Below are 241372 nucleotides of genomic sequence, written 5' to 3' on the forward strand. Positions count from 1 at the left end.
TCATTTAAATAGCTTGACACTTCTTAAGCCTATATAATCAACAGCAGAATAAAACACTACCATGGCACACAGCAGAGATGTACTCACCTTTCTGAATGGCCTTCTGTAAGTCCAGGTTCATTTATTTCCAATATAACCAGTCCACTCAGTCTCTCTGTCCCACTCTGCACTCCTTAAAGTTTTTGGAGATTATTGTCACTTACAGCAGAAAGTCCTCACACACCTGACTGAAGGTAAACGCTCCTCAGTGGAGGAACTGCTGGTGCGTTAAACCAGTGATTATAGCTAATGTTATCATTCATTAAGGTCGTTTTTTAACCTGCCAGGGCTCAGTCATGCTCACCTTAACCCCTAATGACGCAATTATTTATCATATCACTTTGTTATTGTTCACATACTGCTAAGTTAGCTGTGCTAACGTTAAACCTGTCTGTTTGCGACTGCACCCTCCAAACATCCCAATTAACACACCTGCCACGGTAATCCTTCTTCTTCTTCTTCGTTGGTATTCTATGGCGGTTGGCAAACAACTTTATGGCGCCACCTACTGGTCTGGAGTGTGGATCTCAACTCATAAGAACATGAGAGGCAAACAATGTATTTATTTATTCTTAAAAAATTGTTTTTTTAAATATAATAAAATAAAATAATACATATATATATATATATATATATACATATATATATATATATGTATATATATATAAGGGATGTCAATGGATTCAAATATTTAATCACGATTAATTGCATGATTGTCCATGATGAATTGCAATTAATTGCAAAGTAAACACACATTTTTTATCTGTTCAAAATTTACCTTTCTAAAAAAAAAAAAAAAAAAAAATGTTATTTGCACATATATAAAACTGCACAAAATATAGTCAATGAAAATATATCTAAACATATCAAAAAATAATTAGACATTAATTAAATGTGATGATAATTTACTTTTAAAATGTTCTAAGGATAACGAGCTCCTTAAAGGGAGATTTGTCAAGTATTTAATACTCTGAAATGGGAGTGGGCAAATATGTTACTTTATGCAAATGTATGTATTTATTATTGGAAATCAATTAACAACACAAAACAATGATAAATCTTGTCCAGAAACCCTCACAGGTACTGCAGTTAGCATAAAAGATATGCTCAAATCATAACATGACAAACTCAAGCCCAACAGGCAACAACAGCTGTCAGTGTGTCAGTGTGCTGACTTGACTATGACTTGCCCAAAACTACATGTGATTATCATAAAGTGGTCATGTCTGTAAAGGGGAGACTCGTGGGTATAGAACCCATTTTCATTCACATATCTTGAGGTCAGAGGTCAAGGGACCCCTTTGGAAATGGCCATGACAGTTTTTCCTCACCAAAAAAAGTTTTCTTTTACTATGTGCATGTGTGATAAATGGATCAAAGTCGTTGTATTTAAGCGTCTATTTCTATTGTCAAAAATCTGTCTGCAGTTGCTTCTGCTATTATCACTGCGACCAAAAACAACAGATTTATCTTGCTCAGTAGTGGCAATACTTCCAGATATGTATGAGGAAATCAAAGACAAAGAGATTTTTGATTATTCAATTTCAATTGTCTATATATACATATATATATATTTAAAGTTATGGCTGTTTTTGATAGATTCAGTAACTGTAGGTAGTTTTCATAACAGAATGACCTGTTATAATACCGTTTACTAGGAATAATGTACACAAACCTCTATGAAGCACAATCACTGTTTATATCATGAATCTCCAATTACAGGCGTTTGTTGTTGCATTACATTCTCTCTTTAACACTCTCTAGCTCCTCTACAATGGATTTTTATACCTGTTCAACATTAAAAAGAATGGTTCCTCTAGAAGGAAAAGCTTTGCTGATTGTTTCTGAGCGATGTCAAACATTGCCTTGGGAAACCTCAGGGTGAAATTGTTTCAACAGAAAGAAGACAAATATGAAAAACAAACATCACAAATTGTGGAATCTTAATATTACACCAATTCTTCAACATGTTGTAAAAGCTTTTCTTTTGAAGACCTTGTTTACTGCATTTTGCATCGGAAATGATTCAAGTCTAAAGATTGCTCAGAGAGAGACACTTGACAGCAAGTCTGATGTTTGACATTGTACTGTAAGTTGACAGCTCACTACAGAGACACTGAGAGAAGAGCACAAACAACCAGATTGTTCTGTCTTTTCATCTCTCTCTCTCTCTCTCTCTCCATGATTGAGACACACAGAGAGAGACCTCTGAGCAGTGAGAGCAACAGTATCTGCTCTAATCACACTTGTCTGTCTGCAGCCTATTGACTCTCTGGTTAACTGAGACCCACTCAGAGTGTGTGTGTGTGTGTGTGTGTCTGAATGTAGCATACTGTACGTCTAAAGTTTAACTCTATACCACAAAAGAAAGAAATAAGGACAGTTTGGTTTCTGGTATTTATTACACATTATAATATTTTCTTTCTTTTGGTGTCATGACTGCATATTGTATTACTGTTATTGTATGCTTTGCTGCACAGTTGTATCCTGCTAAAACCCTTTTTTTCATAGGTTTTATAATCATATGTGTCGTGGACACATTGGTAATCATAGCTCTAATTTGGACAATACTTTTTGTTAACTTTAGTCTTATTTGTATGATTGATATGTTCATAAATATGCTGTTATTTAGCGGTACCCTGTCAATATTTTGGGTAACACTTCATTTTACAGGTCGACAAATTTCATGGTAATTAGGTGATAATTAGCAGGTAACCTTTTTGAAATTTCTTTGGAATTACTGCCAAATTACCTCAATATTTACCTCAAAATTTATCAAAAATTACTTTATTATAAACATAGTTTAATCATTTTACGCTAAAATAGTATATAATCGTTAAAATGGGGCCCTTAGGCTTGAGAAGCATGGAAGTATGGAGGTGGAAAACCAAAACTAATAGATGACACTTCTGATCCGGCACAAATCTCACCACTGTGTGACTTATTGTCTGCACAAATGTAACCTGGTAGCTAATGTAATGATTCAGGGAGTTTTGTTAAGAAATTTAAAATAAGTTATTTGCCAATTATTATCTATTTACCAGCAGACATGGAAATAAAGCATATCAATTAACTTTGTATTCTTTTCCTGGAAATGTATTAAATAAATTACCAGCTATTGAGAAATAACGGAACATAATTATTAAATAATGTTTATAATAGATATCAAATAATAATAATAAAAGTCCAGAGACAAGTCGCAAGTCAAGACAGCCAAACAAAGTCATTTTCGATCAATATTTGGGTAATTTGACAGTAATTAAAAATAAATTTCAAATAGGTTACTTGCTAATTATCACCTGATTACCATGACATGTTTAGTAATACAGATGTAGCTAAACATTTGATTTGAGTATGTGGCCAAACTTCCTGGCCTCTGTCCCCTCCACCTATCTTTCCATTCCTCCCTCCCTCTTTATCCAACCTCTCTCACTTATCTCCTTCCTCACTCCCTCCTTCCCTCTCTTCCTACCTGCCAGCTGCTGCTCAGGGCCTCCTGGCTCTTACAGTTCCCCCTCAGACAAAAGAATGGATAGAACTACAAAAAAAGAGAAAACCAATGACAGCTATGAACTCCTTTGTTCCCTGCAGCACTCTGTCTCCCACCACTACCTTGTTCTAGTCTACTTCTCTCTCTCTTCTCTGTTTTATCCCTGAGGGAGTCTTCATGGTCTCTGGTGTCCCAGTCTCGTCTAACGGTCACTCAGACCATCTTGTCTGCACAACTTGAACTACAATGGCCCGCTCTCTAGCACAGGGCCAAACACAGGGCCAGCTGGGGGCTTCATCTTCAGTCTCGGTGCCACTACGGGGCTTTATTTCCATTCTAGGGCCAAACAGGGCAACTAGGGCCAAGTCCACTTCAGCTTCCTCCAGTGACCCTCATATCTCATGTCACTCGTGGCAAATGATGGACTTATGTAGGACTTGACGGCCCAGTCTGTGTAAATGAAAAAATGCATACTATTAAACCAGTTTGTTTATTCCAACACTGTTTCCTAAAAATGACATTCATTTTACACTACAAACTGATCTCGCCATTTTTACATCTTGTCTCCTAATTTATGTTTTCTGATGAGGTTGATAAAGGAAATCATTAAAAAAAAAAATGTAATGTATTGATATTGTTACAATTACTAGTATATAAACATGTTTTTTAGGAGCGAGGGTTGTTTATTCATGTATCTATATATAAACAAAACTTACCACACTTTCAACATTCTGTTTATACTTTTTCCTCTTTACAATCACATTTTTATTTATAAAGCCTAAAATCACATGCAGGTTTTTTAAAAAACTCATATTAAGTACAATATTTAGTAAATATTAACTTAAAGAGTTTCAGTCAAAGTGCAAACGTTCCTGAAAGGACAATGATTATAAACTATTGAATCATAGCAGGGCCAGCTCTACCCTTTTGGTGCCCAAGGCAATATTCGGATTTGGAGCCGCCCCAGAACCGTAACCCTCGCCCCATAAACCGCAACACACATCAGACATCACAATGGCTTTAAGACAAAAGTTACGATTTTTATTTTCAGAAATAACTGTATTTATTATAATATACTAAATAAACAATTGGTCCCTGATATTGTTGGTCTGAGAAAGAGAGTTACAGGGGTGAAAAGTGCATTTATTTCTTTATTTATTTGTTAATTTGTTAACTCAATGCAGAAGAAAAAAAGAAAGAAAAAAAAAGCATTTGTAAATGCATTTTTTAATTTTTATTTTTAGGGCGACCAGCACCCCCCAGAAGGTGGTGCCCTCGGCGACTGCCTCTATGGCCTATGCCTTAAGCTGGCTCTGAATCATAGAATATCTGCGTTTAATTAAAAATACCTGGACGTTCTTGATATATGAAACCAAGAACGTCTCCAGCACAAGGCTAGTGTGCCAGTGTTTCTTGCAAATCAATACAATCCTTGAATACACACCTGTGCACTAACATATGATGAGATCTGATTGGTTGAAGGGTATTTGAAAAGCTTTCAGTGTCTTGAAAACGTCCTTGAGTTCTTTCAATAGCGGCGGTGGACAAAATGACATCAACATGGATTTTAGGTAGCATTTTTATTAAAAAAAACCCCAAATACAACTGATATAAATCTGTCTGAGCACAGTGGGACTCCTGATTCTAGTACATTCAACAATTCATCGTCATGTCACCCAAGGCTGTGAGCCATTTGTGTGCCTAAGACAGACAAAAGACAGTTCATCTGTGATTTATTGGGGTCTAGAAAACTTGTCCTGCCTCAGGGAGGGAGACAGGCAGAAGAGAGACACCTGAGCTACATGCCATCAGCACATGTGGACAAAAGTTGCAGGTGAGAACACTTCTTTACTTTTTAAAAAAGTAAAATGTGAAAACACTGGACCATGGAACTGTGAAATGTCAAGATACCCTCCACAGTGTGGTCAAACTAGTCAAACCAACTTAGAAATCAAAAGCACACTGAAGCACCATAGCAATGCCCAGGTGCATGCTGGTCCTTTAAAAAACTCATACAACAAAACAAAACAAAACAAACAAAATAAATAAATGACTATCTAAATAACATAAATATGTAGGATAAATAAACCTGTGGCGCCCAGCAGCCTAAAGTCCTCTACTCTAATATTAATTTTAATTGGCTGTAGTTGACCAGAATCGACCAATGTGCTTCAATATTGTCTCAATTATGGCTGAGTGGAATAGACGATGCACTAATAATAACACAGCTGTGTTTATGTGCATGCTCCCTGATAAATCTGTTAATAGGATATCCTGTTAATCTGTCCGGATTTTAATATGATTTTTATTTTATTTTCTAATTAACCGACCTCATATAAATAAATGCTTCAACTGGACTGAGGTAACTCTTAATCCAGTTTGAAAATCTGTTAACAGGACTAATTTACTTTGAATCTAATCTGTGCTGGGTAAACTAAAGAGTAAAACAGAGTTAAAGGGTGCCTGAGAATTTGTCAGAAGTAGTATTTTACTCTTCTTTCAAATGATCTCACTGATATAAATTATATGATATACAGTATAAATCAACAGACGATACATTGATGAGAATGTATCACATTAGTCACAATCAGCTCTTGAAAATGTTAAATTATGTACAGTTGTAGGTCAATCTAAAATAAATATAATATATAAAAATAATATATAAATAAATTGTTCTGTGTGTTTCTGAGTGACAGAATCAGTCTGATATGATACAGAGATTGAATGTCAATGTGTTGTTTGTAAGGATGCAGCATTTTCCAGCCGATTAGACTATTAGGTTGTTAAATGGGGCGTTATCAGTGGTTATAAGCCTAATAATTGTGAGTCAGTAGGGCCCTGCTACACCCACTAGTAGGTTTTATCATCTATTCACATGGTCAATCACCGAAAGAAAGACTAAAAGAAGACGACTGCGACCACTAGTGAGTAAAAAATGATGACCGGAGAAGATACGGAAGTGAGGCGCTGACAGTGTGAAACTCCATATGGGGTGGAGTTTAGGGGCGATGGATGGGATATATAGCGAGCGATTACACACATTTAATGGCCTGATAACAGTCGAATTGCATCGGGTGCATTTTCCCTCCAGACACAATAAGGTACATCCTGTCTGATCCATCGTATCTTCCAAGGTAACGGTCACCTTTGTCCATGTTGTTAACAGCGTTCTGACGGAGTGAAAGCCAATGTTACATCTGACCAACTTGGTTTTAACATAATGTCAGAATAAAAAAATATCGGCAGTTTGGACATTTGCAGTCATGCTAGCGCCATGGCTCTATGGCAATGTCGGTAGGTCGGTTCTTCCATCACTTTGGTTCAGACTGAAATATTTCTGTATCTAACTTGGGTTGCCATAAAAAATGTATACAGTATAGACATTCATGTGTCCTACTAACTTTGGTGGTCCCCTGACTTTTCCTCTAGTGCCACCATGAGATTTCCATTAGTGGTTTTGAGTGAAATGTTTCAACAACTATTGGATGGAGTGCATAGAAATTTCGCACACTCACATTCATGTCCTCCTCAGGACGAGTTGTAATGGCTTTGTAATGATCGACTTTTCCCAAATTTGAGTGTTTTTGTAGTCCATGTTTAGTTGCTACAATCAACCAATGGACTTGGGGCCAAGTTGACATGTTTCCTTTGTGTAATGGATGCGATTTGTCATCCACAATCTTTGATTTGCTCCCCTCTCTCCTGTCTACACAAATAAAATGGCGTCATGCAGCTTGGGATACCCATAAATCTTTCACTCAATCTGAGACATTTTCAGCCCATGATGATGTTTTCACCTCACTTCACACCTCATACAGTGAATCCACGTCTGTTTGCATCCAGCGAGATCACACGCTGCCTGATTACTCGCAATGCTTATCAGCCTGATGACTTTAATCATTTATCACAGCCTTCATCTCCATGTAATCAGATTACTGCAATGAAATCCCCTTATTACATGTAATCAATTTCACGTTTCTGTCTGACAAGCTGACAAGCCATACGTACAGACAAACAGGATGTTTTGAGACAAAATATTTAAAGCCACAGATAAGTGATGTGTGTGTGTGTGTGTGTATCTGTGTGTGTACGTGTGTTTTGTCAACCCTCTGCTGAGTGACATCTGACTGCATTCCTCACAGGTGAAATGAAGTGTATTGTGGGAAGTGTTAATGTTTAACAGTGTGTACATATGAGGCAACACTGAGGTAAGAGAGGGAAGTCTATCCATCTATCTATCTATCTATCTATCTATCCATCCATCCATCCATCTATCTATCTATTGCTACAGAGTTCCTCTTATTAACCTGTTGCCCTCAGGGGCGTTAATAATACAGGAGGAACTAATTTTGAATTTGACACCGAGGATTGCCGGCCTTTAGCTTTACAAAATACCTCCAGCATCAATTATTGAGAGAGCAAATCCAATATGGGAGGGCCGGCCGAACAGACAGAGGGACAGAATGAAAGATGGACTGATGTGGAAATAGGCACACAAACTCAAAGAGGCAGACAGACAGGTAAAGGTATAACACAAACTGCAGCCAGGTTTCCATCCAAATGTGACGCAAATTTTGACTGAATTTTCAGAAAATCTGCAAAAGAAACGTAAATTAACGTGAATATTAGGAGTTGGTTCATGGAGTGGTGCTAATTCTCCAGTAGGGTGCCATTAAACTATTGCAAAAGAAGAGGGCGCAAATAGATAACATTATTAAAAGAGCGCCAATCAAATCTCAAATGACGGAAAACAATGTAAAAAACATAATGGAGGTATGGCATTTATGAATGTTTCATGGATTCATTAGAGGAAGCTTACAGTAACACAGATCTGATGTTTCGTCTGAAGCTATTTTTATCTCTTCAGTGGACATTTAAGTCACGTGTTTCATGTACATCATGATTTAATCACTATATCCATTTCACTTTGTCACAACAGGAGAGACTTCAGAGACCAAGTCCAAAGCACACTGGAGCACACGGATTTAAGGCAACAAACTGATGGATCACAAAGGATGTGAGTCTCAGATCTGTTCGACTCTAATGAAGACGCAGTTGGCATTGATAGAGAGGCTAAATAACTTCACTTGCTTGAGCTTGGATTGATGAGCTCATTCTGCTCAGAGGAGTAACAATAAATGTTATTCAGCAGGAAACGTACACATGTTCCTCCAGCCAGCGTTCCTCTTTTCTGCCTGATAGTGACATAATGTGTGGTTTCACTAAAACTCTGACCTGAACAGCCCGTTCTCATTCCCAGGGCATCAAATACCAACGCAGTGTCACGGCCGTCAGCGTTTGATACCGACACACAAGGCACCCTTTAGCGCCGGAATGTGACGCACCGGGCTTTCCATTAACTACAATGTAAACCAATCTGCGGCAACAGTAAACGCACAGGGAAAATGCTGTGATGACGTAGTTTAAAGAGCGAAAAGACACACCGGGCGGGAGGTGAGATGGAGGGGTCCAACAAACACAACGCCTTCATCCAGGAGATGGCTGTTCATGTGTGTTACGTTTCACTTTTCAATCGGCTGTTCGTTTGTGTCCCGTATTCACAACATTAAGTCTCATTTTCCCTGTACAAGCGTAGTAGTTTTAAGCCCAATCATGTTGTTTTTTCCTAAACCTAACAAAGTGGTTTTGTTGCCTAATCCTAAACAAGTGTTTTTGTTTAATTCACAACCGTAAATACGTGTTTACTGCGAGCAAAAAGTGACGCCTAGGGGTCTGACAAAGCGTCAATATGTGAAGAGTTGAGATGAGAACGTGTTGTAGTGAACCACCCAGAGCTGCTGTACCAGAAAACACACTACGGACAAAATACAGAAAGCAAAAGCAACAGAAACTCTGGCACATTAAAAAAAAACATGTGATTTGCTGTCCAATATCAGTTTAGGAAAGTCAGTGCAGGTTTTGTTGAGGTACTTTACTTACTGGTTCTCTACCATTTTATGCCACTTACAGTTCCACTGAACTACATTTCAGATGAATTTATGCTACTTTTTACTCTTAGTGTAGTATTTTTTCACATTGTGGTACTTCAACTTTTACTTTATGTACTTCTTCCACTACTGTCTAAACTTGGCTGCCAAGGGACGGGTTATTTCACCTGGAAGCTCTCTGCTCGACCTCAAAACCCCCCCAATAACAAGTTGTGAAACACTTCGCAGCAGGACAGCTGAATGTGATCTGCATGGGACTGGTGCGTGAGTATGATGTGGTGTGAGGATTACTGCTACTAATACCAGGTGTTAGGGAGCAATCACCCTTCACACACACACACACACACACACATACACACACACACAAACACATACACGTCAGAGCCCGTCTCCAAGCACCTCAGCTCTCCATCAGCACACAGATAAGACAAACACACCGCCCACGCACAACCGTGTGACTCACCGCGCACAAACACACTCACACAGGTGTGCACGAAGAATATGCACACCTGTGCAGAAACACGCTCGGAGAGGAAAGCGTGTGTACATCGTCGTCAGCGCACACACACACACACACACACACACACACACACACACACACACACATATCACAGTGCATTTAGAGAGCTGGCTGGCTGCCTAAGCTGCTAATTACAGCTGTGTGTGTGAACTCTCACTCTCGCTGACTGAACAACCCAATATTAAACACCAGAGAGAGACAGAGAGAGAGAGAGAGAGAACCTCAGGGTAGTTCCTCCATAATCCATATTTAATGGCTTATTATGGTACAGCCTGTGGTTGTGTTCTGCTTGTGTTTTCATTAGGCCGATTAAAGGGATATTTACAGAAACCTTCTGTTCTGTAAATAGTTTCTGTGTGTGTGTGTGTGTGTGTGTGTGAGTGTGTGAAGATGCTCCTCTCAAGCTGTTCAGCCTTTGACCTTCATGCCCTTTTCTGTGTAATATACAGTCAAGTTGTGTGCAGCTAAAAGCCCTTAAACCACAAAGTACAGAGCAGCTCTAAAGGCTTGTGAAAACACATTTTATTCTCTGGATTATGCAGAGCGCACCAATAATTCAATTTAACCTTTCATTTCCATCAATGACCATTCATTTGTGAATGAAGGCTGGGATCAATTACAAAGAGAGAAGCATGTAGTGTGTTAATTGAAGTTTAAGTTTAGTTTTTAATACTAAAAGACCAGAAACAAAACTCTCTTACCAACCATATACTACCTCCTAAATTATAATCTCCAGTTAAAGAATGCTGTTTTGTTCCAGCATGTTACACCAAACAAAACAATTTCTTGTGAATTATGTGGACAAAGGTGATGCCTCTAAATGGTAAAACTTCTGAGCTGCTTCCCCAGACTCTGACTCTCGATAATTACATGTCTTTTCTGTCTAACCTATGTGACCTTCATTGTGGAAAAAGGCTTCTATGAGGAATCATAAGAAAATCGGCAGATGTTGAGAGGACAGAGTACAAAAAGTGGAGTAATTAAATGCAGAGCAGGAGAGAGGTTTATCCTTGAAGTCAAGACACAATAGCTACCTGTGCTTGTTCTGACACCATGGTGCTCAATAGACATTTTGCCTCACGTCGGTGCAGGCAGTTAGAAACTATTTCCCCTTTTTCCTGTTAAATTTGTCAAAATAAAGCTTTAAGCGTATGATTTTGGACTTTACCTGCAGGATTTCGTCACGATTTAGGTCCCATTTGAAAGAGATAATGTCATAAACCAACAAACCATAGACTAGAAGTGGATGTCGTCACCGTGACGTCACCCATGGGTTTGTGGACTGCCGTTTTGAACCCTCTAGTTCAACATTTTGGCTGTCGCCATCTTGGTTATTTATCAGCAGAAGTGAAACGAGAAGGTGGAGCTAAGTACAACTGAACACTGAATAACACATATTGAAGCGATCAAAAATGTTACAACTAACTTTCATGAACTGAAAACACACTGTGAAAGGGTTAAAGTTGTAAGATGAAAACTCCCAGACCGGAAAACGCCGTGGTAGCAACCTGTCAATCACATGGTAGCCACGCCCTAAAGTATACCCTGCTTTTTGGTCTATTGGACTCTAAATGGGACCATAATTTACTAAATGAACATCATGCTGTATTGAAGAAGACTTGAAACTAGCAATTGAGACCATAAACTCCTGTTTACAATGTTTACTGAGGTAATAAATCAAGTGAGAAGTAGAGTCATTAAGGAAACAAGGCATCAACTAAATCTGATTGGACATATATGTTTTCAAAAAGTCAACTCTGGACACATTTAAGGCAACTTTACACAAATGATTCAACTTCCAGTAACTTGTTAAAGCAAAAACTCAAGGTAGTGAATTATGTATCACTGATATGAACATGTTTCAGGGGATAGTGGACTAAATGCAGCATGGTTTACCTATTGTATGTGTTGTTATGTCAATGTCATACATCGGTACAGTACAGTTCTGTGCAAAAGATCATACGATCAGGAGCACACCTTTTATTCTGACATCACACTGTTTATCCACCCTGAGTGGAAACTCACTCCAGTATTTCCTAACGACTTAGTCAACACTCAAGCTATCTACATGCCTCGGTTTGTGTGTGTGTGTGTGTGTGTGTGTGTGTGTGTGTGTGTGTGTGTGTGTCTTACTGTGCCCTGGTGAGCCAGCTAAGCCTTCACTTTGCCGCAAACATGTGTGGAATTTTCCCTCTTCATGAAAAATAGTCTTGAGGAAAATTTAAGGTGTCTTTGTGTTGGAAATGTGTGTGTGTCAATTTGTATCCAATCTTTTAACTGCCATTGGCATAAAAGTTATATATTAATTATTTCTATAATGATTTATTTGAAGCTGCACTAATCACTATTTCTACCTCAACAATGAAAACTGATTATGTGCTGTGTATCCCCTCAGCTCTATAGAGCGTTTTAGCATCATTGAGCTCATTGTTTCGGTTTTAGGGCCAGCAACGCATCTATTTAAGATCACTCTCACCGCTCTCATCAGCATTGTTTCCATTCTGATAAACCCACTGTGTGTTACCTGCTCAGGCTGTTCTCATACACCGTTTGTAGCTATAACTGCAAAAAGTAATGCACTGTTAATTTGTATACATCCCACAAAATCAATTAATGTGTAATTCAAGTAATCGTGAACCCTGAAATATAAAGAGCGGTTAACGCCGTATAGGGGGGAGGTCAGGGTGGATGGGTGGATAAAAAAAAGTACAGAAGTCAACATTGATTTATTTGACACATAACTTCCGTACTTCAGTAACGCCACTTCCGTAGTTATTTTAAGCCAAACCACGATCTTTTCCTAAACCTAACTAAGTAGTTGTGTTGCCTAAACCTAACCAAGTTGTTACCAGTGAAGACGGAAGTTTACTTTGAAAAGACTGTATGCATGTAAGCAAGATATTTCCCTCTGGAGTTGGTGGACACCAAAACAGAGCTAAAAGGAGAGTGACTATTGGACTTATATTTGTCATTTAGTTAGAAACATGACTCCAAATGAAGTGCGGGACCAGCCTCAAACCTAACTCTAACCCTTAGTCTAGCAGCAAGAAAAATTGAGTGAATCTATAGCGTCTCAGCGTACATTTAGATGTCAGATGTCACAGAAATCAACAGTGATTCAACAGCAGTGGTGATAAAACAACCAAAGCTGCAGATAGAAAACTGCTTTTTTTAAGCTTTACTTCCATCTCTTTGAAAATTTGAATGACATAGGGTCTTCTGTTTTAACCTTGTTCACACTTCACACTTATTCACACATGTTTAAACAACCAGTTTGAAGTTGTATCCATGTGGGTCTACATGGTTCATATTCATGGATAGAAAATGACACTAATAACACAGTGTTTGTGTGTGTGTGTGTCTGTGTGGAGGCGGATGTGTCCTCCCTTCTTATGATACTCCGGCCTATGTGTGTGTGCAAGCATGCATGTCCCCCGATTATACCCATCCTGTCTGTTTATGTGTGTGTGAGTGTGTGTATGTGGGTGTGTGTGTGCCCACAATACTGTTAGGTTGAGGTGTTGACAGAGGAGGAAGGTAAGAGTTACAGAATTTTCCAGATGACTGCAGACACTCACTGATGGCTGGGACTGATATAATATTATAACGAGCAGACTGAACGGGCCAGAAAATGTGCTGGTGTTATCTGTAGTTATGAGAAAAGGTCACAGAACTCCTCTGTTTATTTTATCATTATATTATTACTGCTGTTTAAAGGAACAGTGTGTAACATTTCAGGGGATCTATAGGCAGAAATGGAATATAGTATTCGTAACTATGTTTTCATTAGTGTTTAATCACCTGAAACTAAGAATCATTGTGTTTTCGTTAGCTTAGATTGAGGCCTTCATATCTACATAGAGAGCAGGTCCTCTTCACGGAGTCCGTCATGTTGCTCCGCCATGTTTCTACAGTAGCCCAGAACAGACAAACCAAACACTGGCTCTAGAGAGAGCCTTTCACGTTTTTAGGTTACCTGAAGGCCTCCGTCACCTTAAGTCCGACACACTTGTGAAACTGCGGTAACATGAGCCGCTGAGTGAAAAACCGTGGTACCGCCAGCCGCTGTCTGACTTCCGTTGCTCCTAAAGTAGTGTTATTATGGTAAAGATGGCCTCTGAGAGAGGCGAACGGCGTTACCATGGTTTTGCACTCGGCAGCTCACGTTACCGCAGTCTTGGAAAGGGAGGAGTGGGCGGAGGGATACTCAGCAACCACACCACTAGTTGCCACCAAATCCTACACACTGTCCCTTTAAACCTTGACAGGTCTGAATAATCTTAAAGTCTGTTCTGAACAAAAAGTGAGACAAAGGCCTCTTATTTACATGTCATATCTTGTCATCTAGCAGGATAGTCACAAATACATCCAGCTACTCTAATATGAAACTTCTAACACCACAAGTTATCATTTTTTTACACCTATATTTGTCAAGTACACTAGACACAATATGTACATGAGGCAGTTTAAGCAAGTTTCCCCTGAGTGGAGAGCAGCTCTAAACTTTGTTATGCAGTAAACCTACTAAGTGCAAAACATGTCAGTGTCACAGGAATTTTCCAACTTCAGAAAAGTGTAACCTGCCAATTAAGGATTGAACCTTTTGTGTCAAGCCTGGGCCAGCTGCTGTGAGAGTGTGAGTGTGTGTGTGTGTGTGTGTATGAGGAAGTGGTGGGGATGAGGCTCTGTCAGCGGGCTGGATTAAACCCAGTGCAGCTTCAACAAGAAGAACCTTTTCAGTACTTCTCATCAAAGAACCTCAACACACACACACACACAGTTTCACACTCTGTACGAGCAAATCAGTGTTCACACTGGGCACAACACACCTGTTGGCATGTGTGTGTGTTTGCGACTGTGTAAACCCTCCTCCAAGCAGCAGGGTTTTAGCGAGTGCACTTAGAGATCAGAGGTTTCTCAGGGCGATAATACAGCAAACTCCACTCCCTCCCTCCCAACCAAACCAAATACACCTGAAAACACTCACACAGGTGTGTGTGTGTGTGTGTGTGTGTGTGTTTGTGTGTGTGACAGGGGGAAGGGGAGGAGAAGGGGTGTGGAGGGGAGGGGAAAGTGAACACACAAGCACTTGCTCTAATATACGAAAACAAACACACACAAGTTCGCTCTCATATCTCATATTCTCTCACACACACACACACACACACACACACACACTGATCCAGGGCTGGCAGGCGAAGGATTACGTCTCTGTGGTGCAGCTTAGCTCCGATGTGAAATGTGAGGAGGCTCTGGATTGAACTTTCAGACTAATTCAATAATTACAGCTGGTATGAGCAAGAAGACCTGACAACCTGTCTGTCTGTCTCCTTACCTGTCTGTCTGACCAACCTGTCTAACAACTTATTTCTGTACCTGTAGGGCCTACCTGTCTGTCTGACCTAACTGTCTGCCTATCCCAGGGGTCAGCAACCAAATTTATGTTATCTTTGTATTTATTTGTTACATTTTATTTTACAAAGTTATGAAAGCAATGTTTAAGTCAAGCCCGATGTCACCTTACACATAAAAGAATGATCCCAGTCACTTCCACACAGTGAGGCATACAACTCTTTAATTAAGCACTGGTTTCAGATCGGTACTCAGGAATCGGGACTGAAAAAGTTGTATCGGTGCATCACTAACCTATGTATATAGGCTATGTGTCATAGCCTATGTACGCTTACGGCCCGCCACTTATCCTCTAATTTTGACAATCCTCTATAGCGTTGGTTAGTCTTGAGTTTCCCTAGCTACAGTAGGTTTCCAAATCCCACTAAAAAGATAAGTCTCGGAGGAAAATGGAGAATTTAACAGTGCGTGGACAGATTTGTTTGCTTTCTGCGGCGAAAAATTAGCAAACAACAAAAAAAGTAATTGAAAGACATTTCCAGAACAAACACACTGGAATCTCCTCAAGACGATTCTTCAATGTCCTGCCTCTCGTTTGCACTTGGGTCCTCACTGCATTAGACGTAATAATAGGTGGTGTTGCTTTCATTATGAGGCTCAAATACATTTTCCGGCTCCAGACAGATTTTTATTTATTTATTTTTTGGCCAAAAATGGGTCTTGTGATAGTAAAGGTTGCTGACCCCTGGTCTATCCCTGTACCTGTATGTCGGACCTGTCTCTCTGTACATCTGTCAGGCCTACCTGTCCATCATTTTGTACCTGTCTGTCTCTGTACCCGTCCTCCTCTACCCTTCTCAATTACCTGTCTGTCTCTGTATCTATCTGTTGGTATACCTGAATTTATGTACCTGTCTGTCACGATAAATGTCTGTCCATATACATGTCTGCCTATCCATGTACCTGTCTGTCTGACCTACCTCTCTGCCTCTGTACCTGTCTGTCTGACCTAGCTATCTTTCTCTATACCCGTTTTGCTGTTTTTGTTGTCTGTCTGACTACTTGTCAATCAGTCTTTATATCTTAAATTAATTGAATCAATAAGGAGAACTGATGGTTCTTGGTAACCAACAGGTCTCTGTCAGTCTGTTCAGCAGCATCACATACACTCGTTTCTCTGATCACCTGTCTGTCTTAACTATCATCCTGCCTGTGTGACTACCAGCCTGTCTTCCTGACCACCTGCCTAACTTCTGTTTATCTAGTTATCGTCTGTGTGTGTGTGTTACCTGGTAATTATCAGGTCACACAGGGTTTAGTGGTTGGCTGCTAGAAACATAGCCTAGGTGTACTGCAGTTGCCGTGGTAACATAATATGTAGAGCATGCTGAAGGTTTTACGCCCCGCCTCCTGTATGGACCTCACCTGATTTCACACTTTGGCAAAGTTTGCACGAGGATTTCTGGCCGACCAGGTTCAAATGACATTTACGAATCACTTTTTTATGTTTTCGCAATACCACATTCATTTACCACACAGGCAACGCATGCCAGGAACACTTTAGACAATCAAAGGAAGCCTTTTAAAACATGACAACTTTTTACAGTGCGGGGCCTCTCCAGCGATTTAAAATTGCACTTTTATAAAGTTGGGGGAGTCAGAAGAGACAGCACCTTTATGCAGGACCCCCCCCTTCCTGATAAATGTCTCCATGCTGCCGGTTTGTAACACAGACTTCCTGTTATAAATGTGTAGTATCCACGCCCAAGCCAAGACATTATCCAGTGTTATTTTTGCAGACTTGACAAAACTCCTCCAGAGCCACAGAAGTCATGATCAGTGGGCAACTCTGGGTATGAAAAGTGAAGCCAATGTTAAAGTGCCTTAAACTTGCGTTCTTTCTAATATCCAGCAGGGGGCGACTCCTCTGGTTGCAAAAAGAAGTCTATAGAAGTCTATGAGAATATAACACTACTTCTCACTTGATTTATTACCTCAGTAAACATTGTAAACATGAGTTCATGGTCTCAATCGATAGTTTCAAGTCTTTTTCAATACAGCATGAAGTTTGTTTAGTAAATTATGATCCCATTTAGAGTCAAATAGACCATAAAGCAGGGTATGCTTTAGGGCGTGGCTACCTTATGATTGACAGGTCGCTACCACGACGTTGTCCGGTCTGGGAGTTGTCCGTGTTTTCGTCTTACAACTTTAACCCTTTCACAGTGTGTTTTCAGTTCATGAAAGTTAATTATAACATTGTGGTCAACTAAAAATATCTTATTCAGCATTCGGTTGTACTTAACTCCACCCTATCGTGTCACGTCTGGTTGCAAAAAAAAAAGGTGGCGACGGACAAAATTCTGAACTCAAGGCTTCAAAATGGCAATCCACAAAGCAATGGGTGAGGTCAACGGGCTGAGTACCACTAGTTTTGACTCGCAAACTGTCTTTATGTGTAAAGTCTATGGAGGTACCCTTTAATATTCAAATGAGTCTGAGACATGCAGTTAAATGCAGCTGCAAATGAATGTTATTAAATCTGTTAAATTAAGATTAATTAAAATGAAATTAATTTACAAGTTAATTATACGTAGCAGCTATTATTTGGCCTGATTTTGGTCAGTGAATTTACATTTTTACATTTAGGCAATAAGCTAACGCTCTAATCCTGAGTGATTCAGTGCAGCCGTTAAACCACAATGTCAATTACGCCTAACAGTAAAGCAGAGTAGTTACAGTAAAATGTGAGTTTGAATTAGATGTTGATTCTTTATCATTATCATTTTTGTTGTTTTAGGCATTATTAGTTTGGTACGGGTTTTTCATTAATGGTTTAATTAATGTCATGTGTTTGTGATTCAAATGTGATTTTGTTGCATGAATAATAAAGACATAACACTGTGTAGCTCAATGAATACAAGACACAACACTATGAGGTAGCGTGGTTATAGGTCAAGTATAAATAATAAATAATATTGACAATAGTCGGAAAAAAGTAGGAAGATGTAGACTTCAGGATGTTCAACAGAGCCTGCATTCAATATTCTACTCCGCATCAAAACAGTAGTTACTACAACTTGAACTGAGGTCATGGAAAAGCTTGTATATAAACAACAACGCAAGTATGATTGAGCTCACATTGTTTGTGTTATTACAGCAGCTTTGTGGTCTGTGCATCTGTGTTTATGTAAGTGTGTATACATGCATTGCCTGTGTCTACGCTAAATTAAGTGCATGGAAATGTGTGCGTGTGCATGTTGCGTATGTGCGTATGTGTGTGTGTATGAAATCAGATGAGCTCATTGTAGCACTATGAATGGTAATCATACAGCCCCCTCTCAGCAGCCGTGTGTAACCTACTGAAACCCAAACAAGAGATGAAGTGCGATGATTACACACATTCACACACACCCACGCACACACAGGCGCACACGCACACACACACGGTATGATGGGAGATGCAGGGCTATTGTGGAACTTGAACCCTCATGTCTCACTGCCAGGTGATCTCATGTTTTGGCCCAAATGAGAGAGAGAGAGACGCACACATAGAGAGGGACAGTAATATATACACCAGCAGTGATACTGTAATCTGATATTAGCACTTGCTGTTGTGAATGTATCTTCACAAACCTTTCTGATTACTGTCAGTTAATAGGGAAAAATACACATATTTGGTGGGAGCAGGGACCACATGGATGAAAATCAGTATTTCCTTCCACATAATTGCCTGTGACCAACCCTAATAGTAATAATAAAATTAACTCATGCATGATTTTAAATATTAAAGAGGGACGGAGAAAACGCTTACAGAACAATACAAGAACTTTGTTTAGTAATGTCCAGCCATAGCAGTCTATAAATGTGGTTTATGGTTCAATTTTAAAGGCTTAAAGGTTAACTTTTTTTTATTTTTCAACCTGGACCCTATTTCCCCTTGTTTGTGTGTCTATCTGACTAATAGCGACAACAATTTCTGAAATTGGACCAGTGTTGAGGGAGAGTGCTGTAGACGGCAGCTGCTAACAGGCTGCAATGTAATACTATTGGGGCAAGCTGGCACTGTTATTTATGTCCACTAAAAGTGCTTGTTTTTGCCTTGACAGGCTCTGATTGTGATTATTATGGAAAGAGTCTCGCACAAGGAGAAGTCACGTTCTGAAATCTGGCGAGGTGACGTGTTGCTGGAAGACAACGGTGGAATAGTGGAATACATCCATGGTGGAAACGCGAGTGCAGCCGGGCAGAGTTTGTCGTGTTGGAGTAGAGAAAGCGTAGCTTAGTGTTATGTAAAAGATTTTGTGTGTCATGGCTGGATATTTAGTGTGCCACCTGTCAGTGGCAAAAACAAGCACTTTTAGTGAACAGAACATTACATTGACGCTGCTCACTCGCCCTTGCAGCTCGTTTCGTGGCTGTTACAGCGTTATCACTCAATACTGGACCAATTTCAGAAATTGTTGTCCCCATTAGTCACTTAGACTCAAAACCATAGGAAAATAGGTCCAGGTTGAAAAATACTGAAGTTACTCTTTAAGACAGCTCGTTCTTTCACATTGTAAACAATTAAAAAAATTATACATTTCATATTAAGATGACACTGTATGTCTGTATATGCTTGAGATGTATTGCCCAATGTGATACCAAAACCACAAAATCAAAAGTATCTACATAGTAGTTCAGACAGGATACAATGTTCCATACAAAAAGTATAAAAACAGATGGACAGAATAGACTTAGTGTCACACCGATGGTGCTATCACTTACTTTTCCTGATTGGACCTCTTCTCAGGACTGTGTGTTTGACATCTCCCTCTTTCCCCCGTCACTCCTGACGCACCTGTTAAGGCGGGACAACTTGAGTTGGGTTAAATGTAGCATCGCTCTGCCCAACTTAAACCTGAGCAAATAAAAGGTCTTATCAACCAGAATAGCTGGAAACACCTGTGTGGCTGTGCAGGGCTTTTAAACAAGCAAAGAAAAACAGTAGCGGAGAGGAAAAAAATAAATAAATTAACTTACATGTAATATATAATATTAATCTTCATAATAAACAAAGATGTGATTTAAATCCATTTTCATGGCGTATATCTGGGGTTCAGAAATAAAAAATGAGTCTTATCTAACTCTCCCACTCTGTAGTGTAAAACAACGCTGTTTTATGAAATAAATCTAAAATTATAAATTTCTCTTGAGAGAAAAGCATCTGGTGCAACATAGAACAAAGAGCCAAGTCACATTTTTCTGACATAATGCCACATAATGCTTTCAACCACACACACACACACACACTGTAACCCCTGTGAGCGCCCACAACCCCTCACGGTCCCCACCAACCCTTGCCCTCTGACCTTAGGCTGTAAACAGGTGGACGAGTGGCGGTGGCAGGGGGGATATTATTTGTTCTCATTAGTTTGGTGGCCTGGAAAAACCAGACTTCACTTCTTTATTCTGTGCCCCCCAGTCCTGAAAAATGAGTTGAAAGAGATTAATCTTTCTCAGTCAGTACAGCATAATAATAGTCTTTTATAGCGGAACATAGCTTATTATTAATATATAATTATTATAAGCATATTATTCAGACTTGAGGTAAAGAGGTAAATACATAATTTTGCGCCAAGACCAATAATTTATGTTTTTTCATAATTCTTTTGTTCTTACTGTTTCCACTATCTTTCCCCCTCTAACCCTGACTTTGTACATACAAAGCGCAGACATTTTACATATACTGTAAATCATCTTTTTGCAGAATTGTCCACTATCAATATTGTGATTCGTTGGCAATTTCTTTGGTCGCTTTTTGAAGAAATCTGCCTTAATACAATATGACTGATATGTAGTAGCTCTACTTTGCTGTTGTTGGTTATATCAACTTGCAAGGGAATACAGACAACATTTTTATTTTGGGCTAAACTGTTCCTTTAAGAAGAGAGAGAGAGGCACTGGGGTGAGAGGGACGAAGGAGGGAAGACTGGAGAGAAAGAGAAGGAGGTAGGGCAGGAGGGATGGAGGGCAGTCACCTGTGGTGTGGGAATGGAGCAGTGCTCTCCACGGGGGATGGTGGTTTCTCCTGCTCCCCACTTCTCACCCCCATTCACCCCACTCCACTTACCTCATCCCCCTTTCCACCTCCTCCTCTCTTTTGGATACAGCTGCGGGAGGGGAGGTGTGGGTGGGAGAAGAGGATAGGTGCACACTGACAGAGAAATGACAAGGGACAGAGATCAGGATGGATGAGTGGAAGAAACTACAATGACTGTGTATATGTGCAGCGTTATTATGTTGTTTTGTATTAGAAACATTAATACATACATAACAAGCCAAATGCAGAATGTGGAATAAAGTTGATCCTGCTTAAATCTTTTTTTGTTTGTTTTATTTGTGCTTATTGTTTGCCGACTTATACATTTTGACAGTTTAATTGCATCACTTGCAGAAAAACAAAACTTGATCATGTTGTGCAGACTATTTGCACTTCTGTTTCGTGTGCAGTTACAGACCCAGTTATTAATCTTTGTGTTTGTAAAATACTTCCAATAACATTTTAAAATCAGCATCTAATTTGTTGCACATATTAAAACAATTAAACATGTTAAAACCTTTACAGTAGAATGTCTCTTTGGTCCCATGTTATTGTGGCTAAATATGTTTTCTGTCACTGAGAATTAACAGCAAATGTGTCAATTGAAATTTTGTCGATAACGCATCAAACTATACACGATGACGTACTTATGAGTGTGTGTGTGTGTGTGTGTGTGCTGCCCTCTGTCCCCTAGGCAGCTGCTTCCAGATGACCCCCAGCAGCGAGCTGTCACTGGACATCTGCATCACACACACACACAGGTTTGTGTGCCTGTGCGTGTACATGCGAGTGTGGTGGCCTCTTTTCTGCTTGGTTGGGATTCTGTCACAAGTATTTGAAGCGTCTCGCAGCCACACACACTGACAATCGCTGACACTAACCACAGGAGACGGACAGGCAGATGTAAGTGTGTGTGTGTGTGTGTGTGTGTGTGTTGCTGATGTTAATGATGAGAGAAAGAGTCGTGTTACTACAGTGCCGCCGAAATCACGGCCCATGATCCCTTGCCGGCAGACACATGCGTGCAAACACGCACGCTTACAGTATGTAAATGTAAAAATCTTGATGAAATACAAAAGTTGTTGCAGCAGTTGATGTGAACTGCACATGTATTGACCCTCATGAGTTCTGACTGAATTGTGTCAGCAAGTATAGAAACCTGCACATTGTGCTCATTATGAGATTAATTGCATAGAGAAATTATAATTTTTAAATTAAAAGTGTCTCTAAAAGACACAATGTTAGTATTGCAGTTGAGAACTCAAACACAACCTGGATATCTTTTGACTTTGATACGAATTGTCAATCTGCTTAATTATCAGCAGGGGGCGACTCCTCTGGTTGCAAAATGAAATCTGGTTGTATAGAAGTCTATGAGAAAATGACCCTACTTCTCACTTGATTTATTACCTCAGTAAACATTGTAAACATGAGTTTATGTTCTCAATCGCTAGTTTCAAGTCTTCTTCAATACAGCATGATGTTCATTTAGTACTCGAGGTTTCAAAACAGCAGTAACCAATGGGAGACGTCACAGTGACTACATTCACTTCTTAAATACAGTCTATGGTTATAACAGACTCTCCATCTTGGCTCTCTCTAGTTTGATTTCATTGTCAAGTTTATGTCTCTGTACTTCATTGTACGCTTGCTTACCTTTAGGGAAAACATGGCCTCTGTCTGATGTAGCTTGTTGCCATGCTTGAAATGTAATCAGCATCATATTTTGTTCTCAACCTGTACAAGAGAAGACCTGAAAAGAGAAGACAGAATTAGAGAAATAAGATGTCTGCTATTCAGCAGTAAACTTTGAGAGGAAGAATTTTTCAAGCGGAAGTGGTAATAAAGATCCTCATTTGTTTTCACAAGCTAATACTGAAGCTTCAAGATTTATTTTGTCATGTCAGGAGCCCAATTTGACTAAAATGCTGAATTGCTGTAATACAACACAACTTTATGGGCAAAGATAACATGTGGAAAAATGATGACTTCTAGTTAGTGCTCAATATGCCATGAATTACACACAATTATTATATTTATATTAAATTACCTTTAAGAACTTATATTTTTGTCAGATGCAATGGTATCTATTTAGGACAGAAAACAGAACCAGTTTCTTTAAAATTACATTTCAACATGAGAATGCTGTTAGTGAGAAAATAAGAGACAGACAGACAGACAGACAGATGGACAGATGGACAGATAGAGACAGGAAGTGGGAACTTTTCTTCCCCGTCGTCTCTTTCTGCTGTGCACACAAGCTGCACGTCTGACAGAGTTTTCCGGCAATCTCCTCTAATCTGTTGAAACAATGTGCTGAGGTGTGTGTGTGTGAGTCTGTGTGAGTAGGGTAAGGTAGGGTAGGGTCCCACACCACTGTGATTGGGGTCAAAGGTCGTCAGGGAACCAGGGAGCTGTCATGCTCCATTACATTGTGCTGTGGGACAGAACTAAAACCAGAGTGAAGCGCACTGAAAACTTTTTTTAGTCCACTTAACAGACCCATTTTACACTCATCTGGACACTTACAGGTTATGCATGACCACACATGCACGCAAGCACGCACACACATGCACACACACATACGGACATACTGTATAAGTGGTAATTAATTCATAGATGACAGAATAGGTCATATGGGTGCTTATGAACAAGAGCATGTTGTGCATACATGCTTAAGACACTCGCAATCACTCTTTTATACAATAACTCTGCAGGAGGGACTCTCTCCAAAAACAGTATTTTCATTATTGTTAACCTTTTTTCAACATTGGGTCTCAAGTTAGCAACTGTAGCAGTTTGTTTTTTTGTTGTCGTGCATTGCTGTAAATGATTGTGGTCACAATCAGTAGTTATGACGGGAAACAGGGGTAGGTGATATGGATAAAATCTTGTGTCATGATAAAATGAATAATAGGAATTCAATATATATCATAACATAGTCAACTTTTATTATATTTCATTTTATTTATAGGTAAAATAATAAGATTCAAATACCTGTTTTTGGCTAAGGGCTAATCCAGAAAATTAAATAACTGATAGGTTAAAGTAACACAACACTTTTGACCACCAACATCTAATCAATTCATCCTTGAGTCCGAGTGGATGTTTATGCCAAATTTGAAGAATTCCCTCCAGGCATTCTTGAGATATCACGTTCACAAGAATGGAACGAACGTACGTACGTCCGGACAACCCGAAAACATAATGCGTCCGGCCACGGCTGTCGCCGGAGCGGAGGCATCTAAAAAATCAACTGTGCTGGCACAATGTGATTCCATTACAATACTGTACAACGCTGACTCTGCACAACATTTCCATATTTCCCTTTCACACATTTTTACATATGTGAAAATGAATAAAATAAATTATTATAATACATTTTATGAGAAGAGGAGCAGTGCTTTATGCAGGCATGCAGAATATGGAAGAATGGGTGCCAATGTATAAAGCAAATTCTCCTAATTGTTCTATCATTGGGTCATCCCCTTCTAGCTGAAGCATTATGGTCGCTTCACCTTGTAACCTGTTGCTGTGTCGCATTATTATAATTACTGTTTTGGGCTTGCTTTATAATTTATACAGCTAGTCTATACTTTCATGAATCTATCATTTTAATATAAATATGGTATCTCATCTTTTTTTCTGATTTATAATAACGATATTTTAAGTTGTCGCATTATATACAACATTGTTTTCACAGTTTCATATTTGATTCCAGTAAAAACTTTGAAGGCCAACTCCTGTCTTCAAACAAGCTATTTCCTTTGATAAGAACTTGTGGTAAAAGTGCATTAACACACTCTGTAAAAAAGGGAACAACACTTTCATTGCAACATTCTTGGCCTCCACCTCCTCTGTGAAAGCTGAAGTAGGCGAGATTGGAGCAAATATGAATAAAAAAAGTTTTAAAGTTTTTATAAAAGGGTCGCTATATCGTGACAGTAGTACATGAAACCTGAAAAAAATCAAGTGCCTCTATGTCCTCTGGTGCTCCTAACGACATCTGCAAGATTTCACAGACCGTAAGAAAACAAGCAGTAAGAGCTGATCTAAGGTCTGCCGTCTATGAGATCACGGCTGTCAATAACTCACACACTCAGACCAAATGGTCAAACTAGGCAGCGCTAATCAAATATGAATCAATATTATGTTACGTTAATGCCTATTTCTCACCTCAAATGTTTTCAGAATCATCTTGTAGTGTACGGTTTAGCTGTAAAATTAGAAAGTTTGTGACGGCGCCGCCATTGTGAATTCTGGTGAAGGAACGCCAAGTACCAGTCACATGACCGGAGCACAGCCAATAGGAACGCTCTCTCAATGAAATGACCTGTGATTGGTCAAAGTCTCCCGTTACAGGCTAGATTTTTTAAAGCCTGAAAACAGAACAATGAGGAGGTGCAGAAGTCTAGTTATCTCTCAGAACACTTGAATTACAATATGCTGAAAGGTTATTATGGAATTTTTGCCCAATGATGCCAAAAATATACTGCCTACTGCCACTTTAATCTGATATTGGGACATATCATGCATCGTCATGTGTTAATGCTTATGTCAACTGTTAAACCTGTCTTTGCCAAATAGTACTGATACATCATCATCATGGTAGCTGTTGAACTGGGGTAGAAACTAGCCAAAAACACATCAACTTCATGCACCATAAATGTCAGCTTGTTTTTTTTGCACTGAAGGTCGAATCCGAATACCAAGCAGGAACTTCTGACTTCCTCTCTGATGTAACTTTCAGCTGTGCACCACTGTACCTTGAAAATGACCACTGAAGAATGTTGATTTGAAAAGGTTGTAATGGGTTTGTCCTGTTCCATTTGGAGGCAACCTTCCACCATCTACCTACAGACTATTTCCCTGACAGAAGGCGCTCTCAGCTGTCCACAGCCTATTCATCACGCAGGCTGACTTAATGTCTGCTAGCGCTGCAGATGGAGACACGTGATGACAGAGCACATGGTTGGTCCGGGCAGCAGGTGTGTGTGGAGAGGCACACAGGGAGGTGGTGTTTTTTATCTTTCATCCTGTCTGGTCAAGTCAAGATATGACTGATTGGTTGATTGAATGAATTTACTATTTGCAAAAACTAAGTGTGCTGGGTTTTGTAGTTAAAAGTCCTGAACTGTCCCTCTGTGTGACATCACAACTAGACAAACTACTCATGATGCATTTAGCTTTTCTAATTTAGAGTTTAAACCATTGACTGTATTTAAAAATGAACAACATGACAGCTCCCCAAAAATGAAGCCAAAACATCTTGATCGCCCCCTGGTGGCTGGCTGCAGTAAATCCCATCCCCCTCCATGTTAGCAGATGGGACACAAAATCAAAATACACGTCAACTAAATTTTTCCCAAAGATGGTTTCTGTCATTTTAGGTAGTACTTATCACGCTGATGTCCAGTATGTTCAAGTGTTATTTTTTCTGATAAATTTGATTTTAATTAGTTATTTTTGATGCTATATAAAGGGGGTGAGACGTCATGATTGACAGCTGTGATTGACAGCTGCTCTGAGGGAAGCAGTCACTCAGCCAGAGGCTTGGGAAATGTACGTTAGAAGATATGTAGCTTTAACTTTCCATAACCGTCACGAGTCTATGTAATAGAACATGAGTCAGTTTGATCATAAATGTAGTCATAGAGATATTACGGTTAGTTGTTGTGTCTTTCTAGTCAAACAGCCACTGTTAGTACTAACGTAGCAAATAGGTGGCGCACGCTAACTAGCTGCGGCCGTGCTCGGCTTGTGATTGGCTTGGGCGTGTATGTGGGTGGGACCTCAATACAGTGGGTCCAGCTGCCCAATCACTACGGTGCAGACTCTGGCTCCAAATTATGTCATAATCTCAAAACGGCAGCTCTCATATCCGGGATATTTTGGCTTCATTTTTGTACAGTGGGAAGAAGTGGAGACTATCGTCCATCTATATATACAGTCTACGGTTTATATAACAGCTAGTCTGACTCTGTCCAAGTGCAACTAAATCTACCTACCAGCACCTCTGAAGCTCGCTAATCAACACCATTTCCACGACTTTACTTGCAACATCCACATACCTCCGTACTCTTGAACAACATTGCCCTGTTGAGAAACCGATAAGGGGACACAAAGGTGAGCTTTGAGAGCTGCTGGCGTTGAGATGTTGGGATTTCTAGCCAGCAGGTCTGTGTGAACTGGGTGGTGATGGTGCAAGCAGCTCATAAGCAAGCAGCTCATGTTTAGTCCCAGTCTAGTGGAAAAAAACCTGCCTAACCTGTCCAATACTTCCCCTGCTATGTCAGTGTGTGTGTATGTGTGTGTGTGGGCTACTTACCTCACTGGGTGCTGTAGGAAAAACATCCGAACATTCATCAAAACAGCAAAACACAGATGAAGATAAGGCCGTTCTGTTTTTGTATGACATGTCTGTTTTTCAGTGTGTGTTCCCCTCAGAAGAGACAGAGAGAGAGAGCGAGAGAGAGAGAGACAGAAGGGTTTATGTGCGTGTGTGACAAGACAGGACGTAAAGACGAGGAGCAGGCTAAAACTAGTTTTAAAGCCATATGCTGCCACCAAGTCAAATATCTGTCTTTGATTGGAGCTCCCCTGGAGGCCAGATAAGAAAAGTCTCAGTAGTGTTTGTGTGTATGTGGTTTTCAAGCTGCAGCTTTCCAGGCATCTCGTTTTGTCTGATAACAGACATTAAAGGACAGTACAGCCTGAGCTCCTTTATGAGCTGTGTAGGTGGGCAATGAGAGCCAAAATAAGGCAGCACGTCCTTAAAACAAAATGTCAAAATAGGTTGTTTGTCAAAAACAACCCATATGAGCATATGTTGACCTGCCACCTCCTTGGTTAAGGTCTGGTTAATTTCCAAACTCCTTTGTTAAGGTTAGGGAAAGATCGCGGTCATGACAGGAGATAATGCGCAAATTTACACATCACATGTTTTGTACATCCAAATACCTACCCCAACCTCATAGGAGGTTTTGTGGCAGTATAACCACGCAGTGTGATCTCATCCCTATTCAACATATTTTGCTTGGGCAGAAGTCCCACACGTGGTTAACGTTGTAGCATGTGGTTAACGTTGTGAAATGATTGCAAATAGGTTTAGGCAACAAAACTTCTTGGTTCGGATTAGAAAAAACATCATGATTTGTGTTAAAATAAGTACCCCTGTTACATGCTGGATGTAGTCACTGTGACGTCACCCATTGGTTTGTAGACTGCCGTTTTAAAGCCTCCAGTTCGACATTTTGACCATCACCATCTTGTTTTTTTGCAACCAGCAGTGACAAGAGAGGGTGGAGGTAAGTACAACCAAATGCTGAATAAGACATTTTTAGACGACCAAAATGTTACGATGCCGTGGTAGCGACCGGTCAATCACAAGGTAGCCACACCTTAAAGCATACCCTGCTTTATGGTCTATTTTACTCTAAACTGGACCATAATTTACTAAATGAACATCATGCTGTACTGAATACAGACTTGAAACTAGCGATTGAGACCATAAACTCATGTTTACAATGTTTACTGAGGTAATAAATCAAGTGAGAAGTAGGGTCATTTTCTCATAGACTTCTATACAATCAGACTTCTTTTTGCAACCAGAGGAGTCGCCCCCTGCTGGCTATTAGAAAGAATGCAAGTTTAAGGCACTTTGCATTGGCTGCACTTTTCAGACTCGGAGGTTGCCCACTGATTATGTAACTTAAGCTACAGACGTAACATGACTCAGTGACGTAGCTCGTCACTTGTACACAGAAATTTGTAATTCATACAATCTAATTACAGTAATAATTTATGCCCATAAACTAACACAAGGTAAACAATCTGTTATTCTGTACAATTTGTTTAAGGGACATCAGAGATAAATAACATAACACTGCGTTTAATTGTCAAAATCCAAAGTATATTTATATATCTCAGTCCAAACTAAAGGCAAAATTCTAAAAAAAATCCAAAGTGGCTGATTAAGATTCTTCATGGCCTATCTTCGTAGCCAGAACAACCTCCTACTGACTTTAAACAATTCCTACCACTGCAACAAATTGATGCTAATTTACTCCTGACATCTGCCAGGCTTTGTAGAAAAGGTTTGCTTTTCAGACTTAGTAAGAGAAGTAGGAACCCATCCCATGAATTTAATCCCAACAAATTGAATTCTGTCCCTCTCAGCTCCTGTAGCGATGCTGAGCTTGAAGCCGGTCCTTGTACGTCATTATTTACTCCAAAAAGTTATCCCGCATGTCACAGCCTTAACATTAATACAAGTGTTGCACCTCGACAATCACAAGCAAATCTACAACACTTTCATATGTTGGCAGAGCGTTTCCAGCTAAGGAATAACATTTAGAGAAGTGTGAGTGGGATTTCATATATCCGCATGAAGCCTTCTGTTCTCTTCATTTAAAGAAGCTAAACTTATAAGTGAGAGTGTTAAAATGTTTGATGAGGGATGGGCTCACGACTTTAAAGTGTTTAACTTTTTTTTTTCCCCCCAAAGTCTTTCATCTCTCCCTCCCAGAGACATTTTAATATGTTACACATTAACTCTACAGATGGTGTCGGAGGCGACAGACCAACGTGTGCGTGGCAGAGGCGTGTAATTGTGCCGCCGCTCGACTCGGCGGTTTGTTTTTCCAAGCCGGGAGATGATTGTAGCCGATAAGACGAACCTCTAAATATAAAGTTGTGGAATCATTAAAACCATGTAAATATTCCCCTCCAATCCCTTTACACTAATCCTCACCATGACCAATGAAACCATTCATTAGAAAATCATCAGCTTTGCAACATTCCAGGATTTTTGACTTTATGCATGTGTGCGTGTGTGTGCGTGTGTGTGTGTGTGTGTGTGTGTGTGTGCATTTGCATGTGCGCATACAAGTGAGAGAGTGTGTTTTATGTAGCGTTGCTGCAATTATGCATCCATTTCTGTGAGTGTGCATGTGTGTATGCATGTATTGCGTGAATGTGCACTGCTTATTTATGCAAATCACTGTGCCGTTTTTATTTAGGTATAACTGACAACATTAGGTCTAATCCCGAGTAGAAAATATAAGACATTGTTCCCGGTCCATTTAGCAGATTGGTAACGAGAATCACTACCTGGGTCAAGGTCAAGAAAAAAAACATACTGTATTAATATCAGTTTTGAGTTTGGGTATGCAGCCTTCAGATATATCAGGGTTAATATGGCTTCTAATCAACTTTGTAGCTGGAAATATAAAAGCTTTCTGATGGGCAGCTCGTCTACAAATTAGTTTTTGAGTTTATTCTCTAGGAGACAACCATAACCTTACTTGTGCTTTTGCATATGACAAGGTGAGAAATTTAATGTAAGTGACAACAGCAGAGTGGTTTTATTGCTCGGGGTATTTGTTCTTGCCTTTTGTTTTCCACGAAGTGATCCAGTAAGTTAAAGTCTGTTTCATAGGTTTTAATCAGGCCGTTCCCATACACCGTTTGTAGCTATACCTATTAAAAGTAAGGCAATGTAATTCGTATATATCCCACAAATTCAATTTGTATTTTATCCACGTAATCATGAACCAGGAAGTATAAAGAGCGACAAACGCAGCGTAGGGGACTTACGCCCAGGAAACCGCTGTTCGTACCCGTGTGAAGTCAATGTTGATTTATTTGTCACGTAACATCTGTACTTAAGTTACGCCACTTCTGGTGTTATTTTAACCCAAACCACAATCTTGTCCTAAACTTAACTAAGTAGTTTTGCTGCCTAAACCTCACCAAGTTGTTTCCTGAGAAGACGGAAGTTTATTTTGAAAAGACTGGAGCGGAAATTGACACGTGCGTCACGTGTTTATGGACATTCGTAGGAAAACGCACAAAAAATGAGGAATAACTTTTTGTAAGATATCATACGAACCGTTGTATGAGGATACGTTGGTTTTAGGGCTGTCAAAGTTAACCCAAATTCATTTTAACACCACTAATTTCTTTAATGCACTAACACAACTTGCGTTTTTTAGGTTGTAGCGGGCTCAGTTTTAAAGCTAATGTGAAGATACTGTTATCATCTGAAACTAGAAAACTAAAAAAACATCAATTGGTACCAACTAGCTTGTCACAAAGGAGGCTAAATAACGCTCCAAATTTTGGTGTGGAAAAGCTGGCATGGCCATTTTCAAAGGGGTCCCTTGAGTTTGCCATGTTAGGAGCATATTTTTGTTATGCTAAATGCAGTACCTGTGAGGGTTTCTGGACAATACTTTTAATTATTTTGTGTTAATTGATTTCCAGTAATAAATGCACCCTTTAAGGTACATTTTAAAGAGATACAAAATGCACAATTAATTTAAAATTACTTAGCAATTAATCGTGATAAACTATGGACAATCATGCGATTAATCACGATTACATATTTTTATTAATTGAAAGCCCTTGTTGGTTTTAATTAACCAACACTGGTTTTGAGACTAAGGTGGGTCTATCAGAACGTACACATGCATTTTATAGAAATAAGTTAAAACAAAAAAAATCAAAGCTAAGTTGACCGTAGTTTGGTGTGGTGCAACAACAAACAGACACACACTCAGAAACACACACAAGCTAGCTGCCAGCAAGATGGAGGAGTGGGCCTCCATTACAGGCCAAGCAGTGGGTATCGGTGAACCTTTCCCCAGGTGTGTGTGTGTGTGTGTGTGTGTGACTAAGAGAGAGAGAGGCACCCTCCTTGGCAGCCAGTTTGTGGAAAGATTATCTTGACAAATTGGATAAACATCTTGTGTGTGACAGGATGCTGATGGAGGGTCCGCCTGCCTGCCCACACACACACACACACACACGGTCAAACACACTGATAGTCACACACACCTGGGGTTGTTGGTTTGTTTAGCCAAAGACCGTGTGTGTATGTGAGTGTGTGTGTGTGTGTGTGTGTGTGTGTGTGTGAACCCAGCCTAAAGGCAGGTAACAACAGGTCTCGCTCCTCAAACAGAGCATGCAGGTTCTCAGGTGTGTCTGCCTGCTCTGCTTCAAATACTCCCTCTCTCTCTCTCTCTCTATGTGTGTGTGGAGAGTGGTACTCTATAGAAAGTTTAAAGTGACCTCATTGGTGTTTGCATCTTACATAAGATTGGTAGAGTATACGTATAATGGCTCAACACTCCTCGAGCCCATAGAGGAAAAGTCTGTGGCGTATTCAGAGACAGAGCACGTAGGCAAACCACCTCGCTAGTTACAGCTAATGCCTAGTTCACACTACACCACTTCAGCCCTGATTTTTCTACTCGCCAACAGCTTTTGGAGCTCCCCGACAAAAGCCCCAGATCATAGACAAATTAGCGTTGTCTCAACACTACTCTCGACCTGTCGGGGAGCTACAGCCAATGAGAGCACAAGACGTGGGTTGAAGGGAAACCTGGCGGAGGGGTTGCCTGTACTTGTGTGTGCTATGTGTTGCATTTGCAACATCGACCAAAGTTGTTGTTGCACCTACGGTGTTGGATGATTGCATGAAGAAAATGTTTGCGATTTACATAGGGGAAATAGTAAAGACATGTGGAAACAGGCTATTATGTGAACATGTGGGCCAATGACAACATCAACAAGCATGACCACGCACATGGTGTCACGACATTTACTGTGTATTTCTTGCGTATGATTTCACGCCACAACGTCGTTTGGAGACCTCATTGATCTTGTAGTGTGTGACCCCCCCCCCGTTGCCGGTCAGTCATGTAGTGGAAAAACCACAGCAACTTAAAAGACTCCCAATTACAAGACAGCAAGCTGTGTAGTGTGAACAGTACAGCAAACTGACGATTTTGAAAGTAGTGCAGTGTGAACTTGGCTTAATGTGACATACCAATCAGGATGCAGCATTCACAAACAAATTCTACCAGCCAATCAGTGGGCTCCACTTAATTTTATACAGACTCCGGTACCGGTAGGTTTCTCTGCATTTGTGAATTATGTAGATTTTAGATTACTAACTTTAACCCTAAATGAGTATACATTTCTGAAATGGCTTTAAGTTTGTTGAAAAATGTATTTTGTGTTGTTCAGGACTTAAAACCCCAAATTTAGTACTTTAGGGCTTATCTTAAAATTTAAATGCGAACACTTTAGACACAACAATGACTTGGTCCAACCTTTGCAACTTGTATTATTACTTTGAAAGTTGTATAGTTATATATTATAGAATACTTTATCTATTCCCTGTGGTGTTTGGGATATATTTAACCAGCCATGCTCTCAGATATCCTGTGATAGCATGTCGTTAAATCCTACCTAAACACATACAGCATATACCCACAGACACTGGAGTCATTGAAAGGTTAATTCATCCACTCCCACCCTCTTTAAGTCCCACTTTGACGGGTCCATCTCTTTTTAAATCCAGGATTTGGCGATTTGTTATCGCTCTCCCTCTCTTCTTCTATCTCTCCGAAGTCATTTGATTTCCTCCCTGCTCCATGGGGGGTTGGGAGCTCTCACATTCGGAGGATTTTCAGGGCCACTTTTGTCTTAATTAAACCACCACAGCCCGTCTCCGAGTTCCACCAGAAGAACAGAAAGATGACTATGGTGCACAGAGGGACACTGACAACACTTCTGTGTGTGTGTGTGTGTGTGTGTGTGTGGGAGGCACAGAGAGGTCACAGGCTTTACTGTTAGCATAGCTGTGCCATGCTTGATGCTCTTATGTTCACACTTTCCACTTTAGGCATTTAGCCAACGCTCTTATCCAGAATGACATAAAATAAGTAAAAGCCAACATTGCCGCTCCCCATCATGGCCGATAGTGAAGTATTAAAATACTACAAAGCACAACATGACCAGCAAAACCAGCAGGGTGGTGGTTTACACTGTGAAGTAATAATCGTTACCATATGAAATCTGCTTTTTTTTTATCATGATAACTTTTACAACAGCCAATTCTCAAATTCTCATGCAACTTAAATTAGCTTCATTGGCATGGAGCACAATAGTATTTGTTGCAAAAAGAAAATGCAACAATATATAAGGAGTATCAGTAGCAATTATATGTGCTCCAATAAACAAAACAATAGTCCATCCATGAAAATTCTTCTTTGTTAGTCTTTCCACTGTTTCAACAATCACCAACTCTGGTTTGAGAATTTGAAAGAGAGACTGAATAAGTAACAGACATAAAAAAAGAAGTAACCACCGTAACATTTTCCTTGTTCACTAACCCTGCTTCTGGTGACGGCCGGCGCATACGTGACGTTGAACATGACACAGCAGGAAGAAAACAAAACAGAAAGTCCAGTGCAACGGCACGGCATACTAACAATGAGAAAGGATCCAAATCTATCGCCTATTTATAGCTGGTTTTCCCGTGTTTAAAAACCTGCATGTACACACTAATTTTGGTGGGAAAAAGGTATTAGAGAGTTTAAGAGGAAACTGGTGTGACTCATTAGCCAATGATCGACACACGTAGGATCAACAGTGTAGAAGCGTAGCTTTGCTGCTGGGCGCTGATGTTGCAATGGAACAAACAATTGACTTTCACTTCTTGGCAATACAGTATACAGTCTTTGCCCGGGGGAAGCCAGGAGAGCAACAGTGGACATGTTGAGTTGTTCTAGTCATGTTAGGTGTAACGTAGGCCATGTTTTTGTTAATTAAACTCCTGCTATAGCTGAATTTTTTTTTTTACCACCAATACACATTGATTAGCAGGTGCTTTGTGGGATGTGTTTAATACCTGAGCCATCAACACGACACTATGAATAAATCTCACTTCAAGGTCAATATAGAGTATTTTGTACTGTATTAGATGTAGAAAGTTGTTTTAGTAACACTGCGTTGTGTGTTTGACATGGTGAAGGCAGTGTGGGAGTGTCAGTAAGCCGTAGGAAGGGTACAGAGTGGTGCTAATAGTCACTAAACACCACAGAGAGAAAGGCTGTTCACTGAAATACAGTGCTCACTATATTAGGGTTTTGGCAAGCGATGGTGTAGATCCTCAAGACGCATATTCAGTAATGAAGCCACACATACACACATCTAGTGGAGTCTCTTACTCTGTCTCTCTCACATACACACACTCTAAATAACACCACTGTTGTCAAAACCCACTCAATACAATGTTGCCAGTCTGTGTGTTGCTAAAAATACTCCAAGCAAACAACCTCGTCTGTCTAGTGTCTGTGTGTGTGTGTTTGTGTGCAGAGCAAGTGAAAGAGGCCACTAATCAATGAACAAAGACCTTGTGGAAGAGGAGAGGAGAGGAGAGGAGAGGAGAGGAGAGGAGAGGAGAGGAGAGGAGAGGAAGAGGAAGAGGAGAGAAATTAATAGATAACAGTAGGAAGCTCCAACGACCAGATTCATGATGAGGCAGGCTAAATGTCATTTGCACTGAAACACAACTTTTCCCAGTATATTTCTATGTATATGTGGTTGTGTAAATAGATGGAGCTATGAATGAATAAAAAGCTGGATGGATGTTTCCCTGATTGGTAGCATGCCTCAGAGTTGCAGTTCAAATTACTTTACCTCCTGACTAAATAGTAAAAGATGGTGTGCTTTGATCGTCTGACTAAAGATGCAAGTCCTCTTGTGTCATTTTAGCTCTGATTAAAATGTTGCACAAACTGGAGAGGATCTATAACAATCTGTGTTAAAACCAAGGTGGACTACAGTGTTTGGAGTCCTGGTTTGGTTCCTTTGGTTTTCAGGTGGATTGAGTCAAGCTTTTATGTCGTCTTCTTCACCCTACTGCTAACTAATGACTAGTCTCCAGTATTAATACTCCTCCATATTCTCAAATGGTCACTAGCCTGGATTTACAAACGTCCTTGCGTGGCAGACCAATGATGTAACAATAATAATGAGAGAAATCCTTGTTTCTACCAAGAAGACATGCAGAGTAACATCACAACTCAGGATATACTACGGTCTTTGAGTGAGGAGAGGGAACTTCAGCACCAAAGACAGCAACCACAGAATTCAACTTGTGATCATTTTAGTTCTCCGACACCTTAAAGGTCAATTGTGTAGCATTTAGGGGGATCTATTGGCAGAAATGGAATAGAATATTAATAACTATGTTTTCTTTAGTATATAATCATCTGAAAAAAAGAATTGTTGTGTTTTTGTTACCTTAGAATGAGACGTTTATATTTATATATGGATATATTAATATAATATAATAAAAAATTAGCTTTTGCCTAAATCTGTGCCAACTAGACCATCTTTATACCTGTTTGCATCCACTTTTTTTCTTTTTTTTTTACTTTCGTTTCCTATAAAAAACGGCCTCACGTTCAGACTGAACACACCCTTATGCATTAACAATCTGCAATGCATTCTGGTCTATTAAAGCTGTTGTTGGAGGTAATAAGAGTGGTATTGCTCGCTTCATCTCTGATGGATTACTTCCTGTATAGACATGGAAACAGAATGGCATCTCTCTCATCTTTCTCTTTGATTCTGACACTAAATCCTGATGTTTCCCATTTAATATTTTACATTTCAGACATTTTTCAGCCCTCAAATATCAGGTTTCCACAGGAATAACAATGACTTGACCTCAGATGTGTGCATCGCTAAAAGCTACTCTTCATAAGAAGCATCACTTTTGGCATTAAGGTGCAGAGCCCATCAGCCATCTGAGCTCTAGTTGATGAGATAGTTCTGTGCGTTGAGTTCAGCAGGACGGTGGTATTGGCTTTGTTTTCCCCTGTGGTACTGCAGGGCTAATTTACAGATTACAGACAGGAAATGACCATAATCCCCTAAAATTCCCTTAATCTGCAAACTCTTTCTGTTCTTCATGCTACAAATAAACGGGCAACACACTCACACACACACACACACACACCTACACACTCATACACAGTCCTGAGCTGCTCAGTGGTCAATGGTAAAGGAGATCCCGCTCAAGGTGATTAAGTCTTCTCTTCAAGACAAAGAAATAATCCGGAAAACTTTGACATTATGCCCACTGGGACTGACTGACTGTAATATCTTAGTGACTGCATGGCTGCTGTTTACCCTCTGTGCTTTAGTGAACAGGCTAATCTATAACTATGCATCTTAATATCACCCATTTCCACAAAAATGAGACGTAACTCTTCAGGTTTGACTTCTGTCTGCAACTGAGCCAATGCGTTTTTTTTATTGCCATTGTTTCTAAGAGTAGAGGAGAGGTCTTCCTGTTTATTAGGCTGCACCGGAGCCATACATATAAAATAACGTTTGGCTTTCAGTGGCATCCTGTGAACCCAAAACAAACTGCCGACCGGTGCGTCCGAGCCAGCGGATGTTTGGGATGTGGGCCGTCTCACCTTGGTGATGATACGGAGGATGCTGTTAGTGCCAACAACACTTAGCTCTGAGTGCTGCCAAGGTAAACGGCGTCCTCCTGTGAAATGCCTTTCGGCCCATTTCTAAGTGGTTAATGTGGTGTCTGTTGCCAAGGCAACACAGCACCTACTAAAATTATGTTTTAGATTTTTGGCAGCGCCTAACATCCACTTTGACAAAATAAAGCGTAAACAGGTACACAAATATTTGTTTGATTTTTCACACGGGCACCCCCGCTGAGATGTGAGACCGTAACACACACCTCGCTCTGATGGGTAGTCATGTGACATCAGCACTCCTCTCAGGTATTATGGCCATTACAGCATTTTCACACTTCAGCTAATATGTTTTTCAATGGACAAATGTGCTTTTAAATTACAATAAATCCCTCTTGGCTGGAACAAATTCAAGACACATTTGTGAAATCCACTTTTTTAGTGTGATACCACTCCAGCACTTGGCCATGCTCCCAGTATGGCGTATGGGTTACTGGACAGTGGTGGATAGATGATTGGCCATCTGCTATTTAATCATTTTATCTCTCCATCTGTCTGTTTCATTATGTCAAAGAGATTTTACTCTCTCTCAGGATGTTCCGTTTGAAATACTTTAAAAATATGGGGTGATGTAATGGAATTTGCTCAGCCCAGAGCCCCTAAGAGATGTGTCCATATTGGACATCCAATGCCCACGTTTATTGCCAATACAGGAAGTAGTTTGCCCTTTATGTAGCAAGGCGGAAAGTAAGAGTGTGGAGGTCAAGGTGGTGGATGGGCGTGTAGTGGGTCAGACTTTTATGCAGGAAACTGGAGTTTGCACCCCATCACAGACCTGCAACTAATGTTTGCCTTTTTACTACCTGTAACCATGACCTCTCCCTGACCTTAACCAGGTGTTTTTGTTGCCTGACTCTATGCTATATGCTTTTAAGAGTAACTTAGCACCAGGTGTTTCACTGCCCATTCTGTTGGAAAGTTTCAGTCCTGTTTCTCCTCCTCTGTACATCACTACAGCAAGGTGAGAAGTTAAACCACTGCATATCAGCGAAAATGAGATTTTCAAAAGGTGTTAAAGGCAGGGTTGGTGAGGATTTTAGAAACATTTTTGTTGTATTAGTTGAAATTCTCTTTACATCCCGACAGCAATCAATAAATCAAATGCTCTGACAAAAAAAGGGAGAAAAAATATCTGGTATCTGTGGCTGTCGCAGGACTGTAATAAGCTCAGATCATTCGGGCATTTGGGCCGAACATTTGGACAGGCTACCTCTCTGTCTACCTGCCTGCCTGAGTGGACTCTGTCCGTGCACTCATTGCGTCTTCGACAAGCTGCTTAATTGACAGCTGTGAGTACAAACAATAGCCACGTTTGCTGTTCACGTTCATTATGATATGTTATGTTTATAATAAGGCCGCCACTAATTTCTTTAACACATTAACGTAACTTGTGATTTTTATTTACCTTCTTAAAAATCCGACAGGGAGGACACAAAGAAGGTTAAATAACGCTCCAAACTTTAACATTTTTACGAGGAAAAACTGACATGGCCATTTTAAAAGGGGTCCCTTGACCTTTGACCTCAAGACATGTGAATAAAAATGGGATCTATGGGTACCCACGAGTCTCCCCTTTAAAGACATGCCCACTTGCTAATCGCGTGTAGTTTGGGGCAAGTCATAGTCAAGTCAGCACACTGACACACTGACAGCTGTTGTTGTCTGTTTGCCATGTTATGATTTGATCATATTTTTTAATGCTCAATGCAGTACCTGTGAGGGTTTCTGGACAATATTTGTCATTATTTTTTGTTGTTAATTTATTTCCAATAATAAATATATACATACATTTTCATAAAGCAAGCATATTTGTCCACTCCCATGTTGATAAGAGTGTTACATATTTGACAAATCTCCCTTTATGGTACATTCTGAATATATACAAAATTTGTTATTAATTTGCGATTAATCACAATTAACTATGGACAAAAATGTGATTAATCACGATTAACTATCTTAATTGATTGACATCCCTAGTTTATAATGATAATTGCGGGGGAGTGGCTTCGGGGGGAGGCCTAAAGCGACGGACTGTCAGTGCAGCAGATAAAAAACAGACTTCACCCAGACGTTATGTCCTCAAGAATCCCATAGTTACTGCTGGAGGAGAGCACAGTTTACATACGAGGTGCTTGCAGTTCAGACAATGCTGAAAAGGACAAATGAGCCGTCTTATACACCGAAATTCCTCAAAACCATAACAGAAAATATAACAATAATCAGTTAAAATAGAAGTGTCAGCATTGATACAACTGTAAATAATGAGCCTTACATATAGTACATAAAAGGCCTGCTGGAGATGGAGGGAGATGTGAGGAGAGAGAGAGAGAGAGACATGTCTGTGAATGTTTTCCTGTTGTGATGAAGAGAAAAGAGTCTTGTCTGCTGTTGTCTCTCACACTGAGACTGTAGTGTGTTTTGTGTTTGTTGGCAAATCGACGCCATCATCAACTCCAGTCACTTCGTTAGGAGTCTGGTGCTCATTCAGCAGGAGGGTGAAGATGAAATGACACGACGACACAGTGTGATATGAAATGACGAGGAATCGTTCCATTATAAGACGACGGTAAGAGAAGGAGTGACGTGAGGTTAATCAGAAGAGATGGAACGAATGATGAAACGGAACGAGATGGGCTGAGATAGGATGAGATGGAAGGAGATTAAGAGATGAGAATAAATCAGATGGGGAGTGAGGAAATATGTTCCGGGGAGAAGGGATGGGATGATACAACACAGAGGCAACATTTAAAACATAACTGTGTCGTACTTCTAACAATAAACACTTGTTTACAGCAGTCTTTTACTGCACAATCTATAGGATTTATTGTTTGATTTACATTTAGGGATCATTATTTTCTGGTTCTGTGATCAAATCTGTAAGTGTATTATTTTTAACACAACTTATCAGAAGGTCACAAAAGAAATTAGACTCAAATATTGTCACTGTCAAAACATCAGGAAGTATGTGTTATATTTCTAATTTCTGTGACATTTTTGATTGAAATATCACAGACTCGACAAAATGCTTGCAAGACAAAAATGTTTTACAACTTGTATGCATGTCTGTATGATGAGAGTTTAAAAAAAAGTGAGATGTGTGACATCATTGTCTGCAGACAGAGTTGCGTGATTTGGAGAACCGGAGGCACCAATTCACTCTCTGGCTGTTGGGCTATTCAGCCTCTTTCAAAGGAGAAACTGATGACTTACACATACTCCCACACATTTATCGGCCAAGTGAGGAGGCACATTTGTCTGTTTTTATGTGTGTGTGTAAGAGAGAGAGGGAGAGCCGGGGGAAGCCTATGGAGGAAAACTGACAATTATTTGCATTTTACTGTACCATTGTATTAAAACAGTCAAGCCATTATTTATACTTCACCATTAATATGACACATCATGTTTGAAGTTATTTAGGGAGTAACAACAAAGCCCAAAAGCCAAATATCAAACATATTCTGCATTCACATAACAAAACGATCCACATGATTTAGTGGATTTATAATATTTTATAATCCAGCTTGGTCTTACCAAATAGCGTATGAATGACACAGCAATTTGTAAGTGCAATAACAACACCGTTGTTGCCGTGTCATTTGTACACCATGTAGTCTGTACTGACTGTAATGTAAATGCATCTGCGTAAATATGTTATGCTCAGAGCTAGTGACGTAGCATAAAAAGTGAGAAATACTGCTTTATGGTGGGCGGGACGGTGTTGAGTTATTTTGAAGTTTCGTTAGTGATGTTTGTGATGTGTTTTCCGTACTTATGTTACAATGTTTACATACATACATTACTTAGATTACGTACTTACTTTAAGCCAAACCATGATGTTTTCCCTGAACTTAACTAAGTGGTTTTGTGGCCTAAACCTAACTGCGACTGTTTCATGTAAACAACTTGGTAGAAATGACTTGCCAGAAGCCTAAAATGCTTTACCATGACACGCAAAATGTCTTTAAAATGTCGTGCTATTTATACCCCTTCCCATGATATCAGGTTTCATAATCTCATCACAGGTTTTGTATGTAGAATCTTTATTTGAAAAGTAACTTCTGCTCCTCTCCTTCATAAATATATGTCATATATTTCATATTGAAAGCCTCATTTAAGGCATTAAAGCCCAGTACACATAAACAAGTCTGTATGTAAAAAAAACAGGTCTTTTTTATCTAACAAAAAAGTTGTAAAGACTTCCTTCTTGAAACAAACAAATAAAAAATAGGGTTTAGGCCTGCCTGTCTCTCGGTCTTCATCCTACAAATCTAACAGATAATAAGCAGAAGTCTCCTTCAAGGGTGAAATCGAATTTTTGGTTTTATGCTTTGGCAGCTCGACAGAGTAGTGAGGAGTGAGAAAGACAGATGCCTTCTCACTGACCTTGTAGCTGAACTGTAATAATGTAAACCATTTCTCTTTCTCATTCTGCTGTGTGTGTGTGTGTGTGTGTGTGTGTGTGTGTGTGTAAGAGAGAGAGAGAGGTGAGATGAAGAGAGTATTCCAGAGGGCTTAAGGGCATTTCACAATGTTAAAGGGGTAGGTTTTCAATTACAGTGTGTGTGTGCGTGTGTGTGTGTTCACACGCTCTATGACAAACCTCTGAGCCACCTACACCTCTCTACCTCTACAGTATAGCTGCACCATAATTGACAGGATAATATACTACACTGTTTGTTTTGTCTTTGACATGAGACATGAGTGTGTTGAGACATCAGTGTGATTACAGTAAATACAAGAGATCACCGTCTTCTACGCTTCCTTTTACAGTCTGTGTCACCACGTCGGGTGAAAATCTGATGCTTTACGAGGACCGTCCTTAACAGCAGCACTAGAGCGTTAGTTTGCTCAGAAGCCTAAAATGATCCATGTTTATAGTTAGTTTTAGAAAATGTTATAAGGGAACGAATGGACTCACTTCGTCATTCTTCCTTTTAGGCAGCGGAGACTTTTGGAGGCTTGTTTGCCCACCTGTGTGTCTTCCTGCTGCATCCAGGAATTCATCCCTCCTCTTGTCTGGGGAGGCCTCCTCCTCCTCATTGGCCCTCTTCCTCTCCTTTACATTAAAGAAATAGGACGGGATGGGTCGGGTCTCTCCTGCGTTTAGTAGTTCTAAAAAAAATAAAATAATAATAAGTGTGTTTTTATTTTTCTCCAAGCTAATACTGGTAAATATCTCACATAAAATACCTCCCATGGCAAATCTTATTGAGCAATCCAGGGAATGTGTCATGGTGTGGGGTGAATTTAACATTGAACCCAAATGCAGAGTAACTGGCAGGACAGGTAGGTATTAAATAAAAGCGAGCTTTAATTAAGCTGAAAACAGATCCAAAAACCACAAAAACAGGGAGGAGAACAAAAATACAAAGAAACCACAAAGTACAAATGAAACACACCAAAAAACCAAACTGAGAACAACATGAAACTACAAACCAGAAGAGACTAGGAACACGGGCAGGAGGAACACTAGGACCAGAACCGGAGGAAACAAGAGACACGGAGGACAAGGTAGACGGGGCTGGGAAGACAAGACGAACCGACAAGGACAGAGGGGAAACACACAGGCTTAAATACCAGACAAGATTACACACAGGTGAAACAAATCAGGGCGGGGCAGACAATCAACAAAAGGCGGGAAAACAAACAAAGGAGGGAAGTAAAACCAGACAAGACACAGGAGGAGTGAACTACCAAAATAAAACAGGAAACACCGGAATAATACCAAAATAAACCAAAACCAAAATCACAAAAGTAAATAATAAGAGGCTGACACAGCCAGAACATGACAGAATGATGTCATTACATTTTTCTATTATAAACCATCAGGACATTTTATCATACAGAAAAACAGACCTTAATTGATTTATAACAAATTGATCTTATCAGGAAAGATTATCTTGACAAATTGGATAAACATATTGTGTGTGACAGGATGCTGATGGAGGGTCCGCCTGCACACACACACACACACGATCAAACACACTGACACACCTTTGGTTGTTGGTTTGTTTAGCCAAAGACCGTGAGTGTATTTGCGTGTGTGTGTGTGTGGGGAGCTGCCCTCTGAGTAATTTAAGAAGAAAGATGCATTTTGATGGAAATTGCACCTGGTATTACATGCATTAAGAGATAAAGTACAGTCTTGATCCATTGATTTAGACGCTACAATGCAATTTGTGTTACAACTTTTGAATTACAAAAACAAACCTGCTGCATAATGGGGCGGATCTCCTTCAGCTTAAGACATTTATGCTTTTGAGCAGCTCCGAGCATTCGCTCGGGTGGAGGGCAGTTGGAGGCCTCCTCCTGAGCCACATCCTCGCCATCGTCGGGGCTCTGACCCTGACAGGAGTTCATCAGCTTCGCACACGTTTTCACACTGGAAGACAACCAATCGCTGAGTCAAACAACTTCATCTATCTCTATCAGCATGGAGATAATACACACAGCATCTAAGCACACACTTGCAGGAGGTTGTTGTCGAGCATGTCAACAAGGTGGCTCATTGTTATAAAAAGGGTGCAGGAGAATCTGACTCACACTAATTCTCTCAGCAGCGTCCACCTGCAGCATCTTGGTCAGCAGCTCGACAAAACTCCTGCTGCGTTTAGTGTCGCTGACACGCAACAACTTTCCCAGTAAAAGTCTCCACCGCACATTTAGTTTAGTTTGGCCGGTTGTCAGCTGTGTGTCTGCCCGGCATAACTTTAGCGAGTGGCCGACAAACAGTGTGTGTATTTGTGCTATGTTAGCAGCTGTAGCATTGCTGGTGGCTTTGTGCTCGCCGCTGCCACACATAGTCTGTCAGCGCGTCAAAACTTTAACAAGTCCATTGACAGTCTGACAGACCACGCGTGTGTGGCGGTGGTGAGTGAGGGGTTGTTGGTGGAGTTATAGCTGTGAATGTAGCAGTGTGTATACAGTTTATTTGTCTGTGAATAAATGCTACAACTCCTCCGCTTCGCTAAAATGTATACTATCCTCAGGACAGGTCTACAGCTACCTTTGCATTTGCTTTTGCTCTCTAAAAATTCAAACTACTGCACATGTAATATGCAACAGGTTTATTTATCTTCAACCTGACAAACTTTAGGCTCGAGCAGAGCACCAACATTTTAAGACCAACTGAAATTAAATCCACACTTTTTACCTGCAACAGCAATGCAATGGCACGTGTCTGCTGTGTAAGTTACATGCCCTGTGCTCTCCCTTGAGAAACAACTCATTCAGAGTCCTGCTTCATCCTCCACAACTCAACTAGTTGAAAAGCTCAGAGACACCTTTACTGCTCCATGGCATAAATGAAGCTCATTCGTGTCACTACATACAGCATCTTCACAAAATTCAGGAACTTACTCAAAGGACTGCATCATTTATTTTATCACAAAATGTGGCTCATAATATATAACATAATGGTAACACTTCAATTTACAGGTCCACAAATTTCATGGTAACTAGGTGATAATTAGCAAGTAACCTATTTGAAATTGCTTTGGAATTACTGCCAATCTACCCCAATATTTACCTCAAAATTTATAAAAAATGAATTTATTATAAACATTATTTAATAATGGGGTAAAATAGGGCCCTTAGGCTTGAGAAGCCGGAGGTGGAAAACCAAAACTAATAGAAAACACTTCTGATCAGGCACAAATCTCACCATTGTGTGACTTCAAGATTCAAGATTCAAGATGTTTATTGTCACACCGGTTATACAAGTACAATCGTGTGAAATACTTTTTGCTGGGAAGCTCCATTAAGAAAACAGTAAGTTAAGTAGCAAAAAAATAATAGTGTATTTACAAATAATATACAGTATAATAATAAAGGAAGTACTTGGTATATGGTAACTATAGAAGCAATATATATATATATACTGGAAAAACAAAGTTCGGAAACTTGTGTTTGGTCGATTATTTCTCTGTTATTTCAATGCTAATTGGCATTGTATTTTACATCGTTGGAAAGCCTGTTTATTTACCTTCGCAATGATGTCCAACTTGTAAGGATCATGCATTTGTGGGATAAGCAGCACATCTGATTATGTGGGGAGCGCCCAAGAAAAATTTGCCAAAATGCTCTGCCAATAGTAAACAGTGTATTCTCATAAGGCTACTAGGAAGCCTGCAATGACTGCCCTTCACCGTCAGACACAGACAATGGAACCTGAACATGTGGGGGAATGTCATGTTCAGTGATGAGTCCAGGTTCTGTCTGCGAAAGTTGGAAGGCAGGGTCAAAGTGTGTCACCTCAATGTTTTGACGGATGCACGCTCACATTCAGTTAGCGCGTGCACACGGGCGAGCGCGAGCAACAGGACACTGACTTTCGTTGACTTAACGGCCACAGGTGTCGCTGTTACAACCACTTTCTGATTCTTACAAACAGTCCCTTTAAATTCAGCAACTCACAAAGTTCACTTTTTTGGTACACCTACCTAAACTACTGCAGTGTCATACAACAGTCCCGTCATAAATTCTACCTTCATGAAGGTTATGATGATCAGGTTTTTATTGAAACTTAATCAGAGACTCTGGTGGAAGAAGTACTCAGATGTTTCACTTACCAATATGACAGTGTACTCTCTTACAAGTAAAAGTCCTGCATTCAAATTCTTACTTAAGTATCAGCATCAAAATATACTTAACATACCAAAAGTAAAATTATGCAGAATGGCCCATTTCAGAATAATATATATTGTATCACTGGATTACAATGATTGATGCATTAATGTGTTCATCACTTTAATGTTGCAGCTGGTAAAGGAGGAGCTCATTTCAATTACTTTATATACTGCTGGGTGGCTTAATCCATTATAAAACATAATTTATTAGTTGATTTATATTTTATATTAATAATCTGAATCTGCAAAGTAACTGATGTTGTACCGGAGGACACAGAGGCACATGTTTTTTTGGTTTTTTTCAGATTACCTGTCTCATGCACTACTGTCAGGATATACTGACCTTTTTATAAAAATAACTTTTTTTAATCATGTATGCTCCATTTCTACCTGCTGCAGCTGTAAGTACAGATTTACTTATTTTCGTGGTTCCTGTTACAATGTGACTTTTTTTTAACGTGTTAATCTGATGAAAAAGTATATAGGTAATCCTCATTATCCACATCATATTATTTTTTGTTTTATAAAAAAACACATTTATGCTCTTAAATTTGAACGAAAAAAAATTATTCTGCAAAATAGGGTCTGTTCCTTTTCAATTCGTTTTTATCCCGCTGCTAACAGGGCCATTGTCACTAAACAGTATGTGTCCATGCTCTTCACTTCACCATGCTTACTGATTAATCCATCCATCCATCAATATCAACCCATCTCCGCCCCGTAAACACAGGTATCATTGATGGATCACCCTGATTTGTATCAATAGACAAGACCTAATCAATAAGGTTAAACACACTAATGTGGTTGTAGAGTGTGGGCAAACAAATGTGAGTGTGAGTGTGTAGAAGGGTGGAAGGAAAAGGCGGGCTGGGGAGTGTTGGTCTGATATAACAGAGTCAGTTTCATCACCCGAGGCATCAACGATGAGGAGGAGGAGGAGGAAGACGAGAAGAGACAGAAGGGAAGCGACATGAAGAGTCTAAAATGACACACACACACACACACACACACACACACACACACACAGAGAGAGACATTGGGTGTCATCTTCCGTCAGTAGCCTGTATGGCTGTGAGTTAGGACCACAGCTATGTGATCATTTACACTCACTGCTGCAGATAGCCAGGGGCTACTGTTCTCTGTGCTCATTTGAGTGTATGTGCGTGTGCAGAGATTTTGCGTTTCCATACACAACACTTGCTCGAGTGTATTGGTGTGTCTGAAGCACACAGCTGAAGATGAATCCAAACAGAAACTCAAATGTTTCACATTCCAGATATATAGTAATAAAAGACACACACTGTCAGAACTGCTATAAAGGCTTTAACTGCAGGCATTTCATCTTTATTAAATGTATATAAAATGACAAGAAGTTTTATTTTAAAGACCCCATATTGTAAAAAGTGCGATTTTCATGTTTCTTTATTATAAAGGTTTATAGGTTAAAGGTTTAAGTGCTATATAAATACTGTGAAAGTATTGAAACGCTCAAAGGAGAACTACACACAGCCCGTATTCAGAAACTGTGTGTTTAAACAAGCTGTCAGGATATCTGTAATTTTGTGATGTCATAAATCTACAATATATAGACCAGTTTTAAACGTAAACTTTATAAATGTGTCCCAGTTTATTTCCGGTTGCAGTGTATGTGAATCACATCAGCTGACAGGAAGTAAACATGGACCCAAACTGTTGCCTAGCAACACAATTCCATTGAAATGGCTAAAACAGCGTTTCAGACAGAGGCATATTCAGGCTTACAGTATGAGGAAAATTAAGTTTTTTCTTTTAATATTACATCATGTAAACATGTTCTAGTAGAAACGTAAAATACAAGTATGAACCTGAAAATGAGCATGATACGGGACCTTTAACTATCTAGTACAGTAGTAGATACACATTCAACTTCAAATGTGGACAGAAAGACTTAGAGACATGTTTTAGCTTTTCAAATAGAAAATCTTGTGTGAGAAAACCAACTGTATTACAAAGGCTAATGTATAGTTGTTATTTATTTAAACCTGCAAGAACTGACTTTCTTTGCCACTTGCAGAAAACATTTATGAACATAAAATTGACATGTCATAATGTGATGAACCTGTTAGCAAACAGTTGCTGATTTACACATCCAGCAGGTACGGAGTAACAATATGATTCATTTAGAGTCGTGTTTGCGCCCACCTGATGACTTTAAGTCCAATATTAACTCTCCTTTTTGCTCTGTTTTTGGTCTCTACCAACTCCTGAGGGAAATATCTGGCTCTTTAGCTGCTAAATGCTCCACTGTGATACTTAGCTATAGTCGCTAACCGTTTGGTGCTGAGCAGGTAGTGTACAGTGGGTTTTTAGAGCATTTTCACTGAAAATAGGCTGAAAATGACGCTATGAGAGCAGTGACAGTGAATCAAAACAGTAAAGTTGTGGGCCGGAAAGCTAAACAATGAGCTGAAACTCACTGTAAAACTCTGTAAAGCAGAGAGGAGCTGCAGGTTCATCACTACAAGCGACCCCTTTCACATTATCACACTCATTTCACATTTTCATTTGATGCATTATCATAAAATATCAATTATAGCAGCTTTGAAGTTTACATTTAATATAAGTACTCCAAGTATGTTCAAATATTAATGTCATGTCATAGAACATAATGTAAATGTGATTAAACTGCAAGTCCAGCAAGGAAACCCCCCAAAACAACAGGCATCAATGGCAGTAGGTTTTCATCTGTATTATTACAAGGGTTTTCTCTGCCTGAACATTTTTTTCCCCGAAACCTCAGAGAGCAAAGTGTCCTGTCCAGCTGAAGCTTTCGTTTCAGTTCAGTTCAGGTCATTCCCGTTCAGCTGGATTCAATTTAATTCAGTTTGCTTCACCTGGAAATGGTTCACACTACTGACAGCAAGCTTTCATTCGCTCTCCGTGTCTTGTACTCCGACTGGCCCGATGATCCACCTGCAGAGAGACAGAGAAGCGACGTCAGTGTGTGTGTTGTTGAGAGAAAGACATACAAGGCTCAGCTGTGTATAAATGCAATAACTCCAGTTTAATGTGAAAATCTTACATGTCCAGGAAGTCTACTTTCAGGAATAACAGGGTATAAAGTGGTGCTTCTTTAAAGATTTTCTGTTAAAATGCATTTGTGAAGATAATAAATGCATTTTTGTTTACTGCACGGGCACAAAATTAATCTTTAATTCAACCAATGACAGAAATACATTACAAACCCATGTAGACACAGCAAAGGGATGAGGTGTCTGTCAATGTCCTCACACACCCTCTCTAACACGCGCACACACACACACACACACACACACACACACACACACACACACACACACACATAAAAATTCAATCATGTCTCTGCTGCAGCCTGGGGGAAACACCGTGTGGAAGCATCACTATAGTGGAAAATCACCTTTTCCATGTTATTTTACACAGCTTCACCTACACTACACACACACACACACACATACACACACACGCTGCATTTACACCAGGAACCAAGAGATCAGATTTTTTTTTAACTCTTTGTGGTGCAGATCTCACACCGTCATGGCTGTCTCAGCCAGAAGACTCGGTCGCTGAGGAAAGTGATTTTTATACAACCGTGAAAAACATCGGTGCCTCAAAGAGCTAATGTGACCTTGTGACAATAGATGGTTCGGTGCTGTGAGCTTTCTCAGTGGCGTTCCCGTCATCGTGATACCTGACTTGACTGCCAACATTTGTCTGTATAAGAAATATAATTGATAAGAGGTGCGAAAGCTTTAAAATACCCTGATGATCGGTGTGATCATTTGGCAGTTATCTTCAGAACATTTGAATAGGTGTGACATCAGCTTTATTGATATACAAGCACTGTGACGGTAAAAGTGCCATCTGACGGCAAGATAAAGTGGTGATTTTAAATAAAGCGTACACTTTAACAGATATTGATTTTGATAGGTGAGCCTTTATTTTAGGTGGTAAAATATGTTTTTCTGCCGTCTCCGTCCACAGCAGTGTATTGCTTTGCTCCGGTGTCGGTGCTCCTGTCTGTTTCTCCAACCTGGGGGCGCGCCGACCATCATCTACTGTAAATAATACACTGACTATGGATAAGTACCTCTTACAACCCCACTTCAAAACACCTAAACTATCCCTTTAAGCTAAAAAGTAATCAACAATAGAAGTTCACTGCTGGACAAATATCTTATGAAACTAAATAAGGAGACATGAAGCAGCAGTGAGTGGAGATCTGTGGTGCTCTGCTAATGTTACAACCATTTCAGAGGCCTGTGGTGTGATTCAACGTGTCAAAGCAGAGGGAAAATAACATGTCGAGCATCTCGTCAAATCGCTCCGGCTTTAAACGGCCTCTCTCCAGAGTGTGTTTAGGAAATTAAGGGCCAGGGATTTTTTTCATAATTGTCTACTTTATCATTTTATTACAGCTAGCTTTCCTCTGATGGGCTCCCTTTATGATTTATCAAATACAATTACTGCGTGACTTATTTCAGGAGCCTCTCCACTGCTGAGGACCATTAATGTGTGTGTGTGTGTGTGTGTGTGTGTGTCAGCTCTGGTGTATTTAAATAGCATTAAGTAATTGGAAAAACAGGAAAAGAGCTGGAAAAGCTAAATTGTCTTTGTGGATTTATACCGCCATCCCCCCAATTTCTCTCTCTTTTCCTCTGTTGCTCTGCCTAAATACTCCGTTTTAAAGGTAAAATAGGAAGAAATGATGTTTGACCTGATACAGAGAAACTCATTTTTCTGCTGCTAAGATATTTCTTCAGGAAAGAAGAAACGGTGGGATAGAGAGAAGGAAAGAATCAGACACACAGAGAAAGAGAGAGAGGTTAATTCCATACCTTCCCCTCCCTGTTAATGAAGTGTAGGTGGCGTTCTGGTCAGCGCAGCTAATTGAACAGCGGAGATTACAGCAGCCGCTGCTCCTCTGTGAAAAGAAGGCCGTGTTCATTAGTCGTTGCCATATAATATTCATTCTCTGTAGAAATGTGTAGATAGTAATCTATGCAAAGAGCCGCTGGGATGATTTTAAAGCTCTCAACATGTACTGTGGTAGCAGTAACTCAAACAATCATAATGTGAAAAATGACGGGTTTTGGGCTTAACTCCTGCCTGGGTTCATCATATCTTTACTTTCCTGCTTGAAAATGCATTTATAAAATAATTCTACTCATAGCGTTTATTCCTTGATGCTAAATAATTATATTTTTTAACATTTTTAAAGGCTTAAAGTGTGCTCGGGCTGGTGGGCGGTGCTTGGTATTTCCTCAACAGATCTCAACATGGCGGCTGGGTCACAAACTTTCTCATTTTACAGCTAAACAGTACACTATAAGATGTTTCTGAAAACATCTGAGGCGAGAAATGGGCATTACAGTAACAGAATGTCGATTCATATTTGATCAGCGCTGCCTAGTTTGACCGTTTGATCGGAGTTCATGAGTGATTGACAGCTGCTCAGAGACGGCAGGCTTCAGCTCGGCTCTGATTAGTTGTTTTCCTCCAGTCTGTAAAAAAAAATACTATACTATTATAGCAGTTATGAACACACCCCTACGTGGAGATTATTGCTATATATCATATAATAAGTAGTGGTTTAGAGAGTAACGGTGCCTACACACTTAAAAGGTTGTTGTCAACGTCTTGCCAAGCTATCTACATATTCTTTTATATTCTTTTTCTCTGCAATTCATTTATATTCTATTAGTATTCTTGTGTCCACATACCATAGAGGAGTGATTGTGGAATAAAAAAATGATTCCTACTGTCACATTCTCTGGGGTCAGTAGTTAAATGAATACACTGACTGTGTGAATCATAGAGTATGTTTTCATCCAAATGTTCTGCCAATTTCAAGGAAATGAGTGTGCAAAACAAGATTACATAATTAAAAGAAGCGCCAGTAACCCTGGTAAATTGTGGCGTCGCATTGCTGCCTCTGGCATTTCATGTTATTTTCATGAATTTAATTTGTATCTTCACACCATGTGACATTCATGTCTGCTGCTTCTTTTATTTTTTTTATGTGGGGGGTTTTGTGGTGAAGTAATGTAATAATGGCTGGGAGCGATATGCTGAAGTCTCTCCTACACTGGAGACATATAATAAGAAAAGGTTGAAGCAGATATAACAACATTGTTTTTCAAAATAAACTGCGTCCACCTGCCTTAAAGCAGCAGTGGGTAGAAATGGAGCTGATATGATTAAAAAAAGTTATTTTTATAAAACGGTCACTATATCCTGACAGTAGTGCATGAGACAGGTAACCTGAAAAAAAAATCATGTGCTTCTGTGTCCTCCAGTGCTCCTAATGGCATCTGCAAGATTTCACAGACCGGAGGGAAACAACCAATCAAAGCCGAGCTGCCGTCTCTGAGCAGCTGTCAATCACTCGCAAACTCCGATCAAACGGTCAAACTAGGCTGATCAAATATGAATCAGTATTCTGTTACTGTAATGCCTATTCCTTGCCTCAGATGTTTTCAGAAACATCTTGTAATGTACTGTTTAGCTATAAAATGATAACGTTTGTGACCCGGCAGCCATGTTGAGATCAGCTGAGGAAATACCAAGCACCGCCCACCACCTGGAGCACAGCCAATAGGAACGCTCTCTCTGAAATGACCTGTGATTTGCCAAAGTCTCTAGGGTCACTAGATTTTTTAAAGCCTGAAAACATCGCCATGAGGAGGTGCAGAAGTCTAGTTTTCTCTCAGAACTTGAACTACAATATGCTGAAAGGTTATTATAGAATTTTTGCCCAATGATGCCACACATATTCTGCCTACTGCAGGTTTAACTGCATCTTCCCTCTGTTGGTTCACCATTTTTTTAAAATATAAATATGTTTTAATGTCTGGGATTTCTAAAATAAAATCAGGTGGATGGAACGCCGACCAGGCAGCCATGACGCTGACCCATTCATCTGGTTTCCTGATGCTGCAGTCGCTGCAAATAGAACTCAGTAGAAACCCAGCACGTCTTTATCAGGACAAAAACAAAACTCCTCTCTGCTTCTGTCACTTTTCTAACCCCACCGAACCCTCTCCCCTCCCCTCATACCCTACCCCCCTTTCAGTTGCCCGTCCAGCTCTCTCTCTCTCTCTCCCACTGCCTCGCGCTGTCTCTCTACCTCTCTCGCCCCCTCCCTCAGGGCAGAAGTAAACCACGCCTTGAGGCCCTGCTCCCATTGTGTGTCCTCTGCTACTTCTGTTTGGGGCCTTTGTGTGCCGCTAATCAGCCGTGGGGCCATGCTCGGCCCCGAGTGTGTGTCTGCCAGTGTGTGTGTGTGTCTGTGTCCCTTGCCCTCATTACGTAGCCACACTGGGAGGCCAGCATGGGAAGTTTCTGCTGCACTATACACCTCCCTCCATCCCTCCTTCTCTCTCTCCCTCCCTCTAGCTGTCCATCACTCCACCCCCGTCTCATCTCGCCACCCCAAGACTCAAAGCTACACTGGCCATGGGTTTTAAATAAAACTACACCTGTTCTAGCCTAAATCAAGCATCCTTCTTCTGAAACAAAACTTCTCCCAGTCCTAAATATTTGCTCAAATTATTATCAGTATTATTTTGATTTCTACTGGCTTGAAATATTCAAAGTTTCACATGTGAATTGATATTCAAAACGTCTTCCAAACAGATTTTAGTGGACTCTTCTACCTCAACACACCGTAAGAAGGTAATTAGCTTACTAAGTATTAAAATTCTCAAAAGTAAAAGTTGCTTCCTGCTGACATTTTGTGATGCCAATGTGTACTTGTCTCACAGATCTTGAGGGGCAGTTGTCATCCACCATTAACTGCTTTGAAATAAGCAATTAATTACCTTTTGTGAAATATCACAATGGACGCACGATTATAATTTGTATGTGGCAATGTATTTTAATTCAGGTTTCAAAGGGATTTTGTATTTACTTTACTTACTGTACATGGTAGCAAGTAAAAACAAAACATTTTAGCCTACACTTGTGAAAAACCTTAAATACAAGCTATATTAAAAATGCTCAAATAAAAAGTTGAGCTTTCTGCTGAACAATGAAGTCAGTGCTGCACATGGCCGCTGTTTTTTCTGTATCTTCATGTATTCTGGACATGAATATATACATTATATTACAGCCTGTAAACACCATCTATCTATCTGCTGTTGAAGGCCATCGAATTTGGCTAAAATCTCTCCTTTTTGTGTGTTTTTAAAGGTCAAATATCATGACCTGTTTAACAGTTGATCAAACTTTGACCAAAATGTTATCTATTAATGTCAGTAATTAGTTTATACTCCATTCCTGCTGCCTAGAGTAAATATCACTGACATTTTCAAATCAAAAATTGCTATTTGAATAGTTATATAGGACATGACAGTATGCATACTATTTCGGGAGTATGCATTTTTAATTGCAGCAAACAATTAAAGTAATCTGTGGGTGTGGAATAAATAAGTATTAGAGTTTGAGCTTCTCCCCTCGGGACAGAGATTACCAAATGCCAGGTCTAACAGGATTCTTTTGTCTCTCACGCCATCAAGCTTTTACATGTTTCCACATAATACTGGTGGAAGACAATGGTGATATTATGCTGTCAATGAACAGCATTGTTTTAGGTTTCACACATTTTTTGTAATTTCTTTTCATGGTGATTAGGTGATAATCAGCAAGTAACTTATCTTAAATTTCTTTGGAATTACTGCCAAATTACCCCAATATTTAACTCCAAATCTTTCAAAAATTACTTTATTATAAACATTATTTAAGTATTATATTGCGCTATTTCCCAATAGCTGGTAATTTATTTAATACAGTTCCAGGATAAGAATAAAAAGTTAATTGATATGTTTCATTTACATGTCTGCTGATAAATAGATAATAATTACCAAATAACTTAATTGAAGTTTCTTAAAAAACTCCCTGAATCATTACATTACAGTAGCTAGCAGGTTACATTTGTGTAGACAATAAGTCACACAATGTTGAGATATGTGCCTGATCAGAAGTGTCTTCTATTATGGTTTTCCAACTCCGATGAAGAGCAGCGCACAGCCGCTTCTCAAGCCTAAGGGCCCTATTTTAACCATTATATGCTATTCTAGCTTATAATGGTTAAAAAGTGTTTTAATAAAGTAATTTTTGATATATTTTGAGGTGAATATTAGAGTAATTTGGCAGTAATTCCAAAGAAATTTAAAAATAAATAGGTTATTTGCTAATTATCACCTAGTTACCATGAAATGAAGTGTTATCCAAATTTCTCATTTGGGACAGTAAAGTTGAGTTATAAATGTTTTCCCCTCTCCATACCAGGCTCAGTATGAACAGAAAGTGGAAAGGAACAATATCACAGTACACGACACTCGCACTGTTTGTTTGGCAGGTGATTCAACAGTGACAAGAGTTCAGAACAATAATGGAAAGTGAAGAAAAACTGATAGTTTAATCAGTCTCACGTTATTATAATACATGAATAAGCTGGACTGAGTGAACTGTCCGTTGCTCATTATTGCTCCCCTCTGTCACCAGCTGGGTGCCCCCTCACCCTCCTGTTACCCTACCACTCCTCCTCCTCCTCCTCCACTTCACCTCCTTCTCATCTGTCCATCCCTTCTTTTCACTCTCTCTCCCCAGTTTCCCCTCCTCCTTCTCACATCCATGATGTATCACCTGTCCGTGTGTGTGTGTGTGTGTGTATATCGGTCTTGGTGCCCGATGGGGTTTTAGCCACTGGAGCTCTTTGACTTGAGGACAAGCGTTGTCTGTTCATCGCTCATCTAAACACACACACACACACACACACACACACACCCTCTCTCTCTCTTCAGTCAACAGCTACACTCCTATCTCAAATTTCAGTGTGGGACAGAGAACATCTCTCTCTCTCTCTCTCGCTCTCTCTCTCTCTCTCTTTCTCTCTTTTTTCCCTCTCTCAGTCTTCCCTCCCTCATTTCTTCCTTCACCTGAGTTATCACACTGGTTCGTCAATTTACTGACCCATATTCATGTTACTGCACATAATGAGGTTGTTACTTATATTTATTACCATCCATTTCCAGCTCAAGAGAGAGAGAGAGAGAGAGAGAGAGAGAGAGAGAGAGAGAGATGCTTAGAGACTACTTGAGAAAAAAGACATATTCCTTCACTTTTTCTTTCCATCTACTGTCCCATCACAGACACTTTTTTTTATTAGTAATTCATGGTCAAATTACTAGTTAGGACATGAGGACTGTGCCAGTAGAGGATGTGTATCACTCCTATTTTAAGGGCGCTTTCACATGCCATAGTCCATTTGGCTAGTCTGAATCGAAGTGAAATTGATACTTTTGGTTTGTTTTCTATTTAGTCTGGTTCAGTTTCACAGTGCACAAAATAAATCAAAAATTAAATTTGTGGAGAGACGTGTACGGAGCGAATGTATCTTCTGAGAGCTGCCACGTCTGATCACCTTTAGCAAGCAGTCTCGGCCCAGTTGTTTTGGCCCACACCAGAGTACGATTACTGCGTTCACAACTACCAAACGAACCGCAGCAATTAAAATGGACCAAATGTTGGCTTGTGAAAGCGACCTAAGATTCACAAGGCAAACTCTCATCTGTCCAAGTGGAGCTGCAGAGGTCAACGACAACCAACCTTTAATGTGAAGGATGTACTCTGAGGTCTTTCCAGACACCCGAGTTCAGCCCACTCCTGTGTAACTGCGGTTACTGCACTAATCCACCTGTCGATTTCAAGCTCCATCTTTCCCTCAGTTGTGAACTAGACCCAGAGATTCTTGAACTCCTTACACTTGCTACCAACTCACTCCTGATCCTGAGACAGGAAACACACCATCTGACTCTCATCCCAACTGCTTCACACAAGCGATGAAGCCAACAGTATTGCATCATCTGCAAAAGGTAGAGATGCAATAGAATCAAGAACAAATAACAGCCTGGGAAAAGCCCAACACCCAGCTAGAACATACTTTATTACCTATGAAAGGGCCGAGTGACTTGGAGCAGCGGTCCTGGTAATCCAAGGGACATTGTCGTATGCCTTCTCCAAGGCCCAAAAGCAAAGGGCAATATCACTGCAGGGACTTTCACAGATCACCAAGAACCTTTTGAGGAACTTCAGCCGGAGGAACTAGGAACTAAATTTAGTTCCTCTACACAAGTTCAAGGTAGTACTTTACAGTGGTTCAGGAAATATCAGGGCAGGATTTGCATGACTTATCATTGTTGACTGATCAAATACAGACTTCTCGGCTGCTATAATTTCTGTACTGCTTCATTCACAGATGAGAAAGTTGTGTTTTAAACGTTTCCGTTGTTCCTTAAAAGACATTCCTAGTTTAGTTCTTGAGAGTAGTTAAACTCCCATAACCCCACCAGCGTCCTTAAAGGAGTACAGTCTCCTTTCCTTGCATTAACTTCGCCAAGAAGACAGAACGGTGATTACCAAAAACAGCAGCAATAACTGGAGCAAAATACGAGTTTCTCAAGTTTATGTGAAATACTTGAAAATACAAATAGCTTTTACGTGAATATCTGCACTGAAAACCCAAGATGGACCCGAGAGAAAGTCATGATAACTACCTTCCCGATGAACTACTGCTGTGAAGGATTTACACTGGCTAAAGGTGACAAAACTGCTATAACCTTAAAACATAAATCTCTTTAGTTTGGTGCATGGAGGGCAAGATGGGAACTCTGTGTGTGTGTAGAAATAGATGATAATTAGTGTTGACTCAAGGCTTCCCTGACCATAATCCCCTGAACAATCTACACTCATACAGGTCTTCACTAAAACCAATTATCAACAGAAGACGAAGAGAGGTACTAAATTATTATTAGTATCTAATAACAGTTAAACCTCTTTTTCCGGTTGGTGAATAATAAGTTGTCTTTTACAGCCTTCGATGGACGAAGTGTTTCTATTAACACGTGAAAATAAAAAGAAAATATTAGCAGTACATCTACACTTCAATCAGAGTTCATAGTGCGTCTTTTACATTAACGACTGGTTCATTTGTGTTTTATAGAGTAAGTTAAATAGCACTACCAGCGTATAGCTTATGCAAAGCAATAATTGATAATATGGTGGACTTGCTGCTCTCAAAAAACATGACATTATATTTCAAAAGCCGCCTGTTTATGCCAGGACAACCCACGCTCTTAGAAATGGTAATTGAGCTTTGGTTCACTTTCATGGCTAATTACCCCTGTAAGACTGTCTCTGCTATGTCTTTTGTATTCATGTGTGTATCGGTTTCAATATGTAAGTCCAGATATTGTGTACAGTAGATCCAGTATGTGTCACTGTGGTATTGTGCAGTCCTCGTCCTCTGATCCTCTGTATGGTTAGCAGATCACAGAGCTCTGAAGGGGCTTTTGCAGCTTATTCAAGTCGGACCGGTATACCATGTGAGCTTCTGTTAGTTTAGCTTGTATTGGCTTGTAAGTGAAGATCTAATATGAAGAGTAGAATCAAAGGCAGTCACTCCACTCCAGGCCCTTGTTTGACTATAATGATTCAGCTGATATGTGACTTTGCTGCCACGTGATGGGAGCTGGTTAGTCCTAATGATTTTAGTGACCATGCCAAGAAAACCCCATAATCTTTCCACTTCCGACACCCTCAAGCCAAAATATCTTGCATCTTGCATATAACATATCTCATATCTCAATTTGAGGGTTGTCATGACATCTGCTTTGTGTCCTAGGGTTACGAACACTTCCACACCATAAATGATTTGCAGGTGCATGTCTGCCACTGCTTTCTTGTTCCCAATTCTATTAGTATTTCATATGGACACTTAGACTGCAGAACAATAAGAAAGTAATGTGCAGGTATATTTTACACTTTTGGTGCCCGATTGTTACATGCATAGAGTGTCTTTTAAAAGTAATGTAGGTTTACTTCGTTTTAAGGTTCACTTGGTTAAGATTAGGCAACAAAAGTACTTGGTTAGGCTTAGGAAAAGGTTGTGGTTTGGGATAAAATAAGTACGTACGCAGCGTAAAGTAAGTGTTAAGTACATAAGTTACGCAGTGGAGTGGTGGTCGTTGAGGTGGGTGTACTATAGGTAGATGGGTATGTTACGGTAGGTTATTAAGGAGGAAGTGGGTATATTCTTCTATATATTCCAATAGCTTTTAAGCTGATAAACTGATAAGTGGGTATACTGTAAATTACCAGAAAAAGAGGTGTGTATACCCCGTATACCCACATATACCCTCCACTACGCCACTGAGGTTAGGGCAAATCTAGTACATTTTAAACGTGACCAGCTGCCATACCTTACATGATACTGTTCAAACATCTATGACAATTCATGCAACTGTCAGACTTGTTGCTGCAAAGTAACATTATGGGGACCACTGTAAAAGCTTCTGCAATAACTAAGACTGTAAATCCATCATTTTTAATATCCTGTTTGTCTTTAGTGTTTTATATTATTTGTGATCAAAGTGTTGAGACATAAAAAGAGATTCTGGCTTCTTGTATTTTTTTTATTATTTATAATTATGCAGGATATTAATGGTATTTTGTTTTTGAAATGATCCTGGCATTACATGTTAACAAGTCGCTGGTATATCTCCAGCATGTTAACACTTTCTCATGTTACACACATGGAGTTTTGGTGAAGATGGAGTTGGAAGGAGGAAGGTGAAGGAGACACACTGAAGTGAGTAGAAAGAGGGAAAAAAGGAGAAGACTCGAGTCTCTTGCTTCATTCCCTCCAAACTTGTAATGGCGGTTTGATTAGCAAGCATGTAATGTACTTTACCCCCACGGATGGAGACGGGGTGGGGGGGTGGAGGGTGAAAAGAGGCGAGGGATGGAGGGAGAGGTATAGCAGGAAGGAGGAGGAGTGTATATAGGCTGCCCTCTCAGCAGGTCTCCTCATTTCCCCTCCTCCCTCCACCTCCTCCTCCACCACTTTATTCCTCAACTCCCTCAGAACAGGACAGAAGTTTCCCCCCTACTCAGAAACCCTAGCATCACCTCCTCTGCCTACACACACACACACACACACTAAAGCCTAACGCCATCCCTCCACCACCTCCTTCCCCCCTATAGCTGCACCATGCTGTGTAAGCGGTGGGTGTGGGTGGGGTAGGATGGGGTTGGAGGTCAGAAGCAGGAAGAGTTTTTTTTTTGGGGTCGCCCACCCCCGTTAACAAGCTGCATACAGGAAGTTGTTTGTGCACAGACACAATACAAGTTTATTTGAATCCAGCAGGGAAAAGTCGGCTGTGTTGTCACTCAGCTGGTTTGAGGGTTAAAGGCTAAAGAAAATGTTGAGGTAGCATCCATCGGTGTGTTGCTTTAACTGGCAGAAAAGATCAGGAACTAATAGTCATCAGAAAGATAAGCATATCTAAACTTCCACTTAAAAAGTTTTAATGATTAATAACAACTCAAACCACTAAAAATCCAGTTTGATCCTCGACGTTTACTTTATTTAGAATATACAAATTTTGACCACTGTTTTTCTAACTTTTGCACAACTTTTAACACTTCTTTTGTTACAGTATGTCCCAAATGTAATGTCCTATTGTACTTTGAATTATGGAGGCAATGACAATGCAGTTCTTGAGTCAAAAGACAAAAGAAACAAGATATAACACAGTCATTTAATCTATTAAAACATCACTGATAACCAGTTATTACAAGTCAAATTAATCTTAATAAACATTCAAAGAAAACTTCTTTTTAAGTCTTATTTAATATGTGAACAATACAATTTCCCTTTATCCGTCTGTGCCTCCCACCACGCCAGATCAGTGTTTGTCTTCCCCCCTCTGCCTCGCTGTGCTGTCGGCTCCGGGTGTGAGCAGAACAACGTTAATGTGTGGAGACACCTGACAAGCCCACTGGCCTTTAGGGCTCAGCCTAATCACTCTGGACCCAAACCCATCGGGAATTAAACCTGCAAAACCAAACAGTCACTGTGGGAGCTGGCTGGCATCTGCTGCAGCCACTCCAATGGCTGCTGAGGGGAAAGGACATCGCACGCTGCATGTCGTGAAAATGTGTAGTTTAAAGAGAACGAAATAAGCAGATTTATGTGCAAACCTGAAGTGTAAACAATTAGGTTGGAGACATAACTTTTATTTTTTTCAGAAATTTATAGCTTTTCCTAACAAAATAGATCATTGGAAAGCCTGAAAATTAGGAAATGTGTGCATTATTTGATAGTTTGTGTCACTCCTCCTGCCATGTGTGAATGGAAATAGTCCAATTTATTGCAAATTATTTAATTATTTTACTGAAGCATAATCCATCATGGGGAACTTCTACATCTTCTACAATAGAGTCGGCAGGGATGACGTATTTTTGTAGGCAAACCAGGAAGTTAGCATCGCCCTGGATCCCTCAACAAAAAGCCAATGGGATTTTTTCTCATTGGGTTTTGGATTATTGCAGAAAATAAGCTCTGTGGCAAACAAACGTTTATGATACTTACCACTTTTATGATTTTTGAAGCGGAAATGCAATCGCCAGAAGTAAAAAGCTAACGTTAGGCTATAAACGAACTACACCACGGTCGCATGAACAGGAGTATACACAGCGAGGCTGTAAAGGCGGACGAGTCGGCGTGATGACGTTGAGTAGTCTCATTTAGCCACTTGTTAGCAACCGCCTTTTTTAAGACACGAAAGGCTTCAAAATTCACGAGTGGGATATTTATTGATGTATTTTATGTCGTAGAACAAAAACATTAAAATCTCTTAAACTTGTGTTAACCACAGACTTTAATTCAGGCATCTAGCCATTCAAAAAAAACATTACTTTCCAGAGGAGGGAACCAGAAGTGCTAAAATGTGAACTCATTTCCGTGTTTTAGGACTCATTCCTGTAGTGCTCTATTGCTACCTCTGTCTGTAATTCTATACAGGACATTGCTTTGATGGTAAATCTGACAGCATTATGGTCTCAGGGTTGAATCCTGCACACATGCAAAAACAGATTCATGTGCCATTATATTAAAAAATGTCCAGAAAGTTATAATTCCGTATGACCAGGCAGAGTCTGATAAATGCGGGCTTATACACTAACATGAAGGAGGTTTGACAGCTAGAGGCCAAGAGTCAGTCTGAAGATGTCGCTGTAATGTGTCTGAACCGACATTAAAGCTCTTTTGCCACCGTTCAGAGTACAGTAGTGCGTTAACTTTAAAATTAATGGGGATTTTCCAGTGTTTAAAGTACAGTAGCTTGTTAACTCCCGTATCTGTTAAGCCACGCAGGGCCCCTCTCCACTCTCTCCCTCTCTCCAGATGCCCTCATTAATTTTAGATTGGCTCTAAATGAGTCTCCTTCATCGCGGCCGAGGTTTTCTAAATTAGATTCATTTATATTTAAATTGTGAAACAGGCGTGGTTAATGAGAGAATCATTATTTTTGGGGTTATTTCAGATGGGCTGATAGTTGGGCAGCTCGGTGCTGTGTGAAGTGGAGCCACCAGAGGATGCACACATGATGTGAGAAGCACAGAGTTTGGGCTTTTCATTTTCTCCGACTAACATCACTAAAATCACTTATCCTCAGGATTTCAGAATAAAAGCGATGGAAAAAGATGGATTAATTGTCAGTGAGGTAATTTTAGCAGCACAAGCACTGTTTGAATTAGCAAAAGAAGAAGAGCTAATAAGGGACTCATGAGACTTTACAAAACTTCTGTATAAATACATGCAAAAATGTTTTATGTAAGTAACAAACAAACAAAATTGGACATTTTTTATGGTTTTGGTGTGACCCATTTAATGTACTATATACGTTTATTTCTCTGTCTAGGCTGAAAGATCAAATTCTTCACTGGTTAATAGATAAAATGTGTACGTTTTCTGCCTCTTATGTGGATTATACAACAAGAAATCTACCTGACTGTCATACAACATGCCCTTGTTTGTTTCCATTGCTAACACCTAATTTAACACTCTTAAAACTAATGTGTCGTGTTCAACACATCTGTGTCGTTTATGGCACATGTGGTGCCAAAAACGCATTACAAGACACACACGTTGACTTAACAGGTGCCTCTACTGACACATGACGCCCCGACAAAAGCAGCAGGATGCCTCTCGACCTAAACTGCTAAAATTGGAGTGTTGGAAATGTCACATCTGAGGAAAAGAGGACGTGAGGTGGAACAACAGAGCTCCCCCCCCCATCGTCCCCATGAACCCATCCATCCTCCTCATAAAAAACACAAATCACACAGCGCTTTACAGCTGTACGCCTCCTTACAAGGCGTCTCTCAGCTCTCGGCGTCCTATAGCAACCCCCAGCTTCTCCCCGCCAGGAATTTGACTGTTAGGAATCTAAGTGCCAGGCGTTTAAAACCTGAAGAATGCTATTGTTCTGGTCACAGCTGCACCAGCGCTGGCCTGGCTACTGCTGCCACTGTGTGTGAGTGTGAGGAAGAGGGGGGGGGGAGGAGGAGGAGGAGGAGGAGGAGGAGGAGGAAGGAGGGAGGAAGGAGTCCAAGGTGTGAAAAAGGCAACTTTACGTGTTTCCAGTGCTCTGCGGTCTCATGACAAAGCAGAACATAGTTGACAGCGAGTTGACACATTCCGCAGGCCTGGATGGTTGCAAAGCTCTCTCCACCCTCTCTCTCTATCTTCTATCTTCCACCAGCATCACATGACCCACTTTATGTCTATCGCTTTCTTTTTTAAATCAGATAAATATACACAACACATTTGCTTAGAGTTGTGAAAAACACTGAGGTAATTATGTAGAGAAAAAGTTGAGGATTAAGATGTATGTTCAAGTGTACTGTAGTTTAGGATGGAGTTCTTTAAGTAAATATAATATGTTTTAGTTTGTAATGGTGAATGAAAAAACATATTAGAATCAGCAACAGATGGTTTTATTTGTTCATGTTTTTTAGGTGTATATCATTTTAATACATCTTCTTAATTCTTTTTTTTGTGAGTGTCTCTTGTTGACCAAATAAGACTGTAGGCGCAGCTAAGTCAAAACGCTGCCGCCAGAGTCCCGACAAGAAACAACAGATTTGATCACATCACACTTGTTTTCACATCTCTGCATTGGCTTCTGGTTAATTTCAGAATTGATTACAAAATTGAACTTATTGTCTATAAATCTTAGTCATCTCGTACCTGCTTACCAACTGTGAGCCTATTGTATGTTTTAGTCATCTAGCAAAGGCCTTTAGGTTGTTCCAAGGGTTAAATAAAATGTTGGTGAAGCTTCTTGACTAGTTTAATTGTCCAATAACTTGCTAGATTATATTAAATTTGCTCTTACATTAACATTAAAGCAAAATAAAAAAAAAAAATTCTCCTGCACATTAGATTTGTTTGTAATTTAAAAGGCATCTTGACCTTGAAAACATCAAGGTCTCCTTCAGCGGTTTGCTCCGTTGTCATGGATAAAGCTCAGTTTTGTACTTCACAGTCATGTGATGAGACTACAGTGTATCTCCATGACAACTGTGCAAACTTTTTTTCAGTGGTGGATGAAGTACTCAGATCTTTTACGTAAGCAGAAGTACAAATACCACGGTCTAAAACCACTCCATTACAAGTAAAAGTCCTGAATTCAGAATGTTACTTAAGTAAAAGTAGAATCATTATCAGCAAAATGTACGTAAAGTATCAAAAGTAAAAGTATTTATTTATTATTCAATTCAATTTATTTTTTTATCTAGCATCAAATCATAAAACAAATTATCTCAAGATGCTTTTCATATAGAGCAGGTCTGTACAGTACTCTATAAACTCTATTATGCAGAACGGCTTCTTTTAATGTGTTATATTCTTAAAGAATATATATACTGGATAACATCGTCAACCCTGCCTTTAAGTACAGTACTTAAGTAAATGTACTTGGTTTTTTAGTCAAACCACATCTGATAGTTTTATTTGTTTGTTTGTATACTATATTGTTTTCTTTTATGAAGCCTTATTGTATCTCCCCTGTCATAAAATGTTATAAATAAAGTTTTGCTTTATTGCTATTGCTGATATTGCTATTGCTTAATAGTATTTAGGTAATAGATTTAGGTAATAAATAAGCTCACCTTGGGGCTTTGTTTTCCATCTCCCTGCACAATACTCCATGATATTTTTAATGTTTATGTTCTGTGCATGGGTTTAACTTGTGAAAGGAAACCCTCAATGTCGTATATTATGACAAATACTGACTGGAGCCATAGTTTCATGTCCTTTTGATGCACAACTACTCCACTGATCCTTGTGTATATTATGTAGGGAGAATGTGCTCTGAAGATTTACAGGACTCCCAGCTCTGCTTTACTATATGCTGTATATACAGTATAATGTATATTCCAATATGATACATGCACCAGGAGGGGAAGCAGAAGCAACAGTAGTGAGGTGGCAGGGCTCCCCTCTCTCTCTCTCTCTCTCTCTCTCTCTCTCTCTCTCTCTCTCTCTCTCTCTCTCTCTCTTTCTAGTAATTACCATCCAGCTGCTCAGAAGAACAATGCTTGGCTCTCTTCCAGACGGCTGACTTCATACACTCTGTGCCACGCTCAATTTGGAGCGCAGCGGAAGCTGGGCATGACTGGCACCCTCCAGGGCATTGCTGTGTCTCTCTATAGGACTCATTGTGTGTGTGTGTGTGTGTGTGTGTGTGTGTGTGTGTGTGTTTGGGTGTGTGTTCCCTAAACCTACCAGTTCCCATTTTCCCATCCGGTTCACGCATTGTCCAGGTCTCTTGATCGTGTCTCCACTCTCCTGTTACATCACTGGAGAAACAAAACAAAATGAAAATAATAATTTAAAGTGATGACCAGTGATCTGATTCTTTACAGCACAGTGTTGCAGGTTGTCATTACGGAAATCCTCATGCATAAAGGAAATTATATTTTGCAGTATTTAGAGGAGGATCAGGGCAGAAGCATGGCGTGCAGTGATGGCCAAACAGAAAAGCAAGATTGCCACCTATAGAAGCTCAGACTACTAGTTTGACAGGTGATCAGCGCTGTATTGAAACACCATAAAAAGTACCACAAACTTATATATCCAATGTATTTAGTAGAGCCGATGTGTTTGAAGATTTCACTCAACCTTGGTGAAAAATCTGCAGAGACTAAAAGTCCACAGTGAATCCGTACACACCCACAACAGTTCACACTGCTTCCTGATACGAAGTTGTGTTACCAGGCAACAAGTACCGTTCAGGCTAGTAACTCGCTGACTTTCTTCCCTTAATGCACTGCAGGAAAGTTTAGTGGAACGTTAAAGCGGACTCTTTGGTGTTAAACTGATGTGAAGCTTCGGTTAAAACTAATGTAGCAGCAAATCTACTAGCAGCCATCTGAATATGAAGAACTCCCTCATTATGTGGGTCGAAAATGTGCACACACACACACACACACACACAAACACACTCCCACTCCAAACTTGGCTGAATAGGGTGCAGCACGACCCGGCTCTTCCTCCTGCAGCACAATGAGGACCTGTTTGGGTCCAGCATGCCCAGTTACCCCAATCCCACTGCCCAAAAAAGCAACACACACACACACACACACACACACACATACACACACACTATCAGCCCCAGTCTGTCTCCTACTGTTTTGGACAGAAGGGCATTTAAAGAGCAGAGACAAACAGCAACAGTTGCTAATTGTTGTGTAACAGTTCGACGAGGAGATAGCAGCATTAAAACAGAAAGCCTTACAGTTCTTTCAGACAGTCACACCATCCAGCTGACAGAAACTTCTTAAGACAATATATTACAGTTATTCACACACTAAACTCTTTTTAGTGCAACCAAGCGATCCAAAAGTCCCGAACGTTATGAAAATAACAGTTTCAAGTTTGCTTTTTTGTAAATCTCTCGGGGAAACAGACCATTTTAAAAATATTTAACTATGCTGATATTTTTTTTAAATAATTTGCTCTGTTAAAATGATAATGGCAGGACCTTGATATCGGATGATTCTACAAAACCTCAGATGTTGCATTCAGTGATGGGAATTTATGAATGTTTTTAAGTGCATTTTGCAATTTGTGCAATTTGAGTATAAAAAAAAAGACGGACATTTTGACAAAATCTTTTTTATGCTCGTCTGAGGTTGGAAAAATGATCTTTCGATGACAACGAAATGTGACAAAGTGTGATGGAAAGAAAGACTAAGTGGGTAAATCATGACGTACATGAAGCATCTTGAATTATTTGTCCCACAAGCGTCCTCTAAACTGAAGAGACTACAAAACTTCAGATCCTCATATTAATACTTGAAACAAACATATGCCATATTTCATCCATGTTTCCTACACGGTTTTCCACCATTTAAGGTTTGACTGTTGCTCTTTTGATTGCGTCATCTTGTTGCACCCTATTCTTCTGCAATGGTTTAATGGTACCCGACTGCAGCATTAGCACCTCTAGCGCCCATCTCCTAATAGTCACATACCAGTAGTGGATGTAAACAGGCATTCATTTGCATTTTGTTTTGCTGAAATTCTGGAAATTCGGTTAAAATTGGCACGACATTTGGATGGAAACCTGACTTATATGAGTCGTATAGTACGTGTGCATTGCAACTACAGTATTTGCATCATTACAACTTGGTTAAATTTAGGTAAAGATCATAGATATGGTGGTAATAATGATCAGAGCCGGCCCTAGGCATAGGCAGTATAAGCGTATACTAGGAGCACCCCTATTGAAGGAAGAAAAAAAAATGTAAATGCATAACTTTCACATTTTTTAATAATACTATTTTAATACTATCATTTCAAAATATTACCAAAAAAGCCCACAACATAACTATGTGGCCCTATTTTCTGTGTGGCCCGCAGCATCACCATCATCAGGGCCAGCTCTGATGATAATAATATAGTAATTTAATAAATAAAATGTTGGTCTCTCATGCGAAAGTAAGACACAGTGTCACTTTTTGTCTCTCTAGATAATTGTAATAAATGTTGGCATTGCATGTAAATTAAGTACTGCAGAGTTTTTAATGTGAACATCATTCCTTTGGAGACTTAGCAGGTTTTGTTATATAGCTTGTGGGGTAGGTATGGCAAGGGCAAACATAAAATATTGTGTTCAAAATAGTGTTTAACATAGGTATGAAGAGGTATGGATATAATGTGAGTAGCCAGTGACGTTAAGGGGTTGAATTCTCATGTAGCTTAATGAGTAGAGCAAGGTAGGTACCATTACTGCCTTGACACTGAACTAGAACATACTGTATAAAGGGAACAGTTGGTAATAGAAACCCAGTAGGGAACAGTGCTGCCGCTGTAAACAAATCAAATATTGATATTTCTGAATTGACGCTGTCAATATTTTGTAGCTGTAGTTTTCAGCATCTCTAAGTAGTCCGCCATATCAGTTTGACCCAACTTCCTGGGCCCTTAAGATAAGCATTTCCATCAAACAGCCTGCGCTATGTTATCTAAACACGTTATCACACCTACATTAACGTCTGCCTCAATACAGTCACAGTATATTCATATGAAGTCCACCACGAATACAATAACAGTAATGTCATTCCCCATTTGCAAGGCATGCGGCTGAGGCTGGCGCTGAGTGACAGAGGGCCAGTCCAAAGCAAACAGAGGTGTGTTTCTCATTTGACTGCTCTCTCACTGCTGTTACAGAGTTAATACAGAGACACGGTGCAGCGTCCAACCAGGGGTTGACAAGAGGACCTGACTGCTTCACGACGCCATAGCTTGTGTCGGTTTTACTTTTCTAAAACAGTATCGAACTTTCAAAGTATTTAACAGTTGTTTTTGCTTTACTTATAGGTACTTTATAGTTTGTTCATTTTACTTCCCAAAATATACTTTGTCTTACAGTTGATTTTACTTGGCAAAATATACTTTTAGAGTAGAGTTTTACTTTCTGAAACAATACTACACTAAACATTTGGTTTTCCAAATGTATTTTACAGTTGGGTTTACTTCCTACACTTGGAATTAGTTTCCCAAAAAGTACTTTTAGAGTAGCTTTAACTTTCCAAAACAAAATTACTTTGCTTTACAGTTGGGTTTATTTCCCTAAAGTACTGTAAAATATATATATAATAATTTTCCTAAAAAGCACTTTTGTGTTGGTTTACTTTCCAGAATGAACCAGTGCGTATAAACCCAATAACCCAGATTTAGTCCGGTGAAAACGAACATAAGGAAAGACTGATGATGACCAGTTATACATGTATTTTTACATGTATTCATGAGTGTACTGATACTATTATACATTTGAGTGGACTTGCATGAGTAATTCAGCACATGTATGCATATACAGTATCAGTGTGCTTGAGTGTACGCTGCCTATACCCCATGTATGCATGTATGTGTGTGTTTACCGACCACGTGAACCCATCTGCATGTGTGTGTTAATTTCTGTGTGTGAGCTTGTGTTAACGTGTGTGTGTGTGTGTGTGTGTGTGCTAACGGCAGCGGGCCCCCAGGCAGGGCCCCCACAGCGTCCAGGGGGATTGTGGGTAGTTGGGAGAGGGTTTGGATTCTGGCTTTGTTTGTCTCTGTGTGCTGACATCACTGTGCTGATGGCACCAAATCCCCCGTTCTACTGCACACAGCACTTTCTATACAAAAACACCAACACACACACTAACACACACACATGGTGCAAGTAATGCCAACTTGGCCAAAAAAAAGAGCTCTTTCTCTTTTTTAACACACATGCAGACGTCCATGTATGCATATATGGATGCGCCACACTTTCTCTCTCACACACACACACACACACACACACACCTACAGGGGGTGCAGTGTGATAATCATATTTGTAGCTATATTTGGCGCCTTGCAGGAACTCCAGTTGACAAATGTACAGTTTTAAATACACATTTGACATGGTCTTCCACCTGTTGATAAAGTTTTACGACCCCGATGACACCTTGTCTTATCAATATCAACAACGAAACGCTCAATTAATCACTAAATTGAGATTTCATTTCAGCTTTGAGATTAGCTGAGAAAGTTCCTGAAGCCTTGCCCTGTGTATAGTTGTGATGTTGATCACACATAAATGTAATAGCAATACATCGAGTCAGATTAGTTAAGATTTTTGGCAGTATATCACTGCCTCCCACACACACACACACACACACACACACACAATCACACACACACACACAGAGCGTATTTGCTCCTAAGCTCAGCTATCTGACTCTGTCTTTACATAGCCTGGTTAAACATTAACTGGGAGCCTTTCTCTTCCCTCCAGTGGTGTCTTTGGTATGTATGGAGCTCAGAGGAGGGCGGGACGAGTCAGGTAATGAGGTTGATGATACTTCCTCTCGAGCCTGGAGGAAATGGGTCGCCATTTTTTCTTTATTATTGAGTTGTTTATTGGTTGCATGTGTTTATTACGTACAGAGACTACGTTTACATGCGCGCTAATATTCCACTATTATTCAGACTATGACAATGTGCATACTTGCCAACCCTCCCGATTTTCCCGGGAGACCCACGTTTTTCATTGTCCTCTCCCGATTTCCTCTCGGTATCACACTTTTCCCGTTTATCTCACCTTTTCTCCTTTTTGTTATCTCAATCTGTTTCTGGCACAGTGTGTATAAGCGCTACAGTTTCCACTCAGACGACAATAGAGTTACACCAAATGTCGGTTCCCAGAGGAAGAAAGCTGCTTGCGACCATAGATATATATATATATGCGCTCGCGACCGACACAACGCAGGTTGAGCTGCGCTTGCCGTACATCACAGCCTGCAGCACCCAAATAGGGCTTTGCTCGACGCAGTGAAAAGCTGTCGTGGCACGGTGCAAACCATTGGAAATAACAGATTTTCAGAGCGCAGTGGTACCGTTGTTGCGTTGTGTCTGAAAGAGCCTTGAAATAAAATACTCAAGCAGGGGCAACAAAATTAATGAATGGATAAAAACTGATGAATATTGGTTCACGCCAGAGGGGCGGAAATATTCAGTATTCTTTCCTGAGAATTAAAGTAAAATTAAAAGTAGGCCTATTTAGAATAAAAATGCTGTTGCAGTGTACTTCTTATTTTGTTATTTTCATTCTTTAAAAGTCACCAGAATGCAGGAAATTTCTGAAACTACATATTTTCAGGGGGAGGACCCCAACTTTGGTTTTGAAATCCTCCCCATTTTTGAGGTCTCAAGGTTGGCAAGTATGCATGTGGGATATGCCGATATTATTCTTTGGACATGTATACAGCACATTAGGAATTTGCGTCTGAATTGGGGATTTTACTGCAGTTTGCGATACACGGCCTCTAGCCTGCTTACAGCCAGCTCTGTGCGTTAAACACAAACCAATTAGCCGACAGTTTGCAGATATGCATGCCCAAAAGAAAAGCCCACGTTTGTGATCGGAAAGGAGAAACACACCTACTTTAAACATTACGAAAGACTCGGATATCAACAGGTTTTGGGATGTGTGCAAATATCGCAACGCTGACCTTTTCAAGAAAGTAGTTGAAGGAATGAAAGAGGGAGGCTGTTTTTGCAGAGTCAAACAAGTCCGCCAACGGTAGAAAACTGTTACCACTGGCACACGTTAATTGGAGTATGTACGGCTGCATGTAAACGGAAATATTAGTGGAACATTCATTCTCATTAGCAGTAGGAATATTGTCTTTTTTGGTATAAGGGAAAAAACTGCTTGGTGACACAGTTTCAACCTGCATCCTTTAGTTCAATTACAGCCTCTCGGCGTGCCTGATGTCCTGGTATGGTTTTGTAGTTTATAGGGCATACAGGGACTTAAATGACTATGGTCATACAGACACATATCTGCATGCAGAAATCCTGAGACACACACACAAAGAGACAGAGAGACACAAATGGCATGGCAGCATGATGCACACATACACAAACACACAAGCCGCTGCTCCTGAGGACCCCGGGAAGCGGTTGGGATGGACCCAGCACTCAGAGCCACTCAAAGCCAATCAAAGCTGATGATAGCTCAGACATTTACACCATCCATCCACTGCCTCTCTCACTCTCACACACTGGGAAAAAAAGTCTTCAGGTGATCGCCATCATCGTTACCACATCACTCACAGAGGGGAAAGACGAAAATAGAGAGGGAGGGCATACAGACAGTAAAGGGTGGAAAATGGCCCATATTTGAAGTACTGATGAGGTGAAAGAACAGTTTGACAGATGCACGGGAGAAACATACACCTATTCTAATGAGATGCTGTCTGGCAGTTGTTGATGCTGATTCATAGAATTCAAGGTAAAAACGTTTCATCAGGTTCATACGTTTGCATCTCTCTGCTCCTTCCTCTGATGTGCAGGGAACTTTAAGCTTTTAAGTTCGAAATCAACTCAAACGAGCACATCATTTTCACAATCTTATATTATGATGGTGAAAATGTCAACACATTCTCATCTAAACTCTGCCGCTTTGTCGTGCCCCTCGGCATCACTTTAGGTTTATAGGCATCAAAACTACATGGTGGTGTGTAAAGTGAAAATGAAACTGAACGTTGGGAACACGGGACACGAACAAACAGCGCCCTTTGTGTGTCTTTCCGCTCTTTAAACTACATCACCACACTCCCGGATAACAGAAAGGGTTCCTTGTGCGACGAACGTATCAAACGCCTCCGCCCGTGATAAAGCCTCGGTATTTGACGCACTGGGAATGAGAACGGGCTGGAAAAAAATAAAACAGTTTTCAATCAATATCTGATAGAAGCGGAGGGAGAGTTAGCATCAGATTACCACTGATGTCTTTACTTTCACTGTCACTGTGCTCCAAATGATTATCAGTCACAAAGAAGAAGTTTACCTAAATGAGTGATAGTAATCATGAGTATCATTAATCAGCTAGAATCTAATCAACACACTCCTTAACTTAAGGAGCTGTTTTGTTTCTCCCAATAATTTCACTCTCCGATTCTTCAGGAAAATTTGTGTTCTTAAGGTCTGATAGAGATGCCTGATGATTCAAGGTCGTCAATGATGCAACGTATCCTCCTACAACGGTTTATATGATTTCTTAAGAAAAGTTATTCCTCATTTTTCATGCCTTTTCCTATAAATGTCTAGCAACATGTGACGCACGTGTCAATTTCAGCTCCAGTCTTTTCAAAATAAACTTATGTCTTCACAGGAAACAACTTGGTTAGGTTTAGGAAAAGATTGACGAATTTGTGGGATGTATATGAATTACAGTGCATTTAATTTTCGTATAGCTATGAACGGTTTATGAGAACAGCCAGAAAGAGAAAATCCTGGATGGATGGAAGTGAGAAGTTTCCTCACAGAGGTGAGAAAGTTATTGTGTTTCTGAGGTAAGGAAGTAACTGTAGTGAGCTTAGTCACACACACATTATGCACAACTGCTTCCATGCTCACTGACACATTTTCCCAACGGCTGAAGACTTTTTAATAAACTTTTAATGACCACTCCAAGAACACGCCCCGTCCTCTGAGTACTGCTCCTCTCCCTCACACACACACACACACACATACAGGGTCCTGTCAGGGCTAACTAAGCGGAGTGGCGGGCAGGGCAGCGTTTGGATTGGCTGGACAGGGGTTGCCGGGGGTGATGGTGGATTTGGTGGACCACCTGCTGAGACTCAGCCGCCAACTGACTGAAAACATTTACATCAGAAACCACCCAGGATAGAGACAGAGAGAGACACAGAGGGGGGGAAAGGAAGTTAAGAAAGTTTGTACTAGATATTTCTCATCAGTGCTGTAAACTGCTCTGATAACCTCAGTTACCTCTAGTACCAGAAATTAAATGGTATTGACGCAGCCTCACTGGCCTTTAAACACAAATAATTCATATTATGGTGCCAGAAGAATGGAAACTTCATATATGATCCAATGCCCACATCATTCACCCCACAGAAAATACTAGAAATCTGTCAAATTTAGCTGTTTTTGTAGCACAGAGGAAGGTTCTGGTAGCTTCACAGACATGTGTTTAGTTTACAGTTGAACATTATGTGAGTGTGAGGGGACTGCACCTGCAGTGGAGGATGGGTGTGTTTAGTGGGGTGAAATACTCCAAATGAGTGTTTAAGGTGTCCATGTGAGTCTAAACACAGCCAGAGCTGTTTGTGAGCATGGAGAGAGTTTGGCCCACAGTCACAGCAACAACAAAGTTTCATTGACAACAGTATAAAAACCTTTGGTGACCGTTTGACCTCGGCTGGGCCAGAATTTATGTTTTTGTTTTTTGGGTCAGCGCTGGTCCTGTACTGGCTTCTGAGTCACATAATTCCTGAAAACATAACTGTACGTCACTGTGCATTGTTTGAACTAAAGTTTGGTGAACCAAAGTTCACCAAAGTTGAGCTCCAGGTGAATCCAAAGATGCAAATTTGCTTCGCAACCGGAAGCAAATGTTTTTGCGCCCCTTCGCTCACATAGAATGGAAGTGAATATTAATTTTGGGCATGTGTGACTGTGCCTTTATATTTGCACTGCATCTTCATTTTTGAGGCAAACATAATACCATACAACATTTATTTGTCAGCCTGTTTTCATGGCTACTTTTTAGATTAAGTTTTACATATAAAAACACACGATCAGCTTAGAAAATATAATTAAACTATCCAAAGTTCTATAAAGTAGTTAAAAAAGTATAAATTAGTTTCACCTTAGCTACAACATTAAATGCTGCTTACATGTTAATGCTTCCGTAATAATGATGAGCCAACATTTTGTCAATAATGCTACTACTTTTACTTAATGTTGCACTGTAGACTTTACTTGTATATTTACAGTGTGTTATTGCTATTTTCTAAATACTTCAATCAATTCAATCACTGCTTTTTAAGAAAGTAAAACCAACTGTAAAGTATTTTCTCAGTTAAATCCAATTAAAAGTAAAGAAAGATTCATGAAAGTAACTTACTTTAATTTGTAGTAATGTATTTTACATTGTGGTATTGACTCATTAACTTCCACTTTTCTTAAGAACACTCAGGTTTTCTTCCATTTTTCAAAGATTTATACTATGAAACATTCATTAACTATGAATATCAGCATAAAGCATCATCAGACTAAAGGAATGGAAATGAACATCAGGGTAGCTGAACTGCAAAAAAAAAAAAAAAAAATCCAATTACAACAAAGAGTATGAGAGTCAGATATACAGACACTCATAATCAGCTTAATTTCAGTCCCAGAGATTGAATAAATTCTGGTACCAAAACTGTTTTAGATGCAGAGCTTTGCAGCGGCCCCTCCAAAAACATCTATCCCCCTCCTCATCCCCTCGTGTATAAGGACCAGGGCCCATATGGGGGTCTGGGCCCACGACTCTCTCTCAGGTCCTCCATATGTGTGTGTGTGTGTGTGTGTGTGTGTGTGTGTGTGACCCGCAAACTGACCTCCTCAAACTTCAAACTGAATACTTCTGGCAGTTACCACGACGACAGAGCTCTCCAAGCCTTATCCTACTTACTGAGACGAGACGAGGAGCGAGGAGGAGGAGGAGGAGGAGGAGGAGGGTGAGGAGAGCAGGAGCGAGAAAGTAAAGAAAGAAGAGAAAGACAGAGAACGGTGTGGACAGAGAGAGAGAGAGACACACACACACACACACACACACCGGTAAAGGGGGGGTTGAGAGGGGGGGGCAGCCTGGCAGAAAGCGAGACTTGCTGCTGTTGCATCTCTGTGTTTTTCATGAGTAGACAGTTTACTGGGAGATTATTCACAGTCTGGTATTTAGCCTTATTAGGCCACTGCTCCCAATACAGACGTCCCCTCCCATCATCCACCGGCCACACTGACGCTGTTTTGTTTGTTTGTTTTTTTACATTTTCCCTCTTCTCTTCATACAGAATATATAAAACTTGGATTCAACACACACTGTGTCCTTTCTGCTGCTGCAAAGTGGGAAAAGTTATTTTTAGGCATCCAGAAGTAAAATTTCGGCACAGACAAACGTTAGGTTGAATCATCACTACAGAAGATAAGCCAAGTGTGTAAGAAAATATCTGTTTCTTTGATTAATTGTCAGGTAGAGGGTACAACCGTGTGCACATAATAACTGAAGGGGAGAAATCATCTGTGACTCCCGACAAGCATTTCAGTAAGAACTTAAAATTCTGCCAATGGTGAGCTGAAACTAAAAAGTATGCTTACAGTTCAAATCAGTTTACTTTCAGATTGTGGGTTGGTTTCAAGTCCTCCAATTAAATAACACAATATGTTCTCATGGTACGCCTGCCGTGCGCTCCTCTCTTGCGAAGTGTGTCGCGTTTTTCTAGTGGTTTTTAGACCCGTGTGAAAGTTTAAATATTATCAACTTTTCAGCGCAAGGCGCGGAGTGGGACAATGGAGAGCTACAGGAATGAGTCCTAAAACCCAGAAATGATTTAGCATTTTAGCACTTTTAGCACCTTTCAGTCAATGGGTTTTTAGTCAGATGCCTGAAATAAAGTCTGTGGTTAACACAAGCTGAAGAGATTTTAACGTTTTGTTTTACGACATAAAATACATCAATAAATACTCCACTCGTGAATTTTGAAGCTTTTACGTGACTTAAAACAGGCGGTTGCTAACAAGCGGCTAAATGAGACTACTAAACGTCATCACGGCAACTCGTCCGCCTCTACAGCCTCGTTCATGCGAACGTCGTATAGTTTGTTTATAGCCTATAACGTTAGCTTTTTATTTCTGGTGATTGCATCAACACTTCAAAAATCATAAAAGTGGTGTTCATTTGTGGAGATTATCTCGCTGAACAAAACGTGTAAGTATCATAAACGTTTGTTCGCCACAGAGCTTATTTTCTGCAATAATCCAAAACCCAATAGAAAAATCCCTTTGGCTTTTAGTCGAGGGAACCAGGGCGATGCTAACTTCCTGGTTGGCCTAGAAAAATACATCATCCCTGGAGCACTCTATGGCAAATGCAGACAAAAGGTTGAGATCAGCGTTATTTAATGACGATGAACTTTATAATTGAATAGCATAGAAATGATCGTGGTTTGGGTTCAAATAACTCCAGAAGTGGTGTAACTTAAGTTCGGCAAATGTTCCTGGTTCACAATTACGTGGATGACATACAAATTAATTTCGTTGATATATACGAATTACAGTGCGTTACTTTTCCGTAGGTATAGCAATGAACGGTGTATGCAAACAGCCTGAGCTATCTGCTGAATCAACTGATACTGTCGTTTTCCTTAGGATGACAGTCAGATTTTCACCTATTTTGTCAACTATGCTGTAGTTTTTGGGTCACAACTGTAATGTCAAAGTGTTTTGAATTCAGACGGGTCTGTTTCTTGCTTCTCCTCCATAGCAACCACATCCAAAGCTAAAGGGTATGGTAGTATTTAGAGCTAGTCGGACATCAAGCTGACGGGAAAAAACTATTTCTCAGAAACAAAGTTGAAATACTTTGAAATACTACAACTGATGGCCACAACAAACCTACTGTTAGTATCCGGAAGGCTCCAGCGTTTCTATGTTGAGGAACACTGAGAATATAATTAAAGGTCCAGTCAAACTTTATGTTACAGTTTTCCTTTTGAATATACATTTCAACTTCTGTCAATTATAGAAGTGACATTTGTTGGATCATTTAAAGCTCTGCGTGATTTCTTGTTTTTGTACAAACCAACGAGTTTGAGCTTTTTTCAGGCTGCACTTCTTCACGAGCTGTAAACTACTCAGTATATAACATTTTATTGCTAATAGCTTCCTTCAAGTGCCATAGAGAGGTCCCTCCATGCTGCTAAATATCCTGTAGGCCCGTTAGAAAACATGGCCAGAGGGCCATTCCTGCTAACAGAGATTCACACACAGCAAGAGTCCTAACTACACCATGTGAGTGTGCGAGAGACCGAGACAGAGTGACGGAAAGACAGACAGAGTCGAAGAAACAAGGTCTATCATCAATTGTAAATGTTTGACTGCGTGCGTGAGCCTTGAGAAGAGCAACTCAGAAAGATCTGATGGAAGGAGACTCAAAATCAATAGTGTCCATGTTTGTGTCCCCGGGCTAGCTGTCACTCACCAGCCCGGGGACTGACGTGATTGATCCATCTCTGCTTTAATCTGAGCTCGACAGCCTCACCTGGCTCGTTCCCAAGGCCACACACTCTACGTGCACACAGCGAGACAAAAACTCTCAGTACTGGGACAGTAAATGCCCCGTCTATGTCCCAGTACCACCACACACACACAGGGACATAATACTAAAAGATGGAAGGAAGACAGCAGTGTGTCCTGTCCTACTCAGGCCTGAACTGTCTTTGTTGTCCTCTCCTGTCCAGCAATGTCCAGTCCTGTTTCGTCTATCACATCGTGCCCATTTTTTCCTGATTTTTCATATCTTGCTGTGTCCCATTCTGTCTTATTCTATAGTCCTGATCTGCCCCATTTTGCCATATATCCTGTCCTGTCTCGTCCTGTCCTTTTTTGTCCTGTCCTATCATAACCAGCCCCCTCCCTTGTCCTGTAATGTCCTGCTCTATTATGTCCTGTCTTGTCCTGCTTGCCAGTTCAGTCCAGTTTTATCCTGTCTTTTTCCGTCCTATCATAACCATCCATTTCATGTCCTGTCCTGTCTGATCTATACTGTCTTCTTCTATCATATAATATGCTTCTCTGTCATATTTTGTAAAGCCATATCCCAACTTGTCCAGCTTGTTCCTTTCCTGTCGAGTCCAGTCCACTCTTGTCTCGTCCTGTCCTGATCTGTCCAATGTGTATATTCCTGTCTTTTTACTGTATGTTATGTTTGCACTAACAATGTAAAAACCAATTTCCTTGCAATAGAATAAATTGTGATTTTAAGGTCAAGGACGAAAAACAGAATCTTTTATAAAAAACTTTTCTCCTTCAACAAGAAGCCGAGACCCGACATGCCGCTAAAATGCTCCAAATCAAACTTCCTCTTCCACATTAACCTTCTCGTCACCTCACTCCAATTATTCAAAAAGTTTGCAGCTTTTAATATGCAGAGCTTCTCACACTCTAACAGCACATCCTTTGTGAATACTTAAAGGGTAATAATAAAATCCTTTTTGTGAGTAGCTATCATTAACACATCTGACTCTTGTTTTTTTTGCATATCTTCGCTGCTACATTCAGTCCATTTTACATCCTGTGCTGAGCTTTCTTATCATTTTGATGTTTTTAATGTCTTGATATATTTTTGAGTTTCATTTTGCTCTTGCTTGCTTTGTTCCATTCTGATAAATTTTTTCTGCTGTAGTCTGCTCTGACATATTCTCGTTTTTTAGCCTGCAAAAATGCTCTGTAAATCAGGCTTTTAACAAGTTTACCGTTTCTATTCAAATACATATTTAAAGGAAACTACTTTCTTAACAACCTGGGTCTTATTTGATGGATTTGGCCATCATTCCTAACCACTGCAATACAATTTTACTAACAAAATGTATAGCTAAACTCTGCGATGGAGTAGGATTGACTTCGTTATACAGATATTATGGCCTAAAACACAAAAATATAAATATTGATTTGTCATTTACTTGGTATACAAATTGGTTAGTAATACTCCTTTAAATCTTTATGGTCTTTATTTGCTGCTAGACTGTGTGTCATGGTGACTTAATCTGCATTAGTCACTTATATGAAGAGTGTAATAATGTGTGTCCTGTGCGGTCACAGTGGGACAGAGATGATAACTGTCCAGGCTAACAGGGCTGAGCTCTCCCTCAGGGCTGCGTCTCACGTTTGAGCTCTGTCAGTCGGTAAATCGGTAAATGATCCGGGCTGTCATTTAATCAATATGAACAGGCAGCAGCTGTCACACATCATCGTCTCCCCCGGGGGTCGTTGTCAAGACTCAACATTAAAAAAGGAGTGTGTGTGTGTGTGTGTGTGTGTGTGAGTGTGTCTTTCATGCTTTATCTGGTCCATTTTTCATCGGCCTTTATTGTGACAAGCAGACTAAATGAAGAGCAGACTCTGGTCAAGCAGAGGGGCCCATTAGTAATATATTTAAAGACACCATTTATTTTGTTTAGTGCAGAAATAATTAGTTGATTAATCAATTAGTCAATTGATCAAATTAATTGCCGATCATTTTGAAAATCAATTAATAATTTTACGTAATTTTTCAAGCAAAGAAGACAAAAAAATTGCTCATTTACTGTGTTTTTTTTCCTCTGTCTTTTATATCTTTGTATCTTCAGGGTTTGGACTGTTGGTTTGACAAAACAAGCATTCAAAGACATTGTGGACTATTTGGGACATGCATTGACATTTTATAGATTAATCAATTAACTGAAAACATAACTGACTAGGGGTGTGACGATTCACTCAGCTCACGATACGATACAATACACGATATTAGGTTCACGATCTCGATACGATACGATATTATAAGAATAATTTGAACAAAACTTGAATGATGAAAATATATGACTGAAAAAGTAGCCTTTTATTCAAAAGACAAAATACAAAGCAATGCTGTTGTTTGCCCTATAGCTCCATTTTTTATGGTATCAGTCCTTCCTCCTGTCCTCTGTCCTCCTGTCCTCTGCTGATGTCACTCATCAGGTAACGTTAGGGTTAGCTGATCAGTTTATCAGTAAGATACATGACAAACTAACCTGAACAGTTAGACTACACAGCCTACTGCCAGCTTTAGTTTCAGTCTTGTGTAGCCGAGGCTTACGTTGCTCCTATACTTTATGAAGATAATAAATTAATAACACGGAGGCTCCGTAGTCTGCACCCTCGTCAATAACAGCGCATCACCGCTTCACGTCTGAAACACGGCTTACTAGAGGGAACTAAAGTCATTCACAACTCAACTAAATAACTTACACGTGTTTACAGTTAGCGAGTTTCCGACCCAGAGCAGCAAGGCCTACTGAAGGAGGCTGGGACATAGAGGCCTCACAGAGCAGCAGGAAGAGCCTGTATGTACGTAGTACCTATTATGCCCTGATATTGCGTTTCATTTTTTCGTCTCGACGATGCATATCGTCACGTTTTTATATTGCGATATTTCCTGGCACGATACTACGTCACACCCCTATAACTGACGGATGAATCAGATCACTTTTCCTGCTGTTTAAAGATAAAATTAAAGGTTTAAGATAAATAAATCAGAGCTGGAGTATGTCTAGCACAATGTTCAAACCTCAAGAAAAACAGTAGAGTAAATAAAGTACGGCTTTGAATGCAGGGCTGTGTATTGTCAAGAATCCGACGATACGATACGTATCATGATGCAGGGGTTACGATTCAATATATTGCGACACTGTAAGCAAAGTGATATATTGTGATTTTTTAAATCTAATTTTAGGAAAACTGTCATAGTATAAAGAACACACCATTATATGCATGAAATCGGATTAAAAAAAAGATGACTTTTTATGCAATCAGAACAGTGGGATCTGCATTTGCATTTGTCACAATCGCTGTCAGAGCACTACATTGAGAGGACACTGAGAGGACGCATCTTTTTCCAAATGAAATAAATTATTGACTGAGTTAATCTTTGCATGTAAGTATATAACTAAAAATCAATGGTGTTTTTGCGAATCAATACAGTATCACAAAACGTAATACTCAATATTTTCTTACACCCCTATTTCAATGGAGTGCAATGCGTGCATATCTGATGTTTCCGCATTATACATTGACAGATAACAGAGCCAATGACAGAGGAGGGGTTTCAGGCTGTTATACTACTGCAGGGGGTATTCCTCTCCTCTTTCCTCCTCTCATCTCCTCTTCCTTTCCTCACCTCTCCTAACGTGAGACAGTGAAATCTCATCCAGCCACTCTGCCTGCCCTTATAGCCAGCAGGGAGGGACATGTCATTTCACTTGTGTGCATGTGTGTGTGTGTGTGTCCCTTTACTGCGCAACACACAATGACGAGAGCAGAGGGAGGAGGCCGGTGGGGGGGTGACAGGGCTCTGATCTCTCAGATAGGGAGATAGCCACCTGATTCAAATGGCTCGCTTGTTCCCGGCAGTCACTTGATCGGCGTGTGAACTGACTCCTCTCTTATTTACAATCAAATGCTGCTGCACTGACCTGCCCAACCCAAACCAACCCAGGCCAGACCTGTCTCTCTCTCTCTCTCTCTCGCTCTCTCTCTCTCTGTCCTATATTTTCCATGTCTCTCTCTCTCCATCCCTCACACACACACACACCCACGCACACATACAGGTGTACTCAGAAACGTTGTGATGGAAACTTCCAAAGATGAGGCCAGTTATGATCACGCAATCTTTTGAAATATGAGCTCAAGTAAAGCTCAAGTTGATTTTGTTCACATGTTCATAAATGTGCGACTCTTTATCAACAATGATTAAAAAAACTCAATTTATAGACACTTAATCAGAGCGTACACAGGAAGCAACGAGCAGCAACAAAAGCAGTTTGTTCAGAGTAAAATGAGGAAAAAGTGAGTTGTAAGAGCAGAGTGACAACAACAGAAATTAGTTCAGAGATTTCAGAGATTACCATATGAACATATTGTCTCATGAAAAACAACTACAGTGTAGATCCTTTTATGTGAAGCAGAATTTGACTAAAAGTTAAAGATTTCTGTGTACAAAATTACATTCAAGTACATTCACTACAGAAAATAATGGTTTCCCTGAAGAGAAATGACTTTGTTTGTTATGTGATTTAAGTGAGATTGAAGTCGATTGCATGTGTAATTGTTCATTTTTCTAATATCTAAGGGCTACAACTTTTAGTTCCCTAATTTCTGATGAGTTTTTGTTTTAGGAAAGCAGGCTCTTTTGCGGCTGATTATATTTGTAAAGTTTTTTGTTTGCAATTCAATGTAGGATGTTATGTTATGACACAATAAATAACATACCTAACCAACTAACCAACCATAGAGTATATACAGGGTAAGGCCATATCTTTAAGATTCGAGGGTTTCAGTGACGTCAACATTTTTTTTAATTTGAGCATCAAGCTTTGCTCCTATTTAACGTATTGTGTTGCAACTTTCTAATGCAGGAACCAATAAGGCTTCTTCTAATCGAATCCAATCTAATCTGTTTAATGGTTTATACCTACTTTTAAGATGATAGAGAAGACTCACTGTGCTGCACTGATTTATGGACAATATTACCCACCCTGCTGACAGGATTTACACCATTCGTTGTTGACTTTAAGGGGGGAAAAATCTGAGAATAACACATTTTGTAGAATAGAAAGTCCTTATTATACAAAAGTGAGTTCATAACTTGTGGACAATAACAACTGCTCATCTAAAAATGTTGCCAAATGTGCCTCGGTCTGAGTCAGGGAGCAACAACTTGGTTCTACAGCATCTGTCTGTCTGCCTGTCTGTCTGTAACTGTCCTGTCTGATTATCTCTCCCAGTTGGCCCCGAGGGGACACCCACACTGAAAGAGGCCACTCTTCCATTCAACAACAGCTTCTGTCAGAGACTCGGAGAGAGGGAGAGAGAGAGAGAGAGACCTTATAGTCACCAGCTCCAGAATAGCCTGATAGTGACTGATGCAATCAATCGAAATCTACACTACAGTCTACATGATCGACTGGGAACGAGGTTTTACGCTTAATAAAAGAAAATTGCTCATGCATAGGAGCCGAACAAAATGCAGAAACGTGAAGACGGAAAGGGTGTTCTTCCAAATTCATGTTTTACAAAAATACAGATGAGATTTGAGCCAATGTCATGAACACCCTGTAGCAGCAGTTTACTATATTAACACACTACTATCACCACATGTCTGGCTCGTATCAGTTTGAAGCAGTCAAAACAAACTCCTGTATAGATATTTAGTGTTTAAATGAGCTTCACAGATGTGAGATACTGTATAATCTGTAGGATGACAAGATGTCTGATTACATTACAGCACTAATTAGGACATTATTATCATCTTAAAGATTAACGGTGCCATTAAATCGATCATGTGTAACAGTTTTTATGAGCCGTGATGTTAAACGGTTAACAATTAAGTGGGAATTCCTTCTTGACAACAACCCACAGTGTGCCCTCCTACTGATATCAGCTTTAGGAAAATGTGTTTTAGGAGTATATTATATTATATTAAAGGGACTGTATGTAAGTTTTAATATGTATAAACATGTTTTAATCGTTTTTTAATGCCAATATGCCGCAGGTGTCACTGTTAACAAGCAATTTCTGATTCTTACATAGAGCACCTTTAAGTTATATTTTGGAACAAACTTGAATAACGGGGGGAAATACAGCAAACAGGAAGACATCCTGAACACATAATGTGTAAAGTAACCTGTGATCCACACTGTTAAAAACTTTAAAATGCTTGTTACAAATGGTGATTCATAGATGACAATGTAAGTAAACCAGCAGAGGTCGGTGGGTCGGATGAATAACTCCCCACTGAAAGAGATATGACATTTCCACATGGAGGAACGTAATCTGGGGTGATGTTCTGTGTGTCAACATGATTTGCTGTAACAGCCCGGTATCGCGGCACAGAAGGGTCTAAATTCATCAGCATGTGACACAAAAACATTTTGGCAAATGGCATTTAGAGGACGCTTTCATCATCATCCACTGAGCACAGATGCTTTTATCTGATTCTTGAAGAGGGGAGGAAGTAAGTGCAGACTGAGGGGAAACACAAGTGGGGAGTGTCGTCTGGAGGATGAGCTTGGCCTACATGGATGTATGGCCTGTGTGTGTGTGTGTGAAGCTGAGAGCGCTGTCATGTTGATGTCACTGACAAAGCCTTTGAACAACTCCAGTATCTCTGTGACACTTTGTAATGTAAGCCTGCCCTTAAAACACATTAACACCTCGTCCTGTGGGTTAACACACATTACCAGTGTCGACTAACAACATGTGGAAATGTGATCTCTCTTGTTTATTTAACATATTAGCAGTATTGGCTGGCATTAAAGTCTGTGTAGGCACTTTATTAAAAGCAGTTTGTAAAGTGATCTTAAATCATACAATGAAGAAAGAAAAACCCATTATCATCATAATATAAACTCTGTTAAGTATTGTGAAAATATTTCATTATTGCTGACAGTGGCTTAGTCTAAAGAGACCAACTCTATAAGCACATTTTGGGCCTTCTAACAGCAAAAAACAAACTTTAAACTAACATTATTTATCAACTTGATACTTCATCACTTCTTCTCTAACTTTATGATAATTGCTTATAAACATGATTTTTTGGAATAAAGACTTGTTGCAGAAGTCTAAAATGACTGAATTAATTATTTCTTCTTGATGGTTATTAATGTGTTTTGTCATTTCAATCTTAAAAAGCTCAGTTTGTTGGAAAATACAGGGTTACCACTTCAATACTTTTGTACATATTGGGATTTTAATAAGGTCAGAAGAAAAGAAAAATAAATATTTGAAGACAAAAAAGGTTGATTTTGCAATTATTATTATTATTATTATTATTATTATTATTATTATTATTATTATTATTACACAGCAGTGGGTTCAATGGGGTAAAGTCGATGTCAACAACACACAAAGGTTAAGGTATAGGCCTCTGTTTTCTTTAATTTAACAAATACAGTTTTTGCATAATCCCATTAGTAGCAGTGTCTTTATTATAATAATTAGAATATATATATATATATGTATATAAAATACATACAGTAGTTTTAATTCTAATTCATTATAGTCAAAAACACCAAATGTGAAAAATATTAAGATAGATATAATAGATGTATAGATAGTCTCATTGTAAGTACACACTCACTAACACGCACACGCACACGCACATGCACATGCAGTTTCTGCAGCATCCATTCAGAAGGCTCCCGCATGTCCCCGAGGGCTAGAAAGGCACGCGGGCTGCACACCCATTTCTAAAGCTTTTATTCTGAAAAGCAACAAACGCAGCACAAGCGAGCAGCAGCACTGTGGCTGCTGTGTGGAGCATATATACATCCATCCTGCTGTTATGGCACAATAATATGGGACTGCTGAAATAATAAGCAACACTTTTATTTTAAATTGAACATTGGCCACTTTATTCTCTTATTGGCATATTAATATAAGAGTCGTATTTTATTCTATTTTAGCCTATTTATTTTTTATTTTAATCTCTTTCAGACCATCCAACATGTGTCCCTACACTTTTTTTTCTCCATCATTTCTGGATGATATTTTAAAATAGGACACCCCCCCCTCAGCCCAGTTGAATGTGCGAGTGGAGTTGTTGGTCAACAGTTGGGTCGGGGGCCGGGTGGAGGGAGGGGAGGGACATGAACAATGGTCGGTGCTGTTAGAGAGAGAGAGAGAGAGAGAGAGAGAGAGAGAGAGAGAGAGAGTCAGGCTGATGACAGAGTGAAAGAGGTTAGTGTCTATGCTGGGAAATGAGAGCAGAGGAGGGGGGTTCCTGTGTCTGTTGGCTTGTTAATGATGATTCAGTCCCATCAGCTCAACAGCCTTCTCTATGAAGGAATCTCTATAAAACCAGCTCCACAACAAGAAACACATCTGAAAACAGCTAAAGTATCATTATAAAAAAAAGTCTTTATAGATCACCAGGGACTTCAATAAAAGCCCATCAAATTAAAATCAATACATATAAAAACAGAAATCTGAATTCTTCTGCAAACTTTTAAAAACTCGTTTGTTGTGCCCAATTCGATCAAAATTTTCAATTTTAAATAATGTTTCTTTTATCTCCTATTTATGCTGTTTTTATATAGATCTTGTGCAGTATGGGTAATGTGCAATATTTGTTGTTTACATTGTTATGTGTTTTTTTCTGTTTACATGTGGATTGTTGTTGTTTGCTTTTAATGTTTTTATGAATTGATGCTGCTGTGGAGGCAGCTGATGGTGTGCAGCACTGAGTCCAAGACAATTTCCTCCAAGGGGACAATAAAGTGTATCATATTTTATCGTATAGTATTTTTAACGAGGGAACAAAATCATCATTTTTTTCTGGACATTTCAGATGATAAATGGTGAAATCTTTGGTCCACAATTTCGTTGGCAGACTGCTGTGTAACGAAAAACACCATTATATTTATCTAATGACTGATTTCAGAAGAAGCAGTAAATCGAGACCACTGTTTAAAAAAAAAATAAATTAAAAAAAAATCGCCCTGATTCAACAAGTGATGGTGCCAGAAATCCAAGCTGCGCCTGCATGTGCAACAACAACAACACAGCTGCAACACCTCAGCCAACCGGATCACAATCTGCACCTCGTGAGTGTTTAAAAGACAGAGAGTGTGAATCCTGCAACGATTTGGTGTCTCCACAAAGCATCCCACCCTCCTCTAAATTATTGTTCTGCTTCAAAATCTATAGACAAAAATGTCTTATATCCTCCTGAGACCCAGCCCATTGACATGTGTCCTCTGTAGTGGACATTTTGTCCACGTGCATCTCCTTTTACTCTTTTGACCATCAACCCTGGTGTATTGTAAAGAGGACATCATGAGCTTTCCAGTGATATGGCATGTGTTTTTTTTTTTTAAATCAAGTTGAATGTATTCTTGGTTTAATATCACTCTACTTTTTGTATCTTAAAAATTCGGCTGTCTTTTCACACTGAAATGGTCCTGTGGTCCACTACAGTGGACATATTGCAAAATTAGAAATAAAAATTAAAAAGTCTAAATTGTAAGATTTTCTTTTAACCCTAAATAGGAAGGAAATCACACAAAAAAAGAAATTGGAAGACACTTTTTTTACTCTGTTTCCAGGAGGATATATTGCTGTTTATGGGCTGGGCCATTATAAACAAGTCATTTCTCCTGTTTTCAGGCTATATATTTTATCCAAAATGTGCAGTGATTTTCCTGACAAATAAAATCAAGAGGGTGTCAGATCTTCTTCTTTTTTTTGGGCTTCCACTGCAAACTGTTACCCTCCTCCTCCTCTTCCTCCTCCTCCTCCTCCTCTCAACCCTCCCCATGCAGACCCAAGGAGGGAAACCAGTAAACACAGTCTCCACATTTCTGGACAACAAAGGCCTAGCAGACCGTGAGCCACTTTCACTTGTAGCTCCACTATGGGCTGGTCCCATCCAGCCAGCCATCCAGCCAGTCACCTGTTGCTTCAAACTGCCTCAATGAGCTAAAGAGATGACATTATAACAAGATCATTAAATTAAAAAACATGATGTCTGCATTGTTGATAATTAACTTTATTTTATTCATGTGATTTAGAGCCGGTTTGTTTGTCCCCTTTCCTGCCTTTTCACACTCAATCTGTTCAGATTTACTGCTGAAAAAGCAGCAGTGCATCCTCCACTCTCCTCTCCTCTCCTCTCCTTTCCTCTCCTCTCCTCACTCTGTTGCTGTTTTATTCAGAGACCATATAGCTCGTGAGTGAGTGAGTGGATGGATGTCCTGAACTGGAGCTGCATTGTCCTGTTCTTCATTCTTCAACAGCAGCCAGCAGCTCAGCAGCCAGCAGCACAGCCAGCCAAGCGTTTGACGTTATTAAATAATAAAGAGATGCTGATCTGGTAACAATGTTGTGAAGGAAAAAAGGCCAATTAGCCCGCCGTTATACTGTCATTATGGCTGTATTAACTCGAATTAGTCATAAGACAATGTGCATATTGACACTTGAATTTTTTTGACTATATGAAAATTAGTCTGCTAGATGTGAAAAATTAGCACTAAAATAGCCTGATTAGTGATCGGTATTTACACAGCCATACAGTGGGCCTAGATATAAAATACATATTTAATATATATATATTGTGGAATACAAAAAAAATGAAATAAACAGCCTATAATTAGAATTTCTGGACTAAACAAACGGTGTAATTTGAGGTCTCTTGGTTTACTATCATCTAATTATCAGTTTGTAATTTATTATACAAAATGATGAGGCAGGAGTTAAGTTATGGCTTTTATAATTCAATAAAAAGTACATTAAAGGAATAATAATATTACTCACAAATTGTGGAGTCATAGCAGCTTTTGTGTAATGAGCTCAACTGATTTATTAGGGAGAGATCAGATCAGTCAGATCGGTTTAGCTGAAGGGTTTCCCTGCATGGCTACAGTAGTTACAACAGGCCTTTATATTGTTGTGTGTCGACTCTTCTCAGAGAAAAATCCCCCTCCACCTCCTCTGTCTCTCCTCTTCCTCCCCTTTGTTGCACTTTCTCCTGGCTAATCTCTTCAAGAAGCAAAATACACATATAGTATAATAAGACTGAGGCTTTATCAATGTGTTAACTCAACACAAGTCATCTTTTACACCTAGAGACATTGTTCACCATCACTCCACTCAGTCATCTTCTACATAACTTTATCAAACTAGAGAATGCCATATGAAAAACTAATTGTTTTTCATTTGAATGTGGTGGGAACCAGAATAGTAAACAAGCCAAACCAAGAAAGGGGATATTTTAACGCTTTAAACAGCCACACAAGTGTATTTTTACAATATAGTCAGTCAGAGCCACAGTTATCAGCCATAATAATAGTAATGAATAATAAATAGTAATGATTGGCAGTATAGTGATGGTTACTGTGTAAATAGTGAATGCCAAAAAAAAGAAGAAAAATAAAAAATACTCAATTAAAATGTTATAAAACTATGGAAGTAGCTGAAAATGAGACCTTTTAATGTCGAAGCTGGTGCAGGTGGTGCTGAGTCAAACTGCTGTTGCCTATAGTTTTTACCCTATTAGCTATTTATGTATATATTAATAATTTGACATCTTTGAAGAGGCCTAACATCCATCTAAATGCTGGTGGAGCAGAAGTTAAATCAAACTTTTACAAGTCTATGTAGGTTATATTGTTATACTCAGTAACTTATAGTTACTCTAAAAATAAAGAGACACCAAACTGTTGGTTGTTTTCTTGTTGATCTGCTGCACACCGTGCAATCCTTTAACGATGGAGCTCTATAAAGCTGTCAGCATCAATGAGCAGAAATGATAAACGGAGCTCGAGCTGCTGGTGACGTGGTGGGGGAGGAAGAGGGGAGATTGGAGGAGGAGGAGGTGGAGGAGGAGGAGGAAGAGGAGGGGGTGTAGTAGAGGCCTCGAGCCTCTGAGAATGCAGGCCGAGAGCAGCGCGAGGCTGATGGCATGCTGGTCTGTGTCAGTGTGTGGTCCTATTCAATGGGAGGGAGTGTGTGTGTGTGCGCGCGTGTGTGTGTGTGTGTGTGTGTGTGTGTGCATGAGAGAGAGCACTCTCACACACACACACACACACACACACACACACACCGCCCGCTTCCCTTCCCTGCACCTGCGCTTGATCAGCAGGCTACTGGCTGCCATTCAGTCCCCTCTGTGCTCCAAACACACACACACACTCTCTCACACACACACACTCTCTCTCTCTCACACACACACACGCACGCACGCACACACACACACACACACACACACACACACACACACACACACACACACACACACACAGACACACACACTGCTCTGACAGTTTTGCTATTCACCATCTTACAGTGTTTCTCTGTGATGAAGGCAGAGATATCAGACAGTCTTTAAATAAACTTCAGGGTTGGAGAATAAAACATAAACACCGTTTGGTTGATTATTTTTTAGAAGTTTTCAGATGTATTTACTCAGCAGCAGCCCTATGGGAAGGCTACATTCACTTTACTAACTTTACTTTCACTTCAAAGAGACAAAATAAGCCTACATTCATTCATCAGACACATTATAGTAACGTCTGTAGGCTCCTTTAAAAGGCCCAATCTGCACTTCTTTAGCCATACAAATCAGACATGGCCTTTACTAACATAACGAAAGCATAACTGAAAAGATGTGGAAAACATGACAAATATTTCATACTTAAAAAAAATACTGCTTGTGTATGCTGTAAAAAAAGTTGTAAAATCAGATATCTAACATGCCTCAGAAAATATTGATTTGAGTTCTTCCTATTAAAAGACCTGCCAATCAGTCAGGGAGTGAAAACATGTCACAATCCTGTTTTTTTTTCAAATATATATATATATATTTATATATTTGGGGAAAAGGTCTCTAACATCAATGAAAATGCATAAATAAATAATTTTGAAAATATACCATTTATTTCTGTAATTGTTTTATGATATGAGTATAGGCTTACCCATTTCTAATAGGCTAACACTACCGTCCAGTTCAAACAGGCCTATAATGAATTATTGTTTTTCCTGAACACAACTGGATTACTTAGAAGACTACATATATTAAAGTAAACTAACCAGCTGAAGCACACATTAGGACCATAGGACCGCTTCATGTGTGCGTGACGTCATGCCTCCTCCTCCTTATTATCAGCAACGTGGTGAAAAAGGGAAAGTGGCTCTCGTGGGATTACAGGCCACTAAACTCGTTTTGTTTGTGTGTGTGTGTGTGTGTGTGTGTGTGTGTGTGTGTGCGCGGGTGAAGGGGGGTCATTTGACCTAATTTTAAAAAATCATATAATCTCAACAACAAACATAGGATTTGGAGAGCGGCCAGTATAAACGACACACCTAACTATGAGCTCACATTGTGGATTAATCTTCTTTTCTTTTTTTTTTAAATTAGATTATTTTATTTCATTTTATCATTATTTCATTCATTTTGTCGTTTTTTATCTGACCTGCTGTGACCGAGCCAAATGCTAAAATAAATTGCATTATATATTACAGCCTAGTAGCCTAACCTGTTCCTGCCTACAACAACGAGAAAAAGTGTAACACCTAGAAGATGTTGTGATAAAGGCCACAAAGAGCTCTAGCTCACACGCGCACACACACACACACACACGCGCCAGGTTATCGTGGATAACATCTGGGAGCTTTTTTTTGTTTTGTTTTTTAAAGCGGGGGCAAAAAAAAAAAAAAAGCAGAGGCGCGCGCTTACCACCTGTTGCAGTCCAAATATCCTCGAGCTGCGACAGCCAGACTCTGCACGCGAGCAACAGAAGGGGAGACGGATGGATGGATGAACGGACCGATGGGCACAGATAGAGAGGCCTGGATGGATGGAGGGATGGATGGATGGATGAAAGGATGTATGAGAACACCTTGACTCTCTATATGTCACACAACACACACCTGGTTGTCCGCGTTGTGAATGAAAATGTAACTTTTATGCGCCTCTTACAGCACTTTTTATTCTAACAAAGATAGGTAGAAAATGTCACGGTGGCTTCAATCCCCTGTCCACGCATTATTATCACTGTATATGAGGTGTGTAACATTTGAGACACTTGATTCCCTGCAGGCTGTATCACCGTCAGCGCCTTTTATTTAATGTTTGAACAGGAGCGCCACTGAGCTTAAAGCGCCTCCGAGATTAAATCACATTTTGGAAAGCGCGCATGGGGCGAAAATGCGGGCTAATATTTTTCTACCGAGATAACCAGTGATATCAGTGTTTTCAGATTTACCGTGTCCTACTTTGGGACTGTTTGGCCTCAGCTCACACAGGGGAAACTATTTTATATAAAGACTATTTTAATAATAATAAATAGTGATTTTACGCATGGATGCGTAAAATAAGGGGCATCAGTAGGTCTATACCAAATATACAATAAAAGCATATGACATGCTTTTGGGTTTTGTTTCCAATTGTCAGAGGTTTGGGGCCTTGTGTCAACATGCAATCTTTACAGGCGTTACAAATAACAGCTTCTTTTTTTTAAATACAAGTTAATCATGAAATGCGTAAAAGTATTCTCTCCATTCAAAAAAAAAAGAAAAAAAAGCTTTTCCACCACATCAAAGGTGCAGCCGGGGAAAAAAAAATACAATCATTTGTCTATAGGCCTCCGGGCCTGCAGGGATCCGGTGCACCATGCAGAGAGAAGAAAACACGAGAGTTTAATGCGTCTTACTCGTCCGACCTTTCAAAAAACAAGTTGTTTATCACCGGTGTTCTCGGCTATTACAACCAATTCAGCTGCTCGGATCAATAATTAATGGGACAACCAACGATCCCTTGACCTCTTGAAGGTCCGGCTGAGAGAGAGAGAGAGAGAGAGAGAGAGAGAGAGAGAGATGGAGGAGGAGAGAGGGAGAGAGAGGAGTGGACGGATAAATACCGAGGGGCCTCTTCAAATATTCATCTGCCGGTTAATGTGAGCTCCAATCCCCCGGGACTTCAGCCTGCAAGACACAACGGCCCTAATCTACCTCTCTCTCTCTCTCTCTCTCTGTGTGTGTGTGTGTGTGTGTGCGCACATGATGAAATAACTGAGCTTGTGCGTCGTGGTTTCTATTTTCTAGTTGCTGCGGACCGTCAAGCCAAAGTTTGTTGCCTATTTCCTAAAAAAAGGGGGACGATTTTTCCACCACAAAATACCCAACATCCCCAGATATAGACATGTCATTTCTCCTCTTCTAAGATCAATCAAAAATAATAATAATCATCAATAAGCACTGCTGTTGATTCACAAGCTACTTTTTTAAAACATATTTTCTTTATAAATTAAACATAACATTGCATCATATATTATTTTGTAGAATTAATAGTTCTCTTGGGCCTGCTGCTTTTGAATAGGACATGAGACTGAGGGAGGAATAATAATAATATAGGCATTAATCAGATGTGTGTGTGCGCACATGCACACACGCACACGCACGCACATGCACACACACTCCCCCCCAGATTTAAAACCGTTAGTTAAATTCAGAGCGAGCAGTTAGCTCATCATAAGGATTATTATTATTAAAGCAGCCTGGCATGGAACAGAAACGCATGGGAACATTCTGGAACCGGTTCTGACATTCTGGAACCGGTTCTGTGTTCTGTGTTCTTTTTCTTTTTTTTTTTTTAAGACAGGAGGTGGTGGTGGTGGTGTCACCGGAGAGCTTGAACCGTGAGAACCGGGGTTAACGGGGAAACAGCAGGCCACAGTTTGATTAAACATTAAATTAAAAATGGCTTTCACACTCGAGACTTTTACATGCATCCCGGCTGGTCTCCCTTCAAGAGGGGCTCACCTTCAATTTAGACCTAATTGAACATTTAAGGATGATAAGCTGCTGCTCCTCCATGAGTTGGAAGAAAAAATATGGCAGAGAAAGAAAAGTCCAAAAAGTGTCATCATCACACCTTATTAGTTAAAGCAAACATGAAGTTAGAACATGAGAAAGCTCACAGGATTATTAGGTTGTTGTTGTAAATACTCATAAATATCCAGATGTGCTGTTGTCACAGTCAAGTGTCATTAGAAAAATAAAAAATCCAGCAATAAACCCCAGTTTACACAAATCTATAATAACTGTGAAAGAGGGGATATAAATCTGATTTATGCCTATGTTATTGTTATTATTCCTCCCTCAGTCTCATGTCCCATTCAAAAGCAGGCCCAGAAAACTATTAATTCTACAAAATAATATATGATGCAATGTTAAATTAATTTAAAAAATATTTTTTTTAAAAGTAGCTCGTGTCTCAACAGCAGTGCTTATTGATGATTATTATTATTTTGATTGATAATAGAAGAGGAGAAATGACAGTCTATACCTGGGGATGTTGGGTATTTTGTGGTGGAAAAATCGTCCCCCTTTTTTAGGAAACAGGCAACAAACTTTGGCTTGACGGTCCGCAGGCAGCAACTAGAAAATAGAAACCACGACGCACAAGCTCAGTTATTTCATCAGTGGAGTTTAAAAGAAGCAACTGTTATTTTTGTTTTGTTAGAGGAATACTTTATATTCATAAATATGTAAAAAGGCAATGTCACACTTATAGTAAATAATTAACATCAGAAGAAGAAGAAAGACAGACAGATGACAAATTAACCTGCACAATTAAAATGATTGAGAGAAATAAAATCAAAACTCATACAATTTCAAGTATCCAAATTTCCAAAATTTATTCATTTCAAACTGCATATTGAAAAAAAATATACTCAGCTGAAATTGTAACTGTTATAAGGATGGTATTAGTTCCGGTATATATATACATGGAGTGGTTGGCTTCTGCGTACAGGCCACAATTTTTAAAATACAACTACGGGAATGAATTTTTTTGAAATAAAAACTTAAAATATCACAGTAAATATACAGAAAATTGTACAAATCAATTAGAAAATAAAGAGCACAAGCGTCATACCTCTAACAGATGAAAAGTGGGAGACGGAAAATATAAATTAACAACCTATATTTTAAGCTGTATGAGAGAAAAAGAAAGTGTCATATCTTTTTTTTTTTGTTGTTGAAGAAATTAAAATGTTTAGTATAATATTGACCGTAAATGAAAAAAAAAAACAGTATTACCTGCTTCGTTTTTATGTCCCTTTTTCTTTCCAATGTTTTGCAGTAATATAAAGGAGCATAACTGATCGCTCCAATTATAATTCCAGTTCACTTTTAATAATATTTTTCTGCAGAACTGAAGCGTTGCTTTATTTATATAAAAAAAGAAAAAAAAGAAAAGAAAAATTCCACCTCTTACAGTTGTTTTGCAGTAATAAAGGAGCATAACTAATCACTCCAATATAATTCCAGTTCACTTTTTAATAATATTTTTCTGCAGAACTGAAGCGTTGCTTTATATATATAATAAAAAAAAAAGAAAAAAAGAAAAGAAAAATGCAACCTCTTGCAGTTTAACAAACAAATTTCATCTGATTGTAATCTTTGATAAATACTGTACAAAAAAAGGTGATTGCAATAATAAAAACATTTTGATTGCGACTCCCACTTTCTCTATATCTTCCAAAAAAACTTCATCCACCAGTGAAGAGGAGGAATCTCCTACCGTTTCCTCTAGAGAGCTTCCTTAGAATAAAAACGAAAGAAAAAAATGTGTCCTTTTTTTCCTGGAGACTTCTTCTATACAACTTTTTCCCCCATCCCCAAAATTTTTCTGTACAAAAATAGTCCAACGTTAATAATAGTCCACAGTTTCTCTTATATAAAAGTTCATTTTTTCATCTCTCTTTTTTCGCTCTCTCTCTCTCTCTTTCTCTGTCTCTTTCTTTTACATGTGTGTTAATGGCAGCGTGCCGTTGATCGTTGTCCCGGGCACGGCGCTCTGGTAGTGGCTGGACATGTGTAGCCTCGTCTGGGCGCTCTGCTCGCTCACCTCCGCTCCGGGCAAGTACATGCTGATCATGTCTCTCAGGTCTCCGCCGCTTTGGCACCTTTGGGACGACGAGGAGGAGGAAGAGGTGACGACCGGCGGGCTGGAGCTGCTGGACTCGGACTTCACCACCGAGGAGGAGCCACCACCCACCATGGAGGAGCCCAACGCGGTCATGCCCGGCTGCTGGTGCTGGTGCTGGGAGTAGGCCATGGAGTAAGTCGGAGAGCCGTTCATGTAGCTCTGGGACGTCGCCATGGTGTTGTACTGCAGAGCGCTCATGTCGTAGCGGTGCATCGACTGCATCTGAGCCGGGTTGTGAGCGTTCAAACCCGGGTGTTGGTAGCTCAGCTGGTCCTGCATCATGCCGTAACCACCGTTGGTCCAGCCGTTCATGTGCGCCGCGTAGCTGTCCATCCTCTGGTTCACTCCACCACCCAAACCTCCACCTAAACCTCCACCTACACCACCTCCCATGCCGTTGCCACCCGGAGCCAGCAGCCCACCTGGCAAAGTGTACTTGTCCTTCTTCATGAGCGTCTTGGTTTTCCTCCTGGGCCGGTATTTGTAATCCGGATGCTCCTTCATGTGCAGGGCCCGCAGCCTCTTGGCTTCGTCGATGAAAGGTCTCTTCTCGCTTTCGGAGAGAAGTTTCCACTCGGCGCCCAGCCTCTTGCTTATCTCCGAGTTGTGCATTTTGGGGTTTTCTTGCGCCATCTTCCTCCTCTGGCCGCGGGACCACACCATGAAGGCGTTCATGGGTCTCTTGACGCGCTCCGGACTGTTCTTCTGGTTTGGCCCACCGGTGGTGTTGGTGGTGTTGCCCGTGTTGGTCTGAGGAGCAGGGGGCTTCAGCTCAGTCTCCATCATGTTATACATCAGGAACAGCTTGTAGAGTTGCGAGCTCCAGAGGAAAAAGAGGAAAAAAACACACACACAGCAGGAACAGCTTGTATAGTTGCGAGCTCCAGAAGAAGCAGAAGAAGAGGGGGGAAAAAACACTGGAGACAAACTCCACAAGCTGGAGGCAGCAGGACAAGTGAGGAGCTGCTGCTGCTGCTGCGGAAAAGTTACCTGTCGATTTTTTCTCTGCAACTTTTTTTTCTCTCTGCACAAAAAAAGCACCAAAAAAGCTCTCCACACACTCTCTCTCTCTGAGTGTGTGTGTGTGTGTGTGTGTGACAAAGAGACTCTTCTCCCAATAGGTCCCTGCTGTCCACAAAACTTCTCCTCCGAAAAGCATCAACAACAAAAACTGCACTTTTTTTGCGCCTCTGCTTGTCCGCCTGAGCCTTGACAACTCCAGATAGTTTTTGAAACAAGTTAATAGACAACCATTTCATGTGACGGGGGGGGCTTGTCAGCGAATAAATGGCTTCGACCTGGCCAATCAGAGGCGGCCTGTATCCTCTGACACATCCAATGGGAGGCCTTAATTAGCATAAAGGGGCGGGGTCAGCTCTGCACACTCAGGCTGCTCCATATGAGCCAATATCTAAAGTACATATTTACTATTTCCATGCTTGAGGAGTTATAGGATATTTCTCTGAGAATATATATAGGCATCGGTGGCACTTTTTTTGAACATGTTCTAATATTATACAGAGGAAGAGGATGAAGAAGCTTGCTGGCTGTTTTTTTAAAATAGAAAAGTGTCGTTTGGCAAACTTTACACATAAAAACTTTAAATAAATAAAATAATATGTAAGAATTTCTAATAAAGAAGACGATTCTCTTATGTTGTGTTTTATTTTTTTTCTATTTAAATGTGTATAAATTTGTTGTTTTACAGGCTTGTGGAGTTATAGGAGATTTCTCTGAGAATATATATATATATATATACATATATATATATATATATAAATATATATATATATACAGGAATCAGTGGCACTTTTTTGAACATGTTGTCATATTATACAGAGGGAAGAGGATGAAGAAGCTTCTTGCTGGCTGTTTTTGAAATTAGAAAGTGTCAAACTTTGTCCTGTCCACATTCAAATCACTAATCAAAACTCACCTTTTTAGAACTGCTTTTAAAGTGTAGTTAATATTGTGTGTTTTTGTATTTTTTTATATATTTTTATGATGTCCTTGTTGTTTTTATGATAATTTTTTCCTGTGTAAAGTGTCTTTGAGTATCCAGAAAAGCACTATATAAATAAAATGTATTATTATTATTATTATTATTATTATTTACACGTAAAAGCTTTCAGAATAAGTAAAATATGTAAGAATTTCTTATAAATAAAACGATTCTCTTATGTTTTTGGTTTATTTTTTCTATTTAAATGTGTATAAATTTGTTACAATAAATCCCAAAATCTAATGGTAAAATATTAAATAAATCCATCAATTGTTGACATTAATGGTGTCACAGCATCATCTTATCGTGAACAGCATTGTTCTGACATTCAGTCAGACTGCTGTTGTTCCAAATCAAAAAAGTCACTAATGCCCCCACTTACTGCCTCAATAACATAACAACACTTAAATAAACTTTGTTAGTTAACTCAAAGCATTGAATGGCACTGGTGTGTGTGTGTGTGAGGTGGAAAGGGGGGGCTGGTTTTTAGAGGTTGAAAAGAGGAAAGGTAATCCAAGATGTTTCCCCCAGTCCTTTTGTTTAGTGAAGTTGAATGCCAACACACAGAAGGCAGACGGGGCTCATCTCAGCACAAATAAGCGGTTTTTGTTTGGGATGTTGTCGCTACATCTGTCCGGACAAAGACCCAACTCCACTCCACTTCCACTGCCACAGTGCTGCTGTTGTTGTTGGGGCTTTGTAGTGTGTGTGTGTGTGTGTGTGTGTGTGTGGATAGGCTACCGGGGACACGAGGGGAGGAGAAGAAATAAAGGTGAGGAATATTTTAAGATAAAGTGTGTGTGTTTTGCACAAAAGGCGCAGCTCATTCATATATAAGCCTGAACAAGCGTGTCAGCCAATTAAAGTGTGAATGAAAAGCAGCCTCCACCTGCTTTCACTTTCATTCTGGATCACACTGCGATTATTATTAGCAGATAAAAACCAGCATCAGCGTATGTAAAAGCGACATAATTCACTCATATATAGTTTTAATGTCCGAAAAGTTTTTTAGAGGTTGGAAATGTTGCTTCTTTTTTTTTTCTCTCCTGGATCTCCATCTATAACGGATGAGGCGTCCTGCTGCGTGACACCAGCGACGCCTACTGGACAAAAGAGGAACTACAAGCAAGTCCACAAGCACAGACATGGTTTTTCCTCAAATTACTGAGAGAATGAATACAGTTTATAAGAAATGTTAAAAAATATATTTATTTGTTTGTTTTTTTTGTTTTTTCTTTTCTTATTCTGTATTGATTAGTACATGGACATTTGTGATTATATTATTTTACTCTAATGGTGATCTATCAATTTGTAACCCCAGCCTATATAATTATGCTTAAATACCAATAAAAAAATAAAAAATGTATCACAAAAAAAATATATATTTATAAAAAATATATTTATTACCCAACAGTTGAAAAAAAACCCTAACAAACACAATAGGTCCTATTCAGTCACAAAAGCAAGTCCACAAGCACAGACTGTTTTTTCCTCAAAGTAGAGATAATGAATAGAGGTTAAAGATATAAGAAAATGTTAAAAAGAAAATATTTATAAAAATGTATTTACTACCCAACAGTTGAAAAAAAAAAATCTGACAAGCACAATAGGTCCTATTCAGTCACAGCCCATGTCTGCAAACCAGACAATCCCAATAATTAAAGATAGATCAAGTACATACACCTGAAATAATTTAATTTAAATGCGTGTTCTCCAGATTAAATCATAATTGAAAGTGAATAGATCAAGCCCTTATTATTTTGTTTTAGTCATTTGATAATAATAAATGGAGGAGCAGGAGCCCCCAGTGCTCTCATTATGCCAGCCCTCGGCCACCTTACATAAGATTCATCTTGTGGCTTAATAGGCTGCGAGAGGCGACACATGCAGCTCGGCCCATTATAATGCAAGGTTGAAATGGGCCGCTCGGGTTTGCTATCTGCATCTGAGTGTGTTCCCTGCTACCTCTAATCTGCTTATGATAATAAAGGAACAGCGGGGCCTCTTGCAGCTCTCTGAAAGCAGGCCCCCATCCACAGCCAGGAATATGGCCCTGCATCCACAATCATCCTGAATTAAAGCCCGTTGTTTGACAAAAAAACAGGAGAAACTAGCGACCACTTGTAAGCCCCCCTGCTATATACAACCAGGTTGGGATGGATACAGCAAATATAGGGGAGCGGCACGCTGGGATATCCAAATACTGTGTTTGTGGTTGCACAAATTTTAGGTGATGGGATCACTGCAAAAAAAAAAAAACAAGCGAGAAAAAAAAGAACAACTGAAAATGTATTCTAATTCTAATTCTATTATTCATTATTCTAACAGAGTGCTGTTATAATAATGTGCTCAGTGCGCTGCAGTGAGGACGTCGTTTTTCAAACTAAAAGTATCCAAAATATAATTTATGAGCTGATGATACATTATCCAAATTAAACACAAACATACACATTGCAAAATCTATAATATGATTAATTCTGTTAATGTGATGGCAATGAGAGAGAGACAGATTTCAGGTGAAATGGGAATAAACTTCTTGCCACTAGGGGCCGTACCATGCAGCAGCTGGAGACGCAGCCGAGAAAAGACTTTATGAAAACATTAATACTTGGAAATAATTGTGATTTTTTTTTCCAAATAAATGGAGGAATAAAATTGTTCCAATTTTTTTTGAAGACACCAATGAAACTTTAGTCAGTTGCACAAGTTATGGTTTTTGTTATGTTATTACAACTGTCTTTCTTTTTCGAAATACATTTATTAATTATTTATGTTATTTAGTGCGATGATGAACTAAAATAAATCGGATTATAGCACAAAGGTAAAAAAAAAAAAAAACGACAAGATGTCGATCAACACATTCGGCTTTCATGAATTCAAATATATAAAGTGAGTAAAATATTAATTTGAAACATGATATTCGGTGGAGTAAAAATAAAAATAAATAGTCTGATAAAAGCGCATCAATAAAATAAAATATCAACTTGGGAAGTTTCGCTTGAATTACAATTCAGATCCGTGTGTTATTTAACATTGTTTAAAATAAATACTGAAAGAGGGAAATACATAAATATGATTAAATAATATTAAGGAAATAAATGTGAAATTTGATAAGCATATCTGTACACATGATCTCTGTGTATGCTGAGTATAGAAACCGGCCAACAACAACTCAGACAGCCAGTGAAGCTCATGATGCCATGTGGTGTCATTCCACAACACTGCAGGTTTTACACACACACACACACACACACACAAACACACACACACACGTACACACAAACACACACACACCAACACACACACACACGGCTTCATCCTCTTCACCGCACTCCAACTTACTGCCAGTTTGGGAGTTGTCTTCCTCTCGTCTTGATTGGCAGAAATTAAACAAGATGCCATTTCTGCTCCTCCATGTCTTCCACCCCCCGCGGTGAGGAACGCTCAACTTGTCCGAAGACAGAGCACCGAACGCCGGCCGCGAAACGTCCGAGCGGCGCCCTGCGCTGCGTTCCATCCATCACCTCCCGGTAGTCCGCGCGGCTTCTATCCGGCATTCGGCTCGCTCTGTCCGGCGTGCAGCCCCAGCGGAGCCCCGCTCTATCTGTCTGGAGCTCCGCATGTCTTCTTTCCACTCGCCCTGCAACAAGAAAAGCCGTTTATGGCGACACACAATGTGAAAAGGGGGCCGATTTAAAAAGGGAGAAGAATGCAAGCAAGAACAACAAAAGTCAGTTATAGCAAAGTCTATGCCTCTCCTCTCCTATCTTCCACCCCCTAGCTTAGCCCACATAATGAGCAGGAAAAAAGCTTTATATTTTGTTCACTGGGTATTCACAGATAATTTGAAGCCATTGTTTCTGCCACAGATGGTTCTTTTTAATACAATAACGGTGCTCTTTGTGAATAGCGAGCCCACAATAAAAATCTAAAGCGTCCTCCTGAATAACCATTTTGTTCTCTCTTGTATAGGCCGAACAAAAGCGCCAGTGAGGTAATGGCCTGCCTTATTGAAAAGCCTCAGAATGGGGATTTGATAAAGATTTTTTTTTTCGCTCCTTTTTTTCTTCCTTTTTGCACAAAAGTACACGGCAATGTCAAAGAGAAAGTGACACTGGAATGAAAAGAAAGAAAAAAAAAACGCTCAAAAAAGTGCATGCTGTTAGTTGCAACGATTATTATTATTATTATCATTATTGCTATTATTATTTACATTTCTTAACTTTGTGCAAAAGTCAGAGGTTGTTTTTTTTTGGGGTGGGGGGGTTACTGCAGCAGAGCAGGTCAAGTGCAGGCGTGTTATGGATTTTACAATGGAGCTTAAATCCAGAATACATTAGCCTCCAAAAGGTCTGCTGTGGATTTGGCACAGTCTCATAATTTTGCATAGGGTGAGTCAAGTTGTGCTTGATAGAATTAAGGATTCAGGGTGCATCCCTGTGGTGTCTTGCAGAAACCTCCTGTTTCTAATTCTACCCTTTTCACTACAATGGCCCCAGAAAATATTGCATGCCCTTAAAGCGTTGATAAGGCACTGTGAAATGTCATAAATGCATGGGTGTTAATAGGATGGGGAGCCTAATGTTAACCTGCTGAGGTCGGCCTGCAGGTGTGTGTGCACTGTCAACATGTATCAAGCGCCTCCAGGATGGATCCTGCAAGCCATGTACTCAGCCACCTCAGTCTGCCCACGGTTGATGTAGTTTGTAATTAACTCATGGCTAATCAATAAAGCATTTAACAGAAAGCACAATGGACACACGGGGGATGATCCCAAGCCAAACATATTGGATGTCACTGATCGTTACAAGGTGAGGACACCCTGTCTATCACAGGGGTGGAGGGTGAGGGGAAGATATAGGGGGCATTAGATGAGGGGTGAGGAGGAGAGAGAAGTGAATGGAGAGAAGGGCAGAGGGGATAAAGGGAGGAATAATGGAGGACAAGAGAGGTGAGGAGAGGAGAGCAAAGAATCCCATTTCGGAGAGCTATACACACGGATACAAACACACACAATCAGTTTCCTTCTTCAACCACTATCCCTCAGCCGCATACCAATCACATGTATCAACACTTACACACACGGTGGGTTGAGAACAAGGCCTCGCATCTTACAACAGCCTGCGTTACACGAAAAAAACACAACACGAGGCTCTTCAGATGCAAAAAAATAATAATTTTACGTGTGCAAAATGTGACAAAAAGTGACAAAAAGGTTTCGGTCATAGCACCATCGACATTTTTTTTGTCAGTGTGCCGGCAATTTTCTTCCTGTGATATGGAACAGTTTGCTTCTTAAAAAGTATAGGGCTGTCCTGAATACCATTTTTTTGGGCTTTGAAGCTTTGGTGAGAAATATTCAGAAGTATTCGAAGCTTCGGGACAGCGTCGCTGCCAAACTACTGTAAACACACGAACCTCTACGCACAACAAACAGTGATATCCCTTTGAGAATAACTAATGATAATGTTGAATATGAATAATGAATGGGATTTTTCCTTAGTTCGTGGGCTATTTTGGGATTTATACATTATTATTACATACTTATACTGTATATATATATATATATATATAAAAAAAGAAGCATTCGAATACTGATTTGAAGGTTGATTACCATGGCAACGGTCGAAGCTTCGAAGCATTCGGGTCAGCCCTATCAAAAACACTGAATTTAAGAGCACAAACCCTTTCACATTTGTTTGAACTAAATCAGTCCCTCTCTGTGTCATTGCAAAGATAAAATATAGTAAAAATACAATATGAATAGTCATTCCAGTTATTCAGCTTCTGGACACCATCAACAGTGACTTTAAAATGGCTTTTAAAAATAAATAATCTGCCTTATTTTCATAAATAAATGCCCATTTTGTTGAATTACCATCAGTTCATGAAACCTTTATTTGCTGCGTCGCCTCGCAGCATTTTTTCTGGCTAAAATCCACTTGCACGCAGACTTAGTGATGCATTTAACATTTCATTTTGTCGTTTTCACCAGCACCAGCCATGACGGCTGAACGAAACCAAGAGAAAGTGAACGAGAGAGACGTCTGTGGACCCTGTGTATACATGCACAGCATAATGCCTACCTATCATTGAGTTTATAGGGAAATTACATCTACATCAAACAATGCAAAGACACAGAGTTGCCGACAGGTGATGCAGTGCAGAAACACCACAGCAAAGACCAGATAGTAGTCAGTTAGACGGGTTGAGTGAAGAAGAGGAGAGGAGAGGAAAAGCAGCAAAATCAGCGCCAGAGGGAGATTTAAAGACTCGGAGGCAAACACAGAGGCAGAGAGAGAAAGGATCATTGCTCTCAGAGTGAATAGGCTTAGCAGTAGAAGAAATATGCCCGTGGCTCTTTATCTGATCAATCTGTGCCATATAGTCTAAATCACAGACATAGCACTGTTATTAGAGTGCTCGAGCACTTTTAATTAGAAACCCATCCACAGAGGCTCAGTGTGAAAGCACGAGTCCAGTGGCACCACGAGAGCCTTTAGAAACACCAGCATCATCACTGAATGCTAATGCGTCTTACATTGAATCGGTCTACTGACATGTGCACGCACATTTATACACACATATGCATACACACTCATGTTAGCATTTCCATATGCATGAGAGAGGACACATTTGCTGCGTCTGTTTTGTGTGTTTTCTCGCACCTCGGCCTGATGGGAGATCCACAGTTGGCTCCCTTTGTGTATCTGCATAGTATTGTGTGTGTGTGTGTGTGTGTGGTACAGACACATTGACACAGTAATCAGTGAAGGGGGGGAGGTATTGAGGGAGATGTGGCCAACCAACTGTCAATCATGTCACACGCACATCCATTCATTAACACTGCTATACTTGCCCTTGAGTAGAAATAGTAATGTTGTCGAATGGCTGTTTTGAGGCTCACGCTGGGTCACAAGATCACAGAAAGCATTTTGAATACTGAGTTAAGTCTGCTTTTCATACTCCCTCACCCTCACACATCCTACCTGCCCTGACGTGTATTTTAATCTTAAAGGTCGATCAGTATTTGTTTTGCTGAGGGATGTTCCAAGTTGATCCGTAAACAAGGTTTCAGCAGATTAAACAGTTTCAATCTAGATATGGAGCATTAAAAGGTGATGTGATACTACAGTAGAACCACTCTTTTCTGTTTCAGAAATGACCACAAGTGACTTTCAGTGTGTGTAAAAGCATTGCAAGATACATTCATCATATTGGTCTGCTCCACAGACCTTCAACTAAGAGCTATTGGCCAGAACAACATCAATAGAAATAGAGGAGCATGTCAAAAATGGCGACATTTTAATATCACAACATTAACATTATCACCTACAGTAACAGTAAAGAATTCTAAATGTTATCATAGTATGTCTCATCATATGTACGGTATGTATATTGTTTTTATTATAGTGGTCCTTACAACAATATCAGTTCATGAATGTTTGCTGTTTTTTAATCTTGATTAATGTTCTAACTAAGTCAGCTAAATTTAAAGGAACAGTGTGGGGGATCTATTGGCAGAAATGGAATATTATATTAATAAGTATGTTTTCTTTAGTGTATAATCACCTGAAAATAATAATCATTGTGTTTTTGTTACGTTAGAATGAGCCGTTTATATCTACATAGTGAGCGGGTCCTCTTCACAGAGCCGGCCGCCAAGTTTCTACAGTAGCCCAGAACGGACAAACCAAACACCGGCTCTAGATATAGCGGGGCAGTTAAGTATAACAATTGTGCATTTTGCGATAATAGCAACAGCTTTGGCACAGATGCACGTTTATATGTTATGAAAAGATATAGATATCAGGGCATGGCAAATTTGGCCCCTGAGGGCCATGACAGCAATTTTTCATTCGAGTCATAAAATCTATTTTCTGCAACATTTTGTAATATTTAGCGCCTATTTGGCGGTCATTTTGAAAAAATGGCTGCCATGGCCCCCATAGGCTAAATTTGCAGTGCCCCAATAGCTATAGCTTTTCGTAACATATAAACCTACGTTCATGCCAAATGTGTTGCTTTTATCGTAAAATGCACAATTGTTATGAATAGTATATTTCAGCTTAGCTTCTCCACTAATAGAGCCATTCGTGTTTTCACATTTTGGTCACCGTAGCACTTACAGGCTTTGCACACGGGAGAAGTTTAGGTTGGTTGCAATCTGCAACCTCACCGCTAGATGCCTCCGAATCTTACACACTGCACCTTTAAAAACACATACTTTCCTCTTCAAAAACTAAGCCAGTATTTTTCCTGACTAGAACAAAACTCTCCAGTACGGATAAATCTGCAAAATATGGTCTCATGTTTTATCGTAGAGAGGATAAATGATCACGTATGCCTGCACACACAAGACTGACAGTATAAGTAGTAGAGGCCAACTTTCTGTAATCAGCTTCATATTTTAGGCTTTTACTTGCCTGACAATAGTAAAATATGTCAATGTGAACAACGACATTTTGAGTTTGGTTTTATTGAAGCAGTAGCTGGCCTGTGACCGTCCTACTCTACCAGATGACGTAATGCCCAGCTTTGATGTTGCTTCACAAGTTTCGGCGTGGACGGACAACTTTTCAAACAAGACTTGAAAATGCTAGTGTGGACATAATTTTTCCATAATGTAAACAGCATTTTCAACTTTATCTGCTGCAGTATGGACATGGTCGGACTCTGAAAAGTGCTGGACAGACACAGTAAAGTTGAGGATTAGAGCTTTAAAGATAGTAAAAATGCTGACCACCAGAGGGGAGGTGGTTGGTCAGTCCTGCAGCTGTTTGTTCAGGAAGCAAAGACACGCAGACACAGCTGTCACATATTTACAGAACAACACACCTCACTGGCATCTCATTAATGAAGAATGCAGCATAAACAGTTTAAACAGAGCAGATACAGACAGTTCCCGTTGGAAAAGCCACCATGCCTTTCACTTATGTTTTGAGCCTGGAATTCTAGGGTGAATGTAAGTGTTAATAGATAAATAAGTTCAGGAAAAACAGAAAGTTTTGACTCCAAAGGTAGTATTTTTCAGCCAATGCTAGCAGCGTGGCTTTAAGGATGGATATTCATGGTCTCCAGAGGTTGAATCCTACTGACTGTAGCGTTTTCTCTATACAGAGATCAGATACAGTATGAATAAAACCAAAACACCAACTAAAGAACCAGTTAAACATCACAAATCCAAACATTTACAGGATAGAAGTTTGGATTTAAGATTAAATCTGAAATTAGGCAGGATGAATAAGTGAATGCAGTCACTACAGACTTATATTATGATGATGAACATGACATTTTAGTAGTTTTAGTATTTATGGATAGTATTTATAATGTTTAAACAGTCGATTACCAGCTAACTTACACCATTTAAGGACCACTTCATGACGACAAAACCATAATCGTTGACTGATGGTTACTAATGGCTACGTCAGATTATTTGACCAACTATATGGCCGACATTATAAACCGACAAATCATCAAAATACTGGATGAAAACACGGAAAGCCTGATCATCAGATCAGCTAAATACTCCTCTGACATATTAAAGATGATGATTTATATAATAGCCAACTCAGTTCATTTGATTGACAGCTAATAATGATCAAAACCAATAATAAACGATTACTTATAAGATTGACGAGCATCAGAAAATGTGATTGATGGCTAATATGCCATTTGAGTGTTTGTTGGCATTTCAGAGCAGAATTAAGCTAAAAACATCTAATCGAAACATCAGATCAGATGAACATGAAGAAGCCTGCTTCTACTATAATTTATTCACTGAGCTGATTGACGGCTATTAATGATCAAGTCAGATTAACAGACAGCCTGAAAGGACAACTCTCGTCACTTGAGTGACTTTTAAAAATGTTTCTGCAGAGCCTTTTCCAAGCAGCTGCATCTGGCTCACTGAAAAGAGCAGAAAATGAAAACATGTGAATCTGGTTTACAGCCATCTCTCACACGATGAAGAATGAACCAAATGATCTGACAGTCGCTTGACCACATAGACACCAATGCACAACACACAGCTAATTTAAGTTTGTGCAGGTGAGGATAAACGCTTAAATGGTAGTTTTATATTCCCAGATTTTGAGACATCGATATCTGAGATTTGTGCCTTGACCCCAATACAATAGAAGTGAATGAAAGTTTGGCTCTGGAGCTCGCAACATTGAAAAATTACATTTCAGAAATTCAACAGCAATGTGTTTTTACACAAATACTAGTACTGGATCAGAAAAATGTGGATTTAAACCTAAATTGAACAGCCTTTTTCAAAGCAGGCATTTTGACTGCATTGCAATAGCTGCTGGAACAGAGCAATCCTTAAAGTTATTGCTTCCACTTTTGCTCTTACTGCTTTGACAAGTCAAAACATCTGCGGTGAAAAAGGTATTTGACTCTGATTGATTTGGAAACGCAACAATATTCAGAAAGCAAAAATAGTTCATTGAAACATTTTTAAAAGTTTTTTTTAAAGGGGAGCATGAAAAAGTTAAGAAACTACTGCTCTGGATGATTCAAACTTCTTACTTAAAACTATTTTTACCATAAAAACTGTTGACAGTGTGTTTCTGTGGACTATCCAAAGTAATAGGGACGTTGCTTCTAGAAAGAAATGTTGCTGATGAATTTTTTTCATGAAAGAAAAAGTTGAATTCCTGCACACTGTCAGTAAGTTCATATTCTATTGCAACATCTAACCTCTAAAAGAGCTGCTATTATTGTTTAGAACAAACAGTCGCCTCTCCGTTTCATCTCACGCTATGGTCTCCCCGGGTCTCACACGTCTAAGCCACGCCCGTAGCTGCCAGTAGCTCATCACAGGTCCACTGTCTTGCGAGCTGGACACAAACGCATTACTTGAGCCTGACGAGTTGGATTTTCGTGTGACATTTGATAACGCAATTATTGAGTTATCTCGTGACATCGCGAGAATCCAGCTGCAGTGCAAGGTTAACAAGCTGTAACAACCAATCAAAAGGGGATACAAATCTCAAACAACTTAGACAAATACCACATCAATAATTGATTAAGAAATGTCCTAAAAATTAGACAATTATGTGTTAAAATCAACAGAATACATTATTTCCTATGCACCTGCATTTGACAATTTTGAAGCTTTGAGCATCAATTCCATTGACTTCCACTGTATTGATGCAATTTCAAAACCTGAACAAATAAAACTAAACCATGTGCAGATACCAGAAGTCAAATTACAAGTGTTTTTTTTGGGTAATTTTAAAGATACTACCGGCTCAATTGAAACGATGTGCCTCTCTCACACTCACTCACTGATTCTGGAGCTTCTACCCACTCAGTAACACACACACAGGCCTCATCACACACACTGCAGCTACATTACACATGTATACATACAAGATATTTCACACTCGCTCCATCATACACTCATCTCCCTCCTCTCTCATCTCTCTCCCGGTCCACCGCTGGTTTTGTTTACAGGCCAATTTGAATGAGAATGAATCTCTCTCGGATTTTTCTAGAAAGCGGTCTAATCCACGCAGGCTGCTGCGAGGCCCCGGCCCTTTGTTTGGGATTACTGCAGCTTAGCGCTAGCTAACAATGAGGAGATGAGCAGCTCACCTCATCGCCGCTAATGAAGTGTGGAGAGTCATTTAGCCGCTAGCTAGCTGCTACCGAGCCGAGATGATACCTTCACACACGCCTGCACACACACACATACATACAGACGTTGGTATTACTAGACATGTGAGGACACCGACTGATGACATTCATTCCTGAACTTCTTATCCCTCATGGTTACACAGTTGAACTCGAGCGTTGCCCTTAAATTTCCTCTTAAGCTTTAAAAGTTAGAAAAAAGTAAAGTATTGCAGACTGCACAACATTTTCTCATTTTGGTGCTATCGTGGTTGTGTTGAGTGAAGAATACAAATCCAAGACGTCATTGTTTATCGCAGCAGCATTCCTTCACATGGAAAATGTGTGAATCATTTTGATTGCATTTCTCTGCAATCTGAATCTTCGGAAAAATTTAAGATCTTGACTACAATTTACAGCAACGATAATATTTTTTTTTATGGATCACATAACTATTTGCATGTGAAATAACTCGCATGTAGTAACAAACACAAATGGGATTATCACCTGACTCTCCAGTTGTTCAGTTCTCAGCTCTGCAGAGATTTATTGCATCTTTCAGCACATTGTTTTGGTTTTCCGGCCCGCATCTTCACTGTTTTGGTTCACTCTCACCGCTCTCATCAGCATCGTTTTCGAGGCACAGCAGGCAGCTGTTTTCATCAGAAAAGCTCTAAACACTAGTCGTGTCTAGAACTTAACCTGCAAATTGTGAAATCTGGCAAAAACTTGCAAAAACATTTGCGAGACTCGCTGCCCGACGACCTACTCTAACCTTAACTATTCAAGCTCAATGCCTAAACTTAACTAACCAACTTAACCAGTTTCCCAGACAGTCACTTGACTGACAATACGAACGAGTCAAGTGACTAGCTACTGGCGTGACTGATGATTCTAACGACTCACGTGACTGACGATACTCACGACTCACGTGACTGACGATACTCACGACTCCCTTACGACTCACGTGACTCACAGGACTGACGATATTAACGACTCACGTGACTAGCTACTCACGTGACTGACGATACCCACGACTCACTTACGACTCACCTGACTGACAGGACTGAAGATACTAACGACTTACGTGAGTAACGACTCACATGACTCACGGGACTGACGATACTAACGACTCACGTGACTAGCTACTCACGTGACTGACGATACCCACGACTCACTTACGACTCACCTGACTGACAGGACTGAAGATACTAACGACTTACGTGAGTAACGACTCACATGACTCACGGGACTGACGATACTAACGACTCACATGACTAGCTACTCACGTGACTGACGATACTAACGACTCACTTACGACTCACGTGACTCACAGGACTGACAATACTAACGATTTACGTGAGTAACGACTCACATGACTCACGGGACTGACGATACTAACGACTCACGTGACCAGCTACTCACGTGACTGACGATACTAACGACTCACTTACGACTCACGTGACTCACAGGACTGACAATACTAACGACTTACGTGAGTAACGACTCACATGACTCACGGGACTGACGATACAGATGAGTCAAGTGACTAACAACTGACGTGACAAAATAAGTCAGCCAACACCGTGGATGGACCGCCGCACAACGCTGCCGGTGGGTTAACATTGGAGTTACTTGGAAGCCCGGTTTCGCCACATACTGTCGCTAAAGGATGCCTCTGTGCGTCGGCTTCCGATGCCGATGGGTGCTGCACAATCGGCGGTATTTGACGAGTTGGGAGTGAGACCGGGTTGAGGAAAAAAAACACATCGGTGTCCATGCGGTTTGTTTGTGTGTGTTTGTGTGTGTGTGTGTGTATGGGGGGGGATATAAGCCATGGTCACCCGGGTAAAGAGGCACCACGGCAACAGGAGAAGCAGGAAGATTTAAGCTTGGCAGAAACACACACAGATAGCAGTGGTCCACACTGAGAGTATGTTGGCTTGTCTTCTGACAGAGTGACTGAGCCTGGCATCTGATTAGCGAGGACTGAGGAGAGGAGAGGATTCTGATGTTTATCCAGGTCTAGGGATGATCATGGCAGGTTCAGACCTCTGTGGTGGACTTGGATGGTTAGCGAGGGAATGGCAGTGCTTTGGTAACGAACCAGGACATTCCCTTGGCTTTTAGACACACACACACACACACACACACACACACACACACACAAACACACGCGCACACACACACACACACACACACACACACACACACACACACACACACACACACACACACACACACAGGTATATACACAGAAGGCTACAACAAAGAGAAGTTTCAGGTCTGATGCTGACAAGCAGGATCAGTATTAATTCATCCCGAGTTCAATCACTTTACTTTCACTATCGCTAACCTTTCTGCTGTCATCTTCACATCATACCGTTGAGGAGCAGTAGAAATTTCACTCAACAATAAGACAAGAAATTTGCATAATCTGTGACAAGCAAAATAAAACTGCAGACAACTAAAAAACATGAAAATAAAAATACAATCTCGACATTTGCACTAACCCTCTGACAAACCCTAAACACACCAGCCTTAGCTGTCTGTTTACTGTCACAGTATGGTGTGATATTTCCTGCAGGACATCACCACGAGAAACTTACAATCCCTTACATATATGCATTTATTTGAGCACTGCTTTATTCCACCTTTTCATCGTCAATTTAGCGGCCGGTTTACTAAACAAGTTAAACAGCGACACCACAGACAGCAGACAGACAATAGCTTTTAATTAGGAGGAGAAAAACACAAATATGCTTCAGAAAATCAATTGAGTATATCATTGTAAAACACTACAACAGCTTTTATGTCTAAAAAACATTTTTTATCGCTTGATATTTCTCATTTATAGGCCAAGGGCCCTATTTTTGCTTGTATCCTCATACAACGGTTCGTATGACATCTTAAGAAAAGTCTTTTCAAAATAAACATTCTTCTTCACAGGATACAACTTGGTTTAGGAAAAGACCAACTTGGTTAGTTTGGGCAACAAAACTATTAAATTAGGTTTAGGAAAAGATCATGGTTTGGGTTAAAATAACTCCAGAAGTGTTGTAACTTAAGTATGGAAGTTACATGACAAATAAATCAACGTTGACTTCTGGTTTCACGCACGGTACGAACACCGGTCTCCTGGGTAAAAGTCCAGTGTTTTTTGACTCACCCAACCACCTCGACCTCCTCCTTACACACATTTGTTGCTCTTTATACTTCCTGGTTCACAATTATGTAGATTACATACGAATTGATTTCATGGAATACATACAAATTACAGTGCATTACTTTTTGTAGGTATAGCTACGAACGGTGTATGAGAACAGCCTTTTTTGTTCTGGTACAAGACCAGTAGTTATGATGACAATAACTTCAAATATTCACCTACATTCAGGCCTTTAAATAAATATTTGGGATATCGGAGTTCAGACTGGACATGAACTGACTGAGGCTCATATTTCCTTGCCCAACATTAGTCTGTCTTGTATAACAATGCAGGAGTATGATGATGCAATGTATGATGTTTTGGCAAAACTGAAGGTGTATTGACCAAGTTACTGATTGAGTGGGAATATTTGCTTTTTGTGCAACACCCTGCTGCATGTGCTCACACTCACACACAGAGAGTTATTTGAGTCTCCAGCAGCCAGAACGTCTAACAGTCAGAATCACAGAGTCAACAAGCTGTAAAGTGAAGAAGTCATAAATGTTCAGTGTTTATCTTCAGGCTGAGAAACCTAGCACCTCGCTGATAATGTGTGTGTGTGTGTGTGTGTGTGTGTTTCAGGAAGGCCTCAAACACTGTGGTCAGAGCAAGTCGTGACTTAACACTCCCCTGAACACACACACACACTCTCGTCTCCATCCTATTTAAACAGCGCCTGTCGAATTTCACAACCAGCTCATAAAAGACGCAGAAATGCATTGAGGTCCACGGGAAAATAAATCAAGGCTGTTTGCGTTACTCGGTGTGTGTTACACATGTGTGCACGTGTGTGTGAACAGTCAAGAAAGTGAGACATTACAGAGAGCCAATAAGAATATTCACTCAAAGGCATAATGGCAACGTTATGGCTGCATGAGAAAAATGTGTCAGCAAGTGCCTTTTTGCCAGAGACAGCATTAACATCGAGTTATCAGTGAGAAGAAAGAGGCTGTAAACATGTTTACATCCACCTGCTTGTGTGTTCATTTCAAATTTGTGCATTCAAAATGCCAGAAATTCTTGAAAAAAATCTAAAAAAAAAGTCTGTGTATGATATGTTGCCTGAGACGGAAACGTTATAAAGAGAAGATGAAATTAAAGGTGTAGTTGCAGAGTCGGCATGTTACTACCACCCTCCATTAAAGGCCTCCACCAGCCAGAAAACACAAAGTGGCTGAAAAACATGGAGGACAAATTCTAAATTTATTAAAATAACATGAAAACATCTTTGGTATAAAACAGCAATTAGATTCTGTTTTTTATAAGCGCTACAATGCCTTTTTCATAGTAGGCACTTTGACGTGTCACAAAGAAAAGGTGTAAATAATACAAATAATGAAGGCTGAATTCCATTTAGCTGCATCAGTTTCAGGGTCCTGGTTTTGTGCATGCTGTGCTTCTTATGTTACCTTGTAACACTCTGCAGAATATTTGCATTATGATATTTGATTAATTTGCTTTTGCCAACGTTTTTGAAATTTTGCTTAAAATTTGTACAACATTCGGATGGAAAATACAGGTTTAGAGACACTAAGTGTACTACTTTACGGATTATAATTTTACATGAGATAAAATATTATACATTGCTGAACATTAAAACACCCACTAGTATATAAAATACTCAGACTCGTTTTCTTGCAGAAATGGCCAGGTGACCAAATTTACGTTACATGGACACAGAGAGTATATATTAATAATAGCGAATTAACGTAACTTGCGATTTTTAGGTTGTAGCGGACTCAGTTTTAAAGCTAGAGTGAAGAAGTCCAGAAGGGAAGGAGGCTAAATAATGCTCCAAATATGCTAAATTTTGGCGAGGGAAAACTAGCACGGCCATTCTCAGAGGGGTCCCTTGACCTCTGACCTCAAGATATGTGAATGGAAATGGGTTGTATGGCTACCCATGAGTTTCTTCTTTACAGACATGCCCACTTTATGATAATCACATGCAGTTTTGGGCGAAACGTAGTCAAGTCAGCTACTAACTATGGACAATCATGCGATTATTTGCGATTAAATATTTTAATTCGATCATAATTTATCCCTCTGAAAGGGGCCACATTCTCATTCTTCAGTACACCTTGCAGTTAATACTTGCAGGACTTTTACTTCTTTTTCGTTACTGCTGTTTTTACTTAAGCAAATGATTTGAGTGTTTCTTCCACCACTGACACAGTTTGCGTCACATGCAACAGATGGCAACATCTGTCTATGCAGTAGAAATGCAGAGTGTTTGTGTGTGTGTGTGTGTGTGTGTGCATGTCATCACCAGCGGATACATATTACCAGAATATGTTCCTACTTATGAACTGCTGCAGTGTTTGTTTGTATTATTTCACGTGTGCATTCCTGTGATTATCATCATGTATGAATGTGAGAGTGCGTGTGTCTCTCTCTCTGTGTGTGAGTGCGTGTGTGTGTAAGTGTGTGCGTGCGTGTGTTTGCCCTCAACCAAAGAGCTCCAAGCTGTCATGTTTTAGCCTCCTACGGTTAACATCTGCTGCGTTTAGTGCTGCCATGTCGCTCTGTGATACACACACCGTCTAATAGAATCAAAATCACACGCCGCCACGGTTCATCATGTAACACACACACATGCACACGCACACACACACACAAACACACACGCACAAACACACTCACACACACACACACACACACACACACACACATTATTCTGTCAGCCAGTGTATCCACCAGTTGCTGATTAATAACCACTGAAACCTGTCCTGTACATACAGTACTCAAATATGAAACATTACAGGACTGAAGACATTATTTATTCTATAAATTCACAGTAAAATGTACTAACAGGTACAACAGGAATGAATATTGATGGTAGGGCTGTAACTAACAATTATTTCCATTGTCGATTAATCTGTCGATTATTTTCTCAATTAATCGATTATTTGTTTGGTCTATAAAATGTCAGAAAATGGTGAAAAATGTGTTTCCAAAAGCCCAAAATGACGTCCTCAAATGTCTTGTTTTGTCCACAACTCAAAGATATTCAGTTTACTGTCATAGAGGAGCAATGAAACAAGAAAATATTCACATTTAAGAAACTGGAATCAGAGAATTTTGAATTTCTTACTTAAAAAATAACTCAAACCGATTAATTGATTATCAAAATAGTTGGCGATGAATGACAGATATTATCCATTTCTAGCTGTATGATTATCACTTTCTAATTTATATATTTTTTGCATTACATGTGAGTTTTGTGTTTTTTTATGTATGCACTTATAGACTCAATATCTCTGTATCCTCACAACAAAGACGTTCATTCTGACTCTGATTACATCCAGATAACAAGGCTCCAAGTGAAATAGCTTCTTTGGCTTTTCTTTTATGGACAATTTTAAGGTTTCAGACTTCAACACAGCTGGACATTTTTAGACTGGATACATAAACACTTTCAAAAAGTACCTAAAAAAAAAAATCACTCTGCTCTCTCTTTCTCGCACACAGACAAACATAAAATCCAATCTTCATAACAGCTTTACACCTATTAGCTCTGATGTGGAAAAAAACTAGATGACTCCACTGATCATCAGCCCCAATACCAAATATTTCTGGGCTCCCGAACCCAAACAATGCCGGCATCTGCTGCCGGACCACTTCTTTAATGGAAACACTCTCTCTCTCTCTGTCTCTCTTTCCCTTCGCTCGCCCATCCAGGCACTAATGTAAATGAAAAGCAGTGGGACGGGGTGTGTTGTTAATGTGTGGACAGGGACAAAAAGCCGAGGTCTGGGGGTATTGTATTGGCCCTGTGACACACATCCCAACCTCACACACTCACCACCTCCTCCTCCTCCCTCTCCTCTATTGACGGCCCCTCAAAATCAATAAAAATGATCTTGGAGTCCATCCACCATTTGGCTGCATCATCTTGGAAGTGCCTTCTTTAGGATATAGCGGCCATACTGTACAATGGGCCAGCCGAGCGCGTGTAATTTGCCATTGATTTCCCCCCTCCTCCCTCTATCTTCCTGACTCCTTAGCCCCTAGTCACTGCACACAACACAAAAAACTAACTTCATCATACACCCTGTTAATGCACATGCACAATAACCCTCTTTTCTCCTGCCCTCTGGTAATTTCACTCTTTCTTTATCTTTTTCCACTTTCTCTCTCTTTCCTCCTTTATCTCCTCCGTCGTCCCCTCGCTTCGTGCTCCGGCCCTATTCCTGAGATCTCTTCACAGGTCACTGTTCTTTCACTGCAGTAATGGACGACTTGTGCAAATGTTGTTTGCGCCCAACCTGTTTTTTTTTTCCATTTTTCTATCTCTTTTCGTTTCCTGAAGTGAATATCCCACATATTGATGTTGTCAACCTCCCATTTCTGAACACATCTTTTAGTTTTTCTAAGTAATATCTTATTTATCTTATCTATTTTTATTGTATTCAAGTTTCAACATAAATTAATATACGTTTTCCCTTAATCACAGATCTCTTAATCTCAATTCCCCACTGGTTGAAATAAACATTTTATTGGATTACCTTTATGTCCTTTATGTGTCCGAGATAGTTTTCTGTTGTATAAATGTGAGAATTTGAATCTAATATTGCATGACTGATTTTTGTAATACTTTATTTATCTAAAGTAACTTTTTTCAAGTTTATTTGGCCGTCTTCCTTGTTTTATGAATGAAGCGGTACAGTTGAACCAGCGGTGCTGTCTGTGTGTGTGTTTCACCAATCAGTGACGGTCATCCCTGCAAACTCCACCCTGAAAGTTCTGGTACTTTCAGAAAGTACCACCCCTCGACCGGGGCCTGTTTTGGGGGTAAAAGGCCACGGAACTTAATTTCGACCCTGGTTCCTGCGATCGAAACGCAATGAGTTCCTCAAAAGGTTCTTAGTTCTGGGGAAAGTTCCTGCGGTGGAAAAAAGGTAACTAATATAACACCTGACGTTTTACTCCCTTAGTGAAGGCCTCTCTAGGCCGGGTGATGACATCTTTAACCTCAGTGAGGAACATTTCAAAACAGCAGTGATGATGATCTGATTGTAAAACCTCACGACAAAGATGTACATATGTTCATCTTGAATCAGAAGAGCTTGTTGCACACTGAACCAAATGCAACATCATGTACACACATAGATGCTCGCGCAAACATCACACACACACACACACATACAGACAACTGTCAGTCAGTCTTTGAGAGCGGCGTGTTGTTCGTTAAGTCTGACACTTTGCCTCAGCCGCTCTAAGCCTATTACTGTATTCTTTCTCTGCTGTTCACAACACACACACACACACACACACTCACACACACGGTGGTGCTATCACTAAGACCTTATTCAATAAGCCTATAGCGTATCCTGAAGCCATATCGCACATCATTCTCCCTACAAACACACCCTCCGTCACACACACACACACACACGATATCTGAATCTTTTTTTTTTCCTGAGTGGTGTTGTCGTCGCTGTTTGTTGAGAGTATCATTTACAGCCAAGGTGTTTGAAGAAAGACACCTCTCCCGTGGCGTGGTGTGTGTGTGTGTGTGTGTCTCTTTAGAGTGGGGCTTTGCTGCTCCTGACACCGTTATCAGCTCTAGTCGAATGTATTTCTTATCGAGGTGGAGGTGTGGAGGGAGGTGGTGGTGGTTGGGGTGAGGGGGGGGACCGACGACCGACAATACAAGCTTATCAAACGTCCTCAGCCACGATTCGGCCTGTCACTCAAGACCCATGTGCACGCTCGCACACGCACACACACGCACACACCCACGTATACAAAAACACACAGACAGCAGGCCCTTTTTGATTGATAGATGGCTTTCCCAACAAATAGAAAGCTGGGATCAACATCCTCGTGGCCCCTTTTTACCTTACACACTCATGCAGTGGTTTAACGTATGTATGGATGTGTGTGTGTGTGTGTGTGAGAGAGAGAACATTCCTGAGTAACAAAGGTGGGATTAGGGATGCATTAGTTGGCCGTGGAGCGAGAGGCCTGTCAATAACAGCAGCCAGAATAAACCCTGAAACCTCGATAAGAAGACAAAGGACGAGCCAGATAGCAGCAAGCAGAGAGAGAGAGAGAAAGAGGAAGAGGGAGGGACGAAGGGAGAGAGAAGGATCAATAGAGGGAGAGAGGACGGGTGTGACAGAGAGGGATGGATGGAGAGGCAGAGAGGGGATCAATATCTAGGGAGACGGGAGGAGAGAAAGTTTTCACAAAGACAAGTGAAAGGGTGAGGTTGGTTGAGGGAGAGGAGGATGATGGAGAAGATGCTGAGAGTCGTGACGGATGTAGGTAAGAAGCAGGGTTAGACTGACATGGGTCGATAATGATAGCTGTAATGTTGTTTTACATCCAGCCAAAAGTTTGAGGTTACTTTGAGTATTTTTATTGAACGGAGAAAGAGGACACGTTTGTACATTTCTCAGAAATGTGAGTCCGACCAAACCAGAAGTTGTTAAATTGTCCTTACAGGCTTCTGCTTTTGGGATTAGGAGGCCTCGTGTATTTTCTTCTCCCTTCACGTCACTTTCAGTGACATAAAGAACAAAACAGAAAAATTACTAAAACACGCTTTCACGTCCTTCTTTATTTGTAAAATAATTATTTCCTTATATCTATGGTCATCACATTCATGTAATTCCACATTTGAGTTTAGTTACTTTTTGCTCTTAGGCTATATAATAACCCGTTTCCACAACACAAACTTTCCCAGGAACTTTGCCTGCATTTCAAACGAAGGAACCAGGGTCTGAATTTAGCCTCTGGGCCACAGCTCTGCATGGCCCTTAAAAAGTCCCCTCTCTAAGGGTAGTCGATGGTTCAGAGCAGCCCCGTCGCCTAAAAATTACGTTCCCATACAACTAAAATGTATTCTCAATTACGTTTGATAGGAAACGTATTTTGTCGTGGATTACGTTTGTCTTTGACGTATCACAAATACCTTTGTGAGTCCACGGACTGCCGCAGCGAGTGAGGTAATACAATGAGCGAAGCGCAGAGCAGGTGACGTAGTATATGAAGCAACCGTGAATGAAAGTTACGTTGAATAATAGCGTTATTGAATAATAACGGGGGTAACAAATGAGAAAGTCCACTACGAGGTGGATGAGTCCAGCAAACACCGGACTTGCCCCGAGGAGTGTTTGTGTGTGTGTTTGTGTCCCATGTGAAACAGTAATTTTAAGCCAAACCATGATGTGTTTTTGTACTAAACTTAACCCAGTAGCTTTGTCGCAAGAACCGACTGAACTGGACCGTTGTGTTTTTGTTTTGTTTTGTTTCAATTTACAACTTTAATCACGTGTTTAAAACTGTTTAATCCCGGAGAAAATACTTTTCCCTCAAAACATAATTGAGATTGCAGTTTAGTTGTATGGGAATGTAATTTTGTGGGAGACAGGGTTGCTAAGAGCCTATCAGGGTGCAGTTTGCTGTAACGAGTTTCACTGATTGGTCAAAGATGAGCCTTGAAACTACAACAACCTTGTTTCCACTGCAGGAACGTTTCCATGCATGGGCCAAGGAGCTGCACCTACATTTTGAACGGAGGAACCAGGGTACAAAGTTAATATTCCGTCTTTGAGTTTTTGGCCACAAGAAACAAAACAAAAACCACTTGCTCTGAGAGTAGCACTTTTAAATGGCCCAGGGAGTTTGCAGTACTGAGCATCTCTCACTGGCCAAACCTGAATGATGCTATAAAGTCTGTAAAATACACCTTGTTTTCGTTCCCTGATCGATTGAAATGGCAGATTGAGACATTTCTGTAAAAGTCTCGTCTCTTCATTAACTCACCAGACGTCCTCCAAGGACGGCACAGAGAAGCGGCCTTCACTGTCTCATGCATGCACTCTCTTTAGAGCTTTTACCTGAGACACGGTGACAATCAAAGCAGCAAGTGTTTGAACCAAGGCTATCGGCAGAGGATCCTCAATCAAATGGGAGCCGCCTGCTCTCGCTTCACGCTTGTCTTTAAATGTGAAATACACAATCAATGAATTCACAGCCCGAAAAAAAAGACCATTGATCTCTCTGTCACCACACAGGCTGGTCTCATACACTGTTCGTAGCTGTACCTACGAAAAGTAATGCACGGTAATTTGTATATATACCACAAAATCAATTTGTGTGGGTCAAAAAACACCAGACTTTCGCCCAGGCGATCGGTGGTCGTACCCTGTGTGAAAGTTGATTTATTTGTCACATAACTTCCGTACTTAAGTTACGCCACTTCCAGAGTTATTTTTCAATCCGAACCACGATATTTTCCTAAACCTAACTAAGTAGCTTTGTTGCCTAAACCTTACAATGTTGCTTCCTGTGAAGACGGAAGTTTATTTTGAAAAGACTGGAGCAGAAATTCACATGTGCGTCACGTGTTGCTGGACATTCGTAGGGAAACGCACGAAAAATGAGGAATAATTGTTCGTAAGATATCATGAACCGTTGTATGAGGATAAGTTGCACCACTTGAAATTAATTATGATTCTTCAGAAAGGCCTCTGAAACAGCAACCAGACCATTTAGCAGTAGACATTTCCTAGTCGAGTCTGTACAAATCCAAATCTTTCAGTTAATTATTTTTTACTCCATTTTATGTTTGTCTCCTTTCTTTTTGTTCTGTGAAGCACTTTGGATCAGCTGTGTTGTATGTAAAGTGCTATATACATAAAGCTGAGTTGAAGTGATACGAATTCATGGATGCAGGTTGTTAAGTGGCAGCAAAAAGGTAATGTATCAGTACTTATTTAGTATTCATTTCTGTAAATACGGAATGTAATGATTCATTAGGGAAAAGAGGAAAACAAACACTAGAAGTTGACCAACAGCACTGCAAAAAAAAAAAATACAGTACATCAATTTCTGTAACATTCAGGCTCAGAATTGAGTTTTTCCCCAGAAAAGAAAGAAAAATTCAACCATTGGGATAAAATAATACCATTTAATACAAATGCAGTTTTAGTTTGGATTAAGGATGCACCAATACCGATACCGGATCGGATATCGGGCTGATACTGACTCAAATAGCTGGATCGGATATTGGTGACAATGGGGCCGATACATTCAATTAAATTCTATGTTTATATACCATATACATTATATACTAGAATTTTAATTTCTGTTTAAGTTTTGACCAATTTGTTGCTGCATTAAAAAGGTTTACACCTGAATTGTAATTCCTGTTAATTTTGAAGATTTTTTTGCCAAGTTACTGTTGTACGATTTATTATTTTAATAATAAATAACAATTCACTAAGTTTATGTTATATTATCTACGTACGTATGTATTTGATATATTTTGTTTAAAAAGTTGTTTAAGCCAAGCCTGATGTTGCCTTACACATAAAAGAATGATCCCAGTAACTTCCACACAGTGAGGCATACAGATTATTAACTAAACACCGGTATTGGATCGGTACTCAGTATCAGCCGATACCCAAAGCCCAGGTATCGCTATCCGTATTGGGACTGAAAAGTCAGATCGGTGCATCCCTAGTTTAGATGAACGGTACCAAGAGCAAGTTTTAATTAAGAATTGAAAACTATATGACTAGATCATGCAAGGTAAGTAGCATTTGTTCTACAAAAATCTAGATTTTAAGGCCTATTTTTAAATGGGTAAGATTGATATCTTGAAGTGAGGTTTGTCAAGTTGGCGAGATATGGTGACACATGAACTGTTCCACATAGAAGCTCCAACTTTATCTCAGAGCAGAATATAGTTGGCATTCGGCCCGACGAGCCGTGTTTTGATGGAAAAGGAGCTAAATAACTCGCCTGTATGCTATTTATCATCCTGCCAAAGACGTGCCATCTTGAATTGGCGGTTGAAGAGCGGCGGGCTCTTAGTCACAACAATCCTACAGAGGCTTGAACCAATGACAGCGGGGCGGCGGGCAGCGGCGCGCGGGGAGGGGCGTGTAATTGTTTCACCGGCTCTCATTAATTAATTTCCTTCCTTCATTTATACTGGAAACACTACATAGGTCTGGGAGGTATAGGTAATGATACGGAGGGAGAGGCATGAATACTGAGAGAGAGAGCATCCTGTTGCCGTCAGCGTGGCAGCGAGCAGCTAGCTGTCACACAAAGACACAATGAGGCCCGGCAACAAACAGCCACTTAAAAAAACAGCCTGGCAACAGAGAGCAAATTCAATTAGAGAAGTAATTAGTAGATACAGGGCCAGGCAGCGGGCTGCCGCGACGCCACAACACAGGAATTAATAGGCGCGGATAGGAGGAGGACGCTGTCATAATTAAGAGGCAATCACCTATGTCAATGAATACCTAAAAAAAAACACGGCCCCCCAACGCAAAACTATTAATTCAGTGATCAAAAAATATTTCAGGAGATGATTAATACAGCAAATTCATTTTAAAAGACTAATTTCTGGAAAGATAGCAAGACAATTGCACATAATGTACTCCGCCTGGCATTTATATTGCTAATTAAATTTTTTCTTTCTGATAATTTGTGGAAGGGTTGCTCTTCCCTGTCTTTCTCTCCCCCCATGTGTGTGTGTGTTTGCTTCTTCTAGAGGTATGAACCAATGGAGGCAGTGTTGCAGCAGTAAATACACGGCAGCCGAACAGAGCTGTGTCTCGCAACGCCTCCCCGCAAAACTCTGCCACGCATGGACGAAAGAAACAACACGAGCACAAAAAAAAACAACACAAAAAAACTTGCCGTTTCTTTCCTTCTTCAACTCTGCAACATCCCTCCACCCTCGCCTTATTTATCTCCCCCTCAACACCACCGCCGCCTCCCCCACAACTCCACAGATACAAAAGACCCAGCAATTAAATTAGACGATAAGGACGTGAAATAAATCAGCAGGTTCTTGATTGATTTGTCTCTCTCTTGGGGTGGGGGTGGAGGGCGGTGGCAGCTATCATTTCACACCAACAGCTCCTCTATCGCTAACTAATTACTCTGTTTCTAAAATCCCTCAGATGAGACGCCGAGGTTTCATATAACAGATAGAGAGGCTTTGCAAAAAACACAGAAGCGAAGAGAGACGGAGGGATCTGAAGGATTAGAGAATCATCAGAGAGTGTAAACAACAAGAGAAATGCTTCTTCTGGGTAGCCTTGGTGTCTAACAGGCAATAAGTGACGGGATTGTTTGTCTTCCGGCCTGACGTCGCCCCCATCAGTGTAGACGTCCTGATACTGTCGGAAAGTCATTAATCTAAACAATAACCACCGAGCAGCCCGGAGAAGCTGCAGAGTGAATGTAGTGTAAGGTTTCTACACACCTAAACACGACATGAACTCAATAATAAACATATACAAGTTTACTGACCACTCAAATGCTGTATCTTCAGACCGGGACAAAGAAAGTATTTATAGGAGGTCACTTCACATCTCGTTACTTCATTGTCCCTTCAAGGGAAACCTGCTTTGCAGTAGCCATTAGAAAATAAATGCAGTTCATAAGTACTTCAATATATATATACATAACCCCCAAAACAGAGACCATCATGAAGTAAACAAACAGAAAAACAACAAGAAAAAAACAAACAAATGTAATGTAATATCGTAATATTAGAATTAGGGCTTTGTATTGGCAAGAATCTGGTGATACGATACGTAGCATGATCCAGGGGTTACGATTATTACGATACTATAAGCAAGGCGATATCATAGTATAAAGAACACACCACCATATGCATAAAATCTGAGTTAAATAAAGTTAACATTTGTTTATGGGATTTGTATGTATCACAGTCCAGTCCGTTGGTACCAACCATGTCGTGTTAGCCTGTCACGAAGGAGGCTAAATAACGCTCCAAACTTGCGCTAAATTTTGGCAGGGGGGTCCCTTGACCTCTGACCTCAAGATATGTGAATGAAAATGTGTTCTATGGGTACCCACGAGTCTCCCCTTTACAGACATGCTCACTTTATGATAATCACATGCAGTTTGGGGCAAGTCATAGTCAAGTCAGCACACTGACACACTGACAGCTGTTGTTGCCTGTTGGGCTTGAGTTTTACATGTTATGATTTGAGCATATTTATCATGATAAATGCAGTACCTGTGAGGGTTTCTGGACAAGATTTGTCGTTGTTTTGTGTTGTTAATTGATTTCCAATAATAAATATATACATACATTTGCATAAAGCAAGCATATTTGCCCACTCCCATGTTGATAAGAGTGTTAAAAACTTGACAAATCTCCCTTTAAGGTACATTCAGAACATAGAAAATGTGGGATTAATTTGCGATTAATCGTGATTAAAGATGTTAAACGATTGACAGCCCTAATGAATATAAATACAGGAGAGCATAATCATCTTACCATCCCTCAGATTTATCTTCTGACCAATTGGAGGGGTCCTGACACCAAGTTAGGAACTACTGTTAGATACAAACCACACACACCAAACAAACTTCTAAGCCCAATGTGTGCCCAAAGTGTCAATCTGACCATGAATCTACACATTAGGACACTCACACTCTGAGAGCTGAAAATCATTTTGCACCAAAATAAATACAATAAAAGTAGAATAAAACTTTAACCATATACAGATTGACCTTTAACCTTAGTGTTAAGTAAAAACGGTGTTGCTGGATTTAACCTGAACCTCCTGAAAGAACACTAAACAAAGACATTCTCGATGAAAACTATTTGTCGTTGCCTCAACAGTCTGAGTTTCCACACCAGAGAGAAATACCTTCACATTTTATTCCATCTTCTACGCGGAAATGAAAAGCAAGGCCAACGTTGAGGGAGGGGGGCATTTCCACATCTTTTAAATACAGATTTAGTTTCTCTGGCTCGGTTTAAAAAATGGAGGGAGATCTCCATACGCAGAATTTACATATTCATCTTTGACAGTTGGGGGTTATTTGGAGCCCCATTTTGGAGTGACGTGAGAAAAAAAATATCCACTTAGCCATATCATCACCTACGATCGGGACTCATAAGCCTGGCAATAGGCTGAGAGGGGAGGATAACACTAATATGGCCTCAGATTTCTATGCGGGACTAGTTAATGCTATTTACTGAGGAAGGTAGATGATCGACTGGAGAGCAGAGAGGAGAAGGGAGGGAAGGAGATGGACATTAAGTGGCCTTCGGAGTCTGTGGCCGCTTTGAGAGCCAATTACCAGGCTAATGGAGTTAATGCCAGAGATGAGATGGGCTCGGGAGATGAGAGAGGAGAGAGGATAGCGGGGATGCCTGACAACGAGACAAACTGCAGCAGAGGGAACGATTAGCGTTCGTTAATCTGATGGGCAAATCATTAGGCATCAAACATACTGTAATGCATCAGGAAAGAAACCCAAAAACGGGTTGGAGAGGGGCGAGGAAAACGCGCCACAAAACGCGCACGAACGAGATCTGTCTCGGTTTCATGATCCGTCATGTTAGGCTGCAGATTAAAAGTGTGATCTCCGGGCTTATAAACGATTTAGCCAATTACAAAACGTTATCTAAAAACGCTTTAATTTGCCATTCAGAGCTGCAACAGGGGCCCTCAGAGCCGTCAATGAGGGTGATTAGAGCCCAGATTGCGGCTTCGAAAGGCCCCAAAACATCTGCTGTCAGAGTGACTTGGAGACGTCAACGCAGGGAAAAAAAACAGTTCTTCAGAGCCTGGCATCTGATTAGAGAGGAGAGGAGAAGAGAGGAGAGGAGAGGAGAGGAGAAGAGAGGAGAGGAGAGGAGAGGAGGAAGAAGGAGGGAAGAGAAGAAGAGAATGAAATTAGAAAAAAGAGGAAAGAAGAGGTGGAAAGACCTGAGTTGGTCGGCTGCCAGCTAGCTCAGTGTGACAGGGAAGGCCCATCTGCGCTCCCCGACACTCAAGATGGCAGATGTAGAAGCAGATTGATTTTCATTCAGCTGTCATGATACACAAGTGGAAGAAAAAACACTCGCACACACACACACAATCATGGCGTTCGAGAGCTCTGTCAAGTGCCTGGGCTGCTGTTGGCTGTCGGTCTGCCAAGCTGTTTCTCTCCTTCCTGTAATTTCCTCATTCTCCATCCCTCCCTCTCTCTCCCTCGCTCTTCCTCCCTCTGTCTCTCTCAACGAGCGCGAGCGAAATCTAAACGCCACATCTGGCGCTCAAATTAAATCATTTACAGTCCATAGAGAGAAGCGCGTTTAGTGACAATACAGCCGGTGGGGAATCAGTGTGTTTTCTCTAAGCTGTGACACCATCGTCTCCTCTGGCATCTGATTAGATGTCATCGCGGCGCTGCTCAGATGTGCGAGACGTGTTTTCTTGCTGCCCCGTTATAAATCGGAGGGTTGGAAAATGTCATGGAGGGAGCTGATCATCTGGTGGCGTCGCCTCTGACACCTGCACTCCTCTCTCTCTTTGTGCCGCGGCTTACATCTGCGGCGGGTCTCTTAACTTCGGCAGATTTTATTTTTGTTTGGGGATGCAAAATCGCGCTAGTGAATCTGGCTAACGATGGTGTTTTTTTTACTTTCACAAATGTTTAAAAAGTCTTATTTTGGTGTTGGTGGGTTTCATTGCCTGTGGTAATACCTACAGGTCCTCACAGGTCAAAGATTTTAGATCCAATAGGAAACAGACCTTTGGAAAATCTGTCCACACCCAAAGTGCAAAAGAGACCTGATCCAAAAGGGAACCGAGGACAGACTCTGTCCTCGACCCTGGCAGCAGCATGATGCTCCACCACAAGCTGCAACAGTCAAACAGAGCAGCACCACGTTATTGTGTCTGAGACCAAATGTTTCTCCTGTAATGATGATCATGTAGCTCGTGATAGCTGAGACGCACAGCAATACAGCAGGTCACACCGATAAGACTGGACATAATTCTGACCCGAAACCCTCTGCCATCTCTCGGTCTGTCAACTTTCTCTCCACCCGTGTGTGTGAAATCTGACTCCTGCTACTCTGAGCTGAGACTCCGTATGGAGTAGACACAATCTATTGTTATCATGCCGCTGATATGCCAAAATGAAGTAAATGGGTTTTATTTCTGTAAAAAAAAAAGCAAAACGACAGTGGGGGCGGTGGGCACATAATGTAATCGGTGTGTGCCTGACCACCGTTTAACACTGGTAACACCGACCACCGCGACAAATCCAGTAACAACCTCCAGTTCCGCCCCAGGTTAAAATTGTTAGCTCTGTCATCACTATTGCCGTTGTTACTGCTGTTCACGCTGTTAGCACTGTTAGCTGCTAGCCACCGGCTCAGACATCTCCGTGTTCAGAGCCTTGTATAGGCAGGCAATCCCAGCTCTATGACTTGTAGCTACTGCGGTAGTGTGCCAATGACACGTCGCATTAAATCAAAGAATGCTTGCGGTGATTGGCTGCGAGTAAAACCACACATATAGTCGTTTTTGTCAAGATCTGGGCACAAAAAGGATCAAAAAGGTTTCGCTCTACATAGACATGAACGAGCATCGGTCAAAACAGTGAGGTGACACACGTCAGCTAAAACAACAATATCACTCTATATTTCAGCTGCTTGGCAGTAATGTTAGCTGATCAGACGAAGGTCTCTCCATGAATCACTGCTGATCCTAGTGTTGGCTTTTCCTGCTTCAGCCTCCCGACCATGGTCAGAAGGCACAGGGGAGACACCCGAGTTTTGGTCGGAGACGATAACGTCACTTGCTCCGGAGCCCTGTCACTTCACTCAGCAGCAGGAAACAAGAAATGGGAAACCTCTGTTGGTCTGGAGGAACTGCAGCATTTATTTCTGCACAAACTGAGAGGTGGAGCGAGAGAGCGAGTGAGAATGAGCGCGGTGTGTGAGTAAAGGCAAGCAGCCAGGGGATCAGAATACAGCAGAGACTCCGACCCTGAAGACCAAAGCTACGGTCTCTCCTGTGTCTTCTGACCCCGGTCGGGAGGCTGAAGCAGGAAAAGTTAACACTGTTTAACAGACGGGCTTCACTAGATATAACTTTGCGGTTTTGGTGTTTCCGTGTAGTTTGTGTTGGAGTCTGAGTCTGAACAGCGTAGACACACGCGAGCACGCATGGGACACCGACCCACAATGATTTATACGTGTAAGAAGTTACAAACAGTCCCTGTAATAAAATGCCCCTTTATCTAACGTACTCAAAAAAGTGGATTCAAAGTTATACTTTAAGAAAATCTTTAAAACCTGGATTAGAAATGAGGAAAAGCAGCTTTAATAGTTTCTTTGGTCTGCAAAATAACGATCCATCTTTACAAGTTATTTGGCCTTACAGACTCTTTATCAAAACTATAACATTCTCCGAAATGCAGGTTTTCTTTATACCAGTAAAGTTTGTGGGGCATTTTTGTCTTTATTTTGATAGAGAAAAGAAGAGACGTGACAGGAAATGAGGGAAGAAATAACAGTAAAGGTCTCAGACCAAACATGAACCATGGACCATGTACCATGGTCAGCATCTTAAAGCCCAAGGCCACCACAGCACCCAATTCAGGCTTTACTGTTTATATCTATCTATCTATCTATATTTTCTAGAGATGACGATAAATATATCAAAATATGATAGAATAAAGCAGCTGCATTAGTATCAAGAAAAATGCCTTTGATTAAAAAAGAAACGCTTCAAATAAGTTGATTTGAAATGAAGTGTTATAATACCACCCCATTAGTGTCTCATTTTTAGCTTGTCTTGAGAAAACAAGATTTCAGGACTCAATAACAGACTAAATGATCTGTTAAGACAGAGATTTACTGTATTAAAAAAGGTACCACAGCAATGCAGTCCCATTAAAAGCACAAAACACACTTTCACATGACGACTGCTGTGCATAATCTGCCCACAGCCTCCAATAGCGAACAATAATGACCACTGGGGTTCTGTCACTCAGCTAATACTGACACTAATAAAACATTCCACTTCCTGCTAATCACATTCAGCTGTCGCTAACTGCTGCTCCATCAATGGCTGATTCAGAGCTAATAAAATCATAAAATATTTTTTTTCCCAAGATTTCGTGAGCATTTTTTCGTCGTAGAGAGTTTGGGAAGCCCCATAGAAGGCTATTGACTTGTAGCTCAGCCTGGGAACGGACTGACTCCTGTGAAATCCCTATAAAATATGAGCCTGGTGGTCATCCATCATTATGGGCAGACAGCACAGGCCTTTGTTTGTCCGGCACTGGCCAGTTCTGGACTGGTCTGGCTACTGGCGAGACTGTAATGTGTGTGTGTGTGAGAGAGAGAGAGGGAGAGACGGAGAGAGAGACAGCTGAAACAGAAACAGTGTGAAATAGAAAGCAGTGTGTGTGTGTGAGAGAGAGAGAGAGAGGGAAGCAGTTGACCTTGTGTCAATTAGGAGCCCATATCGTTCCATTCCCCAGGGGCGAGGCCGACTCTGAAACATTAAATCATTTCATTCACTTCAAACCGATCCTGCTGTTTCCCCCCTCACACACCGCCCGTGTCTGAAAGCTCCCGCTGCCCGGCCGACATTCTCGCTAAACTGTGGATGAAAGTGGCTTGAACCTCAGAGGCGTCGATGCTGCAGTAACGCCTCGTTTAGCAAGCAGAGAGGTAAAAGAGCAATGATCCTTCAACAGATGCACAAATTGTTTTATTTGATCACCTTCAACTGATGTTTATTTGGTTCATTCAGAGGACAGCAGGGATACAATGGAAAGTTTAACACATTCCTCTGCAGGGTAATTTAATCACATAATATACTGACTTCCCTTCAAACTAAAGTTAACAAGCTGGAATAACACGTTAACGCAAATTCATTTTTACGCCACTAATTTCTTTAACACATTAACGCAACTTGCGATTTTTAGGTTGTAGCGGGCTCAGTTTTAAAGTGAGAGTGAAGATACCGGTATATGAAACTAGAAAGTCAAAGGAATCCATTTGTACCAATCACGTCATAGCTTGTCGCGAAAGAGGCAAAATAACGCTTCAAACTTAAGCTGAATTTTTGGCGAGGAAAAACTGGCAAGGCCATTTTCAAAGTGGTCCCTTGACCTCTGACCTCAAGATATGTGAATGAAAACAGGTTCTATGGGTACCCACGAGTCTCCCCTTTACAGACATGCCCACTTTATGATAATCACTTGCAGTTTGGGGAAAGTCATAGTCAAGTCAGCACACTGACACACTGACAGCTGTTGTTGCCTGTTGGGCTTGAGTTTGCCATGTTATGATTTAATCATATTTTTTATGCTAAATGCAGTACCTGTGAGGGTTTCTGGACAATATTTGTAATTTTTTGGTGTTGGTAATTGATTTTCAATAACAAAATATATACATACATTTGCACCAAGCACGTATTTGCCCACTCCCATGTTGATAAGGGTATTAAAGGGAGACAAATGTCCTTTTAAGGTACATTTTGAACAGAAAAAGTGCTATTATTCGCGATTAACTATATGGACAATCATGCGATTAATCTTGATTAAATATTTTATCGATTGACAGCCCTACTTCAAACATAAGTTAAATTTATGTAATGCAAGACAGATGTTTTTTTTTCTATGGAGGCTGTATATTCATTGCCATTTCTTTGTATTAGCTTAGCAAAATATCTCAAAAGGAGAGCCAAAGTGATTAGTTTTTGGTGTGGATTAAGACTACAACTAACTTATTTTTCACTGTTGATTAATCTGTTTATTATTTTCTCGATTAATCGATTGTTTGGTCTACAAAATGGTGCAAAATGTCGATCAGTGTTTCCCAAAGCCCAAGATGATGTCCTCAAATGTCTTGTTTTGTCCACAACTCAAAGATATTCAGTTTACTGTCATAGAGGAGTAAAGAAACCAGAAAACATTCACATTTAAGAAGCTGCAATCAGAGAATTTGGACTTGTTTTTTAAAAAAATTACTCAAACCGATTAATCAATTATCAAAATAGTTGACGATTAATTAAATAGATGACAATTAATCGATTAATTGTTGCAGCTTTATCGGGGTCTTCAACAAGGTTCACCCACAACTTCAGATTGAATTCTTGACAGATCATTTTGGAGCATTTTCTGCTATTTTTCATGAGCTACTATGCTTACTTAGGTTTAAAATGTTTTACTCTATAGAATATAACTATACAGTATTTTTAAAGAATCCCCAAAAACATAATAAGTCACAAAAACCATGCATATTCAGCAGGAAATGTTAATGTCATGTGCAAACATCACATTAAGCATCACTAACAGTAATTAATGTAAACTATATTAGTATAGTATCCAACATGAAAGAAATACCAACACATCCAAACTAGAATAACTTTAAATGTACTTCCGTTACGATGTTGATTTTGCATGAACACACACTGATTTAGAAAAGTATCACACACACTTAGGCGTTGTTAAACTTCATGCAAATTCTCAAACTGATTTAGTAATAAATCCCATATTTCCGATCGTTGTTTGTTGGTGGCAGACTCCAAATCAGCTTTTCCATAAAATCCTCTCTGACAAAATGTGACAAACTATTGTTGTTCTTTGTCTCCATATCACTCTAATCCTCTTTCTCTCTCTCTCTCTGCCTCTCCATCCCTCCATCCGCACTCCCCAACCGCAGGGAAAGGCCTCAGTACTGACCGCCGTGAGCACACGCACACAGCTATGGTTGGCTCTGTGGGTCTTACTGGGGGGCTAAGCTGTGTGGTCACATTTTACATGTGTGTGTGTGTTTCGGTGTTAAATGGGGAGTTGGTCTGGGTGTCACTGGGTTTTGGCTGTTGGGCAGAGTGTGTGTGTGTGAGTGTGTGTGTGTGTGTGGCAACGGTATATAGACTTGGCCGGACTTAGGAGAGGGCGAGCCGGATTTGGCTATTCTGACTGTGTGTGTAACACTTTGGCACACGGTCAGGTTGATTGGGGTTGCTGTATGCATACATGTGCATGCCTGCATCCATGTGTGTGTGTGTGTGTGTGTGTGTGTGTGTGTGTGTGCGTGTGTGTGTGTGTTTGGCCGTTGTTGTAGGTATGCTGCAGATCAGTTTAAGCCTTATAAACCTATTGTTGTGCAATAAAACCATCCTCTCTCATCTCTTATAACCTCTTTGTTTGACAGTCTATCCATGCTTCTGTTAATATGCACACACACTGAGGTCTAATACTCTATAATACACTGCTGCAGGCAGAACAATGCCATGCCTCCACTTTTTCAAATTGAGATTAACAAAAATTCTTGATTTTGTTTAGGTTTTTACATATAGGTTTCAGGGATGTAGAGTGATGGAATTTATTTTTTACAAATAAATCAACAAGCTAAAGGCTCAGTGAACGACCGTTAACGGTGGTCAATACAAAATTCAGAGCATTTCTATTGCCTCCACACGGCTCTCAACATGGAGACGGCTGAGCTGGCGGCTAACAGCGCTAACAGCACTAACAGTGTTTACCTGAGGGGGAACCGGAGGGTGGGTGCTACACTTCTGTGACAACGGCGTCGGTCGGGATGGCGTTATTAGCTGTAACCGCCGTATGAGAGCAGTGCAGAGCAACGTCATGAGCTAGCCAGTGGGGCACGCTCACATGCACTAATATGCACTAAAAGGCACGGCCGGCCGGGAGAGCGACTTCATTCTCTGCTCAGGTAGATAATACTCCTCTATATCTTTACATAGACAATAATTGTGTGCTGCTATATTAATGCTCTAGTGTAGAGAACTTTTAAGTAAACAGGGGGAAAAGATGAATGGCTTTCTGATGTTATTAAAGCAACACTTTTTAAACATTTCATTCATTTAGGATCCACTCAGCTGTTCTGTGTTACTGATGACTCTAATACAAACATATCTGCCAAAATAAGCATCAACATGGCAGACAGAGTGGATGAAGTGGTATTTATTTTTAAGATTTGTCTCTACACAATCTTTGAATAAAAATGTAATGCACAAACATGCCATCTAAAATCATGGTCAAGTATCTCAGGGGTTAATCGTCTGCACTGACTATGTGTGTAGGTGCACAGCTATGCAGGGAGATGGACGCTGAACTGTTTCCCTTGGTCATTTGACTCGGTCAAAAGACAATGGCGATTGTTGTTGGTTGTTATGGTGACAGTACACGTCAGTGGGGCTGTAAAGTGTGTCATACATTGTTGCTGTGCCGACAAGCCGGCAGTGAAGGTAGTCACAGAGCCGGATCAATTTCAATTTATACTTTCTTTCATACTCACTTATAAAAGGGACAGCCGGCATGGTGGTACTAAACTGCACTCACACACTAGACGCCGACGCTGTTACACGTCACGCCAGCAGAGTGAATCCACGACTTATCGCAAGTCGGTACATATGAAGGTTTATACGGAAGTTAGCCTGCTACAACGATTGCGATGGCAACGGATTACATAAAAGTGACCGCCACTCTCACACATCCTGCTATGTTGATTTGAATGGGAATGTCTGTTCTACTCCTATTCTATTTCTAAGCTCAGACAACTAGCATAATAGCTAGCTTGTGATGACAATGACAATTAAACTGTAAACTGGTAAACTGTACCTTTCACACAACCTCATAATTTGATACATTGCTCCTATAGAAATGTTGATTATAGCAGCTTTAAAGGACCAGTGTGTAACATTTAGGGGGATCTATTGGCAGAAATGGAATATACTATTAATAAGTATGTTTTCTTTAGTGTATAATCACCTGAAAATAGGAGTCGTTGTGTTTTCGTTACCTTGGAATGACGTTTATATCTACATAGGGAGCGGGTCCTCTTCACGTAGTCCAGCATGTTGCACCGGCATGTTTCTACAGTAGCCCAGAATGGACAAACCAGACACTGTTATCTTTTCCTGCTTGGGCCGGAGTCGATAACGTTACTCGCTGCTGTTGCCGCCACTCTCTCTCTCTCTTGCTTCACCACTCACTTCCCACGTACACACATACACACACACACACACACACACTCTATGCACTGGCTCTTCTCCAAATAACTTATGCTACTCTTACAGCAATTGACTCTAAAGAGGGCCATTCGCATTTTTGCATCGGCCACCATACGTCTCCTACACGCTTTACAAGGCTTCAGTTGGTTGCAATGTGCAACCTTACCGCTAGATACCGCCAGAGCCACACTGCTCCTTTAAGTTACCAAATATTAATCCACTAGTTATTAAAACAATGTTCATCCTTTATACCAAAACTGAGAACACAAATACATGCTGGATGTCAATTTATTGTGACAACATAAGGTTATAATCCAAGTCACTGCATTGTGTCTGCATGTTCAATAATCACAGACACACCTTCCTGATGATTCTATCATTTTTGCCATCACCATCTTTCCAAAAAAAAGCTGTACTGTGTCATATATGTCACTAAGCAAAGATAGTTTTCTTTGAGATATTTTATGTGAAAATGAAAAACAACATTTTTATATAGACAAAAATCCATCAAGGTGCTGCAATAATGAAACTGCTTCAGCTGCACTTTGGCTTAATAACAGGTGATTTCTGGGAATACTGACACACAAAAACCATAAGAACATATAGCACCATATATAAGACAAGAGACTAAACAATTAACGTGATCTTACATAGTTTCAGATGTCGACTATACCAGAACTGTACTGACTAATTATAATTTGGTAATGATCCACAAAACTTCAAAGAGCTCTCACACCATTGTCGTTCAAACCCTGGTATCCAGATTACAACATTGATCTTCAAAATTGTTTTCCATGTAACTTCAGCTTCATTAAAGTTTATTAGCCTGAATACAAAAGTGTCAATAAGTCTGTGTTTATTCCCTCGACTCCTCAGAAACGTCCCTGAGCTGTGGTCGTTGTGAAGTCTCCTCGTCGGTAAACTAACGCCGCGCTGATTAAAGTGGATTTAGAGCTTGTTGCATTTGATCAAAGTCCAGCTGATATCAGAATCGCAGACCGGCTAAGCTCTCGGAGCCAAATCCATAATAATACCCTTACACCACCCACAACAAAGACACAGCCAACACAAGTAAATAAACGTAGGCAGAAAATATCATTCGAGGACCCCTCCCATCTGAGTAAAATAATACCGCCGAATACAAACCGCCATAATTGGTGGGAGAATTAGGTTGATAAGAGATGGGAGTCGGACAGTAAATCCATTCAGCTCATCTGTTTACCACTGAAGCTTTTGAAGAAAAGTGTTGTTTGTCCTTGTTGGTGTGTCACAAAGATTAGCGCCACACAGAGTTATGGATTTGTAAAAATTATTTTACTTTATTTTTTATTGATCTCTTAACTGCAAGAAAAAAAAAAAAGTAAAAAAGCTTTTGGTTTCCAAACCAAAAATATCATTACGATAACAAGTTTGATCGTGTTTGCATATCGGTGTTTTAGTGTGGTGGGTTTATTAGCTGAGCTGCAGCTTCAAAAGCAGTTTTGTAAAAACCTGTAAGCAGCACTTTCAGCTCTCTTAATGTGCCGCATCCAACTTCGCTGTCAATATTTTCTCCCTTAACACTAACCCCTACAGCAGCTGCACGGCAGGGATGGTGGAACACTAACGTGTAATGTCTTAATGCACAATAAAAGAGATGCAACCTCTAAAAGAAATGCATGCACACGCTCTTCCATCCCATCCATGTGTTTGCCTCTTCTCCTCTCAGGGAGCGCTAAAGTTTTCTCCGTCAGCCTCTTAAGTGTCTGGCCTCCAGCTATATTACCCTCTTTTCCTCATCCCTCCACCTATCCCTCCATCGCATCTTAATGTGTTTGATAAAACATGACGCATATAGAGGGAAGGGCACAAGGCGGATGATGTGCTTTTTTGGCCAAAACAGGCATCAGCTAAAGGACGAGGATAAAGGGCTGAGTCTGCTCTGTCTGTCTATCCGAGTCCGTCCGTCCACACACTTAAGAGGCCGTCCGGCTTCTTTTCAAAGCCAGCCACTCTCGTCGGACTGCTGCATCTCAGGGCTTTTGTCCCCCCCCTGCCTCAATCTCCCCATCCCACCACCGCGGCCACCCACCCCCGCCTCTCCGCCCGCTGCTGAGTGTCTGTAATGGCCCAGACGAGGAAGGGAAGGGGGGGAAAAAACTAAGGAAGTGAGAGAAATGGAGAGAAAAAGAGAGCGAGCGGGAGGAACTGGAGGGCGAAGGAGAGAAGGGACAAAAGGAGGAGATGGGAAAGTGAAGGAGAGAGTGGTGGCGGAGGAGACAGAGGAGCGAGATGCGCGGGGGGGGGGAAAAGGAGGCCGAGTCTTTAGGAGGAAGCCAGGCGGCACTAAGCGTCTCTGTCGCTGCGCAGTCAGGCCTGCCTTCCCCCTGGCCACGAAACCCTGCCCTCCACCCCCGCACCACATCGCCATCCTGACCACGTTGCACTCCTCTGCTCCCCTGTCCACTTCATCCTCTCATCCTGACACACTCGTACTTTATTTTGAATTTGCAACACTTATAAGGACTCTCCACTTTAAACCTATTGAACCCTTGTCTTTCACTCTCTTTATCTATAGTCTCATGGTCAATACATGTCTCAGCCACATGGTGTTATAATAAGGACAAGTTAGGCTACTCAGGAATGTCATCAATTGGCATTTGAGTGGTGCTATGCATGTTCTTGAGTACTTTGTATGATTAAAGTTGAACTACTTTCAAGTTTTTTTATGCAGTTTGCATCAAGAGGGTTGAGGGGTTAAAGGCACTAAGTGTTTTCACTTTTAATTCACTTTTGAGAAGTACAATTTCTTTGATGGCAAATTTTTGATACTGGGCTATATGTAAATAAATTGACTTGCAAACAAATCAACAGCCTTTACACTGTATAATTTAGGATTTGGTGCAACATCTTTGCATTGCTCTACAGCACAAAACACTGAAGAGGGTGGTATTGTCATACAACGGTTTGTATGATATCTTTTGAAAAATGATTCTTCATTTTTCGTTTGTTTACCTAGGAATGTCCAGCAACACATGCTCGTTACATGCATACAGCCTTAACAGAATAAACTGTTTTGATTTTCTTCACAGGAAACAACTTGGTTCGGTTTAGGCAACAAAACTACTTAGTTTAGGTTTAGGAAAAGATCGTGGTTTGAGTTAAAATAACTCTGGAAGTGGCGTAACTTAGGTACGAAAGTTACGTGACAAATAAATCAACGTTGACTTCTGGTTCCATACGGGACACAAACATCGGTCTCCTGGGTGAATTCTAGTGTTTTTTGACCCACCCATTCACCCTGACCTCCTCCCTATGCTGCGTTTGTAGGTCTTTATACTTCCTGGTTCAAGATTACGTGGATTACATACAAATTGATTTCGTGGGATATACACAAATAACAGCGCATTACTTTTTGTAGGTTCAGCTATGAATGGTGTATGAGAACAGCCTGAAATAAAACAAGTTTTCAAAAATGAGTCAAATCCATTAAAAATCTTTGTCTTCTTCACTTAATTTAGACAAGTTATAACATCCTTGCCTTTATAAATGCCGGGCCATGAGAACTGTATCTTCATTTAGACGTCCTTAACACTCACCCCTGACAGAGATAAATGCATTTACAATAATTGCAACAAGTTAATAATAGTAACTTATATGTTGTTTAAAATGTATATGTATAAGACAAAGGAACAAAATCAGCATCATCATCATCAGCCTCGGTCTCTCAATTTAGCACAAAGTCTTCTGCATTGCTTTACAGCACAAAATAGGAAGATAGTGCAGTTCTTCAAGTGTAAATGGAGCTAAAGATAAAGTTTCTGATAATTGCACATAAAGCAAGGAAGGAGTGCAAGAAGTTGCAGCATCCTCTGAAGGGGCTCAGGATGAATGTGGTTTTAATTTAGAGAAATGCTATTATTAGCTAACAATCATCTCCACTGTGGACTAATGTGTTGACAAAAAATATATATTAATTTGACAACCACATATCGATGTCTCAGAAACACAAAACTCACTATTTGGATGTCACCAACTTTAGTCTTCCTGTTTGGTCCTCACAAGGATGGGGACACAAACAGCACATACACAGCACACACACACACACACACACACACACACGCTCACACACAGCCTGTGGCCTCAGGACTAATTGCTAGATTGGAGCAGATTTTCTAGTTCAGTTCAGGGCTGTAATTGTGAGGAGAGCAGGGAGGAATGACAGGGCTTCAAGCTGAGAGGACAAATCACCAGGGGCTGCCGATTAGACTGCACTGATGTTCACATGTCCGTGTGTGTGTGTGTGTGTGTGTGTGTGCGTGCATGTGTGTATTGGGGGTGAGGGGTTAAGCCAACCATCTCTCAATTCCAGGTTTCCGTGGCACTGACCCCAAACTGACAAACACACACACACACTATGTTGACCCCTATAGACCCCACAGAGAAGAGTATCAGAATACTTGTTGTGAAAACACTCCTCTGTGAGTGTTTCTCTCTCTATAGTGAAAAATATGAAGAATCCAAAAGTACCACCCCACGTTTTAACATATTCACCTTGTGAACCAAATTGTAATTCTGTCCTCAACCAAAGAAATTCTTACACTCTAGCACCATTTTGTCGACTAATCGATTAGTTGGTTTAATCGACAGATTTGTAAAACCAAGTTTCTCCACAAAGAATCACACAAAAGCACCACTTTAAATCTTGTGTATACCAGAGATGTGCTCATACAGTTCTTGGAAATAAGTCATTCAGCATGAACAAAGAATAAAGAACGACTAATCGACTAAAGAAATCTTAGTCGACTAAGACCAAAATGACCGATTAATTGATTAGTCGACTAATCGGTCGGACTAAGAGGGGGCAGCCTGAGCATATTGTGAAAAGGGTATTTACAGAAATATAGAATAAGCTTTGAACTTGTTCTTAACTTCTTAAATGTTGTACTTTGAATGTCTTACATCCAAAGTAAAATCATTCTCAATTCCCACAAAATTTCCGTCTGCAGGTCAGGAGACAGCGTAGAGGTATGAGAGGAAAAGAGGAAAAGTATGCATAGTATCAGTATTCATACTTGTTTTTTTGAGTATGCTGTAAATGTATACTAGTATTCTGCCATAATGAAGAAAACTGAGGAAAAGCTGTTTCAAACTGCTAATATAACAACATGATGTCACTCTCATGACTCCAAGAAGAACATCTGAAAGCAGAATCCAATACAAACGGTGGAAAAAAAAAGATCACTATCGACTCGATGTGAGCTCCACCTCTCTTCATCTATCTGCAGGAGCCTCATCAGACGCAGCGGGACAGGAAGGAGACATGTGGAGGGAGACCACAGAGATGTCAACACACACACACACACACACACACACACACACACACAGGGACAGAAACCTCACTCTGAGCTGCACCGCAGGCATTTTGCTACCAGATCACATCTGCATGAAAACACAGTCAGGAAAGCCTGCATGGAAACTCTTCATGGCCTCTGACAGTTCACACTCTCTACATCTGCACCCACACCTGGAATTAAAACCAATCAGCCAATCAAACTATTCTGTGTCGGTAACAAAGTCACGGATTCGGTCAACCATTCAGCCGTCAGCTTACCTTGCAGTGATGTCATGGTTGTCGTTATGACAAGGCCTACGGTCCTGTTGTCTGATTGGACGTCGGCCGCTGTCCAAATCATGCATTACATCCATGGCAGGAAAAGCAAAAAAAAGACTCCCCCTTTCGTAAAGCTGGGACTTTTTCTGCCCATATTTTGGTTTCTGGTTGTCTTGCTACCTGTCTCACCTCCAGCCCAGTCTAGGTCTTATACCTTAACTGGTTTAGACATCTTCTTCAGCCTAAAAACAGTCTTCTCCTAACACTCATTCAGCACAAACGTGATTTATTTCTGACTATTTCAACCTTTGCCACCCTAGTCTCAGTTGTCTCCCAGTTCTTCTTCACTATCACTTTATCTTGCCTACCTGGCCTCCTCCTCCTCCTCCTCCTCCTCCATGTGACACTTTCTCCTAACCTTATCCCTCGTCTTTAACCCGCCTAGCATTCCTCTCCCAGCTATGGCACCTTAATCGCGGCCTCTCCTCATCTTCACCTTTCTCCCACCTTAGCCTGTGTCCACCCCGCCCTTCCACCTTCACACTTTCCTCCCCCAGCCTCGGAGCTCCTACCCCGGCCTGGGCTCTCCCTGTCCCTGCCTCTCCTCCAGCCTGCCTTCCCCTCTACTCTGCCTCCCTCAGCCCCAGCCTTCTGCTCAGTGTTCAAGGGGAGAGCCAGCTAAGAATGCTGTGGCTCTAGACGTTTTGTCCAAGCCCTAGGTCTCTTTCACTGAGGCAAGATTAGTTCATACAAAAACTCAACAATACACCACTGAAAGCCATTGTTGATATTCAACATTTTTCACATAGCGGAGCAGAATAGACAATGTGGCAGCCGGGAAAGCCCGAAGCGGACTAGCAGGGTTGATGGCTGATGGTATCTCAGCCGAGCGAGGGCCTTAATCCCTTTTATACACACACAAGTACACACACACTCTCAACAGCCTGGAGACAGCAAAATCAATACTGCTCTCTCTCTCTCTCTCTATGTCTGTGTGTGGATCAGTGGGTGGGTGTGATACGGAGAAAAAAAGAGAATAGTACTGTTTGTACCTCTGTGTGTGTGTATGTGTGTTGGACTGTCTTGGCTCATATGCACTCTTAGATCTATGTACATAAAGGATTTCTCAAGGTTCTCCATCACAAGAACTTGTTAAAGCAACTTCACGACAACTTCACTTTAAAAAATAAGATGCAAAACATTGCTTGTGAAATTATGAATTTCACTTTCTATGAAATTCTTAACGAAACACAATCTTCTGGATTAAGGATCAAATCCAGATTATCTAAGTGACCTGATCTAAATTAAAGGTGCTAAATGCAAGATTGGGAGCATTACTATTGCTTACACATGGCTCTCAACGTGGCGACAGCAGAGCCGGTGGCTCTTAGCTAATGGTGCTAACAGTGAAAAAAACTGCAACAGTGCTGACAGAGTTAACAGTGTTAACCTGGGTGAGAACTAAAGGGCGGGCGCTACGCTTCCGCAACGGCGCCATCGGTCGGGGCGGCGATATCAGCTGTAACCGCCATATGACAGCAGTGCAGAGCGGCGGCCGTGATCTAGCCAGTGGGGCACACTCACATGCATGAACATGCACTAAAAGCAGCCGGCCCGGCGATGTCAACAAAGCACGGAAAAGTGCAGATTACAACACACAGAGGGAGAGTGACTTCAGTCTCTACTCAGGTAGACATTACTCCTTTATATGTTTATAAAGCAAATAGTTGTTTGATACTATATTAATGCTCTGAATATCCCATAGAGCACCATTAAGGCTAGCTGGGGCTTAATGATAAAGGCTGTCGACTTTCAGTAAAATAATCATGTTATCTTTTCACAAAACTGATATTTAAATTATTGATACAAAGCAAATTATAATTAAAAACGATCAAAATCAGTTTTTAGATTTAGTGGTTCTTTTTCTAATGTGATGAATACTAGTGACAGTTTGTTGTATGTAACATCAATTGAATCCTTTTATATGTTATTTGCCTATATTTGACATTTTATTTGGGGCACCCAAGGTTATTACCTTATGCACATAAAACCAATATATTATATCAATTCTCAGGACTTTGAGGGCTCTGTGATTTTATTATATATAGCTTGTGATATCAATTTTAGCCAAATCTGCCGACCCTCATATGAATTTAAGTTTCTTGAAAGAACCGATTTGTAAATGTACTTAAGCAAACTTTTTGGAGCCTGATACATCATACCTAAGGTCAAAAGGTATTGTGCTTTACACTAGTAATTAAAAACACTACAAAAAATATTCTGATTATTCTAATATTTAGTATTCAGATGCTGAAATATAATTTGCCATAAAACAGTAGAAAAAATCCTCTGAGTAAATGTCATGCATTCAAAATCTTACTAAAAGTATCAAAGTAATATCAACAAAATGTACTTAAAGTATCAAATGAAAAAGTACTCATTATGCAGCAGAATAGTCAAAGTATTTAAGTACTTTATATACTGTTGGGAAGTTTAATCTCTAACAATTCATCATATTTTAAAATATAAGTCTCAATCTGCTAATTAAATGGTAACTATAGTTGTCAAATAAATGTAGTATAAAGTATAAAGTAAAGTAGAAATACCTCAAAATTGTACTCAAGCACAGTACCTGAGAATTCGTACTCTCCACCACTGCATTTGTCTGCCACAGTTAGTGTCAAAATCATACACATTTCTGAACGAAAACTGGGTCGTCAGTCCAACAAATCACAACTATGGACTACAAAACTAACCTCAAAAGTATTTGAAATCTGACACACCTCATCTCGACTGTTACTATCCTGAAGTTTTTTTCTCAAAACAGAAATGTACTCTCCGTAATCTTCTAAAAGTGAGAACTGAATCAGCTTCAGAAATGTTACCTTGACACACTGGAATGTGGAATGTAAATTGCATTTCTAGAAGATTAATAGCGAAGGAAGCAATAAAATGAAAAGTGAATTGACGGGGAGGAAAAAAAAAATGTAAAATGTAAATAAACTACTTCTCAAGTTTCAGTCACAAGGACGGAGCAGGTTTGTGACTCTGGACCTGGGATCGGTCTGCAGCAGCCCTTTATGATTACAGCTGGGTAATGTAATGAACGCCCTGTCATGTAAAACTCATAAATCATGTCACGCCAGCGGAAACATTTCATAAAACATGATTAAAAGTGTCGTGTAACATTGGGAGCGACGTCGCCTGAGTGAGACATGTTAATTGTGCACTAATGATATGTAATGAATGTCATCAGCCCCGAGGCTTCGGCTAACGAGCTAAATGAACTGGCACTAATGGGCCTGTTAGCTTATCGTAGCGCTAACATTAGCTAGCATAATAGAGGGTTCATCCTCTGCTGACAGCGGCCGACGGCTGTGAGTGGTACTGAGGTGTCATATTACAATTAGATACTGCTTCTTAAATGCTTTTTGACAACAACAACAAGATAACAAAGACTCGGAGGGGCTTTTGACACACAGACAGCTAATCATGACCACACAAAAACAGACTTAGTTCTTATCCATTCGCATTTTTGCTTTGCCCTCAGATCCTCCTCCTCCTCCTCCTCCTGCCCTCCACCTGGACTCCAGATCCAGATCCGGATCCAGCTGCCAGGCTTTCCCAGGACCCCCAAGTCCGCTAGGTAGCAGAGAGGAAGAAGAAGAAGAGGAGGAGGACGAGGAGGGAGGGAACAGGGGCCTTCTCTTTCTCTCTCTCTCTTTCTTTTCAATTGACCAATTGACAGCTGATTGATGGCTATCTCCTCAGCCCGACAAAGAGCAGCATTAGCATGACTAAAGCAATGTACAGTAGAGTGGGGCAAACAGTAAATTACATGTTACCCCCCTCACTCCCCCATCTCTCTCTCTCTCTCTCTCTCTCTCTCCCTCTCTCTCTCCTCCACTCACTCCCTCAGCCGAACACCACGGCAGGCAAACAAAACAAAACAAAGTATGCTTTTTGTCCCTCCTGTGAGCCATTAAACAGTACAGCTTGACAGCTTCTTCAGAAGGAGACACACAAAAGGCCTGACAGAGAGAGAGAGAGAGAGAGAGAGAGAGAGAGAGAGAGACGTTAAAACACACACACACACACACACACACACACATACACACACACAGAGAGAGAGAGTACCATTTGAATAAGATGCTGACCTTGGGGAGGGTTGCCGTGGTGTGGTTTGGGATGGCTGTGTGTGTGTGTGTGTGTGTTGGAGGGGTACACCAAAGGACAACAGGGATCTGGGAGGGAAACAGGAGACACATGAGGGGTGTGAACTGTGGAACTGAAGGGATGGATAGATGGACGGATGGTCCTCCAAACGCAACAATAAAATAGGTCATTTGTTATTTCCTTCCATATCAACAGGATGACGGCGTTCAACCTCTGTGTTTGAGGTTTAAGGTGTCAGTATGTTTCAAACAAAGTGATTGTTTGAAACCTGCGACACTATGAATGCCTCTGAGTAGGGCTGCACATTTAATCCAATATTAATCGAGATTTCGGCTTCTCACAATTAAATGAACATGATCGACTGCGATGTTGATGTTTAAAATGCGTGCACCGCCCATAGAAAACTCTGCTGCGCTTCCTAAACTAACAGCCGGCCAGTTTATTCATTACACATTTATTATTATGAGTCTAACTTTGATGCAAAAATGTGTACATTATCAGGAATGCAGCACAACATGGAAGTGAATGAAGAGATATTTTGTCCCTAAAATCAATATATAATCTTGATTAGGGCTGCAATTAACAATTTTTTTCCTTGTCAATCAGAGAATTTTTATGATTTTTTCTTAGAAAATCACTCAAATCGATTCATTTAATAGTTTACTTATTACCTTATTTCATGGGCTATTTGGGGATTTATACATTATTATTACATATTTATACTATACTATATATATACTGTATATAAACAATTAAAAAACAAAGCATCCGAATTGTGATTTGGAGGTTGAATACCATGGCAACGGTCAAAGCTTCGGTACATGGAATTTGAATGGACTGGATGATAAAGTACAGTATGTACATGTGAAGATGTTCCTCTTCACTGTTTGAAAGGTGAGCACATCAACAATGGTGTAAATTAAAGCCGTACACAGGGCATCCCTTGATGGATGGATGGATGGATGGATGGATGGACAGAGGGGTGACCACATACTGGCCCGGTCTCCTCTCTCCCTCCGTCTTTTCCTGTCTCTCCCCCACTTAGGCCAATCTGTTCTCTAATTGTTCATTCATGGTGTGAATCTTTAAATAGGAGGCCCTAGCCTGGCGCTAAGATAATGACTCGCTCTGTGTCGTTAGCTAGCGAGGCTAAATTACCGCTCGGCGCAGAGTTACCATGGAAATAGGCCACAATGAGAGTGATTAGTCTTGTGTCTTTTACACACCGAGACGCTTTGCAATTCAGCAGGAAACGCGGAAACCCTCCTCCGTTCCCTCTCTCTCGCTCTCTCTCTCTGCATCTACTGCAGATTGTATTTTCAGAGTCAGTTGCATTAATAGCAAGGCATGTATACTTAGGTTGCCTCTTGGGAATTAATGAGAATTAGTATAACTTTGTACAGCTGTTGTCTGTTTGTTTTGCATCTGATTAGTCAGGAAAGGCTGTCAAATACACATCAGATAGGGACTGTAAAGATATCAGTTTCATCTTCAATTTAGTTTTATTTGCAGAGTCAACAGACACTTAAAGATGCGTCTTTCTTTCCATGAGTTTCTATGACAACCTTTTTCAATTATAAAGTCACAGCGTCTGATCCTGAGGGTTTTCTTTTCCTTTACTGGGGCAAGGACTTCTACTAGAGTTTAATGTCTTTGTGGAGATTTGTAGCAGCTAAGTGTAGATTTATTTTGTTAGATATCTTCATTTTGGAAACCTTTTCTTTATTAACTGGATCATTGTGTGTCACTTTGTGTCTCTTTCTTCTTTTTTTTAGCTTTCCTTTGCACTCTGTTTGCTTCATCTTTCCCTTTTCTTCATGAATGATCGTCTATTTGTTGCTCTGTTTTCTCTGACTCACGTTTGTTCCTCTCCATTGCCGCCTCTTCTGCTCTTTTCCTCTGTTGATCAACATACAAACTCTTTTCTCTGTGCAGGTGTGTGTGTGTGTGTTGCTCATCCACATGTGAGCATCCTAGGGGTGAGTGTGAGTGGCACGCCGCTGATACACAACAGGAGAGTATTCTGCCCACTTCCTATTTGCCTCTCTCCCAAACAAGGCGAAAAAAGGCAGGAGAGTAGATTATCTGTCTCAGTGTGAGGTTGCCAGTCAATGTGAACATCAGGAGTAGAGAAACTGAAATAGCCATCATTACCTGGTCTGCTGCTGGCACCCACTGAGAGGTCTCTGCGTGTGTGTGTGTGTGTATCTGTGTCTGCCAGTCAAACCAGTGGTCTCCAGAAGACCAGTGATCATAATATTTCTCACCAGTGGAGGATGAATGCTAATCAGTGGAGGAGTGATATGATGATTCAGCATTAGAGCAGTGTACAGCGTTGGTTTTAAATATTTTCATACGTATCAAAGTGACTTCAGATGTGTGTAAAAGTTTTCATCTTTCCATTACCGAGTTACTTATTGGCATACTGTGGTGTTTTATGAGAAAACGTAATTGCTATTGAGCTGGTGGGCACTGATTGGTTTTGGCTCGACTATTTTTTTCATGCGGCCGGGTCACAACTTTTTTCTTTTCTTTCTAATTAATCTGCTAAATGAATGCTTTCTTAACATCACACAAAGCAGCTTGATCGGTTTGCTATCTCAGCTTTATTTGAATCAGAATGTGAAACACGTGATTGAATTTTTTTTATTTAACCTGGTGAATCCACATCCTCAGATATTTGCTTGTGACCCTTTGCCAATTCCAACCTGGTATGATAAGTACAGATTTCTTTAACTCTGGGCTACACAAAATTAAATTATCCGTTCTAATTTGTTGCCAGATTTGATACCAATAAAATTCCACCTTTTTTTCAATTACATTTTGGGTCAGAGTTGAATTTAGTGGTGGAAAATCAAGGTGATGCACACCGTTTCCACTCACACAGCAGTTTAAAGGAGTGTAAAGACGGCCCTGTGCATGTTGAGAATCCAGCTAATAGGTTTCTCATGTGGTCATGCAAAGCAAAAAGATGTCCTTTGGTTTTGATCATCTGACTTGAATTCTTTAAATTCAACAGTGGAACTATATTATGTACACTATTATATCTAAGGATGTGTTGAAATGAACAACTTCCTGTCAATCTCTGGGGTCAGTGAGTGCATACATACAAATATAATTTTCAAGACCGATGAGACACATGTTCGAGTGTCATCAAAATCTCAGCTGAGTCGGTTAATGACTTCTGTTTCCGGGATTTTGGATAAGCTGATAAAGTCCACTTTCCTCTGCTGTTTCACTGGCTCGGACTCTAACATTTACACATACATGTAACATACACGTGTTGCTCTAAAAGAGGAACTCTCCTTGACACATATGAGTTTTATTTCGCCAACTTTTTCCAGCTTTTTGGTTTGGCGCTACCAACTTTATTCAAATAAAGGCAGTTCCTGGTTATTGTCTGATGCTTTCTAACAATCTATTACCCACCCAGGCCCGAGCTAATGCTCTTAGCACACATTACTAGCAGTAATCCTCATCTCCAAGCTAAAGCCGTTGTGTCTGGACAAGTGAGTGGGACTGCAGCAGTGACAGCAGGTGCTAAAGCCTCGGCTAACCCTGGCTAACGCCGCCTGAGCTCCATAAGACAGGAAATGCTGGGAGGGATACTTACCTACTTACTGAATTACGTACTTACTTATTACGCACACATGCATCACACACACTCACTGACTCACTCTCTCTCACACACACACACACACACACATGCACATAAAGGGCGGGGACTTAAAACAAAGGCGGCGTGCTGAATGGAGGAGATGATCGTTGGGTCACATCTACATGACAGTGCAGCACCGCAGGAAAACGACGGGGCTTCCTAAACCCCTGGAAAGGCTACCGTTAGCCCTCGGGCCTGTATTCTCACATTGTGTGTGTGTGTGTGTTAGCTGAAGAATAACACATTTGAAATTCTAACTACCCTTTATTGTTAAGATTAACGCCGCATAAATCACTGGCATTAGCACCTGGTAAAACTTTAACATCTGTTAAAACGGTGATATTAGCTGTGCCAGCCCTTAAACCCTTGACGTCAAGAGAGTCAATATTTATTTCTTCACCAGTGTGAAATGCGTCTTTTTGGATCTGAACATACAGATATTTGTTTTCTGTATAATAAATCTGGGTTTAAACAGAGCCGAGGGAGAGAGGAAAGTCAGTTTCTAGTTTCTGTTAAACAAGCCTGGTTGTTCAAGTCTCTCTATTGTTCTAAAAAACTCCTCATGGTCACAGTAATTTAGAAATAAAAGCTACTAGTTAGAGTGCTCCTGCTGTATTGATTTGCTCTGTCAGAAAAGGTGGAAAAGGTGAAATTACCTGAGTGCCGAACAAAAAAGTAAAATGATAACCTGTCGACATGACGGGAAAATCCACGACAGTAACAAAGAGAGAGCTGAACCCAAATATGCAAGAAAAGAAGAAACCTCACCAAAGCTTGAGGCAAAAAAAGAAGTAAAAATTATACTGCTAGCCCTGTATGAAATAAACCCTCATCAAGAGGAAACAATAGAGCAGCTAACAGATCTTGGTTAGAGAAAGATTGTCTTCTTGAGAAAGTCAAACTTGAGGCACAAGAAACAAAATAAATGAGTAGCATATGAATGTGATTTGTAGGAGACAGGGTTGTTTAAAGTGTTGCTGCTGGTTAAAATCTAAAATATGGTATTAGGACTCAGACTTGACAGATGCTTACTTTTAAATGACTTGCATCCAGGGAGAAAAAGAATGGGACATAACACATCTTTCAAAAAATTAAAAGATTGGGCACTCTCCCACAAACAAAAAACATTAAAGATCATGTGTACTGTATTTAAGATTCCAGTGATTACAAGATCACATGTACAAATTGCTCTGTTTCAAACACCAATGATAGTTTTGAAACATGAGATTTGTTTAAGAGAGTCCACTTACTGAAGTCACTTTACTTAATGGACCAGTGTGTAACATTTAGGGGGATCTATTGGCAGAAGTGGAATATAATATTAATAAGTATGTTTTCTTTAGTGTATAATCACCTGAAAATGAGAATCGTTGTGTTTTCGTTACCTTAGAACGTGACGTTTATATTGACATTGGGAGCGGGTCCGCTTCACTGAGTCCGCCATGTTGCACCGTCATGTTTCTACAGTAGACCCAGAATGGACAAACCAAACTCTTAACTTTTCCTGCTTGGGCCGGAGTCGAAAATGTTACTCGCTCCTGTCGCCGCTGCTCTCCCTCTTGCTTCACCACTCACTTCCGACACACTCTCTACACACTGGCTCTGCTCCAAATGACCTATGCTACTCTTAAAACAACTGATGGCCAATCACATTTTTGCGTTGGCCCCCGTAGCTCTCCAACACGCTTGGCACACGGGAAAGGCCTTAGTTGGTTGCAATCTCCTCACCTCATCGCTAGATGGCGCCAGATCCTACACACTGCACCTTTGCATATTGCAACCAACTAAAACGTGTCCCATGTGCCAAGCATGTAGGTGGCCAACGCAAAACGTACAAAACATGAATAGCCTATCTAGAGCCAGTGTTTGGTTTGTCCGTTCTGGGCTACTGTAGAAACATGGTGGCCGGCTACGTGAAGAGGACCCGCTCCGTATGTAGATATAAATGGCTCATTCTAAGGTAAACTAAAACAGAACGATTCTTATTATCAAGTGATTATACACTCAAGAAAACATAGTTATTTATGTTATATTCCATTTCTGCCAATAGATCCCCCTAAATGTTACAAACTATTCCTTTTAGAGATATGACATGGATATAAAAAATTATAAGGGAAGTGGTATTTTGTAGTGTGATTGGATCAAACAAGGTCACTCTGGTGAGAATGCACTCTGTGCAATGTGTTTATATTGGGAAAATAGTATTTTCACTGCAGCTATATCCTTGCTGGTGAAGGGTTGGAACATGCCACAAGTTGAATCATCAGCACTGTGAGTAGAAATGTCATCACCGCTGACAGAAGCAACAACGTGTGCTCTTCACTGGCCCACCAGGAAGACATACAAACACTGGACAATCATGGTTCCTACAGCCAAGCAAATACATGCTGACACCACAACATGTTAGTCTTTGTTGCCACCAGCGTGCGGAGAAAATGAGATGTGTTCACAAAATAAACCATTTCTTCACGGAGCTTCCCTGTGAGATTCTCATTACTGTCTTTTCATTGATGGAAATGTGACAGGTTGTTTCATGGTACTCTGATTATCAGACTTTTGTAAAGAATCAGGAGAGGATGTTCTGACCTCTCTTTGTTGGAGGTCGGGCGATTTCTTTTGCGGTGAAAACTATCAATCAACATATTGATTAGCACTAATTAGGATCAATCTCACTGTGTTTAGCTCAGCGGGTGAAGTCTGCGGTGTGTGTTTGAGCGGTCATGCATGTATGTGGCTCCATATGTGTGTGTGTACGTTTGCCTGTATACATTCCTCCGAGTGTGTGTGTGTGTGTGTGTGTCTTTGTCTCGGCTGTCACCCTGAAGGTTATCTCCGTGGTGGCAGCATCGTCAGGTGACAGCCGTCTCCCATGATGCCAAGCGAGACGTCAAACTGTCCTTCCAACCAGGGTTCCCTTGACGACTAGAGTAACACACACATACACACACACACACACACACACACACACACACTAACACACACACAAAGACACGTACACACCAAACTCACCCTCTTCTAGTAGGTGAAAGGTGTGTGCGTGTGTGTGTGTGTGTGTGTGCGTGTGCATCAGAAGGGCTGCTCAGACTTTGATAAGCTATCACATGTCCCAGGTGATGGTCTCTAACAGCACATCAGTCCAAAGGCACTGCCTGACAACCGAATCAAACGCACCCAGACCAGACATCCTGGCAACCCAAACCAAACAAACCCAAACTGACAATATATATATTATACATACATTTCCCTGAAACACACTCGCAAGAAGGAGAGCCTTTTATTGTGACTGTTTACCCAAAAAGGAAACACCCCTGATAAGAAAGTGTATTTTAGGGACACGCCGGTGGTTCAGTTTACTAATGCGTTCACCATGTCGGACAGCGGAGCCACATGAGGGCCTTATAGTTCCGCAGGCCGCAGTGATGCTAAGCTTTCACTGCTGCCATGTTTCTGTGCTGCACTTTCTAAAGATCACTTGTCAATCAAACGGTATAATCCAGCATTTTTCTGTGGGTGCTCTTTTCACCTGCTCCTGCTGACCATCTTCTTCCTATTTCTATAACATACTAAGCCTTACAGGACGAGCTGTTAAAGGGATATTTTGGGTGTTTTTGAAGTGGGGTTGTATGAGGTACTTATTCATAGTCAGTGTATTACCTATACAGTAGATGAAGGTCGGAACGCCTTCAGCTTGGAGAAACAGACAGGAGTACCAGCATGGGAGCAAAGCTATATACGGTACTGCTGTGGACGGGGCTGGCAGCAAAACATATTTTAGCCATCTAAAAGAAAGGCGCATGTAAAAAAAAATCAATATCAGTTTAAGAGTACGCTATATTTAGAATATTTTCCGATGGGGAACTGAACTGAAAGTGAAACGAATCAGATTGTTGTTTTCATTCATTGCTGTGTTTATATTCATTATTATTGACAGCTGTACGTAAGAAATTGCCCCTTGGGAACTTTAAAGCCTTATTCTACTCTGCAGTGCTGGGTTTGGCTTAAATTTGGGTGCAAACAATGACCAACACCTCTAGAGGGCAGTGCTCAAAACAAAACTACAGCTTATTACAACTGGAATTGTATTTTCGTGGCTTGGGTCATCGTTTTATCGGTTCTGATGATTACTGTACTCAAAGTAATTTCCTGAGATCTGGGAACGGCAACATCGCAAAACAAAAACGACCCAATGGGACAAAAAACTCAAGATGTCAGACAATCAAGTTGAAAAAACAAACAAACAAACAAACAAAAAAACAGGTTAGCCGAACTTATTTCGAAGAGAAAACCAAGACGAACAATATAACCCAAACTGTGCTTTGTAAACATCCAGACGTCCTGGTTCAACCCACCACTTGCCAAAGTCGTGCACAAACCTTTAGCTTTACCTCCAAATAAATCCGTTTAGACCATTTGTCAAGTTGAATGTCATGTTTCTTAGCTATCTCACCTCCTCAGCATCTCATCAATTATTCTGATGCTATCATATCTAGAACTGAAATAAAACCCAAGTTGTAATAAATTGTAGTTGTAGGGGTCATGATTCAAACAAGAAACTGTAACAGAGCTCTTGTAAACAAAGTGACAAGAAGCCTATTGGTTAATATTGGCTGGCATGAAAAAAACACATGAGTTCAGGTCAACAGTTTAACATTAGTATGTATGGTATATTAAACTGCAAGAAACACTGATGCTTCATGAATCCAATTAAGTCACAATTTAAATCTTCCTCAACCATGGATTACAGTACTTTTTACAAACAAATTCTACCTGTGGTATGTGTGTAAGGACAATAATCAAATCTAAGGTGTCTTAATATAGAAAATAATGGACTTCACTTCCACTTTGATTATCATGTATGGATCACAGTTGGTACCAAGTTGAGAGAGTAGCAAAATATCTACAGTATGTTTTTGAAATTGTTGTGGATTATAGGCTGACATGTCTTCCTTTAGGGGAAGGAAATCGAGCAGATTCAAATAGATATTTCTGAAGCTTAGTCATAGCTCTGTTTTATGTACCCCCAAATAAACAATCCACTAAGCAACTGTTATCTCCTTTGAGTTCAACATTTATTTAGTGTTTCAGTGCTGCAGAATCAAGGAGCACTACAGGGAATAATTCACACCTTAATATTATACACACAGACACACACACCCTCAGCATGCCTTGTACAATTACAGAATTACAGCATCTTGGAAATGAGACATGACAGAAAGCATGCTCGCTCTGTAGAGAGCGGTTTCCTTACACACACACACACACACACCTCTCCCATAATGAAGTGTTTCCCGTGCATGTGATGTCAGTGACACAGGTTCCATTACCTGGCATGTCACAACGTTGCCCCGGTGATGGCCTGTCAGATACTGTTTGGTTGCTATGGCGAGAGACATTGAAATCCACATGATTCAATAATGCAAGGCTTTGATTGGTTTAGCTGTTGAAAATGATTCAGCATAACATGGTGTGTATGTGTGTGTGTTTGTGTGTTTGTGTGGTGTGTTCTGTTGTACTTCAAAACGTTGCTGGTCATTATTTCTCCAGCAGCTTATTGCTATATGAGTTAACTAATATTATTTCACGGCTATGTTGAATACTCGATTCGGATTGGTCAATCACTGCATTCTACAGTCTGTTATTTCTTCATAGCAGACCGTTGCTATGTATAACAGACCGTTGCTATGGTCGCAGTTATGATGTCGGACTCTGGCGGACCGTACATAACTGTACATATAAAATGATTTAAGAGATGCTGGATCATTTAAACAATATTATCATATGATATCAATATTTCATTTTTAAATATCACGGTTATCGTCAATTTCAATATGGCAACACCCCTCACTCAGGGTAGATAAAAAAAACACATGCATTTATAGTATGTTTGTATATTTATCGCTTTGATTCTGACAAGTGTAAATGTGTCGAAAAAAACAAATGCGACAAGGAAAGCTGATCACACACACACAAACACACACAAACACACACACACACAGTACGGTGCGTAAATGAGCTCTAGATAAGAGAGGAGGAGGAGTTTCGGTTCCATGCCGTTGAGCTCTACAGTGGCTCTTGTGTGTTTTTTTTTCCCCCAACGGAGGGAGAAAATAAGAATAATTGATTTCACTGTTTTCTTCTGGTGTCAGATCTGCTGCCGTTTATCATCATCAAATCTATCGCTCTGTCCTTCTCCCTCTCTCCATCCCTCTCCCTCTCTCCTTGTTTGTTCTGCTAATTAACTTTATTACCCTGATAGCTCCCCACTGCCTCTGACGAAAACAATTACCATCTCTCTCTCTCTCTCTTCCCTCATCATCCCTCGCTCTCTTTCTCTTTCTTTCCTGGCAGAGAGCAGTAATTAGTCCTGAGGCTTTGCTGCTGCTACACTTACTATCCGTCCGTCTCTCTCTGTATGGCTCTCTATGATTTCATCGAACTATCTGGAGACTTTTTGAAAACTTCTGAGATAAGAAAAAGTTAAAAGTGAATTAGGTTTGCATGGTTCCAGCAACTAAATTTCCTTAAACCTTCAGTATGCAGAATGTTTTTGGCATCATTGTACACAAATTCCATAATAACCTTTCAGCATATTGTAATTCAGGTGTTCTGAGAGAAACTAGACTCCTGCGCCTCCTCTTGGCTCTGTTTTCAGGCTTTAGAGAAATCTAGCCCGTGACGGGAGACTTTGGCCAATCACAGGTCATTTCAGAGAGAGAGAGAGTGTTCCTATTGAGCGTTCCTATTGGCTGTGCTCCGGCTGGTGGGCGGTGCTTGGTATTTCCTCAACTGTTCTCAATATGGCTGCCTGGTCACAAACTTTCTCATTTTACAACTAAACAGTACACTACAAGATGTTTCTGAAAACATTTGAGGAAAGAAATAGGCATTACAGTAACAGAATATTGATTCATATTTGATCAGCGCTGCCTAGTTTGACCATTTGATCGGCGATTGCGAGTGATTGACAGCTGCTCAGAGACGGCAAGACTGCAGCTCGGCTCTGATTTGTTGTTTTTTGACACAGAGGCACATGATTTTTTAACTGTCTCATGCACTACTGTCAGGATTGGGTGAACGTTTTATAAAAAAAAATAAAAAATTCTCTACTGTCTGCTGCTTTAAGGAACTATATTTTACGGGTCCATACATTTCCTAACACAGATAGCATGTTAATACCAGGTGTAAATGAGGTCAATGTGTCACATTCAATTTTTATTGTATAATCATTTAGCATCTATTATAGTAATACATCAAGAAAGTTTTTTTGCTGAGGAAATTAAAAAAAAAAATCCATTAAGCTAAATCAATGCATCATAATTTGCATGAAAATAATAATTTGCATGAAACCAAACTACTTTCTGTGTCCCTCAATGTCTGTTACTCCCCCTCTCTCGTTTTCTCTCTGACATCCTGGCAATCTCTCTCTCCCTCTCTCTCTCTCTAGTGGCAGACAGGACAGCATTACATTGTCAGTGGTAATTTACCTCTCATCTGTCTTCACTAATTATTGTCACATTCATCAGATTCATCAAGGCAAGAGGGGTTCTTGCGGGGATTGCCCCATTTGCAGTTAATACAGCATCAACTGCTATTAGGCCCGAGAAACTGAGGTGTGTGAGTGTGTGTGTGTGTGTGTGTGTGTGTGACAAGAGAGGACAACGCGTATTCATCTCTAATTAGACCAAGCTGTGTGATTAATTATACAGTCCGCCTTTTTTTACTCCAAGGGCTGAGGATGATGTTGTTGATGGGAGGTAAAATAAATATAGAAGAGGAAGAAGGGGAAAAGATGGAGGGAGAGAATATGAAGAAAGAGAGATGTGGGAGATGTCGAGGCAGTGAGAGACGGAGTGGGAAACGGGACGTTGACATCAGGGGGAGGGAAGAAAGGCTGAAAAGAGAGCCGGTAAAATCCAGAGGGAGAGAGAAGAAGTGAGGGAACGAAGCAGAGGTGAAGTGTTTTGTCATGTGCTCTCAGTGTAATTCCCACCTGACAAAGAGGCCTTGAATCAGGGGGGAAATTGCAACTTGTCACCCAGCAAATAAACTGCCCTGATAACTGATTAATAACGCACACCTGGGACAGCTGCACACACACACACACTCACACACACACTCACTCACACGCAGATGTAGGCACATGCTGAGATACACTTGTAAACAGAGAAAGAGCCCACACAACGCCGCATACGACTTTTTGTGCATACAATTAGCGTGCGATGAGTATGAACACATATATACTGTATATGCACATTCACATTTTCATATAAAACCATTCAGAGGCACATATAACTGAAAACAAAAAAGCCATTTGACAAAAATTTTGCAATCTTTCAGAACAAAAAATAAGAGATTCGAAGCAGGTCATGGCTTTCTCATTTTAAGCTTAGTGAACATGTCCACAGAACAAGTTGTTGGTACATTTAACTGAGAATAGAAATAGCAAAATCAAGCATGTATGACTTTTTGAGGGATAGATATCAAACCTACAGTTTGGTATAGGAGTGAGGTACAGTTCCCTTTGTTAACACCTTATTTTGAAAACCGGACGTAGTCACACGTGTAGACTTCCGCTAACTTTGCCAAGTCCAGTGCTAGTTCTCCCGTCAGGTCCGTTCTCTTTATACATCCATGACAAGCTCCATCAGAGCCGTTTGAATGCATTTAACATAAATGTCAGTATATGGGTGCTCTGCAGTTGTAGCGTCGGCTGATTTGACCACGGAGATGCGAGTCACAGTTGGCTTGATCGCACGTTACCGCAATACGATAACGTTTCCTGTCCATGACAGAGTAAGCATGCAGCTTTAGCCATAATGTCTAGCTCTGCTTTTCGTGCAATGTGTGAAACCCAAAATGTTTCCATACTTTACTGTATGTGTAGTGTTTACCACTTTGGATTTGTGCAGGTCGTATCCACGCATAGCCGCCGCAGCCGGCTGCTGTTTGTTTTGGTTGAAGGATACGGAACGGATATGACGTCACGTTACTCAGACTACATCAATAAAAGTGTTAACTTCCTTCTACCTCTGCATAGACTCAAATGAAGCGAATATATCGATTCTTGCATTAAAAAAAAATAGAAATCAGTGTGTCAGCAGAGGTTTGGATTTTTCAGGTCACTTGTACTTTGTACCAATCTGTCACAATAAAAAAGTTGAGTGGACAAAAGGGCATTAAGCAATTTTTTTATAATGTATCTGTACGTTTTTAACGTAGAAGCTGTAATAAAGCAGCAACTGAGGGAAAAAAATCTGACCATCCAGTCCCCAGAGACAAAGACAACAACAATGGGAGAGAATTCAATTACAGATGGATAGAGCTTCTGATAGACGGAGAGGATCAGCTCTGTTCCTTCTTTTCCTTTCTCCTCTCCTGAGATGATACACACACACACGCACACGCACACGCACACGCACACGCACACGCACACGCACGCACACGCACACGTCAGTCAATATTGGTACACACTGACCCACCCAGGAAAAGCCATTTAGAGTGACATCTCCTCTTGGTGTTTATTATCCCCTTACACCTCTCTCCCTGCTCCCATAGCCTCGGCTGTATTTCTAAATGCTCGCACGTTCCCGGCCTCTGATCCTTGCTGTGATTGGACAACAACAGTGGGACCAGGACGAGGCCAGGCCAGGCCATGCTCGGTGCCCCCAAACTCTCACACTTCCCTCAGCACACACACACATACAGCAGGGCCATCTCCTCCAAACAAAACCTCTTCATCTGCAGCACAATGGAGGCTCTCCTGAAAGCCTATCATTTTCACTGGCACTGGGTCGAACGGTGACGGAGAGGAGGAGAAGGAGGAGGAGGAAGAGGAGGGGAGGGAGTGAGGAAGGGGACAGTGTTGAAAATTGGATCAGACCCGAGTGTTGTCATTTGGAGTTTTATCAGCGGAGCCCAACGCCCAAAAGGTCATCTGACATAATGGCTGATGAATTTAAAAAAAGCGCTGAGCAGGATTTTCATTTGCAATTTTCAATTTAGCCAGGCGGAGCCCCTCGCGGCAGCCCTCTCTGATAACCGTCTCCAGCCTGTCAGCGCTATCGCACCGCCTGTCACAAACATCAAGCAGCTGTTGCAACCAGAGCGGGACTTATAGAGAGATACAGACAGACAGAGACAGACAGGAGGAAAGAGAGATAAAGAGAGAGAGAAATAACAAATGTATTATTTTAATGAAAAATAAAGAGGCATAGAGGATGGCAAGGTCAGAAAGGTCAAGTCAAGAGTGTTTCAGTCATTGATATCTTTGCAGCTGTTATCACATCCTCACCAATCATCCTTACACATCATATAAGCATTGTTGAACTATTGTTCTTTCAAAACATTATTAATTTATTCTTTATTTTCTGGGCTTGTTTCACAATTACGTGGATTAGATACAAATTGATTTTGTAGGATTTTTACGAATTACAGTTTACAAACTGTGTTTGAGAACAGCCTGCAACATACCAGCCCAGTCGCACAGCAGTTTGTGAAATCGTAACGGAATAGAATGTATTGATTCGTGCACATAGCACGAAATCAAGTCGTATGTAATTCACGTAATTGTGAACCAGGAAGTATAAAGAGCGACGAACGCTGTGTAGGGAGGAGGTCAGGGTGGATGGGTGGGTCAAAAAACACAGGATTTTCACCCGGCGTTCATGTCCCGTTTGAAACCAGAAGTCAAAGTTGATTTGTTTGTCACGTAACTTCCGTACTTAAGTTACGGCACTTCCGGAGTTATTTTAACCCAAAACACGATCTTTTTCTAAACCTAACGAAGTAGTTTGTTGCCTAAGCCTAATCAAGTTGTTTCTGTGAAGACGAAAGTTTATTTTGAAAATATTGTATGCATGTAACGAGCAGAAATTGACACGTGTTGCTAGACATTCGTAGGAAAGCACACAAAAAATTAGGTATTTTTAACTTTTTTTGCGAAAAACTTTTCGTAAGATATCATACGAACACAGCAGCCCTGTAACTAATGACATGAATGAATAATGTTTAATTTTTGTTGACACTGTGGCAGAGGGGTGTTGATGCAAGAATATCTGAAGCTGCAGCTTGTGGTGTTGTTGTACTGAATTTAATTTTATCGGAAGATGTTACTCTTGTCACACTTTCTGGCAAATAGCAACTGAAATCATTCATACAGTACGTTAGTTATCCTAATAACCTTTTACTGATGTGTTTGTACATGTAGCACTTTGAAATGTGTCTGCTACAGCCTTAATAATAATAATCGTGGTGTACTGATGTACCTCAAACAACTGCTGTGCTGTAAACCTGCTCTGGTGAGTGACAGACGTGAGAATTTCCTGTCTGGATGTGTTGGACATTATCAGGCACTATTGTGCTTTAATTATACACAGCTATATATACCCGACTAAAACTAAAACTACTGCTGTTTATAGCTGAAATAATCATGTTTACATTCTTCCCTTCACTTTTCTAAGCTTTGATAGATCACAACATAAATCTGGTGTTACTGAAAAGGAAAAAAATACTATGTTTTTCTTCACATTGCTTGATGAGGTCGTCACTTTCAACAATTTCGACTTTACCAGGCTGACCAATATCTGCTCTTGAACAGGATATGATATAGACCAGCTTATTGTAAAAAGACTGTTACTTTCAATTCCTTGAAAGTAACAGTCTTTTATACTGAAGTGTCTCCATTTTACACTTTCAGTTTGTTTGCAATAGAAAAAGAAGAAAAGGATCATTAGCGTGAGCAGCCGTCTTGAGTGAGAGGACAAAAAGAATTAAATAAAAGAGGGACCTGCAGAGACTCAAAGTTCATCAGGGGGGACAAGCACTGAAAAAGGAACGGGAAATCTAGTTTGATTGACAAGTGTTGCTTCAAAATATGACAGCAATGAGCAATCAGAGAAGACAAAGTCAAGGACAACAACTTGAAGCAGATGTATTGGTTTTTGTCTATTTTGCACTCTCTGTCAACTTATTGTCACTTGTCATGGTGGCCGTTTTGGAGTACCGGAGTTGACCGTGATCTCCCCAGACATTGAGTTTATATCCATTCAGGCTAGAGGATAGAACCCCGGCTTTTCAGTGGGCTTGCTGTGCAGAGAAGCGCGGCCCGGAGCCAAGGTTTCCAGAGCAAACATCCTCACATAGCTGCTCCCCATCACTGCCTATTCATCCTTCTACATCCCACCTGACAGAACGAGAGAGAGACACAGACCAGCGGAGAGAGACGAAGGCTCTTGGCAGTGAATCCAGGCCTTGCTGGGTTCAGTTGAACAGCTGTGTCTAATAAAGTGTCTCGCCTCAAAAAAAAAAGGAAGAGGGGGATGAATGATGGAGAGATTTGGTTGAAAAGCTTAAATGACAGGGGCCAATTTCTCCTAACCAGGAGGAAAAGGTACAATGAGTCTACTGATTGGTGGATACTCAGGTTTAAAAGCTGACTGATTGGCTCCAAGAGGATCCTTCTATGCCTGTTTAGATCTATAGCATGTGGAAAGTCCTCCTACCCTGCATGTAGTCGGTGTTGGGACTGCAGTAAAAATGGAAACAATGCTGCTGCATGCCGGAAATCATGTGGAAAGACAAATCATTGTCAAATCTGCTCCAGGATACCGACACAATGTAGTGTTGCTTTTGAAAGTGGATTGTATGGATGGATCTTCAAACCAAAGAGATCTACATGCTCTAAACTTGTTTAAGGGGAAGTATACAAAACTGAGCCTAAGCAAAAAAATTCATAAGACAAAAGCTAATGCATGCACACTAACCAACCGTCTCCTACAAAACTACGTTCCATTATAACTAAGCTGTATTCTCAATCAGGTTTCCAGGGAGACATATTTCCTCCAAGATTACAGTTGCAGGAAAAACCGTCATTTTTAAAATATGGTTAATGTTGTAAATTGAAACAAAGCAAAGCAAAAATGCAACAAAACTACTTGGTTAGGTTTAGTAAAAAACATCACGGTTTGACTTAAAACCATAGTCTGTATGTAAGAAGTGCCGTAGTCACCGTGACATCACCCATTGGTTTGTGGACTGCCGTTTTGAAGCCTCGAGTTCGGCATTTTGGCCATCGCCATCTTGTTTTTTGGCCGTAACCATCTTGGTTTTGCAACAAGAAATGACACGAGAGGGTGGAGCACAAGTACATCCGAACACTGAATAAGTCATTTTTGGGCAACCACAAGGTTATAATTCGATTTTCATGAACTGAAAACACACACAACCTTTCAAACACTGTGAAAGGTTTAAAGTTCTACAACGAAAACATGGACAACTCCCAGTTGCGAAATCAGACCAGTGGCATAAAGTGTGGGGACCAATGGCCCCTTCCCCACTTCCTTCCCTCCTACTACCTGCACCCTTGCTTGGACCACATCCATCTTCAAACTCAACCTTCATTTTGATCTCAACTACACACCTGTAATGTTTTGTGACTACACCTTGCATGCGCTGACAATATCTGTCCACAGACAGAAATATACACACCTGGTAAAGTATTCAAAACAGCCTTTGTGGTAGTTCCGGCTACAGTAGGTGTCTCCAGGAACACATTTTGCCATGATGACACACACACACAGACTCACAAGTTGAAAACCATACCAGCATCACTGTTGTGGCTGGTAATAAGTCAACATAGACTTGTGGTTTCACATGAGACACGAACAGCGGTCTCCTGGGTGAAAGTTTCCCTCGAAACATAATTCACAATGCAGTTTTGTTGTATGTAATTTTTAGGAGACATGGCTGAACAAAACCAATCATGATGACTACACATATATAGTTTTCTTTGTTGCTGGTGGAGTTCAAATTGCATTGATTAATGTGGAAGACAAAACATGTCTTCATTTTGCGTAATACAGAAGACAACATTCAACCTGTGGTTCAGTATTACCGCTTCATTAACTGTCTACTTTAGTGTTCTTTACTAAAATATGATGCTATTAATCCTCATAGTTTGTTTGAATGTGCTGTAAACATAAACACAAGCTGCTCATCTCATTGCTGCCCCCAGTGGTTGATCCATGTGAGATTCATTTTTATAAATAAATCCAACATTTAGCTGTTGAAAGAAATGTATTTAATCTTATTTATTTCAATTTCAGTTTCAGACTTTGAATTTAATTATTTTGGCTACAAGGAACCCTCTACGCTGCTGCCACAGCGATAAGTTCCCAGTCTGAAGTCTTTGTTATGCACTTCTGTTAAAAACTCCATTAGAAATAAACTTAGTTATACACATGTTCAGGGTTAGGGTTAGACCATGTGTGTCTGAATCCTTTATCCAAATTATAGAAACCAAGTTTCTCATTTACATGACATTAAAAGTGAGGAGGTCGACATTATTATACAGCAGACAAATCTCTCAGGGCTCCACCATTTATTTCATTGTGGGAAATCAAGGAGAAAGGAGTCACCTGCTGAACTCATGCAGGTGAATCAAGCTCTAGAACAGGACTGGATATTATAATGATATATACAATAATAGCTATTATTGATTTTATATGCAGGCATGAGGTATTCCTGAACTATTAGGACCAAATATCCAAAGAATATCTCGGCATAAAGCACCTGCTGAAATCAAGCACACCTTAGCAAACATGTTTCACCATTTCAGGTGGATAAACGGAGGAAAAACCAGGAATAAATGTGAATAAGAGCCATTTCATTTTAAGGCAAAAACAGGGGGGGCAGGACCAGGAAAGAGCGAGAGAGAGAGAGAGAGAGAGAGAGAACAGCACGATGGCCTTGAGAATGTGGATCCTTGCTTTCCAACACCTTTGTTTGTCTCAGAGTGCCACAAGAGAGCCCTGCATGTGTATCTGTGTGTGTGTGTGTGTGTGTGTTTGGGGGATGAGGGGTGAGGGATGGGGGGGTTGCTGGGCTGTGTGACAGAGTCTCTCTCTGCATTAATTGCTTAAATTGAAGCGCTGCCACGTCTCTGTGAGAGACGCTTTGATATGATAATGGCAGCCTTCTCAGCACAGGAGAGGCCTGCTTTGTGTGTGTGTGTGTGTGTGTGTGTGTGTGTGTGTGTGTGTGGATGGTAATTTGGTGGCATGCACCTGCCAGCACGCCACTGTCTCCTGTCGCCATCAACACGGCCAGGGAGACAGACAAACAGACTCAGAGAGAGAGAGAGAAGGCTCAGCCATGTTGATCAAGTTTGGGTGAAGATGATGCTCAGGATGAAAACGAAGGTGATGAAGATGAGAGTGAGGATGATGTGACCAGTCCCTGTGTTGTCCCGTGATATCCATGTAGACTTTTTGTTTTTTCAGAATAAATTGAATGACCTAATGCAACTAAAACACACATTAAAGCTGTAGTGGGTAGAAATGGAGCAGATATGATTAAAAAAAGTTATTTTTATAAAACGGTCACTATATCCTGACAGTAGTGCACGAGACAGGTAATCTGAAAAGAATCATGTGTCTCTGTGTCCTACGGTGCTCCTAACGGCATCTGCCAAATTTCACAGACCGGAGAAAAACAACTAGTCAGAGCCAAGCTGGAGTCTGCCGTCCAGCTGCCATCTATGAGAGCCGGCTGTCAATCACTTGCAAACTTCAAAAACGTCAAAGTGTCTACTATCGGAGAAAATAATTCTTCATTGACTGGCATAGTAATGTTGAAAAGAGTTAAAAAACTATCATCACTGATACCGATTTTAATCCATAAACTTAAGGGGGCTTGTGGTGCCTTTGAAGGGCCTAATCATAACTATGTTGCACATTTTCCACGACAGCTCATCATTTTCCATGACTTGTAACATTATTTGGCATCGTTCAGGACTTTTCCATGATATGACTAGAAACCTACAGGTTTTTCTGAATGTTGGACTCAATGGACCAGCTCATCATCAAAATAATAAACCACACTGAAGCTGCATCTTGGCTCATTATCCTCACGCAAAGTGTACATTTCTATCTCTCTTATTACCTCAAACATCACTTGAGCACCAAGCACTTTTTCAGAATGACAGAATGAATGAGAGTCAGGCTGCTTGAGTTGACCAGTTCATACACAATCCTCTACTCCAGTGTTTCCCAAACTTTTTTTCTGTAGACCCACTTTTTAAAAATGACAAATTATCGCAACGCAATTCACAATAGGCTTTATCTATAAATCGTGAGAAGAGCGACTAGGTGCGTAAGTGAACGTCCATTTTTACCGCCATTTCCGTATCGCCTTATATTTTCTTGAATGGGTAAACCAATCATTTTGAAGAGATATACGTTTCATAAATCACAGCTTCGTTGTGAGCATGTGTTCTTTAAAACAAATACACATGTTAAATACTTTATAAATGAGACCAAATACATGTAAATGCATTTTGGTTGAGTAAACAGGCATTTCCTTCCTCTCATCAGTAAAACAAACAGAATGTACGCTAGCCTTTCATATTAGAGTCAATGTTATAAGTAGGCTACAATAATCAGAACAATACGAACATTCAAGCTCCCTCATGTGGCTCAAAGGTGTACTGCAGATAGAAATGTTAAATTAAAGACTATGGAAGAAATTCTGAAAATGTATTTGTCGACCCTAAAAAAAATCTCCTGGGTCGCGACCCGGTGTTTGGGAATGACTGCATTACTGCAGCTCTACTGAAGCAGAAAGAAGTGTCTTTGCAACAACAAGAAATATGTAGGCAGTAAACAATTAAATAAAGAGGGAGGAAAGTTATCAATCTGTGCCACAAAATTGTAAAGGTGTCATTTCTTGCACTGGATTACAAATATATTCATCCGTGTGTTTATTGTCCTCATGTATGACGCTGTTGTAACATAAAACTATTACCACTAATTCAAAATATTCATGTGCTAACCATACAACCGTCCACACAGACACTTAATGTCTGTATCATTTAGCAACCACTTTGTTTAGCCGCTGTCACGCTTAGCATATTAATATTTCACTATTAATCTAATTAGCACTGATTAAAATAGAATAAACCAATAAGCTTATGATTAACAGTGAAACCACTGGGATGTTTTTAGATGACGAGCTGTGTGAACGTCACATCTATTATGGTTTATGTTGAGAATTAAGTCTTTCCTGACTTTCTTTTCTTCTCCTACTAGCTGCTCTTCTTCTACCTGCTTTAATTTCCGGTCATTCCAGTTTACTTTGTCATTCCCACAGTTACTGACCCAGTCCTCGCCCTACTAGTTACCGCGCAGCCCTGCTTCATCATGCGTCATGGTTTCCGGAGCACCAATCAACCGTCACTTCCCCTGATGATGTCACAGGTCAGCGGGGGGGCTGCCATTAAAACACAGCGGAAACGCCATGGTAACGCTGAATGCTTCGCCATGGTGGTGGTCGTGGTAGTTGTGGGAGAAGGTTTACTGGAAGGGAAGTGTGTGTGTGTGATCGTGAATGTGTGTGTGTTATTCAATGGGGTCTGGGACACCGAGTTGAGTCAGCCATTACCCAGAAGCCACTGCAGCTTCAGGAGGAGAAAGGAAGCACTGTGTCCCATGAAGGTCTGACACATGCACATGTACACGCACACAGAGAATGGTCTGATCAAACACACGCACATACACACGTACATACAGACCTCCTGGTCGCTTGCTAAGCCAGCTGACCTTTACTCAGGCCACCCACAGCTGACCCGTCCTCAACCATGTGACGAGGTGGGAGGCCAAAACTACTACACTGTCCCACGGCTACACACACACCCTGGAACCCCAACTCCAACCGTCATCGCTTGACAGCTATTTCAGAGAGTCAGACAATGCACCCAGCGAGCTTAGCTTATGGTTATGATTTGGTTCTAAAACTACATATATAACAACAAAAAACGATGTGCTGTGCCATAAGAATCTCTATAGTGCCTAAAACGATGTATAGAGCCCCAATAAGATGGTGGTGTCCATAGCTACTGTGCACCTGTCAGTGATGACAGAAAATGTTGGTGTTTGGTAAGTCCAAAATTTCAATTTACCATTGAACATTGAGTAACCTATCCAGTGTTTAGCAGGTAAGGAATAAGGGATACAAGGGGTACACATACAAGGCCAAAATACTTACTTTCATCTAATTTCTTCAAGAAAATGATAATTAAGTAGCTGTTTATTTGGGAGGGTTGCACTTCAGTTCACTACAGTTTTTGATTCCTGTTGACATTAAAATGCACTTGGTCTCATACACTGTTCGTAGCTATACCTACAAAAAGTAATGCAATGTCATTTTTGTACATCCCACAAAATCTATTTGTTTGTTTGTTTATTCTTCTGGTGTTATTTTAACCCAAACCATGATCTTTTCCTGAGCCTAACTGAGTAGTTTTTTTGCCTAAACCAAAGGAAGTTATTTCCTGTAAAGATGGAAGTTTATTTTGAAAAGACTGTATGCATGTAACGGTGTAAATTTACACGTGTTGCTGGACATTCATAGGAAAACGAACGAAAAAGGAGAATGACTTTTTCGTTAGATATCATACAATCCGTTGTATGAGAATACGTTGCTTATTGTATGTCGCTTTGGAACAAACGGCCAACGGCCGGTCGGGAGGAGTTAATCGGTCCTCGTCCCCCCTGTACACTGCACGGTAAACAACGCCCGACAAAGCTGAAACTTGGTCAGACTCTAAAATGAGTCATACGGCTCAAAATTCGGGCCACAAACAGCCCAGCTTAAGTTTGTAATCAACATAATATCTGTACTGAAACAAATCTATATGTGACACAAAAAAGGCAATTTATTATCTTGGCCGGTAAAAAATATGCTTGGCCGGTAGCTCACTTCATCTACCAGTCAACCTTGGCTGGGAGTTATTTTCGGACTATGGCTCTTGAGCCATAACACATTTACAGTTTTACAGCAGACTGTGGAGCAGAGAACGTGTGAGTCAGAAAATCTGTGTTTTCTACAAACACTGGCGCTGACTGGCCTGTCACACACTATTAATAGATGCTGGGTTGTGTCACGATGAGTTGCTCCTCTTGTTCATACTGTATGTGTGCGTGTCTTTAGTGAGTGTGTGAGTGTGTGTGTTCATCTTTCCCCTGCTGCCAAAGGCCCCATTCCCATCCCTTGATCTGGAACAATGTGCTTCAGTCAGAGAGAGAGACAGAGCTGCCTTAGAAACAGCCCCCCCCACCCCACCCCAACACACATATACACCCTGTCAGTTTCAACCCACTCAAAAGCACTCCTGCATCCAAACATCAATAAACCTACACATGAATATATGATCCCAACTTGTCATACTAAATGCAGCAGGATTCTTACGCAGGACACAAACACTCACGCATCTTCACAAACAGGTCCCCGTCCCATGAATAATAAGTGTCCAACTATGCCAGAGGTCACATCCACGCTCCACTCCCCCCAGCTTTCCCAACCGACCCCCTCATTAGGGAAATGTTTGTCCCAGTTGGGAGGGTGGGACGGGTGAGAAACGGCGAAGAGGAACAGGGAGGGAGGGGACGGAGCAGCCGTTACACAAAGTTAGGACGTCTGAGGGACTTCAGTGACTAATTGCAGTCGACTACTTTGTTGCCAAATTTTGTCGCCTAAAGCTTCCACAAAAGGTTGCAGACTTTTAAGTAGTGAGAAAAATTCTCATGAAAATACGAGTCCAACTCCAACTGAAAACTATTATAACCGTTAACAAGTCTTATTTCTGTGGGCGACCGTGTTTGTGCTCAGTCATATTCATCGCAACACACACAAACAAACTGACAGTCAGCAGTTTGCACTGTGTCCACAAAATAGGGCACGCTGGCAAAAAAAACAAAAACTGTTTTACCTTTCAGGAGACGGCAGAGCGGCAAATGCAGGAAATGAAAACACACACTTGAAAAGAGAAGATCTTGTATGGATGTGCCGAGCATTTACATTTAGCAATGCAAGAGTGGGGAATTAAATGAAAGTGGTATTCTAAGTGTTCGTTTGTATGGGGACAGTAGTAGTTCAGGTATTTGTTGATGTATTGAAAGAGAAATGCAGGTCAGCACATGTTCCGCTCTTCTTAGACAGCAGAAAGAAGAAGGAAGGAAGGAAGGAAGGAAGGAAGAAAGAAAGAAAGAAAGACAGAGAGACGGTAAGACAGTAAGACAGAAAGAAAGACAGAATGACAAAAAAGAAATACAGAAACACAGACATAAAGACAGAAAGAAAGACAGACAGAAAGAAAGACAGAAAGACAGTAAGACAGTAAGACAGAAAGAAAGACAGAATGACAAAATAGAAAGACAGAAATACAGACATAAAGACAGAAAGAAAGACAGAAAGACAGACATAAAGACAGACAGACATAAAGACAGACCGACACAAAGACAGACCGACACAAGGACAGAAACACAGACAGAAAGAAAGAAAGAAAGAAAGAAAGAAAGAAAGAAAGAAAGATAGAAAGACAGACAGACAGAAAGACAGAAAGAGACAGAAAGAAAGAGAAAGATAGACATGAAGACAGAAAGACAGAAATAAAGACAGGAAGACAGAAACACAGACATAAAGAAAGAAAGAAAGAAAGAAAGACACAGAAAGACAGACAAAGACATACATAAAGACAGACAGACAGAAAGAAAGCAAGAAAGAAAGAAAAAGACAGACAGACAGACAGAAAGACATTGTCCTTACATACTTGCAGCTCTTTTGTTGCAATAGCACATTGTTGTTTACTCCTTTTCAATCATATTTCTAATAACTATTATAATAAAACATTGTATGCTGAGGCTTGAGGACATTTCATCAGAATGTTTAGATCCAATATTGATGTTAAAGAAATGAAATGTGGGTTAATGATGCACATTCATTGCGATTGTATTGAGAATTACATCTTCGCTCAGAGATTTGTCCTTGTAGGAAAAACTAAAAAAAGTAACAAGAAGCTGCATTGTGTTTGCACAGTAAACACTTAGTTTCTATGGTCTGTCTTAAGGATATAACTGATAAACATTGATAAGAATGTTGGATTTGTATTACAATAAATGTAAAGTGTGTATCTGACCTGCTGGGGAAACAATGGCACCCTGATTTTAGTGTCTGTGCCTTGCTTGACCGTGGCTGACCACGTTTAGCAGCCCAAACCTGTAGGTTGGCACAACTGAGACAATCAGTCAATTAATTGACTAGTTGATCAACAGAAAAGTAACCGGCAGTAAATTGTTTAATTACAATTTTAAAAACAAAAACATTCACTGGTTTCAGATTGCATTTTGGTTCCAAATGTTGTCCAGGTACGTAGAATAAAAAGGGAGAAAGACTACTTATGGCGGACAGGTTGGTAGGTGGATGGGTCCAACAAACACAGGACTTTTAACCACAAAACAGGTGTTTTGTTTTGTAAGTCCCGTTAGTGACGTTTCTGACATGTTTTATAGTGACGCGTTTTCTGTACTTATATTACGTTGTTTCCGTACATATTCTACTTAGTTTACATACTTATTTTAAGGCAAACCATGAAGTTTTTTCCTAAAACTAACTAAATGGTTTCGTTGCATAAACCTAAGTGAGGGATTTTGTTGCCTAGTGGACAGACGGGTCTATTACACGCTTTGGCGTGATACTGGGTTGGTTAATCGGGAAAAAACAAGCAATCTGAAGACTTCAACTAGCGCTTCAGAAAACTGTGATAGACATTTTTTTCACTGTTTTCTAGCAGTTTGTAGACGTAACATTTAATCCATCGATCTAGAAAATAATAGTCAAATGAATCGATAATGAAAACAAATATGTACGTTGCAGCCTTTAACTCCAGGTGTTACAACGAATGGTTAAATGAAAACAACTGACTGATATGAGTGATGAAGATGTACAAGAAGATAGCTTCATCTCTCGTGGACGGACACACACATGGACCCACACACACACACACACACACACACACACACACACACACCAACACTCTCCCCTCTGTTAGTGGCTCCTGCTTCCCCTGAATGAATGAAAGCCTCTGTTCTCTCTGGCTCTCGGCCCTCTTCATGCCCCGCTGCTGACTGGCAGATTGGAAGTAACAAATTGCTGCGTCCTCAGAATGATAATTAGCAAAGGCATGAAGGCGGTTTTGTTTCAAGGGAGCACAATGTGAGCCAAACTTTCTGGTCTTTCTGGTCACCTGACTGACTTCTTCTGATACCCTGAAACTTTACAAACAAGACAAGGATTCAAACTTTTTGAGTTTTCAAATGCAGTTATTTTTCCACCACTGTCCCAGAGCCTCCTATAAGTCACCAACATCATAAGCTAATTCTGAGCCACAGGGGCAAAGGTCCAGGATTGTTTTAAGTCCAGAAAAACCTTCCATTGATGTCTCTGAGAGAAATCTCCATGGCACATATATATATTATCTTAGGTGTGATGAAAACAGAACTTGGCGGCCTTTTAATAATCAAGTCTCTACAGTGAAGAGAGAGTCTCCTCCCCTCGCTAGGCTGCCTTTAGCACAGCTCCAGCATCTCCATCAACAAGTCAATAGAGGCTCTGGCTCACCGAGACATTAGCTAGGAAGCTATGGAGGTGAGCAGGGCTTATTATAAGCCTCTTAGTGATTCTGCAGGAGGTGAAGAAATGGTCTCTGTTAGGGGAATCAATCCCCGGGTAATTACCTAGCCACACTGCAGGCTGCTGAGGAGGACTAGGACCCGGCTGAGGCTGCGAAGACTAGTGAGCTCCAGTTCAATAAGAGCCTTTTAGGAGAGCCCATTGTCTCAGACTTAAGAGAGGGGAGCAGACTGATGATGATAATGATGATGACGACGATGATGATGATAAATACACAGCCGGTAATCAAGTGGTGTTTGACGGGCACAAGTGCACAGCAGGGCTCATCAGAGTTTAGCTGCACGCGGGCGGCCGATCTATAATCCGTCCATCTTCGAGACTCGCTTGCCCTGTTCGGGGTCACTATCCCAGCATGCACTGGGAGAGGGGAAGGGAAACACCCTGGACAGATCTCCAGGGATAGAACAGGTAAACAAATTGCTTCACCTCCATCCTCGACCTTTGTATCCTCATCAATAAAATGTTGTGGTGTCCCAAATCATAACTTCTCTCTGAACAGTGACACATGAGCCTCTCTTCTCCCTCCTAAAGGAGAGCATCACTTACCCATAACACCTTGCAAATAGCTCAAGAAAAAATAAAGACAATCTGTTTTTAGAGGGAAACACAAAACTGAAAGTCAGTTCAAAATGAAGGGGAAAGATTAGGGAGAATTTTGACAAAGATGTCCGCTGATGGTAATAAATATTTCCTAATTTCTGGTCAGATCCTCAGCATTAATTTGTCCTCAGTGACTGGAGAAAGATGTTTCCAAGTCTGGGCTCTGACAGAGTGCCCCCAAGAGACTGAGGTACCAAACAACAACACACAGCTCCCAGACTTAGCTATTATTTTTTACATATTTATATTGTATGTTTAATATATTTTATTATAGGGTAAGATATGGCCAAAAATGTTATCATGATATTTTTTTTTATATTGATCTCTATCAATAATTATCACAAAATATATATTTTATAATAATATAATGCTCAATTTACAGTTTTAAGAGTATTCACCTTAGGAATAATAAATAAACCAGAAGGTTAATAAATGTATTATCAGAACGGGTCGGGTCGTTGAGGGTTGATTACATATGTACAGTATATACTGTATACAACACTTCTTGTTGGCCATCTCGCTGCTGCATGCTACCTTTGAGCCTGCGCACCACAGACTTCTGCCGGAACTGGACTAAAATGAAGAAACTAATGGAATATCTGCACAGTATTTGACTATATATAAAAATAGAAATAAGTGTTAAAAGGATCATTATTAACAAACAGTAGAGGGCAGCAATACTCTATTGCAGTGCCTATTCTGCCGAATCCAAAGAAGAACAAGAACACTTATCTTCGGGTTAGCCCTATGCTAACTTGAATGGGGATAAAATAATTCAATCGTTCTGCTCTTCTAGACTTTCCAAATGTTATCGGATCAAATTTATTAAATTCTGATTGTGAAACGAGTAATTTTTTCTCGTGGGTTGTGTTTTACAGCCACGGCAGTAGCGTCGGACTCGGCTACAGCGGAGCCTGCGACGTATTGGCTGTTCGTGTAGTGTTTTTGTAGGAAGAGGAAAGCTGATTCAAAAATAAATATCAAAAATAACTCTCATAAAGTGTATAATCGCTATTTTGGAAGATTTTAGCGTGAACATTTTGGAGACTGTTTTATCGCCCAGCCCTATTTTATTATATAATATGTATTTTATATATACTATATAAGTGTGTGTGTTTTGTGTTTCACCTGGCTGCAAGACCGATTTCCCTTCAGGGACAACAAGGTTAAGCTGACGTTGAAGTACAAAGGCAGGTATTTTGGACTGGTGACCAGATTAAAGGTTGTTGGTCCAACAGCCGGTATAACTAAAGATAGGTAAGCGCACCGGCAACACAAACCTGAACACGATTAAAAAAGAGAAAACTATTCGGTTGAACTAACTGCTTCTGTGTCTCCTCAGGTCAGACCACCACCACCACCACCACCAACAATTCATCTACTTCTTCTGCTTTTGTGAGGGGTGGAGGATGTCTCCAGCAAGCTCTGACTCTGCCCCCAAGAGGTCAAGCTACACAACGACAGCCTATGAAGGAGATATTTTGGACTGATGAGCAGATTAGTCGAAGGATGACTGAATTTAATGAGCAAAATTGGAAAATGAGCAAAGTATTCTGTAATGAAAGCTCATAAATAGTTTGACATATCTCACTGTGGCCTGATTTGTCCTCGTCAGTAATATAATGAAAATATACCTATCTTTATTCATATTTTTTACATTTTATGTTATATTGTTGTTGACTAAACCACAAATATAATCATTTATTACTAATAGCCAAAGAGACAGACAGACAGGCAGGGAGACAAATTGGTTGGCAGATAGATAAAGAGAAATTTAGACAGACAGGCAGACAGAAGGACAGAAAGACAAGCACAGAGCTGAAGCCTTGCTACTCTGACACCTGGGAAGCTATTTGCAACAATGCACACAGAGGGGGGATATGAAAAAAAGGTAAAAGAGAGAAACTAGATAAAGTAAAAGCACTCTTTCATACGAAATCAAGAGTTTAGGGGGCAGAGTTCAGCCGTAAGTGGCGCCGCTACAACACGGCGCAGAGAAAAATTAATTTCACATTCTTTAATTTTCGGAATAAAATGGCCAGCCATTTCAGGTCGAATAATTGTTTGAACCAATGATTTTATCATTAATCCGACAGCGGCCCCCGAGAGCTGGGGGTCACACCGGAGGTTGATTAGGTACGAGGCTGCACAAAGAGCCCTCCAGTCGATGCCATTGAAAAGGAGCAAGTCATTTAGATTGTGAATTGGTCCCGGGGCTGCGAGGCTCGCTCCATTACAGGCCATTTTCAATTTCAGCCTCACAATAAACATCAAGCCGGGCCAAGGAAATTACAGCATCTTGGAGATGTAGCCGAACAGATAGGTGGGGTACGGACAAGATGACACGACTGGAGGGAGAGGAGAGGCGGGTAATGGTAAGGGCTGGAGACAGAGAGAAAAAGCAGAGATTATCCAAAGTGGAAAACTGGAGGTGTGAAAGAGAAAGAAATTCCAACCTCTCTGACTCTGACAGAGTTTTACATACAGCGTGTTCATGTACTTAAAATACTAATGTATGTACTAATACCACTGAGGAAAGTTTGGACTCGATTAATGCAAGAGCTGTTACTCTTTATGTCTCTCTTGTCCTTGAATTAAGATTCTGTTGATCGGAACATTAAATGATGAACATTCACAAAACAACGACTTGATCAATAACTATTCAATTTGCCTCATAAATATCAACAAGTGTACCAGTCCAATTAATATTAGACTTCAGAAAACAAAATGTAACGAGCAGCCAACAAAGAAATACATGTATTATGCCAACCAAGGACTTACCATCATCTAACCACCATCATTTCTTTTAATTTTCAATTACACGCAGACAAAGTACTGTATGAACAAAGTCAATTTGTCCATCTAATAGAGTCAGACACACAACTGTACAATCTTGAAGCATGCATATGTTGGTCCTGAATAATTTTCAGCATCATGAATACGACTGCAGGTTGTTTACACCCTAAATATTTGTATAGCCCATTCAGCGTCAGTTTAATTACATTAGTTTAATTTGTGCCTCAAATCAATGGATATAATTTCATTGCTTTTTGTAACAATGGTCTTGTTTACTTATGGTGTATACAAATCCATGTGAGACTGAAATTAATGGGAAAATGCATCATTTCACTTAATTTTACTGTTATCACGAAGAAAAAAAAAATGTCCTGTCAACATTTTAGTTTCATTTGCTTTCTTATTTTTCTTTCCATACAGAGAGGAAGGTTACATATGTAACCGTGATTCTCTGATTGAAGAGACATATTCTGTGTCTGTCCATTGTCACACAGATAATTACTTCAACTGACCTTCATTGGTCATCATTGAGATGGAAAAGCTCTCAAAGCGGCCTCAAGTGTTCACATGGTCTCTTCACTCAGAACCACAAGATCATATATAACAAATGTACTGGGACCCTTTAGGCGCAGCCACCCATGTTGCAAATAAAATACAACAGGCATGTACTCCAAAGAAAACCCCTATGTGCATGCATGCAGAGCTGCAATTAACTATTTTCAAATGTATAGAATATATATATATATATATATAAGGGTCAGCAAGCATGAGATTCTTTCATTTTTTCAGCTTCTGGAGTGCCACCTTTCTCCTGGTTTTGTGGAAACGTATACAGTATAGTACAAAATCCAAAAATAGCAAACACTGCTAGACTCAGATTCTGCTCCCTAAAGCCAAGTCACCAGATGCTACTACTATGAAGAAATGCTTTCTAGATCAGCTACTTATGAGGCCACGATCATCCCGGAAATTAGCCTGGACAGACTAAGTTTGGTAGTGGAAATGCCAAAAAGGTCAAAATATCACAAAACGTTTTTTTCCGTTTGGTTGATGTGGGAAAGTTGGTGTATCTGTATTGGGTGGCTGTAGCTCAGTGGGTTGAGCGGGTCGTCCTCTAACCACAAGGTTGGTGGTCGATTCCCGGCTCCTCCTGTGTGCATGTCGAAGTGACCTTGAGCAAGATACTGAACCCCAAGTTGCTCCCCGGGTGCTTTACAGCAGCTCACTGCTCCTAAATGCTTAGAATGGGTTAATGCAGAGGTCAAATTCCATGTATGTACCTGTAGGTATATAATGAATGTAATAAAATGTATTTTTTTTAAGTTTAAATTTAAGTATCGATAAAATCAAAATAGAAACAGTCTTAGCGTAAAATCGTGATATATATGAAGCATGTGACTTATTTGCCACTCAAGCTTCCACTCTACTGGAGAAATGAGAAAAATAGCGGCAGACAAACACGTCCAATTTGCATGGACTGATGAAAAGACCGTAACATTCCTCATATTAATACATAAAAACATAAATGCCATATTTCCATCCTGTTTTTACATGGTTTTCCACCATTTGAGGTTTGACTGCTGCTCATTTAATGGCATTATCCCATTGCGCCTGTGCAGCATTTAATAGCACCAGACTGGAGAATTAGCGCCACCAGCTGTTTATCTCAATGAACTCCTAATATTAGCGGAACATAGACGTGGATGGAAGCATGCATTAATTCGCATTTTCTTTTGTGGATTTTATGTAAAGCACCCGCTTCTACATGGCTATTATCAGTGGTCATTGGGAGCGTAGATTTGAGGTGGCATGGCCCTACTCTACCTCCTAGTTGGCTCAGTAGGCCATTATCACCTATTGGTAAGCTGGATCGCCACAAGGAGGTTCAAAATTGTTACACAGCGACCTCTACTAGCCGTAGTAATTATGACGGTTAACTTGCATTACGTAACGTACTTATTTTGCCTAAACCTAGTTTTATGTAAGTAGTTTTGTTTCAATTCACAACGTTAACCACGTTTTTAAAACTGCAATCGTTTTACAACATGCAGGTAGGTGTAGTTTTCCCCGTTTTCCCACCTGAAGCATTATATCTTTCGGGATAACAACTGATAACGGCCATTTAATGGACCAAAGTAGCCCCAAGACTATATGTCTCTCTCAATATGATAGAAAACTAGTTGTGGTGATGTATGTAGGGGTGGGGAATCTGGGTAAGGTTGTATATGGTTAACGATAATACGATGCTTTTACCTTCAACCAGGGCTTGGTATTATAAAATAGTCTATTTTATATTTTCTTTGGTGTGTATGTCTGTGTTTTTGGAGTGCTGCAATCAAAAACTATACTTACTTAAGAAGCCAAAGAAGCTGCAGGAGAACTTCACGTAAGTAAAAATTGTCTAAATTGCCCCAAATTATGATTTAAATTCAAATCTGTCTGATCATAGAGTATCTAAGAAGATTACAAATCTGACAAACCTTCGATGGCAGCTTTTGGTGCTTGTCAGTTTTCAGTACGTAGTGCTGTAAATATCTATTTCTCAGTCAATGAAAACCATTTGACCATGCAAATTCTCTGCACCAAGATGTTCAGAGAATTTGAATGGTCAAATGGTTTCCATTGAAGGGTAATCCAAGAATTTTCTGGGCAAATATGAGTCTAAATCAAAAGGTTGATTTGAACTGATGTTTTTGTTGCAAACAAACTTTCTAATTAGACATCAGATTGTGCCTTAAAAACAATTCCTGACATTCCTCAATGGTGTGTTCAATATTTTTGAATTTGTGTGAAAATAAAAGGAATAATTTCGGGGTAGCTCCACACAAGGCCATAAAGGAAAAGAGGAGCAGCTAAACAAAAACCAAAGCAATAAAAAAAAAAATCCTTCTCTGTGGTGGTATTAAGAACATTAAGCACTGGCGTTTTCTCTCCATCTGTGGCAGAAAATCAATGGTCGCGGCCCGCAGGGACAGCCGGAGGCTAATTTTACCCTGCATTTTCTCTGGCGGCTAATCCCGCGGCCAGGAGCTAAACCAGGCAGAGCAAGATGAGGAAGAGGAGCAGAGAAGAAAAGGAAGAGAGATCTCCCTCCCTAAATGAATATTATCAGCATGAAAACAAAGTGACTACCTGAACAAAGTCTATTTTACAGAACCACTTCAATAGATTTCACCCCTCTCTCTCCCTCCCTGTGGGGTGACTGAGGGTATATATCTATATACGCACTCCAAATACCACTTACCTACCCTCACCCACCCAAATAAACACATACACATACTACATATAGAGGGCAGATACATGCAGACACCCGGATACACACATGCAGACACATGCTGTAATGGGAGAAAACTCGATCAAGGAGCTGTGTTTCCACATGAAGATTCACCTATTTGTTATATGCATTTCCTAGAGAAGTGATAGAAGGATGCTGAGCCCCAGCAGTTGAAGAAAAGCCTGCTGAAATTAGCCCCATTGATGTGTGCCCTCTGTTTGCTTTTCGTACCTTCAGGTCGGGCACCTGGTTAGGATGCAAAATGCGTAGATTAAACATGTTTGGAAAAGACTACTGATGGGGTACTGTCTAAAATGGGTCGGCTGTGGCTTAGAGGTAGAGCAGGTCGTCGAGCAATTGGATGGTCGGTGGTTTGATCCCCAGCTCTTCCAGTTGACATGTTGAAGTGTCCTTGGGCAAGATGCTTAACCCCAAATTGCTCCCGACGGCTGTGCCATCTGTGCTGAAAGACTACAGCCGGCGGCCAACCACCACGTACGTTCTGCGCCTGCGTGAGATGAAATAACTCTCCCTACCAGCAGGTGGCGGTAGTCTGTATTGATCAATCAAAACCAGAAGTTCAAAAACTGATGACAAAGATGACAGTTTTAAAACTAATTAAATACTTGTTTATTGTTAAATGAAGAAGGGGCAATGAGGCGCAGCGTTTTTTTTTTTCACCTGAGACGCTTTGGTTGCGTCTGGTTGCTATGATACGGAATATCAAAATGTCGGCACAAAGTACAGTACTTGTTCTGGATGTAGCGAATGCCAAAGCACATAGGGAGAGAGGATGAACCCGCTGGTATATGCGTATTAATTTCTCCTCCATTGTTGTTGTTCAGCACACACGGTTGGTCTTTGTGGAGTTTTACCCACAGTAGAACATTTTTCGTCTCTCGGCAACCAGGAAAAAACACCAAAGTACAGCGATAGGCGCAAAATAGATACTCACACTGCTGTCGTTTTGTAGCGGTACTCCCATCGCAAAGAATTAAAAACAGAAAAAAACATAGCAGTTATGGTGGTTGCTTGCCATCCCCTGCAGTTGGCTTGTCAGTATAGTGGTATTGCAATATTGCGGTTATTGTGGCAGCCCGAGAAGACAGTACTGTGTGTTGAATAAGGCTGCCAACATCAGCATCTTCTAATTTATCCATATCACATTTTCCATTCCACCCAAAAGTAAAAATATTTTAGTTTTTCATATAGCTTTCATTCAGGTTGTTATGCAAATGTAATATATGCGTAAAAAGAAATGAATGGAAACGTGCTTCCATTTACGACTCTCTCAGAAACATAAGCATGCACGCGCCTGTGTGCTTACATAAGTGTGTGTGTGTGTATGTGTGTGTGTGTGTGTGTGTGTGCCACAGCCCGGGCTTACACACAAAGAGAGAGAGAGGAGGGGTGCTGTTTTAGTCATTAAGGAAATGAAGTGAGGGGTGAAATCTACTGAGGGAGATAGATTTCTATAGAGTCATGGTACATGCTCTATCACAGCAGGCTGAACGCACACACACACACACACACGCACACACACCTTAATCAAATCTTTCTGCTCTGCTACTGATCCACTCTGCACCGTTGCATGGGAACAACACACTCAACTAGGAGTGTGTGTGTGTGTGTAATGCTGTGTGTATATGCATGACTATGTTGATAAACATGTGTTTATGTACAGTAGTGTAGACAAGTTCACAGCTCTGGTGAGACCATAGAGAATACACACACACACACACACACACACACACACACACACACTCACTCATCAATGTCTGTGGGTTTTCTATTATTTTTTTTTCATATTTTCATTGTATAGTTTTGGCTAGGATAAATACATGAAAGATATGCAACTGGAGAGAAAAATGTTTGTGTAAAAAATTCATAACTAATATTTTCTCACATGTAAAACTGTAATATCTCGTCAGGTGTCACTTTGCCAATATGAAGAAAGCTGCTGTCAAATGATATGACATGAAGAGATGATGCTTAGGTTGATGGAGCCTGTTACGCGATATGATGTATCCAAATTAGTAGGGGTGGGGAAAAAAATAGATTCACCTATATATCGTGATTTGCAGAGGTAGAAGGAAGTTACCGCTTTTATTGTTGTAGTCTGAGTAACGTAACGTCATATCCGTTCCGTACCCGTCAACCAAAACAAACCACAGCTGGCCACAGCGAGCCGAAACGAGAAAGTAGAAAACGGCGGAGGGTCCGCGTGGATACGACCTGCACCCTCGCATGTTAAATCCAAAGTGGTAAACACTACACCCTACAGTACAGTATGGAAACACTTTGGGTTTCACACATTGTCAGGAAAAGCAGAGCTAGATGACATGGCTAAAGCTGCATGCTAACTCTGTCATGAACAGGAAACGTTATCGTATTGCGATAACGTGTGGTCAAGCTAACCGTCACTCGCATCTCCATTGTCAAATCGGCCGACACTACAACTGTAGAGCACCCATATACTGACATTTATGGTAAATGCATTCAAACGGCCCCGATGGAGCTGACTATGGATGTATAAAGAAACCAGAGCTGACAGGAGAGCTAGCGATGGACTTGGCGGAGTTAGCGGAAGTATGCATGTGTGACTACGTCAGGTTTTCAAAATAAAGTGTTAACAAAGGTAACCGTATATACTAAATACATACATGGGAATGAGATTGATTGGACTATATTCACTAGAAGTATAAAACAGTACATGTCCCTTATAAAATAAAAAGAAAATACCACTAATTTGTGAGGGAAATGTCTTTATTCTTTGATTTTTGGGTTGCTGGAAAAAAAAATTATAAATAATTTCTGGCAATGACTGATATATTTGACTTCAGGACATCTCTGACTACATTGAAAATCAAACATTTTAACTTTATCAATTTAGATATTTTCCAAAGTAAAAGTCCACAGAAGTGTATAATTGAACTTTTTCCCCATGGACTAGTGTTAAACTATTAATCGTAATATCGAATCGCAATACTTGTAGAATCGCAATACTTAAAAATCTAATACATATCGAATTGGCACCAAAGTATCGTGATAGTATCGAATCGGGAGATAGGTGTAACGTCCCAGTCCTAAAAATTAGTACATGAATTCACAACTTTGTGAGCTGTTAGAGCTGTGAGGGCAGCCTGTATACATGACTACTGTACTGTATGTCTATAGCGACCACCCAGATGGGCTGAACCTCAGCCAGCCTCACAGCAGATCTTCTCATTTATGGGCATCTAAAAACCCCTGCCTGCTTCACACACACTCTTTAATAGAAAGATGATACAGAGGGGGAGTGAAAGAGAGAGGCAAAGGGTGGGGTAAATGGGATGAGGGAAATAGACAAAAAGAGAGGAAGAGGGGAGGGTGAAGCAGAATGAATGGAAGGGGAGAGAGGGGGGGAGATAGGATGAGAGAGAGAAAAGAGAGAAGGAGGGTAGACCGCCTCTTCCACATCACTGCCTTCAATTTAACACAGGTGGTAAAGTTAGCAGATAACACTGATAGTTTCGCCAAGGCTTCGCATGAGGAAGGATACACAACAGACGCAGACACACAGGTTTCTACCTCCTCCAGTATGAAACGGCGGGGTAGGAGCTGAGATGGAGGGAGAGATGCTGCAACCCAAGGACAAAAAAGAGAAAAGAGGAAAAAAAAGAGGAGGGGCTGCAGAGAGAAAAACCATCACAGGCTGCCTATTTCTGTGTGTGCATGTGTGTGTGTGTGTGTGTGTGTGTATGTGTGTGTGCTTGTCAATTACACAGAGCTGAGATAGTTTATTAACCTCTCAGGCCTGCAGGTCATCTTAGTACCACAGGTTAGGACCTGCAGGTAATTGATGAAGTACACTGTGTCACGCCGACCACATCTCCGCACCACTGTAACACACGGGCTGTTTTTTCCCTTTACATTCACCGGTGTAGCTTATTTAGAGGACTTCCCACTGCCTGTGGAGGCCTGCAGGTCTACAACACCAAGATAACCTAGTCTCCCAAAAATAAGACGATGACATCACCTTAGGTTTTAGAAAATTGTGATTGTGTCATTTTTCATTAGTTTATAGACTAAATGATTAGTCGAGAGAATATTTAGCAGACCTATCGATGATGAATACATTAGTTGCAACAATAGTTGAAATATGAATCCAATAGGCCATTAACAACTAAAATAATAACATTTCATAATTCTAAACAAATCTATAGGAAACAACTGGTGGCTTAAGAGGTAGCATAGCACACTGGGGAAAACTACTTACCACAGGCACATGTATCAGTCAACTTACTCTTATAAAAGGTAAGTTTACCAATGGGCCAACATCCCAGAGAATCAACAAGTAACAATACATGAAAAATTGCCAGGAGCTTGCAAAATGGACCATATGACCACTAGATAAACAACTATTATGAGATCTAATCTGCCACATCTGTGGATACGATTTGTTAAGTTTAGGCAATAAAACTACTTGGTTGAGGTTGGGTAACAATCTTAGACACAGTTAATGGTAGAAACAGATTGTCGTGTTTAAAAGAAGCCAGTGGTTTCTTGACTCAACCACCCGAATATCCACTGCATGGTAAAGCACAGCTCTATACAACTCGACTCGTTCTTTGTTGGTTTTCCATTAGAAGAAGTTGTGGATAGTACCTGGTACTTTTTTGGTACCACCTTGGTCGAGGTTCAAAGCGAGCTGAGCCGATACTAGAAGGTGGAGTTACTACACAGCAGATCACTAACTGGTTGGAGAGAATCGTCACTAGCGTGACATGGGACAATACCCGCTGTTTTTTGAATAGCGAAGCTACCATCAATAGCAATTTCTTTAATCACATCGAAAATGTCAGCCCACAAAACTACGCCGTACACTACAGCGTACAATTGACAAAAGTGCAGACGTTCCTCTGTTTGGTTGCCGATGAAAGGATTCAGTGAGTGTCACGATGAAGATGTCACGTCAGTTTCATGCAGCGTCGCTACGGCAATCAGCTGAGAATCCCGCCTACACTGAGGAGGCACTATCCGCAGCGGAAATTGAAATAGAGGAAATGACCTGGTACCAAAAGTGAGTCGAGTCGAGCCAACCCATGCAGTGGAAATGAGGCAACAGGGGACAGCAATTACTCAGGACAGCAAGTCGGCAAAAACTTAGGTGTATTCTTTGTTCATTTTTGTAATCATTCTTGACTGTGGCTGTTTGCTAAAATTACCTCCTCCTGTACCACTGTTAAACTAAAAGGTTGTCACGGTCAACAGCCTCTAATTTATCACATCAGAAACTCTTGTTTTCTTGCTAACTTCATCTCCTCTTCGTCCTTACGAGAGGAAGTTCTGAGTAACAATAATATGGCAGAGCTGCGGCGTTCCCTAACACTTAAAAAAAGTAAATAGCAGTGATGGTGTCTGGCAGGTGAGGCTGTCCTCCTCTTAGACAATCAACGCTTCCCTCATCCTCATTAGCAATAAATCAAAGACAGAAGAGAGGAAAGACAAACACTGACTGTCACAATATCCCTCTTTTGTTTGAGGCCACTGCGTCGTTCGTTAAGGTGCCATCAAAGCAGCTTAATGATGAGCAGAGGAAGATAAATGAGGAATGGCTCAAACCGTAATGAGTGACGGGAAAACGAAGAATAACTACTCTCTTGTGGATATATTCAGTATATTCATATTCGCCGCCGTTGTGTGTCTGCGACGCTACAAAAGAAAGCGTTAGTGTGCGTGAGTGCGTTTGAGTGTGAATGGAGGTAATGGGCAGTACAGCTGGCCTGCGCTCATCTTAAATGCTGCCTGATTGTTTTAGCTCATCCTGGGTTTGATGATGGAGACGGTGTTGTTGTTTCGAACAAATATACGGCGCAGCAAGCGCACATCTGTGGGGCGCTAACAGGTGTGGAGGAGACAAGAGGGGAGATGGTGTGAGAGACACACAGAGAGAGAGAAAGTGAGTTTTGGAAACCATCCCAGTGCCAAGCACAAGCCAGATTAAAAAAGAAAATCACAGCCTTTTTCCTGTCCACTTGAAGATGATAGCGCCGTTAGTATATGACAGAGAGAGAGAGAAGTGTGAATCTGCATTATATCAGCTGTGTTTGGATCAGCTAAATATGGGCAGATTCTGTTTAGAGGAGCTACAATCAGATCATCACAGCAGGAAGAGCAGATGTTACCATGTGGGGAAACACACAACATATGCTGGTCATGTTTACAGAGGTGAGTCACACAGTTTATCCCAGTAAACATGGCTAAATGTATGTGAACAGTGAACGCCCTAACATTACATCATGTTATGCTTGTTGAGCATGTCATTCCAAAACAGTAGGCATTCATTTTTTTTGCCTCCACTGTTCTGTTTTCAGGCTTTCCACCACATTTTGGGAACCTGGCTGCAGAGATTTGCTCCCATTCAGCCACAGGGGCATCAGTGAGGTCGGGCACTGATGTAGGGCAATAAGACCCGGCTCACAGTCGGTGCTCCAATTCATCCCAAAGGTGATGGATGGGGTTAACGTGACGTGCAAGACTGAGGGAGATGGTGAGAAGTCAGAGACACTGACAGCAGTCACCTTGATAATGTTAAAGGACGAGGAATAACCAAAGTACTCCAAACCATGTGAACATCCTGGATTTAATCAAAAACAGGGATTAAAATAAAACCTGGACAAACATCCCGACTGTCCATCCTGACCATACCACAACAAGACGGAGAAGCACAGTTCAACAATGCGGTAAAGTATTTTAATCTGAGTGTGTTAGCTGCTCAATGACCACACAGCAGCCCTATAGCAAAGATGAAAGTTTACATTTAATGTCGCCCACAAACTCCTCGTTTCTTTTTTCCATTTTGTGCCACTTCTGACTCCATCCATCCCTCCATCCGAGCCCCAGCAGGCCTCTCTCACAGCACAGAGCAGATTACTCGCGCAGCAGACAACGACGAGCTTCAGCCGCCGCCGCCGTTCAAAAACTAAGACATTTTAATTTCTTACTTTTTATCGTAGCCACGCAGACCACTCTCAAACTACTTCCCTTTCGCCTAGTTCCACTTCCAAGCCGCCCAAATCTGCGCCTCTACCCGCCCGAAAATCTTCACTGGCCAACAGTCCCCGGATGACCTCCCCTCCCTGAAATCTGGCTAGAGCTCCAATCTTGGCTAGATGGGGTGCGTGGAATTAAAAACCAGGCAATTACAGTGAAAAATTGAAATCTTGTGTTTTGTATGGGAGTGGTGTGCCGAGGGGGGGAGGGGATTAGGCTAAAGCCGGACTGGCGGTTGAATGGTGAATGAACCGAAGGGTCCCTGAAAGACGCCACTTGTTATTAGAGTGTGTAAACACTGCCAAGCTGCTGAGAAGCTGGTAAAAACACATCGGACATAAAGACGCTGCCTGTGGACACGTCGTATTATCCCTCAGTACATTAACTGGCTGCTAAATACTTGAGGATTCCAACTCTCCCCCCTCCTCCATCTCTCTCTCTCTCTCTCTCTCTCAAAGTATCTCCCCCTCTGTAATCTTTTCTAGACAATGAGCAAGAGTGGGAAGAGACGTACAGCGAGGAGGAGAGAGAGCGCCACAGAGATCTACAGTAGAAAGTCCATCACGCGTGTTGGCTTTATCTCTATCTAACACTGTGGGCTAGACACTGATCTTAACCCACAGGAGAGGAGAGTTTATTATTGGAAAGCAAATGTAGTGTCAACAAAATGAGCCCTTAAGTAAGGACAAAGACAAATAATCATTAGAGTAGCCACCAATCATCTGAAGGCAGGCGTTAGCGCCAAGATGCAGACCAAACCCCGATAAACTTCAACCAGCCAGGAGTAAAAAATAAAACAGACAATATTATCAGAGATGTCAGACCATCTACAGACCTCCATGGCCACTGAAAGGGGTTTCCCACAACGCACTTCAAACTGACTGCAACTAATGATTATTTTCAATATCGATTAACCTACAGAATATTTACTATTGCAAATCAATTGTTTGGTCTATAAAATGTCAGAAAATGCTGAAAAATGCATCATAAATTCCCTGTGACTGATTTAACAAACTCATATTCATATGCAGTCCAAAACCATACAGAGAAGGTTTATTTTCCTTCACAAGAATTAATGTAAGGTGGTGATTTCCTCTTTTCATGTGTACTTTGTTATTTGTATGCATTCTATTTAAGAGGTTTCATATTTGGACGATTTTTATTGTGAGAAGCATATATCTGTATCAAAAGTCATTTAATTCTTTTTTTTTTACTACAAAGCCATTCAGATCTCTAGTAAATCTAGTACAAAGTAAGTAATTCTTAGTCGACTAACACAAATACGATTTAGTTGACTAATCGACAGATCTGTAAAACTGAGTTTCTCCACAAAGAATCACACAAAAGCACCACTTTAAGTCTTGTGTTCACCTCATCCTTTTCTTAGAAATAAGTAATTCAGCATGAAAAAGCATAAAATGACTTATCGAGTGAAGAACTCTTTGTCGACCAAGAACAAAACGAAACAAAGAGGGGGCAGCCTTATAGTAATATCTCTATATCCAATGAGATGTATTGAAATCAAAAGGGCACTGAGTTTATTTTATGATGGTGGCAACATAGTCCAACATACTGTGCCAACTCATTCACTTTACCGCAAATGGTTTAACCACAGGGCATGATGCTCATCTGACAAACAACAGTTTATACTTAAAACATGTGGCAAACAGAACTACAAAAGGTTTCCCGAAATAAGACATTATGTATTTGATCATAAAAATAATCTGCAGTGTCACAAAGATTTATATGTCTTCTGTTGTTGGTAAAAAGAAAGCAAATAGGACTGTGTTGGCAAAGATTTCTTGCTGAAGCACGCAAGAGTTATGATTATGTTACAGCTGTTTTAAACCTGAAGAATAGGGAAGGATTCCCAGCAGTCCAGTGAACTAATCAATGTTTTCGTCACAGTTGGAATTCTCCTTTTGATTTTCAAGTTGTTTTAAATTCTACTATATAGTAAAAAAATATATATTTTTAATGCAGCTTCCACATGCATTCAAAAACACGAGAGCAGTAAGAACATGGCTTTGATTCAGCAGCAGTATGGCGCTGTACGGGAGAGCAGAGCTGCTAAATGACTGAGATTCAGTGGAATCTCCCCTCTCACCCTGTTGGTGCAGTGTCACATGTGACTGCTGAACCACCATTAGTCTTCATCACTTCCACACTCCCGCGATACACTGTAATTTCACCTTTCTCAGTCCACGCCATGTGTCACAGGATGCCATTACAACTCCACAACCAAGAGTAAGCCTATATTATTCTTAATATATTGCAACCTATACTCTTTATGTCATTACATCTCTCCCCCACTCCCCCGCTCTGGTGAATGAAACCATCTGCATAGTAAGATTACGCCTGTAATTATACAGCCAACAGCACATGCATTGTTTCTATACGTCTCAAACACACACACACACACACACACAGTCACACACAGTCACACACATACACACAGAGCGAGCGTCTGGCCCGGCAAGGCCATTATAGTAAACCACGTGAGCAGCTCCTATTCACAGCTCTCTATTGTTCAGACCAAGGTAAGTAGGGGAGCCTTCAGACTGTAATCACCTGCACACACACACACACACACACATTGATGTGGAAATGAGAGGAAGGAGAAAGTGAGAAAATAAATATTAGGATGGAAAACAGCTGCTTGTTAGAGGTGTACATGTCTGTGTGTGTCCACGCATTTTTGTAAAAATTATATTTGCTACTTATAGTAATAAGGAATTATATGTGCTACCAGACATCAAGTCTAATTCCTTTTTTGCTGAGATCAACAAATGGAAACAATAACAAACAAAACAGCCCAACCAATGCTTTGATGGCATGAACATGAGTATGCATATTAGGGATGTGACGGCGAGGAAAATCGGTTAATAAACCTGTGACAACGCCAGTGTTACCGATTACACCGGTAACACCGACTACCCTGGCAAGCCTAATGCATATGAGTTTTTTTCATTTTCATCAAAACACACCCAGATGTTTTATAGGAGATCAAAATATTTCTGTCTGTGCACACCTAAAAGTTGTTCTAATTTCAGCTGCAAAATATAGGTCTATATTGATCCAAAAAAATGGACCCAAGGGAATGACTGTGACACCACGTGAGAGCTATTGTACTGGGGCCCACTTGAGTATCAGACATACATACAGACTCCCAGACCCAAGACTCACAGCAATGCAGTGCCAACTCTAGACCAGGTTCTAGGTCAGGTCTCTATTTACTAGGAACCAAGAGGACCAGTGAGGACAGGATCACAACAACAAATAAATCAGCAGCCGAATATTATCAGCCAATATTAGCTAATGGCAGATACATTGGTGTATATGTAGATAAATAACAAGACATTTCTTTATAAAAATTGCTAAAGCAATGTTTGTCACTGAGAAACAGTGTTGACATTATGTGTAGTAGTTGTGTTTATGTTATGCGTTTGTATTGAAAAATGAACATCGGTAGATATATTATCAAAAACTCAAAAATGGAAATCGGCATCGACCTCGGAATTCCAATAACACTCGGGTTCAAGCGAAGGCCTCTAGAGTCCTTCTACATGAATACAAAAATAATAAATGGTTAAACAGAGATATTCCATCGCAAATGTTATTTTTAAAATCAATTTCCTGATTTAAATTTTATGTGGAAGTCAAGGCAAAAGGATTGGATATGACTCTCAAATAACACTGCTATTAAGTGTCCACCAGTAAAACACGGAGGTCCTGCTGGTCAGCTCCCAGTATGAATGTCTGGATGGGAACACTGAACCTGAGCTGAAAACAGACAGTGGCAGAGTCTGTGTGCATGTGACGGATCCCCTATAGCCTGACAAAAGAGAGGGATCACACAGGATAAACAGGCACACACACACACACAACCTTCAGAGGATATATAGTGCATTTCAAACAAACACATAAATGCAGAGCTTCTGGCATCGTAGTCACTGTAAGGGAAGCAACTGACCTTTTTAATGCTACCTGAAGCTGAACTAAAATGGAAATAAAGCTCCTAAAATCAGACCAAACAAAGCTAATGACTTTTTTTTAGATTACAAATGGGCAGGAAAGGAAACGGACACCATGAAATGGAAAGGTGAGGGGCATTAGGTCCACTTGGTAAAGTGGATGCATTCAAAATAAAACATTTTGTACAATTTATGACTAATAACACCTGAAAGGATGCATATTAAAGAATTAAATTTTAGCTGATTTTCTATTTCTCCGGAGGTTTCAAGTACCTGGACAGTACACGAGGTCCTGCTGATGTGTGTCTGTGTGACAGTAAACATGTCCAGTTCTGAAAGTACCTTGCATGTCTCAGAAGAAAAGAGCCACCCAACCAAAACTAATGCGTCAATATTAACAGGAACACACCGTCAGCGGTCTCAACCGTCAACACCGAGGATTCAGATTTTTAATTTGCAGGGAGAGACGTTTTTATCAGAACAAACACAGAGAGCCGTCTGTAAGGTAAACGGATGGTGTTGAAACAGTGAGGTGTTCATGGTGAGAGTCCACCTTAAAACGGAGCGAGTCGCATTATCTGTGCCAACCGGTTGTCAGGAAATTGAACAACATCAACAGCGCAAAGCATCATGGGACAGCAGGGAAGACAAAGTTGAAAAGTGAATGTTTTGAACAAGGTGATAATATAGAGGATATGGAAGATTTTCCTACGAGGGAACTTCTAAAATCATCTAACATCTAACAGTTGAATGACTTTGGAGTAACTGAAAGAGGGTCAGTGACAGGAGCCACCACTAAGTCGATCATCGCCTGTCGGCTGGAAACGGAGAGTGGTGTGTCGTATTTAAGTCTGATGTTTTGTTTACCTATACATCCACCTCAAACGCCTCCTAACGCAGACTTTGTCGCAACTTCTTCCATCTGCTTCCGTCATAATTCCTACAGCCCCTAGAGGGATTTGTCACTTGAATGTAAACATGTCGTTTTGGGGCCCTCGCTAAAAAGATGTTGTTGTTCTCGGGAGGATGGCCTCCATTCGAGAGTTGGTTTGCACAATCTGGGACTTCCGCTCGTTACATGGGTAGTGTCCTTTCAAAATAAAGGTTTTCACAGGAAATTAGGTTTAGGCAACACAACCATTTAGTAAGGATTAGTGGTTGATGGTTGACGTTAACTTCACAAAATAAGTCAATGTTACTTTTAGTTTCACACGGGACACGAACAGCGGTCTCCTGGTAGAAAGTCCTGTGCTTGTTTGACCCATCCACAACAACTCCCACAGCACTTAGTGGACTCTCGCGCTATTAATACTACGTCACTTGCTGCGACCATAGACTGTATATAAAGATGGAGGATATGACAGCACCCCAAACGTGAAGCCAAAACAGCTTGATCACCCCCTGGTGGCTGGCTGCAGTATAGGTCATAAAGCCCGCCTCCTCCATGTTAACAGATGGGCCATGGGCCAAACGCAAAGTACACGTCAAATGAATTTTTCCCAAAGACGATTTCTGTCATTTTAGGTAGTTCTTATCATGCTGATGTTTGTTCAAGTGTTCATTTTTCTGATAAGTTTGGTTTTAATTAGTTATTTGATGCTATAAAAATGAGGTGAGACGTCATGATTGGCAGCTGTGAGTCTCTCTCGCTGACAAGCTGCGGCCGCGCTTGGCTTGCGAGTGGTTCGGGCGGGTGACCTCGATACCGCGGCTACACCGCCCGATCACTACTGTGCAGACTCTGGCTTTTCTTTATTCATACGTCTTCTTGGTCCTGGTTAAGCTGCCATGTTTAAAAGGCCTATGATAGTTACGACATCATAGTTTTGCCCATCATTCTTATCAGTGATAATAGCATGGTACTCAAGTTAACGTAGATCTGGGAACACAATGACATCGGTAAACAGAAGTCCAATAGGACAGGTTGGCCAAACTTATTAGGCAGAGAAAACACAAGGAATTGTCAGTTGTAAACATCCATCACACCTGCAGACTGACTTCCTGGTTCAACTTTGACTCATCATACTTGCTATTGTAAATACCAGTTTGTTTACAACCTGTCTGTTTCTTTCCCCTTTTGACTTGTAGTGACGTTGACACATACACACACACGTTTCCAGAAAATTATTTTGGTGAGTACAATGTTATCATAAGCAACAAAAATGATGGACAAAACTACACAAATAGGATCCAAGTTGAAATAAACCGGAATATTCCTTTAATGAAGCGTTCTCACTTTCAGTGCTAGATTGATTTCATTACATTTCATTATGCAGCCTGTTAAGCTGCTCACAGCGGGAAATCTCGTAACTCATATTTAACTAGTCATCACCTGTTTGAAACACAGGTATTTGTTTGCATTAATTCCACTTTCTGTAATTCCATCCACCCCTTTACTCCAAGCATCTCTCCCTGCCTGACATGTTTTTATTAGTTCAGTGTGGTGTTCATTAGGAAAACATACAGGTAGCGTAACCTCCCCGCCCTCTCTGTGGCTGTGGGAGGCAGCAGAGCGAGGTGGGCTGCTTTTTTCTTCTTCTCTCTCGCTCCCTCTCTCTCTCTCTCTCTCTCTCTCTCTCTCTCTCTCTCTTTTTTTTTTTTTTACAAGCAGAAAATTGTTTTGTGGTGTTTCACGGCTGACAGGTTATGGTAATACGGGAGGAGCACCGGTCTGGAAACTAATGAACTCAGAAAGAGAAAGAGGGAGAGAGATGAGGTGGCAGCGTATCACAGTATTGGGAGTCGAGGTGTTCTTGTATCATTGATGCTTTATTTTACTTGTTCCCACAGATGGAAAGAACTGGCATTGTGCTTAATTAAAGTGCATTCAGCTCTGAGATGATGTGTTACTCTGAGTGATCGCTTGGCTGACTGACAGATCATGTGGGTTTGATGTAAGAAATAATGCCAGGGAGCTGATGCAGTTACCTGGCACAGGGTTAACATGAATCCTAATATTCCCATACTTCCCTTAAATTTTCAATTCTTGTATTGCAAAACACCCCTGAAGCTAAACCGTGCTCAGAATGAGTCAAACACTCCAATATGGCCATTTTGTAGTATTGTTTTGGTTGCTCCATGATATTAAATAATATTCTTTATTGTTTTGTGCATGATTTTATGTGCAAGTCTGGCAAATATTTGGTATCTTTGGCAAGGGAGGCTTATACATACATACAAGTCTTCAAGTATAAGATTCTACTTTGCTATGCGTAATATATTTTTATGATTCTCACAAATCCTTGTTCGGTCACATGATGTTGGTATGGGTTACCATGGTTACGTGTCTCTAACCAGCAGCAAGGCTATCAGGAAGTGACGACGTATGTTGCCTTCAAATGGTTCAAGTGTTTACGAGATGAGTCCATATGAACGCCTTCTCATGTGGTAGTGGAAAGTTTCTAAAAGCTCAGAGTTTATGAGTTGTGACGTGTTTGTTGATGTCGTCAGTAATGGCGGCGCCAATGGAAATTCATTTTTCGGTGCATAATAAGTTAATATATTGTAATTTTAGTCGTATATTGTTTTTCTTCGTAATTTCATAATAGGTCTGAGGAAAACGTTGATATTCTCAACTGCCTCATCTTTTTCCTCTGTCATGTGTTACCACCTTGCTAGCTTGCTAAATTGCCTCTGTGGCTTCTAGACGCCGACAGTAACGCTAATATTGCCGTTGCTTAGCAGCGGCGTTCTTCACGACTCAACCACTTGAACGCCAAGCATATCGTGTACACGACTTCCCATGTTGTAAACACAAGCTCACGTGTTTCATTTGAAGGCACCAAATGTCACTTTTCAACCTACAGTGTTGTCATTAACATGAACAGTTTCACCTGCGTTATAATGTACTTTAGTAACAAGACAGCTTTACAGAAGGCAGACAAGTTAAGAGGAAATAAGACAAAAGGAAGTTAAGCAGATATCAAAGCTTTAATGTCATGAAGACGACGAGTTGAAGGGTGCGAGATCAACAACCATGTGATAGATGAGGATGTGATTGTCTCAAACTGATGTGTGTTGCCAGATTTTTTCCAGTGTAGACATGTAATGAGCTGCTCTCCCTCCCCCCCTAACTCCCCCTCCTCCCTCCATCAGAGAAAACATATTTCCATTTTAAGGCCTTAAACATGATCAAAGGATCGGCTTAATATAATCAGTTCAAAACCCATTTATTACTGTCTCCCTCTATCCCTCCTCCTCCTCTTCCTCATCCCACTGCTCTCTTCTCCCTCCTCCTGCCTTTTCATTCACCCTCCATCCTTTCCTCACCTCTCTCTGTGTCTTTTCATTCTCTCCTCTCCCCTCATCTGTCCATCCCTTCCTCTCTTCTCTACCTCCCCCACTACCTCTCCATTTCATCAGCTTGTGTGTGTGTGTTCGGTGTGTGTGCCCTCAGCTCTATCTAGCCTGAAACAGGTGCTATATAATAGTAAATTAATTAGACGGAGAAGATGCGCCTTGTTCACCGCAAAGCCCCTTGTGGCCTGCCAGGGTCTCTCTCACACACACACACACACACATATGCTAGCACACACAGCCACCGGGAAAAAAGCCATCTGGGCAAGGCGAGATCCCGTGGGAGGGTGTGTAAATATGTGTGTGTATGTGTGTGTGTGTGTGTGTGTTCAAGAGAGAGATTTTGAGTGATTGGCCGTGAAGTTGACTGCAGTGATGATTTTACATGACAATTAACCCTATTAGCCCTGCGCACACTGAAAGTATGTGTGCGTGTGTTTGTGTGTGTGTGTGTGTGTGTGTGTGTGTGTATTTGTGTATTTGCCCGATTATATATAGAAGTAACCTCGTGCAGTCAGACTACATCTCAGAAGCTCCATTTTTGCTTAAAGATGCTAGTCCTGAAACAAGAATGACCGTTTTTAAGAAATGACTGAGTGTTTAGATGATGATCATTAACAAATATTAAAACTAAGCTTAGCAGATATAAAATGAAGCCTGATTTTGCGGCTGAGCAAGCACAATTATTCAGAAAAGTATGTAGCTTGAGTCCTCATGGAGGACAGCAGCTTTTGTCAAACATGCAAGATGCAAGATTTGCACCATGTGATCGTTTCCCCCATGTGTGTGTGTGTGTGTTTCACTTATTGAAACAAACAACCTGTGCGTGAGCCCTCCAGGACTCACAAATGTGTCAAGCGACAGTCATTTGTGAAACATGATGTTACCACTACTTGCTCACAAATCCCAGACTGCAGTCACAGCAAAAAAACATGTCAAAATGTATGTTGCTCCGTATGTTTAGCATATGTTCCAACATTAAACGCTTTGCAAATAAATCGTGAAATATGCGACACAGTTTCTCGTCAGTTTGTGAAATAGTCATGAAATGTTATCTATTTGATGTGATGTACATAAACACAAATTTCCCTTTTTTTTCGTGACGCTCAGCAGGACTTTCAACAACCTATTTTTTGTGCTTTTTCCACTCCAGTCTTTTCAAAATAAAACTACTTAGTTAGGTTTGGGAAAAGATCGTGGTTAAAATAACTCCGGAAGTGCCATAATTTAAGTACGGAAGTTACGTGACAAATAAATCAACTTTGACTTCTGGTTTTAAACGAGACATGAACACCGGTCTCCTGGACCAAAGTCCTGTGTTTTTTGACCCAGCCATCCACCCCGACCTCCTCTCTACACGGCGTTAGCCAATCTTAATACTTCCCGCTTCACAATTACATGGACTATACAAATTGATTTCATGCTGACCATCACTCCAAAAAATTTGAAATTCGTGTCTATGTACACAAATCAATACATTAAATTTCGCAAGTACTTCACAAACTACTGTGCGACTGGGCTGAAATATGCTACGTTACAGCGTCCAGCTATGAGGAGGCAATAGCATTACAAAGAAGTAATGTAATGTAACTGCTGTGAATCCGAGCTGAATACAGCAGCTGTCCTCTGCTAAGAAGGAGGCTGCAAACTTGTTAGAGCCACCTTTCAAGTCTTTAGGCGGTGAGTGTTTAATATGGGAAAGATAGATCTGATAAATGTTTGTGTGATTGTCCAAAACTGGGGCAGGAAGTTGATATCTGAGTGAAGGAAGGAACTGTCAATCAACCATTGTACAGCCTACCTGAAATCCTGACTCTCAGGTTAATTCAAACCACAATGAGAGAGGAGAAGAGAAAATTGCGGGTGGCTTTGTCAGTGTAAAAGGTTTTACCCGTGGATGCATAAAGAGAACTGGATACAGCGTTGGAGGAAGGCGTCGGTTCATTCCTATGAGAGCTGCTCAGTGGCGCATGAAGCAAAAATGGCTCGACTGCCAAGTAATAAAGTACCCGGATCATCCGGTGATCTTCCGCATCCATTTGGGCCCATAGAGCAGCGCAGTAGCGTTTCCTTTAAATCCGCCTCCCATCCCTCGGTCCATCCGCGATCTGGGTCTCATTCACATGAACGGAAGAAGGGAAATAACTCTGGATTTGGCTATTAGTGCATTTTTTTAGGACCTATTGATTTAAATAAGGGCTATTCAAGTGTTCATACTGGGAAGTTGATTTACCTAAAAAAAAAAAAATTATCCACTAATTTACAGACGTCTCTTTCCCCGTGTAAGTGTATGGGAAAAAGTGTTTTTGGGCCCACGGAAGTTGTAATTCCACCGTTTGGCCATTTCCTGAGGGCTTGGCTTTACCACCTCAATATCTGTCCAGGTCATTTTTACTGACTGTTTACACATACACAAAACACTCACAGCCCAGAGCATGGCTACCCGTTTGAAAACGTAAGAGATTTGGACATGTGCAAAGCTTCACTGGGCTACAGTAGCTATAGAGAAAGCTAAACTAGTGAGACTGATTGCCAATAAGCACACACACACACATACAAATGCAGACACACTCAAACATTGGTGAATGCAGGCAGAAACAGCCCTGCACTGCTCTGACAGCCCGGCCTGAAATCAGCAGAGACAGAGACAGACAGACAGAGATGTGAGAGACAAAGCAGAGAAAGTGACAGTTGAGGGTTTGATTGACAGGACCGTCTTTTGACTTTGGGTGTAATTACTGAAGGGAGTGCGGGTGTGGGGGGGGTTGGGGATGAGGGAATATGGGAATACAATAGAGACTTGAGGGAGGAGGGGGAGGAATCTGGGGTTTAACTGATATGAGATTTAAGAGGCGATGCCAACTGTTTGGGGTTGAAACTGGCAAGAGTCCATATTCACTATCCTGGAATTTAACAATTTTTTTCCCATAAAATATGAAAAGAAACAGAAAAAGAACAGCTAATTTAATGTTAAAGTACGGTATCAGTCATATCAATATCAGTCCAACAACAGAGGGCATATTTGAGCAGAGTGTCACTAATACACAGCAGTCATAATGCGTAACACATAAACAAGTTTTATCGTCAATAAATAAAGTATACAAACTTTGAATCACTGAGGTGAATTCTCCTTTTCCCAACATTTTTCTTTACCCTCTCTTTTTCTGTAAATAAAAATATATCACTTCCCTTTTTTCCCCTACAAGAAGCTTCCACACACCAAAGCTGTGTCTAAAATCGTCCACTATTCACTTTATAATCCACTACAGTACATAGTGGGTGTACAATGTTGTGGTGTTGTTTGAATGTATAGTATTATACCCTATAGGGGTACTTATGTTATCACACAAGGCTACCATCAGGTACTGCACAGACAGAAATAGGGCAGATTTAAACAGCTAAATGTACCTTACAGTTTATTAAAGGAAGGGCCTAAGTAGTGCTGGAGTTGTGTTTGTTTTGTTGTATTTTATTTAGCCCTTTGACACACAGTGTATAGTCCTCTTTTCTATATATACTGTAGTGTGTAGTGAATGATTTTGAACGCTGTTTCGAAGAGCAAATGTCAAAATATTTAAGAAGCGAGTCACTACTGTTATTAAAGTCAGTTACAAAGATTACCTAAATTGATATATATTGATACAAAAAAAATCATGGATCAGCAGTTGCGAAAAACAGTGACGTAGGGTACCAAAGTAAGCTAATCGAAGTTAATCAATAAGGTTATGAATAATGTGAACGCTAGCACTAGCGGAGTCAGTTATCTGTGCTAAGTTTGGAAATAACTTAAAAGGTTAGGTCAGATTTTTTGAAGTAGGGTTGTATGTATACTCCTGCATCCTTCAAGGTAAAATTACTGCTTTTGTGAATGTAGTGTGGTGGCTTTGAAGAGAGCGATATAACGGCTCCAGTTCCCCGTCGGAAAGGGGTGCCTGACGGCAAGGTAAAGTAGCTGTGGACGGGAACAATACAGAAACGTATTTTAGACACCTAAAAATATATATATATATATCAAAAATCTGTTATATTGCGGCCTTCCCAGACCAGACTCACAAAAACAGTCATTTTACCTCGCAGAACAAGGGAGTTGCTGGTCTATCGCTGCATCGATCGGTTAGTTTGTTTGTGTTATTGTGTGACTTTTGGATCCAAACTAACGTGGCGTCCACAGCGGTACATTATTTAGCTTCCGTGCCGGTACTCCTGTCTGCTTCTCCAAACAGGGAGCGTGCCGACTGCCATCTAAGTTACTGTATGTAACGCTAATACACTGACTATAAGGATGTATATATACTGTACACGTAGCAGCGTCATTATGCAGAAACCTACGTCAGGTCACGTGGTAAAAAGTTTTTAGAAGGGCTTGGGAAAATAGCAATTTGATGCCAAAACCGACGTACAAAATTTGAATTTGAATACACAAGGAACACCACTGTGAAGCTACAGAATGATATAAAAACCTAAAAAAAAAAAAAAATAATAATAATGGACCCGCCCTTTAAAGTCTTGATCAGGCCATAATAAATTGGATCATGAGAAGCATTAATCTAAAGCTTTAGGAGGTTTTACCACCTCAGTGTCAGTCCATGTAATTTTTACTGACTGTTTCGCACATACACACAAAAGACACACTATGGCTACCTAGCATGAGAGATTTGGAAATAGATTAAAAAAAAAAAACACAATGCTGAAAAAACATGGTTTTAAGAAATGATCCAACTGAGTATGTTGGGGAAGTTTTGAATTGTTGGAAACATTCCTTTAAAGTTTGAGCATCACCGAGCAGGAAGGTCACAAGGTCAACACGGGTGAGAGCGTCTTATAGAGATGTGAGATTATCACTGTCAGGTCTTCTAGTACCACTGTTACCACCCAAACACAACGCAACAGTCTAACAGCTTGCTAAAGGGATTAGCTGTGCATTTCACTTTTTTTTTTTTTTCCACACGCATACACCCAGAGTTCCCTGGCAGAGTCTCAGAGCTTCATCCATGTGTCACACAGATTTAGAGATTAATCAAACAGAAAAGCGACAGAGGGAGAGAGGGAGAAGAAAGGAGGGAGGGAGCGGGGCCAAGTGCGAGGCCCCCCCCCCCGGCCAGGCAGTTTGAGGGGCCCCGGGAGGACCCCGACATCGGCTCTCTGGGGCCCTCGAGGAGCCTGCTGGATCACACACTCTACAAATATTGGGATTGGAGCTCCAGCGAGGCAACGGCAGAGCAATGTGTGTGTGTTTCTGGTGTGTGTGTGTGTGTGTGTGTGTGTGTAAACCCCTGAAGCAGATGGTCGGGGATGTTCGTTTAAGACAGACGATTGATTTTAGGAAACAGATATCCAGCCTCGTTAAGCAGAAAGCACCTCTGGGACCTGGTGAGGGAGGAAGGGAGGGAGGAAAGGGGTGGATGGAGAGACAGAGTGTGCTTGTCTAACCTCTGCCACTGCCAACTGTAGAGAGATGGAGGGAGAGAGAGAAAACGAGGAAAGAATAAGCGCATGAGAGAGGAGAGGAAAACTGCACCTATTGAACTTCATTACTGCTGTGAGAGGGAGAGAGAGAGGGAGGAGAAAAGAGGAGAAGAGAGCGGGGGAAAAGAGGAGAGGATAATGGGGTTAATGCCGGCAGACAAGCAGCAGTGGTGTTGGGGTTAATAACACACACACTCAGTCTCTCTGGGGAGGGAAGTAGGTGGGAAGCCTGTATTTGATCTGCCGGTAATACATTAAATGTGTATGAGCCCCACACTCGTGTAGTCCGCGAGAGTGTGTGTGAAGAGTATGTGTGTGTGTTTACAGGCCTGGTTTGAGGCCGCGCTTACTGGGTTTTCTTACATAAGTAAATCACCGAGCAGATAGAAATCAGAAATCATTTAATACACTTTACCTAAATGTAGGTCAGGCTAATCCAATTATCTAACATCGCCATAACGTCCGTATAAAATGACTCTCCTGTTGCCAGAAATAATAAACCCCTGTCACTTCTTTTAAAAGGCTGAGGGACGTGTTATTCTATATTTTTTCTTATCGCTGACAAAGACTGTGAAAAGACCAAAGCCAACAATGTGTTAGTCCATTTTTTCTCAACACTTATTCTCCGCGGCACTCAGCCTCGAGCTCATTGGGATGTAAATCTTTAAAAACGTGTCACAGTTATATAGTTTCATTTTTAAAAAAAAGCGTGGGTACCTTTTAGCAAACAATACTTAAACACAAGCAAACAGTGCATGCGTCTGGTCTGTCTATTTATAGCAGCAGAGTAATACACATTTGGTGCTTTATAGTGCAATTTTAATGGCAGCTGGATCCTGGATGGCATATGTGGGATTAAATCAAAATAAACTACAGTAACCCATGTTCATAGTAATGATAGAACGTGTCACCCAGTGTGACTGTGTGGCTCATTGGTGTATTTTTAATAGTTATTGGACAATGGGGCTCTATGGCACAGAGGAATAAGATATATAACAGGCTCTGACTACACAGAATACTTGTAAGTAGGATCAATTAATTGCTGTTGATTTCTTTAAGAAAAATATATAATATTAACAGCCCTATTAAATTTTACATAAAAAAACAGGGACTATTTGAGAGTTAAAATAAGTAAAAGTACACATTTCTGAGCAGAATATTGCGATATAAAAGCCAACCTTGAGACAGTCTGTGTGTCAACATAATCAGCAAGGAAGGAATGAAAAGAATGAGACGAGTCAGAAATCGGAGGCCTCTCAGGATGGATGGATGGATTAGAAAAATGACAGAAATGCAGCAATGGAAATAAAATGGATCTCTTATGACAAATGGATGCATAAGATACGACAGATAGATAGAGGTGAGAGGACTAATAGTCTAAGGCCCGATAATGAAGACAATGAGATGGGAGCTCTCATCATTGTTTACTCCTCGTGTCTCATTTAAAAGGTATTTTTTGGAGGTGCAGAATTAAATAAACTGCTACAAGAGCTTGGGGAAACTTGAAAGTTCTCAAATTGCATATAAAGTCCAACAAATAGCGATAATGCACCAGGCTTTGAACGTTGATTTTAGCGTATCAAACTTGTGTTTGTATTGTTACAATATGTAGGGTACACTAATGCACTTGTACAGAGATTTTGGGCTAATGTATTTAAAAACCTATATTTATATCAAGAGTTTGTTTACTTGGTGTAAAAACGGACATTATACATTCTTAACCGAATTGTTATAATGGCTGTGACAATGTTTAAACCTGGTTGGAGGACTATTTGGACCCATAGTCTTCCCATAGGTCGCATTTAGAAAATAGTCAATCTAAAACATTGCATCAAGTTTCCAGATTCTGCATTAATAATGTAAAAATGTTGAATTTTGTTTTGCTTTGTTGAATTGATGAACTGTCACTAAAATATTCTGCTGCCCCCCTACTCCATTTCGTTGATGTTACATGTTGTATGTTTATAGCATAGTTGGTTTGACTTCATGTGTTGATATTCTTCTACTGGGCTCCTTAAACTGCAAAAAAAAAAGCCAGATTGAGACAAAAATAGTAACAAAAATTTGAATATTTTGCTGTATTGAAAGGAAAAAAAGATGTTCTTTATCTCCACAGTGATAATACTACTACATGTATATTCATTTCTGTATTCATGCTTAGCAGCAGAGGCCGTGCCTTAACCTTTAGGCTGAGCGGCGATGTTAGCAGGATAGTGAATGACACTGTTCTCCTCTAAAGGTCTCCCTGCTCTCGTCTGGTCTTACACATTATTCAACATTTTCCTCTCTGTACTAATCAGGGATGTTACATTGCTGTGGAGGTGCGCAGTAAAGAGAAGATTTTTTTTCCCCTTTACGCACGCAAAGATGTGACCTGTTAGTGTAAAATCAAGCCTCTCTCCCTCCCTACATCCCTTTAATTGGCTAAAATAATAGCCTTTCATCAATACTGCTTTTAAAATGCTTGGCACCGCCGCTGTTTCTCTCTCGGTCTCTATTTTTCCCACCTCCCCCCTTTTCTCTTTTTTTCTTCTCCTCTTTTATTCAATCAAATCATGGTCAGCGTGGATCTCCACTGAGGCCAGGCTGCAGCCAAGTCTTTGTGTTTCAGCATTAAGAAATTAGGATGGAGACTCCACCACGGAGAGGCAGAGAGGAGAGGTCTCATTAGTCCACAGATCACAAAGAGGAAGATTATCAGTCGGCACACAACAGTTAGAGATTTAAATGACATTAAAAGGACATTAAACGGAGCGGCTGTCATTTTGATATGATACCTCTATCTGAGGAGAAAGACTAAATCCAGCGAGGAGCTTTTCACCTTTTCAATATCACAGTGCTGCTATGTGATACCAAACATCACAGAGGCAAATTACAGCCAGACAAAATCTGATTGTTGTCATTATTTAACAGTATTTTTTAAGTCTCTGTACAGTATCAGTGTGGTGCTATATAAATAGACCATGTTCAAAATAGTAGAATTATAATTTAAGATTATTTTCACAGGAATATACATCGTTATATTGTCTTTTTTTTGCCACATATAAAAATATTTAAAAGGACACAAATTGTTTGATCAAACAGGGTGTTTTTATACGTACAAGAAAATGAGAATTCCTGCCTCTCAGATATCAGATGGCCTTTCGAGATAACTGAAAATATGTGTGTGTTTGAGTATGAGAAAGAAAAAAAATAGCAAAAAATATGTTTGCCCGTGTTTGTTGTCCTCTCTGTACGTCCCCTTGCATTCTCTCTATTTATGCACCAAACACAAATTCACATCACGACATTCAGCCGCACTGAAAGGCAACACGGCGCTCCTTGCCATCCACATGTAATTTCTAATGAATACATTTTTTTCTCTCTCTGTCTGTCTGTGCCTGTTTTAGGCCACAATCATTTGTCATTTCAGGAGCCCTTTTCATACATTTGCTGTAGTAGAAACGCTCCATTATCCGAGCCGACTATCTTTTCTCCTGTCTGGAGTGTCTGCACGAAACAGACCAGCAGGGGATTCGCACACACAAAAACACACGGCGGTCGACCCGACACACACATATCTTCAGTTGAAAGCGAGAGCGACAGATTTAAGGACGGCTGCTCTGAAGCCAAGCTGACAGAAACGCTTTTATCACGTCGGCCAAATAATATTATTTTGTGCGAGCGGCGAGGTGCTGGTGTTGATTTATTGCACAAGCCAATAAAAACCTGTGTTAATTCCCTATAAAACTGTGCATTGTGGGACAAATGAGGGCGGTATAATGGAGTGCGATTAATCACATTACAGAGACATGGTGCGGTGACACACACACAGGTTATAATCCTGAGTCATAACTGTCAACTGTATAGTGGATCACACTGAGTTACAGGACTGACTGGCTTCAAACAGGCCACTCCATAATAAAATAATGCTCACATTTGCAAGGAAATTAAACATGACATGGAGTCATATTTTTTGTGTCATACCCAATTAATTCACCATTTTTTTTTATGAAAAATGAGCATCTGTACTACATAAAATTCCCATAAAAGGGTTTTGTAAAAGTGTCATTTTAAAATGCAAGAAGAAAGCATTCAATATATACAGATTTATTTATAAAAAGTATAATTTCTGTCTTAAAATTGTCTTTGTACCAAAACATCGGCAGTCCGAGGAACCAGAACGTTGTTTTCTGTCGCAATGAATAACAACCAACTATAAATCAGTGCAGCTATATTTGGTATCTAAAATAAAATCACCTCACAATTTTGCAAAATCTAAATCTATTTTTTTTTGTTGTTGTTGTTTTTGGCTTCATCATTTAAGAACGTATAAACAAGGAAAATGTCTTGTGATTTAAAATTTGAAACTGATTGTTTTAGTATATTAATGCAGCCAAGCTTGGCTCATGGCTCCTGAGCAGCATCTCAGCACAGCAGAGCAGAGCAGAGCAAAGCAGAGCACAGCAGAGCAGAGAGGAGAGGATGAGTGAAGTCTAGTGCTGTGATGCCATCTATTGGAGCCCCGGCTGCCTCAATAACAGGACGAAGACAGAGAGGAGGGGAACCTCTTCAATGCAGAAGCCACACAGAGACAGAGAGCCAGAAACAAGCAGCTCCAAAGCCCTCGTTGTGTTCAAAAGAAAAGGGAATTATGAACGTATAATGGGTAAATTTAAGCCGTACAAATAAATGGTGAGTAAATTAAACTGATGGCATATTTTGACGGATTAGACAGAACATAGATTTGTAAAAATGTGGAAAGAAAATGACAAATGTTCACGTTTCTATTGATTTGATTCTTTCCACAATTGTTTAAGAAAATAAATTGTTGCAAAAAAGTTGCATGTGGTTGAATGAATATTGCTATTGTGACAGTGAGTTTATAGGCTCAAATCATTCACAAATAGTTTGGATAGAAGCAAGAAACTGCACTGGATGTATTTAGTCTAAATTGAAATGGATGAAGAAACTGACATTTAAGTATTTAAAAATAAAACAAAGATCAATGAGATTTTTATTTTTATTTTATCAAATGGCAGCAAATACAAATTGATCTTTTGTTTTGTGAAGCCGGGGTCATGAGACGTCGCAGGATTCTGGATTACAGTTGAAAAAAATAAAATAAAACCTCCTGGATATATAAAAATAAAAATGCACTAAAAATAAATAATAATAAAAATGAAAATGAGCCTTCACCAGCAGCTGACTACGGGCAGGGTTTCCTGCTCTCAGCTACGAGAAGGTGAAATTGTTTTACAGATTTTAAATACAAGCACCTCGGCCATTGCACCTTTTACACCTAATCTGCCAGACATGCCGCATGTCCTCGTCTCCTCCAGGTAAGGCACATAAACCGGTACCGACAAAAATGCATACTCACTAGAATGAGGTCATTGCTCTCAACATTTTACAGTCCGGTTGCTAGCGTGTGATATTCTGTGCCAAAAAAATCTTGAACCAAGTGTATGCTCGGCTCACGGCCTATTTGCAAAATTTGTACCAAGAAAATAATGAAGTGTAGCTTATTGTCAATTGCAAAACAATCAGTATCTTAAAATGAGAATATTTTATGTTGATGAAAAACAGACATTTATGAGGCACTAAATGTCTTCACTGAAACCCTAACTAACAACACTCAGTGGTTAAAGAAAGACTGGACAACATTAAGCCTGTATAGAAAGAATGAATTCACAAATATATCATTGAGCAATTAAATAAATACATGAAACAAGTGCTAAAAGAATCTAAATAACTGCAGATTATAAACTAACATTGACTAGCTGATATCTGATATTAAAAAGGACATTATTGCCTGGTACAAGTTCAATCTTTAAAGAGGATAAACCATCTATGTTTCAAATGAATGCTCTCACTATCAATCCACCAATGTGCTGCTGCTGCTGCTGATCTGGAACTTCTATATCCAAGCTTTAGGTGCAACATTCATGCTGCAAATGGTTTATGCTGGTTTGTATTTAACTGCACATACAGTACATTTTCAGTTCGCAGAAGAAAAAAAAAAAAAAATCTCAGAATGGCTTCAGTATTTTCTGTGTGGGCGGTGAACATTTCCAGAGAGTGCAGCACGGTTTGTATATTACAGATACCTTCGAGTCGGCACACAGGATCCAGTCTTTGGCTATAAGACCTCTCTGTTGTATGAGTGTGATTAAGTTCCTCTGTGAGCGGGAGATAATGAAAACGATCCTCTTGTTCTCCCTCTCTCTCACTCTCTCTCGCTATCTTTCCTCTACGGTGTCTCTCTCTCTCTCTCTCTCTCTCGCTCCCTCGTCTCTTTATTCCCTTTGGTTTTACTGCAGGGGGCACTGATAGCACACAACACACACACACACACAACATTTGCGCACAAACAAATAAATGCTCACACAAAATCAGACCCAAAGCTACAGATGTATCAGAATAACGAGCATAGAAATATCATGCAGATGTGGGAAAGCTGAAATGGTAATAAAAGCTTCGTTCTGCATATTTCCTCCACACCATATGCTGCTCCACCACTACAGCAAAACACGTCAGAAATAACAGATAATCAACGTTTTATTTTGACATGAGCATCAGAAATGATGTCGACCCTGAGAGTAATGGCTCTGATATTAAAAAACACACAGTTCACTTTACCAGAATGGAGATCTAAGATGTTTAGGTCGTGGTGAATTAGCGCAAGAACATAAAGGAAGATGAAGAGCAACACGTTTCTTACAAGGACAAGAAAAGGGATAGAGAGAAGATGATCAATTAAGACCCGCTAAAGGTTTGATGTATAGAAGCGGCTGATTTGTCTTTACATAAACGAGCATTAACCCCGCAAAGACTAAAACTGGCTGCATCGTTGCGTCTCTGATCTCATTTGGTCTCGTTTCTAAATGGTGTTGATTGGATCTCCTTCTCGAAATGAGCTGCTTATAAATGTTTTCACCCTGAAGATCATCAATGTGAGACACTGACTGGTGGTGTTTGTTTGATGAAATCCTGACTAAAGTCCATATATTGCACCAGTGAGGCTCTGTATTGGAAAGAACATGTCAGTATGGAAGTTATTTTGTGGATATAAAAGAACAAAACAGCCACATGCCACTCATTTCCCATCATCCTCATATCCTGAGTTACAAAGATTCATGAGGGACCAAAAGCCTGGACTTCTTCATGGACTCCATAAAATGCAGTAAAACCTAGGACTCCCCTGTTATTCATAGTAGTATAGTCGTTTTAATTACATTTTATAAAATTGTTTTCTTTGTCTATTTTAACAATAGTGAATGTTAGTTTTGTGTGGTCAAAGACAATATACTAGTGTCCTATACTGGAGTGTATCAATGGGGAAATCCGTCAAGCTAGCAGCTAGAGCTGCAACGATTAATTGATTAATCGAGTAGCTGCCAACTATTAAATAAATCACCAACTATTTTGATAATAGATTAATCGGTTTGAGAAAAATTCTCGGATTCCAGCTTCTTCAATGCGAATATGTTCTGGTTTCTTTACTTCCTCTATGACAGTAAACCGAATTTCTTTGAGTTGTGGACAAAAACAAGACATTTGAGGACGTCATCTTGGGCTTTGGGAAAATCAATTAATCAAGAAAATAATTGACAGATTAATCGTCAATGAAAATAGTCATTAGTTGCAGCCCTACTAGCGGCGTTTGAATAAAAAATAATAGTCATTAACCGACCTGATGCAGACGGTCATGCAACTGCGAAACTGAATTAAAGGGAGGCCATCTACACTCTGCCTTACACCAAGCACAGCAAATTAAACAAGAATTAGTCAGCTAATGATACATTTGTCAGATAATTTTGTAATAGACAATGGAGAGCTGGCATTTTTTTAAGTTCACCAAATTGACATTACATCAACAAGTGCGGTTGGAAATTACGCAATGTCCCTATTTGTCTGGATGTAGCTGCCTTGTGTTCAGCACCACGGACAGAGCCTACCACAGCTGTCGGTATTTAAATCACCTGCAGTATCTTTGTATGATAAAACATATGTGCAGGTATATGCATGTTGTTATGCATCTTTTATGTAAATGTAGTGTAAGAAAGTAATCTACAAATCAATGTTGCATGGTTCCACACAGAGTAGGTAATAAGCTCTGAACTACTAGATTTCTGTATGTTAAGAAGATAGAGAGGAGGTGTACATAGAAGTGACAAATTAAAGGAATAAATGAGTGGAGAAACATATACAGATGCTTCTACACAAGGGGTCAGTTTATGAGTATTAATGATGTGAATGGCCTTCGCAGTCACCAGATCTCAATCCAACTGCACATCTGGAGACTTTGAATCGGGTGTGTCTTCACCACCATCATCGAAACACCAAAAGAGGAAATGTATTATGGAAGAATTTTGTTCCAACCCTCCAGAAAAGTTCAGAGACTTGAGTCAAACTGTTCTGATGCTGGCTCCTCTGGGTCAAACAGGCCTTTTTCATGTGAATGTGAATCTGTTGTCTGAATGTCATCATGTGGTTTAAAATTAAATGTTAAGTGGTTTGTATTATTCCACTTCAGGCATCACACTTCTTGAACGGGCTACAATCACCACTGCCACTGATAGAGAAGTGAAAGAGTTGTACAGTACAGTATGTCTATTCATGCATCTGCTCCTATGGGTGCCTGTGTGCACATCCTTTTTTTGCCATAGCACTTGCCTGTGGCATCCCAGCTCAAGGCTAAACACTGAATAGCACACATGAGGCTTCATCATCAAGCGCCACAGCTAGCCAATAGCAACACAACTCCACTGGCCTTGTCTGCAAGGCCGCCGCCGCCGTCGCCGCCGCCGCCGCCACACTCTCTGAGGCCCCTTCAAAGACTTACCCATCCCCATCGAGTGTGCCTTATAATCTGCTTCACTAAAAGGACCTGCTACACTGCCAACATCATTTTTGAAGATAATAAAAAAGGGTTATATTGCTTTCTGTGGATTTATCAAATGAGGTGAAAAAAAATACTCATTTTAGTCTTTATTTTTTGCATGAGCTGTTATATTTTTGGGGGGAAAAGTCATGATGTGTGGATTCTGTATCTGTTCAGCATCATACTGCATATATCTGCAAAATGTTTCAGTTGGATATTCATACGAATACACAGGGGGGAAACTAAAGTACATTTAAAGGGCCTCTAAAATTGCTTGTTAACAGCGACACCTGTGGCCGTTAAGTCAACGAAAGTCAGTGTCCTGTTGCTCGCGCTTGTGCTCGCTCTACATAGAGAGTTTCGGTTGGAGACGATAACGGTACTCGCTCCGGAGCTCCGTCTATTCACTCAGCAGCAGGAAACGACACGGGAAACCTCTGTTGGTCTGGATGAGCTGCAGCATTTATTTATGCACAAACTTCCACTGTACATTCACTAGATATTGTCAGAGCTAAACTAACTCTTCTGCAGTGTGGAGTGTGCACGCATGCACGTGAGGGGTGGAGCAAGAGAGCGAGAGAGAACGAGCGTGTTGTGTGAGTCAAGGCAAGCAGGCAGAGGAGCAGAGTACAGCAGAGATTCCGGCCCTGGAGACCAAAGCTACGATCTCCCCTGTGTCTTCTGACCACGGTCGGGAGGCCGGAGCAGGAAGAGTTAACACTGTTTTGCAAGACGGGCTTCTCTAGATATAACTTCGCGGTTTTGGTTCTTCTGTGTAGTTTGTGGTGGAATCTGATCTGAACAGCGTAGCCACACGCGAGCGCGCACGGGACACCAACCCGCGATGATTTATACAAAAAGTACCTTTAAAGTATGGATAATTTAACATAACTAAAACCACTGGTTAAGAGTAAATATTGTGGACATGGTTAAACAATAAAAAATTCAATATTGAATACGATGAGATGTGAACCAGTGACATACAGTATGAAGACAGAGGTTTTCAATTCCAATTTCCAAGGTCATTCATCCTTCTGACCGCCAATATCCAATATAAGGCTAGTCCGTATTGTTTTTCTCTAAAAAGATCATTTCTAATTCAATAGTTACACATGAACATAATGTGGTCACCACCATTGATGTACACTAAATGAATGGTACCGGTGGATTTCATTCCTAGCGGCTGCTAACTATTTAAACACAAAGTTAACCAATATGTTATTGATGACATTACCATCTGAAGTGCCAGAAACAAAAATAATTTGAAAACAGAGCTGTGTCTGTGTACATTTAGTTAGTGAGGTTATTGATGTAAGTGGAGAATGACGTTTTGTTTCCAAACAGTCAAACAGTCACACTCCAAAACAACTAACAACCTTTAAAAAGAGGTGGTTATAAGCTGCAAGACAATTCAAAAGTTGAAAAGAACATTAAACTAAACACAAGTCATTGATGCTAAACTTCCAACTTGCGAACTTAAATGGAAACCAACAGTTAAACTCACAGAGAAGCACATTTTTGATATTGTATGAACAAGGCGGTGCACAGGTTAAGAGAAAAAGCCCTCCCTCAATGACAAACCAATACACTAATGCTGTGTTCGCACTACGAGCGACACAGCAACAGGCTACAAGTCATTTTCAACGGAAGCCGGTGACATGAAGCTACAGTGACACCCAACACCTGTCGCTGCGTGGTCTTTTTTCAGCGCTCCAATGACACAGTGACGTGGCAACCAATCCTATGTTTTTGTTCCATCTTAAAGAATGCCGTTAGCCAGTTCCCACTGCTATTCAACGACATAACTACGACAACGAGCGCTTGAGCAACACTTCAACGACGACTTGGTGACAATGTAGCTGCCACGATTGGCCGTTCTGCTGCTCATAGTGTGAACATAGCTCAAGACAATTTTATAGATGTTATATAGATATTAAGATGAATTGTTGAACTGCACTACATAGTATAATTAAACAATTAATCACAAAACTGGGCTAGACACTTGAGTTGACGAGTGGCAAGACGTGACTTGCAACTTTCACTTACTTATTAACAAGACTAAAACTTTTAGCTCATTATTATTATTATTATTATTATTTAATGTGTTTAGCTTATTTGACTCATGAACTGTAAAATTTGGCACTTTAAGGTACAGTATATTATTGTTTTAGCTCATCTTTTATATTCATGGCATTATGTAGTGTAACATATCTTTTTATTTATATGTAGGTTTTATTAGTATGCAGTGTTGAATATTGCCCCGTCTGTCTTGCATCATGAGCATCATGAGCTCACCAAAGTGAGTTTGTTGTAATGCTAACAATGTTAACTCATCTTCTTCTGAGAGTGTCTCCTCTTGCTCTATCATTTGAGCTGATCTACAGCAGTAAAACAACTTATGTGTCCATTTCTATACCCTGTCTATCTTTGGACAAAAGGACATAAAGAGGCCAGAGAGGCTACAACATGATACAGAGCGTACTGACAAAAACTTAGTTCACTGACGCACCTCCAGCAATTGAAACCACCATTTTTTTCTCTTGGGGCCTCATTTAATCTTCCAGCGGTCCACCTCCGGGTGCCGAGCCAGTGTTTGAAACCCACTTACGTACTGTATGAGGGTGATGGCCGTGGACTGCGAGGCCACTGGGTCTATCTGATAATTGACTGTCAAATAAAGGGCTGTTCCTCTCTGGAGTCCTCTCTGACACCCACATCAATCTGTCTTCACTTAGAGAAGGCCTAGCCCAGCCCCCCCCTCCCCAACCCCCACCCTCTGCCACTTCAGCCCTCGCACCCCTCCCTCTCTCCTCTACACCCAATTATCCGTCCATCTATCTATCTATCTATTGGCCCTGACCATTTATCCCTCAGCCTCTCTCCCTCCTTCGCTCTATCCCATCAACACCACTTCTCTTGACGTGCTAACAGCTGTTTGACAGTAATGGCTCTAAAAGCAGAGCAGGGTGCCAGTCGATGTGCGTGTGTGTGTGTGTGTGTGTGTGTGTGTGTGTGTGTCCTTGTATGTGTGTGAGTATAAGATAGCTGAGAGGCCTTGAGGCCTCAAGAGGCTTGCACACGCTGCCATCAACGACAACTGTACGCTCACATACACACACGTTCCAATCAATATCAGGTGTCTATTCAATCTCACAGCTGGCATGTCATTGCAAATACTATTTCTTAGTAGAAATTATGAAATGCACTCTCATATATAAGAGCAAAACTCATATGAAGCACTCGGATGAAGGACTGGAAAACTGAAGTGCGTGGAAGCAGTATTTGGTCAGTAGAGGACTTGTTTTGTACACAAGTCTTATCTCTCATCAGTAATGAATCAACACTGTTACACATCAAGTCAACACTAAAATCAGAAACCCTTCATTAGCGGTAAACATTTCACAAATTCTTCGCGACATTAAATTGTGTTTACATTACTTTTATGTATGCATGTGTGTATCTGCAGTCTTGCATGTGTGTGTGTGTGTGTGTGTGTGTGTGTGTGTGTGTGTCCATGTTCACCCTGCCATTTGTCCCTCCCCTCCACAGGCTGTGTATTGTGATGCTGTCATCTTGCTGTTTGATGGATGGCAGACGATTACACCAAGCCTCATCCTCTGGCTCATCATCTGCACCATTAGTTATAGATCCACACACACACACACACACACACACACACACACACACACACACACACACTGACTTCTGCTGCTGGTTATCCAGCCGGCATCTTTAAGGCATCACATACATAATGTAGAGAAGTCAAACAAATACATCATCGTGTGTCTATTTTTCATTCACTTTCTTTGTGTCTTTTGGTCAGCGATGCCCGTCTCCTGCTCGTCATTTACAGTAAATACCGCACACTGATCTATTACATGTCTATATCGACCTCTCCTCCTTAAAATCAAAATCATATCTTATTTCTGCAGCGCTTAAATGGTTGAGATTCATAAAGAAGAAAACAAGATAGCCAGCTTAAAAAAGGGACATCAAGTACAAAATTAGAAATTGAAAAAGGTAAAACATGCAATAGAAAATGTAGAGCAAAAATAGAAAGTAATATGTAAATACTCTGTGTTATGACTCCTTTCCTTTCCTGTCCTCTGCTTTCCTCTATTTTCCATCCAATTCACTGCTCTCAGATTAAATGTGTGCCCATTATGGGTAATCCACTATCCACATTGTTGTTTGAGTGTCGAGTGCTGCAGCACTCAGTTTCATCAGAACGTGGTTTCAATAACATGTGACAGTAAACTATGAAAGAGAGAGAATATGAGACAATGCCATTGTGTGTGTGTGTATTTAAACGAGAGTAAAATGAGACGTGCGTCACCTTCCTTCCTACTGACTAAATTGTGATTTCATTTCAGATACCAGGCCTCTCTACAGCAGAGATGATGAAGGAAAGCAACGTGTTAGCAAAATAACACCAGCAGCATGTTTCTCTTAAAATAACATCTCAATCCGACACTGACGAGACACACGCACATAAGAAAATGATCTGGGAGGGGAGAGACAAAAGACCGGTAGCAGGGTTTATTTCATATCTATATTTTACTATTTGAAAATTAAGTATTTCCCTATTTGCAATATACAAATGCAAAAAAATACAAAAATATATGTCACAAATGTATTTTTACTTTACTTTACTTTTACTTCCATTTTTTTAATATAAATATTTCTGGAAAATTTTATGTTAAAAGGGTCTGTCTCCATCAAGAGTCTGCACATTTCTAATTGCTTTGTTTTGAAAGAACATGTTCAAAAACGTTTTTTAATAAAAGGTTAAAGGGCCAGTGTGTAACATTTCATTTTATGATCTATTAGCAGAAATGTAATATAGTATTCATAACTATATTTTCATTAGTGTATAATCACCTGAAACCAAGAATCGTTGTGTTTTAGTTGGCTTAGAATGAGCTGTTTATATCTACATAGGGAGCGGGTCCTCTTCACGGACTTCAACATGGGAGTGGGCAAATATGCTTGCTTTATGCAAATGCATATATATATATGTATTATTGGAAATCAATTCATAACACAAAACAATGAAAAATATCGTCCAGAAACCTTCACAGGTACTCGTGGGGGAGACTCGTGGGTACCCATAGAACCCATTTTCATTCACATATCTTGAGGTCAGAGGTCAAGGGACCCCTTTGAAAATGGCCACGCCAGTATTTCCTCTCCAAAATGTAGCTTAAGTTTGGAGCGTTATTTAGCCTCCTTCGCGACAAGCTAGAATGACATGGTTGGTACCAATGGATTCCTTAGGTCTTGTAGTTTCATATGACACCAGTATCTTCACTAGCTTTAAAACTGAGCCCGCTACAATCTATAAATCACAAGTTGCGTAAATATGTTAAAGAAATTAGTGGCGTTAAAACAAATTTGCGTCAACGTGTTATTATCGCGTTAACTTTGACAGCCCTACTTTAAAACAATACTTGTTACAAAAAGACAGAAATTGCATATTTAGAGAAGATAAGGTTATGTTATGTCTGAGACAACTGAAAGTTCAATTTGTTATTAGTACAATCAAGAGACCTCTGTCAAGACTAATATATGGCAGATGCTGTTTTACAATTTATAGACCTGGTGGATTTGCATGGGATCAAAATAACATATTACAAATCTCAGACAGTCCTTAGGAAATAAATCTTTTACTTTTGTAAAACCCCTAACTTTAACCCTACCCTCTACTCTCCTCCTTATCAGCATGAGACAACTCCTGATTTGTGATCAACACCTGGAGCTGAGAGCTGCCCTACAGCGTCAAACCAGGAGGTTTAACAGCTCCACTGTCCCTTGTTCCTCTCCGTCCACTAATGCAGCTCCTAACACTCATCACCCTTCGCTATAACCCTCATTAGCTTATCAGGACAAGACAAAAGGGGAATATTAACAGCGCCTAGCCCGCTCGGGGGCCAAGCTGTGGTGTCACATCTAGATAGCAGGTATTACTGTGTCTCCTCGTCCTCGTCCACTGATACAACTCCGTAAGCCTCTCATTGCCTTATCATCTTAAGACAATACCTCTCTGATTCCTACCCTTCTACCTGAGAGTCGGTGTATTTACTGAGATATTCACTGGTCATCCATTACACGTGGCACCTGAGACTCAAATACACGGCCGCCATACTTCACCTTAACCCCTTCCGTATCCTCATTACCTTATCTTGGCAAGACAAGGAAGAGCAGAGGTAGCTTTGGTTAGCTTAAGGTCTGACTGATTGACTTCGCTAGCTTTTGGATTAGCTGTACGGCTAACGCAGCTCCCGCAGCTCCCGCAGGCCAAGGTGAGGGCTGTCTTAATGCAGCAGCTTTGGGGCAAAAAGCTGCCTAATTTTCAGCTTCTATCTCTTCTAGCAAGGCTTCAGGAGGCTTCCTGAGAGCCACAGTGAGCGGCAGCTAAGACAAAGTAGCGTGAGGTTAATCCCAGCTGTGGAGAAGTCAGGAGGTATTAGTGGATATTTAAATGAAGGGACCAGTGCACACCTGTTTAAAACCTCCGTGTGGGTGAACATTATTTCTAAAGTAGGTTTTCAAAGTCTAATATGCAAACGGACACAAAATCGTAAAGTAACTGTGCAGTACAGTGTCTGTTTGAATCAGGATATATTTGTGGGAACATGACAGCGGATAGGAAGAGAGACAACTTAAACAGAAACAAGCCCTGCCAAAGTGACAGGGACATTACATTTTGATGGTGCTTTGCCTCTGCATTGCAGTGCAGTTTTGGTGGTAACACAATAAAGGGGCAGCATGTAATGCATACCTGCCAAATCTCCCATTTTCACTGAAATGTGTATTTGTATATGTTGTGTTGATAAATCATACAGCTTTGCCAACTCTCACAGAAATTGAAAAATCAATTTTGATAGGCAAGCTCCCAGATTGGATTGTTTACATTTACTTACACCACACTCTTTTATTCAATGTGACCTGCCAACCAAAAGGGTCTCACATTAAAGTAGGCAGTATATTTTTTGGCATCATTGGGTAAAAATTCCATAATAACCTTTCAGCATATTGTAATTTAAGCGTTCTGAGAGATAACTAGACTTCTGCACCTCCTCGTGGCTCTTTTTTTCAGGCTTTAAAAAAAATCCAGCCTGTGACAAGAGACCAATTTGACCAATCACAGGTCATTTCAGAGAGAGAGCGTTCCTATTGGCTGTGCTCTGGCTGGTGGGCGGTGCTTGGTGTTTCCTCAACTTGATCTCAACATGGCTGACGTGTTACAAACGTTCTCATTTTACAGCTAAACAATGTCCCCAAAGTCAGCTGGGATCAGCTCCAGCCCTCCCGCGACCCTGAATAGGATAAGCGGTAACAGATAATGGATGGAGTCTGAAGTCAGCAAATTTGTGACTCGAGTCTGACTTGAGTCCAAAGTCATGTGACTCGAGGCCACACCTCTGTGTTATAATTACACAAGAGAAACAGAAAAATGGCAAATGAGAGAATGAGTTCTGCACAAATTTGTTCTTAAACTAAACAAAGGAGGAAAAGGGTATTTCAGTTTTGGCAACAACAACAATCTGAAGGCACTACTGTGTGGAAAACTGTTCAACATTCACTGATTTAACATTGCCTTCAAATGTATCTGCACTGCACATCTTCCATCTTTTTTTATAAACATATGGCACTCTGAATATTGTAACACTCTGTACACACAGCCCTCCACTAGCTCCCACAAAAAACACCCACACACATTATTCACACTGCTCATGTGTAGTAAGCAGGGAATCAGAGTTCATAGGTTAAGTACAGAAGCTATCCAAATCAGTAGGTCAGCTGGCAGACAGAGGAAATGACAGGCTTAATGACTGGCTGCTGCTGCCGCTAATGACGGCCTGTGCACAGCTAGCTGGGTGGAAGAGGAGTCTGACTGACAGATGCACACACACACAGACACGCAGGTGCAGTCTCACGCACGCTTACAGATGAAATCAGCCCACGGCCTCTCCTGTTCGATGAGCTGTAATTGGTGGTGAGACCCGGCCATCTAGTCCTGAGAGTCGGAGGCCCCGCTCACTACTTTAACAGCCCATTAGCGGTTATTAGAGGGTCCTTAGGGAGCTGTACGGGTCACAACACATCGCTAACCCAGCAGAGATTAATAACCCGTGAGATTTAATAGAGAAGATGCTGCTACGGAAAATCTACAAATAATGCGTGACACTGAAGAGGGTGAAAGGATGACAAGAAGCAGCTGGAATTTATTAGTAAATATATGTTCTGATACTTCCAGCCATGTTTGATGTTAACTGGTGCCACAGCCTTTTTTATATTTTTGCTCTACAGGATAGCTGAAAATCCACACACTGCTCTTTTATTCAAGACATTTATTGCAAATTGTTTTGGATGTATAAGGAAAACCGGTCTGTTGAGGTTTGGTACAAGATGTCAGTCTATTAAATGTTAAACAATACATCAATCTAATGTTTCTTTCAAAGACCTCTGAAACAGGTCTGCAGGGACCAAAACAGTAGTTTTACTGATTCAGTTACTGATTCAATAAATGACTTGAATGCAAGTGCAGTGTGTGGGAATCTCATTTTTTATTTAATAGTCAACAGGCAAAAATAGTGCAATATCAATTAGGGCTGTCAAAGTTAACGTGATGATAACGTGTTAAACGCAAATTAATTTGAATGCCATTCATTTCTTTAACGCATTAACGCAATTTTTAGATTGTAGGGGGCTCAGTTTTAAAGCTAGAGTGAAGGTACTGGTATCCATTGGTACCAACATGCAGTGATTTGGGATAAAAAACTTTTGACATTTGGATGCAAGAATTGCATTTTTCAGCGATTGGTTGGCAAGCACTTCTGTTCTGAAAACTGCTCAGTTCTCACTGTCAATCTACCTGGGAAAGCATCCATCCTCTGAATGCCCTAGGTTCTGTAGTTTGTGACTGTAAAGTTTCATGAGGCTGTGATTATCCTAGAGGTCACCACAGGTCATTTTATACAGTGACGTTCAAGTTTTAAAAAATGGTCTTCTTACAATGAAATGGCTACAATGGGTACTAACATCATCACACGTGAATACAATTGGGCTCATTGGATCCACAAGAGTCTCGGCTTTACAGTGATGCCCAATTCATGTACTTCCAAGACTGTTTAGGGACCCCAGTATGCAGAAATATACATAACTTTGTCGCGTTATTTAGCGATCTTCCCAACAAGCTACCAACCAAGCATGACATGGTTGGTACCAATGGATTCCTTAGGTTTTCTAGTTTCATGTGATATCAGTACATTCCCAATACCTTGAGAACTGAGCCCGCTACAACATCCGAAAAACAGAAGAGCGCCGGGCCTGCCAACAGGGTGTCGGAGTTTTAAGGGGTTAAGGTACATTTTGAACAGATAAAACATGTGCGATTAATTTGTGATTAATCACAATTAACTATGGACAATCATGTGATTAATCGATTTTAATCAATTGATGGCCCTAATATTAATACATTGTTCATATTTTCATTCATACATAGTATTTGCATAGTTTTAGTATATAACGTAGCATTGAACTGGAACACAGCAGTGTTAGTTAAAGACATAAGGGATTCTCATTTTGAAAGTTTACTGAGTGAAAAGGATATTGAAAGTAAAGATTTTTGATGTTTGCATTATTCATTAATTTACAAAGTTTTTATTGTTTAACTAAACATACAGGATCTTCTGATAAAATGTAATATAGGGTTAAAATACTACGACATGCAACTGTATGCGATTTAAAAAACAAGAGAGTGTAATGCCAGTGTTTTCCTATCTTACACACACAACCGCACGCCCGCACGCACGCACGCACGCACGCACGAACGCACGCACGCACGAACGCACAGACCGGGGCTGGGGAGCGAGGGGTTGCGCGGCCTGTTGGTAACAATCAAAGCAGCGATGCATGCCGTGTGACTAAGTGACTGTAACCCTCCAGACAGACTGGGACTCTGCCTGTTAGTGTGTGGCAACACCGAGATAGCTCATTACCTATTCTGTTCCAATTGAATTTTAACCAGCGTATTTGTTCCAGTGCAAATTCTGACATTTCAATATGCCAACAGAGAAATCAGCTCATTTGAATGTGGCTTGCTTGTTTATTGTTCCCTGAAGAACAAACGGGGAGGGGGAAAAGTGTGAAACTTTACTGATAGGGTGACTGAGTCTCAGGTAAAGCAAGATCAACTTTAACAGGGTGGTGTGGTTAACAAAATAAGACTTTTTAATACCACATAGAATGCAATTTAATACTGTTTTTACTGTCATACGGTTTAAAGAATGACAGAAAACTAAAACAATAAGGAGTGAGCCAGGGAGGAGATTATGTGATTGGTTGTGTGAGCATGTGCATCCGTCTGTCTGTCCACGGCTAATCTCGCATACTACTGGACCCATCAGCCTTATATTTTTTGTGCTCATCTGACTGTATGCTCAAGGATCTCTGGTTGCAGTGATTCACACTTTTGAAAACAAAATGTATTGACTGTATTGTACAGTCATTGACTGCTGACTCCTCACGCCACTAGCGATCAACAACTGCTTCAGTCCGAGTTGCACGCCTAAGTAAGCCGCAAACATCGGCCTAGTAGTATTCCTGATCTAGTTTCCCATCAACATGCATGTGATTGTGGCTCAATGGGGCAGAGAGACAAAGTGGCTGCGTTCACGGCACACAGGTGTTGGCGATCGGTGCAGAGGGAAAGGATAGCAGTGAAGTTAGTGGTAGTAAGTGTACAGTGTAGGTAACAGTTTGCCCATGAATAACCACTGCAAAAATACCCCAGAAGTTCCCATGTCTTGCTTCCCAGCTGCTGGGCAAAAGTGAAGGAGAGTCTGTGGGATTACAAACAGCTGTCTGGACAGAGCCAGAGAGCAGAGCACTCTGCTCCGTCTAGGCTGCAATGCATGTAGATAAATATATTTATTGTGCCTTTTTATTGGGCATCAGCCTTGCGTTTACATGTGTATTGTTGAAAAAAATAGTCTTGACGCGTATAACGCTTCAGGTCGCCATTACGCCAATGAGACATAAGCCTGCACCGAGTGCATAAAGCTTAATAGTTTAAAATGTAGCCTCACCCCCAAGTCTGAGCCTAAGAGCATCCACTGCTGAAAAATGTGGGCAAGGGGCTGAGAGACGAAACCATGCCTATTCCTGTATGAGGAAAGTGTTAAAATATGACAGCTACAGTAGCTTGAAAAATAGCGATATGGGGCACTGAATTTGATGAATTTATTGTTTATCAGACCACAAATGAGACAAGAATTAGTTAGTCAGCGTACCCCGTGGAGACTACTTTGCCGGAAGGAGAGAAGGCAGCAACTCCGGAGACGGACTGTTAGCATCTCCGTCTCTGGAGCGGCCGTCGTGGAGGAGTAACCATTAGACCCAACTAGCCATCAGCCTGTTCTCTCTTTTCTGTGGACTAGAAATCGAGCCATCGACACATTACAAAATCTGGTGAATCAGTGTTAATGATCTGGCGTTAGCAATGTGTATTGCACGCTGTTACAAGAGTGTGTGGTTGAAGCATTAAGTTGTTAAAATTGTTATATAAGTATTGGTTAAAGTTATTATGTGGTAGCATCAAGCTTAAGAGCTGTTGCTATGGTTAGCCATGGTTTAATATGCCTTGCACGATGATGTAAAAAGACGGTAACCAATAGCAGGTACTTTCAGTCATAGCCCAGATTTTTGCAAATTGAGGTGTCCTGTTATGCGATTTTAATAGAAACCTAAAAGCCAATTAGAAACATTATATTTCCAGTGGCCATGGCATAAGCAACAAAGCTTAGCTTTAAACACAGCATTATTTTCTTGTTAATGGCATGGTAGGAGTGTAATAACTCATACTATGTATTACATCATCTAAAGACAAATCCTGGAGCTGCTCCATGTGTAAATAATCAAATAATAAAAAACTACTAGAAAAGTAAGCAGTGGTGGAAGAAGTAGCAGATCTTTAACTTGAGTAAAAGTAGTATTACCACAATGTAGAAAAAGTCATGTTTTCTAAATTTCTAAACCACTAATGAATATAAACAAGAATGTTTTAATGCAGACATATGCTGCAGGGACTACAAGAATCATCATATTGGTGTGATTGTATGTATCAAAGGGTAAAATCGAGCACTCATGAAGTGCTTAGAGGATACTTGACAATATCGCGATATATATTGTGTATCGCGATATCGACTAAAAATACTGCTATATTATCTTTGGGCCATATCGCCCAGCCCAAAGTCTCATCTCATCTTAATCCATAATAAGAAATCATAAGTTACTTGTTGATTATATTTTGTATCATTACTCTTGACTCTGCAAATTAACTAATGTATTGGAGTAAAAAGTACACTATTTGCCTCTGAATTGTAGTGGAGCAGAAGTATAAAGAAGCAGCAAAGTACAGTAGTTGATTAAATGTATGTTAAAGTAAGTTAAAGTAAGACAGCAACCATGGTGATTTTACTGAGGAATGGACACATTTGTCCTGATTCACATCTTGAAATCCTACATTCAAAATAAAAGTCATTTGGATGTAATATCTCAAATAATGAACCCTCTATACACCCACAGATTCCCATTTCACTGTCAATAGGCCTGTTCACTTGATGACATCATGCATAAAATGTGTTGATAAATATTGATTTCATTGTACATTTAAGTTCTGTTACTGTACGTGGTGGAAGTACAAGGTTTCCAGGCAAAATTACTACAAAAAATGTAATAAAATCAACCTCAGTTTTCGATACCATGAACATGTAATGTTCAGTTGACACAAGAAGGATGGATGTTGTGATAAAAAACGTTGTCATTTACTTTTTGGGAGTACCTACCTCCCGGCAACCTGCGTCATCTATATCTACTTCAGATAGAGATTTACTCCACGTGTTTTTCAATACAAAGTGCCTGCTGTTTTTCTAACATGCTGCATTGAGTTCCTGTGCACTAAAACAATCGTTTGGCCATCACAATCCACTGTTGCGTCACAGAAAATGTATTAAAGTGGCATCATATTGTCTACATTTCACTAGATTGTGCCAGAAATGCTCCATCACACAGAAAAATGGACTCAGACATTAGAACAACTCCCCCAATAACTGTGTTAAGTATCACTGTCACAGAGTTTTGCTGTAGTTTGTATTCTAAACTCGAATCCAAAGCAACATCTGAGGAGTAAAAAGGTAAAACATATGGCAAGCTACGCTGAGACAGTTTTCACTTCTACTGTATTACAGTAGTTCTCCTTAACTTTCCAGTAACTCCATCCGTGAGTGGCTTCGATTTGGGGCTGTCCTCGACCAATGAAGTCTTAGTTGACTAACACTGATATGATTTTGTCGACTAATCGATTACGTGATTTAATCGACAGATCTGTAAAACTGAGTTCCTCCACAAAGAATCAAACAAAAGCACCACTTTAAACCGTGTGTTTACCAGAGATGTGATCATAAGTTTCTAAGAAATAAGTCATTCAGCATGAAAAATATATTAAAAAAACGACTAATTGACAAAAGAACTCTTAGTAGACGAAGAACAAAACGACCGATTAATTGACTAATCGACTAAGAGGGGGCAGCCCTACTTCGATTTGACAACTTTTAAGATACTTTTCACATTTTCATTCTGGATTATCTGACAAATGGCAGGTACCACGCGGCAAAGTAAAACCTGTAATTATATTCTGTTTCATCACGGACGAGCGACAAGAAGTTTGTTTTCATCTATTACACAATACTAGAATAGAAAATATCTCAGAAAACAATCCAATCACCACTAACATGAAGCATCACGACATATGGCATCATTTGACAAGTTTGAATTAAAAGCGTTCCCTTTGGCTGTTTAACTGTGTTAAAGATGATTACCACCTGCAGCTGTAACTCTAACCAAGACAAACTCAAATACTGAAGTTCTCCTGTTGCAATAAAATCTCTGAATTTAAGAAAAAACAAAACGCAAAAGCAACAAAAAGACAGTTTTGAGGATATTTTCTTGCAGAGCAGGAATAGGTTTAAAGTTAAGCACTATATCACGCAACACTTTTGATGCCCTCAAAAGTATTAACACACACGTAGACATGTACGTATGTAAGAAAACAAACTTAATAGGAATTTCTTTCAGCTATAAAGACAAGACTACAGAGAACAACCCTGATTTAATTCAGGCACTTCTGATAGCACATGAAATGAGGAGGAGAGAGGCAATGGCTGTATCAGAGATACACAGAGAAACAACTGAGTAATTGGTGAGATACATAGACAGGTAGCGGGAAAGAGATATAGACGAAGAAGAAGGTAAGAAAAAAAGACAGAAATAATACACATCTGTCATATAAATTGTCATAACTCACCCGTCTCCGCAGCGCAGGAAGACACATCAGGTAAGAGCCCATTCACTGTAGACCAGGAACTAATCTGTAGGCCAGAGACAGCGGACATTTAAATGCACTTTAATGACATGTAATAAATATTTTCATAATTTCAACTTCAAGAAGGAGTGCTACTAATCTATAATCAGAACCTCACCTAATTACACTCTAGGCTGTCAAACAGATAACCAGTTCTTATTGCTTTGACTACATCTCAGGTGAGGTGGGTAAATGACCTGACTGTAAATGCATCATACAGTATCCGTTTATCATATTTTGTTACTCTTCTACAAGTCTACAAGTTGTTCAGTTTGCACATATAGAAATGTTCTTATGCCAAATGGTCGGACCTGCAAATAATCCATGACAGTAGTCTGCCCAGGTGTCACTCAGGTAATAATCCAGCAGCAGATCCACGCAGGTAAACGCTGAGTGTCCTTCAGCAGTCAGGTGCTCTGCTCCGAGACGTCCCCGCCGAGGGGAAAACAGTCAGCTGAAAACCTTGTAATCCTTCAGCACAATGATCCCTGCAGGATGTCTCATCTCCTCCTGTGCATCTTCATCTCTCCTCCAGACTCTCTCTACGGAGGTGTTGCAACTCTGAATGCAGGGGCTGGCCAGACGCACCTGCAACAGGACAACAGGTAAGAGGAGATCAGCAGCCTTCAGTGGCGGTGAAACCATTCTTTAATCCCTCTGCTCTCCTCGGCATCGACAACTCTGTCTGTTCCTCGGAGTGTCTCTGCCAAGAGTAGCCGGGCACAGCCGTCCTGTTTTGCCGCTCTTTGCCAAACACACAAACACACACACGCACGCACACACATACACAGAGGAGAGTGTTGTGTTTTTTTTTTTTTTTTCAGCAGCCGAGCTAACCCTGAGCCGGGGCCCGGTCTGCCTTTGAGATGCTCTCTAGCCCACAAACACAAGACGGCTTTCATTATCTTGCCCGTCGCAGCGCAAGGCCTAGCTTCTAAAAGCTACTGATTTCTTTCTTCCCTTAGCCCCCTGCACAAAGGGAGGGCATTTTGTAAATTACTTGCTCGTTTCAGACCAACAAAAGGTACTTTCATTGAACCCTCCTCCTCCCCCCCCCCACTGCTCTCCCTCTATCCTCCCGCCATTTGATTTTGCTCAAATTTGATTACAAGGCTTGAAAAAGGAGGGGAAGAAAAGAGAAGAGGAAATAAGAAAGCCCCACAGATGGCGTGTTCATTCAGCGCTGTGAATGGCTTTATATGGGCTGCCTTTATACATGTGGCAATCCAAAGACGCTTCAGCCGCTCCGCTAAAAAAAGAACTTGACAAAATTATTGGTTTGGCGGCTTTCTTACACGACTGACACGGGGAACTCTGAGAAAGAAAAGCCTGCCTTCTCTTTCTCTTTTCTTCCACTCTCCTTGTCTCTGCACCTCGCGCTCTCTCTCTCTGGGTCGTACACCTTAATCAAAACAAACTAAATGAGGTGTTTGAATGTGAGAGAAGGTGCGTTTGCCTGCATGTGTGTGTGTGTGTGTGTGTGTGTGTGTGTGTTGTCATATTAATAACCACCTGCCCCTGGCTCCACACTAGGCCACATTCCAAGACGACAAAGTCACACATTCAGCAGAATGGACAGGAAGGAAATTGATAAAATGAGACACACTCTGACCACTAGATTTGATAACACACAGACACACACACACATCCAGCTCATGTTAAATCAAACAGCTCAGATTTGATAACACAAAACACACACACGCAGCTCAACTCAACTCGAAAACATTAGCCAACACAAAGCGCAGAGCGTTCGGTTCTCTCACAGGCTATAATCCTGTTTCCACAATGGACCACTCACTCTGCACTTGTTTTCTCAGGAGGATAATTATAGGTCTGTATTCACACACACACAGCTTTAGAGCTCTCTTGCCTTCCCGCTAACACACACTCATTTGCAGCAGAGGGGTAGGCAGTGCAGAGCGAACTCTGACTTGTTATCCCATTACCAGATCATCACACTCTACAGGATGTAAGATGAAGTGATGGTCTGGCGGTCTGGGACCTGGCATGGCCACTCGGGGTCAGAAAGACTAATAGACAGGAGTCAGTTAATTCCTGGATCCACTGACCCAGCCATCAGAGTCCAGGTCGCAGGCCGTGTCATTCCATCAGTGTGATGAAATGGTAACCATCGCTGAGGTCAAGCGGCCAAAACAACGTCTTTCACAGGCAGAAACTCAACCGCTGTCAATCCTTAAATTGCACTGAGGCCTTCTTTTTGTTCTTCCTTCTTTCTGATATAAAGAAGACCTGACTCACACACCGAGCGGCTACTTAACTGTTCTACTCTATGACTCAGGAATAAACAACTGGGACAACATGCCACTTGCGGTGCACAGAGTGTAAGAACAGGATCTTAAAGCTTCAGTATGCAGAACGTTTTTGGCGTCATTGGGCAAAAAATCCATAATAACCTTTCAGCATATTGTAATTCAAGTGCTCTGAGAGAAAACTAGACTTCTGCATCTCCTCATGGCTCTGTTTTCAGGCTTTAAAAAATCTATGGGCCCGTGACGGGAGACTTTGACCAATAACAGGTCATTTCAGAGAGAGAGCGTTCCTATTGGCTGTGCTCCGGCTGGTGGGCGGTGCTTGGTATTTCCTCAATTTGATCTCTGCCGGGTCACAAACTTTCTCATTTCTCAACAGTACACTACAAGATGTTTCTGAAAACATTTGAAGTGAGAAATAGGCATTACAGTAACAGAATATTAATTTATGTTTGATCAGCGCTGCCTAGTTTGACTGGTTGTTTTCCTCCAGGCTGTGAAATCTTGCAGATGCCATTAGGAGCACCGGAGGACACAGAGGCACATGATATCTTTTACATAATACCTAGACTGAGGTTGTGTTCCAAATCACATACTTTTTATTTTTATTTCTAGTACATACTAAAGCTGCTCTTACAAAGTATGTACTGTTGCATGCAGTATGCAGTCAACTGGGACATACTTCTTCATAACATTGCACCTTGAACTTTGACCCTCTTGCTCATACATCCGCTGCACAGAGGATTGTGGGTCATAATAGCCAGAAAAGCATGCTGGCTTGTATACTGCAAAATACGACCAGATGAAGTAGGACATGCTGGTATGTTTGGCATACTGCATTTGACATATTATGTACTGGGACATACTTAATCTTTTTCTGGCATACTAAATAGTATGGTAGTATGGGTATTGGAACGCACAGTAAGAGTCTACAGTTATAGCTGCTCTGTGAGCCTGTATGTAGGGATCTGATGATGGAGCTAGATGAAATGTTAAAGGACCAGTGTGTAGGATCTAGGGGCATCTGTCGGCAGAAATAAAACATTATATTCACAACTATGTTTTTATGAGTGTATAATCACCTGAAACTAAGAGTCATTGTGTATTCATTAGCTTAGAATGAGCCCTTCATATCCACATAAGGAGCAGGTCCTCTTCACAGAGTCCGCCATGTTTCTACATCAGCACAAAATGGACAAACCAAACACTGGATCTAGAGAGGAACTTTCACATGCTTATGTTGAAGTGGCAGCTTGAATTTGGTGGCGTGAATGGACCGTAGGTTCTACTGTAGGTTCTTATACACGCTTGGAAAGGGAAGGGTAGTGGTGGTGGTGGTCGGGGGTTATTCAGTTGGTTGCAAACTGCATTCTCACCGCTAGATGCCACTAAATCCTACACACTGGTCCTTTAATCACCAAAGTAATTACAATTCATCTTTAGGGAGACACAAATGTGTGTTTAAATTTCATGACAATCCATCCAATAACTGTCGAAACATTTCACTGAAAAACAAGTATGATTCATCCTATGAATGACCAAGAATGTCTGTAACAAATTTCGTCTGAATCCATCCAACAGTTGTCAAGATATTTCAGTCTGAACCAAAGTGGTTGACTGAAAAACAGACGAAATGATTCTGTAAAATTGAAAATGGTCCCAAGTTGCCACTGGCTTGTTTTACCAGATTGTGTCACAGCACGGTGGAATATCTCCAACATCTTTAATTGTGTGTTTAGACTCCTAATTGCTCCTAATTTTGAAGTAAGTGGCAGTTTTGAAGTGGCACCTCAAGCTACAAGGGGTCATGGCAAAGGGGGTTGGGGCGGTACTCAAGCACTTTCACTTTCTGTCTCATAAAAGACAAATTAAAAAAAATTAAATTAAAAATCAAAGCAGCAGAGGCCAAGAATTCCTGACTTTTAGTCCCTAGTACGGTTGAAGCTGCAAAAACACTGGATCCAAGTGTGCAACTTGATAGCGTCTCTCATTAGACCCTCCCTGGATGGTAAATGCATAAGTCTTACAGTTTGTAAGGCTTTCTGTTATGAATTTCTAGTCTCTAAACCCATCCCACTAAACCCTGATGACATCAGGTTTATTTTAACTTTGAAGCACTTTCTCCAGAGCCATAGTAGACATTATTCAACTGTTGTCAGGCTGAGTAGTGAACTTGATGTGTAAAATCAGTGCAATGCCCCTTTAATTAGCAACCATTCCATCTGAAGACCAAAACCAACAATGAATTTATCCTTATTTGTAAATAAATTCAAGTATTGTCTGTGTAGCTATAGCCAATATACTGTAGAATATAGATCTGTGCCTCCATTGTTGTCCAAAAACTATTAAAAACACATAAAAGAGCCTCATATTTGCTTGAAAAATATCTTCATTACAATGAACTATGTGACAGAGAACAAAGCATCATTTAATTAATAAGCATTTATCAGCACATCTCTTGCTGTGAAAAGTATTCGCCCCCCATTGAGTTTTCCCACATAATCTGGTGACAGAAAATGAGTTCAGCATACGTTTATTAGAGAAATTTGACCAAACATTTCTGGAAAGTGCTCATTGCAGTCCAAAACAATATTCACCTCATTTGCTACAGCATATCTGCAAACATTTTGAAATATTTATTCTCAAAAAGCTCTAAATTTACACTCTTACAAAACAAAAAAGAAAGCACATGTGAAATTGTTTCTGCATTGCCACATGTGCCTATATCAAGGGAGTTTTTAATAGGAAACTTTTTGGGTGCAATTTGAGAGTGACAGGTTTGTTCTGGTTTAAAATGCTGGATTACACATTAATATCTGTGTCACATAATATACAACTTTAGTTAACAAACCCCCCTTTTTTTTTATTTGAAAACCTTGTCTAAGTACACGTTGAATGTGGACATCTAACAGTTATAAAAACGCCTGACGTTATTGTGGCTGTTGAAATTGAGATACACGAGAAACACAGAATGCACCTGAACTCCTCGGGGGGTAAAACAGCTTGAAGAATTAAAATAATCCACAGGGGAATATTGTTTTAATACAACAATCACCCCGAGCTGCACACTCCAACCTAAACCTTCACACACACACACGCAGAGCTTTGCGGAGCAGAGATATAAAGCTGTAAAACGCTGACAGGACAGAACAGCAGCTCTCACAGCTTCCATATCTACCACTTTAGAGATATTAGTACCACCAGCCATCATCGCCAGCCGACCCACATTACATTTTCCTCCAACCTGCTTGACGGAGGCTCGCCACAGCACAGTACGGACACACTTTACCAGAGATGCTGTTTTTTTTTTTTTTTTAAAAAGAGGACAATTTGATTCAGTTATTACTGATGAGGGCAGAGATTCCCTCAGTGGTCAGAGAACATTCATAATCAGCAGTTAGGTCTCCATCCGAAAACCTGAAGTAATTATTGTCTCAAGATAAAAAAACGGAGAGCAGAAAATAAACTAGAGATAGAAAATGACCTTAATATTATTTCCCTCTCTGGGTATTTCCAATAAGAGTATTCCATCGGAGGGTTTGATAAAAGGATTATGCGGCGAGCTTTATGCGGCTGGAGTCAAATCTGGATATGGAAGGAGAGCTGTTTGATTGAATAATTCTTGTTTCCTTTCTGCCAGGCTAGCAGTCCTATTTGGGAAAAGTAAGAAATCAGCATTATTCCAGATTTATACATGTGCTCTGACCGTCTGTAGAAGTCAGACTGCCTCCACTGCATGTCTGACTACCAGCACGCCTGTCTGTCTGCATATCTGACCGTCTGTCTGTCTGGGAAGATGTAAAAACCCACAAATTAAACATGTTCATACTGTATTTCTGGCTGCCGACTACATTTTAAACTAGCTTTGTTACATAATGTCACACTGGACAAGCCCACAAATGGTAAAATGGCACATACTTCTTTGGAAAACAACTTCTCACCAGCATCTCACCAGGTAAGTGCAAGAAAACATGTACCTGAGAGCCCAAACATCATACATCAATCCTCTTTCTTTTATCTTATGCACACAAGATACCTGCAGGGCTCCAAAGTAATGAATTCCCAAAGCAAGTTTTGAAACTAGAAGCAGAAAGAAACCTGCAATGTTACTGATATGAAACACAGAGTAGTTCTTCAGCAATAAACTGGAGTCTCAATATAAGAACTGCGATGTTTGTCTGAGATGTTTACATCGCCCCAGACGTCATTCTGCACTCAGTCAAACTTTATGGGAAAATATATAAACATTCTCTGACATGAGTGGGTTGATTTAACAATTTTGTCAAGTGTCTTAATGTTAATTAACCTTGTTAATCCACGTTAAAATTACCCCTCTCATGGTTATCATAACTATGAAGATGAGGTGTTGAAAACAAACTAAAAAACGCAAAATTGCCCAAAAAAAAAAGTGAGCTTTCACTTTCAGTTGTAAAATAAAACAAAAAAACTGGTAAAATATCTTGTCGGTTTTATCTTTTTGTTTATGTGCAGAGTGAAATTATAAATGTATTTCAAATCTGACAATTTCTGACTACTTTTAGAGCCAAGTATAATATTTTTGAAACATGATTACTGATAATTTTACTGTTTGTACTAAACTATACTTGCATTAAACATATTTACAATTTAAAAATATGATTTGGTAGAAGTGAAATATATACTGTACGTGTATATACTGTATTCAAATTTATTCCACTACAATTTAAACTAAACATTTTCAAATCAATTGCAAGATAAATGCAAAACAATCCTAAAATAAAAATACATATTTTTTGGTTGTTGGGATAGGTCGGTTGGTGTCTGGCATGGAAAACCCCCCAAAAATGTAATTCCATTAATGGATGAATTTTGATTTAAACTGTTAAAATGACAAAGCAGTGTTCATCTGCTGTTATCAGGCGTCATCAGCAGTCAGAGGGTTCGGGGCACGCTGCCGTTTAGGGCGTCTGACCTCAGAGTTTAGTTATCATAACAGGGTGGTGACCTCACGACCTGCAGTCATTACTGCTGCCTCCTCCAATCAGCCCTCCACAGCTCTGATAAAGCCCTCTGGGGGGAAAACAGGCTGCTGGAGTAGAGGTGACATTAGATTTATGGATGTGTGTGTGTGCGTGTGTGTGTTAGTGTTTAGGATTAGCACTTTGGTTTCGGGTTAAGATTAGAATTAAGATGAAGCGCAGGTGAGGAATGGGGTTAAAAATGAGTTTGGTGTTTGGTTAAACGGTTACTACAGCAGCTGACAGACAGTATAGGAGGAGTTTGACAATTTGGGGTTAAAGCAATAAACATCTTTATATTCTAATGGATTTAATGTCAAATCAAGATATATTCTCTTTCTCACTGTAACAGGCTCAAAATGCCACTGAAATCAATTTGTCCAAACATGAATCTGTTTAGGATTTAAATAAGCTACTTTTGGGGCATTTTTTTTTTTGCCTTAAATTGAAAATATCTGGTAGAGAGTTGACAGAAAATGAGGGGAGAGTGCAGGGGGGGGAATGACATGAAACAGTCCTTGTCTGGATTCGAACCAGGACTTTGACTACATAGTATGTCTCTAAGATCCTCAGGGGGTGGACATTTTTACGCCATGCCGCTCTACAAGAGTAAAATGCCACATCAGTCTAGTAAATCTGGCAAGTGGCAAAAAATAGACACATGGATTTTTCCTGAGCTGATGTTGGAGGGAGCTAAGGAGTGAGCCATCCCGGTTCCTTCTCATCTCTGAGCGTTGCACATGCGCAGTACCGATTTGGCACTGGTGAGAAAATGGCAGCGGTTAAAGACAAAGTTTATGAGCCCAAGTGCAAGCAAGCATTTCAATTATCCTGGAAATAGGAGTTTAGTTAGGTGGTGTTAGAGGATGTGGGCAAAACTCCAGATTATATACTTAAATAAAGATTAAGATTAGTCTTTGTCCTTAGTCCTTGTTGTTATTTGATAACCGCTAATAAAGAAAACAATTTGTATAGGGGCAAGTAAATAATTGTCTTTGGGGAATTACATTAATGTTGAACCCTGGGGGTCTGTCCAAAATCTGGGATCTGATGCAGTGACTTCCTAAATCTCAAAGGTACAAAAAGAAACTTAAAATCCCAGTGTATGCATCGTATGATACAACATTATGGACTTTTATCCATAACACATGAAACTGAATGCAGAAGTATGGTATGAAGTTTTCCATTTCTGAGTGATTTTTAGAGAAAAATATCCCATTTTAAAGGGCTGCTGTTTATGTAGTATATTTGTTTCCTATACAGACAAGGAGAACGATATTACATCACTCCATATTTGTCCAAGCTTCTTCAGAGTGTATTTTTATTTCCTCAGAAATTTCCAATGGGTCACATTCAAACATAACTCATAACTTAACTGGAGTGGCTCCCCTAGAAGTGAGATCAGCGTCTGGGGTCTAACACATCATCACGTCTATCTGAGACCAGACCAGCTCTTCTCTATCAGCATACAGAGGTGGAAAATCAAACACCACTTCAACTAGAAAGAGCTGTAGGCTCTGATTTCTTTCATCATTTATTGGGCAGCTGAGTAATATTTTAAAGACTGCTTTAAGGTTCGACTGAATCCAACCGAGAGAATTACTAAAGAGGGATTGATTAAATAGCAAGCATCATATAAAACAATACTTATACAATATTATTATTGCATTAAGTAATTAAATATCCTCAAGTTGTATTCTTAAAAAAAGAAACTTCATATTGATTTTATGGTTTAAACTGTCCCCAATCCAGTGGTGGAATGTAACTTAACACATTTACTCAGGTACTGTAATTACCTACAACTTTAAGTTACTTGAGTATTTCCACTTCATGCTACTTTATACATCTACTCCACTACATTTCAGAAGGGAATATTGTACACTTTACTCTATTACAGCTTTGATTTCTGGTTAATTTGCAGATTAAGATTTTAAATACAAAACATGTGAAGATCTTATAAAACTGGATGCACTGTAACAGTATATAAAATAGCTTAAATTAGCTCCAGCTTGATCAACTACGACAGTAAATGCTACTCGCATTAATAGTATAGTAATAGGGGTAGTTTTTTCTGTATTGAGTACTTTTGATGCATTTTGCTAATTATACTTAAATACTTTTACTTAAATATTGTCAATGCAGCACTTGTACTTGTAATGGAGTATTTTCACAGCGTGGTATTGCTACTTTTATTTAAGTAAAGGATCTGAATACTTCCACCTCTGGCTCAATCCTCTACTTAAGACAGACACACAACTTTATTGCAGTTGAAATCCCAGTCTCACTTGGATCCAGTCTGATATGTGTAATTCTACAATGTGTTTCAAAATAAAATTAGAGTATGGCAAATATAAATGTGCAGTAGCCCTCTACTGAATATGTACTTGCACTGAAAACACATTGAGGGTCAACGTGTTGGGTCTGTCAATGGTACAGTAAGAGTACTTCTCCATAAAACTCAGTCCCAAGGCAAAAGACAAAATGTCATTTGTCATTTGTTTTACTGACAGATGGAGAAATAATGATTCAACTAATTCGGTCAAGAGAAACAACTTCCTTCATTCATACCATGATATAGCCCTACTTCATTTCTCTCTTTTTCCCACATAACTCCACTCTATTTATGCTTTATTGCAGTTTAGTTAGGACTCATCATCACTAATCCAGAATTTGAGACAGTTGGGGGGAAAATAGCCAACTGAATAGTAGAAAGTGAAGTCATTTGGGTTGTTTGGAGGCCTGTTGCACCCATTGTCGGCGCAGTCTGCTGGTTACCAGCCTTCCTACGGTCCTTCCTTTTTACTCATAATGTTAGCTAAAAAAATTGCATCCACATATGGTCTTTAGTTCACAGAAATACTTCTAAGATGTACTATAACTATATAATACATTCCTGTTTACACTTTATCCATTTTAAATACTTTCTATCACACATTTACATTACTCATTATATATTTTATTTATATTCATATTTTAGCCCTATATTTGAACTAAGATTATCATTTTGCTTTAATTGTGTGATTTTCCTTTTTATATACATATTTAATGAGCACTGTTGAACTGAACCTGAACCTGAGAAGATTTTCATTTTTGTGTATATGATGATAAGAAACTTGAAACTTACTGCTGTAGGAGTTAAACTCAAGTCAGTGACAAATGGTAATTAGATTTGACAAACTTAAGACATGGTGATTTCAGGCATTATAAAAAATAAAACGAAACATTACCAATTTTTTAAGTAATATGCAGCATTCTGTGTAAGCAGGCAATAAAACCAATGATATTCTTCTGTTTCATTATCTTAAATGTCTAGTGATTTTAGTAGCATGGAAGTTCTCTAACAATGATGTTTTTGTTCTTGCCTGCATGCTTGTCAAATACAAAATCCAATTTTAGTTGAATAACTTGCAAATAATTTAGGGGGGGGGGGTATTTGACAGCAATTTTGAGGCTGCTGAAGGCTCAGGCAGAATAAACTCAGAAGCCCTTGAGTGGTTCCAGGAATAATTTCAAATAGAGTTTGTCCTTTGTCAATGCTTTCTCATCAACAACAATACATCAAAATACCGCTTTTCATCCTTCACCTTCAGTCTCCCATCTTGTTACAAAAATCAGAATTTCTGACCAAACAATTTGGGATCATATTTGTAACTTCTTCCTAAAATATCACAGACAACCCGCCACTCATGTAAGACTGGTTTTATACAGATGGTTAATATAAAGGGTATTGATATTTTTCTTTCCCTTACTGATTGAAATACATTTTCCTGGGGAATGAAACTGTTTAGAACTTGGAAGTAATGTGTTTGAATAACAAGAGACCTATCCGCTAAGCTTATGTGACAGATTGATGAGCATCTCAAGGATCCAGATTATTAAAGAATTTGTTAACTGATCATAATAAATCACAATATCAGAAAAAAAAGCAGCATAAACAAGCTCCAGAATGAAATCTAGTAAACATGTTGAAGGTGATAAATAGAGTACGAGGATGTGTCAAAAAGCCACATATGTTCATGAACGTATGATGTCAAAAAGCCACATATGTGCATGAACGTAGGATGTCAAAAAGCCACATATGTGCATGAACGTATGGTGTCAAAAAGCCAAGAGGAGCACCACGCCTATTGGCAGAAATGAGTCGCTCTTGATTGGTCAAGAAAATAATCCACTGACAAGAGGTCATAGCACCATCCATCCCAGTTCAAACTAAACCAGCATGACAGGGTTAAAGTGTTTCATTACTTTACTTGTTTTCTTTAAATTAAGGGTAATTAAAGAGAAAGCGTTTCATAACAGAGGATGACAGCGTCAGCAAACCACACACAACGACCATCTCAAAAACTTCTTATCAACTGACGACAAAACTTTTACTATCAGATAAATGTTTCCCTAACGAACGAAGACGACAGTGCAAAGCTCGCCGTCATATCAAAGCACGCAGGTCACCTCGGTCCACGTACATCTCAGCCCTCCTCAGTGCACAATGCAAATGCAAAGTCCAACTGCAACTCACAAAACACAATCAAATGCAGCCCTGCATGCATCAAAACTTCATTATCATCCCTCTTCATCTCCTCCAGGCAGCCTCAGAGTCTACCTCTCCGTCCCTCAAGTATCTTATTGTCATTCCTAATCACTCCTCAGCATCATAAACAATCTCACAACTTTTTTTGTTTTCTTATTCAGCCCTCTCTGCTTATGCAGTTCCCAGAAGGCATTGCCTTATAGACTCTCCCTCTCCGGCGGCAAAGATGTCAGGAAAACAAATAACGGCGGGACACAAAACAAAACAAAGTCTCCTGAAATACCTTGCGGATGCCCAGAGGAAGGCGCCGGACAGACAGATGAGCAGATAGGTTTCCTCTGTCCTCCTCTCTCAGGCTGCCTCCTCTCTCGGCGTGCTGTGGAGAGTGACTGCTCACAGCCCGCCTGGCATATCTAATTAGAGCCAGGCTGTTGCCACTATCGGGCAGAGGATCTACCTCTCCAATCTCTCCTGACTCAATCTTCCCCATCTCTGATTTTCTTTTATATTTATGCTGGAATATTTAATTGTAGACAAAAGGTTACTCTGGGCTCTATTCATCGCACACAGGCAGAATAATCTCCTTTAAAAGGCTTGACATTTCAGGCTTTTCAAAAGGGGCTGAAAAAATTATATCCCCGCTTTTGTTAATCAATGAAGTAGAACTCCCCCGAACAAAAGAATTAAATTGCTTGGTTGGGTTAATAAAACACACAGAAATAGCTGCTTCCTGTGGGCTTTTGTGCTTGCCACTGGCTCCCCCCATATGCAACCAGCACTGTAATTCCATATGATTTGGGGGGCAAAACTCTCATTTCTCCACACAGTTGGCTTTTTAAATCCTATTGAATGAGCAGACTGTGAGGCTGGCTGATTGGGACCTCTTGCCTGAGCCTGGCTGCCTGGCTAGCAGAACAGGCTCTCTCCATTCAAATATGACTTCCACTAAGGAGAGACAGCGGGTCCACTACAATTTACAATTTCTATACTGCCCCTGCCTCAGAAAAACATTGTAATTATGCAAATGATAGGGGCAATAATTAGGCCCTTCACTGTCCCATTGTGTTAGCTGCCGTCGTGGTTCGGTCCAACGGTAGGAGAGACGCAGCAGGGCACGGTCGGGTTTAAATTGCTCCTTACAGACAGCCTGCAGATGTTCACAGCATCTTCTGTCCTATAACTAGCCATCACCTCGAGCCAGGGAGCCTCCATATACGACACAGTAGCAGCAGCACACTCTGGTTCAGCAGTGGGAGAGCTGCCTGAGAGCTGGATGGCATTGCAGCATACTGCTGTTTTATCTAGAGGCCTGCTGGTATGTGAGACACTCCATTGTAATCTTCACTGTTTTACCTGTGAACACTACCTGTATGTTATGCCTATTGCACGAGCAGCTCAATTAGCCAGACGACTTGCACTGTACTGTAGGTGTTGTATTGTAATTAAGACGAAGCAAAAGTTTGGTAATTAATTAACTTTGAAGTCATTCATCGAGAAAAAACATTAAACATTCACTGGCTCAAGCTTCTCAAATGGAATGGTTTGCTGTTTTTCTCGGTTTTACGTCACTGTAAACTAAATATCCCTGGGTTTTTTGCTTTTGGTAAGACAAAAACAAACAACATGAAGATGCCACCATGAACTCTAGGAAATAGTGATGGACATTATTGACTATTTTCTGACAGTTTTTTGCTAAATGTTTATAAATTAAATTGGAAAAATAATCAAAAGATGAATCAATCAGCCTCAATCGCAAATCAAACCAGGGGCAAAAAGTGGGGGGGCCTATGGCCCCTTCCCCATTCCCTACCTCCCCTCCGGGGGCCTTACTCGGACCACACCCATCTTTGTGACTGCATCTTGCACGGTTGTGACCCTATCGCATTGCCAAAATCCGTCCACAGCATAGACTGTATATAAGAAGTGGACGTAGCCACTTTGATGTCACCCATTGGTTTGTGGACTGCCGTTTTGAAGCCTCGAGTTCTGCATTTTGAGCGTTTCCATCTTGTTTTTTTGGAACCAGAAGTGACATTAGAGGGTGGAGCTAAGTACAACCAAACTCTGAATAAGACGTTTTCAGGCGACCAAAAAATTTACAATTAACTTTCATGAACTGAAAACACACTGTGAAAGGGTTAAAGTTTTAAGACAAAAACACAGACAACTCCCAGACCGGACAACGCTGTGGTAGCGACCAGTCAATCACAAGGTAGCCACGCCCTAAAGCATACTCTGTTTTATGTTCTATTTGACTCTAAATGGGATCATAATTTACTAAATGAACATCATGCTGTATTGAAGAAGACTTGAAACTAGCGATTGAGACCATAAACTCATGTTTACAATGTTTACTGAGGTAATAAATCAAGTGAGAAGTAGGGTAATTTTCTCATAGACTTCTATACAATCAGACTTCTTTTTGCAACCAGAGGAGTCGCCCCCTGCTGGCTATTAGAGAGAATGCAAGTTTAATGCACTTCTGCATTGGCTTCACTTCTCAGACCCGGAGGTAGCCAACTGGTCCACAGACAGAAATACAAACACCTGGCAAAGTACTCAAAACTGCTTCTGTGGTAGTCCTCCAAGACCACATTTTGCCATGATGACTCTTACACAACCTCACAAGGTGAAAACAATACATGCTGTCGCAGCTGGTAATAGTGAAAATAATCATTAGTTCCAGCCTCATACACTGTAACTGTATGTATGTGAAAAACAATAGAAGACGGGTAATGATGTTATGTTTACCAGCAAGTTCAAGGATGTCAATTTGCATTGAACTGCAGGTATGTTACTGGGCATTAAATAGAATGTAGAAGATCTTGTAATATGACTTGTCCAGCATCTCTCGTCTCAGTCCAGCTGCCACAATAATTAACATTATACTATAGTTGAGACACTTTCAGAGATTGTTCACCCAAACTCTGTATGCTTCATCACTATAAACTCTGTTTAGGACACCATTCAAGTTTGAACTTTAAACCAATGATGACCACTCCCCTGAATAGAACCTTTAAATGTGCAAAAACATCTAATAAACTCAAATAAGGAGAACGCAGAGTACAAAAGATGCCTAGATGTTTAGATTGAGACTGGGCTGAAGAGTGAACGATTTTAGACATCTTGACTACATATGTAAACGTTTCCAGTTTCCAGTTAATACTCTATGTAACTTAGACATTTAAATACTCATTTTTCAACGACAATTAGCCCTGTTTTAGCAGAGACACCTTTCGAGCTACAAATGTCTTCATCCACAGGGTTAAATTAACACTATTAATTTACATTAACTTATAAACTCTTGAGCACCTGGCCACATATTTAGCTCAATCCCAGATAAACAAATACTATATGAACTCTAATTAGTCTGTGGACTCACTTAGTGAATGACATTCATTATATTGAATTCAATATCAATCTGGGCTTATAGAAAGAAGAGAGGCTGGGATAAAGCCTTTTATAGTTTAGGCAACAAATATCTAATATTTGATGTCAACATGTTTTTTATTTAATGACAGACAGAGTTTACATATTAGCAATATATTGTTGTACAGCAAAAAAAACTCCATCTAATCAATATTTATATTTCTCATAAAAAAAAAAGTACTGCGCAAAAAAAAAATTTAAAAAAAAAAATGATGTACTGTATGTTTATCATGTGGGAAGTACCATACATTGAGCAAAGTCTGAAAAAAATCCTTGTGCCCACTTTCTCCAAAACATTACAGTGAATGTGAGTCGCTGAGTAAAGTAGTAGTAGTAAACTCATTTTTGTAATCATTTAGGCCCAAGTTAAATCGTTACACACTAACTGAGCCAGTGAGACAGTCAAAGGCTCTGCTTTCTCTCCAACACATACACACATGTAGCAGCCAAGTTAAAACCAAGCTGCAACCTCCGGTGCTGAGAGATGAAGCCAACGCTGAAGTGCCAAAAACTGCAGTTCTCCAAAAGGCCACTTGAGGCTGGCTCCAAAAGTGAGTTAATCTCCATAGACCTCCACCCCCCCATGTTAAAATGCCCAACTTTACAGCAGAAACAAACATGTTTACAGCCTGGTACAAAAAACGGTTTTGGTCAGCCAATTTCCCCGGTGATTACAACTGCATTTAGGACAGTGGTCTCAAACTCAATTTACCTGGGGGCCGCTGGAGGCAGAGTCTGGGTGAGGCTGGGCCGCATCAGGTATTCCACAAAAAAAGCTTTGTTAAAAAAAAAACAATCTTCTCAAATGTCATTATTAACAGTTCTTTAACTTGAATGGGTTCTTCTGAACATGAACTGTCCTGAACATGAATGGGTTCTTCTGAACATGAACGGTCCTGAACATGAATGGAACATTGAAGAACATGAACGGTTCTTCTGAACATGGCCTCTATTGCGTCTCCCACTTTTCCTGAAATTGTCTGTGCTCGTCACCAACCTTTCTCTTCACTGCAGGCTTTGAAAAAGACATGATATATGTGTGACAAGATATATATTCATTCCACTTGGTGTCACTCCGCAATAAAGTTGTGCCTGCTGTGTTTGTGTTGCTCTGCAATTACACCACCAAACCGCTAGTTGGCGGCGGCGTCTCTATGAGTTTCTTCTTCTTCTTGTACTACAAACAGAAACTGAGCGCAGTTGAGCTAATAACTGTTGAACCACAGAGCTTTTACTGACATTACTGCAACGCCGAAAAGAGAACATATATCTGAGTGGATTTGTGTGAACAAACATTGAACAGATGGAGGCAGAGAGAAGTAGAACTTGGTCCTGGCCGCTCAGCAGCGCTGAGAGACTGGACCAATCACAGCTGTTGCGGTCTGCGTCGCCGCGACGTGTAGTTACATGTCTGGAGAGGTGACGTCAGGCTACGGCGTCGATTCAACGCAGAAGTATAAATCAAGCTTTAATCAAGCTTATGCGATGTTACACGGGCCGCCATAGTTGTTGTGAAATGTTTCTCTGCTTGCATCAAGCCCGGCCGATTGCCCGCCCCCGGGAGCCATATACCCCGCTGTGATTGGTAGGTTCGTTCAGCTCGGGCTCGCGCAGCAAAGGGACCTTCCACGGCAAACTGCCGTTCACATAGAACTCGCGGGCCGAGGGCGCCTGGGTTAGCTCAGTTGGTAGAGCGGGCGCCCATGTAACAAGACTTGATCCTGACCGCGGCGGCCCGGGTTCGAATCCAGCCTGTGGCCCTTTCCGCATCCACTCTCTCTCTCTTCCCCCTTTCCAAGACTCTATCCACTGTGCTGTCAATAAAAATGAAAAAATGCCCCCAAAAAAAAAAACTTTAAAAAAAAAAAAAACTTGCGGGCCGCACTAACATTAAACTTTCATATCAAGGTGGGGGCCACAAAATATCGTCTTGCGGGCCGCAATTGGCCCGCGGGCCGCGAGTTTGAGACCCCTGACTTAAAGGGACTGTTTGTAACTTCTTACACGTATAAATCCCCGGGTCGGTGTCCCATGCGCGCTCGCATATGCGCGCTCGGCTACGCTGTTCAGACAAGACTCCAACACAAACTACAAGGAAGCACCGAAACCGCAAAGTTATATCTAGTGAAGCCCGTCTTGCAAAACAGTGCTGGCCGCGGTCGGAGGACGCGGGGGAGACCGCAGCTTTGGTCTCTAGGGCCGGAGTCTCTGCTCCTCTGCCTGCCTGCCTGCCTTCACTCAGCTCGCTCCACTCTCACGTTTATGCGTGCACACTACACACTGCAGAAGAGTTAGTAACTCTGAGAATATCTAGTGAATGTACAGTGGACGTTTGTGCAGAAATAACTGCTGCAGCTCCTCCAGACCAACAGAGGTTTTCCGTGTCTTGTGAAGTGACGGGGCTCCACAGCGAGAAACGTTATCGTCTCCGACCGGGTGTCGGTGTCTCCCCTGTTCCCTCTGACCGCGGTCGGGAGGCTGAAGCAGGAAAAGCCAACACTAGGATCAGCAGTGATTCATGTAGAGACCTCCGTCTGGTCAGCTAACATTACTGCCAAGCAGGTGAAATATAGAGTGATATTGTGGTTTTAGCTGACGTGTGTCGCCTCACTGTGTTGAGCGATGCTCGTTCATGTCTATTTACAGCGAGTAAGCGCGAGCCCAACGCTGACTTTCGTTGACTTAACGGCCACAGGTGTCGCTGTTAACAAGCATTTCTGATTCTTACAAACAGTCCCTTTAAAGCAAGACTAACACTTTGAAGAATGAAGAGTAATTCATAATAGACAAATTGCACCACTACTCAGCTCACTCCAGGGGGCTTTGCTGCTACATGCTAATGTTATCAAACATCAGCTAGAGTGACTGACAAGTCCTTTCTACATGCTACACAATTTAGATATACTGCAATAAGTCACTGGTGGACACTGTTTATCAAAAGTTACATAGCTAAATTACTCCAGTGCTCTTACCTGCCATGTTTTCATTAGCCACCTAGCTAAAGCAAGATAGCACTTAAAATGTTTACGTAAATTCGTGAGCCTGTTTGATAGCTCAGGGCTTTTCCCCCTTTTCTATCTGTAGATAGGCAATCATAGGAGGGAGGAGAGAGGAGATGGAGGAGGAGCCCAGGTGGTGCTGAGGCAGCATGGCCCATGCCCAGCCAGTTGAGGAGTTTTCTTCTTTTTTTTTTTTTTTCTTTTCTTGATTTTTTTAATATATATATATACATATATATACATATATGTATATATATATATTGTATTTATATTTATCTTTTCTTTTTTCTTCTTTTTCTTTTTCCTTCTTTTCCTCATAACAAAATAAAATAAAATGAAATATGGATAAAACAAAGTGGAGAGAAAAAAATAAATTAAAAAAAAGATAAAGAAAACTTTAAAAAAAAGATTTTTTTTCTTTTTTTCTTTTCTTGATTTTTTTAATACATATATACACATATATACATACATGTATATATATATATATATATATATATATATATATATATATATATTATATTTATCTTTTCTTTTTTCTTCTTTTTCTTTTTCCTTCTTTTCCTCATAACAAAATAAAATAAAATGAAATATGGATAAAACAAAGTGGAGAGAAAAAAATAAATATAAATAAATAAATAAAGAAATAAACAAAGAAATAAAGAAAACTTTAAAAAAGCCAACATAATTGGGCAAGATCAATATCATGTGACTGTGTACAGTGTGTGCTTGAGAGGGGTTGGGGTGGCTGGCTGTCAGTCAGGGTGCAAATCAAATTAAGGCAAGATTAAAAAGAATAAGATCAAATAAAGTAAAATAAATATAAATAGGAAGATAGATAGAAGTAAAAAAAAATGATGGCTAAAAGGATGGTGTTTGATAGGGTGATGGATAAAAAAGGATGATGTGGTTGTATGTGGTGTGTTGACTGTAACTGTAACTTAAAATGTTTACAGCTAAACACACAAACATATAGAGGAAATGTGAATGTTTGTATGCTGGTTTGCATTATTAGAGAAAAAATGAAAAAGTTTGTTACCAGTAGAATTAAACTAGCTCGACCACATAGAAACCCACAAGTGCAGCTTACATTAGTTATTTTTCAAGGCAACAACATTGATATAAATTAATTAAACTCAGAGAACATCAGGACATTCTGATGTAGATTTTCAAAATCAAAGCCCTTTAAAAATCTCATATATGGGCTATCTTCCCTCTAAATTCAGATTATAATTAAAAGGAAACTGTCCACTATCACACACTAATGTCCCTTCAGGTTGACAGTAGACAACCTCAGAGTATCACTCAGAGAATATAAAGATTCAAGATTCAAGATGTTTATTGTCACGCCGGTTATACAGGTACAAACGTGTGAAATACTTTTTGCTGGGAAGCTCCATTAAAATAATAAGTTATATTACTTTTACATTACAATTACATTT

The 241372-nt window shown here is 40.4% G+C and overlaps 1 protein-coding gene and 3 long non-coding RNA genes across 6 annotated transcripts; 1 reads left to right on the plus strand and 3 right to left on the minus strand.

Annotated features, from left to right (window-relative positions):
• Positions 1 to 3314: 3314 nt before the first annotated feature.
• On the minus strand, positions 3315 to 27936 carry LOC119487967. The gene is made up of 6 exons (XR_005206839.1): positions 27763 to 27936; positions 23091 to 23171; positions 21373 to 21548; positions 20704 to 20818; positions 20120 to 20192; positions 3315 to 3979 (listed from the first exon to the last, which is right to left on the minus strand). It is a non-coding gene; the product is annotated as an uncharacterized LOC119487967 (long non-coding RNA).
• Positions 27937 to 48192: 20256 nt separating this feature from the next.
• On the minus strand, positions 48193 to 222309 carry LOC119488415. 2 transcript variants are annotated; one of them, XR_005206966.1, is made up of 6 exons: positions 222022 to 222309; positions 221654 to 221717; positions 101743 to 102040; positions 66074 to 66147; positions 51276 to 51361; positions 48193 to 49374 (listed from the first exon to the last, which is right to left on the minus strand). It is a non-coding gene; the product is annotated as an uncharacterized LOC119488415 (long non-coding RNA). The 2 variants fall into 2 exon arrangements; XR_005206965.1 differs by lacking the exons at positions 221654 to 221717; positions 222022 to 222309 and adding an exon at positions 140624 to 141293.
• sox2 (SRY-box transcription factor 2) lies at positions 95078 to 98391 on the minus strand. The gene has a single exon (XM_037770054.1). The coding sequence runs from the start codon at positions 97191 to 97193 to the stop codon at positions 96213 to 96215; it is 981 nt and encodes a 326-aa protein (XP_037625982.1). The 5' UTR covers positions 97194 to 98391; the 3' UTR covers positions 95078 to 96212.
• LOC119488416 lies at positions 170903 to 173165 on the plus strand. 2 transcript variants are annotated; one of them, XR_005206968.1, is made up of 4 exons: positions 170903 to 171386; positions 171685 to 171768; positions 172718 to 172835; positions 172921 to 173165. It is a non-coding gene; the product is annotated as an uncharacterized LOC119488416 (long non-coding RNA). The 2 variants fall into 2 exon arrangements; XR_005206967.1 differs by having other exon boundaries at positions 170903 to 171768.
• Positions 222310 to 241372: the final 19063 nt, after the last annotated feature.

This window comes from Sebastes umbrosus, chromosome 5 (genome assembly GCF_015220745.1).
Source record: "Sebastes umbrosus isolate fSebUmb1 chromosome 5, fSebUmb1.pri, whole genome shotgun sequence".
NCBI classification, from domain to species: domain Eukaryota; kingdom Metazoa; phylum Chordata; class Actinopteri; order Perciformes; family Sebastidae; genus Sebastes; species Sebastes umbrosus.

Bases quoted from the DNA above. Each gene is read 5' to 3' on its own strand.
- sox2 (XM_037770054.1), bottom strand. From the start codon at position 97,193: ATGTATAACATGATGGAGACTGAGCTGAAGCCCCCTGCTCCTCAGACC.